At 35.6% G+C, this 243,801-nt stretch overlaps 10 protein-coding genes across 13 annotated transcripts in view; 4 read left to right on the top strand and 6 right to left on the bottom strand.

Moving 5' to 3' along the window:
- Positions 1 to 2,114: 2,114 nt before the first annotated feature.
- Positions 2,115 to 23,707, bottom strand: LOC121408774 (vacuolar protein sorting-associated protein 18 homolog). Its single transcript, XM_041600406.1, has 25 exons — positions 23,639 to 23,707; positions 22,952 to 23,060; positions 20,687 to 20,760; positions 19,759 to 19,868; positions 18,970 to 19,109; positions 18,429 to 18,513; positions 17,715 to 17,794; positions 16,918 to 17,033; positions 16,497 to 16,585; positions 15,773 to 15,871; positions 14,382 to 14,547; positions 13,558 to 13,618; positions 12,783 to 12,886; positions 11,960 to 12,085; positions 11,474 to 11,609; positions 11,163 to 11,312; positions 10,364 to 10,457; positions 9,323 to 9,555; positions 8,643 to 8,783; positions 8,296 to 8,427; positions 7,388 to 7,597; positions 6,124 to 6,245; positions 5,636 to 5,753; positions 4,298 to 4,500; positions 2,115 to 3,146 (listed from the first exon to the last, which is right to left on the bottom strand). Exons 2-25 carry the CDS (start codon positions 23,036 to 23,038, stop codon positions 3,083 to 3,085), a joined length of 2,940 nt encoding a protein of 979 aa, XP_041456340.1. The 5' UTR covers positions 23,039 to 23,060; positions 23,639 to 23,707; the 3' UTR covers positions 2,115 to 3,082.
- Positions 23,708 to 29,483: 5,776 nt separating this feature from the next.
- On the top strand, positions 29,484 to 47,557 carry LOC121408773 (THO complex subunit 6 homolog). Its single transcript, XM_041600405.1, has 13 exons — positions 29,484 to 29,590; positions 35,223 to 35,338; positions 36,127 to 36,191; positions 36,705 to 36,756; positions 39,030 to 39,081; positions 39,363 to 39,449; positions 40,013 to 40,084; positions 40,932 to 41,034; positions 41,801 to 41,853; positions 42,737 to 42,805; positions 43,472 to 43,585; positions 44,370 to 44,498; positions 46,565 to 47,557. The coding sequence occupies exons 1-13, from the start codon at positions 29,573 to 29,575 to the stop codon at positions 46,646 to 46,648; spliced, it is 1,014 nt and encodes a 337-aa protein (XP_041456339.1). The 5' UTR covers positions 29,484 to 29,572; the 3' UTR covers positions 46,649 to 47,557.
- Positions 47,558 to 50,182: 2,625 nt separating this feature from the next.
- LOC121408771 (fibropellin-1-like) lies at positions 50,183 to 70,701 on the bottom strand. 3 transcript variants are annotated; one of them, XM_041600401.1, is made up of 13 exons: positions 70,210 to 70,700; positions 69,291 to 69,401; positions 66,826 to 66,939; positions 64,514 to 64,624; positions 63,825 to 63,941; positions 62,100 to 62,219; positions 58,771 to 58,890; positions 57,893 to 58,009; positions 56,632 to 56,751; positions 56,099 to 56,218; positions 52,481 to 52,588; positions 51,873 to 51,986; positions 50,183 to 51,454 (listed from the first exon to the last, which is right to left on the bottom strand). In XM_041600401.1, the coding sequence occupies exons 1-13, from the start codon at positions 70,292 to 70,294 to the stop codon at positions 51,348 to 51,350; spliced, it is 1,464 nt and encodes a 487-aa protein (XP_041456335.1). In that variant the 5' UTR covers positions 70,295 to 70,700; the 3' UTR covers positions 50,183 to 51,347. The 3 variants fall into 3 exon arrangements, with proteins under 3 accessions (XP_041456335.1, XP_041456336.1, XP_041456337.1); XM_041600402.1 differs by lacking the exon at positions 66,826 to 66,939 and having other exon boundaries at positions 70,210 to 70,701; XM_041600403.1 differs by lacking the exon at positions 62,100 to 62,219.
- A 274-nt stretch (positions 70,702 to 70,975) lies between these two features.
- On the bottom strand, positions 70,976 to 78,802 carry LOC121408770 (monocarboxylate transporter 1-like). The gene is made up of 4 exons (XM_041600400.1): positions 78,480 to 78,802; positions 77,648 to 77,788; positions 74,291 to 75,202; positions 70,976 to 73,276 (listed from the first exon to the last, which is right to left on the bottom strand). The coding sequence occupies exons 1-4, from the start codon at positions 78,757 to 78,759 to the stop codon at positions 73,134 to 73,136; spliced, it is 1,476 nt and encodes a 491-aa protein (XP_041456334.1). The 5' UTR covers positions 78,760 to 78,802; the 3' UTR covers positions 70,976 to 73,133.
- A 9,458-nt stretch (positions 78,803 to 88,260) lies between these two features.
- On the bottom strand, positions 88,261 to 114,069 carry LOC121408768 (membrane-associated transporter protein-like). The gene is made up of 4 exons (XM_041600399.1): positions 112,502 to 114,069; positions 110,086 to 110,813; positions 90,500 to 90,675; positions 88,261 to 89,593 (listed from the first exon to the last, which is right to left on the bottom strand). The coding sequence occupies exons 1-4, from the start codon at positions 113,455 to 113,457 to the stop codon at positions 89,312 to 89,314; spliced, it is 2,142 nt and encodes a 713-aa protein (XP_041456333.1). The 5' UTR covers positions 113,458 to 114,069; the 3' UTR covers positions 88,261 to 89,311.
- A 22,127-nt stretch (positions 114,070 to 136,196) lies between these two features.
- On the top strand, positions 136,197 to 157,746 carry LOC121408767 (fibropellin-1-like). The gene is made up of 19 exons (XM_041600398.1): positions 136,197 to 136,604; positions 138,799 to 138,978; positions 139,653 to 139,748; positions 140,827 to 140,934; positions 144,112 to 144,225; positions 144,870 to 144,986; positions 145,785 to 145,892; positions 146,614 to 146,745; positions 147,854 to 147,985; positions 149,542 to 149,655; positions 150,565 to 150,684; positions 151,348 to 151,464; positions 151,703 to 151,831; positions 152,181 to 152,288; positions 153,162 to 153,290; positions 153,685 to 153,807; positions 154,562 to 154,585; positions 155,070 to 155,154; positions 156,095 to 157,746. Exons 1-19 carry the CDS (start codon positions 136,502 to 136,504, stop codon positions 156,558 to 156,560), a joined length of 2,505 nt encoding a protein of 834 aa, XP_041456332.1. The 5' UTR covers positions 136,197 to 136,501; the 3' UTR covers positions 156,561 to 157,746.
- A 3,629-nt stretch (positions 157,747 to 161,375) lies between these two features.
- LOC121408766 (mitochondrial sodium/calcium exchanger protein-like) lies at positions 161,376 to 210,421 on the top strand. 2 transcript variants are annotated; one of them, XM_041600396.1, is made up of 17 exons: positions 161,376 to 161,765; positions 164,710 to 164,862; positions 179,523 to 179,575; positions 180,416 to 180,473; positions 188,128 to 188,239; positions 188,611 to 188,778; positions 189,289 to 189,435; positions 191,521 to 191,664; positions 193,670 to 193,798; positions 194,502 to 194,635; positions 195,617 to 195,749; positions 200,267 to 200,388; positions 205,368 to 205,445; positions 206,752 to 206,827; positions 207,934 to 208,014; positions 208,635 to 208,699; positions 209,717 to 210,421. In XM_041600396.1, the coding sequence occupies exons 1-17, from the start codon at positions 161,562 to 161,564 to the stop codon at positions 209,900 to 209,902; spliced, it is 2,043 nt and encodes a 680-aa protein (XP_041456330.1). In that variant the 5' UTR covers positions 161,376 to 161,561; the 3' UTR covers positions 209,903 to 210,421. The 2 variants fall into 2 exon arrangements, with proteins under 2 accessions (XP_041456330.1, XP_041456331.1); XM_041600397.1 differs by lacking the exon at positions 191,521 to 191,664.
- Positions 210,422 to 215,783: 5,362 nt separating this feature from the next.
- LOC121408765 (uncharacterized protein CXorf65 homolog) lies at positions 215,784 to 225,172 on the bottom strand. The gene is made up of 5 exons (XM_041600395.1): positions 223,962 to 225,172; positions 221,003 to 221,092; positions 219,322 to 219,444; positions 218,724 to 218,801; positions 215,784 to 216,615 (listed from the first exon to the last, which is right to left on the bottom strand). Exons 1-5 carry the CDS (start codon positions 224,005 to 224,007, stop codon positions 216,470 to 216,472), a joined length of 483 nt encoding a protein of 160 aa, XP_041456329.1. The 5' UTR covers positions 224,008 to 225,172; the 3' UTR covers positions 215,784 to 216,469.
- A 4,174-nt stretch (positions 225,173 to 229,346) lies between these two features.
- Positions 229,347 to 232,501, top strand: LOC121406929 (loricrin-like). Its single transcript, XM_041597804.1, has 3 exons — positions 229,347 to 229,413; positions 230,815 to 231,618; positions 232,326 to 232,501. Exons 1-3 carry the CDS (start codon positions 229,347 to 229,349, stop codon positions 232,499 to 232,501), a joined length of 1,047 nt encoding a protein of 348 aa, XP_041453738.1.
- Positions 232,502 to 237,933: 5,432 nt separating this feature from the next.
- LOC121408763 (interstitial collagenase-like) overlaps positions 237,934 to 243,801 on the bottom strand; it is an 11,824-nt gene continuing 5,956 nt past the window's right edge. Inside the window, exons 4-9 of the mRNA XM_041600393.1 lie at positions 242,905 to 243,130; positions 242,110 to 242,268; positions 241,056 to 241,193; positions 240,636 to 240,796; positions 239,704 to 239,875; positions 237,934 to 238,760 (exon numbers count right to left, since the gene is read on the bottom strand). Coding sequence (XP_041456327.1) covers positions 238,528 to 238,760; positions 239,704 to 239,875; positions 240,636 to 240,796; positions 241,056 to 241,193; positions 242,110 to 242,268; positions 242,905 to 243,130 — 1,089 coding nt within the window. The 3' untranslated portion in view covers positions 237,934 to 238,527. The remainder of the gene's footprint in view (positions 238,761 to 239,703; positions 239,876 to 240,635; positions 240,797 to 241,055; positions 241,194 to 242,109; positions 242,269 to 242,904; positions 243,131 to 243,801) is intronic.

Here is a 243,801-nt window from a genome sequence, read left to right as displayed (position 1 = left end):
CCATTGTATTTGTATCAAAATATCGTGGGGTTATTAATGTTATCCCTTTAATACAAATGATGTCTCATTTGCTCTTGTGTAGTATGGTACCAAAATATCACAGGTCCTGTAATGCTTTGGAAGCTACAACATCACATTTTTGTTGAAAATTAGCCTCTGGATGATTTGTTATCTTACATAGTGACACAAGAAGATAATGCAAACTTGGATATCAATATCTATTACATTTATATCTATGACATATTCAATAATCAATAATAAATTGACATATCATAAATGGCAAGAAAATATATACAATCTCCCAATACTTCCATGATACAGGAATTATATTTTGAAAAAAAAATAATGCACTTATAAAAATTCATATACATAAACTTATCGATATACATAGTTGTATTCTACAAAGTCAGTTTTACAATGTAATATTGTGCAAAAATAATTCAACACAAAGGATTGTTTAAAGATAAGACTTAAGGACAGTAAAGACTTTCATATTTGGCTACACTTATTTGGAGAAGTCAAGGAGATAGTGTTCAAAAGTTTTCCTATCTTGACTTATTGTTGGTGATGGTGTTATATTGCAATAAAGAATAAAAAAGCCCCAAAATCGATATCTGAAATCTTTTTTGAAATTCAATTCGATGTATATAGACCAGTTCGTAGTTACTTCAGGGACGAATTTGGTCAAATGACCTTTCATATCTTTCATTATGATAGGCAGATATCAAAGCAAGATATTACGTAAACTTGCCTTACATAGCAGGATGAAGAAATTGAATAGACCAGGTGACCAGAATAGCACACCAATGAACACTTTATGAAGGTATTTGTTGCATTCCTACTTTGAATGCATATCATAGCATGTTGCACAATGTACTTGGCAAACTGTGAAATCCCAGTTGTTTTTTGTGGATGCAAATGAAGACCACAATTCAAAAGAATATATGAATAATCAAGACATCAAAGTTGGTGCTTATCTCATTAGATTTTTGAACCACCATGTCACTTAAGTACAAATGACCTTCCTCTGATCATGCGTAGAATCTTTTAATCATGCGCAGAAGGGAACTACGAACTGGCTTATTTCATTGAATATAATGGTGATCTCATTCAAATGTAATGGTATGGTATCAGATTGATTTTAAAGGGGAATAAGAAAAACAAACAAATTCTGAAAAAAAATTGGGCCATGAATAATGATGCAAAAATTAGATCACTAACGCTACGTATATCGCAAATTGGCAATTTATTGAATACTAATAAGCAAGAACGAATCTCCCATTCATGATATATGAATTATAGAAAAAATTGTTTTCTGCAAGTAACTTTTTCCCTAGGGGTATTAATAAAAATGGAGCACTTCCATTATGCCCTCTCAAAAGAAAGACGTAACTGAGAAAAAGTATTAAGGAGATTACATTTTAGTATTTTTTTTGTTTGTGGGATTTGACTAAAGTAGAGAAGCTCTCCTTACTAGTTCTTACCATGCATCACAATGATATAATCTTGGCAGCCACTTTGAAATCCCCACAGGCGTAGTGACTAAACTTTTAAGTTTGTTTACAACTCTTTGAAAAGCAATATTTCTTGTTCTTTGTCAGACTTTTTCAAGTGTGCCACCAATCTGCTTGATTTCATTTTTTTTATTAAAAAAAAAATTTGTTTACCATGGAAAATGGAATAAAACACTAAGTCTTACATTCCATGAATGTGTACCATTTCAATGACAATACTGACTGTCAAATGCTTCACTCTCCTCTTTTTTTCTATCATTTCATGAAAATAGAATGCATGTCTTTTATTGAGATTTCAGCTCATTTTCAATCACATCAAAACATCAAACACAGATTTAATTTTGAATAATTATCCATGCTATCATCTTCTATTCCATTCATTATTTTGAAGTCATTTTCATTTTAGGACCCTGTAACACAAAGCCTAACACCCCAATTCCACAGAGAACAAGAACTCTGAAAGACTGCTGTAAGATCAAGAAACTTGCTTGATCTTTCAAGGGTCCTGCAATGAACTTTCAAAGATCTCTGAGGTCTTTCATGATTCCCTATTGATCTTTCAGTGGTCTCTATGACCTCAAAAACTTTTTTAAATGGTTCAAAACAGCCTTTCAGAGGTCTTTCAGGAAAATGGTATTTTGATGGTCTTTCAGCAGTCTTTCAGTGGTCTCTTGATGAACTTGGTCTTTCTATGATCTTTTGACACTCAAGATTTTTGCGGAGATCACTGAAAGACTCTTGAGAGATCCTTGAAAGATCATTGAAAAACCAGGGAAAGTCCATGGAAAGAATTCTGAAAGATCACTTGTTGCATAAAAGATATCTGAAAGACAATTGAAAGATCTCTATAGGACTATTCTAAGCCAAGCAAGTCAAGAAGTGTCAGTCAGTCTTTTGGAGCCATTCCATAGAGATGACAAATTACTGTGATCTTGGAGGCTGCTGTAAGACCTTGCCAATTTTTGCCTTGCAAAGTTTTTCTGGGGTCCTTCAAAGGTCTCCCTTCTGTGGAACGGGGCCTAAGTGATGGATCTTAGTGCTGATTTTAATGCCTGATTACATTGGTCATTATCAGCAATCAAACACAAATCTCTATGATCAATAACTGAACTTTGTGCTACAGGCCCTGGATGACAGAGAAGTCAAATATCCATTACACCAACTCACCAACAAGAGTTCTTTATCTTTCAAGAAGCAGAAATTTCAAAAGACAGGAGTGAATGTATGAGAAATACTGGAAAATAAATACAGATAAAATAAAGATAAATAATCTAACTCCTCCAGTCACTTCTCAAGACTGATATTATATAAATGTATTTTTGTTTTGATCTCACAAAAAATAACAAATAACAAATCTTGATGGAATAAAATAGAATTCCTTATTTTGTAATATTCAAGGATGATTTAATAAATCCAGCTGGAATGATATTACATGCATGAAGAAATGCAAATAAAAAAAAAGATGCGTAATAAAGCGGTTTTGACATATAGGACATGTGCAAGTTAAACAAACGACCTGGTAATGTAACAGCATAATTAAAGAGATTGCTTTTAGTTTCCATGGTGATTCATTCCCAACTCTTGATGACGGCTTCGTATTCATCATGGTCTATGAACGGCTTATCAATAGACCTGTATAGAAAAGGAAAAAGAATAATGTATTGTTCATCAAAATGCCTTCAATATCAGATGGTGATATAGATAATATGAGCAAAGATGTAGGTGAACTATGTGCCACCTTTTCATTTTCATAGATGCAGTGAATCAGGTATAATATTGTGGTGTGTATGTTTGTGTGAAAATTCAATTCAATTCTTTATTTCATTTCCATTCAATCATAATACAACGTAATATGAATCAGATACCAACACAGAAGGGTATCAATCAGATATAATTCTTTACACCTGGTACAGACATTTAACCTCACCATCTGAAAGATGTGAAGAGGGCTCGAAACTCTGCAACAATTTATAACGTCCCCAATGAAGCTTTGATTACAGTCACACCTCAAAGCTCAGTTATTATTGTGTTTCATTTAAGTACAGCCCAGCCTGAATAAAAACCTAACAATGGAGTATTTAGGGGTTAATTTCAACAGGTCATTTACTCAGTGGTATTTTATTTAGGTTTATAAATAGGACTATTAAGACTGAACCTTTGGATTAAAATAGCCTGTGAGGAAAAATATGTTTTTCTTCAAAATAACACCAATAAAAGTTTAGGACAATTCAATGCCCCCAAAACACTTATGCTATAGAGATCATTCCTTTGGCTGAGTGACCAAGATGTCACAAATAATCAACTCAACCCTTTGGAAAAAAAAAACTGATTCATCTCATTCTAATGATAGTACAAACTTTTCATTCATGATTTATTTTGTGAAACCTGTTGGTCCTTCCATAAAAAGAACATAGAATTAACTTGATTATTATGTTTTATACAGTTCAGATACTTTAAGGCCTGGTCCCAATGGCCAACAGACACAAAATGTATTCATAACGGATACAGCGGACAAGCAAAATTTTGGGGTGGCTCCATCCGTTTTCATCCGCTCCAGACAATGAACAAAATGGGCAAACAAATGAAATCTCACCGGACGGATGCCTGATGGATATAGAAGGTAAGAAACACGTATGCAAAGAGTACACAACGGATACATAACGTTTTACAATGGGTGGCAAGATTCTGTTCCGTTTTACATCCTCTCTGCATCGATCCAGCCAAACAGTGGGACCAAGCCATTAAAGGGTTTCTTTTTCATTGAATTACATGCATTATCTAACCTGATCATGATCTCTCCACAGTATACACACTCTGCAGCTACGATATCATCAAGTTCATTCCGTAACCTGTCTATCTCCTCCCTCTTGGTGGCACCCTCCGTAGATGCCGCTGAACTCTGAGGGCGCTGTCCGTGTAGGGTGGTGAGCTGTGATTGGATCTCACTGATGCGTATTCTCTTGGATGGCGTCAGATGAGGTTGGACCTGTACGACAGTAATATAATTTGTTTTCACACCACATCTTTTGTCTATTAAAGTTAACAACTTACTAAATCATAATATCCATAATCTCAATTTATTAGTGGTATATTGAGCTTGACAAGAGAGGAGGTGCCCCCAACATCACTCTAGGGTGGACAATAGTCAAAAGTAAAAAATGTGAAAAAAAAATTAAGATGAAGTCTAGGCCGGTAGCTGCGGGAGAAAACGTCTTATAGACTCTGTACTTGGCCGAGGCTAAAGCTGGCAAAACATGCTCATCAAATTGTACTCACCAAATAGCCTATTTTGAAATAACCAAAAGTCATCAGTGATCTCATTTTTCAAACAGCTGCATCATTCTTTATCTTGTCCAAAATTTTATAAAATTTCACCATTCTGAGTTCCTTATTCTTTGTTTCATTAAAATAGCTTCATTGTTAAGAAAATAATTCCCAATAAGACATTTGAAAAATTGGGTCAGTCCACTCAATATGACTACTTGCATATGGGCAATTCCAGGTGACAGATATGGCATACCAAATTTCAAAGTTTTACAGCATCACACATGAAGATTTCAGGTCTTGCTAAGTTTATCAGACACACTTGACATTCATTTACACAATGAAGTTTACAAACTTTTCTTGAATGCAATAGAAATGACATTTGAATGACAGATTTATTATGCTCACAACAATTGCATTTTCTCTATATCTATTCAATAAATGTATTGTACAATTCATTGTGTATGATAAACTCAGATATTTTTATTTGAATATAGATAAGTTTTAAGTGTGATACTTCAAAACTGTCCGAGATGTCGCGTAGGTTAATATTCAATTCAATTCAATTCAATTTATTGTTTAACCATCAAATACAAAAACAATACAAACAAATTAACAACAATGAATCAGAAATTACAATGATGGTAAGGTGACCCCGGAGAAGCAAGGCTTATAGAAGGGGCCACTGGATAACATATATCAATAAATATTAAAAAAAAATAAAGAATAAAAAAGAAAAAAACATATATCAATAAATGCAAATATCTGGCGATGAAGTCCCCCTACCCCCCCCCCAAAAAAAAAACAACAACACTGCAATATAAGGAATATATAGGATATTCATGTATGGTACATACCTCTGTGATAAGACAGTCTGAATGGAACATATGTTCACAAGGGAAGAGATAAAACGATCGGGTTAGGAGGGGGTAGGTACAGGAGGCACACTTTTGTTGACCGCTCACAATACCATACCTATGAAACATAACAAATGATAGAAGAGGATGTAAAGTGGATGTAACGTGTAACATAATAAAAAGAATGTATTTGTATGTGTTCCTTTCTTCACGTAAGAACATATATGTGCCTACATGTTATATGCACATTACTTGCCAGATTGTAACATGTGTATATTTCTTTGTGTATTTAATACATGCATGCCTATTCACGATCATATTCATAATTATAGAGTATGCAGCCATAATTTTGTTCAGAAAATTGGGCTGAAATTTGTAAAACTTATGTATATTTTGCAGTGGTTGCCAGCCCTGTGAGGGGTCATTTGTCTCACTCTATCCCAGTGTCTGAACAGAATTTAAAGTATGGAATAATTGTTAATACTCACTTGTTCCTTGTCTCTTGGATGTCAGCTCTCAATGCCTTTGCACTCTCTGATGCATCCTCCATATCAGCTTTCAGTGCTTCTATATGCTGATTGTAATCAGCTAGAGAACTACAAATGGCATCCTGAGCAAGAAATAAAACAAGGAATATGAAAGAAGAATTAAATGCTGTGGTAAAATCAACTCAATAAATTTAATAGATTTCCCTCAAACTACTGCAATTTTTGACATGATGTTGGCGTCCCTGGTGGGGGTTTCAAAAAGCTGTTCGTAAAGTTACGCGCAACTTTACGCATGACTGGAATATGTTCTTAGGTCCTAAATCAATTACATAGGGATATTGCAAAGCACAAGAAAGGATCACCAGTCAAGCGTAAGGTCATTTGTATCTTACGAACTGCTTTATGAAACACCCACCTGGTTTTAATGTTGGGATCTACACATGGTATTGAAATAGGAAATACAGAATAACACACTGAATGTTCAATGTCAACATTAATGATGTAGAGACCTAATGGCAAGGCCCTCAACTGCATCCAACCAAATATTTTCAAATCCTCTTAAATCTAAAACACTTCACAGACTGGAAGAAAATATCTTTAAAAAATATAAAAAAGAATGCAATCGAATATCATGTAAACTAATCCCTTATTTTTTGTTTTTAGAAATAGTAATGATTACCTTTATCGCAAACAAGTTGTTGGTAGGTATTCCCAAACAACATAGTTTTGAAACTGCTTGATAAACAGTTCTGATATTAGGATTCTTATTCTTACAAAGCAACTTGGTTTCTATCCACATGGGGTACTAGCAAACAATCTATCAATTTAGTCTACTATTCATTTAGTAGTCTAACTATCACTTGGTTTAACTTTCATTTAATCAAAATGGTCTTATGCCAAAATGGTCTAATTTCTACTTTGACTATTAACCAATCTCAAACAGTTCATTTAACCATATATTAAATGATATTATACCAAGTGGATTTTAGTTGAAATGGGTTAGCCCCACTGGAAAATTAGACAAAATGGTGAATTAGACCAAATGGCTATGGCAAATGGTTGTGAGGCAAACTAGGATTAGACAATATGGGATGAGATCAAATTTACCATTATCATTATATGTTTGGAGTCACCTGTGCCTGGGAAGTGAAAAGTGAACTGAATCACCATGACCGCAGGTCTCTCCTCCGATATAACTGATGGGGGGGTTGTAGGTGGACCAACTACACTAATACTAATATCCACTTCACTTATACTTATATACCTTGAAATGGTCGATGGTTACAAAGTCTGGGAAGAAGGGTAGGATATCCTCAATCTTCAGCAGAGGACATTCATGAAGCACAGCCATTGCTTTCTTGATATCATTCTTCTCAGAGACGACATGTTTGGCAATGCGCAGCCAGAGTTTGCGTCTTAGAGCTTCATCATCTTCTGGCTTCTCAGCGCTTTGTTTAGCCAAGTCTACATCAACCTAAGAAAGATAACAATAATTGATATTCTAGACTTGCATTTCATGGTAAGACAAATTACTGGTTCAACATAAATTCTGAACTTAATTTAGAAACAAATTCCATAGAGAACCATTAACATAGTGTGTTCTACTTGCGTGATTCCTCAAGAAATGTTCATTTATTTCATTTCATTCTATTTCAAATTCTAATCCACATAAACTTTGTTCATTTGTTTGTATCTTCATTCATTTCATGGTAAGACAAATTACTGGTTCAACATAAATTTTGAACTTAATGTAGAAACAGATTCCATAGAGAACCATTAACACAGTGTGTTCTACTTGCGTGATTGCTCCAGAAATGTTTATTTATTTCATTTCATTCTATTGTAATTCCAATCCAAATAAATTTTGTTCATTTGTTTCTATCTTCATTCAATTGTTTGTTCATTCAGTTTCCATTATTTGTTGATTCATCCATTCACTCACTCGCATCCATCCTGCCATTCAAGAGTCTTCTTAAAACTCATTATTTATTGAAATATGACATGTCCTAGACTTTAAGCATGTGGTATTTGATCTGTGTTTCGTAGCAATCATCATTTTTATCTAAAATCTAACTTGTATAAAAGGCAATATGCCCAAATAAGCATTTCTTTTCAGAAGTTATCATAACAGTGGCATCTAAGTAAACCTTCTTTTAGTGTTTTGTAATTTACCTGCAATGCTAAATCCACAGCTTCCTCATAGAGACCCATTGTAGTGTAAATGTGAACACAGGCCTTGAAATGCTTACGTTCAGCACACAGCCTCAATGCGTACTTGAGGTCATAGTTCACATTATCAGCAATCTAAAACAAAAGAACAATGAAAAATTATCACAATCTCGAAATAATATTAAAGTTCAATCTAGAGGAATTGATTCATCCTTGGTTAGACTGGCAATACTTACTATTTTTCTGTAAAATTACTAACTGCCAGTCCAGCAACCATGGAAGAATAATTCCCTTAATACTTTCTAAAAGACTGTTTTATTTGTATATTATTATAATGAAAAATTGCATACCTCTCCTTGAGCAGCCAAGTATCCCATCAGGTTTGACGGTTGATGTTGACAGTAGAGAGACAGGAGATAGTTGTGAATAGCTTGTTCTTTGTTTCCTAGCTTCTTGATACAGAACTCAAGATAACGGATAGCTTCCAGGACCTTTCAAAGTTTAGAGAGAAAAAAAATATTTATGGTCAACTTAGGCATGGCAGTAGGATTTTACCTGGGCTGAAGCACTTTTCGTCTTGGGCTATCATCATAATCGCCATCATCATCATCATTATATATCACAATAATGGCTTAAAGTACCATTATCATTATCATCATTATCATGCACATCATCCTCATGACCATACACAATGTCAACATCTACATCTTCATAAAAATAGATATAATCGTATCTGTATTGTTTTATTTTTCTAAAGTATGCCATTATCCTTCATCATCATTACAATGTCAATTTCATCCTCCTCCTCCTCCTGATCATCAGCACCACCACTACCACCACCACATCCACAGCCATCATCTTTCATATCCCCTTATTAACAATTTATCTTTTCTCCCATAATCTTTATATTATCCTAAGTTTCACTATCCTCTGAATACCAGAAAATTAAGTAATTAAATATCCATCCTCACATCTATGTCATCACCATGGCAACAGAACACAGCCAACTCCATACCTATCCATTCCTTACCTGCTTCTCTGATGGTCCACTGTCGCACTGTACCAAGGATGGGATGAGCTTCTTTGCTTCCAATTCCTTCCCTTGCTCGAGCCATGCCGATACCAGGTCATGTGGGATGTGTTGCATCAGGACCGGTGAGAACTTGTAGAAGAGGGCCGCACTGTTGGTCGGTTTCCTCAGGACTCCAAGCACCGCAGTATAGTCCTCGTTCTGAATGTGATGCCTGATCACTCTCTCATAATCTATCCATGTAATCAAATATCAATATCACTGCTGGTTTAAGTTTAAGTTCCTCAAATCTTTCAGGAATATCCCTTTTTTGTTTTAAGCTATCAACTGCCAGGTGGGTGTTTCATAAAGCTGTTCGTAGAGATACGCACAACTTAACGCATGACTGGAACATGATCTTAGGTGCTAAGTGAGCTACATAGGGATAGTGTGGCACAAGAAAGATCACCAGTCGTGTGTGAAGTCTTGCGTAACTTACGAACAGCTTTATGAAACACCTACCTGGACTCAAAATACAAAATAGCATAGAATAAGTCATATTTTTTGTGGTTTTGCTCTATGTAATTTTCCACATCCACTTTCCTGATCACCCGAAAAATTTGACCATAATGAAACATTAGATAGGAAAAGATACTTCCTTGATTCCAACTCTAGGATGGGGTCATATTTGGGCTCTAAAGTTGAATAAAATGGCATGTACACTAACCACCTCCACCTCTTCCCCATTCCCTTCCCCCTCTCCTTCAGAAGAAACCACAGAAAAATAAAAAAGCCAGATGATGAATATGATACCATTAGAGTAAAACATTTATCAAGACCACCTCAGGAAACAAGGAATATGGGCTTTATCAGCAGGTGGGGATTGTGAAAAGGAAAAATTAAGAACTACATGTGAAAATTGGAAAATAACTACAGTAACACCTGTATATAAAGTCCATCAAGTGAGTCGAGATATGTGGTCTTTATAAGCAGATGGTCGGGGGGGGGGAGGGGTAACTACTCAAAGGAAACAAAATATGTGATCAGTTTGACTATATTTACCTTGCATGAGCATTGCAAAGTAGACCATATTCTCTACATCACCATGACTAGCAATCAGATCATACACAGTGTTTACATTGCTGCTCAGGCATTCCTGTCAAAAAAATAAAAAGTATAATACACACTAATAGTTTCCATGTGAGCTACTACTGATTGAAAAGTTACAGTCAAAGGGAAAATTGGCGATGCAGGGGAGACTTCTTTTTTTTCTTTCCGAATAACAGTTGTCAGAAATGGCCTTCTAAGTAGGTAAATCACAAAAGAAGAAGGAATATGCCCTTGAAATCAGAAACCAAAGAAAGACAAATTTATTGCAAATTGTTAAAAGCCCTTATTTTTTATAGTTATACATGCAAATTTTATGAGTTCATGAATTTCTCCTCTCCCTATCCAAGAGAAGAATGGTGAGTCCAGTGGAGACTGAGTAATCAATTTGATTATGATAAAGATTATGATGATGATGTTGTTGATGATGATGATGATGGATGATGATCGTGATGATGATGATGAAGATAATGATGGTGATGACAACGATGATGATGATAATGATGATGGTGATGATGGTCACAGGTAACGATGATGATGGTGATAATGATGTTAATGACTTTGATGATGATGACAATGGTGATGATGATGATGATGGTGACGATGATGATGATGGGGATGATTGTGACAATGACAATGATGATGATGGTTGTGTTGGTGATGATGATGATGTTCATAATGATGATTGTGACAATGATGCTGCTGCTGATGATACTGACTAATCATTACAATAGATTAAATCACTTGTTCCTACCTTGACCCTGGTAGTAGCCAGGAATTTCTGGAATTCAACTTGTTGTTCTTTGAACCTTGTCTGTTGATCCGCTTTACCTCTTGCTGCTCCTAACTGATTGAGATTAAGTTCTATCAACCACATTACTAACATCGTCAACTGGGTCTTATCCTAAAGAAAATAAGATAAGAATGGGTATCTCTTGATATGGCATTACCTTACACATAATATAAAGCCACAAAGATTGGATAATAAAACCTTGAGAAAAGCTGAGAAATATGTTTATGTTTAATTAGTTTAGTATTCAAGAAATCAGCTGACCCCAATCATACCTCGGTCTTCAGTGCTCCAAGCTTCTTCATGAGGAAGACTTTGAGGGCATCAGTCTGCTTTGCTTCAATGAACTTCAGAGATATTTCTTCAAAGGACTTCTCAGTCATGGCGTAATACATGGCACTTTTCTCATACCTATGGAATAGAAATGACAGCATGCCGCTTATATGCATTTAAATGACACATTGAACTGAAAATGATGAAAGGCGAAGTTCATCCTGTACATCTTCACCTCCAGTATGCATATTCGTTGATTTCATGAGCATTATATAAAAGAAGAATGCAGATTAATCTGCCCCTATTTATTATCAATTTATCCTGTTAAACAATAATAGCTATACAACACTTAGTGATAATAATATTCCAATACAGTGCATGCATCAACGAAATATGGTGCTCAATACAAGAACAACTGGTTAGGCTTATCAAAATTAAAGAAATAATCAATTGTAACCATTAAAAAACAGCACTAAATGCTTGCTTACTTTTGAATTTCAAAGAAGTGTTCAGCTTGTCTGCTCATGACTTGGTCTAGGTGTGCAGGGTTATCTCGGACAAACTCTTTAGCTCGGTCAAAGTCACCCTTATCCAGATATATCCTCCAAACATCCCTGTGAATATACAAGACATAGAGGCCATTAGAGGGTGTTTCATAAAGCTGTTCCTGGTGCAAAATTAGATTCTCAATCATGTTGATTCCAATCAGCTAAAGATGACATCTTTTTTGAAAATCAAATTTCTGGTTGTTGACAAGATTCTGAATGTAATGTTTACAATTTGTTAAAATTTGATTAAGGTTATTGGAATTTTACATTTCAATGGAAATGGAGAAAAAGAAATGAGGTGTCTCATACAGCAAAAGAAGACGTCAAAGAGTCATACAAATTTTCAAACCGGTTTAAGAAACACTCCCAGGTAGTTCATAAACCGGTTTGTAAATTCGTGACTGGAAATCAATCATCTCACATGCAGGCTGAGATTTATTTGATATTAAACAAAGTATGATTAAAAAAACCTGAATTCAATAATGGCAAAGAGTATTGTTTGTGCAAAAACAAAAATGTAACTAGTATCATTACATATGCTGTAACTTTTTCAAAATGACAGCCCAAAACATATGCCTCATATTCCAAAACTTTGCTCACAAAATGTTGCTTATCTTAGTCGTGCCATGTCTGAACAAAGCTTACTGCGCTTGGCTATATTAGTGATTTTCAGTTTACTGAGATTTCAAAGTCACTTTGATTTACAAACTTTCATTCATTTTTTTTTTGTGTGCTCACAACTCATGTTTGGCTTTTATTTTACCTTGCTTCTCTGACAATCTTATACATGAAGACTGACTGGTCTGTGTACAGCCATATTGCACCCTTGATTCTATCTCTGCATAGCCCCATGAGACGGCCCAACCTCTGAAAGACAGAAACATTTTGAAAAATCATGAACAAATTTATACTAATTGCCGTAAACTACTGATGATACATTATGATGGGCTTAATTATTATTGAAATAGCATCACTGTGATTATCAAAAATGTATTGTTAACACTTCTTCGGTGATTCAGTGATAAGTACTCTTTTTATTAATTAAAAAAAAATGTACAGCTTATGGCTTTTAATGAGAAAATTTCGAATTTAGAACATCATTATAAGATTATGAACAGCTTATGTCGTTTTTATTTATTTGCTTCTCTTGAATAATACTTTTCTTGTTTAACATTCAATACTTCCACATCGATCGACTATATTAAATACTTTTGTGACAGTACACATAACAACAATTCAAAATAATTACATTGCCCCTAAACTATGAACGATAATGAATAATATCTTGCATCAACTTATAGTATTCTTTCATATTGCCCATAATCCGAAATACAAATTAACCTCCATTTTTATACACGTATCACAATATAATAATTTTTTTATTCAAATATATCCTTTACCTTTCAATAAAAATAAATTACATGTAAGTACAAGCATGATTCCCTTGTCCTGTCCTTAATAAAATATAAATAAATTCTAGTTTAAAGAATCTATTTTCATAAATAATAATTTGTATACATGTAATATACAATACGTACAGGCTGAGTGAAAATGTCTTCATCAATGAGTTGTTCATTCAAGACACACAGGATCTTAATTCTGAGAAAAACAATTGATAAATAAAATAAAATCAATTTTCTTTCAAAATCATACAACCTTCAAGTATATTGTTGGAAGCATTTAACAAAACTTTCCTTGAAATAGAGTTGACAGAGTAGAAGCAATCCTTTAACGCTTTTCTCTCACACAAGTTTTCAATACAGTCTTGAATTCGTCATTAATAATAAAGATAATTAAGATTTTATGATAATTTGTGTACAAATCAAACAGGTGAGAATCTTGCCAGACATATTAGACCAATGTCCAATAGGCCTACATATTTTTTATGATTGATTTATAACTGAACCTCAAATTTTCATTCTAGATAAATCTATCCAACCCCAATCCCCCTTCTAACAAAACAAATCTAGCCAGCTGAATGCAATACTGCGAAATCTTGTATAAAAATTTTGAGAACAGGCAACTCTACAATTTAAAGGATTAAAAAGATCAAAAGGAAACAAGGATTACACATCATGATGTGGTGGTTCTGACTATTGCCTTGTAATAAGAGCGTTGTGAGCTTGAATACCACTTCAACGAAGTGGCAGGGAACACTTTGCCACTTTGCCACTGTTAAACGGGTACAAGGAAAGATGATGAAGGCTAATTGAGTTTGGAAACTCCCGCTTGAATACTCCCAAGGGAGTGGGGAGTGCATAGTGTGTAAACAAGCCAAAAGTAAAAATCCTATCTGTCAAGCATTTAGAGATGCTGTTCAGAGGTATCAAGCACTGTATAAATGTGAAATATTATGATTTACCTGTCTTGGAAGAGAAGTAGAACATGGAACTCAGTAAGGACCACTGAGATAGGTCTGACGAAGCTCTCTTGATCTCTTGTTGGGTATGGCAATAGATGACTGTCACAGGTCAGATTGTCTCTAGACTGGCTATTGAAATCAAAACTACCAAAGTAAACTCCAGGACCTGGATATGATTAAGAAACAGAAGAGAAGAAATGATGATGAAACAAACAGAACAGAAAAGTTTGTTTATTTCTTTATACTCTGGGAATGATAATAGATTGCAAACACAAGCAGGGATAGGCCGATAAAAAATTGTTTATGGTATTAGAGATGAAGCAAAATTAGGGTCAGTTTGAATTTACTTATTTATTTTTTAGGTATGATACGAAAGCTTCTACATCTACTTTTATATGGAGACCAAGAGTAGGTCAGGCACAAGTGTTCCTTGCTCACCACACCATGCAATTTGCCAGTTTCGATTAACTTTATTTTTGAAAAGAAAAGTAGATAAATGGATGAAAATTATGGTCGATGAGCAAATGTTTTTGTTCTAATATGAATGACATAATAAAATGATGTTGGCAGGCTTTAGAAGGATTGGTACAGCAATGTCAAACAGATTGCTGGGGTTGTTTGCCTTACGATATTATCAAGAGCATTAAAAACATAATGTCTGTAGATCGTCTACTGAAATCAGAACTACCATTACACACTGCTATAATGTGTGTCATCAACATGTGTCATTTGGCAAGATGTTGGATCTGAAACTTTCCTTGGTTTTGCAGGTGCCTGGCTGTTGCTATGGGAACTGTCTAAAACCCAGACTTTTCCGGATTAAAACAAGTCCTTCCATGAGACACTCTCCATGAGAGGAGGATAGATGATTATTCCTCTGGGATTTCTTCATCTCTTGAGGGGTGTAGTTACACAGTGACATGACATTTGGGTATAGTGTTGAAGGTTATAGTTGGTCATTCCTTAGTGTGTGGAATTTACAGCGGAGCAATAGTCACCTGAGCAAGTATCATGGAACCAGTTACATAGGTCAGAATGTCTCTGTACTAAGTCAAAATTTTGGTGTATATTGCAAAACATGGGGTTTTTTTTACAAAGATTCAAGTGACTTGGAGAAGTTGAAGTCATGTTTAGGCTCCACTGGGCATACGGTATTCACCAGAAACTAATCACTTATGACTATGAAATAACATATTTTTCTTTAACATGATCTGATCAATGCAGTAAAGTGCTATGTAATTGGAAAAGTGCAACTTTTAGTCTCATTTGACTCTGTGAAATGGGTATGTGGATAAAGGAAAAAAGAGGAGAGACAGATGGACATGGACAAATAAAAAGAGGGAGAGAGAGACAAAGAGACAAGAGAGAAATATTGAACAATATAAAATTACCTGTCATCCAGGCAAACGTCTTGGGTAATCCTCGAGCCTTAGGGCAGTACTGCTCAAGCTTACTGTATCCAAAGTTTCCTGGTAACTCCAAGAAACTTGCTATAGTTTACAAAACACAAAAATTCTTGGTTCATATATATTCATGTCGAATCTATCATTAATTTTCAAATTTGCTTTAAGAAAGTTGAATATCATCACTTGTGAATGATATTTTATTGGTCAAGAGAACACTGAACATAAAATTTCAGGGACAACTGGTTGTAATTCAGGAAAAAAAATTCAATTGATAAGTATGGAACCTGATCAAACAAAGATTACCACTATGAAAATTTATATCCTATGAACATTTACAAAGACTCAAAAGGAGAAATATGAAATCATTGACAATGCACAAAAATGAACAATATGATGTGATCAAAAAAATAATTCAAGAGCGTGAGGTTTTCATTTTACAAAGAGTTGTGATTGGTCTGATCAATCTCAACTATGGAATGCATTAATGTCATAATTCTTCATACAGGAAATGAATGCAATTTTCTGAGTATTCAGAGTATTCTTAATTGTTCAGGCACTGACACACTCTCTTGACTGTATGTTGTATCCATCTTAAAGTTTGGTATTGCTGACTTTCCACTGTTGCAATTGATCAGATCAATCACATCTGTTTGTAAGAATATAAATCAGTCAGATAATCAATAAGCACAATGATCAAGGTACGACTTACGTGTGATGTCCTCGTACTTCTGAAAGACATTTAAAAAGATGGGCGTATCTGCTTGAGCTGGAACGGTCCCAACGAACTGGTACAATCGTCTGCATGTGGAGTGATAAATGTGTAGCACTGACATAGTCATCAAAAGCACAGTAAATTTCATTTTGGTTGGAAGGCCATTATGTTCATCATCATTCTCAACAAAGATTAGGGTTGGCATCATCAACACCCTCATTTCTATCTTCACCAGAATCGTTGTTATCAACATCATCATCATCATCAACATCATCATCATCATCATCATCATCATCAACAACATCATCATCATCATCATCATCACTATCATCATCACCATCATCATCATCATTCAGAATAAGTGTAAATTCTAATTTATATTTGTATTACAATCATAATCATGGTACATTAAAGTTACCCTGGTGTGGTTGCCATGACAAAGAATCTAGCCTTCTCTCCAGCTTTAGTAGATGGTATACGTTCTACTTCAATCCCTGTCACCGGGACGGTACCTTCTTTACCAAGACTGAACACCTGAAAATAAAACGTTCATGATACCAATTAATTCTCATAATTGAAATACCATGTAGCACTTACATCCTATGGCATGAAATTAATCTGCATTTCATTACACTTAAATGGATACCAAGTAAGAGGCAAATGATCCAGTGTTTAAATGTGCCAGTACCATCATGAAGCAGCATAGCAAGTTATGCTTCCTGGGGATTTGAAATTTTGTAGTGACATTAAAAGTAAGTTCAATCAATCTCTATTTTTTTTGTGAAACACACCCTTTGAAGGTTAGAAGATCATTCATTATACAGGTAAATCTGCTTCATTTTGAATCTCCTAGCACCAGAAACATGTTGACTTATGAAAAATTTGAATTAGAAGATGTAAATGACACATATATTACATACTCCGAAATGAAAAAATACTTCCACTTAGGCAATTTCTGGATTTTGATAAGGAAAGACAGCTCATGGGGTTACAGCATATTAACCATCTAACTAAATCTCATTCAGAAAATCAACATTTTAAGAAAACTGGTCAGAAAGTAGGAGTCTTACCTAATTCAGGATGCTTTCAAAGTAGATTGAACTGTTATATTTGTTACTTAATCCCCATATTGTCTTCACCAGTTGTTCTGACTTGGTTTTCAATATAGTCCGTGATATAAATTCTAAACTTTCACAAATCAGACATTTTGCATACCTGTTTGAAATACTGATCTAAGCTCTGTTGAAAGAATCGACTATCCTCTCCAGCTTGGATTTCAGCTTCATATATCAAACCTAAAACAGAAAATAAAATGATTACTTAATTCATGCACGATCACCTTGCCACTATCGTCATCTCTATAATTCATACAGTGTATTCAATGATTGGAAAATAAGATGCTATTACCCTGACCTTGGTAGAGAGAACTATGAAGCCTTTGAATACATGGTGAAACAACAATTTGCTCATATTAATACATCAAAATTATCAAAACAAACAGATATTGATCGATCATAATGCATTTAGAGTCGAGAGAGGCGTAAGTGGTGACACAACACAACCAATGGCACATCATATGGTTCAAGAAGCACATGTTTGGTGATTGCCTCTACAAAACAATGCAAATATCAGAGATGGCTGCATCAACACTTACACCATCACCACCACTGATACCACAAAGTCTGCAGGCATATCTACTCCTGTCAACCAAAATAATGACTCCATCATCACCTCCAACACCAACATCAACACCAACACCATTATCACTGTAAACATTAGCACTATCATGACCAACACTAGCACCATCATTCCCATCAACACTTACACCATCACCACCACTGATACCACAAAGTCTGCAGGCATATCTACCCCTGTCAACTTCCATCCCAATTAATCAGAAATCTACATGTTGAATAGAGCTAACATTACCTTGACTTGTGCCTAGAAGAATTTCAGAGGTTGATGTATCACTAGTGTTTGACTTGTTCCAACCAACTGAGTCAATTAAATGACCCTGTCAAGAAATGCAACAAAATGAGAATCACATCAAGATTAAATAGAGTATGGTACAATGATTCATAATATGCAAGAACTTATTTAATCCAGTGTTAGGTAGTGGCTGGTTCAAACATTTGCCTCTCTAGTCATGGGCAGAGAACGTTCCTTTTTGTTCGGATTTAAATCAATACAGTAAATGATTTAAATTTGGGCAAAAAACAGGGGGGCAAGGAGTGATCCACTAACCCCCCCCCCCTTAGCTATGAGTATTGAAAAAAAGATTTACTGTAGAGAAAGAAAAAGAAAGTACTAAAAATTGTTAATTGGTTTTGTAATTCCAAAATACACAGGATAATTTTGACTAAAACAAAATAAATCTTTCCGCATCCTTCCGCAGTAATAACCAATATAACCCAATCATTCATTCACCATGCCAAAAAAAAAAACTAAGAAGGATGCAACCTTGCCATACCTTGAACTTGGTTAGATTCTTGCATTTCTTGCTATTCCTTGAGAGATAGAAGACTTCTTGTGCTTCGGTGCTGATCAGCAGATGACGTCCTGTGGGGTCTAGGAACAGATGATGAACAGGATCGTCTCCTACTTTGACCTCTGAGGAGTGAATTAAACATGAATACTTTGATTTTACAGATTGTATAAAGTAGATTAATGTCATTGTAATAAAGAACAAGGATTTCATTTGCCTGCATATAAAGCCTTCTTGAGTATCGTTGCACAACAGATGGTTGTCTCGCAAAACTTAATGTAAAATGAGTACAAAACTGAAAGATTAGTAGGCCTATATCATCAAATTTACAACACCATTCTTCATCCAGGCAAGTTGAGGCAACAAACAAAAACATTTTTTTTTATGGGGGGGAGGTTGCATTGCTTTATATCATATTGACAAGGTACAAGTACACCAAATAGTTGCTGAACCTTATCATGCCATGTTTGAATTATGGATAAATTTTATGACACAGTCACACCAATGGAATTGACTCCAAACAGAAAAATGACATGCCATTCGGAATAACTATATAGCGTTGATCGGTCTGGACCCCATTTCATAAGAAGATGCTCTGATAGAAAGTCTTGGTGGAATGTCAACTACCATGACAACAGTGAAATTCTACATTCTGATTGGCTCTTTGAATATCAAAATATCAATGAAAGGTAATAATCCAGCAAGAGTTGCTATGACTCTGAAGTCAGTTTTTTTTTTTGGGGGGGGTGACTATAGATAGCATCAGAAACTTACCATCAGGTTGTTCTGGATGTTCCCTATCAATCCTAAGTAGCTGATGATCTTTCATTGCAATAATCAAGATATTGTTGTTTACCACCATGTGGGTTATAGCTTTAGGAGGCCTGCAGATGAACAACACAATTCAAGGAAATGATTAGAAACAGTGTTTCATACAATGTTTCTATTAGCTTTGCATACAATTGCCATGTGGATCAGAATCAGGATAGGAAATAATTTGTATTTTAAGGGATATATGTTTGTTCACATTGGGGTGGTTGCAGAATTTTGGTGGCTATTTTTAGGGGTATCAAGAAATTATGGCAAATATTAATTAGGGAAAGAAAATATCATTCTGCATAGTTTATATTTTTTTCTGAATAATCTTGATTATATGTGACAGATCTTAGGGTGACTCTAAAAAGAATGGTTGCCTCAAAGAATGCATTTTAGGGGCAATTTGGGCCGTCATGAGGGTGAAATTGCCCATCACCCTAACCTATTTCCTACATTGGTCAGGATAATCTTGATATCCTTGATGCTATACACTATTTCACAAAGTAATATAAATAATTTTGGTTAAAAATTATACCAATTTGATTTTTATTGAAAAACAAGGAATGCTGAAGAGCATACAAAATGTCATATAAAGGTTTTAAACACAGTTGCAGAAATTCTAGTAGGTATATTACAAGACTACATGATCACAATGTTGTATCTCGGTTTAGAATCCAGGAACTGTATGAGTAAGAATTAATATGTTTTGAGCCTGGTGTTGATTCAAGTGGCTGTGGCCTATTGGCTCTATTAAATTGAAGGTTACGAACAAAGAGAATGAGAAATTATACAAAAAATTACTATATGGAATAAAATTGTATAAATTGCAAGAGGGAATATATATACATTAACAATTCTTAGTATTAAATCACACAAAGTCCCTTACTGGAAATTGATCCTGTTCCTTGTGAAAATGCGGACATCTTCCTCCAAAGACGCAGAGACATAACCTGATGAGATCTATCAAAAGAGAGAGGGAGGGGAAAGTAATTAAAAACCATGGTTTAAAGGGCAAGTCCTCCCAAACAGAAAGTTGATTTGAATTTTCAAAAAATCATACAAGCATAACACCAAAACTTTCATCCAAATTGGACGTGAAATTAGAAAAATTCAACATTGAAGAATTTGGCAAAACTGTTAGTGTTATATGCATATTACAGGTTGGTATGCATGAGAGAATCAATGAAATCACCCATTCGCTACTCTTTCTTCTTTCTTTTTATTTTATTAGACAAAATTTACGATGAGTCCTTCTGTCAAATTGCAAAAATTAAATATGCCATACTTAGAATACAAAAGAAATAGTGAATGTGTAACATTTTTAGCTCTCTTGTTTGCTTATGAGTGTTTTTCTTTAACAAGTCCACACCTATTTACCAAGAATGCATAAAGCATATCCATTTATTTGTGTAACAGTTCTGTGAAAAATAAGTTCAAGCAACCCCACCCCCTTAAAAAATAAATTTATAAACAAATAAAGTCGTTTATGGAATAACTTTCTTATACTACATTCAATTTTGACAGCTTTATGTTGAATTTTCTCAAATTATCAAAATCAACTTTGGGTCTCCAAGAAATTCCTAAAAACCTATCATACTGACTGAAAATTAAAAATCCTTATCAATGACCATTACCTGTATGTTGCCTGATTAGATACAGGCTGCTTAATGTGATTGTGAGGTACATATCATCAAACTGCAATGATTCGGCTACAGAATGGCATACATTGTGCATTTGACTATAAGGAAGCTGTATTCTTATTTACAGTACTACTAAACCTCTCATCTGATTTTGACATAGTAGATCGTAAGTTTCTTTGGCAAAGGTTGGCTTATTACTTTGGCCTAAGCGATAAAGTTCATTACTGGTTCATATCGTATCTTAGCAACAGATTTAGTTGTGTTTGTGTCAATTGCGGGGGACAATTATTGGGCCACAGTTATTTACCCCACTACATTAGGAATACGGGAGACATCATCAGTCACCATTCACTCAAATATCACAATTATGCTGATGACATTCAAGAGTTTATCAAGCTTAATCATACCAAGCCTGAAGACACAGCATACAAGTATGTACTTTAGTATTTTAAAATGCTTACATGACATTAAGTTGTGGCTTGTTAATAAGAAACTGAAGTTACATTAATGCAAAACTGAGTTCTTTGTTGCTGCATCTCTAGCCCATCTCAATCGGTTTAATGACTTTTCATGTTTTATTGATTACCATATCTGCAACAGTGGTGGATCCAGGGGAGAAGAGGTAAATCCGAACTGTGTCTCCTTTGAGAGTCATAGCCAATTTTGTTTTTAAATGTAAATATGTCATTCATACACAAGTGTGCCCTACCACATTTTGAGAGTCACAGCAAATTTTTCTAATAGAAATATGTTGTTCATACACCAGTGAGGACCTTTTTCTTTGTTTGCTTGTCAAATTTTACGTGGCAAAGATCTACAATCTCAAACGCATTAAGTGTTTTTATTACATTTAACATGTCATAATGTTGTAAGGGCACCTGTGCCGTCAGGCTCGACTGTGGTGGTGTCTGTTTGTGGATGTCAGTATTAACAGAATATTGGCAGACTCCAACGTCTCAGAAATAAATTAGACTAAATTATTATTTTTTTATTATCATTATTATTATTATTAGTAGTAGTAGTAGTAGTAGTAGTAGTAGTATCATCATTGTTATTATTATTATCATTATTAGTAGTAGTATTACTATTATCATTACTCTAATGATAAACATAAGATATCTGTTTATTTAAAGAACCATTTATTACGAGGTAAAATATTTTTAATAGTTCAGTTCAGTTTCAGTTGAAAATTTATAGCACAAAATTACATATTTAACAAAATTTAAATGTATTGGTGCATTAACAAGCAAATGATACCTTCGGTGAAATACACGTAGGATGATAAAATAGCAATGTCTGCTAATTGAGTATGGTACCCTGTTTATTAAAACACATAATGACCTATGACTTATGAGTCTATTATACACATTCACTCTGAAACTGAAAAGTAAATCAATTAGACTTAAACACAAGTAATGTAAAATAGACATAATCAAAGAACATATTGTCTTTAAAATGGCTGTTTCAAATATATGAACATATTTCAATGCATTACATTAATTGCTACCTACCGGAGCAGACTCTTTGGGTAAAGGATGAGGGATACTGGATGCTGCCCTTGCAGTAGCCTGCTCATACTGATCAAAGAGAGATGACATGATGGCTCATCAAACTGTCTTACTACAACAAAAAAGACACATAATTTCTATTTTTAGTATCCATAACATGTTGCTCTTCATTGACAAAAGAATCAAATGACATATTAACCAAAAGGCAAAATTTAATTTTTATTGTTAATATCCATTCATATTCATAATCATTATTAATCATATTTGAAAAAAAAAATCAAATTGAACCAGCGAATGCGAAAGGGTAGTGACTTGGGGGCCGTTTCATAAAGCTGTTCGGAAGAGCGACTTTAAGAACGACTGATGAACATTTCTTACGCGCTTAACCATCGCCAATGAATATACCATTAACCACAATAGGATCGTTTTTAAGTCGCTCTAGTCTTAATAACTCAAGAACACCACACCCACCAGGTCCAGGGTAGGCCTACATAATTTATTACGCGCGGGACTATACACCGTACTATAGTTGGCTTCGGATATCGGATATTAATGTCAGGACTGCCATTAAAAATGCCACTGGCCCTGGCGCACGGCTGGCATGAGAACAGAATAATTCATGTTATTTGTTAAGTCTATTAACGGTATATATTTCTATGAATTAAAAAAGATATAAATTAGTGCCATTACCTCGATTTTCACCGATGAGCGCCGTACGGTAGCGGACCGGTATCAGACCACGGGCCGATTGCACGGAAGGTAAGGGGAGAATGTTTGCCTTTTGTCAAAGATACCGGTATTATATGCATGCGGAGCCGGTAGTCGGAGTATCTTTGGGCCTCGCAGGTACTATAGCTTTTTCAGTACTGTTGTTTTTGTGAAACCTAACCCTCAAGTTTCGCAGCTCAGTCACGCCCTAATTTAGTTTAACCATTATTTTAGAGTAATAAATGAATGGTTATTAATTTTTTATTGTCCGTATTCAGTATTTGGTGTCGATCTCGGGGAGTCGGATTGGGCGGATAGGGGGATATTTACAAACAATATTTAAAAATGTTTATATTTCAGTCTTACAAGTAAGCCTATTCTAAACTCATACCGAGAAAAAAATGACAAAAATTTACTGGACCATGTACATAGTGATCTGTTTATTGAGCATGATGTATACACAGGGGCGTCGATCCATTTTTCAGATGGGGGGGGGGGCAAAATTATGAATCAACGTTCCAAAGGCGCTCGATCACAAAAAAACGAACAAACTCACCCACACACCCCCACACACATAGGCCTCTCTCTCTCTCTCTCTCTCTCTCTATATATATATATATATAACTCATGAGAAAGAGACACATATCTCACCTTCACCAACAATGCGAGCGCGAAGCGCGAGCTAATTTTTTTTAGTATGTCATGAAAACAGGTTTGTTTGTAGTAACTCATGAGGAGGGTCGATACATGTATCTCACTAGACAGCGAGCTGAAATTTATTTATATTCTGACCTGAAAGCTTGATATTCTAAGCATTTTTTGTACCAATGATTAAAATGGGTATCTAGAAGAACAAGAGATGCGAGCGCGAGCTGAAAATTTTGATCTGGAAAAAAAGAAGATATATATCCAACAAAGATTATTGCAAATCAAAGTTCTTTTGAGGTTTAGAATTGAAAACGGGACATTCTATTCACCTATATAATTATGAAAAGTATGGGTTTTTGGTACATGATGCGAGCGCGAAGCGCGAGCTGAAATTTTTTATATTCCAATCTGAAAAGCAGACATTTTGAGCACGATTTTAAATCAAAATCGAGTTGGTATCTCAATCTCGCTTGCTGATTTCAGTGTAGCATTACAATCTTATTTTATTTATTAGTTGCACATGCGGAATTATTGGGGGGGGGCAAAACGATATGTTTGCCCCCAAATATTTTCATTGGTGGGGCGATCCCCCCACCCAGGATCGACGCCTCTGTGTATACAACTTCTCTCTTAAATCTAACCTGACTGGCAATATCTTTATTCTTCTTAATGCATGATGATAAAATGCAGATTCGGACCAATTAAGACTAGCAAAAATTACAACCTGTGTGGCTTCTCGTGCGCCATCGGGCTTACCGTCATTCCTTAGAAATTTATCTTGCCACCCTTTTACTCCCGTTTATTTTTCCACCCTTTTGAATTAATGATTTATTTAAATTAATTTATTCACCACTGGTGGGATGGAACACCCTATCAACAAAAGTTGATTTTCGTTGGGGTCCTTTTATGTCATGTGTTAAAAAATATCAGATACACAAACATTTCATTCTTTTTCATCTTGAACCTCCACCCATCTGTTTAATAGTCCTGAAAAAATAATTTATTTAATAACAATATACACAAATTGCGAGGGAAACAAACTGATTGATGGCATACTATAATCATCATGATCAAACTTTTCATTTTTTTCATCATCATTATTATAATTTTTCTACCCTAAATTATTGGGGGGGATGATAATACAGGCCATCCCCCCCCCCACTTGAAATATTGGGGGGATATATCCCCCCCATCCCCCCCGTGATCGACACTCATGATTTTCAGAGTTCGATCTCGCGGTGCGAGTCATTAATGTTTTTTAAAAGTTTGTTTTCCCAAGCTCCACTCCCCCACTAGCGTACCTGGGGGAGGGGGGCAGACTGCCCCCCTGACGAGTCACAACCCATGCAAAGGACGTATCCCTCATGCCCCCTGACGAGCTTGAAGACCTTTTTTTTTTGCTTGTCACTTTTTTTTCTGGTACAATATCCTTTAGTTGTGATTGAATTAAGACCTTTTTTTTGCTTGTCAAATTTCTTGGCATACGGTTTTGCCCCCCCCCCCCCGTGGAAAATCCTAGGTACCCCACTGCCTAGCTCCTTCACCAAAGGAGCTAGATCCTACATCCTTGTGTTTAGTGAACCTTAATTTTTTGCAAAGCTATGTTGCATATTATGAAATTATATTGGCTATATACAGACATTTTTTTAATCATGAAAAAGAAACATAGTTTTCATAAAACACATGGGTGTCGATCGGGGGGGGGGGTAATATCCCCAAACAAATTCAGGCGGGGGATGGCCTATACAATCATTCCCCAATATTTCGAGGGCATGAAAAAAAACCCAGCTATATCTCCAGAAAAAAAATCGATAAATTCATGAAAATACGTTTTAAAAAAGACAACACAGAAATACGGAAAACAAATTCGTTCCCCAATGCAGTTCATCACATAATATTTTTTTTTAAGTTGACAAGTCGGTGCACTCATCATTCTGTATATGTGATAAGTGATCTTGCCTATATAGGGTAAGTTTCATAAGCCATTCTATAAATCCAAATGTTTAGGCCCTCTCTCATTTCAAAGATGCACAAAAGCAAACAAAGAAGTTACACAGGTTGGGAATATATAGCTTCATCATTTTAAATAACATAATTTTCCCATTTGCTTCACTATCCTGATCAATCAAGAAGATGATGTATAATAGGCCCTAAATTTTACAAATAGATTTAACTTTTGTTTAAAAGTTTGAACCGTTGATAGTACTATTATATTTTATTTTTGCCATCATTATGTCAGAATCTCGGACACAAGATTTTAAAAAATCATGTAGTTATGACATTTTGACCATACACAGTACTGCATTTTCATATTTTTACCTTATATGATCATTAAACATGACTGTGCTTATTGGTTTACTTGTAAACATGAAACTTGTTGTGAGTTATATGCTTGGTAATTAAATAGTCACGTGGACAACAATATCATGGTCTAGAAAGTTATTTAGTATGCTCTGAAATGCGATTTTACAAATAGATTTAACTTTTATATAAACTATAAAAAAAGTTTGAACTTAGATGGTACTACTATATTTTGTTTTTTGCCATGTTAACAATTATGTCAGCATCTCGGACACGAGATAAAAAAAATCATGTAGTTATCATAGAAATGACATTTTGACCTTACACAGTCACTGTATTTTCATATTTCTACCTTATATGATCATTAAATATGTGCTTATTGGTTTACTTGTAAACATTGAACTTGTTATATTTAATAGTCACGTGGACAACAATATCATGGTCTAGAAAGTTATTCAGTATGCTCTGAAATGCGATTTTACAAATAGATTTAACTTTTATATAAACTATAAAAAAAAGTTTGAACTTAAATGGTACTACTATATTTTGTTTTGGCCATGTTAACAATTATGTCAGAATCTCGGTCACGAGATAAAAAAAAATCATGTAGTTATCATAGAAATGACATTTTGACCTTACACAGTCACTGTATTTTCATATTTTTACCTCATATGATCATTTAATCTGTGCTTATTGGTTAACTTGTATATATGGAACTTGTTAAGTGTTACAATAATTGGTAATAATAGTCACGCGGACAACAATATCATGGTCTAGAAAGTAATTTAGTATGCTCTGAAATGCGATATTCGCACGTCAATTTCTTAAAGAGTCCATATACCTTGGGAGGGGGATATCACGTTTGTATTCTTTCGGTGCCCGCCCCCCCCCCCGGTAGGCGAAAAGGGGGCGCAAAAAAAAGAGAGGAAAAGAAAAGAGGGAGAAAAAAGGGAGGGAAAGAAAAGGAGAAAGAGGAAAAAAGGGGAAAGAAATAGAAAGAAAACAAAGGAAAGGGGGCGCCGAATCGGAGCCTGATCGTAGGGGCGCCGAATTTATGTTCGACCTATACTTAGGGGCGACATAGGAGGCGCCAAATATATGTTTTTAAATAAAGTATAGGCCCTAAATTTCACAAATATATTTTACTTCTATATAAACTATTTTAATATAGTTTGAACATTGGGGTTTGAACTATGGTACTACTTTTGTTTTTGCCATGAAATCCTTGAAATGTGGCGCCAGAAGGAAGCCTGCCCCCTGTTAAATTTATCTCGAAACCTGAATACGACAAAGACCTCGCTAAACATATAGCCGTACGTGGAGTGCTTGCTGAAATTTATAAGCTGACTTGAAAACGAATATTAAATTATGATAGCAATACGTAAGCCTTTTGCCAACGTAACTTCACTCTAAAAAATATTGAGTAAAGATTTACCCAATATATTGGATAGATATTGAAAATTTGTTGGGTAATTTTTTCCCCATATTGGGCAAAATGCATGTAATTTTTAACGCAACACTGGGTAAAATTTACAACGTATTTGGCATCATTTTACCAGTGCAGGCAAACATGCATGATGCATCATTCCCATTTTGCCCAATATCTGGTAAACTGTTTTTAGCGATGGTGTTAGGACGACATTTTCTTGATATCTGCTGCACAAAAGGCCCCAGGGACTCTAAGCACACGAAATAGCCCAGGTAGATCTTTATTTTCACAAATTCATGAACACAGGATATGTATCTCAGTAAACTATGTAGAGCACAAGAGCGCGCAAAAATATTATTATACTCAATCTACTAAAACAGAACATTTTAAGGACTTCAGTGGTAATCATGATCGATGATCTTCCCCAAAATAACAATGAAAATGTAAAGTCACATAATATACAACAATGAAACGAAAACTCTGGGCCATTCACTCCCCTTCACTCATAAAAAGGGAATAATGAAACTTTGAGTCTATAACAATACAGTATACAAGCACTGTAAACTCTTCAATTAAAGAATCTCCATCTCGGAATCGGATACCCTTGGTTTGCGACAGCTAGGATCCGTCACTGCTCCCTCCTTTCTAGGTATACAGCAACATGTATTTTTAAAACACCCGCCAATACGCACCAAAAGCTTTATCTGTGTGGGGAAAAATTCCGAACCACTTTTCCATTTATTCAAACTCGGGGTCATATTCATCATACTTTGCAGCACTACAGAGAAACTATTTTGAAATTGTAGAGGAATAAAATAAAATGGTCCAGAGCCCAGGCCCCCTCACTCCGGGGTCGGAAGGACCGCATGCGTGTTCCCAAAATGTCTGGTAAAGGGTACATACTTTTTCGCGGGACAAGTCAGCGAATTGTAAAAAAGGAGGTGTTTTTATATTTTCACGTGGAGATTTCTTTAAAAAGGGGGCTCTTTGGACTCCTGAGAAATTTTTAAAGGGGGCCATATAAAATATCTTGAATCACAGAAAAATTGATCAAATCCCGGGATCAAATTCCTGAAATTCCTGCTAGTTTTTAAGGCTCATTCAGGATTATTTCATTTAAAAAGTAAAGTTCCTGTTGTTGGAACGAGAGCTCACCTGAGATGGGGGGGGGGGGGTGGGGGTACATTGAGCAGCCGCAGTGCATGTTCTGGATTATTTAGGGGGGTTAATCTCCCTTTAATCCAGGGCAGAAAAAGCCCGCGAAAAGCCTTCGTACATGTCGAAAGGAGGGTTCAGAAATTTTGGCAGACCTTCGATAGGGGGTGCTTTCAAAGGGAGGGAACGAGCATAGGCGTAACCTAAATAACACTGAGTAGGGGGGGCCAGACCCCCCCCCCCCCAGCTATGCCCCCCCGGCCCCCCACACCGGCCGTGTGTTGCTGCCCTCTACTGTCGTTGGTATACAATTGCCGCTTTTATAGGGGAAATTCGCCTGTTCGCCTTTTCTTTTAAGTTTTGCAATTTGGTGCAGTACGAAAATGGCTTTGTCTTATGAGGTAATCATTTCCTGATTTCGTTTGACATTTATTATTTCTGTAGTGTAAGTTCTGTAAGTTTATGCGAATCGCATTGCGTTTGCCATCAGCTCAGCCTCCGCTAAAGCAGCAGCGCCAGCGGCCTGCACGCCGGGCCTGCACGACCCGTGCCGGTGCGGCCGGCGGGAGCATCTCATCTCCGCCAGGCCTAAGTCAGGGAGCTTCGCGGGCCGGAGTAACTAGCCTGGAGGCGTTCGGGGGTAAAAATCATAGTATGGTAGTGGATCGTATTACCGAACACTTTTCATGAATTTGATCATATCAAACACATTATTCCAATAAAATTCACCAAACTTTCACCATGAATACACAAATACCTACAAAATATAAATATGCAGAAATTTTGCCAAAATTGTTTTTCATTTTTACGACATCAGCTTCCAATCGGACCCCTCTTCGCAAGTGAAATATTTTGGTCACTTGAAAAGGTATCGTATTACCGAACGTGTGTTTTCTATGGGAAAAGTTGGGAAAACAACAAAGTCACTCATGAGCTATTTTGACCATATTTTATTGTTTTGAGGATATAAAGACTTCAAAATTGTGTTTTTGATAATTTTTCATCATTTTTGTCTCACCTGCGAAGCAAAGTGAGACTATAGGCGCCGCTTTTCCGACGGCGGCGGCGGCGTCAACATCAAATCTTAACCTGAGGTTAAGTTTTTGAAATGACATCATAACTTAGAAAGTATATGGACCTAGTTAATAAAACTTGGCCATAAGGTTAATCAAGTATTACTGAACATCCTATTAGAGTTTTATGTCACATGACCAAGGTCAAAGGTCATTTAGGGTCAATGAACTTAGACCATGTTGGAGGAATCAACATCGAAATCTTAACCTGAGGTTAAGTTTTTGAAATGTCATCATAACTTAGAAAATATATGGACCTAGTTCATGAAACTTGGACATAAGGTTAATCAAGTATCAATGAACATCCTGCATGAGTTTCACGTCACATGACCAAGGTCAAAGGTCATTTAGGGTCAATGAACTTTGGACGAATTGGGGATATCTGTTGAATTCCCATCATAACTTTGAAAGTTGGATCTGATTCATGAAACTTGGACATAATAGTAATCAAGCATCACTGAACATTTTGTGCAAGTTTCAGGTCACATGATCAAGGTCAAAGGTCATTTAGGGTCAATGAACTTTGGCCGAATTGGGGATATCTGTTGAATTCCCATCATAACTTTGAAAGTTTATGGATCTGATTCATGAAACTTGGACATAATAGTAATCAAGCATCACTGAACATTTTGTGCAAGTTTCAGGTCTCATGATTAAGGTCAAAGGTCATTTAGGGTCAATGAACTTTGGCCGAATCGGGGGTATCTGTTGAATTACCATCATAACTTTGAAAGTTTATTGGTCTAGTTCGTTAAACTTGGACATTAGAGTAATCAAGTATCACTGAACATCCTGTGCGTGTTTCAGGTCACATGTCCAAGGTCAAAGGTCAATGAACTTTAGCCGAATTGGGTGTATCTGTTGAATTACCATCATAACTTTGAAAGTTTATGGATCTGATTCATGAAACTTGTACATAAGAGTAATCAAGTATCACTGAACATCCTGTTCCAGTTTCAGGTCACATGATCAAGGTCAAAGGTCATGTAAGGTCAATGAACTTTGGCCATGTTGGGGTTTTTTGTTGAATAACCATCATATCTCTGTAAGTTTATTGGTCTAGTTCATAAAAAGAGGACATAAGAGTAACCATGTATCACTGAACATCTTGTGCGAGTTAGAGTAGTATGCAAAGTCAGCACTGCTGCTATATTGAACCGCGTGATGCAGGTGAGACGGCCAGAGGCATTCCACTTGTTCTATTTAAGTTCCCTTTGGAAGGAAGTTGCAAAGGTTTGAGCGTATTTGATTATTTTCTGACGCATATGATGCGCGCGTTCGGTAATACAAGGCCGGTCGGTAATACAATCACTCACTATACTATCGTACCTTTACCCCCTAACGCCTGGCGCTTGGCCCTATAGGGCCGTACATCGGAAAGGAAAATGCAACTATACAAATGCACCAAACAGCGCCTTATAATTTGAATCTGACGTTAACACTTCTGTACATGGGTAAAAATATCGGTTAGCAACGTTTGGTTAAAATAAAATTTACTGAATAGGAAAAAAATCACAGAAATGGGATGAAGAAATAAAAGTAGAAGAGAGTTTACTCACATTTGTTGTCTTCGCCATCTTGGATCCATTGTTAATGCATCCTAGTTACGTGATGCTTATAGAGGGCGGCAAAATCAAGTGCTAAAATGTCCCGCCTCAACCACTGAACCAGGGGGTGTTTCATCAATATTGTCGCGCGACAACTATCAGCGCTGACAGTTGTCGCGCGACAATATTGATGAAACACCCCCTGGTTCAGTGGTTGAAGCGGGACATTTTAGCACTTGATTTTGCCACCCTCTATAAGCGTCACGTAACTAGGTTGCATTAACAATGGATCCAAGATGGCGAAGACAACAAATGTGAGTAAACTCTCTTCTACTTTTATTTCTTCATCCCATTTCTGCGATTTTTTTCCTATTCAGTAAATATATTTTAACCAAACGTTGCTAACCGATATTTTTACCCATGTACAGAAGTGTTAACGTCAGATTCAAATTATAAGGCGCTGTTTGGTGCATTTGTATATTTGCATTTTTCTTTCCGATGTACGGCCCTATAGGGCCAAGCGCCAGGCGTTAGGGGGTAAAGGTACGATAGTACTATGATTTTTACCCCCGAACGCCTCGCGGGTAGGAGTAACCCACTCATTCAATGAACAAGGTTATGATATAACCTTGTTCTCACTTAATATATCTCCATGTGTGGCAAAATAAGGATGGCAATGTTTGGCTTATTTTCTCTTTTTCTTTGGGGCAAATGCTTGATTTTTTTGCACTGACAATTTCCATTACACCTAGTACCTTGTAGTTCCGTTCCCTGAAGACCTCCACCAGGAAGGGTAACTCAGCCTCAGGGCTGACGAGAGTGGGAGTATTATTACTCTGTTTTGCTTTGTTGCTGGTTTTGCATGTTTAGTTTTGCTTTAAGTATGTCAGTGCTTTTGGAGGATACCATATCCGCTGTGAGAACTGAGATTATTCCAGTGGGAGATTGCTTCAGGGAAGAAGGAATAAGCCAGTTGGGTAGTTGTGATCACTCATTCAATGAACAAGGTTATGATATAACCTTGTTCTCAGTTATATCTCCATGTGTGGCAAAATAAGGGTGGCAATGTTTGGCTAATTTTCTCTTTTTGTTTGGGGCAAATGCTTGATGTTTTTACACTGACAGTTTCCATTACACCTATTATTCATACAACTTGGCTCTTATTTAAATTTGATACTTTTAATCATTTTTTTTCTTAATTAAAAATAGAGATCAAAAAATGAAAATTTTCTTGCCATATTACTTTCCACCAATAGAGGGCGTACACAAAAATATGCCCAAAATTCAAGTTTTTGAGCGCTCTGGTGAATACAAAAATTATTCCCAAGTTACTAATGAAAAATAAATTGCAACTGTATGGAAATTAGTAATTTTGGTCACAAAAGTGATATTTTAATGACTTTTTAAAGTGTTTGCTCTGGACAACATTGGCATACCATAGTCCTACTTGTAGATTCCCCACCTGCAGGGTGGTAGCACTAGCAGTGAACAAGTGGAGTAACCAGGACTCCTGGGAGCATTTCATCAACATTTTTGTCCGACAAGTTATCAGATCTGACAGATTCTGATTGGCTGAGAGGTACTGTTACTATGGTAATTGTCGGATAAAACAGAACATGTCGGACAAAGTCCCTTCATGAAACGCCCCCCAGGAGGCTTCTAAGAGAGTTAAAATCATTTACTAAAAATAAAGGTTACTCTCATACGAAGCCAGGCCTTCCTTTCTATACATGTGTGTCTATGTCTACCACCAAAAAAACCAGAAACTTTCGCCCCCGACTCCCGAGATTTCTACAAAAGCGCCCTCTAGGTGCATTCTGAATGAGGTTTTGAGTGTGCTGGCTAGAATTGCAGGGCGACTGTGGAGGCATTGCTTTGTATTGTTTTTGTATGTCCAAGGAAAAGTTATTCCCCATTGCATCATTGTTTTTACGTAGTTGAATGTTTATGGCAGCTATATAGACTTGAAAAAAATTCTCACTTGGTAATCTTGCGACTCTGTGTGCTACTGGAACTTTGGCCTTGCTTTCAACCTCTTGCTATTCACATTTACAGGTATCATACCACTCTAAAGTGTATTAATTCCGATAGAACAACATTTAAACTATATTGTGGTGAAATTTGAATGAAATCTACTGACGCTAAAGATGTTTTTTTAAGTCCCTGTTTCGGCGGCGTCTGTTATTTTGGGGAGTGTTTTGGGGCACTTCCATATGAAAATGCATGCGCATTGCTGTTTTCTATTAGTGCACCTTGGTCCCAGATAAGATCACAACTTTTGGCTTAAAAAACAAAGAAATACATAAGAATTGAATAGGCGATTTATATGACCTTAAAACTGCAATAACTTTCTTATTTCTGGAGCTATTGAGATAAATGAGGTGTTAAATTAAAGGTCTTGATGAGCTCTAAATGATGCCATGAAGAAAACACCTTATTTCTGAGATTTATTTTTTTGCAACATACCTACTTTCTCTCTAAGTCTAAGACTAGATCTAGCCTAGTTTCTAGCCTAAATCATGTACATCATTCATGGCCATGGGATACAACTTCATTTCCGACATTTCTACGCTATGGATTTTATTTTTAGACAAGAATTCATAAAAAAAATGAGAAAAATATCATGAAAAGAAGAAAGAGACTTGCCCGATGTTTACCCACGATACAGTAATGTGGGTGAAGACCAATACTATTGGTAATAGAAAACAAGAACGCACACACATCTATAAGCACAAAGCACCGGCACAAATCATGATATGTAGTGACTGGTACATGTAAACACGTCTGTAAGGATGATTACGTCATCCAAGATTGCAACTTACCTTGACCAACGAAAGGATCGAAGATGTTTTGATCATCATTTGAAAGGAATTAGTGGTAACTGCGGTCTAAAGTACGATATTTCAGAATTTTATCTATTTTTTTGTAAATTTGAATGTAATTTCTTTTTTATAATGTATGTACCAAAATCGATCCAAAAATCAGGTTTCCGCTGAATGTTATTGTTAGATCTAACGTTACTGCTAATACGTTGTATGTACGTACAGGCCAACAACCCTTCAGTCTATGTATTGGTGAGTGGAGCCAAGGCAGTTCAGCGGAATAACCAAAATACAGAGACTGAAGCTTTTTGTCTTATAATCAAGGTACTAAGTGCATAATTAATTTTTCCCCTTGTTTAATTGGAGTGCTATTGCGACCCGATTCTACCCCATTTTGGAGAGTACCCATGTCTGCCTAATATTACACAGACAGACAGGTCCTGGGTTATTCCAGGCCTCACGTTAGACAGTTGGCAGATTTGTCTACATGTGTCTTGGCAACAATCTCTTAAGTAAGTATGATAATAATCGATCAATTGTGATATCCCTAATTAGACTCTCAAATGGTTATTGTTTTTCATCTCTTCTTAGGAGCAAATTTTGAAGGAGAAAAAACAGCTTCACATGTCAGTGTTTGCACAATGTATATCACCAGATGGCAAGTACTTACTAGCGGGGAACAACTATGGAACAATTGCTGTCTTCAGGTTAGTTTATTTACAAGTGCTGAAGAAGAATAGAGGGGGTGGAAATACTGTGTAAAATCCCTTCATTTTTTTTAAATATTTTATTTTCAATTTAAAACCAAAGCATTAAAAATACATTAGTATGATACACATAAAGGCCTACATACAGTATTATTTACATTGGTACAGTATATAAACTGTTGCTTGGCAGGAAGCAGCCTGAGCCAGAAAAGAAAAAGACCCTTATAAATGGCAGACCTTACGAAATATTATTTAAAAAAAGTATCGGTACGTAATACAATGCAAATACTAAAAACAATAACAAATAACTTTGTCAGACAAAGATTTGAAAGCTGTCTGAAATTTGAAATTAAAAGCTTTCATATACTGGGGATCGTCAACCTAAACATTAGGTGTTAACTCGATGGAATACATATTCAGTGATTGATTTCAAGCAAAGTGATGGGGTTAGTGTATATAGCGTGAATGAGGCTGCTGAAGCAAATTCAAACACCAAGCTAGGTTGTGGGATGTAATATTTGATTGCGCAACACCAGATGATAATGTCATGTCTCGTCAGAACCTGCACGCAGGAATCCTAGACAATAGTATATCAGGGAGAGATTGCATTAAAATCTCAATGTAAAGAATGCAAGTGTAAGATCACCTAAGAAAAGAGTCATTTTCATCGCTCATTTATGATTTGCTCTCATTTCAACTGTAAGAGAATTTTTACCATGATGTTTTATTCTGACTGTAGGCTTTAGAGCTGATTTTAACTGATATCCTTGTATCATTTATATGCGTAGTATGCGTTGTGCATTATCGTCAGATGCAAATGAAAATAGCAGGAAACCCATCTTCACATTCAAAGGTAAGTCAATGTTAAGTCCAGGGGCCCATTTCATAAAGGACTTGCAACTGTTGAAACTCTGCCATTATGGCAACTATCCTGGTAACAAGGCTCAGCAGCCAATCATAATCAAGGTTACCATGGTAGTTGCCATAACGGCAAAGTTACAACAGTTCCAAGTCCTTTATGAAACTGGTCCCTGTTTAGATCAAGGATAATGGTTGGGATAAGATGGTGGTGGTTTTTCCTGAGTGCCAATAAAGCATGTAACATTATTAAGTTGACGAGATGACCAAAGGCTTAAGTTCCTCTCCAAGGTAATGAGGACTATTGCCCCAAAGTATAGAAGCACACTGACTGGGAATTGACCTTGGGTCATCAAATTGTGAGACTGCAGAGTTGAACATGTAACTGTCTCTATTAAAATTCTTTTGATATTTGTTTATAATTCATGTATTTAATGAAATGAAATGCTCATTTCATGTTGTAAGTTTCTTTGTCTCGTCTTGAATAACATGTTTCTCTCTTTTTCAGCCTTTGATGGTGCCATATTTGCTCTGCAGTCTACCGAAAACTTTTTGATCTGGTAAGTAATTTGATAATAATAGTAATGATACACAAGATTTATAATGTGCTTCATTCTTTTTACAGTAGCAGTTAAGAAAAGACCAAGATAAAAAAGTATAACAAATACTGAAAAAAGTCCAATAAGATTCATTTGCTCTCAATTCTTCAAAAGGAATGTAAGGCAATGCAGCAGACTGAAGACTAAACTTGCCAAATGGAAAGTTCAGTAGCAATTAAGAAAGGACAAGGTTTATCATGTGCTTCATTCATGTTTCAGTAGCAGTTAAGAAAAGACCAAGATAAAAAGTATAACAAATACTGAAAAAAGTCCAATAAGATTCATTTGCTCTCAATTCTTCAAAAGGAATGTAAGGCAATGCAGCAGACTGAAGACTAAACTTGCCAAATGGAAAGTTGGCAGTACTCAACAACATTTTGGATTTTAACCCTAAATAGACTGGGCTATTTCAACACCTAAGAAGACTGGGGGGGGGCTGATTCAGCCCCCCCCTTATGATCTCGGCCATCGATCGCGCGATCGCGACGAAAATTGGCACACGCCTTACCCATGGCATTATCTACAAGACTATAACATCAAATTCTGCAAAAAATCTCATGTCTCATTAATTATGCTAATTTATGCGTAAAATCATAAGTTTGCTCTAATTAATAAAATAATGCCCCTGAAATGCTAATTTTTGTTTCACATACTCTAGATAGGCATCTGATCAAATTTAATTATAAAAAATTTAAACATCACATTTATTTTCTTATGTATTCTATTGTTTTCTAAATTTCTTATGTATTTCTATGTTTTTCGACTTTTTGTTTTTTATTGTTTTTTCAATGGAAATTGTTGGGGACTTTATTTTGACCACAAAAAAGATAAAATCAATTGATTTTAAGCAGTAAAAGGAAAAATAATGATACATTTATGAATTTTGGCTAAAAACACTATTTGCATTGGATTTGTACACAAATTCATGTTTTTGAGTAATTTTGGGTCTGCATGCACTTACGAAATGTTGCGTAATTTCGGAACCGCGTACCCGGGGTCACAATTTTGGTCTCAAAAGTTGCGCGAGACTTGAAAGTAAAAAGTCAGCGAGCGACACGGTCAAAAAATTTCGCACGGCAGATTTATCGCGGAAAATGTCGAGGGGGGGGCTGAATCAGCCCCCCCAGTCTTTTTAGGGTTAAAAATGCTTTTGCTTCACAGCAGGAACTTATATTTTCTATGATTTAATAGCCATGTCATTGGGTTTGCAAATAAGACCTCTTTTTTTGGCTGACTTAATTTGCATTTCCTTATCTCTCTATTATTCATTCTCTCTCCATCATATTTCAATTCAATTCAATTCATTTATTTATTCAACCATCAAAAGGATAAAAACAGTACAATATACATGTACAGTATCAACAAAGTATCAGAAAAACAAACAAACAAATAAATAGATGGTTCGGAGACCCCAGAGAAGCAATGCTTATGAAAGTGATACGTGATACATTAATACATTACAAATGACAAAATTAAGGAGTAAAAATCCCTATATTGTATTTGGTTGTTTATAATACCCTAGAAAGATCATTCCATCACCTTACTGAAAATAAGTGGGCATTGCAAGAAAATTGACTTACGGTCACTTGATCAATATAGAGGTTAAAGGGTGTTTTGAAGGCTTGCTGGGGAAGTTTGAATAATGTAAGATGTTTCTGGCCATCACCCATTGAATTAGATCAAATTTTGATCTGAAAATAGGCTTAAGTCAGAAAAATCTTGGAACCTGCAGGATTCAAACATCATCTACTACTTACTTCTAACCAGACACCATCTCTGCCACAAGGCCTTTGCTTAATCATGGCACAGTCATGATGCATTTAGCACAAATACCTAACCTTGATGAATTTTATTCTGACATGTATTTGTATTTTGTCATGGAAAGTAGAATGGAAAAGTTGATGGGCTTTTTTCTGAATCAGTTTTCAGATACAACATTAAACTCAGCGTATGATAGCCAGAAATACCTCTTAATATGGAAGTCCCAAATCAGATATAGTAAATCTTGATCAATATGAATGTCTAAAAATCTGCTATTTATTGTGCTATCTATTGATCAATATGCAAGTCTAATAATTAGTTACAGTATACATGTATCCACAATGAATTGGATCTCTGCAATTGCTTTATGGCCTCATGAAATAGAAAGTGTATATTATTTTACAATGGTTGTGATTGATCTCTTAGTTGCATCTTTGCAAGTAGTTTTTTTCAATCTGTTTTCTCTCATCCAGTGGTGGAAGTGGAGATATCAAAGCTTGGAAATGGAAGGATATTCAACAGAAGGTGAGATTTGTTACCCATTCAGTTCATCATTGCTTCTTCAATTCCATAGGAATTTTATTTATAAGATGGATCAAATAAAACCTTATATGAAATAATTGGTTGAAAACGTCCGTGTGACCAGCCATTTATTTTGCCTGACACCGAGTATTACTCAATTAATGATTGGTCAAATTTAACAATAGCACAAGTATGATTCTTTGAAAAATAAATGTAGACATATTCATAACAAGAATGTTTTCACAAACTGAAGAGAGATGAATTGTTGTTTGTATATTACACAGGCACCAAGGGTAGCATGGTCACTCTCTGTACCACATTCAGCAAATTTTGGAGCCGTAGAAACCAATGGACTTGCATATAATCGGCAGGTGAGATCATCATATCAAAACATGTTCACTTCATCAGTTCTAAAGGGAGGGAGTATTGTGATCTTCTGTTTATCATCTGCAAAATGAAACTTATTTATAAAACGTAAGAACCTTTCAAAGTACTAAAGCTCAAGCAAAATACATTATTATTTAAAGAAAATTAACAGATATTGAGATATTCATTAGTGGTTTTCAGGGCCTGGTTCTTAAATAATTGGAAGAAAACATAATTGCAATTCTTCAATATTTGTTGTTCGAAATATGATTATTAATCTTTTCTAGAGCATTTGGTTGCTCTCGTTGATTGTATCTTTGCCTCATGCATCATTAGACAAGGCTATTCTTTAATTGGATGAAAATACTGTGTAAGATATATTGTCCTTGGTAACTCAGTAGTTGTTCTGGAGATGAGAAGCAGACTCGAGCCAGATTATACACAATACTTTGGGTGGGACTCAACATTGTCCATAACAGTTATGATATCGTATTGTATCTATACTGACTGTGTCTGCCACTGTTGATGATATAATGAAAAAAAAGATTTCCATGAATTTCACAAACAGGACAACACTTTGTATTCTGGTGGAGGTGACAGTGAATTGCATGTGTGGGACTTGGAGTCAGGTACATGTAAGGTAAGCATACTTTTCCACAAAGTTTATGATTTCCTGTAATCTTGTTCCGATAACCACACAGGTGTATTATGGCCTGTATTCTGTACCATTATTTGGAAAGCGAAGCAAATGTCATTTCTTTTCTTTTTTACTTTGTAGGTTAATTTTGTGTATGGTAATTCTGATATTTTTCACCCCTCTTCATTTAATAGTGAATACAAAACATTGGGCTTGTATGCATGGCATATTATGATTATTCACAGTGTCAAATTGCTTAACTTAAAGAGACAATAATATTTATACTAGTGTGTATTATGTTCTGGCAGGGCATCATTCATTTTCTTTTCAGCAGATAAATTAGAGAATTGTTGATGCTGAAGGGCCTTAAATACCATGTTTTGAATATTTTCATTATTATTACGAACATCATCAATATCAGCATCATCATCTTCTTTGTCATCATAAACATCATCATCCTAATAATAATGATAATTATCATAATCATTGTCATTATCATCATCACAATCATCGTCATCATCAATCATCATCATTATAATCATCATCATTATCATCATAATCGTCCTCATCATCCGTATTGCATCATCAATATACTTATGTAATACTTTTGTTTTTAAACAAAGTTAATTTAATGTTATTTCTTTGTATTTTATTGTATTAATTTGTCATTTAGGGCTTCAAATATAAGCACAGGATGCTTTTTCAGAGGTCCTGGCTCATTCTTATGGATTTGTTTACTTTGTAACTTCTTGATTGTTTTGATTTGCCAAATAAAATTGAATTGAATTGAATCAACAAAATTATCACTATACTGCCCATTATCACCATCTTTGTTCTATACTTTATAAAGCATTCGTATACAGACCACACAGACTACATCCATGCTGTAGCATTGTTTAATACATCAGCACAGGTTGCCTCGGGGTCTGAAGATGGAACAGTCAGGATATGGGGTGAGGAAATCATTAATATTCTGTAGTGCTCATGTGCATAAGTATCCCAAGGAAACCATTTGTTGAGTTATGTGTCTTCTAAGGTTGTCCCCTCCCTCTGTAACCACCCATCCATAACTCAAAAGCCAACAATGAAACATGCCTGTAATCTCTTTTCAGCCCATGTCAATGCCAATGTATAACCATATAATTCCTGATATGTGTGATTCAGTTTGATTCAGTTATGTTCAATTAACTGCTTTCCATATGAAATGGTAAGATTACAATACAGTGGATAAAACGGTAGAGCAATGACCAGCTAAAATAACAATATACTTCACCTACCTAGAAAGTGTCTGTATGTTTAGTCTAAAATTAGTTGCTGTTTTGTAAGGGACCATTTTTTTCATGTCATGTTGCTCTTTCTCAAATCCTTACTCTTTTTAGAATAGGAGAAATTTTTGTCAACATTCTCTGTTTTTAGAAATTAATGATAGATAAAAACTGTTAATAAATTAAAAGAAATCTAAATTTCTCAACAACATAAAAAAGCCTGGAAATCATTTTGAGTTTGACTGATTATGGCTCTGTTCTCTATACTGCATTCTTGATACCATAGTAGTTCCATGTTGATACTGACTGTTACTGTTTCTCTTTAGGATTATGATAATTCCTTTCAGGGAAATGGCTCTATTTGGAATAAGAAATAAGGATATAAGCCCGTAACTTGTTCATGTATGTTTCAGAAAGGAGCAGTAATATTGATATATCTTCTTTAATTCCTCAGATACTAGGACATCAGGGGAACCCGTAGCTATCCTAGAACCAAACAAACATGAGGTGAGTTCAATCTTCATTAGGTAATATTTTTTTGCTTAGATACTGATGATGATAATCATGATACTTGCTCATCTAAGGCTTGAATCACTTTTTACAGAAGTCTGATGCTTTCAAGTAAAGCGCACCATAATTACCCCGACTGTAGCAGATCAGCTGTCATAAACTTCTGTGTTTTGAGTAAATAGATTCCATAAATTCCAATGAATGTTATGTGCATTAAGTGCAGCACAATGTGGATACATTTCTCAGAAATGACACCATAGCTGGTGTTTGAACCCATGACCCAATAGCAAATAGATATGACTTGACAGTAGAAAGATCAGCATGAGGTTGGAAAGTGATCAACATATCAAACCAGGTGAAGCCAAAGTGAATAGAATGGTGTTGTATAGCACTTTGAAAAATTCATGCCAATTGGGGAAAAACAAATAATGCACAGAATTCAGGTTAATGCAAATTTGGGAAGAAATCCTGTTGGCATCATAAAAATCTCTTAATTTTATCTGTTATTTGTTTGCAATTATCATCTACTTTGATTTAAATTTTATATATATGTAGTATTTGAGATTGTAAAAATGTTGCATGTTCAGCTCTAATTTAGTTGCAAACAAGCATATTATACATTGTAGAGAATGTAATATCAATGTATAAGCCTAGTACTCATATTACTATCCAGATATGATAGTAGTTATATGTCTTTAATACTTGTCATTTACAAACTCTACTTTCTGACTCCTTTATTCTTTGCTCCATTAAATTCACACATTCCATGCAGTATGCATTGTGAAAAACACAAGAAAGTAAGTAAATCTGCATTGTACCTGTAAAACGCTTGTTGTTGTTTTAGTTATTTTAATGTACATATTTAATTTATTCCCCTTAGGAATGCATCAATAATCCAAGAGATAAATGGATAAGCTGTGTAGCGGTAGATCCTGCAGATGACTGGCTGGTGAGTTTGTATGTCATATTACACTCCTGGAGAAAATGATTTTGAAAACTTCATTTCATCAAAAGCATATGCATTGCTGGTGAGATTGGTCAAGGGGCCCATAGCACGTAGTTTAGGAATTAATTGTGCAGTTGATTTGTATGCATGATCACACATAATGTAATAAAGTGTAAAAATATGCCTTGATATAGGTTTAAGCTTTATGTTATGGGCTCTGATGATACCAGTGAAGATAGTGATGGTGTAAGTGATGATGATGGTGATGATGTTTATGGTGGTAAGAGTGGGGATTATGGGGATGGTAGTGATAGCAGTGATGATGATGGTGGTGGTGGTAGTGGTGAGGATGGTCATGCTAATGCTGCTGCTGATGATGATGAATGATTAAGAAAATGATATGGTGATGATGATGAATGATTAAAAAAGGGTATTATGATGAGGAGGATGATGATAATGATGCTGGTGATTGTCATGGTGATGATGGTGATGATGATTAACAATTGAGAAAATGATGAAGATTGTGGTGGTGGTGGTGATGATGATGATAGCGATAATGACAATGATGATTGATAGTTCTGATGATGGGGATCGTGAGATTTTTAGTGTATATTAAAGTAATATTTTAATGGTAAATTTACCAAAGAATATTTCATTTATTTTTCCTAGATCTGTGGTGGTGGACCATCATTAAGTCTTTGGCATTTGAGATCACTCTCTCCTACCACTATTTTTGAAGCACCAAAATGTCAGCCACATGTAGTTCTTTATCATGATGATGCTGTAAGTTCAACATCTCTTTCAATCCTAGCTCAGATATCCTAATGGTTTTGTCAGTAAAAGCTAGCATTATATTGTTGAAATATTCTGTACAGCCCATATTCTGAACTCTGGTTTAACTTAGATCATGGTCTAATTCTGCTAAAATAATGGAAAGCTGAAAATTTAAAAAAAAAATTATATTGTTTGTTTCTTACTTTGCTATTTTCTCATGAATGAAAGCATGTTTGCTGAGTTATTCATGTACATGTCATCTGTCTTAGGGCAATCGTCTAGTGTTAATGTGAGGAAATATTTCAATTCTGTTTTTGTGATTATTTCTATTTAAACCATAACACTCAGCATTTCATAATAATTAATAAATCATTATAAAGATTATATTTTCATGTCATCCTTCTGAGGTAATCTTACCTATATCTTATACTTCCTCTTTTGTCTTAATTAAATTGAAAAGGAATGGCAATGATAATGATAAGACTCTGTCCTTGTGAGGAACATATCATGTTATCATCTAGCATCTCTTTATATACTTTATATAATCGTATCTATATCATTACCCTGGCTTTAGCCTGGTAGCCTTTTACAACAAAAAAGCTTTTCAAGAAATTAATTCCTGAACCTTGTGGTTCAAATCTTTGTGACTTATACACTGGACTATATCACCTTTCCCAAAGTAGCTCCTATAAACCTGTGAAGTCCAAATTCATTCTTTTTTTTTTTTGGGGGGGGGGTTGTTGTTGTTCCATTATGTCTCTGTCAATTGTTTTTTCATTTCCTTTTGATGTAGGTAATCTCAGCAGGGACGTCTCCAAATATCTATCACTGGCACGTGAATGGTGATTCCAAACTTACCACACCTTGTACAGCTATGGATGTGTACAGTGTGGTCATCAACACAGAGTCAGAAGCCAATAAGGTAATACTCAGCCCACCTCACTTTAAAGATTCTGAATAATATAGATGTCGTTTGAAGGTTTGCATGATGGTATTAGCACTCGCGGAAGAAGTTTAGGGTACACCATGTGTGAAGTCCTGTAGAGACTGAACTTAGAAAAAGTGGATAGATTTGGGGGTGAATTGGAAAGGCGAAAAAGTGGAGGTTTGAAAGTAGAGTATTCTTTTCTAAATAAGTGTAGTCCTTGAAAGGACTGTAGACCAGAAGGAGTGGAATGCTGAGAAGTAGGCAGGCCTGAGTAGAAGTCTTAAGGAGGTGAGAGAAGGCAGGTTTGAGTTGGCGAATAGAGTAGTAGCAGGAGCAAGACTTGACATTTTGGGCAGGTTGACTGTCCGTCTTCCGCCACTATGAGCATACAATCTGAACAAATGTCTCATTTTTTAGGCTTTATCACTTACGAGGCCTCTACAAAAAATTTTTTCGTCACTTGCCCTGTTGGGCAAGTGATGAAAAAATTTGCTTGCCCGATAGAAAAAACTGCTTGCCCAATTTTTTAAATAATACCTGTTCACTATTAATGAATTATTAGTAACATTGTTTAATATTGTATGATTATATTGTATTTTTTTTCACTATGCTTAGAATCTTGGGTGTGTGTGTGTGTGCGTGCGCGTGTGTTTGTGTGGGTGTGACTGTGAGTTGAACTTTGATATAAATGAATTCAATATCTAATTTCTACTTCGCCTATTCCAGTACAATAACCTGTACTCGGCCGTGTAATAAAGGCCCACATACCCTAACTTTTCCTGAAGTTCTTTGAAAACGCAGACTTCTACGAAAATTGCATTTCTCTATGGGGGAGTCTAAATTTGGTGAGAATGTATTCATTAATAACTTAAATATACATGACAATGAAGAAATCATCAAACTTTATTGGAAGTTTTGAATAATATACCCGAAATGTAAACTCTGTCTGAAACAGAAAATCACCATCATTGTGGCCTTTACTGAGCGAATTGTCCCCCAGAGCTCTGGCAGAGAGACAGAGCTCAGACTGGCTAGCTAGTATGCGCACTTGTGTGAGCCTCCCGCCGGCCTTGTAAAATAGATGGAGCTTTGTTTGATGATTTATTGTCTGATATTTACCTCATCCCCTCAAAAAGGGAAACAAATGAATTTTAAGTTATAATTAACAAATACGGCAAGTTATTTTGGATGTTAATAGGCCGTTTTGAAAAGCAAAGCCGAATGACATGACAACTCACCAATGCGGAGTTACTAGACTCTGTGATTTATTTCCTGTGTAGTTCTAATTATTTTATCACAGAATCGTGATATCGGAAGGTGGAAAATGTGCATTAGAAATTGCACATGGTGGTAGTCATAATGGACCCCTATACTACATTCAACTGTTTCCCGGCCATTGCATTGATTTTTTTCATACCTGGTACCACACCGTACCATGTATGGAAATACGTGGTACAGAAAAAATAACGCAATTTCGGAATTTGAAACGGCGCTACTCCTATTTTTTAAGGCTTATTCATGATTTTGAGTGTGGATTTTGGATGATTTATGGAAAAACGAGGTACGGTACAGAAAAAAAAGACGCAACAACCACTTGCCCGATCGGGCAATTGACTTTGAGAGGTGCTTGCCCGCACGTCATTTTCACTTGCCGGGCAATCGGGCAAGCGGGTTTGTCGCGCCCTGCACTTACAGTTACCACGATGATGGTCTGGACTATTTCCTGGCTGCTCTTGTGAAAATAGATGTAGCCATATATGAGTACCTGCTGCCTGGTTCCAAATTGTTGTGTGCATATAATAACCAGACAAATTCACACTGATTCAATGGGGCCCATTAGGTTTCAATTTTGCCATACTTTTTGGGCCACCAAAAACCAATTCATGTCTAAGTTTGTGTGTGGATGTTTTTCATTATGCTCTATTGGAATATGAAAATGCTGAAATGCCCCCATCAAGAAATGTCACATCTTGCTATGCTACTCTATGATGCCCATCATTGTGATTTATCTCAGAACTTGCCAGTCTATACACTGTTTCCTGTATTTTCATATTGTCCAGGTACTGTGTGCTTCAGGGGCAAGTTCCAAGATTGATGTCTACACAAACTTTGGTTACAAGGCATTCTCTTTGGACTTTTGCTGATGACAACCATACCTCACCTCTACCATCCATTGTATCATCAAGTTCTAAAATTGCTCATCAGCACACCATTATGCTTTCTGACTGTAGCATTTTTATGGCTTGAGCTTACATTGAGGTTATGTTCCGTTACCACTCGTCAATGGCAAGTTCCAAAATCACACATGAGCATACCAACATATTTACTGATTGGACCCCCTTTTTTCTGGCTTGAGCTTGTGAAATTATTATTTTGTCACCATTGCCAATTACTCAAACAAAGAGGAACAAGACAGAATATCTTTTTACAGGTATTTGTAAAGATTATTGGAAAACAGTGTGCTCCCACTCCCCAAAACATTCCTGTTTATATGGTCTTTAGTGCAGATGTCCATAATGTGTATGTTTGAATGTTTGCAATTGTAGACATCCCAGTAACCCAAAGATCATAAGCCCTTTATCCAGGGAAGTGGGAGTTCCCTTTCTTGATGGTAGTGTTGATTTTCATGCTTGACTACAACATATGTAATCACTTATGCAACTTTACAATCAGTCACCAAGCCATGTGCCACGAGCAAAATATGTTTTATCAATAGACCAGTTCGGAGTTACCGCATGGGCAATTTTGGTCAAATGACCTTTAATTTCTTTCATTATGATTGGCAGATTTCAAAGCAAGATACTATTTAAGCCTGCCTTACATAGACCAGGTGACTAGAATAGCAAACCAATGGACACTCTATGAAGGTTTTATTGCATTTCTACTTTGAATGCATTAGCATGTTCTTATAACTATGTACTTGGCCAACTGTGAAATACCAGTCGCTATCGTTCACGCATGTCTTTTGTGGATCCAATGAAAAACCCAATTCAAACGAATATATGAATAATCAAGACATCAAAGTTGGTGCTTATCTCATCGAATATTAAATCTCCATGTCACTTTAGTGCAAATGACCTGATCATGCGCAGAATGGAACTCCGAACTGGCTTATTAGAAAAAAATCAGATTCATATGAACAAAGTTCAGATTTAGTCTTAAATTGTTGCACCAAAAAATATTAGTCCTAGCCCTAGCTTGAGCGGGTATTCAGATCAAGTAGGTCTTATTGATTTAGCCATAGAATAATTATCGAAGCTGGGAATGTGGACCAACTGGTATTAAATCAAGTGGCTCCATTCTCTTGGCATTGCTGCATATAACTAATAGTTACTTTTCCATTATGGAAATTTCCATGGATTCCTTTTTTTTTTACTGCCAGGAAATGCTGGTTACCATGGTAGTGAACACAATAGCAAAGTATTGCAGTATCACATCTTTATACAAGAGGACCAAGGAAATGAGTTAATCAGACAGTAATTTTAGGGGGTTAGTGGGGCAGGGAATACCACAATCAGATTTTAGAATCCAAATATTGGCTTGTACTCGTATGAAAAAAAGTTTGCTTTATTTATTTTGCCATATTAACCAAATTGGAGAACATTTCATGAATAGATTTATCAGTGATTCTACCATCATTTGTTATAAACTACTGAAATCCTTGCATATGATTGGCTTAGAGTGATTTTGTCAGTACTGAAAAGATGCTTAATGAAAAGCTCCCCATGGTTTTCACTCTTATCACCGGAGAGGTGTACTCACCTCAACCTGAACACCCCCCCCCTTCCATCATCCATACATCTTTTTAAATTCACTATAGACATGATTTCAAATTATATGGCATGCGAGTGCAGAGGTTTTCTGTGGTTCCAGACAGCTCACTGGTGTTCAAAACCCCAAATAATTATGTTTGTGTTGTACATGTGTATAGATCTGTGATTGTGAAGTCATGGGACTTTGCATTTTGTAATAAAGTTTATAAATAAGGAATAAGAACAAGATGCAGACCCATTTCTTCTCACATTGTCCACGTATATGCGTGATTAGGAGGGTGTGTGAGTTTTGCTTTTCTTTGGGAAGGGAGGAATCTTGATATAAAGTGAGAATTTAAGCATATAAAAGTATATCTATACAGAGTGATGCAATCGATAAGACGAATGCAGTAAGGGGTAGTTGAAGAGAGGGAGAGGGATGGCTTTAATAAGATTGAAAATCTGGGGAGAAAGGGATGACACAATGTGAGAGCACTTAGCATATAAACATACAAAAAAGATGTGACTAGAAAGCAAGAGATATGCAGTCAAGGAAAGTTTGTAGGTTTTCTGTAGTTCCAGACAGCACACTGGTGTTCAAAACCCCAAAAGACATTGGAACTTGCAAGGGTGATGCAAATTGAGAAAGTCATTGAGAGAGGGGTACGGTGTCTAGACCAAGAGAAAGTATTCAAATAAAGAAAAAAAAGAGGCGGTGAGAGTGATTTGGATGTCGTAAGGGAAAGTGAATAAGAAGTTATCAAACATGGTTGAGAATGGGTGGGGTGAGGTTCTGAGGCATGGACGCAAAGTGATGAGAGTAAGCAAGTGAGCCCTATTGAATGAAATCCACACATTGGATATAAAGTAGGTGTAAACAAGCAGTAAGAAGGAAGCAAAGATCAGAGAAAAAAGAAATAGGGGAATAAATTACAGATGTGTCGGGGGAGGAGGTGGGGTCGGTGAAAAGGCAAGTAATTCTTGAATACAGAGACAACGGGGGGGGGGGGGGGGGAGGGTCATTATATTTGCATGAAAGGAAGCTTAGAATTAAAGATATGTTATTTTGTTTATGATACAGTGTTATGTGTATTTCCTGATTATCAAAGTTTTAAATTATTACCAAATTATTAATGGAAGGTGATGGTTGTTTCACGTTTAGCCATTTTAATTGGTATAACACGTAATGATACAGAACACAAGTTAATACAATGGGTTTTAAATGGATTTCTTTTATCAAAATATTGTCACATGATTTAAGAAAACTACATATATTTACAATCTCTTGATATATCACATTTAAAAAATAACAGATTTTCACTGGTAGTTGAATATCATACTGCTATTTATATTTCAATCAGAAATCTTTTAAAAGACGGGTCCAAAAATGGATCATGATAATATTGACTGTAATGCATTAATTAATGCATGATTTAATCAATACAGGATAAAATCTGTACAGTGTTAACGATAAAAGACTACTGAAGCAGTTGAGTAAATCATTAGTAATTGGGAAGCAAATCATTAAGTTAGATGTCCAATGGATTAATTACTTCGAATTTCCTGAAATTACGTATCTCATTTATTCCATTGATAGTTAAAAATTAATGAAAACCTGGTGTGAATTTACTTTATATAGCATCTAATGAATGATTAGAAGAAATAAATGAATCAGTGTACATGAGAAAGAAAAAATAAGAAATAAACTTGAATATCGAAGAACAGAAGATTTTGTCCTCATATAGTTATTAAAGAAACAATTTTTAAAATAAAAATTCCAGGAAATATAATCATTTACAACATATGTTCTCATTTTAAGCTAAGTTTATCACGCATTGACACTAACATGAGAGAAGCAACAATAGCACAAAAGTTATTATTTTTAAATATACTACAATCAACTGCATTTTTCTTTAAACGATGGCATAAACAGTGGCGGATCCAGGGGGGGGATTTTCGAGGAAAATATAAAAGTTTTTGGAAAGACAATAGAAATGTGAAAGGGGCATGATTTGATAATGTGAAGTATTATTTTTCACTGAATTTTGGACGAAAGAGATCCCATTTCTCATCATTTGAGGGGAAAAGGAGACGGGTGAATATTTCAGGAAGAGTAGTGTCGAAATAAGAGGTCTGAGTCGTGTAATTCTCTATTACCCCTGTTTTATATTTTTGTATAGGTTGTCCTCACCCACTTCAAAAAAAGTCATGGCACCACCCCTGGAACCCCCCCCCCTCTTACGGATCAATCCTGGATCCGCCGAGTTTGCTATAATATAGGGGCGAGTGTTTTGACAATAATAAAACATTGCAAAATAATGTACGATTTAGATCATTTTAAACATTAAAATACTTCATAAATATTTGTATACATATCAATATAACCGCCACCACCCATAATTCATTTGATTTCCTTTAAAAATCAGTCAATTTCCTTAAAAATAAAAGAAGGTTCTATAAAACGTGTAAAGAAATAAATATGATCTTAAAATATTGAACTATCTTTGAACATCTTTGCATGTTCATGTAAGCTGTATACATATAACACAATTATACATAATTATATGTTAAAATAATTTCAATCGCTTTTGAGAATAATTGAATATGACAGTGAAATGAGTAAATAATTACACAGTTGATAGAGGATGTCTTTAAAATTATAATGAAAAATTAAATATAATCGATGTTTACAGCTATACATCATTTTAACAATAAAAAATGTAAAAGTAGCAGTCGAAACATTTTCGTCAGATCACACTTTCACCTTTCAGTTATGACAAAAAGCGAAAGGACAACGTTTAACCATCATGGATCGTTTCCTTTTTTTTAGGAAAAATGACCTAACGCAAACTTGTCGACTTATATTATGATTGGCTGCATTAATTACTTTATACAATCAGTCATAAAAAGTATTGTACGATGGACTCATTTTTTTTAATGTTATGGTCCAATAGGTAGATCGCGGAATGAAACCTCCTCTTGATTACATGTTCAAGATGGGCTCAGTGATTTTCTCAATGAGAACACAAGGCTTTAATTTCAGATAATGTCTTACAAAACTAGCCCATGACTAGTCATTACAAATCAAGGTTTATGATAAAAATGATGACACGAAGTTTAGAAAGACTCCTGAGAAAATAAGATACAGACCAGGAAGTTGCCGATTTGCTGAATTAAATATGTTGAAATTGATGATCACTGCAAAAAGAAGAGGAGGGAATAATAAAAAAAGAGAGAATTAATAGAGGCGAATTTTAGTAGTGAAAATATTACATTTTGGTAAATAACTGATAAAGAGCTTTCATTAAAGATAATTATTTGTGAAACTATTTTACAATGAGAGAAGTAATTCCTCAATCAAGGATATTGTCATGAATTTGTCCTTGCATCTGCAAAGACAAATTGATTCAATTTGTAGGTAAAATACACTCGCCGAGAAAATAAAAATCCTTTAAAATTTATTTTTGAAAAACTGAACATTCTTGATAAAAACATTTTAGACGAAGATGATAAATCGTTTCACCATGCAAAATATTTCTTTTAGTTTTAGTTTGATTTAAAGTTTATGTTTTCGTTATTGTTGCATTGAATAATATTAGATGACACTAAGACTTACTAGTTTCACAGAACTCCCCTCTGAATCCTCGAGGACAATAACATGTGGTTTCTCCTCCAATCTTTGCACAGAATGCATTATTCTTACACGGGTTAGGATCGCAGTTCTGAATTGCTATCAAAATGATGAAAGAATGAAATGTGTAAAGTATTTTGTTTCATGAAAACTCCCTTTTAACAGTAGATTTTTGTTAAAATACCGGCATGACAGAAGCCGAATATGGTATATGAATATCCTACATTAATCAAGGTATGGGCCGTACATTAATAGACATAGCAAGATAATATGAAAATTATTCAAGTTTGAATGATTTTCTAATGGTATAGCAATGTACATTTATATTTTCACATATTTAGTATCTCGATGTACGATTGGGCAAAAGTTAATCACGTGGTTAAGCGTCAGGTCAGGAAAAATATTTTGATGAAATCGCGGCACTCTCCGTTTAAAAAATGTTTACCCACGGATAGCTTGTTTTAGTCGACGAGAGGGACTGTTTCACATTCAAACTTTTAGAATACACTATACACTATATACATTGCCTTATAAAAGGAGACATTAATTGCTACAATTTTTTTTGTTGAAATTTTTGGTCAAGGGTGTCTCACCAAGTTCACAGAATGAACCCGTCCAGTCATCAGTACACACACAATATTGACTCTGTTTATATTCTACGCAAGATCCACCGTTCTGACAAGGGATAATGGGACATGTTTCTGGAAGAAAAAAACAAAAGTATAGGACATTAAGACAAAATGTGGCACTAAGGAAGATAGATGCTGAACATCATCATCATCACCAACATCATCATCATCATCATCATCACCAACATCATCATCATCATCATCATCATCATCATCATCATCATCATCTTCATTATCATCATCATCACCATCATCATCATCATCATCACCATCATCATCGTCGTCGTAGTCGTCGTCATCATCGTCATTCATCATCGTCATCATCATCGTTCTCGTCATTATCATCATCATTGTAATCATCATCACCCATCACCATCACCATTATCTTCGTCGTCGGCCCCTATTGCATCCTGTCACCACCATCACCTTCATCGACCGTTGGTCGTATATCATCACGTCGTCATCATCATCACCATCATCAACATGCGAATGTTCCTCAAGTACATATGGGTTAGGAGCACTTTGACCACTTTCTAAGCTCTACTTTGACTTAGACTTGATCACAGTTATATAAGTACAACTTCCTAACAAAGGAAATTCAACAAAGTTCTTTAATTTCTTTCTTCTGTTGTAACGCTGAAAACTTTAAAGATCAAAAGAAATGGTTTACGAAATTCAAATGATGAGTAACCTGATGAAAAATATTCAATCTTCATCTCGGGATCAGCAGATAATGGCACTAAGATCCCATCTTTAATCCTCACTTGTGTAAATTAATCCCTCCCCAATGACAGAGCTTACCTTGTACCCCATTGCCAATTACTGAGAACAAGGTATTACCCGAGAGCTAATAATACCTACAAGAGTTGATTGCGAATCTCTTACATTAACTCAAATAGACAGTTGAGATGCGATGAGGAGCAGTAAATTGGTGCTTCCCATACACACTTCTCAAATCCTCCCAATGATCTGTTAGAGTGAAAGTTCAGTGGAAGCCTGGTTTGACGAGTGATTTTATTTTGTTAGAGGAAGAGCACGTTTGTTGGAGGAATGGGATTTTTAAAAGGGGGACAATATCCTTCGCCGGGGTATGCTAACATTAACGGATATCCGCTCTGATCCCTCAAGAGTATTTTAAGCTCAAAACTTTGAGTCGCTTGTGGGAGTTCAACTTGTTCAAACTGTCTATCGATCCGGGCTATCGATATTGAGAACTAAAAAACTAAAACTAGTGTGTATTTATTCATAAGGGAACGTTACGGTTACGCTGGTGTGACAGCTAGAAGCCGCTCTAGTCACAAGTTTTGAAGCTATTAAAGATTTAACTCCACCCTTAACAAAATGACGAGTTGAATGAAGCAAAAAGTAAGCATAACATTATTTTCTTGCAATAAAATTCGGATTGATTTAAAATAAGGATTTAGAATAATTGTTTATTTTTTTCATTTTTAGAATCAAAATCAACTTGTTGTCATGGATTTCTTTCAGAAAATATTCGGAAAATAGCCATTTCGTTCCATCTAGAAGTTAATTTTCATAACTTATATATAAAAAATATACTTTGCGAATAAAGAGGAATTCTGTGGTAATGGTTATTGGCCATAGTACACAAAATTTTGAAGTAATGTGGGGAAAATCGTCATTTATCGATAAGGTTATAAGCTGGAGGTGATTACTTGGTTCTAATACCCAAAAGCCAACCCAGTATTGAATTGTGTTTTTTTTCGATCTTATTTCCGATAAGCACAATCATATATACCAATAGTTTTATGCTCGATGCCAAAAGCCGCCAAAACATTTTAGAAGATTGTATTTGTTTAAAAAAAACTATTAAGGGTAATTTAAAGAATTAAAACTTCAAAACTGGAGCAATTATATCAATATACCAATAGTTAGAATATGGGCATGAACCCATTTCTTTCTATTGGTGGAGCCAGGTGCCAACATGGAGGCGTTTTCGCTGTACTCGTTAGGTAAGGAGGATCGCAATAATGCACCCCTTCCTGTAACCTATCCAGAGTGATAGCGGAACTTAGACCAAGATTGCTTGACACAGGTGCTAAAATAACCGACAATAATCCAGATTAGTTGCTACTGGCACGTATGTGACCTAATTTATAGTGAAAGATGTATAGGATTCAACATTCATAGACTTTTGATATTAAACATTGGGCGAAACTGTGTCTTTCAGAACCACTGACTAACTTTTATTAGGTATCTTGCCGAGTCATGCGTTTCTTCCTCTTTGAATTACGTTTTTCGTTCCTGTTTACTTGAAAATGACTGAATTCAGTTTAATGAATACAATGATGGAAGAAATCAAAGGCGTGGGTGGTGAGATCAATCTAAAAATTCAGAGCAATAAAGGTACGAAAAATATTTTTTTTTTAGAAACATAAATAAAGACAATGTGGCATAACACGGAATGAAGGACCAGACGGTATAAAAGACACATACTAGAAAGCTGGAGAGATAAATCTAAAAACGAATTAGAGAAGATTGGGAAGCAATTCGTGGAGAGTATGAAAGAACTGAGTAGGAGGTATGAACACGTTAATAAAGAAAAATATCAATGCCATCAAGGATTTTTTTTTATATTTAAGTACGGACTAATGATGATGAATTCATACATTCATTAAAATAAACAAAAATATCTTTTCAACTGCATGAACAAAAGTGAAAACTTTATAGGACATCTGGACAAGGGGAAGCCCCTTTGTGCCCCTTCAAAGACTTCTACTCTTCCTAACTAGCTCATGATCCAAATTAGATTCGACACGTCTCGACACATAATCCTATCAAAATCCCTCTTTCACACTTCAGCTGCAATCCCTTGAATATCCTTTTATGATTCGTGTTTTTAGCATTGTGCACGAGATATAGCGGGAATTTATTTTAAGACTTGGCTCGAAGGCGTCCTATAAAGCCTTGGATAACTATTATCCTGGTTATTTAAAAACGAATTCGACGGCACTACTCGCGTTATGTGGAATGGCAAGGGAAGACCATTTGACCTATACTCTTTGAAAGATATCAGGACCCCGTCGTACAAAGAGTCCACACATTATGGAAGGCCAGCAACGTCAACATCTAAAATGCATGTTTCATCAAAACATTTTCTAGATATGCTGTATATTTGTACATTTATTTTTGTTGTTGAAAAGTTACTGTGGTTCTCTTTGTTTACAAGGAACATTGTCCAAATTTCCTAAAGAAAAATTATGACATTGATGGTTTCCATAAAGTTGAAGTCAATCGGATTAATCGTAACTCTTTGTACGACTGGGCCCAGATCTACTTATGCACCTATCAATTTTTATGAACGTAAATTGATGTCGATGGTTTTTTTTGAAAAATCAAATTCTCATTATAGTCACCATACTCGTCACTGTCGTCATCAGGATGATCATTATCATCAGCATCATCATCATCATCATCATCACAATCACAACCACCACCATCATCATCACATCATTGTCGTCAACATCACCATCGTCATCTTCTTCTTCTGCTTCATAATCATCTTCATCATCATCATGATTATCACCACCCTTCTTTTCTTTAGGTAGTTTGGTTTCTCACCTATTTCACAATGTATGCCATCGTATCCAGCTGGGCATGTGCAAACGTATCTCGAAGGATCTGAGCTAAAACACGATCCACCGTTCATACATGGGTCGCTTAAACAGGGACTACGTTCATCTGTATATACAATTTTAAAAGACAAAACGATAATTCGATATATCTTGATTTCTTTTCTAAACAGTATTCACTGAATCATTCCAAATTTTTTGTACAAATTATTACTATATCACATTGCGGCTATCAAATTGAATGTAGCAAGTATCATAAGACAGGTAAAAAGCGAACTAAATGTACGAGAAGTTATATACAATAAGAAAATCAGGTAATTACTAATTAGAATTTTGTATTGTGTTTGTCCTGAAGTACAGTTATCAAAGAAAACCTAAGCTTCAATATGAAAAAAAACCGATCCAATCAATTTGTCACTTCTGATGAAATACAATACATTGATACCCCGGCTGGAAATAAAGGAACAATCGAGTTGATCAACATAAAATCTTTATTGAGGAAATGCAAAGAATGTGGTTTACCTTGTTCACACTGTTCACCGTGATAATAGGGACGACACAAACATGATTGATCAGCTGGTGTGAATCCACCCACACAGGTTGCTCCATTCCTGCACTCATTATTAGCGATACACGAACCAGCTTCATTTTAAAAAATACAGTATAAAGAAAATATGAGGACATTATTTCGCAAACATAAAAACTGAATCGACGTTTATCAGATCACATAATTATGGATAATTATTCAATTATGTACATTTTTCAACATTTTATTGGAGATCTTAAAATGTGATTGAAAACAAGTCATTTCGTAGAATGGATTTACACTACATTTGCCTATTGAGAATTTGACAAAAACTGTCAACTACAAAACAGCCGACATTTTGCTATTTTGGTTATTTACTTTACCAAGTTGGGGGGGGGGGGAGGCCCTGTATTTATATTTCCAAATTATGCATGGTAACCAATAAGTATGCTTAAAGGTCAAGTCCACCTCAGAAAAATGTTGATTTGAATCAATAGAGAAAAATCAGACAAGCACAATGCTGAAAATTTCATCAAAATCGGATGTAAAATAAGAAAGTTGTGACATTTCAAAGTTTCACTTATTTTTAACAAAATAGTTACTTGAACGAGCCAGTTACATCCAAATGATAGAGTCGATGATGTCACTCACTCACTATTTCTTTTGTTTTTTATTGTTTGAATTATACAATATTTCAATTTTTACAAATTTGATGATTAGGACCTCCTTGCCTGAAACACAAAATGTTAAAATAATGGAATTTCACATGTTCAGGGAGGAATGAAACTTCATTTCACATGACAATGAGGAGAAAATCAAAATATTTCATATTTCATATAATAAAATACAAAAGAAATAGTGAGTGAGTGATGTCATCAGTTCCCTCATTTGCATACCGACCGAGATGTGCATATAACTGTTTTGTGAAATGAAGCGAAACTTTAAAATGCCATAACTTTCTTATTTTACATCCGATTTTGATGAAATTTTCAGTGTTATGCGTGTTAAATTTGTCTCTTTTTATTCAAATCAAGTTTTGTTGGGGTGGACTTGTCCTTTAAAGTGTTCAACTGTCAAATTCACTAAATGGAAAGCAGGGACCGGAGCATGGACGAAGAAAGTTTAAGAAAAATTACATTGGAATCGATCAAAAGAAACAACGCACCCAACAACTTCATAACTAATTTTTTGTGGAACAAAGCTTCTCAATACCACTACATACCCAATATGTCATGAAGTTTAGTTTTCATTCGTTACCTATTTCACAGTGAGTTCCATAGTAGTTTTCTGGACACGTGCAGTTGTATGTGTTTACATTTGTCTCCGTGCAAGTTGCTCCATTTTGGCAGGCATTGCTACGACATGCGGGAATAACTGCGATGAAAAAATAATCGAGGAAAAGCCAAGTAGTCAATTAGATTGTGACAATGGTGGTGCTTATCATTCTGTTTTAAATATAAAGAGCATGTCCCGTGCAAAAACTAAATGATATAAAAGAACAAACTGGATATTTAAAATTAGATTTAAAAAAGTATTGCAACATAACACATAGTGTTATGAAAAACAGTAATACAATAATCCTCGTATTTTAATTCATATTTCAATTTTTTTGTATCTTTCTCATTGCCACGTTTGTCAAATTTTATTAGAATACAAAAATTAAGATATCTTTAAAGAATATTTTTAAGTTATATGTTTCAATTGGCATATAAAGTTTGCATGGGTGGAGATACAAGTTAATGCAAAAGTTCGAGGTTCGAACCCCGTTAACGTCTGTCGTTTGGATAATTCCTGAAAAGATTTCAGCTTTTATAAATATTATTAGTTATACAAGTCGAGGAAATAAGCTTTCGAGCTTTCATGGGCAATCCTGTTCAAGCATACTGATTTTAATGCTACTCTGCGTATGTTTTGGTGACTTGGCAAATATAACAATCGATTAAACAATAAGTAATCAATCAATCAACGTCAATATAATGCCATATGTCATATTCAAAATACTTAATTAACTGATACACCTATACCATCATTACTATATTTCTTTCGGAAATTGCATCTACATTGCACGAGCCTTTAAGTAGTTAATTTACACTACATCCTCAGAAAATGATTTCACGTAATATCAAATAACCTACGATTTTCACATAAAGTCCCTTCAAATCCATCGGCACAGTTACAAGCAAAACTTGTTTTATCTTGACTACTGAAACATACTGCTCTGTTCTGGCAAGGGTTGCTCAAACATGGATTTATTCCTGCACAGGGAAAAAAAAGAAAGTTAGAGAAAGGGGGAAAAAAGGAGGGGGAGACGGGATGATACAATGAGAAAGAAAGCAAATCAGGATCATGTTTCATGAAAATAGTATCACATTTCAAGTTTGTGTTATAAGCTACTGATATAATGGCATTTGATTTGTAGGAAGCAAATTGCCAATGGACATCCATCAATTCATCATTTCATAAATCAGAAAACAGGATGAATGGCATGGGAAACATCCTGAATACATTTTATGAGATAATAGTTTCAAAATCTTTGTCTCGCATAAAATGCATCATATTTAGCATGATTATGATCATTGGCTTGACTTATGCAGAAACTCGGAAAAACATTATACGTGAAGAAACAGAGAAATGATGTGGCGGTCGTAAGAAATTGACGTTAAAATTAGAGCCATTATTATTGATATTTGCAATTAGCACAGCTAGTTATAGAATCACTGAGAAATAGGATACAAGTCAAGAGTAGGAATTTCATATTTTTTTTTAAATACAACTGCATGCATGGACAATATTACTCAAGTTTGTTGAATGCTTAACTAAATTAAATGATAATATATCCGCACGCAAGGTAGGACTTTTATGGTCAGTCAGCAATTCCGCATGAATTATCATTCTAGTGAATAAATAACAATCCAAGTACACTGCATTTTGAAAAGATGAGCAAGTCCCAATCCGGTGTGTTTTATATATATATATATATATATTGTCTCAAATTCATCACGTGACCAGTTATTTATTTTAAGCTCACATATGACTGGCAATGACTGATACTAATGACAAGTACTATTGACTGGTCATTTTTTTTTAGATGAGGATGGATTATCAAATAATACAGATCCACATCAATACAATGATGTATGATACACATCATGTTGCAGGAGCGTTATAATAATTACCCACACTTGGTACCTTTGATTCATACGCCCTCTGCTTTGTCTCGGGCGTGATATAGAGTTGTTCAAAAGGTACCATGCTGTGCGTATATTTTCACTGATGCCCTTAATGACTTGTATTATTTGTATACGACTTCGAATCATGTGACAAATGTCAATAAAATGGTTTATCATAATGTACCGTAATGTAAAAAGGAAGTAAATATAGGTGATGAATGAAAATTCTAAATGACACATGAAGGAAAGAGAGGGATAGATTCACTATTATTCTTTTTACAAGCAACGCAATTGGTGGTGGTATACTAGTCAGGCCGTTGCCACCAGTCGGTTTGACCCCCACGTATATTTAGTTCAAACTTGTCACCAGTATTTTGTCAAAACCGGATATTTTGACTCCGGTCTACTGGTGAATATTTGACAGTCATTCTTTTAAAAATATGACGTAATACACTCCATCCCCTTCACCCCATCTACCAAGGGGTGCAATAGTTACACCTCAGATTTAATTCAATATGAGGTATCGGAGCTGCTAATGATTTACATAATAAGCTTTGGGATGTGTGATATTTTTAAATGTGTATCCTTGAAAGGTAATTTTCTTAAAAGTTAGGTAACCATGTTTTTTTTACCCAATCCACTGGGAATTCTCAGGGAGTTTGCTCTTCTTTGCACTGTTAATACATAATCTTTATCAAGGGACTCGTAGCATAAATATATGCGACTGGATTGCAAATATGAAAGAACACCCATGATTTGTTCAATGTCAGGTTTTTTTAAAACAAAATACGCATACTTCAATGATTTTCACTGGTCATTGGCAATTAGATCTTGATTACAAGCATCTGTATATTCTTGAAATGTTATTAATATGATTAGAAATCTAAATCGCAATATTTCAACTATAACCATCTAACGAGACACATTGGACCTTCAATGATATAGTGGTTTGTTACATTAAAAACAATTTTATGAAAAAACTATCTAGATCTTAGACAAGAAATAATCAGGAAAGATACGAGACAGACAATTAATGGAAGTGTTACAGCGTATTGTTTAACTAAAGAAAAGAAGGATGATTCAAAGTGAGAGAAAAATATTTCAGTTCATCATTCAAATTGGAAAAAAGTTACATATCTTGTTTTAAGAAAATAGTATATAATTATGAAGATGATCTGGGTCCTGTAACACAAAGGTTAACGATTGATTGCTAATTTCAAAGAACAATTCTGATTGGTTCATAGTCAGTCTACTTAGCTAAATGCGCATTCAACGAGGATCTTGATTAGTCATTTAGCGATCAATCGCTAACCGTTGTGTTACGGCGCCCCGATCAACATACGGACGCAGTTAATGGAAATGAGATGACCAAGAACCACACAGACCATAGTGGTTGACATATGAATCGTGTTAATGTTAGACTTTCTTCCATGACTAGAGACATATTCTTGGTGTTTCTATTAGATATGATGATAATTAATAAGTAATTTATCCACATTGTGCTACACTCGACCCAGGTGATGTGAATGGTTACCCGGTAGGATTTATTCCTTGAACGCTTTAGCGCCTATTAATTTGGCGGCTTAGCTACAGCCGGGGTAACAATAATGATACTAAGTATCAAAGCGAAGTTCAGTATATACACATAGTAACTGCACTATATAAATGGACTTATTATTATTATATGAAATATATCCAAGTTATCCATACCGTCATGTGAATTAAGAGATGTGTTCCTATAAACTGAATATTCAGTATTTTGCAAAGGGACACATTAGTTTAGGCATATCCAACTATTGTGATTCAAAGCAGGTGTCCTGTGCACCAATATTTTGGTGCATAGATCTTATCTAGTTGATGTGGTTTCAGATCCTTTATCAAAGCAAAAATAAAGCTCCATATATACTGTTTATGAACTCGTCGGTTTTTTGAATGAGCTGTGTGGAATGGCTGCAAAAACCCATCTCTTGGTTTATCGTTTTGAATGCAAGGGGACACTAAACATGACACAATCAGCACCCCCCTAAAAAAATATAATAAGTTGGTAAGTAAGTAAAAAAAAATATATATATATACAAATTAATGAATAAATAAATTAATGAATGAATAAATTAACGAATGAATAAATCAAGAAATAAGCAAGTGAAATAAAATATAAAACAAAATGAAATGAACATAAAAAATGAATTTCAATTCATCTGAGAGTAATGCCAGAGAAACCAGGTGTTAGCTTCGAGTGGAAAATGGTGATTATTAGACGATACATTTGGCTTATTATCAAGGTCATCACTCACTGGTTTCGCAATTGGTCCCGGTAAAAACGTCATCACAAATACAACTGTAGTCATATGTATTTTGAGGTTGGAAACATAGACCACCGTTCATGCATGGATTGCTGATACACGGGAGCATGTCTAGAAGTTGGCGGTTATGGGAGGAATTTTTAACGGAAAAAAAGCAAACAAACGGAAGAAAAATAATGGATAACATCAATTTTTTGTTTTCTGATAAAGAAAATCATATCAAGGTGGGTAATTGTGAGTATAGTGGGACAGTTAAACGTTTGAGAGGAAAACGAGCAGCAGACGAACAGGAGAAAATTCATCATAAGGAGAGGGTCAACATCAGTGCTTATCTAAGGGTGGTGGGTTATAGGTAGTTCGATGTTTGGGCAAGAAAACAGCAAAAAAAGGGGTCGCAAATCATCAATGAATTGCATTTGGGTGGCTAAAATACATTCCAAAAATGTTTTTATTTCCCCCTATTTTTGTTCTCCTATTACAAACAGGGGAACAAATTGAATAGAATTTCATTACCATGCGTTTATTTCATGATTGGAAAGGATTGTGTTTTGATGAAACATGTAATGATATAAGCGTAAAGTTTCTTTAATTCATTTATATACCTTTAGATCCCCAATTTCTATCAAATGTTAGATAGAAATGTATTTTCCTATATATTCACGCTCCACTTCTTTCTGTTATTTATGTTTTCGTCAATATTACCTCCTAATTATGATTTCAATAATGTTCTTAATAAACAATTCCTAATCGAAAAAAATTGGTAAGAGTATGGCTGGGGAACTCATTCTGAGCCGTTGTGTAGTGGTTCTGACTATCGCCTTGTAAACAGAGGGTCGTGTGTTCGAATCCCACCGCGGTCTAGCGTCCTTTGGCAAGGCGTTAATCCACACTTTGCCACTCTCGACCCAGGTGCTAAATGGGTACCCGGTAGGATGCGAAAGATATTGTATGTTTGATTTTGCCAGCGCCATAATGAGGCTGCGATGAATGCAAGGAATGCTCCCCAGGGAGTGGAAATTGTGCACTTTTCGTGCGGGATTGAAATGAATCCAATGACCGGGGTAGTAATATGCTGTAACGCGCTTTGAGCCATTCTGGGAAAAGCGCTTAATAAAAATTGGCTATTATTATTATTATTATTCTCTGAGTCATTACTAAAGGGTTTGATGACGTCTTAAACTAAAATTATCTAGTCATATTTTTAGAGTGAACTGCCACCTGTAGGTCGAATTAATGTAGGAGATTATAATTGATTAAATCCTCTTCCCCTTTTTGTGGGAGGAGGGTTTAATAACTTGATGCGGAAATATCATCCCTTTGAAATGTATGTTGCAGTTATTCGATAACCAAAAAGTTCTACTACCAGGACTGGTCTACCCTAAAACATGGTTAAATTCAAATTCAGGGATTATGTCGTTATGATGTCTTTACACATTAATTTGATTTAAATTCGTATTTTCTTGGTATGGAATCATTATTGAATTCTTCTCAACATCAATCGAAATTTAAACACATTTACTTTTAATGAAAGTTTTGCAAATAAAAGGTGAGTAATCCACGTATGTCATCCAATAATTTTGGCGCTAATATTAAGAGGATATCATCCGAATGGGGGTCGTTGAGGAAATCACCTCTATACTCGAAAACTTTACACGGGGGCACGAATTGCACTTCTTTTGAATAGCAAAGAGGGAAGGGGCTTAGATGAATACTTACTGATTTCACAATCGCTACCAGTGAAGCCATTTCTACACGTACAGTGATGTAATAAACCACCAAGGGCCGTAAAACAAGTACCTCCATTCAGACACGGTTGACTATTACACGCATCGGCTACAGTACAAAATAAAACAAAAAACATTATTTTCGTTTACAAATAATAAAGATTGGAGAAAGAAAGGGATGGAGACCAAGAGCACGTATTAATGGAAGAATGAAAGTAGTACACTGCTGGTGGAGTAGAGACCTTAGAAACAATGTAGGTAATTTTCTTTTATTTGATTTTTATTTAAATTTCAATCAAATTTAATCATATTATCTGCCTCTTTCTCTCTGGTGTGGTATTTTATGTAGGACTAAACAGAAGACGATCTCGTATTGACCAGGGGTACTTAAAAAAAGTAGACAGCCACCCAAAAGATATAATTTAATGCTGTTCTTCCGTGGACCCCATGGAAGAACAGTATTGTCAAGTTGACAAAACTGAATATGGGCTATCCATGCGTTTTGTATTTGTTTAATGGGGATCATTTCCCATTTAAAAATACCTACAAAAAAGTCTTAAGGGGCATGTGCACCCTTTGCTCACCTACCCCAAACACACACTTTTGACCCGAATCTAGGAATAAATGTTTATTTATAAAAAAAATTGTAACGGATAAAATTTTGGATGGCTATATACTCACGTTCCTCACAGGTCTCTCCCATCCAACCGAAGGCACACCTACAAACGAAATCAGCTCCGTCAGATATACACGAACCACCGTTCTTACAAGGTCCTCGAACGCAAGAATTATCTAGAATTAAAACAAATTATATCGAAATTAATCATGGTCATCGAGAAAGGGAAGTGGTAATCCGAATTAATCTTTCTGAAATTTAAAAGACAATCAACAACAAAGACATGATACCACTCACCTCATAATTGATCATATCTGATAAGAGACTTGTGCTATGCATGCTGATGTTTTCATCCTTAATAGTTGAATGGTGATTGATATATACAAATAGTTAAATGAATGAAGTAATTATTAGATTAATCAAACCTGAAAATTACGAATTAAGGTTATTTTACAAAATAGAAACATGTTAAATATTATAATATGAATAAACAGATAAAACTAGGAATGTACAGATAATAGATACAGGAATCAAAACTAACTATATAAACGAATACATAACGAATTAATAAATGAATGAATATTGATCGAATGAATGACAAAAGGCAGGAATAGTGAATGGGAAATTGGAAGATCGACCGTCAAAGCAATGAAAAATCAATTAGTTCATTCATGAGAAAGAATTGCGAATTAAGAATTAATACAAAAGATTTAAGGAAAAAAAAGAACAGAGATACACTGCCTGCACCACATGCTCTGAGAATTCTAGCGGGATAGGTCACATTTATTCACACGTCATCTGACCTGATAGGTTGTGTAAAGCGATACTTTCAACGTTATCTAAGAGGAAAATATGAAATTGATAATTCAAGATTGAACGCTATTTATTGAGCAAGTTTGGAGGAAATGGGATATTTTAGCAAGAGTAGTTCCAGTTTCAGCTGTCTCTCTAATATCGTGATATATTAAGGCTCATATAGACTTTAAATATAGTCAACAGTTCAGAGATTCTATGAAGTAGAAGTATCAAGCATCGATATGTAGGCCAAGAACTTTCTCTATTTTTTTCGGGCAGGTCATGGAGTTTCGTGAATCATTTTTGATAAACGCATCTTTGTGGGTCATTTACATTCAATATCTCCTAAAAATAATTCCACAATAACAGGAATATCATTATCGTAAATAGTACTGAAACATTGATAATGTTTGATATCAACTTTAAGATTTTGTCCTTTAAATGCCGTATTTTTCACGGGAATTTTTTATCTGAGCTTTGAAAATTCCCCGACTTTTGACGCTTTGTGCGCACGAAGAGCACGTTTTCTTGCTGGGGAGGTTTCAAAATGTATTCATTAAAATCGAATGTTTCATAATTAACATAGTAAACATACTATGATTAAAAATTATAATCTATGTTGGAGAATCAGATGCTTCGTATGAATTTGAATTAATATTTTTTCGATGGCTAAAATTTCATTTAATAAGCGTTGTCAGTTGTAACCGCTTTAAAACTAACTTGGAATGCTGGTCAAACGTTGGGTATAAGTCTTTTTCCACATCGGTTTCTTTGAAAATTAGCGATACGACCAACAACATTCTTTTGGCTGTGTATTTTGTAATGCAGCATGTTTCTCGGTATATTTCATTATTCTACAGCACCAATGTAAACGTTGTTTGGACAATGAGTAACAGTTGCAGTTAAAGTTACGGTTTTAATTTGTTGTGAAAATTGATTAATTTTCGTTGTAAATGATGAATAAGCAGATAAATGAATGGATGAATGAACGAATGATTTATTGATAAAATGATATGTTCTGCATGTTCCTCTCGAAGAACAGTTTACAGCTGAAGTGGCTACCATGGGTAAATACGAATTGTTATCATTATTAGTATTAACATTAAACCTCTGAACATCATAAGATAAACGAACAATTCATACGATATATCTGGTCTACACTTTACATATAGATTTAGAATCCAAATTAGTAATATTCAAAGACCAGCCACACATTGGTTTTGATATTCAACCTTAAATATTTGAAATTGAAGCCAAGTAAAAGATTTGAATTTCAATTCATCTGAGAGGAAAAGACAAATCTTGACCATTCGAATTTCAATCCAAAGCTAAATTGCAGCTGATCTTGATTTTTTTGTTCTGATTCAAAGTGCATCGTTGTGCTCTTTGATTTTGGAAGGTATGACATTGCATTAAATTAATATTGCTGTCTGGTTGGCTCAAAGTTTGGGAAAGTACTTGAGATTAAACGTACATTGTGCCTACCCTGGCCCCTTTTTATTTTGTCAAGACATTATTGTCTGTGCTAAAACCTGATTTCTGTTATGGGCATATCACGAGTCCTCCTTGTCTCTCTACCTACCGACTATCTCACAGAGTTGTCCAGAATAACCCACAGGACAGGAACATTGGAATGTATCTATTCGATTGATGCAACCAGCGCCATTTTGACAGGGATTAGGAAAACATGGCGTGTCTATTGGGAAAAAAATAATAATAAAAGTGCGAGGATAAGAAAAAGAGACAGTCAGAGAGAGATAGACAGAGAGAGAGAGAGATTGGGGGGGGGGATAAATTGAGAGGACGTGGGAAAGTGATACGAGTGTTTTCATTTTTTATTAATAGGGAGGTGGAATAGAACCAATGGATAAAATGTGTAAAAAGTATCGTCTATAGAAACCTTTTCATTTTATTAAATTGCTGCTAGATGACTTAAAAGTGAAGCCATTTTCTCTCAATTGAATAACAGAGTTACTAAAATCATGCTATTTTTTGTATATGCTCTTTTATTTATTTCATTTTGCTTCTTACAAATTTTGGCTTTCTTTTTATTCACCTTTTATTTATACCTCTCCACTAAAATACGGGGCTTTCACCCACCACTGCTTCCCTGTAGCATCGCTGATTACATCTTTATACGCATCACCTCTCATGTCAATTTCTGATTTCGAATTCTAAAAAAAATATATAGACATTTATATCAACCTTTTATACGAGATGTTCTTCTAAATCAAGCTCACATGGCTATTTTAAACTTTACCTGCAATGCCCCATTGTTAAATGTATTTGTGCAATCCTTGATCGCCTAAAAAAGTTTGATATTGCAAATTACTCTGATTTACAAAATCGGTGATCCAATACACGTTATATTCTATAACCTCCTTCTATTTCCAGTTTTATTCAATGTAGCTATTTTTTTCAAATGAAACATACATGTATATGCATCTCTGATATAGTACGTAATGATTCAATGGAGAATGAATACATTCATTTTCAATGAAGATGAATTGAAAAGAAATAAAAATGTTCCTGTATTACCCGGAAGACCGTTTAAGAGGGCAATACGGACGAGTTTTTTTTTCTCACAAATCTTTCTAATAATAAGTGAGGGGCTATTTATCCAAACTATTTTCGAAATGTTTCATATTTAGATTAGTTTGTACTGGGAAACCTTGACATTGGGGCAGACAACAATTAATACAACACGAATACTAACTGAGATAGGGAGAAGAATAGGCTGTCACGTCTTGTATATCATCAGTTGCTCCGAATAAATGATAAAATTATGGTCATTAATCAGCGTTCCTTTTTAAAAACAATGTTCTTGATAATCATGATAATTCGCACTTCTTTGTGGGGGGGGGGGATGGAACTGTTTCGTAAAGCTAATCGTTAATTTGGGCATACAATTCAGAACGAATGACATAAGTATTCTTACACTTGAAAAGATGAAATAATGTAAACACAGAATTGTCATTAAAAATAACTTTTTCCACATTTTCAATTAGTTTATTTAAAATAAAAGCAGCACTATGTTAAAAAGGGTTTCGTTCCGGCCAGTCGTTATTAAATTCATGGGCCCGCATGCTGAGTTCGGGTTTAAATGAAACCCTGGTTCAAAGTTGTGGTTTGAAAATTGAGAGTCAATTTGGGGCACACATCCTTAACAGTACACATCCAATTTATTAACTCATATGACACCCAAATTATTCATAATTGACTGGGAATGTTAACTGAAGTATTTTTCTACATTATAAAAGCAAAAGAAAACAAAATAGTAAATATAAGAAATATACAATATAAACAGTAATTTTATGTTTTTGGCTCCCCATAATTTTAGCACTGAGTAAGACCGTGGCTTAAGTTAAACCTTACATCAGAATACGGCCCATGAAGTCTACTTTTTTCGAACAGCTTTATAGACATGAACGGCCTGTCATAAATGAAAACAAGTTCTTCAGTTAGTAATTAGTCGGGGTTGAATCTTACCCCACCCCACACACATATATCAACGTGTAAAATGCTGCTTAAAGCTGTCATATCGTGTTCTAAATACAATCACGTCGAACATCATTGGCCCCTTGATATTAATTGACTCACTCGTCTCGTCTTCAAGAATAACTCTTCACTGGTCATTAACTGTCGGGTCACGGGACTAATCATGAATCATTAATTAGTTCTGGATAACCTCATGCGAACATAATATCCAGTTAACAGTTACATTATCAGAATGCGAGCAGCCTGATTATATCATTAAAGATGTGATAAATTAACATGTCATACTCATCTGAGGTCTTGATGCACTAATCGACCCTCCCCTCTTTAGTCCTGCTCCAACATTTGACACGGGACATATGGACCCTTTCTATCATCTTTATCAACCCATCCTACCTATTGAAGGGATGATTTCGGGGTTTTATCATTGTTACATTGGTTACTGATACAACCGAGCCCAGAACCAGGGGCCTAGAATTTCAGGTCTGCAATGATGTGCTTAGACCACTCAGCGAGGACACCTCCAAAGGCTAGTCGAGATTCGAACCTTACCTAAAGTGCAAGTGCTACCGGTGAAGCCAGCTGGGCAGAGGCAGGAGTACTGATTGGGAGATACAGCAACACACGTGGCATCACTCAGACAAGGACTGGTCGCGCATGGATCTACAGATCAACCAGAGGATAGAAGAAATCAATGGTGGCATTTCACACATTAGCACAGGATTCGACTGGAGATTATCACCCAATGCAATTACCCGTGACGTCTGACCGAATCATACTATGATCAGAATGGGTGAAAAATAAAATTACGCGAAGAAATTGGACGAGATAGCTAGAACCCATGTCATACACAGAAGCGGGGGGGGGGGGGGGGGGCAAAACACACATACACACAAACAAATAAACAAACAACACTCCCCCAAAAAATAATAATAATAATAAAAAAAAAATAAAGCTTCTAGAATCTATTGTTGCTTTCATATTTTCGCAAAATGGCATAATGTGTGTATCAGCTCCTTCAATTTCAAAATAAAATGAAAAGAAACACCATCAAAATGTATTCTTTAACATTTTATTATTTTCTCACTCCCTTCCCCAGTTTGGTCATATATGTGAATCATCACCACTTAATGATAAAAATTAATTTGAAAAAAAAAGTTTATAAACATCTTAAATTAGATGGCAAAACATTATATATTTTATGAAATTAATGAGTCAACCATTGTATATATCTATATGTAAATTCTAGTGCCTAATTTATCATATTCTCTATTGAAACACCTAATTTATCATTCATGTTTTAGACATAGTAAGATCACACCACAGCGCGTTGCGTCCTCTTTTTTGCGTTACTTTTAGTGTAAAAGATTAGATCTTGTAAGAATCTAAAATTCCTTTTACTAATGGAATAAATAGAAGAATATACTTTAAAATGCGAACGGATTTGTTCAATGATAGAAACATATCCTACCTTGTGATAGCACAGATGTGATCATTTGAAATATGCAGACGATATAGCAAACCAGACGTGATAAATTCCCGTAAATTCCCGCCATGATATCCTTTGATTCAGAAAACGATCCCAGTAAATAAAATACATTTAGTCAAACTTTATTGCTCCTAAACGATACCATCGCATGCTTATTGCCGAGAAGCGTCACTTGTCTACTAGCTCATTCGATGAATTCTTTTAAGTTGGTTCAACTTTTCCTCAGATCATTGTCGATTTTCAGGGCTAGATAAAAACCAAAGGCACGGGAGTCGAAAATGTGTCGAAGTTTGATCTGCCTAACTACAGTTGTCTTTCAGCGAAGATTAACTTGTAGCGCTGATGCGGAGCTGGTGTTTTTCTTGAGTCTAGGCCAGGTGCTCACGGCAGACTTTCCATAATATCTGTCAATGCCTTTGAGAGCATCAGCACTTCCCTTCCTTCTCTGAACTTGTGAAGTGCGCAATTTCAACACATTTTTCTTATCGGATGGGACCGAGTGAGAAGACAGGGGCGTATATTTGGAAACGGAGAGTGAAGGTCTCGGAAGCCAAGCAGTGAAAGAACAATACAAAATAATCCATTCTTTACCTGGACTTCGATCCTTTGTAAAAAAGCTTTCAGATGATCCAACCGAGAGGCCAAAGAAAGACCATTATTAGTCAAATGACTGATTACGTAACATGTTCTACGGGGTGTGTCTTGGATTACCAATGAGTGGACAGGTTGTCATCAAACTCTCTCGATCCACCAATAAAGCACTTTGTATAATAAGCTCAGAAATAACAAAAAATACATAAAAATAAAAATAGGTTGCACAATCGATGGTAGTAGAGAACTGAATAAGCCAAGGGAAGTTGAATTGCGATACATTGCAAAAGACTGCAGTTTTATTGGAGCTAAATATTATTATGTACGCATGAAGCTAATCTTTGTGAAAGTTTTGTGAACAGTGACATTCTTCGCTCAAGTCACTTTCATGACCGTGTGAGTTGAATACCGTTTCTGCCGCGGGAACATGTGAAGTTCCCTGTATCGAGCGAATATTAATAGTTTGACCTATTTCTGACTCATCTGATCAACCGCTGTTCGAATTTTGTACCCAAATGCGATTCAAAAGCAACAAAGAAAGACAAAGAGAAAATATATCGATAGAAAGAAACAACGAGCCGCCCTGAATTTAATGATCATGTCATTAACAAATATAGAATTACATTTATAATTAAAATATGAAATTAGACAGTCTAAGACCTGATAGAGATATCATCAAGTTTCAGTCATCATCAAATATTTACTTAGTTTCCTAAAAACAAGAAAAAAAGTATCAAACTATAGGTCTAGTTACAAAATGCTGCCCGATGTACTGTGTATACGAAATGAAAGAAGGATCTCTCATTCCAAGGATTCGTTGGGTTAGAATAATAGTGTAGGTGCATAAACCAACTAGTCTCCAGTACTTTCATGCATAAAATATATGAAGGTCTATGTCTGTGAAACTGTAACATGTAACATTAAAATGTGAAACTATTTACATAATTAAAAAGTACACTCATATATCACAGACTGAATGCAATAATTTTTTAAGATAAAAGGGTAATGTAAAACACACCCATAAAACAAAGAAGACGAAAAAGAGAAGGAGGAGGAGGAGGAAGAAGAAGACGAACGAGGAGAAGGGGGAGAAGAAGAAGGAGGAGAAGAAGATGGAAAAGAAGAAGAAGAAGACAACGAAAAAAAAAGAAAGTTGAAGAAAAACAACATATAGGTTGATTCAACCCACTTGGAATTTCTGGATCAAAATTCACCAGGATAAATTGCGATTCTTATTCAACAATTCGAGAACTGAATTTAAAAAAAAAAGAAATACCAAAATAAAGTATTCCAATCTCTCTCCGTTTTCGTTATTTCGAAATAATAACGTTCGGTATATAACAAACGAAAAAACTTTCGGAATAACGCACTATAACCCTTTATTTCATGGTAGAAAATATATGTTTTGTAAATGATTAGAATAAAGCAAATTAAATCATTGACCAGTCTCATAAATAACCAATGTTAGAATTTTACCAAGATAGTAAATACTTTGATTTTTATTAGCCTGCTGTTAAACCCTGCTCATGGTAGTTACAATGATTAGTTACCAAGCATGTAGTTTTAACAAAATTTACGTAGTTACAGCAACAATAATTTCTTCATGATTAAGTCTTTGAAATCATTGAATACCACATGAAATGTTATTGGTCCAGGGTTAAACCTCCTTTTGAATAATATATAAGATTCGTAATGTTGAAAATGATAATCTATATAAGATTTGTGCATTTGTGTTGGTGACCCGGGTTCGATTCCCACTTGGTGCGCTAGTGCCTTTTGGAAAGGCATTAATTCTCATCACCAGGTCCCTCGGAGAGGACCTTAAGCTGTTGGTCTTCTGGTTGCTTGCCTACAAGCATACATGCTTTCTTAGCAATCAGGTAAAAGTAATATCATTAATAAGTATTAAGGGCCTTCGTCACCACCACCACCACCATCTTAATAATGATAATAATAATAATAATAGGCATTTACATAGCGCCATCTATCTTGAAATAATCTAGTCCGAGGCGTATTGTCATCATTATTATTGTTATTACCCCGGCTTTAGCTCGAGCAGCCTCTCAGCGCTCATGCATTCAAGGAATTAATCATACCAGGTACCCATGCACCCCATATTGGTCGAGTGCAGTACCGTCTGGATTAATTCCTTGCTGAAGGAAAACACGCCACGGCTAGGATTTGAACCCACGATCCTCTGTCAGAACCACTAGACCACGACGCGCCCATCTTCATGAGTTGATCATTATACCATCATTATAAACGTCGTCGTTGTCAGCTAACATCAGAACCATCAGCTCCATTAACGATTTCTTTTATCTCTTTTCGTTGGATGAGTGTCGTTTTAATCTCGCATCCATGAAGAGGAAAGTAGAAAATATCGCACAAGTTACCGAAAGGATGGCACCAGTCGACATGAAGGTAGTTTTGAAAGAACCAAAGAGCTCATAAAAGAGACCTAGTGACAATGAATTAGCAAAGTAAAATTGGGAAATAATGAATAATATATTAATTTGTGAACGACAGGAATATTGATTATTTGTCAGTATGTCCATTAATTTGGCCGACACCAAGTCGGGTCTTAATCCACTTATCTATTTTCGGTTTGATCTAATCTCACACTAAATTGTATATCAGACTATACAACCAGTTCGTCTATTATGTCTATTTTCGATCACTTTGTCAAATTACCAGATAGTTACAAGGTTTAACATGTTTAAGATATTTTCTAATTAGCATAAACACATTTTGTATTATCCACTTTGTCGACATCACTTAATTACTAAATGAAGTATTCATTACCCCCCAAATATTCATTTGAAAAAAATCAAGCAGACGAATTTTAGATGAGACAACATAATGAAAATGAGAAGAACAAGTGATAATTAACCAAATTGATAGTTTAGCCATGACGGTGATAGACGATCGAGAATTAGACCGTCTGTGATAAAACCCGTAAATACATGTTAGAAAAAGCCTTTCAGACATGATGCAACAATTCTCATCGACAAAGCATTTTTTGGGTTAACAAAGTAAAATGGCAGTGATGCGTCTAAAAAATTGACGAGGCAAGACATCTTTGTTCGCGATCAAACTCTGGAGAAGCATATATAGATAGGATTAGTATAGAAGATTTGGCTTGGAAAGGGATGACCTGACTAATGCGAAAATGTTCATTTAGCTTTGTCCCGGCATATTTCAACGATGCTCAAACTGGTTAAGTGAAAATGTGCCTTATTTTCTTATATCTGTTTAAGATATGAAACTCTTGCTTGTAGTCAAATAATATGCCGAGGTTACATTTGAATATACCACTTTTGAACTGACGGCTTATTAAACTGTTTCATAGTATTTGTCCATTTTTTCCCCGGTTCATTCAAAATGCTGTTCATAAATTTCATTTAACGATGATCCAAATATTTGTACCACGTTGTAAACACATTTTCAAAGAGTGTATAATATATCTGCTTACCAGCAAGTGTTCCAGATAGCAGAAGCACTACCCCACTCGTGCAGAAAACGATCGACGCGGCGACGGGGAAGTCTTGATTCTTGTATCTCAAAGCTACAGCCGCGTCAAATGTGGAGGTTGCCCCGTAAACTCCAAATCCAGCGAAAAATGAACAGAATAGAAGGTGATATATCGATGAGCTGATGGGATAGGCCAGTAGTGCGATTGATGTTATAGCTGTGTTGACTGGAAACATGTGGGGTGCAAGGTGTGGGTGCTTGTAGAGAGTTATCATAAGTATCAGCCGACCAATGAAACCTCCTAAAGATCCCACCATTGGTAGATACACAGATTCGTTTTCAGGCGAACCGACTGATACTCCATAAGACACAGAAAAGGTAATCCAAATGGCTAAGCCAACTTGGCTTAATATATGACACGGGAGGTACAGAAAGGTGAAGACGCGCTCCCTCCTCAGAAAATCCACAGCTAAAACGGATGAAAAAAATTCTACAATCAAGGCCCATGAGCCCTTCTTGAGCCGCCCTACAAAGCTTGACCCATCGTTGTCCTTGAGATTATGTTCACCATCTTTGTTATGAAGAGAGATTTTATTTTTTCTGCTTCTTATTAGAGATGAATCCTCGTCATCAGTCCTTTCATTGTTACATCCTTTCTCTCTTTCTGCAGTGGAAAGCCGAGGAGGCCTGAATGTGGCCCCAATGGCTGTTTGGTAGAACAGGATACCACTGAGACAGAGAAAGGCCCCCCTCATTCCGTATGCGTTCAAACATTGTACAGTTATGTAAGGTAAAATGATACCTCCAGCTTGAGCACCCATTTGTGTCAAGGTAAGGACCATGCCATAGTTTTCCTTGAAGTGTTCACGAAGGATCACAGTTGAGCTCTGACGTAGTGGTGACGAGAATAAACCTGGAAAAATATCAAAATATGATGTTTTATCTTTATAAAGTCAACCTAAATATTGAATTGTAAGGTTTAGAGTTTCATGAGCCAGATCTCCACAACTTTATTTTCTCCCCTTTTCATCCCAGGCTATTTTCATCCCTTTGACTTTTTGAAGTTATTAGAGAGCAACCGCCCCCTGTCGCCCCTGTCCCCCGTGGTGCCAACCCTGCAGTTTGACGCCATTGTTAAAATGCTATAAAAGATCCCACTGCTATTATTCTAGAGATATGAGATATCAAATATTACGCCCAGGACTGGCTCTCGAAAAAGAGGCACCTGTCAATGGGCAAGACATGCAGTCAGTCAACAATTAAAAAAACGGCAATTTACCATTGCTATAGTGCTTCAAAATAATTCATATTATTTTTCAGGACTTGTTCGGACCCCCTTAGGATTCCTTTAAGATAATTCCGGGAATTAAAAGATTTGCCGAATATATATTGGGAGTCCACGCATAGTGTTCAGACTGACAAAAACACACTTCGATCCCCCATTGAATATCATTTAATAAACAATCAGATTTATTCCTGTATTTTCTTTTGCTCACCTGCTCGTCACGCTAGCAAATTTATGTTAGAAATTTTTAATTTGAAATACAATGCAACAATTAGACGTCTCGATTTAGATATTAACCGTCGATAAAAGAATAAAAATCTTGGGACTCAGGCACATGTGCATAACACAAACGTCCAGCGTTTATTACATTTATCGATGTTCAAAGCTAGGAGCACTGAGTGTTTTGCTACAGTAACACAGACAAACCCGATCCAGACCGACTAAAACTATTATGTACGTTATTTCCAATAACATAGCTATCACAGCTTATGGTATCACAGGCCTGATTCATTTCCCGTAGGCTCGTGTGTTAAAGTGGCACTTAACAAGAATTCATAAAAAATAAGGAGGAAATTCGAGGGTTAAATGTTTACTACTAGTGGATAGGATGAATGTCTGACATTATATATCTGACCAGAAAAGGGTACCTCGACCGGCTCATTTTAAAAATAAATCAGCATTTACGAAGACTACACCTGACGGGACCAAATGTAACAGGAACTTTTAAATGTTCCTTGAACCACAAGAATAGTGAATCTATTTTGCACTGTCTAAGAATGGATAATATAGGATTAAACCAAAACCTGATTCTTTTCAAAACACATGCACCTAACTGGATTATGCAATGTTTGTGGAGTGCCCGAAACAACAAGACATTTTCTAACCATAGAGCTATTAATAGCTCCATGTTCTAACTGAATGCGCAAAATATATCATAGAAAGAACAATGCTTTTAGTGGATACAGACTGCCAAGAGGCAGCAGATCTCGAGGGATCATTGTCTTCATCAGAAGCTTCACACCAGAGAGCACTTGTGTCCTTCGTAAGAAGGACACATTCCTCGCTTATTTTTTAAGTTCTCTCTGCATAGCATATCATAAGATATAGCGCCTGTAAATAAATGTGTATAATGTGTATATATGTATATCATGTTTTTTTTTGTTATTTTCTTTTTCTCCCTCTAAATTTACTTGTATTTTGGCTACTGCATTTTGAAGTTCCCCTTGAGTCTATGTACACGGGTGTCACCCATCTATGAATCTATAGAATATTCCAGATAACCATGTAAAGCATAACATTTAATAATAACACATTATATTAATTGCACCGAGCACAAGCCCAGAATGTCTGCATTAATTTTTTCCTTATAATTGGTTATGATATACCATACAGTAACATGTACTTAATACACACTTTATTTTTCTCTTTTCAACTTCGGAAGGAGAGGTCTGTTGACAGGCATCACACTGTCTTGGTTGGGTATGGGGGGGGGGGCTAGGCAGTGCTTGCTTTTATTAGCAACCACGCGCATGCTGAGAAGCCCGTTCAAATTACTGAACCAGGTTGGCCAGAAAATACTACTAGTATTCAAACAATCAAGGATTTGTGATGAGCCGCCTTTCACGATCTCATTCAAATTTACTGAAAGCAGCGCCAATCCATTTTGCGTCAAATTTTGTAACCACAAAAACGACAAATTGATCATATAGGCGTAAATATTCATATCTGAATGACACGCGCCTCAAAACCCAAGTTAACAACAACAAATTCATCACTTGAGAGAGTAAAATGACCCTAATTCTTCCGCCAGTAAAAATTTAGTTCCATAGTGGTGAAATATCTTTCCAATTTGGAAAAAGTAAGTTCAGTAGGTACCCTCCCTAGAATCAGTGTTGGATTGTCAGTCATATTCATTCATTTTTGTCAATCAGCAATATCAAATTTATTGAGCAATGGGTTGGCTCCAATTAATTATCTTTGGCCTGCCAGTTGTGATTAGGCCCGTGCAGCCTTATTGGTGTGACTGTGACATGAAGGTACCATCCAAGGTGCTATCCAAAGTGCCATCCATACCTGTAAAGAAGAATGAGCATCCGAGTGACAACGCTGAGCGACTGAAGAAGGCCCCCATCAATGATACACCTGACAAGAAACCACCCACTGACGACACACGACGATGGCCAAACTTTGTTGACAAATAATTGCTCAGCGGACCTATGGGTGGATGAATAATAATAATAAATACTATCAAAATGGAGGTCGAATACCCTTCATCTTTAAATGCCAATTTGGGGGCTCATTTTTGTGCATGATCAAAAGATTGAATCGCATTGTAGAGCTTTACTATACAGTTTGCATGCAGTCACTACATACCATTCCCTTATTTTGCTTTTATAAAACATTGAGGTCGTATAAAATTGTAAATCAGCTCTTCCATAGGCCTAACCATAGTATTATGCCGACTTGAATCGTCCAAATCATCTTTGTCCGAAATAATTTATTTGGTTGCAAATTATCTTTTATACCTGTTGCTCTTGTTATGGGCCAAACCGTATTTCTAGAACATGTAGCAGAGACATTCGGCAATAATAATTGGCGTGCGTCTAACCTACATTCTGCTCTTTTATAGGTCACTTTGTCTTGTTTTGTTACTATAGAGTTCGGCCTCTTTGCACTATGACTTGAAGTTGTAATGAAAGTCAAGCACAATCAAGATGCAAATTGATTTTTAACCAATCAACAATGAGAATTTCGAAGTCGTTTTATGGATCCCTCCATTTTCTCAGATTTTTACAATGTTTATGATAATTTGCTTTTGTATAATACTTTGTTTTACTTATGGGAAAAAAATATCATTATACCTACCTCAATTTATATTGTTTGAATAAGCATTGACTATACTTACAGGTAAGATAGAGGACGCCGAATTGCATGGCCACTAGGAATCCTACCCTTGTGTAGTCTAACTGTAACTGGAAGACCATAGACGGAATAAGAACAGACATAGCTTTCGTCATTCCAGGATAGATCAAATGAACAACAAACTTTCCTAAAGCTACCACGTAGCGCCATTTCTCTGTCCTTTCTGTATATTTGCCCATTTTCAAACTGGAGTTATCTGCAAGTGAGTTGAAATGAACATTACGATTACTAGATCGTGTTGCATCGATGTTTAAGGTTTCCATTATTGAAAACGATTCAATGGAAAACCTATAGAGTTTGTATCGTATACTTACCATAATCTGTTTGTTGAATATATTTTTGTGATATAAGGCTACATGCTCCAGTAACTATGTGGTATCTTCGAAAACCACTTTCTTGAAAGCATTTCGAATAATTGTGATCTCCATTCTAATACAATCAACGCGATATTTTTGGGGAAACGGGGAAATTCGATGCCATTTTGAGAGGATTTGATGCTTAAAATTGTCGAGGTTAATGTACCCGAGGCTGTAGCATGCATGGTTTAGAGGAGAATATCGAATATGATATGAATAACAACTTTGAACCCTATTTATGATATTGACAAAGAGCCTTGGTAAAAATTTGTTCTTGTCGGGGCAAATAATTGGGAATGACGTTATTGAAAGCAAGTTATGACAAAGTAATACACTTTTCAGATCGACATTAGCCTCTAGTTTAAGATCGCCACATAACATTCGATAAGGTTCCTAGAGTCTGAGTTAATTTTATCTCATCCGAAAATGCATCGACCATTGTAAGATTGGAAATACAATGCACTAACACCCCCAAAACCCCTTAATAAATATAACAAAGAAACAAACAGCAACAACATCTGGGGCCCGTTGCAGAAAGAGTTGCAATCAATCGCAACTCCAAAAATCATACGCAACTTGATTTTCAACCAATCAACAGCGCGCATTTTTGACTTGCGATTGATTTTTTTCTTGCGTTTAAACGCAACTCTTTCTGCAACGGGCCCCAGATTCAATAAAAGGTCTAGTATTAATGGTACTATGATATCATAAATTTGTTTTGGTAAAATATTGTTTATATCATCAGTTGAGGTAACCTACCTTTATGTAAAGCACAGCAATATTTTGCGGAAGAAAACGAAAACTTCGTGAAGACAGAGAAGTTAATTTCCAGAGTACAAACAGTTTCCTTGTACGAACTTGAATCTGAGTACTAGGTAATGTATTTTACAGTCACACAGATAATTATAACCTCACTCTCATAAAAAAACATCCGAACATGTCGCATTCCACTATAGAGCCACCTATTTGACGTGTTTTTCTTGTTAAAGGACAAGTCACCCCAATAAAAAGTTACATTGAATAAAAAGATAAAACAATCCAACGAGCATCGCAATACAAATCAAAATCGGATGTAAAACAAGAAATTAATGATATTTTCAAATTTCGCTTAACTTTTTGTAAGCTGAATAATAATGACAATTGTTTCCATGTAATTTTCTTTAATTCAAGATTTCCATATTGAACCATTGATACTTATTGATATTATATAAATGTTATCCAAGAACTATTACCTTTTATTAGCTTATCTAATTTGAAGGTAGGGGAGAAAACTACTTATCATGATTATTAAATTTAATTGTACGATTGTGCAAGATTGCAACATCAGCGCACAAAGGGTTAAATTAACAAAACATTTACATGCACATCCTGGTCTGTATGCAGGGTGGACTTGATAATGTCATCCACTCACGATTTCTTTGTATTTTATATATGAAATATAAAATATTCTAATTTTCCCCTCATAGTCATGCGAATGAAAGTTTTATTCCACCATGAACATGTGAAATAACCAATTTCAAAATATTTCATGGTTTACAGTCACAGGTTGGTCCCTATTGACAAATTTGTAAAAAATGATATATATTGCGTACTTTAAACAATAAAAGACAAAAGAAATAGTGAGTGAGGGACAGCATATAGTCTCTCTCATTTGCATGTCACTGACTTGTTCATATAACTATTTTGTGAAAAATAAGCGAAATTTTAAAATGCCATAACTTTTCTATTCTACATCCGATTTTGATGAAGTTTTTAGTGTTGTACCCGTTGGATTTTTCTCTATTGATCAAAATCAACATTTTCTAGGGTGGACTTGACCTTTAAATAACCACACAAATAATGACAAACGTTAGTGTTCAAAGACGGGATTCTATGGTTGATGAATAACAATAATATGTTTTGATATGCATCGACTCTATGCTATGTCTAATTTTGTTATTCGTTCCCATTTAGAGTAATCGCTCAATATGATCTGACGATGACAATATAGTCATGTTCAAATAATCTCTGTTTACGCAAAAGCCCAAGCTTCTCTGCTTTGCAGTGGCTTTTCGTGAGAAATAAATGTGTGCTATGTTGCTAATTAACATTTGCTGTGGCATGATTGCCATATAGTATACTGAACTTTTAAAGGAGAAATATATAGATTATGAATATGGCTTTATTGTATATCAACGGAAGGTAATGATGTGGGGACTATCATCATGTCATCTGAAAATAATTGAAAAAAAAATAGAAAGGACGGAAATCACCAGTTATAAATCGCTAAAATGCCTCGATCTCTGAAATAAGCCTCGAATCAGTCTCTGAATTGACTCAAATTTGATGACGTGTATAAGAGAGACGTGATTGGCTCTCCCATGTCAAGCTCCACTTGCGTGCAAAACCTGTTGCGATGGTACTTTTTTTCACACTATCACTAAATACTTCGATCACGCTTTACATCGCAATTATTCAATTCAATTCAGTCTTCTTTATTCGCATAAAAATGCACATAAAAATATGTTTTCCAATATACAAAACAACATATTCAATTTATAAAAAAATACACTTATTTATTATTATTATTCATTATCATGTTATGAGGTTTAAGTGAAAAACAAGTGTGCTTTCATTCAAGGGAATTGTAGCCAAATGTAGAAATAATCAAGAGGGCACACTCTTAAGGTTGGGCAAAAAAAGGCTTTTTTTTAAATAATTGTTTTTTCGTTTGTATTCTCTAGCCTATACTGAGAGAGAGAGAGAGAGAGAGGGGGGGGGGGGGTAGAAGAGACGTGCGTGGTCTGACCAATGTGGTCATGTCTTTTATATCGGCACAACTAGTATTTAAAGGGGAATGAAACCTTTGGAACAAGTAGGCTTGTGTCGAAACAGAAAAATCAAAGAATGAGAACAAAGAGAGTTTGAGAAAAATCGGACAAATAATGAGAAAGATATGAGCATTTGAATATTGCAATCACTAATGCTATGGAGATCCTCCCATTCGCAATGCGACAAGGATGTGTGATGTCACATGTGAACAACTTTCCCTTTGATGGACTATAAAATACTCCCAAAGTGTCTCTTTTTGTTTTTTCTTATGGTGATACAAACACTTTATCCATGAGTATTCTTTAAAAATCTGTATTACACGCCCTCCTGTAGAAATAACACATGATCTACTGGTAGATGTGATAAAAGAGGCAGTTTAAGTGAAATATATACTAAAGTAATGGGGAGATGTGTTCACAAGTGACATCACACATCTTTGTTGCATTGCCAATGAGAGGATCTCCATAGCATTAATTAGTGATCGCAATATTCAAATGCTCATAACTTTCTCATTATTTGTCCGATTTTTCTCAAACTTTCGTTGATCTGTTCCTTTGAATTTTCTGTTTTCACACGAGCTATCTTTTTTCCAAGGTTTCATTCTCCTTTAAATGCCTAGTTGCGCCGGTAAAAAGACATGACCACATTGGTCAGATCATGCCAAAAGGATGCGCATTACCTATTATTGATCAATAAGATCGCTCGTTGCATTTCATTTACGCGTCGGCATTTAAGTGCAACTTAAGTCATCTTAAATCTCTGTGAAACATCCCCTGGATTTGTTTTATTTCCCAATAGAACATGTAATCATGGTTGTTAAGGTCAGCGGTAGATCAAGAATCAGCAAGGAGATCATTAAAGACCGGCAAAAGAGAGAGAAAAAAAACAGTTGACCCTATTGCGTTTTTTTTTTTTTTTTAACTACTATAGCAATATTTATCTAAACCACTGTTTGTTTGGACTGATTTGACCTTTAAGGCCTGGTCACACCGCCCGAGCGTTGTTGGAGCGGTCGTGGAGCGGAAGGGAGAGAGGGTCGAATTTCGCTCACAAAATTGGGGGAAAAATCGAAAAAAAAAACCCAAGAAATCAAAAATGGTGAACGGTAGCGAGCGGTGATGATTTTTTTTTCTCTCCGCTCCACGTACGACCGCTCCAACGACGCTCGGGTGGTGTGACCATGCCTTTAATTTCATGCTTGTAATGATATGCAGTATGCCTATTTTCTATTTCTGCATTGAAAAGTGAGTGGGCAATAACGGGTGATGAATTAGCAATAATTGAAATTGAAGTGTTAGTACATTGTACGTGACTTTTAACACACATTTTATCCAATGAAACATTTTCACAATCATTGCGTGTAAGAAATGCCTGCTTTCAATTGCCGGGCGAGTTTTCTTTAATCACCTTGAGGTTCAACTCAGCCTGATCAATGATCATAATTGGATACAAACACAAAGTCATGATAATGTTTCGAGATTTGTTGAATTCGTTCCCTCCTCGGCTCAACACTCTCTCCCTCTCTCTCTACCTTTCTCTCTGCACATCTTATGAGTGTTATAATCACGATTATCATTCTCTTTGTTTCCTCCGATCTTTCATGTAATCTCCTCCACGTACTTGCCTTTCTTCACTCGTTAATGTCATTTCCCCACCGAACTGTACCCCTCTCTCTCTATTTAGCACGCCCGCTTGGCGCGTTCCTGTCTCTCTTCCACTCACACACGCATATGTACACATAACATACATACATACACCATACGCACCTCACACATCCTATGCACACTCCCTTTACCTTCATCCCTCTTCCACACCCTCGCACACCTCGTCGGCGTTCATCCGAACCGTCGTATCAGTCAATTTTGGTCCAAAAAAAGAAATCGATTTTGATATGTTTGCAGGAAATGAATGTACAAGTCCTATTCTATTCATAGGTGAATTTCTAGGCAGCAATTTATTTTAGTTTCTGAGATATGATGGGATTTTCACCGACGACGATGCCATACATTTTTTTAATAAAATGCGCAAATCCCATTGGAAACGTGTACTGTAGCAGAGCGATACGACGTTTTGACTGACCGCGATTTCAGTGCGCGCGGTCAACCGAACTGTCGTATCGGCCATCTGCGCTAAATTGACTTTGCACATGAAAAGCGATACGACGTTTTGACTGACCGCGCGCATTGAAATCGCGGTCAAGGGTTGTTGTATTCCCTATGGCGTTTTTGTACAGGGGAAATCTAAACCGCTCAAACCGAAATTACAAGCACGGAGCTCTTTTGCGATATTTTCTATAATCCTTGGTTCTGTGTAAAAATAAGGATACCATTTTCAAGCAGTTGTCTTGGTCTTTCCAACCATGTATTTTCTAGCAATAAATATGTTGTAAGGCCGGAGAACTAAGTCTGAAAATTACAGTAAACTTTGAAGTCGATTATCTCTGAAATGGGTTTTCAACCGTCGTATGTGGATACGACGGTTCGGATGACCACCGACGACCTTTGCAACTCTTCGATGACATTGGCCAAAAAACATTGATACATTCATGGATGACTGCGCGTGCATTCGTGTCTTTTCGTCGTCGCTCACTCCTAGTCTGCAGGCACAGACCCTGATTGAAACTTTGATCAACATTGTGTCTCCACGCTAAGACTAGAACATGCAAAACTTGCTGAGAGGGCCTTCAGTACACACAAGGCAAGAGTAGGCCATGAGTTACGCCAACATGATATGGCTTTTCAAGACTGGCACAACGATATTTTTGAAAATAACCAATGTGTAATATACAGGATTTTCAAAGACACCCATAACTTAGAACCTTATCTCATACAACTTAATGAAAAAGATCGAACATATCTCCGTAAATTTAGATGTGGCAGTCGTTATTTGCCTTGCGTCAAGGGTCGGTATGAAGGTATTCCTAGACAGAATAGATTATGTAATCTTTGTAACCTGGGTAAGATTGGTGATGAATTTCATTATTTATTTGAGTGTTCTTACTTCAAATTAGACAGAAGCAAATAAATTGCTTCTCAGTTTGCCAAACGTCCAAGTATAGTCTATTAATACTAAAATTCCCAAAACACTGTCAAAACTTGCCAAGTTTGTTAATATTATCATGACACAGTTTCGTAGATAAGTACCAAATGTATATACCTGTATTATACATGTAATACTGTTGAACACATGAATAACAAAAAGAGAAAAAAATTGATATAATAACATATTAATATTTTTTGCATTCAAGGCTTTCACCTTTTTGCCATCTTGTTAGAGCTTTTCACATTTATTCATGTTTTGTTATGTATGTATTTATGTACGTATTCATTCTATGTATGAATGTATGATGTATGTATAACTGTGTATATTCTCATACTCCGAAAGGGGTCGACAGAATAAAGTTTCAGTTTCAGGCTGCAATTCAGACCCTGCATATCAATTTGTTGTGTACAAAAAACGCTCCTCTTATAAGGCATAGGAATGGGACGTTTAACGCACAGTCACTAATACGCGCCGCTGTCTTCGCATCGTGCAGGCAGTCTACGTGTATAGTGGCGGGCTGCTACATTGCGGTGCAGGGGTGTTCAACTTACATATCGTGAGCGCACTCAGCTGCGTGTTTTCACTTCTTCTCCTTTCTCTCCTTTTCTTGTCATTTTTCCTCGCACTACTTGTTTTCATAAATTTCCCTGTCACTTTCCTTGTTTTCTCATTTCCTTCAGTTTTGTAACTCTTCTTGATCACTTGCATTCATTGGCACACCCCCGTCAAAAATGGTACGGTCCTATCCAACATACACTCAAGTCGTCGCTGTACGAATAATGAAAACGTGCAAAATTCTTCACGCGCTGCGTTGCCTAGCTATGCGTGTGTACTGTGTAATATACTGTGTACACACAATGCCATCGGCTGAACCCGCCAAACTATAGTGACCAATTATTGCAAAAGCTTTTGCAAATGTGAAAAGTGACAGAGGTTTTTTTTATCCAATCAAATTCATTCTTAGGTATTCGCAATCTACAGCATTTTCTGCAAAATGTCTTTTTTTTTATAGGGTCTATTGTGACGTATTTTTTTTTTACAACAATGTGAAGTCGCACCAAACGTTTCGTTTCCCGCACTTGCCCATTGGCTCATGTACAAATGGATTTCCAAAATCATCAAGAAAGGTTCCAAAAACCTCAAAAGTGACAGAACTTAATTTGACTAAAATTAAATGAAAATCATATCATGTTCAAGGTGAGAATCTGCTCTATTCTATTCTGTTTTGATAGATCACCTTGTTGACGCGTTTGGGAGATATCTTAGCAAATCCCTCAAAAACGGCGTATTTTCTATTATTCTCCATAGGAAATAATTTAACACGCTACGCACTGCAAAAAGGAGCGCAAACAAATTGATATGTACTCGAGTGAAGCGTTTGCCCAGCAGACTAGCTCACTCCAGTACATTACATTCTGTTCTCCGTCAACTTTTTTGCATTGCCAGTCCCGTTTTATTGATTTTTTATAGGCACTATTTCATTACAAAGCGATTTGTACATTCCTTTAATTCTTTCACAATTGGTTATATACTATGGAGATTGGTTGAAAGTGAATTCGTCACTGATAAGAAGCTTCGTGAGATACCTCATTTCTTGATTGTTGATATATGCCATGTTCGCCATGTTGTTGATTGAGTCTAAAATTCTACCCCACTTTAAGGTTGAAAAATCCAGCCTAATTAGCATGAATGTATCAATTGGTTCCATGGTTATCTCTACTCTTATTTTAGTACCTTTTTGACCGTGACGAAAGTGAAAAAGAAACAGCATTAAATTACAAAACAAGAAGAAAATATTGAAATGGGAACAAACAGTCTGTTTTGTAGATAGTGTTTCGTGGATTTTAACTTTGATTTGACAAGGAAGCATTGCCCTTATTCTGTTTCACTTTTACTTCCTAAGAACCACCATGCGAGAGAGTCCACCTGTACACCCGATACTGTGTAATCAGACGTAGAGAGCGCTCATCATGAAACACGAACCCTGTATATGCAGATACTAAAATAATCTAATCAAGAAGTCTATTTTACCAATAGGGCCTCTGGGTATGATTGATTTGGATAGGCAAAAAAGATGAGGGAATAAAAGAGAGACAGATAGAGAGAAGGAGAGGGGACAAGAGAGAGCGACAGAAAGTGAGAGACGGAGGGGGGGGAGAGAGTGGGGTGAGAAGGAGGGGGAGAGGAGGAGGGAGTTAAGAGAGAGATGGAGGGGGAGGGGATGGATGAGGATTTGGGCGTTCTGTCGGTTCGTCCAATTATTTCTGGTACATCTATACCCCCCTTAGTAGGTTACCTTTTCTTCTTCCTTTCTTTTCTATATCGCGCCATGAGCATCTTTTTATGATGGATACCGGCTCATTACAAATATTTACATTATTATTATAATCTCAATTATCCTTAGAACTTAGCTTTTTTGCATAAGTTGGACTTTCTTCACTCTCTCCATTGAGCCTTGTTTCACGAAATGAGTCATAATTAAACTTGTAACCCCCACACTGCAACCCCGCCCCCCCAAAAAATGGCGTAGTATCTATCTCTCTCTCTCTCACAAACACTTCTCTTAGACTCTCCTCTCCCTGACCCATCCCTATCTAATTTGCTCCCCTCCCTTTATCTCTCTTAAATACACTCATTATTGGGATTAATCAAAATGACGTTTCATAATTATAACGTACACATTATCGCAAAAATGCGTAAGAAATAATAACTTAAGACTGGCTTTACTTGCTATACTCAGTTCATAAATAAGTTCAAATCACTATATCCTCATGCTTTATATATTTTTCTTTATTCATTTGAAGATAATAAGCTTGTAATAACATATATTTTGGTCTTCAAAATCATTACACCAGAATCAACATGTTCAATTATAATACATTTTACATTGAAGTACTATTTTAGGTCTATACATCGATTCGTTAGCGCGTGTATGCTATAAACATAATGCGGCTTTACATTCGAATGTTTCGAAGATGCCCTTTTTCATTTCTAGTATTATTGAAATACGCAAAAAACAGCCGAATCTTTCTAATGGGTATATTTAATTCTTTCACGAAGGAATCACAGGTTTTATCCCTTAGAAATAGAAAGTATACCAACACACAATGAACATGAATTAAACACTGAAGTTATTAGATCATAACATTTTAATATAAAATTAAAACAATAATATTTCTATCAAGATCGATCGATTCGTTGATTTGAGCATGGTGAGATCATCGCATTATGATATTCTGTGAATTTATTTTAAGTTGTTATACATTAATTCTTATTCCTGTTTTAAAATATATTTAGATATATTTTACACATAATACTCCCGAGTGACAGCCTTGTGGTAGAGTCTTTGACCGCGGCAATGAGTAACAGGTTCAAATCCCCCTTTTTTTCAACAGACGTGTTTTTCTATGTAGAGACACCAGGGGAGCGTTTCATGAAAGGACTTGTCGGACGTTTTATCTGAAAATTCCCATGTTATCCGACAGTTACTATGGTAAAAGTGCCTCTCAGCCAATCAGAATCAAGGAAAGATTTCAGATCTGACAACTTGTCGGACAAAAATGTTGATGAAACGGTCCCCAGATGATATAAAGACATACATGTACATGTAGTTAGAAATAAATGTCTTCATATGTGAATACTTCTGATTACTTTTTTTGCCAAAAAGGGCAGTGTGCCCGTGATAGCGTTTCATAAAGCTGTTCGTAAAGTTACGCACAACTTTACGAACGACTGGAACATGTTCTTATGCGTAAGTCAGTCATACAGGGATATACCATATAGCACAAGAAAGGGTTACCAGGTCCAGTTGTGCGTAAAGTCATTCGTAACTTACGAACAGCCTTATGAAATGGGCCCCAGCTGTCAAATGTTAAACCAGGATTTTTTAATCAAATATTATGACAGATGTACCAAATTGTTTAGTGAATTTTTGAAAATATAACTGCACTCGATCTTGGTTGTCTAATCCATGGGTGTCGATTTGTGTTGTGAATCTATCGTTCAAGCGGTGATCTATTGTTTCATACCCCCACTTGAATAGTATGACGTCACGGATCGACACCAGTGGAGTTATCAATCATAAAATTCCTTAGAATGCAGTGATTGACTTTTCTTATTGTTGGACCTACCGCCGTCCTTTCTCCCTTTCTCCTGCTTTCGTAAGCTCGCTCGGTATTAGGTAGCTTTAGATAACAACAGTCCATGACGCGGAATCTTCTTTCCCCATACAAGTTGCGTATTCTTATGAATATTCCGCGTCGTGAATAATCTTCCCTTTTTGCACGACTCGCCGCATTTTGACAAGAGTACCTAGATTAGCATAGCGCCATCAATCTTACCGCGCAGCGAAGAGTCGAAAACAGAAAATTGCCGGCGGGAGAACGGTTGTGAAATAACCGGCGACGCAATCAAGGCTGCATGGGGCTGCATGATGTAACAAAATCAGAACGTTCCGCGTCATGGATGACAAAGCTATCAAGCTCTTAAAGGCTTTTATTGAAAATCAGATAACATTGAATGCCGACAAGTCAAACATTTATTACTAATCTCAAACTCTTTTGGATGGAACGAGTATAGAAAGAGAAGAGATGGCTCCGTGACTCTATCATAATCCAGCATACAGGACCTGAGTGGCTGCAAGAGCTCCTAGTCCACTGAGAACGGATGCTGCGACGACAATGGCTGTCGTGCTACCGACCGCATGGACGATACTACCCATACCGAGAGAGAGGAAGAATTGAGCTACGAAGACCATACTCTGAACGAGAGAAACATCGGTGCCTAGCCCACGTATGTCTTGCTTTTTACGTTTACTGCTGCTGTCTCCTGTAGCGTCCTCGTTGTCTGACTCGTCTTCGTCGAGGGTGGCGCTCTTTGTTTTATAGAACTGCAGAAATCAAATAAAGCACGAAGCATGGATACAGGTTAGAAGGGAACTGTGCATTGAAGACAGAATTCGGCCATGGTTTGATCAAATTTAGTCGACCATTGCTATTATAGTAAGGGTCAAAATTTAAAATGAACTAAAATCACGACTTCTATATTCGATCGAATATTTACGTGTAGACCCATTTCTGTATACTGTAACCAGTGTTTAAACAAAACCAAGGAGCAGCCCAGAGGGACCAAAGAAAAAAAATCAATTATAGTTCATAGATTTAGCAAGCGCTAAATCTATATGGCGAGATATTGAATGAACTTAATCATGATAGATTAATGTTACCATTAACAAAATAATCGCAAATGTCGCCAAATATTAATGAAAATACTAGAAGTACACCGAGTGCCATGCTCACTTCTCATTCATTCCAAGTCGTTTTTTAGCCACAGATTATGTGCTGGAAAAAACACAGTGTGTTCACATAGCGGACTATGTGAAAACATTATTCGCACTGTTAACACGGTTAAAATGCTTACATTCAACAATATAAACACATTGTAGCACACACTGTGAGACACAGTGTTCTTTCCAATAGGGGACCTTGTCTGAGATGCATGGGCGGAAATCCCAGGCGGACGTCCCCCTACCCAAAATAGAAGGGGGCACGATATCAAAGTCCCCCTTACTATGTTTGGTCTCTTATGATCAGAAATACATGTACATCATTAAAAATCGAAATAAAACATGTATTTTGGACGAGATGAGCTTACGTTTAGGTTGATAACGGTTTTTTTTTTTGCTTGTCAAATTTTCTAGCTCCTGGTCCCACCTACCTTAGTAGGGGGAGAGATTTCCACCCTTGCTTAGGTGCAAGTACTGACTAAGAAAACAATGCATCATCAGTCAACTTACTGTATCCGTCGAATGGTAGTTTGCTAGAAGAATGAATGGTAGCGTGAATAAGGTGGAGTATTCGATACCCGCTGTAGCGGAGAAAAGGAAGGCTGCCCAAGGCGCTCTTATAGCGGCCATCAGAGCCATGCTTACACAGTAGATCGCTTGGTTACCTACATACACCCACTTGGCACCTGTAAGATGGGAAAAAATAGAAGAGAAAACAAATTAACGTTTCTTTTTAAGAAATGATAGTGTTTTAGAATTAGGGGAAATAACATCTATCAGGCGGTCCTTACACGATGATGATGTTGAGGGGGATTTTGGTGGTGATGACGACTATGATTACGTCAGGCACTATGACTGATTAACCTAGACATAAAATGTTTCCAAGGTAATTGGTTATATACCAGCTTGGCGTTTACCAGCAGAAAATGCTGTCATGCCGAGTACCACAAACAGAAACAGATTATGGCAATGGCGGTGATGATGACGATGACGGTTGTATGTTGGCAGTTATCTCGATGATGGCCGGGGTAAAGATGATGGTTTTGATAATAATGACAATAATGCTAGAAGACGAAGTATGATGGTGGTCCCCAGGTCTGCGTACCCGACAATTAACATGAATTTCTTTCTTTTAATTTCACAAAATCTTTCAGTTAATAATGTTCCTTATAATATTATGAGTAAGTGTACCAAATATCTCATAGAAAAAAAAAAAGTAGGATAAAAAACTTGGGCAGTTATTTTCAGATTGATTGCCTTGTGTTGCTGCCCTCTGCGCTCGTTGTTGCATACGATTGTTCACCAATATGCAGATGGCGATTGTAGTGATGTTGATGAGGATGAGAATGGTGATCATCACAATGTTGTTGTTGTTGATGATGATGATGATAATTGATGTGTTAATGATTGTGGAAAATAATAATATTAAATGTTGATGAATATGATGATGGCGATAATGACTGTGACGCCCCGGTGTTGGATGGTGATGATATTGATGATGAAAATTAGTCTTAGTGTTTTCCCGAATGAGCATGGTGATGATGATCGTCACGACGATGATGATTATGAAAATGAAGATGATAATCACGATCATGATAAAGCTTGATAATGATGATGTCAATTATGATGTGACGAGGGTTATGGTGGTTACGAGACCTAAATATAATTATGATGAAACAATGCAGTACACAAAACAATAACTGAATCAATGAAACCTATCGGCAACCTTTTTTTTTCAATTAGTCTCGGAACTCCGAAAACCATCCAGAGCAATTTTCATTCCGGGCTTACGATAAGTCACATAGAGCAGTGCAAGTCTGCAAAGCACCCCTTTGAACTTCCTTAAAACTAATTTTCTCGAATGGATCACGTTTTGCCTCTATTCGAAGCCGAGTTCAATATTGTTCTCCAATTTCCAGTCCTGCAATCGACTCATTTATGTGCAGCTCACCGGGCTCATGCTTGAAATGATATCCTGAAGTCTCGCGGAAATCGAATCAACTCTAAGATTCAATCTGACCATTTTTACCGCTCCTATATTTGATGAGTTTCAATGGCTTCATTTAATTCTAAACGGGGTGACATCGTCCCGTATGCAGCATTCGGTATGGCCTTAAAGGAGAAATTTTAACAAGAGGAAAATGCGCAATCCTGAAATCGAAGCCCAGCATTCCATAAATTGAACCATGTTTAGACCATGCATGATCTAAACATGGTTATTATTGATTTCGAGGTATAACTACTTGCTCATCTGCAATTAAACCCATTATTATCTATCTTAAAACACAAAGATAGGAAAAATTATAAGATAATAGAAGATGAAATGATATAATGAATATTTCACCAGACCATGCACACACACAGACATATTGAAATACGATGAAGTAATTCTATAACTTAAATCAGCTTTCTGGTGTCTACAGAATTACATGATTCTTTCCATCATGTCTGCTTTGCAAGAAAAAAAAAACCCTGGTAACAATTTGATTTTATTGTTTAAGCTACAATGAACCGCACTTTGCAGGCATTCAACTTTTACATATCGCTCCCCCTCTCTCTCTTTTCCCCTTTCTCTCCCTCTGTCTTCCTATCTCCCTCGTTCTCTCCCCCTCTTTATAGCCCTCACACACGCACATTCCCCCTACATGATACGTTCATATCTACTACTGATTACGATTATTATCTCTACATAGTAGGTCTCACGAAAGATTTCATAAACGGTACGTGCATGAAGATTTTTTTAGATATTCATTTCAGTTCCCCCTTTCTTATTAATTTTGTTTCGCTCATTGAACTGTGCTCGTAAGATAAAAGATTATGTCATGCCTGAATATTCTCGCATAAATGTGTTCAAAATCATGATAAACGGGACAAAACGGCGCCCAGGACAGGGTCGTATATGGGACGCGGGACAAATTGGTAAGATATGGGACTCCCTTAAAATCCGGGACGTTTGGTCACCCTGACCACTCCCCATTCCCATCCCTGCCTCATCCCTTCTCCCCCCCCCCCTCCCTCTCGTCATTCTCCCTCCTTCCCTCTGGTAGCTATTTTGGTTTGCCCATCGCACTCTGTCTACAATATGACTTCATCTACTGACACCTGTTTTAAATATTGATCGTAGCTGTGATCGATACTGGATGTGATGTGCGGATTGGAAGTGATTTGACTTCGCTTCGCCTGAAATAATGCCCTGAATCACAAAAAAGAGGATTTTGAAGAAAGGAATGGATGTGCAGAGAGGGGGAGAGAAATGCTTTGATATAGGATGGATAGTGTGATGGAGCTAGAGAGAGAGAGAGGGAGGGGGAGAGAGAGAGAGAGAGAGGAAGATAAGAGGGATAGAGAGAGGGGTGGGGGTAGGTTGATGTGTGAATGTAGAAAGGGCGTGTGGAGGAAGTAAGGTGGGATTTCCAATGAAATTAGATCGATATATTTTCTTTTCGTTTCTTTTTTTTTGTTTACAGTGAAAATGGATTTGCTCGTACTAAAGAGAAGTTCGCGATAACTTAATCTGAATCGTCCTATTAGCTTTGATTATTTTTTTAGTATTATCTGACGTCCTATATTCATTACCCTATTCTTTTTTATATCATTATTTCAACTACCCTTAAATCTCTCTAAACGTCGGTGCACTGATGGATTTTTTTTAAAACACAGGACAGTTTTCGAAGAATTCCTGTAATATCTTGCCCCTTTGAAATTTAACATGTTCTTGTTATCATTCTTTACCTGCAAAATACTCGTAATCCAAAATCCAGCCCCATCTAGACTTTTCAAAACACCTGTACATACGAAATAAAATACAAGCTTGAAAATAAATGAACTGACCAGACAAATTAAGCTGGGTGAAACTATATTTGAAATTAATTTGTATGATTTATTTGCATATTTTACACTCTATTTGGTGTAATTTGAAAATGAATAGAATACGACAGGATGGCAAAACTCATTACTCACACACAGACCCATTTTTTCTAGTCATATTAAAATGTTTTTACATTAGTCTGCGAGAGCTCCCCATTTCCCTCCTCCAAACAACGCCCAACACCCCCCCCCCCCACACACACAATCACAATCTACTCCGATATTCATTAGAACATTAATGATTCGATGTCTTTTGGCGTAGAGTAAAGATAAGCTGGATGGAAATTATTTTCCAATGGCTTTCTTCGATGAAATCTGGTTAATGCGAAGAAGAATACTATGAGCACTGATCGAGGGTAAAATAGTATTGATATCATCCGGTGAGATGAAATGAGTTTTATCACGTCACGTTTTCAGACATGGTTGTGTCAGTGAGTAATTCACGTGTTTTAGCCTTATACACCGATGTCAATAAGGTTCCGTTAAGATGTTCTTGTAAATCACCTAATCTTTTACAATATCCAATGAAGAAATAATTGAGGGATGTATAACGCATGTGTCATACGACATTAAACTTACGATGGATTTTTGACTGATCGAATCTTTTACGTAAGTGGGACGGGTCTGTCTATATATTCATTTTGTTCAAAATGAAAACTACACACAAGAGGATACAAAGAATGACAGAAGGCGAAATGGAAATTTGAAGAAAAAAAAATTCACAATGGGTGAACAGGCAAAAAAAAGGTTTTTTTTTTCAATTTTCTGTCATTACATGGACAGCCTTGTAATAATGAAATATCTTATTATTATTTTTTTTTTTTTTGCTTTTTTCAGATCCAGATAGTGATGCTATCTCAATCTGCGATTCTTTGCTTTTCTCTATTTGCGTTTCATTTCTTTTATAAGGTTACTATTGATGGCATTACTCTTCCGAGTACTGGGGCCCGTCTTACAAAGAGTTGCGATTGATCCCATCAATCACAACTATGGAAAGCCAGCAAAGTCAATATATAAAATGCATGGTTGTTCATGTGTATCCATAAATTCATTGATTTCTTGACAATTTGGTGTGTTCTCTTTTGTTTACGAAGGACATTTTGCAAATATCCTGAAGAAAAAAACTATGACATTGATGGATTTTCATAGAGTTATGATTTGATTTGATCAATCGCAACTCTTTGTAAGACGGGGCCCAGGTCTCTACTTGATCACCAATTTCTTTTATTCCTTCATCTCGGGCGGTTTTTTTTTTTATTCTAATCGCGATCAGACAACGATAGTTTTGGAAGGACGCGATATAAAAGCTTTCGATGAATCTTGCATGAAGGTTTTTGTCGGCAATATTTCAGTTTACAATTTCTTTTTAGCCAATCAGATAAAAGGATTTCAGTAACTTATAACAACCATCAGTGAAAATCACTGACAAATCAGTGCATAGAAACGCTCCCCAGTACTCAATCAAAATGAGCTTTTCCTAACATCTTCTGATGATAAAAGAAGTCAAGGTCGGAAAGACTGCATTGGCTAAAACACTCCGAGCTGCATAAATCCAATCGCCGTCGAGACCTGCCCTAATTATTCAAGCACAATCGCATGTAATCCAAACAGAGTGCTATCAATACGAGATATATGTTCTCTCTATATACCCAAGAAGTGGCGACACGTAAATGTCTTATAGTAATGTATTTTAAGTCCTCTTTCGTGGAAAATCTTTTTTAAATAAAACCTGTAAAACTGTGTCAATTGGAAATATAAGCATTTTGCTTTTCTCTTGCATACGTCTACTTAAAACTCACTTTACGTATACATATACATGTTTTTCTCATAACTGCCTGCGTGGAATAAATCAAAAATACTCTGCATTATTTTTAATTCTCTCGATAAAGGGCAAACGTAACTCCTTGCTTATAAATAATTAATCAATCTGGAGGATTTTTCTAAGCAATTTTAGGAAAGTGTCAAAGGGTTTCCCTTACAGGATAAAACATTATGATGAAGCTACCTATATAAGGTCAACGTTAAAATTTCATATTCAAACACTATCTTTATCATTACCTGTCCGATAGTTGATTCAACATTACACAAATTTCATCTAAATCAGAACAAATTGTCTTTCCGATTCGATGTCCCTCTGTATATTGCAAGGATTTTGAATAAATCCAGATCGGCTGTAAATAGAGACCAGCCGAACTTTTAATTTTTATATAATTGTAGGTTTAACTTTTAAATATCAAAATATTTAAAACCTGATACTGAGGATTAACTTTCAAATCTTTTGAGATTTCATGAAAAACTAAAGCCCCCCCCCCCCTTTACAAAGGGCATGCTAGCTGATACTGCATACACCAGTAAAAAATATGAATCCAAAATAAACCAAAAACATCAATATGATTCTCAAATATACCCAAAATATCAATAAAGAATCATCAAGCACAAACCAGGCATCTAATCGTTCAGTTTTATTGCCACTCCAGTCGATTTATATTTCAAAGATTTGGCGATGATTAAAAACGTTTTAAAGCTCTCATTATTTACAATGATAGTGCAGATATGCGTCTCTGCTGCTTCAATTACCACTGATTTGAGGAAGATGCAACCTCGATTGAGCCTGGGGGAATGTTCAGACATAAAACACACTCTCTGGTATAGAAACACACCATGTTATAGCTTAAAGGGAAACCTTACCAAGATGGTAAAGTTCTGAATAAAATGGACAGTTGTAAATCTTAGCAAGGAACTAAAAGTTGTTATGATTTTTTTTGGCAATATTGATATTCCACTCAAGCATGCTCACTTTGTTGCAAACTATTAATGTTGTAATTTAAAAGACAAAATATATTCAATACATCTTTAATTCAATGCTATATCGGATCCTTTATGTAATAAATGACAACCTATCAGAGAAGCACGCTGTTCTCTGCGAACCCTCTTATAAGGCTTTCATGCTTGTTGTTGAAGTTGTTCCCAATGAGATGTCGTTTTCCTTATTTTTTCTAATTTTGATGAAACGATTTTATTATGAAGTTTATTATTCATAATAGCTTACTAATATCTGGTTCTTTGTGATTACTTTTTAAGAAAAATAACCATCGTATTTTACTTTTCTATACGGAATAAAAGTGTTATGGGACCCACTGCTTCCGAGTCGATTGAGATCAGTTTAACATTAAATTGATTTGGCTATTTTGCTGTAATTAAGATATTGTTAATGTTTCATTTCTTCAATGTTTCATCAAAACAAACGTAAGTAGTCAAACAATCGCATACACAAACACGCTTACTTCATGAAAATTTGTTTTATGAACTTTGTATGAGGTGACTGCTTAAAAGTCAACTGTGAACCTTTCTCTGATCGCACAATTTCCATCTAGTTCATTAAATACCCACTCATTAGGTATGAAATGAACTGCGAGCATTTAATCTTCGCAGTTTGGCACCCTCCACACGCCTCTAAATAGTATTTTGGTCCGTTACATGTTTCCCCGCCATTTGGTTTTAAACCAAGCGTTTCCAATGGCCGTTACGGATCATAAACAATGTTTTCTCGAAGTCACTCGAAGCTATCGCAAGGGTAGCAGAGGACATTTAACCTGCCCCATGTAGCTTTGGACCCAGGGTTGACCAGTCAGGGGGAGGGGGCAAGAGGGGTTGGGACACATTATTCTTTAAAAATAATCTGACAAGCAAAAGACTAGGGGAAAAAAGTACAATTACAATCACACACCCCCTTTCTTGAGGCCAGGCAGGGGAAAACAAACTTGTAAATACGTTTCTATTGCATTTTCAACAAGCATTCACATTTAACCTCCTCCCCCCCCTCCTGGATCCACAGCTGGTATTATATCACAGTTACATAAAAAAAACACTCTAAAAAAATTACTCAATATTGGGTAAAGATACCGAATATTTTGTAAACTTTACGCAATGTTGCGTTGAAATTTACCCCTTACACATGCATTTTGTCCATATTGTGGCAAAAAAATACCAAACAAACATGCATGTTCCCTTTCTTCCCAATATTGGGTACAATTTTACCCAGTGTTTTTACCCACTTTACTATTTTACGTGCTTAATTTATGTATTTTTCAGCCTTATTCTTATCTATATTTTCGGTTGTCACACAAAGATGTACTCATTTATGTCATTGTTATTGTATCATTCTATTTTCATTTGTTGATTTATGAATAAAATGCAGAAACTCCTGCAAAAAAAATAAATTAAAATAAAGGGGCCCCAGACCCATCAAAGTTTTTACACCACATGGAATGGCATACCATCGGTGATTTGAAGTCGGTTGTCAATGTGACTGACACATTAAAGAGTAATTGGCAGTACTATTTCATTAGATAAAAACCGGGAATACAATAAATAGCCTTGAACATGTCGATGAACTGTAAATATATTAGAAAGAAGGGAGAGGGGGCAACATTTTGCACTTAGTAATGATTAATGTCACAAGTATGAAGTGGTATATCAATTTGCGTATATACTGAACCTGGTAATTATTTTAATATCTTAAGTTAAAGATTCCCAACCAATTTTACCAATGAAATAAACGTACTATGGATACTACACAACGATAGTTCCGACTGCACATTAAAAATCAAACTAAAAAAATGATTTCATAATACTTCATGCTAGAAGAACTGTAAATTTCCAAATATTGCAGTAAAGTGAAAAATATGTGAATGCTCTGAAAAATGTGCGAATCAAACATTACTCAATATGATTTGCTTCAATGAATGAATATTATAAAATAAATTTACATGAGTTTACTCAAGAGAACATATATCTTGGTGTCTAAGAATAAGCATTTTATTATTTTGATATATATAGAATCAGAAAATCGATTCTCAATCAATTCTCAGCTCACCACTATAGCACAGTTTCACCGACGAAACCGACTTTGAGACCGATCAAAAATATTACGTTATATTTCAGTGACGCACCATAGATCGGTTTAGATCGATGCTATTGGCGTGACTGCACTGCGATATTAACTCAAACAGCAATCATATTTTGGTAGGAATCACAGTCGACAAAGCTGTAGCTTTACTTAAAATCAAATTGCCCTTTTATTAATCAACTGGAATTGAATTCTAAATTGTGTCGGATAATTCGGGTTTAATAATGTCGGAATTTTACGTCTGCAGCTAAGAGACTAATCCTTAACGCGATCCATGACGTATATGTAGTCATGGTAGTTTCGAAGTGACATTCGATTACACTGAATTATTTGAGGATGTTTAATAAACATTATTGCGTTTTACATTAACGCTTGTACCCAATGGGTTCCTTAATGTCTCCTATAATGTGACCCTCACTTTCTTTCCTTCACTCTCTCTCTCTCTCTCTCCCCTCTCTCTCCCTCTCGTTTCTCTCTCTGTCTTTATTTCTTCCTGTTTGATTTTATTCTCTCTGTCTGTGTGCATGTTTGTTTGTGTCTCTTATCTTGCTTCTTTCTTCTTCTCTTTCATACTCTCCTTTACATTTAATGTATTTCCGGACACTTCACACCCGGCAATGGTATTTTTTTGTACCTCCCTTTCTCTCTTCGCCCTTCTCCCTTCATTTTCACCTTTCCCCCTTTATTCCTCACCTCTTCTGTGCCTTTTAAATGGGATGAAGGTTATCCATTTATTTTAAACTAAGAACTAACTTTTGATTTATTTCATCATTACTTTGAGGAAAAAAAAATCTACGGAGGTCCATACGAACCTAATACTATGGTGTACAGGGATATGCAGCCGAGCTTTTGTAGCGATCCTAATACATCTAATAAAGTTTTTCATCATATTGGTTTCATACGAGCCATTTGATTGCCGTTACCCCCATTACGTTAGCCTCCGGAGAGGGATTTGAAAAATGTTCCCAAAGCACGTCAAGTATTACCCTTCCGAGTGCCCCAATATTTGCCCGCTCTGTATAAACCCTGTCAAGCCATATCGGCAAAAATGAAACAGTATTTCCTCCATTTACCCTGGAAGTGAAAGAATGTTGTAGCAAAAAAGAGGGTGGGAGCATTTCCACCCCGGAGGAAATTAATCCAATAGTGGAATAAATCCCATGGAAAGGGTAATTGTGTGACATACGCTTGGCTGGTGGTCCATGGCGTCTGTTTGTACAATCGCTCGTGAGGCATGGGCAGTGCGAGGCGCCACGGCTAGCCTTGGTCGAAACGTAATGTGCTATTTCATACGGTGTTTTCGATTCACGAAGGTGCTGTTTGTACGTTTAAAGAAATGAACATGGAATAAAAAGTGTTTAAAGAGCCTTAATCAAGACTATATTCTTTTACAATATTTAAAACATGTAAAAGTGTTTAATTCCTACATAATCCTATCAGGCAACGCATTTTCATCAGTATTTTTTTTATATTTCATATTTTTTAACGCCATTCTAAGTAATTGTAAATTCTTCATGCATAAAAAATACGACATTTACTGTAAAACTAACCACAAGGTTAATGGAAAATGATGAATAAAATACAATGAAGGTCTTTGCAGACCACAGGGAAGCAAGGCTTGAAACAGAAACTGAAACTATACGTTGAATGAATAAAAAAACTAACATTTTTGGTTGCTGCATTTGTTCAAACTAATACAGTCATGGAGAAAATCGTATTTTATCATCGAATGGTACTAAATTTGTTGATTTCTCTCCTCAAATATATTTATACTTTTTTTAGATGAAATAAGTATTTCACTTACATACATATCTACAAACAAACAAAATGAATCTAAATACAAACACATGAACAACAAACAACACGAAATATAACACACGGTTTCTGCAATTTTCATCCATATTTCCTTCACTATCGAAAATTTTCACCCTAATATTTGTCAAAATAACAATTTCATTAGTGAATATATATTTCTATGACATTAACCTACTTGCAAAATGCTTCATTAAAATTTATAGCGATTAAAGATGTAAATTGTGAAATAATTCTGATGTCGCCATCCGAATTGGACGCCGAGCTCCAGTAATATACAGGCAATAGTACAGCAATTCGCCAATAGAATGCTCATTTTATTTTTCATTTTCTTCAACGAACCAAATTACCTCCAAAATGCTTGTCGAGACGATTCCATCGAATAAAGTCAAGGGAGATATGTCACTCGGTTGGCATGGAAACACGAAGACGGTAAACATTGAACTTCATTCCCTCTGTGTGTGTGTCTCTCTCCCCCTCTTTGTCTTTCTCTCCCCCACCCTCTCTCTTTCTCTTCCTCTCTATTGGACGTTATTGGATATGTTATTGGATTATGCATACAAAATGTGCCATGTGAGCTCATTTCCCCATTATTTTGATTTGAGTTTTGTGGGGAACAATGTATTTCTTTCTGTTACTCTGTCAACAGTTCTTACAACCGTCTGTCTCTGCCCCCCCCCCCCCACCGTCTCCATCCTTCTACCTCTCCTCCCTACCAGAATTTTCCTCCCCTCCATTATTCATGTGCGAACGTGCTGATTTGGCTTTACTTCGAAATCGTGATTTTAAAGCGAGATAGCGGCAGCACTGATGAACGTAAGATAGTTCTTAAAATGCGTGGTTTCATAAGTCGATTCAAAATCTGACAGTATTATAAAGTCGGTAAATATGTGCAAAAGATAATTACATTTTCCTCTAAAATCATCTGCCAAGAAGGCATCAAATAAAATGATTCTTCAATTCTCATTTATAAAACCTAATAATTTGTATGGGATGTATGTATATCACATAAAATACTATATCAACCAAGATACATCCTGGACACTGGTGGTTGTGGGTGTAATTAGTAAATTAACATTTTGACAGCTAATTTCTCTTCTAAAATACTCTTAAATTTGTGGTTTGTGATATTATTGCCTTGAGTACCATATAAAGAAAGGATTGGTTTTTATCACAATAAACTTTATGAAATTATTTTATTTTACCACTAGAGAAATTGATGTAGAAGAGAGGTTTGAAAGGGGTCTTTGATGAGAGATTGAGGGTAAAAACCAAAATCTACATGCAAATGAATTATCAACATGATCATGCATTGGTTGATAAAAAGTGATATAAAAACTATAAAAAAAGATGAAATGAAATAAAGCTGGATTTAGAGGTATAGAAAGATCAATGAATTGCAAAGAGAGAGCGAAAGAAAAGGTGGAGGGGGGCGGCAAAGGGTAGAAAGGAGGGGGGGGGGAGTAAAAGAGACGTTAATGTCAAAAGGAGAGAGGGTGAATGTGAGTGCTCGCATGGGTGTGCGTGTGGATAAGAGATTATTAGCCTGGAGATATGGAGTGTGTGCGCTCGCGTACGGGTGTGAGGGTTAGATATACGGGAGGGAGTATGCATGGGGTGTGGGCGAAAGATAGAGAGTGAACTAGTGGGTCAGAAAAAGAAAGCAGAATAATGCACTTGGGAAAGGGATCTACGAAAAACATCGAGTTATGGGAAGAGAAGCGGGGACATTTTTACTTCAATGTTTTCACCAGCTCCCTCCTATATACACACACGCACACACACCTTTACTCATATAAGCCCTTTTTAACAAGCACGATTATGCTTTTTGACGTTAAATTATACGAATTTAATAGCCCCCCCCAAAAAAAAAGAAAGAAAGATTTCCTTTACAGTCTTGAGGAGGGACATTAATGCATAAATGTCATCTTTGATTCCATCCGTCGAGATGGAAATCTCCTTGTCTAAATTATCAAGGGACGCTGAAGGAGGAGAAAGGACGTTTGAATATCAGAGATATGAAAATAGTACGATGATTTCTGACGGAAACAATTGCTGTCCAAATATATCCCTCGAACAAATTGCTTATCATGCGACTGATCTGGGTTATTTTTCATTCGCCCTGTCCATCGACCAGATTATGTCGAGCTATATTTTCAGGCGAGTAATAAACTCTTATCCAGATATCTTCCATCTGCATAATGTCCCTTCAAACGTTGTGTTTTGCTTTTCTGTAGATTTCCTGCATCTGTATTCTTAAAGGCTTTGAATACAATGTTTTTTGACGAGTGTACATAAAGAATAAAGGAAGGCGAATGCAAAATATTAAAAGAGGAAATTATGGTACCGTCTTGGATTTCTTCTTAACTCGTATGTCTGTTTCATTCACGTTTGATTCTTTTGTATGATTATAGATCATGAAAATATCATTTTATAATTGACGAAGCTAAACGAAAAAAAAACATCAGAAAGGTATATTATATTAGTAATAAGTGGATTAAATGAATGGACAAGAATTTAAATCGTTGAAAGATAGTAGCAGTATGATATAAGTATCAAGGTTATAAAAAAATCAATACATGTTTTATGTCAACCCCTTTGTGCAATATTCAATCAATGTTTAGATCTCGGTATATTTCCTGATGAATTAAAGATTGCTCGTGTTGTTCCTGTATATAAAAATGGTCCAAGTGAAAATGTTTCAAATTACAGACCCATATCAGTCTTGCCAATTTTTTCAAAGATTTTAGAAAAGTGTATATATAATAGATTATTTGATTTTATTAACAAGTGCAATATATTATCTCTTCATCAATACGGTTTTCGAGCTGGTCATTCAACTTCTTCGGCTCTTATTGATTTTGTCCATACTGTTACCAACGCACTTGATGATAAGAAATATTTGATAGCAATGTTTTTAGATTTGAAAAAGGCTTTCGATACAGTTGATCACGCTATTTTATTGAAAATACTCGAATTGTATGGCAGTAAGAGGTAATGTACTTAAATCATTTAAAAGTTATCTATCCAACAGAAAACAATATGTTGAAATATCCAAATGCAAATCACAGCTTCAGATTATCTCATGTGGGATTCCTCAAGGTTCTATTTTAGGATCGCTGTTGTTTCTCCTCTTTATTAATGATCTTAGTAAAGTATCCAACTTGTTACATTGTATTATGTTTGCTGACGACACTAGTCTGTTTTTATCTCAAACAAACTATCATGTTTTACACAATTTATTCAATTCTGAACTTGAATTAATATCTGAGTGGTTTTATGCAAACAGATTGATAATTAATCTTGCCAAAACCAATTATATGATATTTAGTAATTTATGTTTACCAGATAGTCTTTCAATTAGAATGTTTCACATTTATAGATTATGTATTTTACAAAAACGTGCAATAAGAATTATGTATCATGCTCCTTATCTTGCCCATACGAATCCTCTATTTGTCGAATTGAATGTATTAAAATTTTGTGATATTCATGCATTTCAAATTCTTATATTTATGTATTAATGTAACAATAACCTCTTGCCAGATTATATCAAAACATTCTTTAAGTTCAATAGTGATTTCCATGGATACAACACAAGAAATGCAAAGGATTTTCATCTACCTAAGCCAAGACTCTCATCTTTTAAAAACTCAATTTTATTTCAAGGACCACAACTCTGGAATTCTGTTTCTGTAGATATCAGGCAATCAGTTTCATTAAATGTTTTTAAGTCAAAATCAAGGCAAATTATTTCAAATAGTTATTCATAAAGTTTATTTGTATAAATTTAATTTAGGCATATTAGGCAAACCCCCCTTTTATGTTGTAGTTTAGTGATTTTTTTCTTTGTTATTAAAGTCTTTGTATGATTATTATGTTATAGGGTCAGCTAATCACAAGGCTCGTTCCTTTCTTGCTGTCCCTCTCATATTCAATCCAATGTTTATTTCTATTTGTTGGTGTTGTTTTTCTATTTTGTTAACACGATGCTTTGTATATGTTGTGTTTGTGTATGGATTTTTATGAGAAAATAAATTGAAATTGAATTGAAATTAGTGTAGTACTGAGTATTGGATGTTAATGCCCAGGTATCGCAGCTTATATAGCAGGTTTTTTAGCATTTGTTTCTTTGTTTTTTAACTAAAAAAATAGATTAAGAAATTAGGTAAAGAATATGAAGTCACATTGATTCATATTTTTACTAGGAGGAAGGGGGACGTCGTTAAGGTGATTCTGAAGCATGCATATTACTCCAGTTTGTAGCTTTTTTTAGGAGTAGCCAATTACAATGCTCTCTGATATATATATATATATATATATATATATATATATATATATATATATATATATATATATATATATATATATTCGATTCCCGGCAGAGACATTTTTTCGGCATCACCAATTTTTCCAAAGGGTAGATAGCTCTGGGGAACCTTGATTGAAGCTACGCCTACCATTGTTCTCTTCATCCATTTCTTACAATATTTAAATAAAAAAGAGTTGCAAAGCTGTTGTACATGTATAACTTTACACATTTGTATTTCTTCTCCCATATGTGTACTGTATCGAAGCAATAGCTTTGATCCAGCTGAGGCATGGCGGCTTGTCATTGTTCAAAACTCACCTTCACCCGACAAAGGAATATATAATTGGTATAGTGTCGAAAATCTGTCTATCTGACGGTCAATCGGATCGGGCTCGCCCTAGCTACTAACCGTCTCTGTGGTCTAGTGGTTAAGGCACCGGCGTTCAAAGCTGGGGGCCCGGGTTCGATTCCCGGCAGAGACATTTTTTCGGCATCACCAATTTTTCCAAAGGGTAGATAGCTCTGGGGAACCTTGATTTAAGCTACGCCTACCATTGTTCTCTTCATCCATTTCTTACAATATTTTAATAAAAAAGAGTTGCCAAAAGCTGTTGTACATGTATAACTTTACACATTTATATATATATATATATATATATATATATATATATATATATATATATATATATATATATATATATATAGTAAAGAAATGGGTGAAGAGAACAATGGTAGGCGTCGCTTCAATCAAGGTTCCCAGAGCTATCTACCCTTTGGAAAGGCGTAGCTTCGATCAAGGTTCCCAGAGCTATCTACCCCTTGGAAAGGGTAGATAGCTCTGGGGAACCTTGATTGAAGCTACGCCTACCATTGTTCTCTTCACCCATTTCTTTACAATATTTAAATAAAAAAGAGTTGCCAAAAAGCTGTTGTACATGTAAAGCTTTACACATTTATGTATATATACATATATATACATATATATATATATACATATATATATATATATATATATATATATATATATATATATATATATATATATATATATATATATATATATACAGTATATATACATACCTGTCGGTATACCCTTTTCAAATCTGAGTGGAGCGTGGCAAGTATATATAGATTCTTGGGCCTTTTAACGGTGCATTAAAAACTCATTTTTTAAAGACATTTTTGTCTGCATGTTTTGAATTTATAATGTCAGTGCGTGTTGCCCTACATGTGCCAAAATATTACGAATTATCCATGTACAAAACTTGCTGTGCAAAATTGTGCCGCATTGCACGGTTAAATGGTTATAATTTTCTTTTATAATCATATTCACATCGGATGGTCTATACTTTTACACTCATCTCCATTCATGCAATATTCCCCAACTCGTTGAACATTTCCGGTATCCCATTCTAAGCCATCTATAATTGTAAAATAATGTCTTGCAGGAAGTCAAAGACTGACCAAGAGAGGCAAAATCCTGATACGCACATCTATTATAGGCCGACAATAAAAAAAACTGCACCTCTACATTATAGAATTTCTGTGTTTATAGTCCTAATCAATAAGCTTTTACCTTGGGATCAAAACACGAGAAGAATAAATCACGTCACAATCAACAAAAGTTGATAAAAAGGGATGCAACATAACATTCGTTTCAGAGATTCCCGTGCATGCATGCATTTAATTGTTGGTAATCCATTATATTTTGGGAGGAAATGTCAAGGTGAATTGGAATTCCTTCATCTCAGCCAAGTGCCCTTCAAAAAGAATGGAATGGAATATCTCGAGGACTGCTAGAAAAATCCTAAAAGGGACATTTTAACTTTTGACTTTGGATGTGCATACGCACAGATCTCTATCAACCCGCGGATGAGCATTTTCTTTAAAAAAAATAGAAAACGTGTTTGAAATACATGAATATTGCTTTAATTTTACAAAAAAATCTGTGTTTTTTGTTTGATAAATGCGCGTTGTGCATTGTGACTAATCATACGTCACAATGCTTCCGATGAAGAACGTGAATCTGACACCTATCACAAGTGGTGATTGCGTTTGTATGGCATTTTACTAATCGTCACTGTTGATTCATATCCATTACGAGTGGTAACGTCTAAAAGAGACCCAAGCTTCATAAAAGTTATGACGTAAATCAAAACTACCAAAAGTTTTATGTTGCTGATACTGAGATTGAGCACATGACATGCAGGAGAGGTAATTAAGAATTTAGATAATATGATGCAAATCTGTATTTTTTGGTAACATTACATTAAAATGATAGTATTTTCGATTGTTGGTTGTTAATATTGAAACTTTATCAGACATACCGTATTTATTCAAAAACGTAAACAAATATGATACCTATGAAAAAATCAAGAAGAATAAAAGGGATAGCTTGCAACAAGATCATTTCTTGATTGCATGCATTGTGTAATCGCATTTCTGAAATTAACTCATTGTAATCAGATTACAATAGATATTTGAAATCATTTCACACAATGCTGCCACATAAAGATGTCACCTTATCATATAAGATAATAATTTCTATCAATTTTACAGAGGATTAATCTGAAACTGAACTCTGTGATTTTTAGGCGTGTGGGGACAGGAATATGGCAGTGCCATGGGTACAACAATAAATTTGATAATGTCGTGGTTCTGTAGTTTATTCCCAATGTGGAACTTGGGTACTAATAGCCAAATCATTATTGGTTACTCTCAACTGCACATTTCCACTTGGTCTACACTCGACTCACATACTTCCTGTTTGGTCTAATTCCACATGATCAAAATCTGGTCCATCTACATCCAGTTGTCTACTAACAATTTGGTCTTATTGCCATTTTGCTTGTTTACCATCTTGTCTTTTCCCAGTTATGCTATACATGTTTGGTCTAATATCCAGTATGACGTATAGTCTATAATGATTAGATGACCTGTTTATGAACTAAACTTTCATTTTAAAATGTGCAAAATATTATAGTTAAAGAGGATATTCGAGTATCTGGGGATTAGACTAAATGAAATTTAGGACAAGTGCACTGCAAAAACTCTGGTGTTGATTTAACACCAGCCCGGGATCTACATATGTCCACACCAGAGAAGTGTAAAACAACACCAGTTTCGTTTTGGTCTAATACCAGATAGGTGTTTATACAACACCAATTAATATTAAAACAGCATCTGCTTGATTCCAAACTGGTGTTGTTCCAATACTTCTCTGGTGTGGACATATTCCGGGCTGGTGTTAATCAACATCGGATTTTTTTGCAGTGTGGGTAATAGATTAAGTGTGTTGTAAAATAAATTGAGAGTAACTAAATTAGGTAGTTAGCCCATGTGGTATTGAACTATTTAAGAAAAAGTCCCAGTGAGCGTTAACCGTCTCACCAAGGTCAAAGAGCCAATAGGGCAGAGATGCTAGACATTAATATAAGCATTTGACTTTTCGGTTACAATAAAAAATATTTATCCTAAACGGGTGGTAATGCAGTTTGAAAGGTTTATGCGTTATGTATTGGTCTGCTGTGGAGGATTTGAAAACGAATAAACAATGTCAACTTGTATGTATCTGAAATATACCGAAATCATTTGTTATGGATGAAGTTTTTGTCAACAAGATTATATGTTATATTTTTCACATAATTATCAGCACGTAATTGAAGAAAGCCACCATAAATACCGCAAACTAGATTCCAATAAAATACCATGAATTAATGTTTCTCTCGGTTAATTAATTTGTTCCACTATTTTCATCTTGATATATATATATATATTTTTTTTTTGGGGGGTATATGTATATTTATTTATAAATCATCAGAAGGCCATAATATAAAACTATTAACACACGTAACTGAAATATTGTTAAATTGAAGTCCTTACTATACAACTTCTACTCTGTTGCATAAATGTGAAAAGTAAGAAGTCGGTATGAAGTGAAATGAACTGGATCGAACATCGAAATGCAAAATTTGACATTTAGCTGATACATTCACCAGCTCTGAGAGATTCAATGAATAGCAATGAGATAACAGTTTATTCTTAATATTTGTGAAAGTATAGCTGGATGAATATCATGTCATGCTCTTTTCGTTATTCATGTTGTTCTTGGTATCAAAATTGGGCTGCTTTATTGCTCTATTAAAGAATTATTTATTTTACGCTTGTATTCGATGGATATCAGATTAATGTGTTAATAAATCGTCTTATACGTTTGCTGGTTGCTCACAATAGACTCAAACTCTACAAAGTAATATTAAAATTGTTAAACACTGAAATTCGAAAGAGAAAATTTTTTAATTTTTTTAATTTAATGGTTGAGAAGTGACCATATTTGGATTTATATTATCGTACCATGTCAACTATCAGAGTCAGTGTATACATTAGATAATTTGAAGTCTTTTCGACAGGTAGGTCTCTGGTTGATTAAACAGTTTTCCTTACGCATGCATGTGGCCATATTTCCTACATAATAAACTGTAATGGGAGTATAACACGTATTAATAGAGATACGGTAAAGACTGTGTACATGTAGTTTGGACAAAATGAAATTTGCACATGCCATGTGCTCAACTGACTCGCAACAAATGGAATTTTCACAGAACTATGACAGATATTACGATTGATTTACTAAAGGCAGAGAGCCGAGGCGTGTCTAATTAATGTACGCGGTGAATACATATGCTTCTAATCCTGTGTTATTAGTTAAAAGCTTCATCAATTGTAAAGCAGAACCAAGAGATGGAAGGTCGTTTACTATGCTGCAAGTTTGGTAATGGAAGAGGCGCCTGTCATGATTTTCTGTTACAAAATGATGTCATGACAAAGGTAATGACATCTAAGTCCGGATTTCGCTTGTTCTTTATGACGTCATAGTTGTTTGACATATTCTGACTTATTTAAAACAAATTATTCAACAGACGAGGTGAATGCGTCAGCTATGTGAGGACTATTATTTCAGTCCTAAATAACTGGAACAGATAGTCCTAGTAGTTCAAAATATCAGTTGAACCGAGCTGATCAAGTAACCTTCTAGTCAATTTGACTTATTTGTTTTTAGAATACAAATAAGTTCCTCCACAAATATAAATCTTTATATAGTTTTCGTTGTAATTAATTCATTCTTGTGATCATCTGAAATTTCAGTTATCTATGTCCCCAAAAGGTTTCAAATCAGAAAATAAAACTATATCTTACCTATTTTTCTAATAAGCCACTCTGTACAGAGCGATGTGATAGAACAAGTGATGGAGTATAGAGCCATTGCGTAGGATCCCTTCCTCACCCCATCGGCGTAGACCTGTCTGGCCATGGATCCTGGAGGAGCGGTCGGGTCTCCACCGTAGACCTCCTGGCCCATGAAATCAGTAAAATAAAGCGAATAGCAGAGTAGAGACATCCAACCTAGAAGATGCGTGAAGCAAAGGATTCGGAGAGATGGAGGCATGAAGACAATAGACAAGAGATACGTTCCCATGGTAGCCATCTCTTCTGGTTCATCCTTCCCAGATTCCTTGGTAGATGACGTCTCAGGCAATGCCTGATACATTCCCATCTTACCATCGCTTTCGTCCCCATCTATCACCTTTGACCTTGCGCCATGTATGCCATTCGGTACATCCTCCTTCCCTGTTTCAACTGGAAATTGTTCATCTGCCCCAGGCTTTGCTCCGGACGCCTCGGAGACGACGTCCGTTGTCTGGACGATGTCCGTCTTCTGTGAGCCATAATTCTTCTTTCTCTGTTCGATAACTCCGAGCTCCACCTCCTCGTCGTCATCGTCCATACCTCCATAGGTACCTTCTCGTTTCCGACGTCGTTTTGATTCGACAGGGTTGATCTCGGCTAGGGTTTGTTCTCGTTCAGCGGTAACCGTTAGGATCATAGCCACTACGAAGATGATCGTGATAAGGCCAAATACATATCTGACAACAGAGAACAAAAAATTGTTACAATACATATAAAAAGAAAGACTGAGAGTCACTTTATTAAAGTCGACTTGCCAAGATACATTTTGTCCGAGATGATTCTTATAAAGTTTTAAATTTCGAAGTGTTTTAAGAGAATTTTAAACTTCCATACCTCTGACTTAAGCTGATTTTTTTTCTCTAAATATGTTTCAATAACAATAATGGCTTCTCAAAATAGAAAGCGGGATTAATTATTGGTTCTCATCTATTTGGTTATCCACAAGTTCTTAAATGACATCTGAAAATGTAACGAATTGAAAGGGTAATTCCTGTCAATATTGATTTCGACCTATCACTGTCTTGGTGATTGAACGAGATTTTCACATCTTTGTGAAGACGCCAGGAGAGCGTTTCATCAACATCTTTTTTGGTCAGATTTGACAACTTTCATTGATTTTGATTGATTGAGAAGCACATTTCCTAATGTACCTGTCTCCTGAAATATACGATGTCGGAGAAAATATTTAAAAAATACATGAAACGTTCAAATGTTCTTCACATTCCATATTAGAAATATCGTTCTCTTCAGTCTTTTCAATGATTTAAGAGCAAATGATGATGCTTGTGAGTGAATGACATTTTGAGAAGTCAGAGCAGGTACCGTAAGAGATACATCAACTCAGAATTCTTAAAAGAAAATTGATAGTTCATAGCCTTCACTTGAGGATAACCATTTACATTATTGCAAGATAATCACTTGGTAATAACTCTGTTTCATGAAATCTGTCATCATATTCAATACAGAGGATTTGATATTGATAGTAATAATTATTATCATATTCTAGAATAACAAGAAGAAAAGGAACAAGAAAGGGGGAAAAAGAAGATTGACGAGTAGCAGATGAAAATGAGAGAAAATGAAGGAGAGTAAATAACTGTCCATTTCTATTTCAGATGAAAGAGCGACCATTAATGCGACAGCCATAGAGGCAGACCAAGTCTATTTATACTATTTTTAATGACAAAATAACGGGTCGGTTTGGTCAGTCTTGTCTGGGTGATTAGTTTGTATTAGTTTGGTTAATCTCTTCAACCTCGCATTATATATAGCGAATTTGATGATTGCAATACAACTTGGACAGCATTTCTTTCTTTATTTCTCTCTCTTTCTCTCTCTTATCAACCGAATGTATTTTTCTTGTTAGCATATTATCAGCTAGACTCCGTCTATCAAGACATGTTTAGTTGCACAACGAAACCCAAAGCGAACTCAAATATTTCATTATTTCAAGAGTCTCTAAATCTCTTTCCATTTGTCTCACATCATTTCATTCCATGTTAGATTACAAAGAACTACAAAGTTAGCGTGTCTGCCGGTATATGAAATTTATCTACTATGATTGTATTAGTTTTCGAATTTTAAAAGTGTGGTGAAAAGACGTTTGAATTTAGATAAAAACTAAAGGAAAATGGCATCACTGTTTTTTTCTTTTTTTTCTTTTTTTTACAAATGAAAAATATGAGAATAACACTTATTTACTTACTAGATTAATCATAAATTTACAAGTTATTCTTTATATAGCCTTATCAATTTCTCATAGTAATAATATATTGATACTGAAGCCAATACAGTAGACGCTGTGGTCAACGATAAAATGTTTTTTAGGATGTAATTATTCTGAAAGGGAATAATCAACTCTTACCTAACATGAGCGCCAACGACAGCCGAAAGTGAACTTTTACCCCATGGTATCCCACCGATGAGGTAACCCGCTGCGCCTCCAAATCCAGCCATAAAGCTGAATGTAGCCAATCCACGGGCGTGGTCTGAAGGGTGTGTCACGTCAATCAAATAGGCTCGGCTTGGTGATTGACAGGCGTCACAGCTGAAGTCAAGGAAAGCCACACCCAAAATGGTCAGGATAACTCCACAGGCGTGTCCCGCCACCACATGCACGGTCTCCGCCCAGGGCGTGGTCGCCTCCCAAGTCAGGTTCTCAAAGTTGCCTTCCGTTGTTGGAGAGTTGTCACCGTAGGAGGATTGTTCAGAATTCTGGTAAGAGTAGGAAGGTGTCACCAAAGGTGTTTCATCCAGAGGACTATTTCCTGTTGTCCCGAAGCCATTTAATGACGGGGTTTCTCCCGAGTTATTCCCATATGAATGTGATGATGAGGAGTCGTGGTGGCCACACATTGTGAGACCTAACCTATATCCGTTGGGTACCAGCAGAAGACCGAAAAAGATAACGGCAGAGAGAAGAAGGATGAAAGGACGTCTTCGACCAAGTCTGGAGGAACAGCGGTCACTTGCAGAACCTAAGAGTGGCATGAGAAAGAACCCTAGCAAGGGACTCAAGCACCAGATCATTGTCATGAACCTCTGTGGAATACCTATTCGGAGTAGGATCGGAGACACAAACGCTGTTTCGGCCGCGTAGCAGAACTCGATGCCGCACACCGTCCCGCTTAACCTAGCCAAACGAAACCAAGACTTTCGTTGAGTACTGACTCCGTCCTCGCCCGTGTGGTCGAGGTCTCGACCGCCATCGCAGCTGATGATCGGGATAGTATCTTCGGCTCGGTGTCGAACCAGTCGTCGCCATCCAGTTCGACATGCACTGATGATTCCATCAACAATAAGCCCAATACGAGGATCCATTCCGAATAGTTTTTTGAAACGTTTTCCTCTTGGTGTGTTAATACGGAGGAAGAAAAGATGAATTATTACTACACGACAGACTTTGTCACATAGGTGTCAACAAGAAAATAATGAATGCGAGCAAAACTACATCTAGTTCCACGCTTCTGGTTCTGATTACTCAATAACTGTGAATCATTGGTATATCGCTGTTAATTACTCCCCATTTTTTAATCAGTCGCAGTTATCACAGAATCCAGATGGCGAATGTATTACAAACACGCTGCTATACGATTGAAATGAAGTGTTGGCATAATAGATGGCATGAGAAGTCTTACATCCTACATCAGGAACACGAGTCAAGAGATGAGATTTGCTGTCTCCCATAGCCTACCAACCGAATCCCTTCCGAGCGGCGTCACTCTCTCCTCAAAATTGACTTTCAAATCAGGGTGATGGCCAAACTAAAATCGCACTCAGAATGCTTTCAATTTTCCGTACCACTCACACCGATTTGATTTGCCACGCAGCGCAGATCACTCGGGCCATCCCATTAAGACAGATGTATCGCTGCAGACGAAGGAGTCTCTTTACAACGACCCCATGCAAGGCGGAGTAATATTCGGAAATGTCACGATCGTTCGCGCGCGCAAAAAATCATACCTCCCCATCCCCAGTTTTTACTCTGTCTACACCTGACTCTTTCGATTAACTTATGATGATATGGTGGTGTTGGTGGTGGTGATGATGATGTTGTTTCTGTTGATGTTGATGATTAAAGATGATGATGACGATGATGATTGTTATCCCTAAAAGCGTGAATACAGTAATGGTAATGAACAATGATAATGATAATCAAAGAGTCCGATATTGATATTTTTATCGATAATGGTAACCTTATTGATAATAATAAAGTGAATGTGATGTTTTTAATACATTTCTGTGCTAATACGATTTTGAAAGATCTTGCTTTTATTAGTATCATGAGTACATACACAGTGTGTTTCCTTTCTGCGTAAAAACGAAAGCTTGCCGTTCTTTTTCATGATTCTTAAAGGATTTAAGTTGGAGGTCTCCCACATTTCAAAATCTATTATGTCGATAATGTATATATATATTTTTTTCTGCTATATGTTTCAATAATAATAATAAAAAACATTTATCAGGTATAATCATATTTCATTTAGATATTAGAATGTATGCATGCATATGTTATTCCTTACGTCATTTGCTTATTGTTATGTTATGGTGAGAAAAAATGATTACACTTGTATTTACTTATGTTATTGGAATGTGTAAATAAATAAATCAAATAAAATATTTCGTTCCGGGGGGATGCCTGGGAACAAGTTTTGACATTGGGTGCTGTTTTTTAAAAAACACCAATAATAATTAAAAATATATAATTAAACGAATAAAAATAAAGAGTATGTTTACCCCAAAATGAAGGTGATTTTGGTCCGGAAAAATTCAAGAATCAAACAAAAAAGTAATGAATAAAAAAAAAGATATTTGCTCCAAGATGAAGTCAAATTGTTCCATATCAGAATACCAATAGGATTTTCACGGGGTGCTGTCTATCGTATAACTCAAGCAGCACCCCCAGAAAAATCTTAGGGGTGTTTCAACACCCCCTCTTTCTATGGTGTCTTTACTTCAGCCTAAATGAACTTGAAAATCAGCTGCTGTATTTCAGGGCAGACACAGCAAGAGGAAGAGAAAAGGGCCATCGAGCAGGTCGAGAGAAAAAGGGGGTCAGAGAGAGAGAGAGAGAGCGAGATACAGAGATTCAAAGCGAGAAAATGAAAAACAAAAAGAGATAGAAGAGATAGAGAAAGTCAGAGAGGAGAGAGAGAAAGAAAAATAGAGCGGTGTTAGGCATGGATTTAAGTTGCATGAAATTTACTACAAAATTAATCATTTTCCTCTTCCAATTGTTGATGGATGAGCTATACGATGAAAACCAATAATAAATGAATAAATCATTACAAAGGTTAATAGACAAATAGTAAATAAACAAGTAACGAAGCAAAAACATGAATTAGAAAATAATCAAATGTATAAGTAAATAAATAAAAGAATAGTCCTACTTCTGAATATGCCCACCATATATCCTCCATCCCTTATGTGATTACGTCTCTTCAATGTAACAAGTCAAGGAGAGTTCACACTTTCGAAGAAACCTCTATCCCTCCCAATAAATAAATCGCAGGCTTCCCAAGCATAGCTCCGCCCCTCAGAACCTTGGGTTTGTTCTCACAATGTCGGCAATGACGTCATTGACTGCGAAACACCTGTATTTCTTTCCGTTTTCCACGCGAATTTGAGCGAATTCATTTCCTGTCTTCGAGTCCCATATTGTGTGTGACCATGTACCCCGTCGCAATTATCATTATCTCCGTTTACTCTCATGGCCCTAGGAAGCGGGGGTGCTGTGTGTAGTATTCTCCAATGGCAGCACCCCCCTGGGATTCTAGTAGGTGTGAGATATTGATAAATGCAACACAAAAGTGCCCCCCCCCCTTTCTCGGGACCAAAATGACCTTCATTTTTTTAGTGAAAGTTTTTTCTTTTTTTTTTTGCTTGTCAAATTTACATCAGCACCCCTCCCCCCCCCTCAGTTAAAATATCGTTCCAAATTGCAGGTTGAGGGCGTGCTGGGAGAAGGTAGATGGTTTCATTGCCAATATCACGTATTCATAAGCATAAGTTAATATAATTTCGCGAAATGGAAGTTATTCAGATCTGGTAGCTTAAAATATCGCTTGGAAAAATCAGACGAAACTCCTCATGAAGCACTAGATACGATCTAAGGAAGATGTGAATATAGCTGTACTTCAATACATATATTTACTACATTATACAATGATATGTAGAAGAAAAAAATGAATATTGATTGAATTTTCAATTCGAAAGATTTCAAATCAATAATTTTCTCGATCTCTTTTTGGACTGGACACAAATCTTAGTGATAGGGAATGTAAGCTTGTCAAACGAGATTTGGGGAGTTGATATCATAATCTCTTGGATTTTGTAAACAGATTTTTTTTGTTCATATACATACTTTGATTTCTTTTATTTGGTTTTACATTGCAGTGGCGTACAGATGGGAGGACTAGGGGCGCTTGCACCCCTTCCCCCTCAAAAAAGGTTGACCTAGAAAAAAAAGAGAAAGGGAAAAAAGAGGAAATAAAGAAGGATGAAATATTTTGTGAATATTAAGTCAAGATCTATCGCAGAATTAGATATATATATATATATATATATATAATATAAAATTGCTCACTCGCAACTAGATTTTCATTTTTTCCTGATATGCCTGGCCCATATCTAGCCCCCACAAAAATGGATCTCACTTTCTCTGTTTGTATAAGCTATTTTTACTCAAACAATACCGCCATGATTTTTATACTGAGACTGCAGATAATGTGGTTTTTGGTCACGCGATTACCTTCTGTTAACTCCTCTCCTTCCAATCAACTGTGCCGCTTACGCTTGCCGCCCAAATCAACCACCTTGGCCTTAGTTTAAAAAAAAAAAGTTTATAACACCACATATGCATTGCTTGTGGTATATCACAGTTTGAACGAGGTTAAAGGGAATTTCACAACCATTATGCTGGTATCAAATTCATCATACAGGGCAATAACTACATGAGAAATATGATTTTCAAATTAATATCACTTCTCCTTTGAATTTTGTTCGCACTTGCAAATGTTCCAATTAGAACGCAAGCTCATGACAACGAATTATTCTATTTTGAAGATTTGGTGGCTCCTCCCCTCCCCTTCAAAAATCAATCATACAATCCTAGTTGCTCATAATTACATCATCCTAAATATCACAATACCCTCTCCAACTATCAATTTGTTAAATCAAAGGAAAAGTTTCCTGTAATTGTCATGAGAATACAGCGTTTGTTTAGTAAGCAATGTATTTCCTTTTATTCAGCATCTCTTATTACCGCTGTCTGAGATGTATGGAGTTATCTACTACCATTTGCTCCTGGAAAATTGATTTCAAAATCTGGACATCGGAATAGAATTATGAAGTCACGTGAATCATGGTCGTCGAAGAATAATGCACTTTACGTCGCACCACTGACTTCCACTGCCTTAAATGACCTTCTCATTCCGACCGTTTGGTGCAATACAATAATTGATGAAGCTTTTAACTAATAATACGGGATTAAACTGATATCAATTCACAGCGTACAGTAATTAGAAACGCATTGGCTATCTTCGTCATAGCAAATTAAACGTCATCCCTGACATAAAATTCTGATATATTTTTACCATAAATGAATTGGTATCTGTCGACGAGCCAATGGAGTTGTCTTAAAGAGACTTCAGTGGATTCAGAACCAACAAATTCTGACTGAAACACGTGACAGAGAAAGAATGTTCGGGCGTTTTTTTTTTCTTTACTTTATATGTTTTGATTTGTTTATAGAGCCCATGAAGAAGGCATAGAGTCGAAAGATTAGTTGAAAAAAATATGGATTTTCAGCAGCATCCTAAAACGTTTTTCGTATAAGAATATTTCACTTTTGCTAGTTTCTTTTAATCTCCAAAAATTGATATGAATAAGCAAATTCATACCAAAATTGTAGATTTTAAAAAGAGCATAGCTCTCAAGAATGAAAGGTAAAGTCACACTCGATTTTATTTCTACGGCACTTTCTAAACCATTTGTGATTATTTTATTCCATAATTTCATACTTTTTCTATTTTTCTATATTATATATGTATATATATGTGTGTGTGGTGTGTGTGTATGTGTGTGAGGGAGGGCGTGTGTGTGACTGCTGGATTTGATGTTTTTATTATGTGATCTAGCCGGCGTTCATAAACAAGGCATTGTGTCTAGAAAAAAAAGTAGGATTCATTTTCAATGACAAGATAAAATGGTCAACATTTCTACAATGTAAAATAATCTCACAAGAAAATAAAGTGGGAGGGTTTATTTTTAATAAATCATTGACAGAGACCTAGATCTCACCTCCAGGATCCGCCATTATGAGAACAAAACCTCCTTTGAGTTTTACTCTATGTCATATCTTGACATAATAGGCAGTAGACAGGGAATAGAGAGACTGAAATAGAAATAGATCACTCGCATGATAAGCAATTTGCTCGATGGATATATTTGGACAGCAATTGTTTCCGTCAAAAATCGTCGTAATATTTTCATATCTCTGACATTCAGACGTCCTTTCTCCTTCTTTCAGCGTCCCATGATAGTTTAGACAAGGAGATTTCCATCTCGACGGATGGAATCAAAGATGACATTTAGATATCAATATCTTTCCTCGCTTTCTATACTTAAGGGATGGCGTCGTTGAACTGGAATTCTACAAAAAAAACATCATAATTTTCCCTGTTATTATGATTTCGGTATTTTCTCTCTTATTTTACACTGATTATTGATAAAGTAATAAACAAAAATCAACAAAAAAGTGAGAAAAAATGCGATGAAATACTAATATCAATGAGAATGAAATTATAATATAATTTTTTACACAAGTAGTGCATTGCATATCAATCGTATATTGATTGTTTGATGTTTTAATGCTTACATGCCCCATCCGAGTCAACATGTTATTTTCAACCCTAACACACTGACGTAGGCCTATACATTTGTAATTAATCTAAGAAAACTTTATAATAGCTTACATCGTATATCTTTAGGATTTTATAAGCTTTTATTTACAAAACTTAACACCTTTACTGTATTTTCTGATACCACCACCCTCCCCTACACAGTAAAAAAAAATACAACGCTGTTTACTACATGAACCTTACAGTAATTGTTTAAACGGTTAAACAAATACTGTAAGGTTCATATAGTAAACAGCGTTGTATAAAATCTTAAACAGTGTTTTTACTGTGTAACGAATGGATACATCTCAAATCAAACTTATTTCAATTAGTATAAATATCAAGACATATACTAGAAACAAAGGCAAACCAAAATTGAATTTTACTGATTCCTTAATAATATAAACACAATCTGGGAATAAACAACGCGAAAAAGTGAATGCAATTAAATCTATAATGAGTTCATACAAATTGAATAAATACATGAATTGCTTTAAATTAGATATCAAAATAATGATTATGATTAACAGTGTTTGTATAGCGCCATTTATCTGTTAACAAATTACAAATTCAAATAGACCTATAGATTCGAAAAGTAAACAAAAGAACGAGAAATGAATCAATCAATGAAGTACAAACTTAAATCGATTAATAAATGAATAAATTACAAACAGTACAATGAAAAGAAAGAGCCCTCAATTCAAAATATGTAAGTTTTAGCTGCTTTTCAGTTTGAGATTTGGTGGAAACATTAATGTCAGCCGTTTAATTCAGTGTTGATAACCCACTTATCGGTATTATCGGTAGAGTAACAATTTCGAGCCTAATTTCTCTCAACACTTCGGTAAAGTGTTCGGCAGGAAGCCCCAGAAGATCATAAAAACTCAAAAAATGCATGGATACTTGTAGGATCCAGTGGCGTACCTGGGATTTTACACAGAGGGGGCAAACCGGTCGAAAAATTTGACAAGGAAAAAAAAAAGGTCTTCAATCAAAAAGCTCCTCAATCGTACCAGAAAAAAATTGACAAGCAAAAGAAAAAAAAAGCAAAAGGTACGTCTTCAATCAAAACGCTCTTCAATCGTACCCCAAAAAATATGACGACAAGCAAAAAAAAATAAATAGGTATTCAAGTTCGTCGAGGGGGGGGGGGAAATACGTTTTCAAGCTCGTCAGGGGGGCAGGGATATGCCTTTTGTATGGGTTGTGACTCGTCAGGGGGGCAGACTGCCCCCTCTACCCCCCCCCCCCTCCCGTAGGTACGCTAGTGGTAGGATCTAAAGGGGAGAGAGATACACACATAAAATGCGCTGAAAAAAGAATGGAGGGGAGAAAGATTGCGAGGACTTACAGAGAAAGAGAGAGAGTTTATCATCTTCTAATTGCCATGGTAACTAGAGAACATAATCCTGCTTGACATTCTTTTATCGAATACAGACCGTATCCCGTATCTTTGAGCTCCTTTAGCGTGTAAAGAGATTTTAGAGCAACATATTTTATTTGCTAATTCGGAACTACTTTTCATAGGCAAATGTAAATCTATACCCTGTATTTTTATGTTTTATTTTATTTCAGCTGCGTATGAAATTTAAAGACAAAGTGTGGCAATATGTTACTTGTAGAATGTGGATTTAATGGTTTTTAAAGGGCATTATCGGGCTCAGCAGAATTCTTTTAATTTTTAAACCATGTTGTTATTTATATCTTTTAAAAGGAATCCCAAGTAAATTGTCCATTTTTCTTTATCCCATACGCTCACATCAACAATATTTTAGGGTTTGCCTCACCCTGAACAGATGTCAAGTCAAATGTGATACTTGCCCCTAAATGTAGCTAATAATTAACAATATTGAACAAAATTTAAGTTCAGTGTTAATAAATCTAATGTTATTTTACTAGTGCAATGTTATTTCATTTACACATAATTTACTTAAAATAGAAAATCGTCTATGCCTCTATCTGTTCCACTACAACAAATGCCCAGGTGAGAGTTATGTAATGTCATTGCAACAGCTAAATTGTCACAAAGCTTCCAAGTATTCTTAATATTATTGTAATGATTAATGATTTCATGTTTTTCCTTGGCTTTCATTATTACTTAACTAACGTTATTAGGTACAAAATTGAGATATCAAAGTTAATAAAAAACACTTGAACTCGTTAAGCCTGCAAAGTGCAAACTGAATCATGGAAAAGGTCAGGCTATGAAAGATAAAAACAAAACATTATCGTGCAATACAGGATTATAATATAAGCATCTATTTAATGATTTGTGTTTTGATCATGTTTTCTTCAAAATAACCTCTAATGTATTTGGATAAGCAGTATTATTACTGCAAGGCAACATTTTATCGAGAATATATACACGCAATTTAGATTCATAATCGTACTGATTTATGCTGAATAGCAAAGAAATGCTGCTTTTTCATTCATTTTACATACAAATTATCGTAGAGTGGCTTTCTCCGTGTATGATATTGTGTAAAAGAGAGGATTTAGACAGACGTATAGCTTGATATATATTCCCGGAGCAGGCCAATACATCAAACTATGTATTAAGGCGTGTTAGCCCCGCACGCAAAACCATTTCCCCACTTTGGCATTGTGAATTAGAACGTAATGAAGTTGTAGATTGCAGCTAAACTTTGCAACGGAATTGGTTTTTACCTCGAGGCGAACTTAGCACTATCTTGGAATATCACCCGATATGAGATAGCATAATAGTACTGACAGGGAGGGGAGGGGGGGCGGGGGGGGAGGTATGGAGTATAAATATGAAGAGATGGATGAGGTGAACGGAGACATTTTTCTGTCTATTCTGTGATTGGTAGACCATTTTATTATAGGCCTATTCGTGGTTTGATCAAACCAACGAAAACCAAGTTTAAAACGACTGAAATTACGTTTAACAGTTTAAAATGAAAAAAAAAATTCAGCGTCATTTTTTGTTGTTGCTCTTGTCTATGTTTTATAGTAGTTCATTTATAATTTTCTCATTTGAAGCCAATCTTTTGCAGACACAAAATCCATACGGACCTATGGTTTCTTTGGAATGCGAGACTCTTAACGAGCTGGTAAGAGAAGTCAACCGATACTATCGAATAGATCATCTTGGAATGCATGGAATACTTAGATACGAGAAACGAATAGGGAGGATATTCGACGCAATCATAATCTGACGGAGCATTCCACGTTTTTTGTCAAGGCGCCCGAACATCACATTACACATTTATTAAGTTCCCATCTCTTCAATAATTCGCTAGAAGCGAATGATACTTGTGTTTTACAATCCATCAAGGGGCCTTTATACAAGTGAGCGACATTATGATATGTCAGTGCGAGGAAAGTGGAAGATACATCAAAATCAGAATTCTAAGAGCATTCAGTATTTTGTTCTCTCTTATAATACTCCTTCTCTATCCATTTCTATATTTTATTTCTCCTTCTTGTCGTCTCCCTTTGCCTCTGTACATCGCTCTCTCATGCTTATCCAGAAGTCCCGGATGTTGCTTACGCACAAACTGAGGAAGGTGGTCTGAATCTTTTAGCCTATGGAACCTGACAGGCCTGATTAGGGAGAGGGTATGAAATGCACCTATGAAAGTTGCATTTGTGCTAGGCTTGTCTCTAGACCCACTTGTTGATTGAAATTTTTAATCAGGGAGAATTGGGGCGGATGAGTGTGTAGAAGATAGATAGACTGTGGGAAATGGTTGGAGAGACAAAATATAAAAGGTAGAGCGGAAAGGCAGAGATAAAAACATGGCTAGTAAAAGAAGAGGTTATACATTATATTGCAGGAGGGCGAGAGGGTAGAGGAAAGGGATGAGGTTTTACAGAAAGAAGAAGTAAGTTAAGATAAATATAATCAATGGAACTAGAAAGGAAAGAACAGAAGGAGAAATGGATAGGGGGAGTTAGATGATAAAAATGACATTGATTTGTTGGCAAAATTTACAACCATGATTCAATATGAATTATGAATTTTCTCTTTTTTTAATCAAACTTCGTAAGATTCTAAATAACGGAAGGCTAAAGTCATAAAAAACAGGGGAAGGGGGGGGGGGGGTAAATAATTAAAAATTCAAATGACAGTGGCATCTCTATTAAAACTTTTCATATGATTAATTCTATTATAAAAGGAAACAAAAGCGATTATAAACATATACAGGTATACAGTGAATTTCAATTATTTTATCTTAAACTGCCCCTCTGTCGTGTATATGAAATAAAACAGCATTCCATATAAATGTGGGCTAAATTCCTTTTAATATCGCAGTCACAACGACGAAATTAATTTCCAGATCGTCCGATAACTACCATGTAATTGTCACGAGGTACTACTGATATTTTCCATTGGTATGACTGTGGTGTTATGCTACATGCAGTCACAAAAAACGACTCCAAACAGACCGATAATTTGCTATTCAAAATAACGCGATAGCTTTGATCGGTCTGGCGTTGGTTTCGCCGATGTGACTGTAGTATTAGAGAGTTTTCGCACCACGATGCAGAGCGCTTTCAAGAACACAGAAATGTATAAGCAGCTTCCCTCCATGACATAGAGCATCCAAGAAGTCTTTGTCGAAAATTGGTGGATAAAAAAGAGCAGTTTCATACTTTACTCTGAACTGAATAGACGACATATTTACAATGTTTCGTCAGCTCCAAAACTTAGGGCGAAATTGCTGTTAGGGTTCACCAATTTTCGACAATGACCTCCCAGCTGTTAATTGTCATACAACGGGCAATTTCATATACTGTGTCCTTGAATTCGTTCTGCATCGCGGTGCGTACCCTCCCTTCTGGCGAGTCCCAATCTCATGAACGCGCTCCCCAACCCTACAGGTAATTCAAATTACCTTCGCTCCGCCCCTTGGAATCTTGGGTATGTTCTCACAATACCGGAAATGACGTTCTACGAAACACCTGTATGTTTTTCCGTTTTTCAGGCAACACTGAAGGAATTCATTTCCCGTACTCGGGTTCAGTTCGGTGTCCGACAATGTTCCTCATATCATAAAGAATTATTTTCTCCTTCATCTTTTCTTTTTTCTTGCTTTGTTTTCCTTGTCCCCCCCTTCGTTACTTAATGTGTCTCAATAAAATTGTGCAATGAAGCAGGTGTGCTGCTATGTCAGTATTTTCCTTATTAAGGCTCCATGAATCCCCCTGTAACCTGACTATGATTTAGCATGAAAAACAACACGTAAACAAGATTGCTTTTTAAAATACATTGAAAAAGGGATGAGCACAAAACAATATTCTGAACGGAATTGTTGTATGGAGTATAATTTATTTTGCCTCACACCCTCATTCTGTCTCTGTGACACACACATGTCGTGTATTTAATTGTCTGTTTAAAGCTCTGTGCGACGCTTAGTCAGATAGTGCAAACTGCGCCTGGGGGTAAGTACCAGTCGCGATATACTGCTGACTACAACGCCATTAGGTATTAATGCAGTGAGAAGATGGTGCTGTAAAAGAGGATGCAACACGCCTTAATGCTTATGATACTGGTTTAGCTGCCAAGGACTGCCTCAATGACATAAAATCTCTTTTCACCTCTCCTTCTACCCCCACCCCTTCCCTTTCACTCTCTCGCTCTTTTCCCCCTCTCTGTTTACGGTTGCCTACTAGTATCTGTCACTCTGTCTTTCTCTGTCTCTCTTTCTCTCACTCAAACACACACACACACACGCACGTCATTGGTTGTAAGTGTCAATTTTATTAGAAACCACCTTTTTCTAATTTATAACATGACAATCCTGTTAACAAATGCAAAAATATACCTTTTTATTAAAAAAATCCATCCAAATTTTGTGAAAATACTGGACAGGTGATGATAATCAAAATTATCAGATTGACAAAGATAAAACCATATAACATTACTTTATGTTTGTCACACCTTAACTTCAAAGGGATGGTGTTAAAAATGTAACATAATAAAGCAAGTGTTAAGACATTTTTTGATCGATACCGTACAGTAAATATCACCAACTGCGGTGTCAATGAACACTTCGAAGTGCTGGATAGTTACTTTTAAAACTGTATTAGGGAAAAGTTTCAAGATGTGCGATATTCTGTTGACACTGGACATGTTCGATTTAATAACTGTGATGTTAAATCTAACACAATCATGCACGACGTTTGTAGTCTCAACTGTTTTACTTGACTATGCGATGTAATCATTACATGCACTTTAATTTGTTTCCTGTGATGAGAAAAAACAGGTGATTCTCTTTCTCCAAATTTATCAAAATGAATCATGTCTTCCATCCTCATAAAATCATCATGATGACCATCTATCACTGACACTAAGTGTTCGAGGGATACAGAGGACCATTCCAACATAAGAGGTATTTTGGTTGACTGGTCTAAGCAGCCTGAGTATGAATAAATGAATGAATGATTGAATCTTTATTTCGTTTCAAATCCGATATAAAACAACAACAACAAAAACAGTAAATCAATGTGATACAAGCAAATAGCAAAGAACAAAAATTAAATAATTACAGGATAATATACATAATATTAATAAAAGTCCGTGGTTCTATTCCCGGTCACGGCGCCTATATGCCTTTGAATTGAATTGAATTCATTTTCATACTTCACAAGATAACAAAATAATAACATAATACAAGAAATACATTTGGTTACATAGAAAATACAAAGATAATGGCAGTAAATAAAGTGAAATATGAAGGAACCTGCATGAAAAGCAGAGCTTGTAATGTCTGCAGGTTCCTTAAAGTAATTATGAAGTTCGTAAGGAGATCGGACACTAAAGAAAAATTAGACTACAAAGGAAAAGTCAAATATTAGCGCAAAATCACGGGGTAAAGAATTAGAGGAAAAGTGGACAATGTGAAATATAGGAGGGGGATGAGCGAAGAATGAAAAAAATATATATACCACATTATACCTTTAAAAGGTACAAATCAAATACATTACATATATTCAGCCAGTGCGTCTCAACGGTGTAAAGCATGTAAGCAATTATGCTAATTGATCCTACATTAATCTTTTAAAATACTATAAATGATAAACAATAATATACAATCAAATAGCGCTCAATACACATTGCATCTAACTAGTTTTAATCAGATAGATAGAGACAGAAAACCATTGGGCGACATACTTATAGGAGACAGTAGTAAAAACTGAGATAAAATAATAAGACGATTGGCACAAATGTGTGCAAGTATTAAAAACATACTAAGGTTTCAATTTTCAAACTTCAACATTCATGACTACAGATGATTTGATTACATGGTATCTGAACACTGTGGCCCGTATTCTGAAGTTGGGTTTAACTTAAAATCAGGTTTAAAGTTGTGGTTTAAGTATGGATAGCCAACTGTTACATAAATCACTCATGGTACAGATATCACATTTCAGCTCATTTGGCTCTCAAATCATTCATGATTGTCTAGGAAGTATAAATAGATGATTGTCTTCACCATCGATGAATCAGGAAAGAGCACAGTAAACATAAGGAACATACAACTTAATAAAAATTTTGATACTTTTGGCTTTCCATACTTAAACCACAACTTTAAACCCAAGTTTAAGTTAAACCCGACTTCAGAATACAGGCCTCTGACTTTAATAAGAGATTTGAGGCAATTATATCCGAATCAGCTAGGCTCAGCTAGGCTTATGATACGATCTTCGGTAGATATTAACATAATGTACCAGGAGAAAGACTTTACTAATAACCGTAGCATACCTGCAAAAATTAATTGATGATGTGTACGTATTGTCAAGGGTATCAACGACCATCTTATGGACACCCAATATTTTTTCAGTGGCGAATCGCCATTTGGTCTATTCCCACTTGGTCTACGTGTGTCATTCCACCGTTCTGCAAAACAAGGGAGCCATGTCGACTTGACATCAATTGGCTTCCATCATTACGGATACTATTCTACCCCATAACGCTGAGCGCCCTATTCAACATTTGTTATTATTATTATCATTATTATCATTATTATTATTTGGTGTTTCTCTTGATTTCAGTCTTTCCTTCATATTACTACTTCGTCTAATGACTGTCTTGTCCAGGTACAATATTAACCACTCTGTATGATAGCTAGTCTTCTCCTGATCTAGCGTCACTGCATCATTATATTTCGACTGATATAATAGACAATTCATATTCATAGGTCGAAATGGGGGTAAACTAATTACAAAAAGTTTCAGTGGGGTTATAACCCAAGAGGGTTAATGGTTGGATGGATGTACGCCTCTGATATTTTACACTGCAAAAACTCTGGTGTTGATTTAACACCAGCCCGGAATCTATATAAAACAATTATGTCCACCAGAGAAGTGTTAAACAACAGAGTTTAGTTTTGGTCTTACACCAGATATGTGTTTATACAATACCTATTAGTATTAAAACAGCATCGGTTTGATTCCAAACCGGTGTTATTTCAATGCTTGTCTGGTGTGGACATATAAAGATTCCGAGCTGATGTTAAATCAACACCGGAGTTTTTGCAGTGTATGAATTTCATGATTTTAAAGTGAAACGTTAGTCCCGGTAGTTACATTTAATAAGTTTAAGTCAGCATTAACATTTTTCATAACCCCTAATATGTTCCCTCTCACAACCATGCACCGACTTATCAGCCCTACGTATTTTACTTGAAACGAGATGGAATCCTTGCATTACAGAAGTCACCAGGGACTGTCAGCTTCTGCCCAATCAGTTTTGGAGTCAGGTGCACAATGTTCCCGGTGTACTGGCGCGGAAAGTACAAAGGACGCAGACGACACAGAGAATGAGAGAAGAGATTCAATGCTTCAGACAGGATGAAGTAAAAGAAGGAAAGCAGCCTAATTATGGTCGGACCCCAAACCATGTCAGGAAATTGGGTTTTCAGTGCTTCAAGCTTCCGAAGCATACTTTGAATTTTTAACGCATCATCATTCTCTGGTTTTCTCATTCCATCTCTCTTTTTGTCGGTCTGTCCGTCTCCATCTATCTCCACCCTTCTCTCTCTCTCTCAACATCGAAAAACCAACTTGCTTGGAGGGTTCGGATATAGGCGTTCATGTTTTCATTAAAAAACGGAAATTAGCGGATATCTTTCAGAACATGGCTATCAACAATAATCGATTTTTGTTAGTTTAGATTTTTTAATGCTGTAAAACGTGTATTATTTGACGCAACATTGAAAAAAATTCGAATTGTTTGAAAAAAAAATTATGGCATACCAGAACATTTTTAGAAATAAGATATCCATATTCATCATCATTAAAATATTTGCCATTTGCGCCTAAATATAATTATTTAAATTATGTATTGGAGATTGGTAATCATTGCATATTGTCTTTTACGAGTGAAAACATCAAACTTCATTAATGCTCCCCAAAGTTCACAACTATCCAAAGTTGGAGAAAGCCTTAACTTTAAACATAACTTTAAAAATCCTGCGACTACATGGGATATGATCCCTTTTGGATAAAGCTTGTCGGTAGTTGGAAATTACAAGCTTATGTTATATACTAAAGAAATTCTACAATTTCATTGCGAAAAAAAAATCAAATCTGACATAGATTTACATCGTTACTAAAAAAACGAGTTCAGGAATCGTATAAATATAGATCAGACACTGACAACTGGCTTCAGATTTCACTTTGATTACCCTACTTTTCAATTTATAGTTCAATAAATTAAGAAGCTAATATTTTCTGATGAAAATACTCCGCGAAGTCCGCTTTTTCAGAATGGACTTTACCCTTGCCCTTTCGGCATGAATGGAATCCCCCGTACAACGTCAGTAGCTGGGTAAAATCCCAATAATTAGATCCTAATAGAAAGTAGGGAAAATGGGATATTTCACTCTATGCAGATTTCCCAAGACACTCATGAGTACTTTAGTGATCCGGAAAGGGCTGCATTGCCAATGAAGTGGAGTTGATAGACAGTGTATATGGCGAATATACAGGAGTGGGTGGGGTTGTCGGGGGGGGGGGGTGGCAGGTGTTTGATGGGTGGGGTGGGGTTGAGGAGGCCAAAGGCTACATTGCCAATGAAAAGGGGGATTGATGGACAGTGTATATGGCGAAGATACAGGAGTGGGAGGGGTGGTCGGGGTGTGAGGGATGGGGTGGCAGGTGTTTGAGGGGTGGGTACACTGTTAGAAAAACAGAAAATTTTACAGAAGAGAAATAAAAAAACAGATTTTACAGTAAGAAGTAACCAAATCATTCTGTAGATTGTTAAAACAGGAAAGATTTTATAAATTTCTATAAAATTCTACAGAACAGGTTTGTTTTATTAAAAGGGGAAAAATAGTTTTATTACAATGAACTTATAAATAAAAGGTTACATAAGAAAATATCTATTTTCTGTAATTTTACACAAAGGCATGTAATATTACATAGTGCGGTAAGATAACAGGTGTTCTCGAGATTCTGCTGCTGCAGGAATTTTTGTTTTTTTTTTAAGTTGAAATGTTATAACAGTGTAGGTTTTAGGAGGCCAAAGTCTACATTGCCAATGAAGTGAAGTTGATAGACAGTGTATATGACAGGGATGCCGGGAAGTGGGGGGGGGGGGGGGGGGTCAGTGGTGTGATGTATGGGTGGCAGGAGGGAGGGGAGGTGGGGATGACCAAAGTGGTGGCATTGCCAATAAAGTGGAGTTGATATAGATGTGGCGGGGATACCGATGGTTGGGGTAGCAGCGGTTGGAGAGTTGGGTGGGTGGGAGGGGAGGGGAGGAGGCCAAAGGAGTTGCATTGCCAATGAAGTTGATAGACAGTCATGGTATGTGGCGGGGATGCTGGTGGGTGGGTAGCACAGGCCTGGAGCACAGGTCTATCATTCAGTAAACCATACGAAATTTTACAAACAGCTTTGTGGACAGGCATACCAAGATCTTAGTAAATTATCTCATTATAGTACATGATCAACATAAATGGCGAACCGTTTTCACCGAACGTAAAATTTACCCCCCCCCCTCCAACGAAGTGTAAACTTTCATCGTTTAAGTAGAAACTACTAGTAAAATGTGCCTTTTGCAACGTTTCCACTTATATGGGACATGACTGTACCTCGAAAGATGCAGCCACTTTTGAATTATTTCAAGGTGTAAGCTTTAACTCTTTCTCTCTTGGTGTACATGGACGTATATAAACGATGTTGAACAATCTTTCATGTCTTCTTGGCATCCTCAGCCCGACCGGAGGAGCTTTGGTATTGCGTCCCTCGTGCACGTGTCCCGATGGTAATTACCACAACTTCCATGAAACTAATCAACTCCCCGGTCTTCACACCAGAATGGGATTGGAGTGAAAGTGTCGTCTCTATTTCATCCAATAATGGCGAATATTGGTCTGGGGTTTCCGAGCGTGGAGAATGGAAAGCGGTAATTCCATCTCAAAGTTGTTTAACCAGCGTTTACGCTCTACCGAGTTATCGTTTCGTTTTACCAACGTGTGCAAGAGGGAAAAAAAATTGAATAGATCAAATCATTTTGTGATGTATGGTGAAGAGAAATAAGAGAGAGAGAGAGAGTGGGGAAGGGGGGGGGGGTGAAAGAAGGAAGCAGGAGAAGATTTTTTTTTAGATATATGGGTAACAGATGACGTTTCCCCCTATAGCTTAAGAGTAAATCATATTGGATGCCGAAAGTATCTTCTTGTTGAAAAGATTTGCACAAGTCTGCAGAATTCCTTATCAGCCTATGTATTTGCAACACCTTCCTTTTATCTAACAATAATTTGTTTAATGCTTAAATTGAATATCTACCTACATTTAATAATATTGCTTCAAACGACGCGATGTGAAATTAGACAAATTGAAGGGAGAAAGTGGAAAAGAACAAGATGGAATCCCTCCCCATACATGCCATAAGAATACCTGTGTACGCCACTGAATCTTGGGAACATCCATCCTTCTGAAGTATTTTCAGATCGAGTCCACCAAAGAGAAATGTTGATTTATATCAATAGAGAAAAATCTGACAAGTATAACGCTGAAAAATTCACCAAATTTGGATGTAAAATAAGAAAGCTATGACAGTCATAACTCAGTGATTTGCAAATGAGACGGTCGATGATGTCCCTCAATGACTATTCATTTTATTTTGTATTGTTTGAATTATACAATAGTTCAATTTTTACAAATTTGACAATAGGGACCAACTTGACTGAACCATAAAATGTTTTAAAAATTGTAGTTTATATGCTCAGAGAGGAATAAAACTTTCTATCACATGGCAATGAGGGGAAAATTATAATATTTTATATTACATAATAGCATACAAAATAAAAAGTAAGTGGGTGACGTGCAGTCCCCTCATTTGCGCACATATCAGGATGTGAATGTATTTGTTTCGTAAAATTAAGCGAAATTTAAAGATGTCACAACTTTCTTATTTTACATCCGATTTTGATAAAAAATTTCATTATGCTTTATGGATTTTTCTCTTTTTATGCAAAAGAAATTTTTGTTGGGGTAGACTTGTCATTTAACTTACCTCTGGAATAACGAGCACAGAGTTTGGATTAAAAGCTCAATGCACGGGTCAGAGCAACGACAAACTTAGGTTCTTCTTCCACTTCAACGCTACCATCCGCTTTATTTTTTTTCTGTTTCGTCAGTTTTTGCCCTAACTGCTATTAGCTGGTAATGGGATATTATGGATGTTTCTCTCTCAATTCGTACCTACAAACGTATTGATATCCACATAAAAACTACATATACTCCTTACAAATCTTGCCTCTCCGTGCACATCGGTAAGCCAATACTTGGCCCAGTCGGTGAAAAAGAAAATTATGCAAATATTACTGATACTGATCAATGTATTTGGTAAGAGGTAACTAATAGGGCGCCCTCAAATCCTTCGCCACCGTGTGTTTGTTTGCAACAAAAATATGAATGGCTCGAAGTTAGTGAAAGCTGCATGCAAAGATTTCTCGAAATAATCGGGGAAATTTATTGTTTCATTTGTAGAATGAAAAAGTCAAGTGTATTATAAGATTTTAATTTGCCCCTGGATTTTGAGCTAATTTAAATATCGTAAACCTACTAAGCCTACGAAGAATTAAAATTGTACCAAGAATGAATTACTATTTTATTTATCAGTGCGAAAAAAACCTCGATTCCTCTTATAAAGCAGTCAATGAGAATGCAGGTGTCACAGTGGGGTTGTGTAACCAGTTTGTTTGTTGTCTGATTTTTTTATCATTATTCTTGATGGTAGAGACATTTTTATGTAAACAGTCTGACACTCACACCGATAGAAACAGTGGCAGCATTGCTGAAAAACAAAGATTCAGGCAGCATTTCTTAAACTTATACTTGCTCATCAAAAATTAAATAATGACATTGTGATCATGATTATATCTCTTTTACTTTCCATTTGATTTTCAAAATAACTTTACTTCTTCTTACATTTGCCTCGAATTCCACTATTCACTAAAATTTGCATAACGTATTTTCATTGTATCGTCAAATTATACTGGAATGTCAATTAAAGCTAAGTAAAATGAAACGATCTCACTTACTGCCACATTTGCTTGTGAAAAGACCAAATTATTAACAGTCCAACTAAGTGGGTTTATCCATGATGTTAGACGAACTGAGAATTTAGACAATCTGCTCTAATCCGAGCAGATATACATTCCAGTACATTTAAATTTGCACATTTGACAGATGGTGCCAGGTAAAAATGGCAGAGGCAATAATGGCAGAGGTAAAAATGGCAGAGGTAAAAATGGCAGATGTTAAAATGGCAGAGGTAAAAAATGGCAGTGGTAAAAATGGCAGAGGTAAAAATGGCAGAGGCAATAATGGCAGAGGTAAAAATGGCAAAGGTAAAAATGGCAGAGGTAAAAATGGCAGAGGTAAAAATGGCAGTGGTAAAAATGGCAGAGGTAAAAATGGCAGAGGTAAAAATGGCAGTGGTAAAAATGGCAGAGGTAAAAATGGCAGAGGTAAAAATGGCAAAGGTAAAAATGGCAGAGGTAAAGATGATAAAGATAGGCTACGTCATAATAATCATCATCCTTGACCGGACTTTTGTCGACGAAATGGGCTATAAGTACTGATTAAATATTATGTTGTTTTTCGTCATTTCAGGTCTATACATCTGGTCATTTATATTAAAAAACTGTAGCATTTTCGTGCAAAAATAATTTCAATTAGTGACTGATGAAAGTATCTTAAGTTCGTGAGCAGAACAGCGCTTCATATACAAACCCAACGATTTTTTTTTAATGTAAACACCAATGTGTGCAGTTATAATCCTCTGAAACGAACAAGTTCGGGTCTACTTCAAACTATTTTTATAATTTAACCTGGATAACAAAAAATATCTGAACATTCTGTAATAAAAGTAATTTTCTTTATTTCTACATCATGATGAATAGATATTGATCACTGGCGGATCCATGGGGCACAGCCGGCCCGTGCCCCCCCCTTGAGAGGTACAAATAAAATCTCAGGAAATATGCGGTTGTAACTCACGTGTGCCCCCTTTTTAAAATGAGGCCTTTTCTGCTTGCTAATTATTTTTGTGGACGAATTACCTTAAGTTGTAGGTGGAAAACATTTTTGCGTGTCATTTTTCAGGAAAATGTGTCCCCCCTTGGAAAATCCTGGATCCGCCCCTGATTAATGTGATACGTTAAATGTAAATGATACAATTATTGTTCAGTCTTTAGAGCAATACCTCATTGCAGCTAGTTCAAGTGGATGTCATCTTCCCAAACTAGTGTATATGCAACTGTTGCCACATGAATTTTGAAATGTGTAGTGAATTAGGGATTCAAATTTATGGGTGTTTCTTATATAGGTACCATTCTCTGGGGGCTGTTTTCGAGATTTAGTTCGTCCTAATGAATGATAAAAATAACAGAAAATATATTTCTGAAGGTTTGAGGAAAAATCCATCAAAGATCAAGAAATTTATTAGAAGTTTAAGTTGTAGGGTGTGACGTCATATATGGGAAGCTGCCCCATTACATTTATGCCCTAAAATAGTTCATTAATGATTGTTTAAAAAAATAAATTTCACAGTGTTCAGGAGCCGTAGTGAAATGATTTGACTCTTGATATTACACTGAAGATACATTAAAAACCATTTTGATTTTTTTCTAAAAAATTACATTTCATTAATATTTTCTATACACCAAACCGGGACACCAAATATGGGAAAACTGCTTTCAAATGACGTCATCATTAATATATAAAAGTACAGCTTTAAATCTTTGATGGATTTCCTAAAACCCTCACCAATATCATTTTATTTTTTCTGCTATTCTACAATGAATTTTGTGTGAGGTTGAACTTCCCCTTTAATGAAATAAGTATCAGTTCGATCTAGAATGTGCTTCAAATTTGAATATTAATACAGCGATTAGACATGAGAAGGCCGTCCATGAGAGTCCAGAAAAAATAAGATATTCCAACCAAAAGATTATCAATTTGGTGCAGACGATGTATCTTTGATTTTAAAAATGTTACCCTTTCCATTATTTTAATTTTCTGAGAACCTTTCTTAGTTAATCTAAGTAGGGCTTATACATGCGGGGGCTTTTTTTATACTTGTTTTGGCATGGGGATTCAAGACAATTTTTATCTATACCATTATGACCTCTGCCACTTTTACCTTTGCCATTATTACCTCTGCCATTTTTACACCGAGCCTTGACAGATGAGGTACATCATTTTGGGCTTTCATTTTTTTTCGCTACACCAACCCTATTTCACAATCATAAGACTAGAATTTATTACGATCAAAAGCATAAAATTGTCCCAAAAATAGGTGACCAAAGAGGCATACGCCCTATTATTTCGAATATAAGTAAAAACAATCACCCCTTTCAATTTCGAGTAAACCCCCCCAAAAAAAAAAATCTTGTTCAGTTTATCAGTTTTTCTTTGAAAGTTACTATAACGGTATAGAGGTCTTTTATGAAACGGCGTTCCTTTTTTTATCATGCAGTGAGTATTGCTGGAATAAAAATTGTTTGCTTTTCTTAATGAATCACTGTATTTTCGATCCTCAGTTTGAAAACAGCCTCTTCCTATGGTTATACAAGCCAGTTAAAGTTATAAAGCAATAGAAATAATGTAAGTCAATGATTTTGATCGTCGTGGAATACTTTTGTCCTAAAATCATTATCCTTTGAGAAACTTTAGGAACCATTGGACTCGAACGACAGTTAATATGAAATTTGCTAGACCGAAAATTGCAGTCTTTTGTCTGCTTTGGATATTACCATATTTGGAAGCTGACCGGGTAATCACAAATCCAATATTCACTATTGTAAAATTGTTATTCTTCTTTTTTAATTCCACAGATTATGAATTTCATTTTTTTCTCATCTCCCCTCCCCCTTCCTCTCTCTCTTTCTCTCTGTTTTTTTTCCCTTCACGATATCATCCATATACCCTTTCTCATATCTTGGAATGCAGGTAGCCAGTGAAACCCTTAAATATCATCCTTTCTCATCGCCTGAGACCTTGAATAACTGGAAAGCAGAATCTATTTACTTTTATTTTCAGACCACGAGAATACAACGTAAATTCTTAAAGTTTTATAACATCGATTTTGTCAATTCGGTGCATATGCTCAGAGAGAAAACTTGTAACTTGTAAATACGAAGAGCGCATGGCATTATCAAAGATGCATTGGCGCCTCCAGAAAATGCGTTGTTTGTTATACATCCCTACCTCATGTTACGGGGATCTTATAGCAGATAGTAATATATCATTTCTAAGATTAAAAAAGTTACAGATATTTGCGGGAAATGATTGGCCTGTAAACACGCTTTACCCTAGTCTTTTCTGCTGCAATCAATACAGTGCAATAATCTAGAATTCTAGGAAGATGGTCAGGCATTAAGTAAAACAATGCACAATCATGTTAACTTAAAACAGTATAATACCCGTATAATAATAAAGAGGGTTTTGCGTGATATCTAAACACAGACACAACACTTTGTTTTTAAAAACTTTTTTGAGGGTTATACAACTTCAGTTTTCTTTTCACTCGTGACCATTCATTTGCATATTGTATAGACGTCTACGTAACAATCCTCTCTGAAGCTTAAGCCCACTGGAGCGATGCACAATACATGGCTTTCTTTTCTCTTGATACAATTCTATTATTTTCAAGCTGCATCTACGCAGTTTGCTCTATAGATCCCACACCAACACACACCCTTTGGAAAGAACGAGAGGGGTGAGGTCATATTTAAGTCGATACAAATTTATGAAAGTCGTTCTAGCGAGCTGACTCATGCGTTTAATAAACTTGGAAGATACATTCTAGTTATAGCTGAAGAAGCTGGTCTTCACGTGCACGACATTAAGGAATTTATATTTGACTATTTTATTAATGGATTGAACAGCACTTCTCAAAGTTTTCCGGAGAAAGTTACGGACCTTAAGAATCAAAGAATTTGTGCTCACCTTCTATCGGAGTGTATTTAGTTGAAATGGAATATAATGCACAGACTATGATGGTGGTTTATAGGATAAAGATGCTCCTTCTGGTGCTGGTTGTATTTCACGTGTTTACAGTGTACACGGTATCTGGATGTAAGTTTGAACTTTTGATCTAATTCGGTGGTGGTGGGAGATCTTGGAATCATACCGACTTTATTGGGGTTTTTTTATTCAGGTATATGTACATACAGTGTAAAGTTGATATAGATATAATGATTCTTTTTCTTTGAATAATGATGCAGAAGTACAATGATAATATTGCTAACATAGATAATATAGTGACAATGATGTTTATGAATATATATATATAATGATTATGATAATGATAACAATAATATGATAGCAACAACAACAATAATGATAATAATAAAATAATGTTAATAATAATGTAATAATATTAATACCATTAATAATGATGGTGATAAAAAACAACAGTAAAATAATGAATTATGAATGAATCAATAGCTGCGGTAAAGATTATGATTATTATCGTTTTCATGATAAAGATATGGCTAGGTAATATCAATCATATAACCATTTGTACGAAATACCTCAAAATAAATTATTCAACCAATCTTTACTATTGCTTGATATGAATCTAGGAAAGGTTGGTTTAAAAATCACTTGCAATTGTGTGTTAACCAACATTTGGTATAGGTTCAAATATCATCATCATTTTTTATCAACAACAAGAACAACGATAACAGCAACACCATCATCATCGTCATTAACAATAACATCACCGTCGTCACCTTGATAGTCCGATTGTATGGTGCCTGGGTAAAAAGTCGTATTTTTTGTAAATGTATTGTATCATATCCGATTTTACTTTAAGCAAGGCAGACGGCAATATTGATAATTGCAATAAAAGGAATTATTTTTGTTTTGTTTTCTCGCTCGAAAATTTTCAAAAAAGCGCACCACATATACAAACACGATCACTTGAAAATTGTCCTCATTACGGCAACATAATCCTTCAAAAATTTATTTTAAATTCTATTCTATTTTCAATATACAATCTTAATTTGAAATCAAGACACGAATTTCACTTAATTTGTCAAGAATGATTATCGAGTGAACAATAATACACAACGATACCAATCAATGTTTGTTTTTACATAAATTACTGTTTGCTTGCGTGACTACATATAGAAAACTGTATTGTGTATTGTTTATTTGTTTGTTATATAGGGTGTCATAAAATACCCTATCATTAATTTTGTGAGAATAATCTACAGTATCAGAAAGTAAATGAATAGATAAATGAATAACAAACACTATTTATTTGCTGATGTAATTTCTTACGCAGGCCAATGGAATTCCTGACGAGGATGTAATCATTTTTTGATGAAAAGAATGTAGTAAAGTTTAACAACAATCTCATGTATAAATCCTCATCGGGATCCATAAGCCCGCTATCATAATAGCAATTATCAACTGTACCAGTCAATGTGTATAAGTATTCTGAAAGAGATCGTTTTGATCTCAAAACGCAATGCGAGAATCAACCTGAGAAGAAAGAGTAAAATGAGAGGATTAATATAAAAGTAGTTTTATCAAAATCGGTCATGAAATAAGAAAGTTATGGACGATTGATAAGTCTTGTTGTACTGTCTGTGGAGATCCTCAAACTTGCAAACATGCTTCAGAACGGCTGATTTGTGTGAAACTCGCTATTTGTTTTGCACTCACATTTTTAAAGGTCAAGTCCACACCAGCAAAATGCTGATTTATAGAGAATAATCAAACAAGTATAACGCTGAAAATTTCATCAAAATCGGATGTCAAATAAGAAAGTTGTGGCATTTTAAAATATATGCACAACTCAGTGACATGCAAATGAGTCGGTCGATGATGTCCATCACTCACTATTTCTTTTGTTTTTTTATTGTTTGAATTATACAATATTTCATTATTTTACAAATTTGATCACATGGACCGACTTGACTGAACCATATAGTATCAAACAATGGTAATTGCACATGTTCAGGGAAGAATTAATCACTGTTTCACTTGACAATGTGGAGAAAATTATGATATTTCATATTTCATATAATAAAATACAAAAGAAATAGTCAGTGGATGACGTCATCAGTCTCCTCATTTGCATACTGACCAGGATGAGCATATAACAAGCGAATTTTTAAAGTGTCATAACTTTCTTATTTTACATCCGATTTTGATGAAATTTCAGTGTTATGCTTGTTGGATATTTCTCTTTTCATTCAAATAAATTTGTTGTTGGTGTGGACTTGTCCTTTAAATTACCTTCATTATCTCCCATCAGATGGTTCCTTTCCATCGTTTCCATCGTCGTCATCATCGATGGATTCATACAGTGATTTGTCTTGGGAACCATGTCCGATTAACATGAACCCGTGTGCAAATAATGGTACATGTGAGACGTATGGTGGTGATACTTATTGCTTCTGTTCATGGAATACCACCGGAGAATTCTGCGAAACAGGTAATATATATATGTTTATGTAAACATATATTTTGTCATTTATCTAAATATTTTATTTTCATTCAGTTATTCATATTTGTTGAATGGGTGAATCCAGATGTCAATGATGCCATATATAATCCTACAAGGGTTCCATTGAATCCATTTCAGATCCACTTTTCAGTAATTTACAATATAATTGTTTAATGAATACATTTTATTATCAATTCTCAAGTTAATTTCATTGAAAATGGATTAGCAAATAAACTAACTCGTGAAGGATTATGACACCATTGGCATCTGGATCCATTCATTGTAGGCATGACTTACTTTGGCGCAATCAAAATTTAATACCTCCAAGCGTTAACATATACCACATAAATATGGTATCAAATTATTTGGCAGACAATAATAAGTATGTGCTCATGACATATTTCCCCTTAAATTGGGGATTTATGAGGTATCAAGTCTTTTTATACTCACACGATATATGTATGTCGTGGGATTCGAATTTCAAATTAGCCCCCTTCTCTACAAAATCCTTAATCCGCACCTTGTAGTCGTATCATGTCGTGTAATATACATTTAACTAAGTGCTTAAAGTGAAGATAGCCAGGTAGAAAATACTATAATTACAGTACCCCCAAAAGATGCTGTGGACATTATGAAACCATATTGTTTCTTTTTCTATATAGCTCTTGTAGCTTGTCCAGATTTCCTTTGTGAGAACGGGGGCACATGTGGAGTAGATGGATGTGAATGCCCGGCTGGATTTTCTGGTCATTACTGTGGTAAGTAAAATAAATTGAATTTTTTTTTGCTACACATAGACCTATATTAGATTCTTACTTGGTTCTCCTGTAATTGCATTATATGTGTTTTATACCCAGATAATGATAATAAAAAACACATCGTCCAGTTCAAAGTTAATGTAAATCTCAACACAGCTACAAAAACTACATGATGTGACGTTTTCTCTGTAGATTGAATGAATTGTTTTCGTGTTTGACCTTTAACAAAAATCTTTATACGGAAAAAAAAATGTTTTACAACAGTACGTGATTTGCATGGACACTCAGAAGTGTTCCGTTTTTATTCATATCCACGGCCGTAAAATACCCTTAGATAGCAAAAAAAAAGTCGACAATTTGGGGAGTCGCTTATTAACTTGCTAATATTGAGAGAATTGAAATTAGAAATTTAGGTATGAAAAGGAAAGAACTTTGACTACAATTCATGGCATACAATCAAGCAAGCTCACGTTATAAAATAATGTATATGTTGAAGGATAGGTTGTATAATTTCAGCTCTTAAACATCTACACATGTATATCAGCGATCACCCGTCTGTTGATCTTTGTAAACAATACTTTCTGTTCACCCAAGCCCGAAAGTCCGAAACCATATGCAATACTGAAGCCACAAAATAATGTTCTACAAAACGATGCAAGATAGAATACAAGCAAGTATAAAAGGATTAATCCGATTGTTTCTTTAAAACCAAGGTACTCTCGAAAAGGCTATAGTTATACCTTTTACAGCCTAGTGCCACATTAGAAATTTGGGATTGTTGTGTTTTAAAAACACTGCATTGTTTCCAGAACATTTGCAAGCGAGCATAGCGGGCTAGCCCGGAATACAAAATGTTCATTATTTTTTCCCGCGTTTGGCTTGTAAAGAAGTAAGAATGGACAAGATTTTAATATGTTCGGTGAAATTTTAGAAAGCCTTCAGCCGGACCCAGTACGCTGCTGCCTATGGGGTGTATACTTCACAGTTTATTGATAAGAAATGATATTCTCGATACCACTTTTAAATAATATTTGCTATATATGAACAAATATTTGAATAAATATGCTTGTATTTGCAGAATATATTGATTGCCCTGATGGTCCATGTCTTAATTATGGTTACTGTGAACAACGAAGAAATGGAAACAGGTGTCAGTGTTTTGATGATTTCTATGGAGATTATTGTGGTGAGTAATGTAAATTCTGATTCAATGTGTTTTAGGAAAGGAAGACAATTAGGTAAATAAGGGCGATGTAAGGATGTTTAACGCCAGTGAAAAATGTAAAAAAGTAAATCATGTACTTTCAAATGGTGTAATTGATTATAAATTACAACAATTGTGTACCAAATATTCCCTAAAATGAATAAACATCCTTTTGGGCATTTTTTTAAATGTAATATGCACGCTAAGAAATTTGGGTTCAATTTTTATTTTACACCCTAGGGGTGCACAGGCTTGTCCCTATACGAGTACCCCGAGCGGTGCACACGTACACCTCGAATAGGGGTGTACAGTGTGCACCCCTATTTTGGGTGTCCATCTGCACCTTAGAGGGTGTACACGTCTACCCCTTAGGGTGCATAATGTACCTCCACATAAAATAACAAATAGATTGTCGAGACTTCCGGTCCATTCACTTTAGGTATCGACTTTTTACTTACCTTAGTTGGAACTTGAACTCACCTCGTTTTATCCGCAGTCAAGATTTTTACCGCTATATTGCCAGCGAGAAGCGCTGAGACTTGATGTGGTCCATAGCGACATGATCCGATTCTTTTTTGACTTGTGCTGATCTGGTTGTGATTCAAGTAGCTCTATTTACTGTTTCTCCAAATGTATACGTAATCAAATGTGTTTTTGAAACAATAATCATCACATAGATATTAAATTAGGTAAAGTGTGGCGTTAGTGTACTGTTATTTCCGGTAATCTTCGATCACAAATCAATTTTATTTATACCATACGGCTATCAGCGAGACTGCTGGTATCATAGGCCTAATTCATTTCCCATAGACTCGTGTGTTAAAGTGGCACTTAAAACGAATTCATAAAAAAAAAGGAGGAAGTTAGAGGGTTGAATGTTTGCTACCACTGGATAGGATAAATGTCTGACATTCCACATCCCAGAAAAGGAACTTTGACCGGCTCATTTTATAAATAAATCAGCATTTATGAAGATTACACCTGACGGGATCAAATTCATAACTTGAGAGAGTAAAAAGGCCCTAATTCTTCCGCCCATAAAAAAAGATTGTTCCAAAGTAGTGAAATATCTTTCAAATTTGGAAAAAAGAAGTTCATTAGGTATCCACCCTAGAATCAGTGTTAGATTGTCAATCATATTAATTCATTTTTGTCAATCAGCAATATCAAATTTAAAAATTGAGCTATGGGTTGGCTCGAATGAATTGCCTGCCAGTTGTAGTTAGGCCCGTGTGACCTGGTGGGGTGCACGCAAAAAGTGCATACATTCATTATTCCGAAGCTTCGTTATTCCGAAGGTTCGGATACTCCGAAGGTTCGTTATTCCGAAGGTTCGTATTTCAGAAGGTTCGTATAGGTTCGTTAATCCGAAAACGAAATGAGGTTCATAATTCCGAAGGTTCGTTAGTCCGAAAACGAAATGATTAACGAACCTTATTTCGTTTTCGGACTAACGAACCTTTGGAAAAGCGAACCTTATTTCGTTTTCGGATTATCGAACCTTCGGAATAAAGAACATTCGGAATAACGCCACAAATTAATGTTCGGATTAACGAACCCTTTTACGTTTTTGGATTAACGAACATCGAGGTATAGGCAATTTACGTGTTTCGGAATAAAGAACCTTCGTAATTATAGAAACTTCGGAATTACGAAGTGTAACTCGCAAAAAGTACCTGGTGGGTGTTTCATAAAGCTGTTCGTAAGATACGAATGACTTTACGCACGACTGGTGATCCTTTCTTGTGCTAAGTGATATCCCTATGTAATTGAGTTATAATCTAAAGATAAAAGATAAGAACAAAGATAAGAATACCACCCCTGGTCACACCGCCCGAGCGTTGTTGGAGCGGCCGTGGAGCGATAGGGAGTGAGTGTCGAATTATGCTCACAAAATTGGGGAAAAAATCGAAAACAAACAATAATATTGAACTCGAAAATGGTGAACGGTAACGAGCGGTGATGATTTTTTTCTCTCCGCTCCACGACCGCTCCAACAACGCTTGGGCGGTGTGACCAGGGCTTTAGAAAATATTCCAGTAACGTGCGTAAAATTGTTCGTAACTTTACGAACAACTTTATGAAACACCCACCAGGGTGTACAAGAGACACGGACTCTCGGATAAGAGCTAACTTACACCTCGATGGTATTGCGAGGAGTAGGCGCGTATCGTCCACCCGATTTGCACCGGGTTTTCTTAGTGTGTGGATAACAATACATTTTACATTGAGTTAAAATTCATGACTTTGTTCGAAATGAAAATTCATGCATCGTTTAACATTGTTACTAACAAGCAGTAATAGGTGTAAATAAGTGAAGAGTGAAACAAATACTAGCAGGTTATTTACAAGAAACTTAGGTTGATTGATTCGCCTTATTAGTAAATCCTAGATTATATGTTTATTTCTAAGTTGAAACAATGTTTTATGCAGCGTTTATTTCTTTATTATTCTCCAAATAAATATCATTTTCCTCTGCGTTGCTTAATTATTTATATAATGATTTGTCTGGCGTACAGATGTGGGTGATTGGAGCCGTGCACACCCCCGTGGGGGGATCATGACCAAGAAACAGAAGGAGAAACAAGGAAAGAAAATATAAGGGAAAGGAGTGAAAATGTGATATTTATTGTTTTCTAATATTATGTCAAAATTAATCGCGAATTTATATTTTTCTATTAAAGAGCTCAGAATATTTTTGTGCTCGCTTCGCTTGCTCGTATAGAATTTGGGCTCATTATCCTACTAATATAAAGTCTTCTTCTCAAATGTAACTGTTGCATTCCCTATTATTAACCACCTTCATCGCCATCATCATTCATCACAAGCGCGTTTCGTAAAAGCAACCGGGGCGGATTCTAGAACATACAAAATCTATTAAAAATGCCCATGAAATCACAATGGACAGCTTGGAGGTCTTTCTAGAAAACTGATTAACTGGGACAGCAGGACGTTCTAAGAATCGGAGCTGACGACACTGTTGGTTTGATTCACCGATTTTCGATAAGGGCTGCTTTGTCTTAAATGGCTGTTGACAATAGATTTTCAACGTTCCGGAAATCGTCTGCGTAGTGGTTGCGAATACCCCCCCCCCCCCGATTATCATACCACCATCAACGTAATTACATGGTATAATCTTATTTTATATCCACTTTGCAGAATACCGAGACCATTGTCCCAGTGACCCCTGTGAAAATGGTGGGATGTGTATCTTGGATGATTTTGGTGATTACGAATGCGTCTGCGAAGATGGATTCTGGGGAGATCAATGCGGTATGTAATCGTCTTCTGTCTTAATGCATTCTCACGAACGAAATCAACCCCCAAAATGACCAGTGATTTGTCATTGGAAATGTCGTAATAAAATATCATGTCGATTATGCCAATGTGACCGAGGCATTGATGCATAAATGGGGGCGGTTGTCCTGTCTGGGGCATGTTGCAGAAAGAGTTGCGTTTCAACGCAGGTCAAAATTTTAAGCGCAGATCACGAATACGGGTGCTTCATTGGTTGAAAATCAAGTTGAAATCAAGAAGAAGAAGAAGGAGAAAAAGAAGAAAAAGATGAGAAGAAGAAGAAGAAAGAAGGGCACGGTGAATAAAACATGTGTCAGTGGTAGAGCGTCTACCGCATGAACGGGAGGTCGTAGGTTCGATCCCCGACCGAGTAGGCCTAAAACCAAAGACTTCTTTCTCCCTGTTAGGCACTCGAAGAAAGATAATAATAACCATGATAACATGTAAATTAATCAGGGCCTGCTGGAAGAATAGCTTACAACCGAAGTAGCTACCATGGGCAAATAAGAGATAAGTAGGGAATAGATAAGGGGGAAATGGTGAAATGAGGAGGTAGGAGAAAAATAAAATTGGCAAAAACACAATCTGGATCAATGACATGTACTTTCATAACTACACAGAGTTATTTGATGGTGTCAATTGCCCTGATTCTCCGTGTCTGAATGGAATGTGTCTATACGATGAATTCAACGACCGATACTGCTTGTGTCCAGTAAACTTCACAGGAGACTTGTGTGGTGAGTTTGTTCACATCTTATTTTGAAGTAAACCGATGTTATATCACATGCCCGATCTTGGTGAACCGATCCATTATCATGATAATAGAAGGGTTGTCCGATAAAGCATCTTACTTGCATCTCTTTCGTACGAGTTGGATTTTATGTAGAAATAACATGCTTAAAAATTTGTGCTAAGTCACACCTACGAACCCTACTCTAAGTCGACCAGTGATATTCCATTTGATATCACGTAATATCTTTGATCGGTCTATTGTCAGTTTCATTGGTGTTACTTTAGCATGAGCAATTGATGTAGTGAGGATACAGCCGGAGTCAAGAATAAATGCGTTGAGTTGATTTATGTGATTTGGTCCTCCATATATTCTGGCCCATTTCTGGGTCACTCATACATTCACGAGTGAGAGTATAATCTTGGTAAGTGTTGATGATAAAGCCTGTTTGATTTCTTACTTCCCAGGTGCGTAAGATAGAACCGACAGGTAGGACAAGCACGATTTATCCAATGCCCTGACCAAAATGTTCACTGAATCTGCAACAATTTCTTGCTAAGCTGTTATCTCCTTGTTTGCATGCACATGGGGTATCAGAATGTGGTGCTTTAATCAGACAAAAAATTGAATTTCTTATGACATTCATATCTCCCAATGTTTAGTATACAGATTAAGTCATAAATAATTTTTATCTTTACTATTTGGCGTTGGAACTACATTTTCCATTTTATATTTCAATGGGCTTCGGTCGATTAACACTTATCGATGAATTCGAATATCAAAGTATTTTACTTTGTAATTTCAGAAACTGAAATATGCCCTCACGACTTTTGTGAGAATGGCGGATCATGTGTGCATATAAATGGATTCAATTATTGCAACTGCCCTGTTGGTTGGTCAGGATCAAATTGTGGTAAGTATTACTTTATTTTCTGTTTCTGTTTGTGGTAACTCCCGTAGGAACTCGGCAGGACAGCATTTTGCTGGTAAACTCCAAGCTGGTATATAACAAATTACCTGTGAAACATTTTACGTCTAGGTTAATCAGTCATAGTGGCTGACGTTATAGACGACATATATCACTCTCGGGCCTTTTCATCAAAGTGGAGACATTGGCAGAGTTGGGATTCGAACTCACAACCTTGCGATTGTGAGTCCAATACTCTAACCACTGGACCACACGTCCCGTGACATGGTCTTACTGAACGAAGGTAGTGGGTAGTTCCCCCTAATGATAGATAAATAAATAATGAATGACTGAATAAGAGTAATAAATAGATATATAAATAAACATATATATTGTATATTTTGAATAAACAAATATTAATCTTATTATATTCAAAATTAGAATGAACTTGCAGAAACTGTATGAATCTTTATATAACTCAGCAAATTTGTGCACATAAGCCTTCAATTTTATTCAAATTAGCAAAAAACGTCCATATGCATGTATAATTATGTGTTATATATTTTAGCTCCTCTACCGTCCTTCTATTACAAGTTTGTCCATTGTAATACACCAATGTATTTCCACAATCCTAGGTGGTTTTCTAGAAAAGCAAATGAGAAGATACTTGTAGAAATGTAAGATTAATACCTAAACATTTGAAGGATTTGTACATTTTTTCCAACAGAAATTGCAATTTCGACAGCTTGTGAGAATCTAAGACCATGTTTGAACGGAGGTACATGTTATAATGAAGGAAATAATGGATATATCTGCATATGTACCGGTGATTACAATGGAACAAATTGTGGAAAATCGGGTAAGTCCCATAGGGAGAGCTTCTAACACTGACCCGCCCTTCCAGTTACTAATACCAGGACGGCTCTGAAAAGGGGCGACTGCCTATGATACTGCAACTATTCAAACATTTAGTAAGAATATGCGGGAGGGGTAGGAAGTAAGGGAAAAGAAGACAATAAAAAAGGGTTGTGTCATATATATATAACTTTATGATGATTGTACCACATTTATAAAATTCAGAAAAAGATGAAGTCACTTGTATGCCACTTTTTATTTTACTTGTCCGCCCCCTTACTATACCACTGCTGGTATTGCAGTGGTACTGTATATGTATACCGATTTTTGTGATGGAAGCGGGAATTTGGATTCCAGTTACCCGGGTTCGATTCCAACTTAGTGCGCTAGTGCCCTTTGGTAAGGCAGTATTCCTCATTACAAGGTCCCAAGGTAAGGACTTAAAGCAGTCGGTCCTCTGGATGTTTGCTTACAAGCATTCATGCTTTCTTAGCAATCGGGTAAAAAGTCACCACCATACGACGACGGACTCCCATCATTTCAACTGTTCCCACTACTACCACTTTAGTACACTATTTCTTCAGCTACTAATACTTCTGCTTTTTCTGCTGCTGATACTCTATAATGTACAGTATATAGAGATGCACCTACTCATAAATTGGCCTACCACTAATTGTACTCTAGATCTCTAGCGAAGTTTTCCACAAGTATACAGCATGATAACCTTGAATTTAGCAAAGCAGCTAGAGTCTATTCAGTACATTTGCGATCCACAAATAATTTCTTGCCTCCATTTTATCTCTTTGGAGTGCAGCTCAAAATGGACTTTTTACTTACTGAATTCGAAGCATTCGAACCCGTGACTCTCTGACTTATAGGGGCAAAGATCAGAGCCACTACACCATGACGAATGCACTTACATGCCTATTGCCATCATGGTCATTGTCACTGTGTAGCATCAATATTATCTGTCATTTTATGAGAAATTTTAATAGTCTGTATGGACAATCGAGATAGAAAAAAACCGCTTTATTTAGTTTACAATATATAAATAACGTTTTTCTAATTCGTTTATTGTTTATGTAATAGAATTATGTATTTTTCTGCTTCAGTTATAAGCGATCCTTGTATAACACTCAACCCATGTGAAAATGGCGGTCTTTGTCTTTACCTGGGAGCATCATACGACATTGACTTCGTGTGTGTCTGTGGACCGGGATATACTGGACCATTCTGCAGCGACGGTAAGAGATACCTATCTCTATAAAGTCTTTATGTGATGGGAGGTTTTTCTGCTCTGGCGATGGGGCCTTCCATGATGTTTACAACCTCTTGTACAGTATGATTCTGTACTCGTCTTAAATACTGATTTCATGAGGATCTAACTTCATATCATGTTTATTACAGGAAAACATCCTGGGGGGGTTAACCCTAAAAAGACTGGGGGGGCCTTTTAGGCCCCCCCTGTACATAAATCGCGATAACTTTTTTGCGCATGAAGCGTTCGCGCCGCCATTTCATGACTTTTTTTTCTTGAGTTTTGCGCAACTTTTGATACCAAATTTGTATACCCCCATGCCGCGGTTGCGGAGTTACGTAACATTTTCGTATCACATGTCACGTAAGAAATTGAAATTTGTATTCGTTTGTGTGTAAAGTGTATGGTATTTGAATGAATGTTATACACATTGTTTTCTAACTTCATTTTTATTTGTTTCTTTCTATATTATGTCACTTGTGAATTCAAGTAGCAGTTCTAGGATATGAAAATAATGAAAAACATTGCATAAAAAAATAAAGAAATACATAAGAAATGCAAAATAAAGAAATACATAAGAAATTAAAATCAAAGAAAAACATAAGAAAAGTAGTGCAAAATACCAGAATCGCTTGCACAACTATATTTAGTAATTACTAATTTGCATAAGCATATCTAATAATTCAAGCATGAAACAACACAATTCCATGATAAACAACCTCTTCTTACAGCTGAAAACCTTGAAACAGGAATTTATGGACCGCAATAAGTACCAAAATATGAAAAATTCAATTTTTTGATAAAAATTTGCATATTCACATAATTAATTATGAATATAATTTGCATAAATTATGTGATATCTCTTATGCTTTGTTTTCACCAGCTAGTGTACATGTAACACATCACTTGTTTATCTTCCAAGATTGCTTTGGCTCATTGCAAGAGTGTAATGCAATAAAACATGCCAAATGTTGTATTTCTCTACATAACGCATGCAGAGTACTTATTTGCATATTTAGTAATTACTAATTTGCATAAGCATATCTAATAATTCAAGCAAGAAATAACACAATTCCATGATAAACAACCTCTTCTTACAGCTGAAAACCTTGAAACGGGAATTTATGGACCGCAATAGGTACCAAAGTATGAAAAATTCAATTTTTTGATAAAAATTTGCATATTCGCATAATTAATTATGCATATATTAAAAAATACAATGAATATCAGTATTTTGACTATGTTTTCTTTTAGAGGACATGACAAAGGATGTGTGTGCCAAATTTGGTTGCGATCGGACGACCAACGGCCGAGATCTTAGGGGGGCCCAAAAGGCCCCCCCAGTTTTTCTAGCCTCCAAAATAGCCCAGTCTTTTTAGGGTTAAGATGGTAGAATAGAGAATGATAGTAGTAAACGAAAAAAATCTAAATAAACGCATTTTGAAACACTATGTAATCTATAATAGAACATGATCGTGAAAAAAAATGTTATCAAAACTTCGGAAAATTATTGTATTTTCACAACTTTTCTTCATTAAATAGAGATCAACCCCTGCTCTAGTTTTGTGTGTTTTAACGGTGGCACCTGTCTTTCAAATGGATTCGTCGCATACTGCGACTGCGCAGATGGATACACTGGAACCTACTGCAATAATTGTAAGTGATGTTTAGAAGAAATACATACATTATATCCCATGTTAGTCATTCCAATCAATATTCAAATGGACACTGCCCATACTGCGACTGCGCTGATGGATACATGGAACCTACTGCAATGTTTATAAATAGTGTTTGCAAGAAGTATATTCCCCTTCATTCATTTCAACCAATATTAATGACTGCATGACCCCAGTCGATCCACCCCTCCCCTCCCTTTCTCTCTATTTCAATCATTCTATGTATCTCTCCCTATATATCTGTCTCCCATCTCCACATCTTTTCTCGTATCTCACTGCCCCTTTCTTTTTTTTCTCTCTCTCAAACTAGAATTAAATTAATACCGTAGATTCATTGATTGGCTTTGGTTAATATTACACAACCTCTGGTCACACCCTTACTGTAGGCACACCCTAGGACACATCCGTACACACACCCCCTTCTCTTTTTTTCAGCAATGAAATCTACATGCGAGAATAAATATTAAATTATAGGATCGTATTCTGAAGTCAGGTTTAACTTCGACCATGGTCTAACTCTGTGCTAAAATTATGGTAAGCTAAAAGTGTCAAAAATTTTGTTAAGTTGTATGTTTCTTATGTTTACTGTGCTCTTTCCTGATTTATCGATGGTGACTACAATCGTCTATTCATAATTCCTAGACAGTTATGAATAATCTGAGAGCCAAATGAGTTGAAATATGGCATTTCTACTGTTAGAGAATTTATGTAACGATTGGCTATCCATACTTAAACCACAAGTTTAAAGCTGAGTTTAAGTTAAACCCGACTTCAGAATACGGGCCTTAGAGCCTATCTGTTACCCTCATTCACACCCTCCTTCCACACCCTCACTGAGACAACCTGGGACACGCCCTCATCACACACCTCATTTCTTTACTCCTTTCAGCGACCACGACCTCCAATCCCTGCGAGACTGTAGATCCATGCCTTAATGGTGGGGTATGCCTGCCGATGGAAAATGGCCTCCTCTGTGTTTGCACCAGCTCTTGGACGGGAACATATTGCGGTAAATTTTCCATCATCCATTTATCAATTTTCAATAAAGATAAATTCAATAAACGAAAGCTGTTTTCAACATGCCACTATAACTAGTACAAGAAAATGTAGCAAATGAGATTACTATATGAGCAGAAAAATTAGGCTTTCCCCCGACCATCGGAATGATCATTATTGGAATCGAGTAACAGGACTTTTTATTCACCCCCCCCCCATTTTCAAAGGGTCGAATGAATCGGATGCTTTTCCTTGTCATAAGGAGAATGGTTTTAGGCGAATGTTTGTGAAAAAAATATACCCGTTTAATGACGAAGCATCAACTAACTCTAGTTGATCTGGAACGTAACAATCGTAGATTCAAGTGGTATTATTCCAAGGATGGTAAAACTTTCCTTTTGGAAACTATTTAAGGAAGCTACTTCACCCGAGCGTTTTAAGACATATTCCGTTGTGCGTCTTCCCTAGTACATAAAATAATTTCAATCCGATTTCATCTAGTTATTTCTTCTTAACGGTAGTTCGAAAGTCTTTTTAAGGTAAAGATGCATTTTTTTTAAATCAAGAAATACACAGATGCTTTCCTTACGTTTTCAAATTTTCCCTATATCTTAACCACAGTAAAACCTGTAGAATCCAAGACTTACCCTTTTGTAATAATGCTTCTTATTTCCAGAATCATCAGTGGTTGATTATTGTGTTGTCGAACCATGTCTTAATGATGGCGTATGCATTTCATTGACATCCAGTCATACGTGTGTGTGTCGTGTGGGATGGACTGGATACTACTGTGGTAAGCATTTGATAAACGCTTGTTTCATTTTAAAAGAGCTGATACGTGTATAAAATGTTCTATTCATGAGAAAAGTTTTAAGGGAGGGCAACGAATACCAGTAACACTTGATCGATATTAACAAATGAATATTCAGATTTTTTTTGGGGGGGGGGCGATAAAATTCACCCAGAAACCTATCGAACTCAGCAAGTACACGGAACTGAATGTTCATTCTTGTCCCCATTTTCGATTACAGAAACATCTCTATCAGAAGCTTGTGAGAACCGGATGCCGTGTCAAAATGGAGCTACCTGTCAGAATGAGGGCCTGGATGCATATTCATGCGACTGCCTTGATGGCTGGGAAGGAACCAATTGTGAAGTTGGTAAGATTATTAAAATGAAATCCAATAAATGAAGTCATTTATTGTTTAAGAATGACTTTTTGGAAAACAAAACACACACATACCCCCTCCCACACACACCCACCCTCACACACACACATATATATATATAACCATCAGGTAGGGCACCTTGTGAACAAGTTCCTTTTTTGAAAACTTTCCTATCTAGCCATTAGGCATTATAACTCTAAGGAATGGCAATTGAGTTTCATTTAACTTCGTTTCAATTTCATTGGATTTTCGGATATGTTCCTGTATCTGTTTTAATTCCATTTCATTTACTTTTGAAATATTATAAGCTGCAAATTATTTTTACGTATATATTTTTCAGATGTAAACGAGTGTTTGAATACTGGAATATGTGGGCAGGGAGACTGCGTGAATAGAGATGGAACTTATGAATGCGATTGCTTTGTGAGTTGGACGGGAGACAACTGTGGTAAGTACAACATCTCTGAGTTCATAAATAATTTATAAGTTCAGATATGACATGTTCTTGTGGAAAAGTGATAACAATCATATTGAGTTATGGAGTTATTTTCATATTAATCACGAATGATATATTTTAACTAGTCTGTTATGATATAAAAATTGATACTTCTCATATCAGGTGCTTTATTATTCATAATATGAAGTACAGCTGAAACGTCCGACCCAATATTTAGTGTTTTCCATTACGTATTCTCCTGTTCGCAGAGCGTGTGACTCGAACTTAAATGAAATTAAGATCTGATGATTTTTCTTAGATCATACGATAATTCTGATGTACATAATATCATTCCCACCACTTTCAGACATATTTTTTTTATTTCATGAACCATAAACATTATCATGATCAGAACGTATATATATTTTGTCTTTATATCTTTAATTCATTTTCCGATGATCATTAACTTTTCTACATAATATAACATCTGACGCACTTTTTCCATGATCTATTTCTGATAAACATGATAAAGAAGGTAAATCATTTTATAACTAAGTTGTAAAGATACACTTCAAGTCTCTAAAGTAAAGTTTGACATTGTATCAATCGGCTGGTCTGGCTCAGGGGTGATATGCGTGAACTTTTAAAGTAAATCATTTCGAGCCAATTCAGTATTTTGGAAACCCTGTATATAGCCTGATTGAGTATTTAAAACGTGAAAATGCTAGGTAATTAAAGGGCATTCTTTAAATGTCATATAGACCAATGTATCTATGTTTTAATTTCTCGTTATTCAGAATTTTGAACGATTGATCTCGTATTTAATGTCATAATGTTGGCAAATCATATGCAGGACTTGCAATATGCATGTGTATTCCAATACAGAAACACAGCTGCCTTTCTGTACAACCGATCCCTGTCTAAATGGAGGGTCTTGTGTGGATCATGAGACCAGTATTTTATCTTACACTTGTACGTGTCCGGCGGGTTGGTCTGGTGTAAACTGTCAATCAGGTATGATAGTAAAACATTATAAAACCCAGGGTGTTCAGATTAACAACATCAAGGACTGTACCATCATGTGTTAAAATTACATCCTCAAGGTTGAATGTGACAACACCTTGTATTAAAATAATAATATATTGTAATACGCATGATTTGACACTCTGATGTACTATTTTGGCGCCTGTTCCTATATATTCCTATATATTGTGCTATATAACATGATAAAGTTCGTCGTAATAATCGGTTTTGATTTTACAATTTCAGTAAATTTCAATCATGTCCTTTTCTCTTTTACTCATCATTTTACAAGAAGTTATATTTTAGTGTAATACATGAAGATGGTTTATCTTTTCACGTTTTGTTTATTTTGACATATTCTAAATATTTGTTTCTTTAAATCTAGATATAAATGAATGTATAGCAGCACTGTCAACATGTGGCGACAATGGAGAGTGTGTCAATACTGATGGATCATTTTATTGTGAATGTTCACAAGGATGGGGAGGAGACGCATGTGATGTTCAAGGTAGTATCAGATTTTAATAAAATCATCATCATATTTAAGAGTACATTGGATCATGTGAATGACAAAATTCGTTTCGAAAATGATATTTCTGATTTTGCAAACTATCGATTTAAGGAAATGCATTTTATTCAATATCTCCCTGCCTGTCAATTTTAATTCCCTACATCTTATGGCATGCTACATTATGCAGAGGGTTTTTTGGGGGATGTCTTTAGGAAAGATTTATATTTTTATGTATTACTCCCGCAGCGCACTTAATGTGTATGATTAATTTTCTGAATCCTCCTACCCCTGATACAATCTATCAGACTTTATTGGTCACTTTCCTCTGACCTAAGGAATCTGTTATTTTTTCCGAATCCAGGGCTCGCCAGACATGCCAGAGGCCCGATCCACTGAGATTTTAATAAACTATGACAAGAGGCAACTTTGCCATAACCGCCATGGTAATCTTGATTGTGATTGGCTGCTGAGCTCTGTTACTATGGTAGTTGCCATTATGTCAAATCAAATTGACCATAGTTGTAGCCAACGGGGCCACACGACAAAATTACTTGCCACCTTAAAGTAAGAGGTAAATGCAATTTAAGTATAATAAATCCGCAAGTATCTTTGGTTTTATAATTATAGCCGTCAATGACAAAAGAAAGTAGTTACTGCAAGATTTCCTTCTGTCAACCAATATTTATCGTCATTATAAAATTAAATCTTTCTTCTCTCAACCATTAATTTCTTGTCTCTTTTTTTATCACAGCCGCCAAATCTGCATTGTCTACAAGTAAGTTGTCATCATGACTTCCTTTTTTATAAATTGTTTTAAGCATTGGTGTCGTTTCTTGAAATGTTCACGATAATGATGATATATTAATTAAATTCTGTGGTCTGAAAATAAACTTTTCTTTTTTATTGAATAGATTGACTCAATGCCGATTACAGTAATTGATATTTCACATTATTTTACAAATTTTATTAACTTTGCATTACATAGATTCTCAACAACTATAACATCATGTTTTAGATTGTGGGTTTATTTAGAAAGCAAGAATTTTGAAAAAAAAATGACTTTATAAAATTTCTCTTTGGCATTTTCGTAACTGATAACTTATTTTTCAATCGTTATTTTGTTGGTAACCTGCAAAACTGACAGTATGAACAGACCTTGCATATTTCAGATTATTCTGAGTATTGCTCATAATTTTGTATTTTGTGATTTGAATATGTCAGCTGAATACGTTTCATTGTTCTTATTATTATCATTACAGCGCAAATCCTCATTATTGGTGCCAGTGGAGGGGGAGTCCTATTAATCATCATTGTCATCAGTATTTGCGCTTGTATTTGTGCAAGGTACGTACAGTAACTCCTTAATTGAGGAATGTTCCCCCCGGGTGTTCCCCATTCAATAATATCATCATCAGGAACGTCACAATCTTTGTAGCAATTGCAAAAGAAGCGCAGGGCCCTGGCGTCCTCACATCTTGGATCCACTGTTTTTATATCTTATCGTTATTCGAGGACTCAAAATTTCAGGGAATAAGATCGAACATGCAAACAGAAAAAACAAGATTTTGCAGAAAGCAATAACAAAATAATTCTGTGAATTCATAGAACAGGGATCTTTTTGCAATTTAACAGAACAGGTCTGTTTAAAAAGGGGAGAAGGGTGTTTTATTTAAGGAATTTGTAAGGTTCCATACACCAAATACCAAATTCCTGTAATTTCACATGATTATAATGTAAGATTACGCAATCTAGTATGATTACAGATATTCTCGAGACTCTGCTGCAGGAATTTCTTTTATTTTAAGGATAAAATTTCTAACAGTGTAAGGGGCATGCAAGATGTGCAGAATTAAGCTGCATTTAAGTGTGGGAGCAATGCGACTGGACTATCTAGATTCTAGAAGTTTTTTAATTATCACTTTGCAATTGAAATTAAAGCACATGCACATAAATTGTGAAAATATAGAAATATACAGGTAGGTTATGATAAAGGTGTATATGTGTAAAGACCCCTCCTTTAGTTGTAAGCAAGGCATTTTAAACAAACATTTTGTGATTTTGGACTATTGGATATCAGTTTGATATATAATAATAATGTTTTAATTTACCAAGGGTAGCCACTTCAGTAATTGTCCTGCCGAATGAATGCCTTTATTGCGGGTATCTTCCAAATAATATATATCTCGAAGAGTTAATGTCGTTAAGCTTATTTGTATCGACTTAGATCGAGTAGGCCTGTTTTATTTCTAATCATTTCTTTGTAAACTATATCTTATGTTCACAGAAGTTCAACACCAAAGAGGGGGAATGCACAGGACGATATTGACACCCTGAGGCAGGCAAGAGAGCCCGGCATCGCTCACCAAAATCCCGCCTACGAACCGGACTACCACATGCCGACCGAACCACCTCCCGAATACGAACCGATAGACAAACTACCCTCATCTCCTTCGTCGGTTCAGTTATCACCGAATAATGTGTATCAAAACCCAGATGCGGGTTTGGGCCCACGAAGCTCTCCGTCGATTGCGACGAACGGATATCTACGCCCAATGGACGCCGGTGTATCTTCGCCGGATAGCAAGACATTACCGGATTATCAGACATATATGGTACCACATGACGACACGGATTCTAGTCATTATCTCCCAATGGATAGCCCTAATGGAAGAGGACACGATGACGGTCATCATATTTATGAGGCACTGCCGGATACTGCTCGGTATCAAAATATTAATATAACCGAATAACATCTCAAAGATTATGGGAGGAAAGAGACTCTGTCTTGAATCAAATGTTTTGACGCGAGTAACAAATTGTCAACGTAAAAATGTGTAACAGACAATTTTACAACCTGCTGTAAATCAACTCAAAGCAAATCGATCAACATAGTAATTCCTGTACTCTATGTTTATTTTACAGTCTCGCAATAACTGGCGATATATAACAGTGTACTATATACTAATGATATTTATTAAAAACGGAAAATGAAAAATTGCTCCATGCAATATACATATACGGCCTAATTCTGACGCCGCTGACCATCGTCAGCTTATTGTTCCTGAAACTTTCACGAGCAATGTTAAACAAAACAAAAACATTGATAAATAAATGTAAGTCACTGTAATTAGCAAGCAAACCCCGCACAAGCATATTTTCATGTATTCTATTGTTTATTCTATTTAATGCTATGAAAGCGTCATGTGTTTATATGATAATCAGAAGGCGATGTGAGATGATTTCACGACAAGCCTTTAACCAAAATTTTAAAGGATTTGAAAGAAATTTGCACATATATATTTAATGTTTAGATTTATGGATGTGTTTATGTATAATGCGTTAAATGCGTGTGAATTATTAATGAAATAATTATATTGTTAACTTATATATATCAACCACACTCTGTAATCAGGACAAGAAAGATCTTATAAGAAAATGTGAGACACGAAAGATACCAGTTTAGAGAGTGTGTGAGAGAGAGAGAGAGAGGCTGAAAGAGACAGTGAGGGAGATTATTGCAATTATCATCACCTTTGCTGTCGTTTTAAACATACCTTTCCATTGTTATTGATTTTTATCAAATTTGTTTTTCATTCCACTTATCATGTTTATCTCAAACCCGTAAAAACTAGATGACAATTTTCGAAATAAAATCCGTAACGTGAAAGGTTTGCTCAACGTAAGTCAAAAGCTTTTCTTTCATGTCTCGGGCAACTCTTGAAACTAAATTTGTAACTTTCGGGTACGTGGTCCTAAAACGTAACATCTAGGGGGCCCTTTCGTACACACATCCCCGGTCTTTGCAGCCTCGAAAAATATCCAGTCTGGGTTGAAACTGTTTTTTATATCAATTGGAAAACAATTTATCAGATTACATTTTTACAACTCGTTCATTGATTTTCACAATATGGTATTAAATATTTTATTCAACGTCACGACGAAACTTGTCTCATTTTGCTATTATTGTTTTCTTCTTATGTAAATAGGCGTCATTGCCTCAGGCAAGTTGCTTAGCTCTGTGCAATAATTTTAAAAGGATACTTCGGGCCGAAAATGACATGGTTTAAATAAACAGAGAAGAGAGTATTGGTTTTACGATGGCCCACGTATTCTTTCATGAGCATAATTATTTTTGTCCTGAAAAGGACCACACAAACTCGACTTTCTACACGTGTATTTTTGTCGTCTTCAAGAGAAAAAGACGTATTGCTCATTTAACTGGATAAATTATAATCCCTGACTTCGGTCATGATGAATTGAATCATTCTGAATGGTCATATGATAAACCGAGAAGACGTAGAATCATACAGATTTTTATCACAACACCCTCGTTTTGATTAGGTACTGAATTCACAATTTTTTAAGAATAAATTTGTGTTTGCTGTCAAATCTGAAGAAAATGGGGTGGGGGGGGGGTAGGGGTGGGTCAAAACAGTGCGACATAACCGTATAGCGCCACCTCTTTTCTAAGTTAGTACATGGTCAACAGGCGTGGATCCAGAATTTTACGGGATCGTTTTTAAAACGATGATTAATGGCTTTATTTGGTACTTCCTAAATTACGATTTTTTTTTTTGGGGGGGGGGGCAATTGAATGAAGTAATTCCATTCTCTCCATTTTCCTTTTCCCGGGGTGTAATATTTTCTTTCTTTCATTCCTTGTTTTATTTTTTTCTTGGCTCATAGGAAAGGAAATCTGCAGGCGCGGATCCATGATTTCGAGGGGGGTCAAATTAAAGTCACAAGAGCAGATTTTTGGTGGCGTATATATAGGACTGCCTATATAACGAGTCAAGAATATGTGCGTTTGCTAAGACGGGGGAGAGGGGAGTGTGTCTGGAAAAAATTCCAATTATTCCCATTTATTTCCAGACCGAAAAGTTGTTTATGGGAAGGGGCATTTCTAAGGACGGAAGTCAAAGTACATCGTATTTTTGTTTGCAAGCAAGGTACGGTATCCCAAAATGCCTAATAACACAAAACAACGGAATATTCTTTGAGCACCGTTTGTCATCATTTAATTTTCCACATACTGACCTCAAGTGGAAGCATTTCAAGCATATTCTGTATTTTGTAAGAAAATGACATATCTTAGGCATCAAATTGCGCGCTGAAAATTTTTTATATTCCAACATTAAACCTGAAAAATCAAAGCACTTTTTGTAACCATGAACATGATGGTGTCTAACTGAATAATATTAAATTGATGCGAGCGCGTAACGCGAGCTGAAAATTTTTTATATTCAGACCTAAAAAAGGGACATTATAAGCAAATTTTTGAAATCGGAATACGTACCAGTCTCACTAAAGAAATAATGCGAGCGCGGAAAAGCTAGTTGAAATTTTATGCATATATTGACCCCAAACAGGAATTCATGAAGAGCATACATCTCGCCTTAGTCATCTAATTCGAGTGCCAAGCTCGATCGTACGTAAATATATATATATATTTTTGATTACATCTGAACACTTCGAATTCAATTCACTTCAATTCGAAGCACTTTTTGTAGTATTGTAATCATGAACATGATACGTATCTCACTAATCAATATTGCGACCGTATATTGCGATCGCGAAGCGCGATCTAATTTCTTTTTTTTATATTCAGACCATAATGGGGGCATTCTAAGACTTGTTTGTAGGAATTCACATATATTTCACTCATGTGAGGAAAAAATGATGTGAGCGTGAAGTGCTAGCTGAAAATGTTTTATATTCAGACCTTAAAGGGGGAAGTCATTCTAATCAGTCATGAAAAGAAGCATTAGATTACTACATCAAATAATGAAAGCTCGAATATATTTAGTGTATATTGACTTGAAAACGGAATGTTTTAGTATATATCATTTAATCCCCTTGAACAGGATTTATCTCATTAAACAGACAATGGAAGAACCAGGAGTGCCATATACATAGGCCCTAAGCAAACCATGTTTCATAAAGTCATGAAAAAAATACATCTTATGTAATATAATATATAATAAAATATATGTCGTATAACATGACATTATATAATATACAATATATTTCTTCTTGCCCCACTTCGGTTCTCTTTCTTTCTCCCTCTTTTCTCCTTTTTCCTGTTTTTTATTATAAACGGGATGCGCCCACACCATCGACCCCCCCCCCAGATCCGCGCCTGGTGAAATAAACGTGCGAGCACCACTGATTTGAATTTTCAGATCAGTGGCGAGAACCGAGTTCAGCCATCGTTAAGGATTGATATAATTGAGAGAGAGGTGGGGTCTGTTACCATGGTGACTAAATAGTTTTAGGAAGTATATCATCCACGGTAAAGCTGATATAGAGGAAAGGCTATTCTTTCTTTTCTCCAAATGGGCAAAATACGAAAATGGGGTTAGGTGACTTCGGCAGCCTCCTGAGGGGATAGGCTTTGCTGTGCCCTCACTTCTGATGTAGCTGATAGAAAAAAAAACGCCTACTTTTTCATCTAATTACAGTGGGGTTTTTTTACGTAGACATTTTGCCACATTGGGGGCTCAAAAAAAGCACGATATTTGATTGTCAAGCTATGGATAGGGTGGGGTTACCTTTGACAGGCTCTTGCGGGACTGTGCTTTAATGTGTCCGAATGCAACACGCAGAGCAATGCCTCCTCTAACTTTTCAAGAGGTTTCATTATTATAAAAGCTGCTTTGAAATTGTAGAAAACTCCTTAGCATACCCATCTAAGCAATGTACCCTTCTATCGCTACGCACATTATGCATTTATGCGTGTTAGTCAGTTTGTATTGGTTGTTGATGTTGATGAAAACAGATCGATGTCAATGCACATGCAAATTTTTGACCAGAAAGATGAACATTTTGGCATAAATTCTCATATTTTTCCCAAAAAAAATTAACCGGACTCTGTCCACAAAACCATTGTCATGCTACTGGCTAATTCATTTAAAATTTTCCCATTGTCTGCAAAAAAATATGAAATGATTTTCATGAAAAATCCAAGATGTCCACCAAAATCGCAAATTTTGAACCCCATGGGACGCGATTTGGCAAAGGGGACATCAATATTCATTTACTAGACAGTTCAGGAAATTTTGTTTCAAAAAAGTTGGTTTAAAAATATGATAGTGCGCGGGAGCCCCCTTTTCCGCCTCGACTATAATCCTATAATCCTTTGGGCTATCCCTGGCAATCGGTCGATGGGTCTTTAAGTTTTCTTGTGTTTGTAATTGTATTCCTTTTGCCAGAAATGAAATAAACAAATGAAATAAATCTTTCTATCTATCTATCTATCTATCTACGTGTATCTATCTATCTATCTATCTGTCTGTCTGTCTGTCTGTCTGTCTGTCTATCTATCTATCTATCATCTCTCTATCTAATTGTTTTGTTTTCTATCTATGTATTGATTCATATCTTTATATTTATTCATCTATCAATATTTAATGTTTTATTTTTTTTAATTTTATTTATTTACTTTGTTTCATGATATGAAGATCGAGGTGGAAGAGGTCAGTAGGTTAATTAGATAATTTTGACCTAATAGTTTTCCATACTCTGGTTTTGCCAATTCAACTGGCATTCCATAATCAATTGTGATTCGGTGGGAGGAGCAGCAGCAGACCAGAGGCGGAGCCAATCGTTAATATGTTTTCGGTTCAACTTTCAGCTCTGAAGTCAATTAAGTATTCATAATGACATAGGGCAGATGGAGTGTTAAACATCATTTTTTTCTGACCGGTTCGTGTGAGGGAGCTTATCTGCTGAAAGAAGCAATTGTTTTCACAATGTACCAGCAGCTCATATTGTTCGTTTTTCTGTCCGGTGCGCTAAGCTCTCCCATCGGGGAAGATGAGGGAGAACTGAACGATGACGTCCCGCTCCCAATTATTTTTGTGAAATCACTGGATAATCGAATGAACATCCACCGGTACAGGTCCAATTTAACAACACTTGCTGCTCCTACTGCTCTTCCTGGCAAGAATATTCCAGTAAGATCACTTTCTTGTTTTATGTTCAGCGAAGTTGTTGTAATTTAATTAAATTTTGTAGGCCTACAAAATTATTGTGATTGTTGTAAATCAATGTAATGACATGTCAGAAACATGTTAAATAAATCCACAGAAACGATGGTTATTCCTGTCTAACTATTAAACTTCGCACACGTCACACCGAAGCTTCAGCTCTCATCCTGTTTTTCCTCTTGCATGTTCATGAATTTTGTTTTCCTATTTTAACTGCTCTCCATGATAAATCATGTTGTAAACATGTTATATCATAACCTTGTTCATTGAATGAGTGATTGCAGTGAGAGATGGTGAGAGATAAGACCAAAATAAGCCTGAGTCATATCGATTATTTTGAAAACCGGTGTTCGACAGCTTTAATTCGATCGAACATCGATTCATAGAATATTGAAGGCGGGGAAAATTTAGTCTTGTTTTTTTGCTCCTGCGTCGATGCGATGCGCTATATATAGCTATACATGCACTACGCACTATGCGCTGGCGTTGGCCAGATGAGCGTAGCACAAGCAGATGACAGAGCAAGGTTCGTTTGTATTTTCCATGATCACAAATCACACAAAAAAAGGCCAGGGACCAATGCAGAATTCTTCCCAAAATATCTTCAACAATGATATTTGCAGATGACAACATATAAGTTTAAAATGAAACAATAATAAAGACATGAATCACGCAGAGTCGATCCGAATGATTTTTGGTCAACTAGCATTCGCAGTCCATTCACCAGCCCCGTCCGCAGCTCCGTACACTCACTCTCCCGAAACGACAGGCGTGCTTGTCAGTGCCAGCAAACAAGTGCAACCAACATAGAGCGCTGTAACTTGCCTGAGATTGTGTAGTTGGATCCAAAATGAGCTCCAAATAAATTTATGGGAATAAATACGCAATCTGTGGATGGTCATTTGAATCGCTATTCAATGCTGATATAACGATTGTGAGGAAAGATTATGGAATATGAGTTATGACGATGTTCGAGAATTAATCCTGAATGACCTGATAATGACAATCCATTTTTTTTTTGACACAATTGAGCATGCGACCGAAATAAATACGAATGTTTCGAATCGAACCCTAAATTCATCTGAATTATTACGATTTAACAAGATTTTATGGTCATACTAAGAATATTGACGATGTCAGCAAAGTATGTTATGTTTATATGGAAGAATTAATACTGGCATTATTTCTATTGTTATTCCATCTCTGGACGTCTCCTCCAAGCTCCGAGAAAATAAGCACAATGCGCATGCGTGTTCAATGACGTATGACATATTTTCCCATTCATGAAATCAGACTATCAGAGCCCAAAGTTGGTCACAAACTAGCTTCAAATTGATGGGAAAAAATATCAAACACAATTTTCTCTGTTTTGTCATGTAAAATGTTATTATATGGTGATATTACGAACTTGAAAAGAGTTTTTGCATGTAGACAATGTTCGAGAATCAATCCTGACATGAATTATTTTTTTTAGACAAGTGCACTAACTCGACTCAAGAAGTCAAGTCGATCGTCATGAGATGTCCGCCATTGAAAATTGAAACAAAATACAAATGTTTCACATCAAGCTCTAAATTCATATTAATGATTATCATCTGCAAATTATTGTTAAATATTACGATTAAATAATGTTCTGTGGTCATGATATCAATATTGTTCATGTACGTTGATTGCGTCAAATTCTGGCCATTTTCTTGTTTGATTAAAGAACAGTACTGCGCATACACGATCGATGGCCATGACTTCCATTCATGAATTCATTGTGCATAAATTATCTCGGCACGAGCAGACGAGTAAGACTCAAACTATGATCGAAATAAACTTCAAATTAATGGTGAATAGCATCATAATTACACAATCGGTTTCATTTTGGGGGCAATAGAAATCAAGTAAGTAGTAGTCAAGTTGGACATTACTGATATTTTGATGATTGATTGTGTGAACCAAATGAATCAGCCGGACGATGTATTTTTTTTTTCGATGCACCGATTTTGCAAAATCTGCACCGGTGTTCGATGACATCGCTCGAACACCGATTTTAAAATCGATTCGACTCAGGCTTACATGTACATGTAGACCAAAACTAAAAAAAAAAAAGCTTCAGTCCCTGTAAGTGTAATTTGTTTGTTTCGCTGAAGTATGTTTGGCTCTAATTTCACCAATATAGATACTGAAGTCTTCAACTCTTTTGGAGGCCCGTACGTAAAGACAATAACTATTAGCAGTTACATTTGATCTAACCGTTGGCAACCTGATTTTCGGATAGTTTTTTGTATATAAATATCACATTTTTGGTTTAAAACTTACATCCAACTTGACAAGAAAATATATTGAAATTAAGAAATGTTGTTGTTGTACCTTAGACCGCATTTAGCACTGACTCTTTTCAAATGATGATCAAAACATAGTCATCCATGATCCTTTCGTTGGTCATCGAACATTGCCATCTTGAATGACGTCATCATCCTTTTTGATGTCATTACCAGTCACAATGTATCGATATTTGTGTCACCGTGTTGCAGTCTAGTTCTGTTTTTATAAGATACTTTATCTTGCTTCTTAATTTTAAACAGATATTAAATGCAAAAAATCTACTGTGAACTGCATGTTCATTACATGCTTCACTCATCGAGGGTAATGCTAAATAACTTAAGAAAAAAATTAATTGGAATAAAAATTGTTCTCTGTTCAAGAATCTCTGAGCTCATTTATTCAAGACCTTAGTAATGGCTGTTAGCCTGTAGGCCTATTTGATTTTGCCATTTACCATTCATTGCAGCCCTTCAAAAGGACTCAAACCCCCAGTAATAAGTTTGGGACTTTGGGGTTGCCTCTCTGTTACAATTTGTTATAATTCAGGGAAAATTAGTAGATTGATGATTTGATATCAACATTTGACATTTATTTGCAGTGTGGAGATTATCACACATTCAACTCTTCAGCTAAGAAATGTGAATTCATCCAGACCAACGGCGATTGCCAGAATTCAGATGGTTTTATCAATTATCTTCAGGTCATCTATTGCTCCTTTCCAGGTCTACGGCCTCTTGGACTTGTGTGTCTGGTAAGTCAAAAACTTTATGCTAGTTTCTATCATAGTCATTTGACATGAAATTAAAGTAAAAGTGCCTCATGCTTGACGATTGCATGACAGCATGGCTTGTAGCTACAGAGCTGCCAATTTGTCCGATTTTACTCTGAAGTAGGAAAATTTTTGTTAATAGGGAAAAGTGACACCATACAGGATTTTTTGCTAGAAATATGATTTTTTTTTAATTTTCAGGATATTTCTCCTAGAAGTATGATTTTTAAAACATGTAAGATTGATGAATTTCGGTATATTTTTTAAAATTTTAAGAAAAATAGGATTTTAGGCTTGGATATTGAATAATTTTTTTTTACAATTAATGTTGGCGGCTCTTTAAGCAAAGGAAAATGGAGGAAGAAGAATACTGTGCCAGGCTTTTTCGTGATTTCAGGCTCTAAAAACTAAGGCTTTTTCAGGGTTTATTTTGTATAGCACATATGAGACTTTGATGCTTCCTGGCATTTTAAGATCTAACCTAGATGTGATATCGGACTTTGTAGGCCACAACAGTTTACCAGTGATTCATGATGTGGAGAGAAAGACAATTTCAGATCATACTTTACAGGTCAAATAGAAGAATTCTTGAGAAAAAAAAGGAATCTCTGACAAGATTGAAATTGGGTGAAAAATAAGAAATGGAATTTCCTAACTTTATATTTGAAATGGTGATCCAAGTGAGCTCTTAGGCCCGAATTCACAAAGGTGGTTTTGAAAACCCACGGTTGAGTCCATGGTTTATGTAGATTTTCTGTATAAATTATGCTCAATTTAGCGCGTATCGGGCGCGTGTATAAAATGTGTCCAACGCTGATGCGCGCTTTTGTCACAGTGCGCCAAATTGACGCCTGTTACCATGGTTATATACGCTATTTTATTCATGAGTCCACTGTTTGAAGAGTGGACTCGTGAATAAAAACAGTGGACTCATGAATAAAATAGCGTATTTAATCATGGTAACAGGCGTCAATTTGGCGCACTGTGACAAAAGCGCGCATCAGCATTGGACATGTTTTATACACGCACCCGATACGCGCTAAATTAAGCGTAATTTATACACGAAATCTGCATAAACCATGGACTCAACCGTGGGTTTTCAAAACCACCTTTGTGAATTCGGGCCTTAATGTCTAGATACTTTTGTTTTATTCATTGAATCTACAATATTTATTTCTGTATGCCTCCACACATGTTTTGGGTCATTTATTTGCCCATACTAGGCCTACCACCACTAAACATGTATGACTAAAATCAAGGTCATTATATCCCAAACATAATAGACACAGCCTCGTTGACTGTTCTGCAGGGTTGGGCTCAATTACAAGCGAACTGATCACAGGGTTGGCATATTTCCCACTTCGGAGGCTTATTTCCCGGACGCCGGGAAATAAGCGGTATTTACCGCTTTTTTCTGGTATTTACCACTTTTCACTGGGAAATACCGGGAAATATAATTTTCCACTCACTTTCCTATAGGGATTGTCAAATTTTGAACATAAAGACAAAGGTGTGAGTATGGTTGCTCTGGTGTGTACCATTTGTGTGTGTGACTGTGTGTTTATGTTTGTGTGTTATCTATGTCTGTTATCATGAAATGCTGGAAAAAATACAATAAAATAATAAAAAGATCCCAAAAAAACATTAATGCCTTATGCACCAGCTAGAAGCCTGAGATCATCACACTAGCAACTTCTTAAGACTCCAAGACACGTGTAGCATATGCATGAGCTTTCTCTGCCTCAGCACCTTCTCTCTGGAAATATTTACCGTAAAATTTAAGAATTATACAATCACTGGAGACCTTCAAATCCAAACTGAAATCTTATCTTTTCTAACAGTTATTGACACTTTGACACTCATCCAAACTTTCTCATTCTTTCTTTTTTTGTGCACCTCGGAATAGAATATTTCTAGATAGATGGCGCTATATAAATGCCTATTATTATTATCTAATTGCATTGACGCCTTGTTAGCTCTGCCCTGGCTTTCTCCCTCATCCAAATTCATCCAAACTTGGTAGACATGTTGTCCAGCATCCCTAGTTGTGCCTCGTCTTCCATTTTCCAAAATCACTCATACATGACCATCCAGGTGCCATTTTGTAAATTTCAAGTCCATTTGCATACCATTCCTAATCTCGTCCTAACTCCCGCATCCTGCAGGCCACAGACTTCTAACAAATTGCAGTAGATTGTTTAAGAGTTGCTCTTTCATATAAAAAGTCTTCTTGCCCTAAATTCAAATCCAAGATAGTCTATGTTCAAAATGTTCATATTTATTGAAATGCAAATTAGGAAAATCATAAAATGGCCATAACTTTGTTTTTATTTCCATCTCACTAATGGTATCATCCTTCAAAATTTCAAAATTTACAAATAGCACCCTCTATTGCAAAGTCAACAAATAGTAAAAGGACAATAACTTTGTTGTTATCATTCATTTCGGTCTTATATTTTCAGGGCTGGCTTATGATATCATCCTTCATCATCTATATTCTTTTTACGCATCAGTGACCATTACATTTAAGAAATAGTGCCCTCTATCTATAATTGCAAAATAGCCATTTATTTCCTTGTTTTCATTAATTTTGGTCTAATATTTTCAGGGTTTGCTAATTAATGGTAACATCCTTCATGATTCACAGGTTTGTTACGCATCAGTGACCATTACCCCTAGAAAGAGCGCCCTCTACTGAAAAGTCGAAACTAGTAAAATGGCCATAACTTCTCTGTTTTCAATCATTTTGGTCTCATATTTTCAGGGTTTGCCTCTAGTATCGTCCCTCATATTTATTTTTTTTCAGTGATCGTTACCTTAATAAATAGCGCCCTCTATTCAAAAGTCTCAAAATGTAAAATTGTCATAACTTCCTTGTTTTAATTCATTTTGGTCTTAAGTTTTCAGGGTTTGCCAATTGTATCATTCCAAATAATCCACCTTTGTTTTACACATCAGTGACAATTCCTTTAACAAATAGCTCCCTCTAATATTTTAAAAATGTATATCATCTATTATAATAGTTTTCTATTTCCTTTTGTTTCTTGCCCTCTATTAAATCACAGGCATCAATGCATGCACATCGTTCTGAAATGATTGCAGTTCTAGTTTAGATATGATGTTCTTCATTAAAGTTATATTAAAAGAATTCCAACATTAAAAATTGCATAATATGAGTTGTGTATTTTTTTAGGCTACAACAAAATCTTTTTCTGTAAGCAATATCAAATTTCAAAACCAGCAACCACTAGTACACACTGATACATGTACACACTAAAACTCCTTACATGTACATACAATAGAATACTGAGCTGTATTCACACTTAAAAACAAAAATCATATTGTAATGAGATACAATGGCATGTAAAAAGTTAAACCCTGGGAGAAATATTTGTTTATGTTTTAATATAATTATTCAATTTCCAGGAACATAATTTGAGTTTGTGTACGTATGTGTGGACTTATAGATCCTATGTGTGTTTGGGTAGGTACTTGTACATGTATGCAGTTTGGATTTTATCTGTTTGTGTGTTTCTACTATGAGTTTTTGTGATTCTAATATTTTAGAACACTATTTACATTTGTTGAGGTTAAAAAAAACTAAAATTATTAAAAAAAAGAATAATAAATTATATTTCCCGTTTTTACATATTTACCGGACGCCCATTGTAGCGGCGTTAAATGAGCACATCAATGCTACCACATATAACTCATGTTTCCCTTAAACTCCATATCTCCCAGTATGTCCAGTAATGTAAACACAAATTCACATTCCACTCCTAACCTTTGCTGACCCCTGCGAGGACATTATTTGACCGAAGGGAACATGAACAGACCCATTGCTAGTTATGATATCATTTCACCAAGGAGCTTCATGTAGATCACAGTGTTATAGTTGTTATGCTAGAGGGGAAAACAGTTGGTGAGTAAGACACTTCATTATTTATTGTCATTTTCTTACATAAATGTTTGAATAAATGTAGTTATAGTGAAACTGTAAGACTATATGTATTTATGTTAACTCCTGAAGCGAATATGATGAAGAATTACATGTATTGTTATTTTGACGTATATCATATGAGTATATTCCTTATATCTACACTACAATGAACATTTAGAAATGATATAGACATTGATGAGATGAACATTGTTTTCTTTGTCATACAGTTAAACCACCATCGCTAACCAGCGGAATTAAAGGCATCATGCAAATTATGAAATGTTTCTGCTGTCAGGATTATTTAGATGTGTGCGTTTACAAGTTTCCATCAGTGTAGCGATAACGCAGCTACATTAAGTTTAACAACTGTTTCAAGGAACCTAATTGCGATACATTAACTTCTATTGACTGGAAAGTACCGAATGGGACAAAATGTCTGCAGAGCTCAAGCAATCATGTATAGGATACCAGGGGAATCTCGCCAGGAGGTACAAGGAATTAGAGAATCTCCTTGTTGATAACAAAACATTGAAGCAGTGAAAGTGAAGACTGATCAACTTCACAACGTGTTCCAACTTTATGAAGCCAAGTTTAAGGAGTACATTGCATCGATAAACGATGAGCCCAGTGATACTGAGGACGCTCTGCAGCAGTTCAACTCCGCAAAGCAAAACAAAGAGGAGTTTGATGAAAGGGTGATGACATGGATCAATGCAGCGGACCTTTCAACTAACCCAGTGGTTCCAGAAGACGATTGTCGCTCTCTTGGATCAAGGAGATCATCTCGCTCAACCCACAGCAGTGTGAGTTCTAAAGTTAGCATGAGAGCGAAGGAGGCTAGGGCACGGCAGATAGTAGCAGAGCAGAAATTGAAGCAGCTCGCCGAAAAGAAAGCCTTAGAAGAACAGAGAAAGAAATTGGATGATCGTCTTGCCGAGTTGGACATTAAAAATGAAAGGGACAACGCTGCCATTGAAGCAGAGTACTGGACTCAAGAAGCTGAGGAAGAAGTACAAAGAGAAACAGACTGGATGGGTCAAGATGTAGGTAGGAAGCCAAATATATCTAGTATTAAGGGAATGGGATTCGCATTGCCTGATATAGAGGCTAAGAATATAGGCATTCAAGGCGTCCTAGAAGATAACATTCCTGGGCTAAGCCCCAGTTCTATATACCTATCTAAAGAAAGAAAAGTACGCCATATTGAAGGGAAGGGTAATGATGTTACTGCCAATGACGTAGATTATTTCCAGGCTGATCCAATGAATATCAATCACAATGCAGCACAGCAGCTGTGTGATTCAATGATGTTAGCAATAAATATGCCCAAACCAGAATTAGTATGTTTTGATGGTGAACAAACGAAGTACTGGAATTTCATTCATGTATTCGATGTCAATGTTGCATGTAGGATAAAGGATGAGAGAACCAAGTTAATGTACTTAACCCAGTTCTGTGTAGGGAAAGCCAAGGAAGCTATAGAATGTTGCGGGCTGATGAATCCAAAAGATGGGTATAAGCAGGCGCGTAAAATTCTACAGAAGCAGTTTGGGCAACCACATATCATCACTGAATCGTTAGTAAGAAAGGTTGTAAATAGACCTCAAGTAAAGCCAAATGACAGCAATGCATTGTCGGATCTAGCTCGCGAAATTGCGCAGGTGTCAAATTACACTAGAGCAAATGGGGAATACGGCAGACCTCAATGCCAGTGATACACTCATTAAGATCCATCATATTCTGCCAACATATCTGCAATACAAATGGGCGGAGAAGGCAGACTGTCTCCTCGCGGCACAAGAAACACCCAATTTCGCCCATATGATTGATATGATAGAAAGAGCCGCCCAGATATCAAGTAACATGTACGGTAGGAGCATCGGGAAACCAGGTAATGATTCCTCAAAACCAAGTCAGAAAGGCACCACCAGGAACCCACCAGGACGCATGGTTACATCCTTGGCTACTGAGGGCCAGAGTTCACAAGGGGAACAAATGCGAAAATGTCCATGCTGTGAAGGTCAACACCAGCTAGGCACATGTCCCAAATTCAAAGATAAGCCTCGGCGCGAAAGGTTGAGATTGGTCCGTGAGAAAAGGTTATGTGATAATTGCTTCAAACCTAATCATGTGGCGAGAGTTTGCAGATCGCCGCCAGCCTGCACAATAGAAGGTTGTACTTGGAAACATCACAGCCTCTTGCATTTCACCAAAGAGGAGCCACAATCTGACATCCCTGCCACTGATGTCAATGACTTGGCGGCAACTACTGAGGACCCATCTGGAACAAACCTTTCCATGGTTGGGTCAAGAAGAGTTTGTCTCAGAGTCCTTCCTGTGAAGGTGAAGGCAAATAACAGGCAAGTTGAGACATGGGCCATTCTCGACAATGGAAGTGATGTCTCTTTATGTGATAGAAGTCTGGCAAAAGAGCTAGGACTTAGAGAAAAGGAAACCCAGTTTGCGTTAACAACCATCAGCCATGATAACTGTACAATGAAAGGTAGTGAGGTGAGCTTTAGTGTGATGGGAGTAGAAGAGTCAGATGAAATAGAGCTAAATGGTGTCTGGACTGTAGACAAACTTCCAATCTCAAAGGAAAGCATTCCAAGCCAAGATGATATTTCAAAATGGGCACATCTCCGAGGGATTGCACTTCCACAAGTAGAGCAGGGCCAAGTAAAGCTCTTGATTGGCGGAGACGCACCCGAAGCATTCTGGATTGTTGAAGAACGGCGAGGCAAAAGGAAGGAGCCCTACGCCATACGGGGTCTCCTAGGTTGGACATTAATGGGTCCTTCTGATAGAGTCAAAGATCGCAGAATGTCGACATTCAGGACAAGTATTGTTCCTGAAGAAGACAATCATCTACATGAACAGGTGGAACGCTTCTGGAAGATGGAGTCTGCAGGATCGTTACTTGAAACTGATGTTGGGGAGTCTACTGATGACAAAAAGGCTAGACAAATGATGGAAAATTCCATCAAGAAAGTCAATGGCCACTATCAACTCGACCTGCCATGGAAGCATGAGCAGCCAAATCTTCCCAACAACCGTCGTCTAGCAGAGGTGAGATTGCGTTATCTCAAGAAGAAACTAACAAAGGATGACCTGCTGCTCCAAATGTACAAAGACACAATGCAAGGCTATTTAGATAAGGGGCATGCCAGGGAAGTTCCTGCTGCAGAAACCATGAAACAGGCCTGCACAAGAGAGGTACAATCAAGCAAGAGATGGTACTTGCCTCACCACCCGGTCTTACATCCACATAAACCAAATAAGGTACGCGTAGTATTCGACTGCGCCGCGAAATATCAGGGCATCTCGCTCAACAGTCAACTACTACAGGGCCCGGACTTCACCAATAGCCTTGTTGGCGTGTTGACCAGGTTTCGCCAAGGGAAAATTGCCCTTGTAGCTGACATAGAAGGGATGTTCCATCAGGTCAAGGTTACACCACAGGACTGTGATGCACTCAGGTTTCTATGGTGGCCAAATGGGGACCTGCAGAGAGAACCAAAGGAATACCAGATGTTAGTACATCTATTTGGTGCAACGTCATCGCCAAGTTGCGCAGGGTATGCCCTACGCAAAACAGCCGAGGACAGTCAATTAAACCAAGATGATGAAGCTTTCAGAACAGTCACTGAAAACTTTTACGTTGACGATTGTTTGAAGGCTGTTGAGACTCAAGAAGAAGCGGTAACTCTTGCCCATAAATTGCGCTGCCTCCTTCAGAGTGGAGGATTCAGACTGACGAAGTGGATAAGCAATGACCCTGTCGTATTGAAGACTATCCCAGAGTCTGAAAGAGCCAAGTCAGTACTCGACCTTGGGCTCAATGACCTTCCAACTGAGCGGACTCTGGGAATTCTATGGAATGTCAAGACGGATATGTTTGAGTTTAAGGTAGCAGTCAAGGAGAAGCCCCTAACTCGGAGAGGAATATTGTCGGTGACGAGTTCTCTGTATGATCCGTTAGGATTTGTCTCACCATTCGTTCTCACAGCAAAGATCCTGCTGCAAGACACTTGTGCTCAAGGTCTTGGATGGGACGAGGCAGTTGGTGGGGCTGAGGAATCAAGATGGAGGCAGTGGTTGGAAGAGTTGCCTCAGCTTTCTGACATCTCCATCAACAGATGCTTGAAATCAAAGTCTGATAAGGATATCAGGATCTATGAACTCCATGTCTTCTGTGATGCCTCTCAACGAGGGTACGCAGCAGTGACTTATCTGCGGACAATAGACACAGCCGGCAATATTCATTGCAGCTTTGTCTTCGGCAAGACCAGGCTTTGTCCTTTGAAGGTTATGACTATCCCAAGGCTAGAACTCTCAGCAGCAGTACTAGCATGTTCGATAAGTGAGACAGTGAAAAGAGAACTCAGGCTGCCTGTCACATCAACTACTTTCTGGACGGACTCCACCTCGGTCCTCCAGTATTTGAGGAATGAGAGCAGGAGATTCCACACATTTGTGGCTAATAGAATCTCAAAGATTCAAGACGTGTCAGATCCCTCGCAGTGGAGACATGTGGATACCAAGTCTAATCCTGCGGATGATGGATCGAGAGGAGTCCCAGTCAGACAGTTGGGTCGTTGGATCAAAGGGCCAGAATTCCTGTTGAACGAAAGAGACACGTGGCCAGTGAACCCAGTTGTGTCACAGGGTAACATTGAAGAACTCAAGGTTGACCCAGAGGTAAAGAAATCACAGGTATATGTGACGATGGCCAGCAGTAGTTTGGATGAGCTCATGAAAAGATTCTCTACCTGGACTCGCTTGAAACGAGCAGTAGCTTGGATTTTGAGATTTAAGAATTATATAAAGTCAAAGGTGACTGGCGATATCATCTCCAGAGGAGACTTGACGGTTGACGAGCTGGAAAGTGCAGAGAGGGAAGTGATTTGTCGATTACAGAGACAATCATTCCCCTCAGAATTCCTTACTGGGGCCGGAGAGAGGATGGTTTCTCTCGATAAGCTGGATCCCATCTTAGTAGATGGACTCCTACGAGTGGGAGGGCGACTGGATAGAGCACCTGTAGAGAATAGTTTGAAACATCCATTAATCTTACCGAGTCATCATCATGTCACTGAGCTGATAGTCGTAGACCATCATCAGAAGGTCGGGCACAGTGGAATGGGCATGACATGGACATCCCTGAGAGAGCGTTATTGGATAATTAAGGGTGGTGCTACTGTTCGGCGTATCATTGGTAATTGCTTTAAGTGTAAGCGTCGCAATGCCTCAAGAGGTCAGCAGTTTATGGCTGATCTGCCCGAAGTGAGAGTAACGCCAGGTGAGCCCCCTTTCACCAACACTGGTGTAGACTTTTTCGGGCCATTTCTTACCAAACATGGTCGTAGTATGCAGAAAAGGTATGGATGTGTGTTCACCTGCCTTGTGACGCGAGCAGTACATTTGGAAATGGCATCCAGCTTGGACACCGACTCATTCATTAACACCCTACGTCGTTTCATTAACCGTCGAGGTCAACCCAAAGTCATGCTAAGCGACAATGGGACAAACTTTAAGGGTGGCAATAAGGAGCTCAATGAAGCTCTTGCTAGTATGGACCGTGTCAAGGCCAACAAATATTTGACTATCAGGGGCATCAAATGGCACTTCAACCCCCCAAGTGCGAGCCATATGGGTGGCGTGTGGGAGAGGGTTATCAGGTCAGTAAGGAGAATCTTGACAAGTCTCCTACAGCAACAGACACTGACCGATGAAGCATTGATGACTCTTTTCAGTGAAGTAGAGGCCATACTAAATGCCAGACCACTGGTAAACCTGAGCATGGATGCCAGAGATGATGAACCCTTGACACCAAATCACCTTCTTTTGCTCAGGAAGAGTCCGAGCTTATCTCCAGGGATCTTCAAAAAGGAAGATTGTCTGCTCAGAAGAAAATGGAGACAGGTTCAATACCTAGCGGATCGCTTCTGGTCAAGATGGGTCAGGGAATACTTACCATTATTGCTGGAGCGACAGAAGTGGGTAAAGCCTCGAAGGAACTTTGAGACTGATGACTTAGTCCTTGTTGTGAATGAAGATATGCCTAGAGGTCGGTGGCCTATTGGCCGGGTAGTTGCAACACACCCAGACAAGCGTGGCCTTGTAAGGCAAGTTGAGGTTAAAGTTGGGTCGAAATACTATAAAAGGCCGATATCAAAGCTATGCCTTCTCGAAGCATCAAAGTAGGATTGCAACATTCTAGAAGTGGTTCTTTCGCACCCCTTGAGATGTGTCTGAAGCACATAACGACATCCCATAGTTCGATTCTTATAGATTTCTGTCTGTGCTTTGTTATAACATAAAGTTATGAACGTCTGTTCCTAAATATATGGGGCTATAACAATGTCTCAAATTAACATGTGCATGGATGCAACTAGAAATACAGCGCATGCTATGTATGGCATGCATCACCTTAACTATTTCCCGCTCTGACGCGATTGACACCTGCACTATAGCTTGCTTCAGTCGATTCTTGCTGACACTCCACACGTACAGACATAGCCATTGTATTTAGCTTATTATAAACTTAAATCTGTTGTGCGCGGTGCATTCTCGAAAAATGCTAAAGCTTAATTTAACGTGGCCAAATTACCATTAACTATGGTGCCCTTTGAATAAAAAGCACCCTTGGCATACAAGATACATAGAACTAGGTTATATAGTGTTAATTTGATTTCTTTCTATATAGGAAGACAAAATGTGAAATTTGTACAAATTTACATGGAACTTGTCAAAATATTGTCTAAATGGTATTAACCGTAGATGTATACCTGTATTTGTGTTCTTTTATTAAGTATTCATGTTTTCATGCATATTGAATTTTAATTGACATTTTGCTTTCGTATATTTCCTTCATCACTCTCTGTATCCCGCCTTGCCATTCTTTCTCCCACTCTCCCTCTCCTCTTTCTCACTGACATTATTTTTATCTATCTCTCTCTCCCCTGCATGCTTATGAAATACCTATTTTCTATCGCTTATGCCACTAGATATTCGCTAAAAGTGTACATGGGTTTGTTGCTGTTATTAATGTTTTAGTTTATTTGATTGTGTGTATGTAAAGACATAGTTCGAACGAAATGTTGGCAGATTCCAGTGACATTCTACTGGATTCCATTCGTACAAATTAACTAATGATACAAGTTATCTTTAAAGCATCGAGTCGAATAAAATTATGATGGAAGAAATGATGTAAATGTGATATATTAATGTTACAATATTGTCACCTTTGTATATATCTACAGTATATTGCGCCGTGTATTGAATTTCCTGGTCTGTCGCATTCTCATATTCATTCTCTCTTGATGTATCCCCCTTTTTAAAGCAATACATTAGACGTAAGCTGTTCCTTAGTTTTAATTGTACTTTCATTTTACTTATGGAATATAACATAGCTTTATATCAATATTTCACATTGCATCATATTCTAGTAAATTTGTATGTTAATGTTATTATTCTATACACGTAACTTGTTCTAGGCCGCTATAAGAAGAATCATCCACCTGTAGTCTGATGATTGGGGCCGGTGATGTAGCGGCGTTAAATGAGCACATCAATGCTACCACATATAACTCATGTTTCCCTTAAACTCCATATCTCCCAGTATGTCCAGTAATGTAAACACAAATTCACATTCCACTCCTAACCTTTGCTGACCCCTGCGAGGACATTATTTGACCGAAGGGAACATGAACAGACCCATTGCTAGTTATGATATCATTTCACCAAGGAGCTTCATGTAGATCACAGTGTTATAGTTGTTATGCTAGAGGGGAAAACAGTTGGTGAGTAAGACACTTCATTATTTTATTGTCATTTTCTTACATAAATGTTTGAATAAATGTAGTTATAGTGAAACTGTAAGACTATATGTATTTATGTTAACTCCTGAAGCGAATATGATGAAGAATTACATGTATTGTTATTTTGACGTATATCATATGAGTATATTCCTTATATCTACACTACAATGAACATTTAGAAATGATATAGACATTGATGAGATGAACATTGTTTTCTTTGTCATACAGTTAAACCACCATCGCTAACCAGCGGAATTAAAGGCATCATGCAAATTATGAAATGTTTCTGCTGTCAGGATTATTTAGATGTGTGCGTTTACAAGTTTCCATCAGTGTAGCGATAACGCAGCTACACCCATCTTATTTACCGGACGGTATTTACCACCGGTAATTACCGCTTCCGGTATTTGCCGCCCAACCTAGATCAATAACATTTTCTTGAGTAATTGTAATTGAAGTTTTGAACTGGAAAGTAATTGTAATTGAAAGAAATGTAATTGACTTTATGTACATTGAGGCTAATTATAAACACCCTTTGTCATGATCTTTCCATATGAGTTTTAAAAGAAAATTTTGATCCATATTTTAAAAAGAGCGATTATAAGTTTTTTTGGAAAATGTCCACGCTTGGAATCAACTATAATGATCAATACAGATTAAGAAAAATAATATTTGCTTGCTTAAGTATGAAGAGGTGTGTCATGTGTGTATTATTACTGCTTACATGTATTGTCATGTGTTCTATGACATAATAATAAACATGATGTATTGAATTATAAATAGATGTAGATGTAACATGGGGTGCAGTTATTCATGGCTGTACAATAAAACAAAGAAACACACCATCAGCAATAATGATAAAGATGATTGCATGGGAAATGTCAATATCTTCACGTGGTTGGTGAAATCGTTGGACTCTGGAATTTCATATGAGTAAGAGAGATTTAAAAAAGTGGAGGCAGAGAGAAAGAGGAAAGATTCTATTTTGATGATAGCTTCTAGATATATACGATACTAAGAATGACAGAGAGACAGACAGAATTATATTAGGTGTACATTTAAGAGAGAGAGAAAGAGATGAGGGAGGTGGATAAAGTGGGAGAATCCAATGTCTTCTCAATGAATGGAAGAAATTGGGGGCTTTCTGGTGTGCAATAGATAGGGCTGGTTGGCGTTAGCAGTTGACGCCGGTTCAACCTGGCGCTTCCAGTTGCAGCCTTGCTCATTGTATATCCGATATAGCACCAGCTTAGAACAGTTGAATCATGTACAAGATGAATGGCAAAGGGGAGAAGCAGCTAAACACGTCCCTACACTACTGCAATCATCCTTCACTTGGGGCAGGCATGTATCCAGGGGGTGGATGGTATGGTAGATTGGTGCATGGATCTTTCCAGAGATTCTTTACGTCATTTTATGTGTAAACAATATTCAATTCAATTTATTTACATTCTCAATAAAAACATGAACAACATACATAAGATACATATTAAAACATTGTCACAACATACAAAAACATTTATGAGAATGAGGAGCCCACAAAACAGAGCAGAAAGCCTTATTGAGCGTTGGCCCAACATCTATAAGACAGAAACGATAAATATACCAAAAAAAGATAACATTAATGAAAACAGATATTTAAAAAGATAATTAATGGGAAACTGAGGTACGTACCCATGGTAAATGATTAACAAACAGATTGTGGGTATTTGTGTTGATGAATTGAAAAATTAAGGCAAATTTTCGACATATTGGAATCAAGAATAAGTGGTTTGGATCAAAGATACGTAGATATTGCGATGTCAAACCTATTTAAATCAAACGATATTATGAAATGTAGACTGTCTAGTCTTTCGGGGAAGTAAAGTCTCTCTTGATTTTAGGTTTAAAGCAATTTTGTGGTAAAACTGACTTCAAGAAGTCAGGATTTATCACGAAAATTGAAATTTAACTCCTGTCTTTTAAAAGACATGTCATCTATTTTTTTCATGTTTTTTTTACATGTATAGTCATGAGCAATATACATGTAGGCCAACATGCTAGTTTGCATGATTTGATGAGTGAGCATGCACATACATGAATAGGCCATGGGTGTTGTGCTAGAAATGCAATACAGTTTTCTATATTTTTCTTTAAAATGACTCTTCTTGCACCTAAAGTTTAGATGTGTACATGTACACACTTAAAATATTTTGAGTATCATTATCCATGAATGTCACTTTATGAAATATATAAATGCTATACAGTAAGCTGGTGATAAAATAACATTACAAATGAATTGTCATGTCTGAAAACTCTGAATTAATTATCATAAGGTTTTTCACAAAGCCATTGATTCATTCTATCTTTCCTCTATTATCAAAACAACCTTGACCTCAGGGTAGATGGCTTAATATTGTTCTACAATCAGTTGGCCCACTTCTCAGCTGGTCTCATACCACATGAGCTGAATCTGTTTGGTCTACTCTCAATTTGGTCTAATTGTCGTTTGGACTACACGACACTTGGTCCAATAGAAATACCCATAAAATCTAATTTCCACTTTGCCTACTAATTATTTTGCATTTTGGTAAACAAATATTTGATTCGTAAAGTTCACTCAGTCATACATGTATCGTCATGTTTATAGACCAAATGGATATCAGGCATAATGGGTATTGCCTAATTAGAAATTAGACAAAGTGGCAAATGGGCTAAATGTGAACTAGACCAAGTGACCAAGCAGAGAGTTGACAAAGCAGGTGTATAGATTAACCAGTGATTTACTGGGCATACTATCCCTTCAGGGTTGATTGATGATTAAATAATCTTTATTGTAAAAAAAAAACAGTAATTGATAATTTCAGATTTTAATTGATCATTTTCTTTTCTTTTGCAAGGGTCTTTGGTTGATATACTTGTTGATAACCCTTGGAGTAACTGCAGAAGTCTTGTAAGTATTATCTTTCATTTATAACGATCTTTGGGTGGTAGAGTTTGTTGACAAATAAAGTCATTGCATAATTGTTTGCATTGATTAGAACTCATGTGAGGTTGGCATGTGACTTGCTCACCATTCTATTAGATTATTTTTAGTTTACTGAATATGGTTGATTCGAAATGTGGGAAACTTGAAACATACCTGTATTTCAATATTGTAGTATGTATACACATCATATCAGAATAATGTATATTTCAGATTGAAAGTACATGGATAAAAAACAATGGTTTGATTGAGGGATATTGCCCAATATTATTATTTGATTTTTCCTGTTTAAGATAATGATATTGTCATTGTTAGAGCCACTTACTTACTGATTGGGATAGTAGAGGGACAGGCATGAAACTCCTTGAATTTTATGTTAAAGGGTAATATTTGAAAAATGCTTGCTTATTTCACGTTTAATGTTTTGAAAGAGACAGGATTATTTTTAAAATAACAAGAATACTTTTTCATTTCATTTATTGTTTCTACAACTTTTTCATAAATATACAAAGTAATAAAGAAAATACATAATACGTAACAAAATATTTAACAGTAATAAAAATGTGAACAAGGTCATATTTTCTATAACAAAGATTGAAAAAGGTTGCAGGGGTTGCCACTATAAGCATAGCTTGACTTTGCGGCAACCCCGGAAAACAATTGTAAATACTAGACTGCAACAATGATAAATCTAAATGTTTGAAAAACCATGTTTTTTAAGGTTTGAAAGTGCTGGTTGCATGTAATTGTTTTGTCTATATGCTTTTATATATCTCATGTATATTATTACCTTTGTTTTGTCTGCAGCTTCTGCCCCAATCTTGATGTCATGGCTAGGACACTGAAATTAAGTCAAAACATTGCAATATCCTTTCAACTTAATTATATCAAAATAATGTTAAACTTTTATGAAACGTAATCTAACCTATATATAGTACGGGAGCCAGGAGGGGTCAGCATAGCTGAAAAGGTAGACAATTTTCATGTTAATGAAGCTATTCCCTATATCACACAATGCAATGAATGGGGCGTCTGCCGTGTCCTAAGTGGTGGGTGTGGCCGTAGGGGCCCTTAAAAGAGGGCCAAAAAATGAGCTAGCTCAGCTGGAAAGGTAACCACCTGAAACCAACAGGAAAATATTCGGCATAGTTCACTTGTACATGAATGACTCTTAACTGACACTTTAAGTGGTGGGGCACCCCCGGCAGACGCCCCCAACTGGGGGCCCCAAATTGAGCTAGATCAGCTGGAAAGGTAACCACTTAAAACCAACAGGAAAATGTTCGGCATAGTTCACTTGTACATGAATGACACTTAACTGACACTTTAAGTGGTGGGGCGCCCCGGCAGACGCCCCCAAAACCCCGCCCCCTCCCAAATTTAGCTAGATCAGCTGGCAAGGTAACCACCTGAAACCAACAGGAAAATGTTCGGAACAGTTCACTTGTACATGAATGACACTTAACTGACACTTTAAGTGGTGGGGCACCCCCGGCAGACGCCCCCAATTGGGGGCCCCAAATTGAGCTAGATCAGCTGGAAAGGTAACCACTTGAAACCAACAGGAAAATGTTCGGCATAGTTCACTTGTACATGAATGACACTTAACTGACACTTTAAGTGGTGGGGCGCCCCCGGCAGACGCCCCTAAAACCCCGCCCCCTCCCAAATTTAGCTAGATCAGCTGGCAATGTAACCAACTGAAATCAACAGGAAAATATTTTGAATAGTTCACTTGTGCATAAATAAAAAACTTTAAGTAGTCGGGCACCCCCCCCCCTCGGCAGACTACCCAATGTGGGGCGTCCAAATTGGACTAGAACGCTGGAATGAAATCCTTACTTTTCCTATCCTTTTCTTTTTGTTCTTAGTTGTAGAACCCTTCAATCTGTGTGCTAGTGATATGAGGGTGGGATCCGGGGCCGGACCCCTTGTTACCTCTTTATATAAAGCCATTTTAAACCTTATAGAAAAAAATCCCAGGTATACCATTAACGCAACACATTACTTCAACGCAGTGGCGAAATAAACCAAATATTTTGAGGTGGCACATATAGCAAATAGGGAAATTGTTGCCAATGGCCAATTGAAATGAAATTCTAATTATGCAATTAGTTTTTTTTTCATTATATATCAAAATTATTTATTATATATCATAATATAAATGATATTATATTTTGCTCTCCATTATTAAAATTTTTATTATTTGCAGACGATACAAATATACTTTTATCACATAAAAACTACGATTCCCTTGCCACATTCTTAAATTCTGAATTAAAAAAGGTTATTTCATGGTTACAATCAAACAAATTATCTTTGAATATTGATAAAACAAAATTTATTATATTTCGATCAAGAGGCAAAAGAATACCTGATAATCCTCCCAGAATCCTTATGAATAATATATATTTGAATAGGGTTGATAATACATCATTTTTAGGAATAAAAATAAATGATTTTCTTTCTTGGAAACCACACATTGAGGATAAATTTATTTTACCAAAATATACTATGATAACTTTATATAATAGTCTTGTTTTGCCACATCTTACGTATTGTAATGTAATATGGGGTAATACATTTCAGTCACATTTAAAGAAGTTAGTTATTGCTCAGAAAAAAGTGTTAAGAATTATTTATAATGCTCCATTCAATTATACTAATGAACTGTTTTTAAATTAAAAAATCTTAAAGATAAATGATTTCATAGATATGAGTGTTGCTAGATTTATGTTCAACTATAAAATGAATACACTTCCTGACGTTTTCAATAACATCTTTAAAACAAATGACTCTCACCATACATATCTAACCCGCAAAAATAAAGATTATCGCTCATTTCTAGCACGTAAATCCACATCTCAACAATCCTTACGATTTAATGGTCCAAAAATATGGAATAACTTATCACAAGATTTTAAAGAATGCTCAACAGCCACTGCTTTTACAAGAAAACTAAAGGATTTACTTTTTCATAAATATAAACAATTTACTTTATTATAGGTGCACCCTTGAAATTTCAAAATAAATTAATTTTTAATGTTTTGTTTAACTTTTTGTTGTTTGTTTAAATGTCCTGTCTCATACTGTAGATGTAACATTTATTGTTTAAGTTGTACATACCATTTCTTTCCTGTTTTATGTAACTATTTTCCATATCTTATGCTTGTTATGGGCCCCTGGTGATAAGCTATTTGCTTCTTAAGGGGTCCACACCTTATGTATCAATTCCTAATTTAATTGTACATTTTGATTGTAAATATACTGTATGCTTTTATTGTTTTACACATGAAGGTGAAATAAATGAAATGAATGAAAAAAAAATATTTCATTTTTCCCTGATTAATTTCCTGTCCTTGTCATCTTTATTTTCTTCCAACCTTGGCTGTGGAACCAAGCCCCGCACCCCATATACGTCAGTGCTTCAACATAAAGCTCAATGCAGGAAGGTCCATACAGGGGCCCCGTTATAGGGCCCTTTTTAGCTTACAGATCTCCATCTGTAACCTCCAAATGGTAACCTCCAGACCTCATGCAGCCTCTGCTGCATGAGGTCTGGGGCAAAGTCCCCGGTAGCTTTTGAGATTGAAGACATTAAGAAACTTTTTACGGTAACTCTTGCCTGCGTAAGGCTTTACTTAATAGGTAAGGATATATTACATATATAGGAGGATGTGTCTAGACCTTAGCCTAGGACTTTATTTGTCCAGGGCTCTGTAACACAAAGATTAGCGATTAATCGCTAATTTGAAAGAACAATTCTGATTGGTTCCTGTCAGTCTAGGGAGCAAAATGCGCATGCAACGATGATCTTGATAGGCCATTTCATTTAGCGATTAATCGCTAGCCTTTGTGTTACAAGGCCCTGGTTTCGACCATTACTGCATTAAATTGATGAAGTTTATAATAGACTTCATACACAATAATATAACTTATATGGCATACATTCTTCCCATTCTTTGTTTTTAATCCTCCGCAGACCGGTCTTGTTTTTAAGTCTGTTTTTTTTTTCTTGTCCCTTTTCTTCATTTTCAAATTTAGCTTTTGGCTCATTCCATTTAACCTTCGTTTCCGCTTTTTTTTTTGCCTCTTTTTCTTTCATGTTCAATTTGTCATTTATTTGACTTTTTTTACCAAACATGGTCAGCCTAGTAGTATTTCACGACGATTTATTTTTTCTCATGAGTTTTTCTTTCCTTTTCCCAAATTTCATTTTGTTTTCCCTGTTTTATGTTCTTTCCCTTTTCTCCCCTTCCTCTATTCCCCTTTTCTTTCACTTTTCCTCCCTTTTTTCTTCCTTTTCTTTTCTTTTCCCTTTTCTCTTCCTCCTTTTTTTTCTCCCAGTGAAATCCGCCGGGGGAGGGGGGGGGGCAACCTGCTCCCATCTGCCCGGTTACGAGACTGGAGAAATTGCCTTGCTAACTACAAACAAATTAGGATGTGTGTGTGTGTATGAGGGTGTGAATGTGTCAACAGTAACATGTTTAATGGTGTGTAATGCAATAACACAAGAAGGTTCATGGGTTGCTGTTGGTTCTTTATCTTCATGCATTTTTCATTCTGAAATCGACTGGACTATTTTTTTAGTTCATATAATCGTTTCATAATTGTATCATTTTCTTCATTACATTACTTACGATTTTATGTAAGTCATTTTTTCTGTATTCAGCCAATTCTCTTATCTGATGTTGATACTGAATGTACAGTAGTACATAAAAAAAGAGCTGAACCTCATCCACAACAAACATGTACGATACAATTTTGGTTACTATCACCAATACGTTCGGGGCATTTTACGGAGAGAGAAAAAAAACCCACTGGTGCCAACAATTATTAATGATAGCGAGTATACACCTGAAAAATTTGTAATCGTGGTAATATGATGATTCAAACTGCCACGGTATTCACAAGTTATCTGTAAATAATTTTTATTAACCCTAATGTTGCAGATTTATCACATTACTTCAACATTCTCAGGCAAAGTGTTGTTGGAATTAAATTCTTTGTCTACCATAGGAGGCTAACTTAAACTATTAGTTTTGTTTTTGTTGAATTTACATTGTAAGGATGTTCCACAATTAAAGTAAAATCCATGTCATTTTTACCTAACTTTACACAGAGATAATGTAACACCTGGATATTCTGAATATGCAAAATATAATGTGGGTCAATGTGCTTGATTTTCTGCTATAGAGCTTCAAACTTCACCCAAATGGATGTTTTTAAAAATCACGGATTTAAAAAAATGGCCTTTTTCGACTTCACGCAATAAATACAATCAGTTTAAACCTCTATTACTCAGTCAAAATCTATGAATATTTCATCAAATTTTGAAACATAGTTAATAATTGTATGCTCAAGATGTAGAATCTATTCATATTGCTATTTGTTTGCTCTTTGAAATCTAAACAGCACTGCCAGTTCTTTAAAATTATGTGAAAGATACCAAAACCCAGTCTGTGAGAATGAGATTTCAATAACAAACTTGAGAAATACAATAAATGCTGCACTTTATTCAAAACCCATGTCATTTTCACCAAACTTTGAATTTGTAGAGGAAATCATATACCTAAGAGGTGCACATTAAAAGATAGGGGTTCATGTGCTTGTTTTCAAACTGTCAGCGCTTTTATTAGAGCAAAATTTAAAACTACAAAAATACGCCAAATGCTTTGTATCTGTGTGAGTAAAAATATGAAACCACTCTACCATTTCAAACTTGTGGTAATATTCATTATTCTTTCCAGCACTACAGAGTAAAGTTTTCTGAATTTGTAGAAGTATTTTTAGGAATTGGTCTATGGAGTAATTCCAGTTTATATTATTTATTAGCTTCATAGAATAAAACATTGGATTTGTTAGTTAGAGTGCGTAGTAAATAAATCGGCTCATACCTGCAGCTGATTAATCACCTGTCCATCCATTGTGACGTCAGTGCGCAGAGTGTAAAATATGCGCAAATCAAGACGCGCACAAACATAACTGTGGAACGTCCTTATAAATTGTATTTTCGTAGCTCAGAAAAATTAGATATGTTCCTACTGTTTTCTAATGCAAGGCAATATGTTTTATCAGAAAAATTAAATGTTTGACTTCCTACTTCTTCAAGGTCATGTTAAATTTCTGCTCTATTCCCATTCATTTTTGTTTGCATTGAAGCAATCAACACATGACTTTGGAGGCGTGAAGGTTATTTTCTATTATTTTTCTGGTTTTCTCTTATGTTCCTTTTCTCCTTTTCCATTCGTAATCTCTTTCTTATTTTCCCCTTCCCATTCCCTTCCTTTTCCTAGTCCTCTTTTAACTATCATATTTTTAAAAAATTCTAATTCATACTCATTCATTGAATTATTAAGTTATGATACAATGAATACGTATTCACTCATTTATCATAAAACATTTGAGCAAGTAGCATAGGTGTCCTCGTATTTGATAGTGGAGATGAGTACATGATGGGAAACATGGCATGGATAAAACGAAATTGACAAAAAGTAAAACATCGAATTCATCTTAATCTACTACCCCCAGCTCCTCTACAGCTGATGTAGAATATTTTCTAATTAGTTTCATGTTAATAAACTTTCCAGCTGATCTAGCTCAATCTCAGTGGTTGGGGGGGGGGGTCGGGATTTGGGGGCATCTCCCGGGCTCCCCACCACTCAAAATGTCAGTTGAAGGGGTGCTCCATGTTGAAAATATTTACATAAATAAAAATAATTCACAGAGTACAGTGCTGAAAATTTCAACAAAATCAGATAACAAATAACTAAGTTATAGCATTTTAAAGTTTAGCAATATTTTGTAAAAATAGTTATATGCACACCATCATGAATATTCATTAGGTGGGCTGATGATGTCACGTCCCCACTTTCCTTTTTCTTATGTTATTACATGACATATGTATATCTCCTTTATTATGAAATGAGTTGCAGCAATGGATATAAGATTCCTTAAATCAGTCGTCAATCCAACTTTTTCTCAGTTCTTGGTAGAAAAAATTAAATAAACCTAATTTCATATAATAACATATAATAGAACAAGAGGGGATATCAAATCACCGATTTACTAATTTAATATTCATGAACACATGCCTGAAACTGTTTCACTGGAATGCTAATCTTTAATATGCCATTCTTAGTTATTCGTTGTCAGATTTTTATCAAATGTTCAGTGTTTTGTTTGCTTGATTTTTCTTTATCAATAAATCATATTATTTTCAGCCTGGAGCATGTCATTCATGTAACTCTGAATCATGCCAAACATTTTCCTGTTGGTTCCATGTGGTTACCTTACCAGCTAATCTAGCTCAACATGGGGGGGGGGGGGCGTCTGCCGGGGATGCACCACCACTTAAAGTATCAGTTATAGTGTCATTCATGTACAAGTGAACTATGCCAAACAGTTTCCAGTTGGTTTCAAGTGGTGACCTTTCCAGCTATTCTAGCTAAATTTGGGAGGGGGCGGGGTTTTAGGGGCGTCTGCCGGGGGCGCCCCACCACTTAAAGTGTCAGTTAAGTGTCATTCATGTACAAGTGAACTATGCCGAACATTTTCCTGTTGGTTTCAAGTGGTTACCTTTCCAGCTGATCTAGCCCATTTTGGGGCCCCCAATTGGGGGCGTCTGCCGGGGGTGCCCCACCACTTCAAGTGTCAGTTAAGTGTCATTCATGTACAAGTGAATTGTTCCGAACATTTTCCTGTTGGTTTCAGGTGGTTACCTTGCCAGCTGATCTAGCTAAATTTGGGAGGGGGCTGGGTTTTGGGGCGTCTGCCGAGGGTGCCCCACCACTTAAAGTGTCAGTTAAGTGTCATTCATGTACAAGTGAACTATGCCGAACATTTTCCTGTTGGTTTTAAGTGGTTACCTTTCCAGCTGATCTAGCTCAATTTGGGGCCCCCAATTGGGGGCGTCTGCCGGGGGTGCCCCACCACTTAAAGTGTCAGTTAAGTGTCATTCATGTACAAGTGAACTATGCCGAATATTTTCCTGTTGGTTTCAGGTGGTTACCTTTCCAGCTGAGCTAGCTCATTTTTTGGCCCTCTTTTAAGGGCCCCCACGGCCACATCCACCACTTAGGACACGGCAGACGCCCCATTCATTGCATTGTGTGATACAGGAAATCATGTCATAATCATGAAAATTGTCTACCTTTTCAGCTATGCTGACCCCTCCTGGCTCCTGCTCTAATAGACGGGAAGTTGGAGAAGTAGAGAGCTGGAAATTATTTTAAATTAGTCAATTAATTAATTTATTATTGTGCTTACTATTTAGAGGTCTGAATCCTATTTTTATTTTTTTAATAATTGCAGGGGGCCAGGGGGGTATTGTGTTAGCGCATATTTTAAATGGTATTGATATCAATTAAAATCATGCTTAGAAGTTATTATTAGTTTTGTTCTTGCAGATGTTTTACTGTACATCTTATTCACGATTGAATCAATTTAGGTGTTGAAAGTAGCTTCAAATTCACTTTCAATTCCCAATGAACATGATCCTTAACCCCTATTATCCATACGGAGTAACTCTTCTAGCATTTGGTAACGGAGCTCCTGATATCTTTAGTGCTATAGCAGCAATAACTAATGCAAGGGATGGTGAGGCTGGACTGGCAATTGGTGCTTTATTTGGTAGGTTTCATGTCTTATCTGTTTTTTTTTTTAATTATTATTAATTCATTGGTCATATATTTTTAGTTAGGATTTTATGGAAAATCATTCTATCTGAAACCAACACAATTATGCCTAGAAATAATTGTAATGATGAAGACATTGATCATAATAATGAGAATGATACTCATATGAATGAAAATGATGATGATAGAGTAATGATAATGAGAATAAGAAGAGGAAGAGGGTTGCATCACATCACCTGTCTTTAACATATAAATATAATTATGGAATATATTTGTTTTCATTAGAGATTTGCCCTCCTCTCTGATATATATTAATTCCCATCTCATTATTTCATATTTGTATTGTATTGTATTTTCATGTATCAGGAGCTGGTATATTTGTGACAACGGTGGTGGCTGGATCCATTGCTGTGACAAGACCGTTTAAGATGGTTGAGCGGCCTTTCCTGAGGGATTCTATCTTCTACTTGGTAGCAGCATTTTGGACCTTCTATATCCTCTACAAGGGCAGTATTGTGCTCCTGGAGGCAGTTGGTGAGTCCCTTGAAAACTTGAAATTGATGTCTGTCACAGCTGTTTCTGATCATCCTATTCCTAGTACTGCCAAGAGATAATCCGTGATTTTCTTGGGTATTTTTTTTTCTTCCCATATAATGTGCAATCTATATTACATTGAGGTGGAAAATCCGCTCAGTCCCTCAGATAGGATGTTATGATTCATGAATGCAGTAAGGCCCCTTTACTCTAGTCATTACAGTGTGATGATTCATATTTAAAGGCCTGGTCACACCACTGAGCGTTGTTGGAGCGGTCTTGGAGCGGAGTGAAAAAATCATCACCGCAACGCTCGCTACCGTTCATCATTTTTTTCGATTTCGATTGTTTTTTTTTTTGTTTTTTTTCCCCAATTTTGTGAGCGAAATTCGACCCTCTCCCTACCGCTCCACAACCGCTCCAACAACGCTCGGGTGGTGTGACCAGGCCTTTATGGATGATATATTGACTATGTGTTTTTTGTCTTTGTTTTTTTCTTCATTGCTATAGGTTACATATTGCTATACGTTGTGTATGTGATTGTAGTGTTTGTGGGACGCAAGATATACCAGAACCAGAAACGCAGGAAACGGGAGCAAGAGCAGACGGAAGAAACATACACCAACGGCATTCAGCAAGATCTCCCAGGGCCTGGAGGTATGGTATCTCAGAGTCAAGACATGAGAGGTTTAGAGAGAGGGAGAGAGAGAGAGAGAGAGAAAGTGTGTGGGTGTGTGGGGGGTGTGTAAGTTTGTAAGGTTAAGTTTGTAAGTCTTTATTTACTTTCAATATATGTAATGCTTCTCCCGTGACCTTGTTATATTCAAAATTGTTCATCGAATTGTTTTGTACTTATAAACATGATCTATTTATGATGAGTGTGAGCAGATCTTCTTGACAGTGGTGTGCTGTGGGTGTGCGTTTGTGTGGGTGATTTCATTGTTTTCTTTTAAGATATATGTATGTGATTCATGATTATATTAAATTAGTGAAAAAAAGTGAAAATATGAAATGTAAAGTATTATATGTGATTTGAAATGTTAAATCGAAATGTTATGTAACTTTTTGTTCATGAAATCAGAATAAAAACAGTATTTAAAAAAAAGTGTGTGTGAGTGAGTGAGTGAGTGAGAGAGAGGGGGGAAGAGAAAAGGAAAGGGGTGAAGAATGGAATCTGAGCAAAAGGAGGAGGGAGGGACAAATACATGTAGATGGAGGGGATAGAGAGAGTGTTAAATAAAGGAATTAAATGAAGAATTAAAATTGAAGGGGTGTCAGATTTAGGATGGAGAAAGGAAGGGGAGAAGTTGTTGACAGAAGGAATATGAAGCAGGCAAAGGAGAAAATGAGTAAATTGAACTGAACTGAAGTAAATGTTTAGTTAAATGTTGGATGAAAATTTACACTCCGTGTTCTACTGTTCACATCCCCTAACTTGCATGCATGAAGATTTCAAGGATTTTTATCATTTTGTATATTATATCAAGATCCAGTTTCTTATGTGTTTGCATGCAATAGACTGCCTAGCCTGTCAAATCATGCTCATTCTCACTTCCCCTTCAGTTCCTCACCAATTTTTTTGTTTATGTTGTTTTAAATTTTTGCCTTATGTAGACAAACTATCCCCCAATAGCAGTGATGGAAAGTGGTTCTAATATTGCACATTTCTTCAAAAAAATTCTGTGCAAGATGTGAAAAATTTAATAGTGTATGATTAATAAGTATGATTAATAAATTATCAATATGTTAGAATATGTTAAAAACTGAAACTTGTAATAACTTTATTGATTATAAATCTTTACCAGTATCAAGTTAAACTTGACTTAGGACCATTTTCTATCATGTTTTATTTTGGATATTTCATATATCTGTTCATAAGTTTGATTTGAATTTGTCAAGTGCTCAGTGGCAAACACTATATCTTCCTTGGTATTCATTTGAAGTTGGTCTTAATTTCCAGTAATAATAATCAAAATTTGATGAATAATAATCTCAACATTAAAATCCTTGTTAACTTTTATAATCATAATTTATAAAGATTGTATGTCACCTTTAGGATCAAAATTAAGAAGCATCATTTCATCATGCACATAATCATGCATAGCTTATAGACAGTTTTATGGACCATCCCAAAACTTTCTTCTTATTTCTCTTCTCTTTTTTTTTAATAGAGTAAAATTGAATTAGTAAAAGGTTGAAATTTTCTTTAAACTTTGACAACAAATTGATCTAATTATTTAAGAGGAAAGTTTAGAAAATACTCTGTGAACATAGGTATAATCCTGTCCTCATAAGTATGTAATAGATAGACTGATGATGTCATGTTCCTGTTTCCTTTTTTCTTATTTTATTACATGAAGTTATGGTTATGTCGTATTTTATGCATGCTTGTAATACAGAAGCCCTTACAACAAAATTATTTTCATCAATGATGATTCTAAACATTGAACATAATGATACTATTTTATATATTTGGAGGACAATAGTTTAATAATATAAAATGCAAAAGAGGGAGTTGGAAGATATCATTGTTAGCTTGTTCATTGCACGTTTATGGAGACATACATAGAACTGTTTCACCAAATTTCCAGTAATGCAAAATTTTAAAATGTCTTATTTTTGTGATTAATTTTTTTAGTGTTTTGTTTGTCCAATTCTACTCTTTATGTTCCAGTCATATTATTTTCATCCTGAGTTATCTCATTTATGTTCATTAACTGTTATTTTGACACCTCCTTGTAGATCCTTGTACTGACTTTCATCCAAGCATCAATTCTTCACTTCACTATCCTAGTTTCACTCCAAGCATAAATTCCTCCCATGTACCTAGTATCAACAGTCACGATGATGACGTCATACCCATTATTGGTGCCGTGCCCCGAAGAGGTTTGTATCACCCTAGTCATTTACTTCCTAACAAGAATTGTGCCTAAAAGTGACACTGAAAACAATGATTTGATATCTCTATTTTGTCTATTCTATGAATAATAAGCTTCGGTTTTAGAAATGTCTGCAAACAATGATTAGATTGAATGGGGCGTGGATTTTGGGCCTTAACAATTGTAGTGTACCAAAATGATGTCCAGAGACATTGATCTAACAAAATGTCTAAAGATATTTGTTTGATAGTACATTGAATTTGATCTTTCTGCATATTTTTAGATTCAAAATCAAAATGGTACTTATGATTAATGAATCGATGAAAGGATTATGCCCATTTTGGGTATATAAACTTTGAAATTCAGACTTGTGTATCAAAATTATGTCAAGAAACATTGATTTGATAGCATGATTTGGGCTTTTGCATTTATAAAGCTTAAGATTTTTTTTTTCATTTGAAATTCGATGCAACATATATCAATACATCACATAATATTTACTTCAGTGATTCCCAAAATTGTTTCCCTAGATCAATTGAAAATGAGTTTGAGATGAATTTGCACATTTTCAGCTTCGCACTACAGAATATTTGAACCAATTAGTGCACAGCAATGTTAATGCTTTCTTTCGTGAAGCTAAGTGTTACAAAACTGATAACAAACAGAAAGTTAGAACATGTAAAGTGGTTCATGCCATTTTAAATGAATTTTGATGTTATGCATGACTTATTTCACTATTAACACAGCACCATTGTTTTAAAGCACTGAAAAGATGTGATTGATTTATCATTTATCTTTGATTGCATGACCACCATCAAGCAACATTTACTTAATATGTGATCATAGGCGGATCAATAATTTTTAATCAATTTTTACTTTTTGTGTAAAAAAGAACCCCTGTAGATACAAAACTTTATTGAAAGAAAAATGAAAAAAAAATCAGAGAAATTGAGTGATATTAGTAGAAATTTTAGTTAGATAAGAAAGACAGAAATAAGTTTTGAAAAGGTGTCACCATGTTAATTTTTCTTATTCTCTGATATCACTGATATTGGATGATTTTTTATGTTACTTGTTGAATTTTTTAATCGGCACAGCAACAAAGTCAAATGAGGATTATGTCGTTCTTTAAATCATGATTACTCCATTATTAGTCTTTCAACCTTTTATCAAACCTATCATTTGTTTTTTTTTCTGTATTTACTTAGAAGTTGAGTCATACCCTAATGTTTCAAATTCAATTTATTCAATCATAATGTTTAATAACATTTCTACTTGTGTTTTACATGTATCCCATTATTTCCTGCATGTAGTGTTTGTAGTATTATATAAAGTGATCATATCAGATAATTTTCCTTTATGTAGATGGAAATGAAAATATAGGTGTCTCCAGTTTTGATTCTTGTTCATATATCCTACTGTGAAACATTTCCTTCTTGTATTTGTTACATTGTTGGGAGTTGATTGCAATTTTCATACAATTTTTGTTAAACTTTCCTGAATATTAATCATTTGTATTTTTCTTTTATTTCTTTCCTGCCCTTCTATTCTTTCTGTATGTTCATTTCTCTTTTATTCCCCCTCTTTCTATCTTTCTTTATTTTCAATTTGTTTATTTATTTATTTACTTATATTTATTTTTATATTGCTTCTACATTTATTTTAGATTTTAGTCAATTTTATGAATGTGTTTATTCATGAAATTGACTAAAATTTAACATTAGCTCCAGACACCTTTGAAATCATTTTGAGATATGATTTCTGTTTGAATAAAACATTTGGTTTTCTGTCTCCTGTGGGACTTTTAATACCATGGGACACCCCCCTTCCACCACCAATGGCAACTCCCCCCCCCCACCCTGGGATGATTTTTCACATAAAATATTTCCAGAGTAGAGTCCCCCAGAAGACACCTTTATACCAAATGACAACTTCACCAGAAGAGGTGTCTGTGAGAATTAAGAAAATTCAAACTCAGTGATGTCATACTGAATGTGATCATTTGTTTACAGTCACTGGGGGGCTTAGTGCAACAGAGAGATTAGCAGTAGCTAGTATGTTAGGAGTGGATGCTGATGTAGTTCGGAGCATTACACCACAACCTCATCAAACCAACAATGAGAATAGTAATGATGATGATGGTAAGTGCAAGTTGTTATTACCTACGACAGTCTGTTTTATGTTCATGGTTGGCAAAGTTGGTTGAGTGACCCAAACTCATTTCAACTTATATTGCCTGACATTGATCAACATGTTAGGCCTGTGCTTTGTGCTTGGGCCTTGGCGGGTGTTTCATAAAGCTGTTCGTAAGTTAAGAGCGACCTTTTCAGAACAACTGGTGATCCTTATGGTAAATGGTATACACCAAAATGTTCACGGGCGATTGTTTAGCCTGTAAGAAAGTTGTTCAGTTGTTCTTAAAGTTGCTCTTAACTTACGAACAGCTTTATGCCCCCCCCCCCCCCCCGTTATTACAAAAAAACAACCATATATTATTCCCAAAGAGTCAATAAACTGTACAATCAATTGATAGGTTTTTGTATAATTTACACCTGGTATGAAAAAAACATATATATTTCCAATAATCAATAAATGAAAGGTGATATAACAGTCATAATACTTTACGAAGATTGGAATGAGGGAAATTAATCTCAGCACAATTCACATTTGTGAACTTTCACCAACGACATACAGGGGCTCAGATTTTCCATTTTTATGAAATTCGTGGTAAGAAATACACTTTTTCTAAATATGGCTTCCTGCTTTTTATTCAATATTTATTTTGTGTTTATACAATATTTTACTATATTCGTTTTGTTTTTATTAATCTCTTCATTGTTATAGAGTCTCGCTCCCTCCTGAGCGGTGATGCACCACCTCCTGGTCAAGTAAAGGAGTTCTTTATTGGTCTGTGTCCTGTAGATATAAAGGAATGGTCAGAACTTGCATGGTACTCAAAGCTATGGGCACTGCTTAAGGTATGGTTAACATTTCATAGCAGATTATGATCTTTCGGTAATTAAGATAATGCCCTTTACCCTTGCCTTTTATAAGAGAAAACAAGAAGATTGAGCATTTATACTTGAGGATTGGAGTCTTCCAACCAATGATTTTTTTTCCTTCAAATAACGATACCCCTGCAATCCTATAGCTTAAATAAGAATATTATTTGCATATCATTAGACGATGTAAAGAGCTATATTGAAAAAATTATAATGTTCAGACTTTTACATTAATCTAAATAAGTTCATGAATATTTATGTTATATGATTGGTCTTATTTTTCTTCTTGTTATTATAGCCTCATATATAGTACAACATTGTGTATTTGCATGGGGGTACTGCATGGTGTTTAAAAAAATACACTAATAGAAGCAATATTTTATGAGTTAATTATCACACTATTGGAACTTGAATTTTCTCATTTTGATATTATTACATTCATACCTTCTATTATTAATATTTAAATTGGTAGAAACATAATTTTCATATCTTGGAAGTCTAATAACTGTATTGTAAACTAACCTGTAATTAATAATTGGATCTTAATCATTTGAATCAAATCTTTGGCAAGTACATGTAGTTTGAAGTTGTAAAGAATGAAGAAATGTTTGAAGAGTATGCTGTGCATGACATTTGAACAAATCAATAAACTAGCTTTGATATTAGGCATGAAGTCAAACTGCATTATGCATGTATCAAAACACTCTTCTCATATCTTTGATCTCATATCTTGACTTTTATGCGTCACTCTGATAAAATTGTAATATTAAGATATTATTTTGTTATAGAAAGTGTACGTCCCATGACAGTTATGTACAAGTATGCATGTGCACATTACTGCAATATGTACTGAGCAGCATAAAAAAGGCAGAGATTTAATTATAATGTACATGCATGTGTTGTTGAATTCATACCATTATAGAATTTTGCTTTGCTATTTTATTTTGCATCTTTCAGTGCCCAATGCTATTATGTTTAAAGGCAACTGTTCCAGTGGTGGACTACAATGAACCAAAACATAACTGGAATAGATTATTAAACACTCTTAATCTACTCCTAGCTCCTGTATTCTGTGCGTTTGTAACCAAAGGTAGGTATATATGCCTTTTCCACATATTGATAATCATAAGAGGGAATGGAATAAAATCATCACTTTTCTCTTTTTCATAGGCAATAAATTATAAAGTATGTACTTCCAATGCCCTGTAGGCTGGATCTTCCTGAAAATAATTCACCTCTCCTTTTCGCTTTCCATGGAAAGGTGTAACACTCTTGAATTTTTATGGCTTTATGTTTATAGTAGTTTATGAAATGATTTTTTTTTAATGGTAAAAATGGGGGTCAGATGTACAAAAATAATATTTTATGAAATTTCCCAGCATTTAAGTTTTTGAGACATCTATGCAGATACCATTAAAAGAAATGTTTAAAAAAATATATACCATCAGGCACTTTATTGTCAATGTATCATCTGGGCCCCATCTTACAAAGAGTTACGATTGATCCAATCAAGAAGCATACCTCTATGGAAATCCATCAGTGTCATAATTTTTGTCTCGCCCACCAGAGGTGAAGGCGAGACTTAGGGATCCAAATGTCGTCCGTCCGTCACAAATCTAATGACACATAACTCCACAACCGTAAGTCGCTTTTCAACCAAACTTGGATGGTAGATGGACTTGGGGGACCTGCATGTTATGCTGCAGTCGGAGGTCACATGGTAAGGTCAAAGGTCATTTTTAGGTCAACGTTAAAGTTTACATGCAAGACTCTCGACTGCAACCGTAAGTCGCTTTTCAACCAAACTTGGATGGTAGATGGACTTGGGGACCTGCATGTTATGCTGCAGTCGGAGGTCACATGGTAAGGTCAAAGGTTATTTTCAGGTCAAAGTTAAAGTTTACACGAAAGACTCTCTCATGACACCTAACTCCGCAACCGTAAGTCACTTTTCAACCAAAAACTTGGATGGTAGATGGACTTAGGAAACGTGCATCTTATGCTGCAGTTGGAGGTCACGTGGTAAGGTCAAAGGTTATTTTCAGGTCAGCATTAAGGTTTACGTGCAAGGCTTTTATGACAAGCGTTATGTCACACCAGTCATTTCACAATGAAGTTTCGATACAATTCTGTTGCGTGCCCTTGCAAATCACGATATTTCTGGTTATTTTCATAAGTGGGCGAGACACAAAATCGCTTTTGCCTTGTTTCTACAGGAAATCTGCACAATGCCCTTTGTATGCAAAGAGAAGTGCAGTGAATTTTCATGAACACAATGAATGCATGAATATACATCATAGCTAGAAAATATGCCTAATGGATGTTGACGTTGCTGGCCGTCCATAGTTGCAACTGATCATATCAATCGTAACGCTTTTCAAGACAGGGCCCAGTTTGTTCGATAATGTTGTTATAATGCTTTCAAAGCATCTCAATCACAAATATCCTGTGAATTACAAGAACATGTTCACAGCTCGAAAATATCCTAAATTCATGATAATTTATCTTGTGCGTTCAGGACCACCTGAACCAGCTAAAGATCCCTTAGTTATGAGTCTTACACACCATGTACAATCCATTTATACCTTTCAGCAGTTAAGAAAAAAATGCTAGAATCATATGTTTAGGTAAACTTCATATCTAACTTCATGGCCCGAATTGACAAAGGTGGTTTTGAAAACCCACGGTTGAGTCCATGGTTTTTGCAGATATCCTGTGTAAATTACGCTTAATTTGTAAATTACACTTAATTATACACAAGCCCGGTGTATCGGGCTCGTGTATAAAACATGTTCAATTCCGATGCACTCTTTGGTAACATTGCGCCAAATTGACGCCTGTTACCATGGTTAGATATGCTTTTTGATTCATGAGTCCACTGTTTGAAGAGTGGACTCATGAATAAAAACAGTGGACTCATGAATAAAATAGTGTTAATAACCACGGCAACAGGCATCAATTTGGCGCACTGTGAAAAAAGCATGCATCAGGATTGGACATTTTTCATACACGCGCCTTATACGTGCTACATTAAGCGAAATTTATATAGGAAATCTGCATAAACTGTCGACTCAACCGTGGGTTTTAAAAACCACCTTTGTGAATTCTGGCCCATAAGTTTACATAAGGTAGATGAATAGAGAATAGAAGTGTGACATCATAAATTTTCACTTTTTGCATATCTGCATTTTTGATACCATTTTTCAGTAGAGCATGATGAAAACCCCCACAACCCAAATTTGTCAAGAATTGTCCATGTCCCCAAAAATATGACCTCATGAATAAATAATTAGCCCCATTGAAGTCAATGTATTATTGGCCTTACATTTAGAACCAGGCCAATAATACACTGACTTCAGTGGGGCTAATTATGTATTCATGAGGTCATATCTCAGGCCCCTGTGGACCAATTCCCACCAAATTTGTGTAGTGGAGTGGTTTTATCATGCTCTAACAAAATATGGTAAAAAAAATGCTGAAATGCTCAAAAGTTTTATTGCTACATCATCTTTTCGGTACTCTGTAGTTACTCTTTTTGAAAAGATTCTTTTCTAGATTTTAGTTTTTTAAGCGAATTTTAATGTCTTTTATGTTTTTTTTTTGGCAATCTTGATTTTCTATTTCATTACATATATTTAGCTGGGTAGATGCAAATATTTTTCATCTGAAATGGAAAAGAACATTTTTTTAAATCATCGTTTTTACCAGCATTCTTACAGAATGTTCAGTTTATCAAGCCATTCCTGTAGTAATTAAATATTTCTCAGTTTCAAGTTATTCACCAGGTTTTGTAAACTGTGAAATTTTGATAAACCATGCTTTAGATTTGATAGACATTCAGGGGTTTCACATACTTGTCTCCGGTTTCAAACTATGGAAGTGAAATTTATTTATAGAGTTCTTGGTTTTAATGTTGATATAGCGCTTTCAAGCACTATATGGTGCAGACCTGTGGTTTCGATTTGATGACTACATGACTACATAATTTTACATATTTATGATATTTGTTCTTAATAATCAACTCGAGCTGTAACTTTGTTATGTATGGGGAGCCCTAACTACAAGCTTTGCTTCTTTGGACTCCCTAACCATTTTTTACTCTGTATTGTTCTGATGTACCCGTATTGTTCTTTGAATGATATTGTATATTTATCTTGTTTTTGAAAATGGTTGAATCAAATATATGAAATGAAATAAAAGCCGAGCATCCGGTGTCAACTTGCCATTGCACGCTGTGTTTGCATGGTAGTGCATTGCATGAAAAACAAAATTGAATACATGTGAAGCATCTGAACCAATCACAATGCTTGTAAAACATCTCTTATGATCCTATTATGGCCAATCAACAATGCTTCCTCTTCACGGTGACATGAATTCTCCCATTGATTCATAACGCTTTCGACTCTTTGTTGATAATTTAATTAATAATATCAACATCAAAACTAAGGAATCCACTTCCTGGTAGTACATGAAATCTATTCATATAATTCACTTTGTGTAAATAGTAAGCACATATGAAACCTATAAGATAAAACTGAGAAATCCTCACAAAACCTTTGAAAGTCTATTAAAACTATAAAGTAGTTTATGAAGCTTTTGTGATTAAATGAGAGAGCTATTAAATAGCTTGTGAAAAAGGCAAGAATGGTAAGTTGTCAATTCATCTATTGCCAACTCATCCACTCGTCACATGGTCTACCTTTATCTAGTACTATGCCATTCCGTCCATCAACATTTTGTCTAACAACATTTAGTCCAATAACCATTTGGTCCAATAATCACCTTTTCTAATCACCAGCTCATTTATAACAGTTTTGTCTCACAACCAATTGGCCTTATGCTCATTTTTTTCATTCATTTCGCCAAATCAACACTTAGTCCAATTAAACCAAATGGTATATGGACTAATTGGTTACTGGACCAACTAGTTATTAGGTGAAATGGCAGTTACATCCTGTGAATAGTGGATGAAGTGACGGTAGACCAAATGAAAATAGACAAGTTGGTAATTGGACGAATTGGCGTTAGACCAATTGGAAATAAACTTTTTTCTTAGATCAATACAATTAATTGTATCTACTAAACTCAAAATCAGTAACAGAGCAAAGTTCTCATTAATAATCCTGCAGAAGAATAAACTGTTAAATGCTTGATTCACAACTGAACACACTCTTTGGTTTTTAAAAAACTTTTTCGAGAACAATATATCTAATTGTATTTACTAAACTTGAAATCAGTAACAGATCAAGGTAATAATCCTAAAATAGTAATTTTAGCTTCAAAAATCGAATCTTTGTGAACATAGCATTTACAGTTACCCTAAGGTTATGTTCATTATTTGTATACCAGTATTTATTCTTTCGATGATGATCAAAATGTGGTGATTTTAGCATAAAAGCAAAAATCCAGTTTTTCCATAATTCTCTTTTTGATTTGTAAACTTTGAAGTGCATTGTTTAGAAGACAATTCCGATTTCTCTGTAAACTGTCTGTCTTTGCAGAGTAGATTTTTTCTTAGCTTATACATTTTGTTCCTCTCTTTTTGTGTCTCTTTCATTGTCTTTCTTTCTCTCTCTCTCTCTCTCTTTCTCTCCCTCTATAATGCAGGTTTAACTAAAACCATAACTGGTGGTTTTGAAGTATGGCATCTTGTTTTATCCTTATCATTCTTGTTAGCAGTTCTTGTATTCTTGACATCAAAACCTAATAAACAACCTGTCTATCACTCGGTAAGTTACAAAAATATTTGCAATTCTTTGAAATTCATCTATTCAAAGAGAAATGGTTAAACAATGTTGGGGTTGAGTCACATTATGATTTTATTTTTCAAAAGATACATGTAGTGGATGTGTTTAGTTTTCAAAGGGAATGAATTATAATTTACTAAGATTTTACTTCTTGAAAAGTACTGGAATACTTGTTATATAACTGCATCTTTGGGGCTGTCCTATCATAGACTGCCCTATTTGTATTTGTATTTATTTATTTACCGAAATTCACAATAAAAACATAAGTGTACAAAGGAACATATAAAAGCAAGATATATATGAAAAAAAATAGCAAGTAAGAACAGATATATACAAACTAACAAACAAACAAAAATATCAAATACACATGTGAAATGGGAAGGACACCCGGTTCAGCTCTGCCCATAGACAGTACTGTTCTTCCATGGGGTCCAAGGATTAAAACACAAGAAATTAAGAAAATTCTACCAAAAAATCTCTTAGAACAAAAGGGTGAAATGGGGACCATGGGGAGGGGGGGGGGGTTTCAAAATACTTCATAGATCAGGGAGGAAGGCATTGAGCCTATGTAAGAAGACTTTGAGACTACAAGGGACCGTTAGATTCGCAGGGAGATTATTGAATTGAGAAGCACCTCTGTATGAGAATGAACGTTTACAATACTAGTAATTTGTTTTTGGTTTCGCTAACATTAAATTTCCATGGGACCTGAGAGAATAATTATACTGGCTACTGGTCTGTTGGAAAAATACTTTTAAATATTGAGGAGCAAGTTCGTTTAAAGCCTTAAAGATCATTGTATTTAGATGATAACAACGTCTATTTGATGTTTTCCAACCCAAACGAACATGTAACTCACGTATAGACACGCGACTGTATGGACTTATTCCTAATATACTTCTACATGCTCTATTTTGAAGTTTCTGCAATGACTCGATTTATTTTGCACATGCTGAACCATATACTATATCACCATAGTCAAAAATAGGGAGGATAATGGCATTGTACACAATTTTCAAATTTTTCTCATCAATATAGTGACGCAGTTGGGCTAATAAACGTATAAGTTTGCTTATTCTAAAACATATATATTCGATATGCAAATTCCATTTTAAACTGGGATCTAACAACATGCCAAGATATTTGGTTGATTCTACTTGTTTTATATGTATTCCATTTACATTCAAATTCAATCTATTGCATTTACCAATCATTTTTCCAGAGCCAAAGAGCATACATACTGTTTTATCACAGTTAAGACTTAGTTTGGAATCACGCAACCAGTTGTTTATTCTTTTCAGCTCAAAATTCAGTTGGGTTTCAATAGTTGTTACATTTTTATGGGAGAAATAGACTACCGTGTCATCAGCATATAGGTGAATAGAACAATTTTTAATATGCTTTACGATATCATCAATATAAATTAGGAACAAAAGCGGACCCAGTATAGATCCTTGAGGGACACCGTAGTTTATATCGAAGTCTGCAGAAGTTGATGAGTTAAATTGGGTATATATACGACGCCCCTTTAGATAACTTGAGAACCAGGGTAAGCAAACAGAAGATACACCAATATAAGATAATTTCTTCAAAAGAATATCAGGATCCACAGTGTCAAACGCTTTGCGTAAGTCTATAAAGACCGCACAAGTGTACAGACCATGGTCCATTGCATTTAGCCAATCATCAGTAACTTTTTGACAAGTGTTGTTATAGTCGAGTGATTTTTTAGCCGAAATGCGTTTCTTTTTCATTGGGGCAAAGTCATTTACAGAATCCATCAAAAAGGATTCCCATAAATTAACAGCATCATCAATTGTTCTAGAAGCACTTATTTCATTCCAAGAATGTTTGGACAAATGACTATCAAGAGATTCTAGATTCACATACTTAAGATTTCTATAGTTGATTATATTAGGAATATGAATAGATCTAAAGTTCAAAATCAAAAAGCACAAGTCATGGTCACTTAACCCGAGACTGATTACACCATGAGATTTAATATTCTCAATTGCATTTGTGAGCATGTGATCTATTAAGCTCCTAGTATTTTGAGTGACCCGAGTGTACAGATCACAATATATCTGTTGCATTGAATACAAATTATTTATTTCTTTGTAACGCTTCATAACATTTGACTTGAAACTTTTACTTGTATCAAAGATTGCATCACCCATCACAATGATATTTAAGTGAAAAGCATCTGCAAACGAAAGGACATGTTCATACTTATCTAAAAATATCAGCTTTACTGTCTGGTGGGTGATACCATGAAATGAACAGGAATGGAGTGGAGAACTTAGGTCGCACTTTAATTAATAAGAGTTCAAGCGGGTCAAGAACTTGTGAATTTACTAATTCATGCGATATTGAACATAAATAGCAACACCGCCCCCATTACGATTACGGTCTTTACGTATCAGTTCATAGTTCTGTATACGAAGTTCATTATCATGAATAGACTCGTCAAGAAGAGTTTCATTAAGTGCTAGGATGTCATTATCATGCAAGAAAACTCAAATTTCATCAATATTTCTGTATAGACTTCGAATATTAAGGTGTGCACATTTAAAACCATGATTATCAAAATCGGAAAACTTCATAGTCTGAACCGAGTTAGAAAGGCCCACATTTATTTGTCTTTTTTGAAGAGTCACAGCTTTTTTATGCTTGTGACTTGTATGTATATTTGATTGAAAATCTGCAAAAGGTAAGTATTGAAATATGCATTTTGTGCATTCCCAATTAGGGAATTCATGGTTTACATCATCATATAGCTCATTTTCAACTCCCGCGCATGACGAGTGCATCCAAACAAGACAATGTGTACATTGTAGTCCTCTTTGATTATTTTTAACTGGTTGTATAGTCATAACATTAATATGATAAACTGGATATATTCAGGGAAGATAGAATTCAAAGTATACTGAAACAAAAGGTATAACAGAAAATGCAATAAATAGGGAAATTTTAGCTACTTTTTAAAGAATATCTAATAGTAAATTACATTAGTAAACTAGCATAGGGTTTGAGACAAAGTATGGTAATCAACTCTTAACAAATCACTAAACAAAGTGGAAAAAGACGTAGAGGAACGGGGGTATGGAATGTCTTCAATTACTATAAGGTGTAAAAAGTCAAATTAAAATATTACGAGAGGTAGATCGCAGACCTACCGGGGAGATATCAAAATCATATAACGTATCGTTCACCTCAGTTTTCTTGCTTCAAGAGAGCTGATAACTTTTCTGATGGATTTTCCTTTTGTTGCTGGTAGAGCTACAAGAATACGTCCATCTTGTGACCACACTGCAGATATCTTTGGTGATGTTCGTGCTTCTTTCAATATCTTGTAGTTTGATGAGGTTAGGTCTTCCGCAATGGATATACCAGAGTTTTTCAGTCGACGCCTCACTGCCATCATGGATTGTCTCGCTCGGTACGTCGCAAATTTCACGATGATCGGGCGATGGTAGGCTTTTTTTCGTTTGGCTTCCGACGCGATCGTGGCCCATGATGTCGGTGTTGACGTCGACTGTGAAGGTGCTTGTTTTTGTCTATCCGGCGTAGACTGTGACGTTCCAATTGCTGGATCTCTCTTCTGGATCGGTCCGATGTGGTGGCTATGGTCGATGTCTTCAACGCGGAGGTCAATGCCGAGCTTTTCTTTGGCAAGTTGAAGCATGATCTCATCCGTATTTTCACCTTTGATTTCGGGTATACCAAATACTCTTACACAGTTTCTCCTCGAATACTGTTCAGCATCCTTAGCTTTAATTTGCAGTCAAGCTATCGATTCCGCTTGACTTTCAAGTCGTTTCACAAGGTTTGCAATTTGTGTATCTTTGTTTCCATTTTTGATCTCAAGTGCAGTGGTTTTGGATTCGTTTGCCTCCGCTAGTGTAGAAACTCTATTGAGTTCTTTCTTAAGTTCTTGAAGTTCTTCTCTGATTGCTTTTCTCACTGCTTTCTTTATCGTTTCCAAAAGCACCTTATTGTCGTTAGGATCAGTCTGGGCATTGTCGGGCCAGGAAAAGTTAGGTAAAGACTATGTGAGATACAGAGTGATACATGGATTATACACGTTGATTACATGATACCAACTGACCGTAATCTCTTATAACCCACATTTCTTGCTTAACACTCAGGGTTCCTAGCCTATCAAGGAAAATTGTTTTACTTTTTTCTAGTCAGGGAAAAATCAGGGAATTTTATCAGCCCAAAAGTCCAAGCACGGTAGTCAGTCAGATTCTGTTGTATTTTGTTGCATTTTAAAACAACATCCATTGAATGACTGGTTATGGTGGTACTAATTAGTTTTACATTGTTTTTAGACTGAAAATACATGTAATTCACTGCAACAACTTAGAAAACATGCAAAACTGGAAATGGGTTTAAATAATTATTAGGGAATTTTTAAACTTCATCAGGGAAAAATCAGGGAATTTTGTTCTCTTGAAAAGCTTGGAACCCTGACACTGTAAGGGTGTCATATTTGACATAAGACTGAGTTTAAGAGTCTTGTAGGCCATATGACAAAAAGTGAGATAGTGACTTCACCGTATGAGGTGATGTGAGAATGTACATGATTTCTAAATGTCACAACTCAATCGACTCTGTATGAAAGACAACACCTGTTACTGGGTTAACACACTATTCATATTCCTTTGAAAGCTGAAGTTTGAAATTCTTCAATACACCTGTAAGACAATATTAGAATTTGAGTTCAATGGCTGGCCATGGATTTTTTACATTGTTTCCAATTGTTGCATCATGTTTATCAAGACTTTAAAAGAAAGTACCCATGCTTGTGCATTTCAGCCAAGTATGGTCAGAGAAAGTAAAGATTATGATGGCTATTCTTGTGTCCCTTGTATATTTCTTAAAGATAGTACTTGTAAAAGATATGTATTTTAACATCACCCTTTTTTATTAATTTATTCATTTTTTGGGCTGTACAGGTATTTTCCTATATAGGTTTTGTTGTAGCTGTGTTATGGATCTATTCTACAGCAAATGAAATTGTCAACATTCTCCAGGTTGGTATAAAGTATTTACCTTGTATTCTTACATTTTTTCCCTTCATTTTAGAATCTCAAAATTTATACAAAATGTACACCAGAGATCTGTGCCTTAAATGAATTGTCAAATCAACCTCAGCAAAAACTTTATTTGAATAAATAGAGAAATATCAAACAATTGCTCTGCTGAAAAAAAATCATCAAAATTGGACACAAAATAAAAAAATACATGACATTTAAAAATTTTCTTATTTAAAAAACAAAAGAGACATGTGCAAAAACGGGAGTGAAATGCAATTGAGTTATCCGATGGTGTCACACACTTGCAGTTTATTTTGTATTTCATTGCATGAATTATGGGATATATCAATCTTAGCAGAGTAGACAATTAGAAGCTCTTCATTGAATCACAATATGTTGAAAAATTGCAAATTCAACATGTTCAGGGAGGAATTAAGCCTCAAGAGAAAGTCAGATGTCACAAAATATTCATATTAATTGTGACATCACAAGATGCGTGATTATCAAGTGCATATTTTTGCATACAATTCCGTGATAATCAGTTGACCTTGTGAGAGGGGCAAAATATTAATTTTGTCCAATATTTTTTGGTGAAACTTTCCAATTTAAAAACAAAAAAAATATGATGCAATGTCCATAAGCATACACATAATTGTTAACATTTGATATCTTAATATTTTTTTTTTAAAGAAGGTTGTTACTGACATGCAGAAATATATTGTTGCTCTAAAAAGTGATGCCAGGGACCCATTAAATAAGGTTTAGCCCTTGATCTTGAGGCTTATTTTACGCTTGATTACATTGACCATTATGTGCAATCAAGGGTGCAAATCAAAATCTTTAAAGTGATTGGTTAACATTTGTTTGACTTTAAAAAAATCTGAGCTAGAAGGTCACACTTGTCACCTGTGTCTGTGATATGTAACAAAAATGAAACCCAGAAATAATTGGGTTCGAAAATAATTATTTAGTGCTTCAAAAATTGAAATATGAAGTGACAGGAAACGCCATCTTAATTTCATCCCATACACTCATGTGTACTATTTAGGCGTCTATAAGACACTTCTTTACAAAATCTGGGTTTGCCTTGTAGTTTTAGCTTTTCATTCTCAATAATGGTTGTTTTCAGGGTTTATTGGTTCACATACATGCACTTGTACACAAGTTTCATCTTGGTTTGAGAATTTTTAAAACGGCTGCTCACAAAGTTAACCAATACCTTTAAGCTTTGTGTCATGGGTCCCTGATATAGGATTGGTTGAAATAAATGATGTGTGATTTATGTTTCTATCTTTTTAAACAGATGTTTGGTTTGGAATTCTACATCACTGATGCTATACTTGGTCTTACAGTTTTGGCTTGGGGAAACAGTATTGGAGGTATGTAAGAATTGTCTGGAGACTCCTTGCCAAGTACAAAAATTCATGCTTTCAGTGTCATTGCCTTAACATTATTTGTTTTATATTCCTGTAACTCCTATGCTGTCAGTATCATATTTTTGGTTCTTTCAAATTATCATCTGTTTGCACTCTTCGCCATCATAATATATACATGTATATAAGTATGGTGGTGAATGTTTTACTTGACTTCTAAGAAAGCATGAATGCTTGTTTTGAAGGAACCAGAGGACCTATGGCTTAAGGTCCTCTCCAGAGATGTTATATTCTTTGTGAAGAAGTTCATTTGATCGGTAGGGAATCATAGAAGGGAGACACAATGGCCTGTATTCTCGGATTTAACTTAAACTCAGGTTTAAAGTTGTGGTTTAAGTATGGATAGCCAATTGTTACATAATTCACTAACAGTATAGATATCATATTTCAGCTCATTTGGCTCTCAAATTGTCTAGGAAGTGTAAATAGATGATTGTCCTCACCATTGAAGAATCAGAAATCGCACAGTAAATATAAGAAACATACAACTTACTAAAAAGAATTCGACACTTTTGGCTTCCCATGATTATAGCACAGAGTTAGACCATGGTGTAAGTTAAACCTGACTTCAGAATATGGGCCCTTCAGTTTACAATCAATTTAGTTTTTACCCGATGGCTGTTTCATTAGAATTCCTCACACAAAGTACTTATAAGTTATGCATGGGCCAAACAGATTGTCTATCATGTATTTGCATTTTCTTGGACAGTAATAACTCTTGTGCCACAGCTTTATCTTGAATGGAACAAGACAATTGTCATCTCAAGAAAACTTCTGCAACTATTTAGATGAATAATACAAAAGTCACATACAACAACTAAAATTGATTGTTCAAAGAAATCAATGTTATCATGAAATTCAACATTAAGTCCATTCAGTAGCATATATTTTGTCAGTGTTAGTGGCAGCATTCCACTCTCATGGACATGTGTGTGTACATGCTGGATGTCCAGAGACTTATTCCATGATGTAGCCAAGAATTCTCCCCTCAATTCATGTATCGTATTGAGTTAATAAAATGTTGTTAATCTCTTGATTTTCTTGTCTTCCAGATCTTGTAGCCGATGTTGCAATGGCCAGGCAAGGCTTTCCAACCATGGGCATGTCAGCTTGTTTTGGAGGACCTATGTTCAGTATCCTTTACAAATTTGTATGTGATAGTACATAATTATGTGACTTGCCTCCTTGAAATAAATACAACATTTGGCTTTGTTTACCTTTAACTGGTCATCAAGTGAAGAATCATATTTTATTAAATGGTATACGTGTACAACTTCTTATGACTGGAAAAAGAAAACACCAGTAAGAAAATGATGCCGACTGGCAAGATTCCGGATGAAGGGTGTAAAAAGTGGACAAACAGTAGAACCATTGTCTTTTATTTAAATATAGTGTACTCCTAATTTTTTTTTTTAAATAGTGTTTCCATTTATGTACCTTTGACCCCCTACACATGGGACATACCTGAATGATTTGTCTCAGTTTTATTGCTCTTAAAATTTCATGGATTTAGTAGTTCATGAAGCAATGTGAATTTGGGGGGAAATGTGGGTCACATGTAAAGGTTGATTATTTTTGTGGAATTTAAATGAAAATTTGTCAAACTTATGTTGAAATATTTGATGCACTTAATCTGTTCTTATTCCCTATTGGTAATTGTTGCTTATATTTCAATGAATTCATATCCAGTGTTTTAACTCATTGTACTATATGATCTTTTTAGAATTAACTCCTTAACATTGGTACTTCCTAGACATGTTACTAGGTATTGGTATATCATGTACAATTGTTACTATCAGAGATGGGGGAACATTTGTGGTAAGTCATTGTCATTTCTGCTTTCATTTGGTCAAATGATTTTTTTAATGTTTATTATTTGTCTATATTCTGTTATTGTACATTATCGTGGTATCAAAAGTCAATTTACTTTTATCTGAAGTTAATTTGAAAATTTGTTTCTTTCTGTAAAATCTTCTTGGAGAAATTTCATGAAAACATTGACCAATTTGATAATCCATGGAAAAGGTAAATTGTTCAATTTGACGTGATACATGTGCCACCAATTTTAATTAGGAGAGGCCCAGATTTTTTATGGATTAATGACTTCTTCCTAAGACATGTAAGATAGCACATGCAATGAGATAGAATTTAAAAAATATAAGGAAATATGAAACTCATGACAAATTCCGAATGCAAGGATGAATAACGATTAATGAGTTTTGTAGTCACTTTCAAAGAGAATTTACAGTGATTACTGTTCAGTATTAAGTTAACTGTTTTTGACCGATCTTTCAGAGTTTGACGGAAAAGGATGAGGGCACAGTTATAGTGCACAGCCTGGGTGCAATGCATGTTAATTGTGCTCCTCTTATTCTGAGAACTGTTGCTTCAGGCCCCCTTACACCTAACCAAATTGCCTGAAATATGCCTTGTAATGGCTGGCGAAAGGCATATTATTTTTAATCGTTTTCAATGGTAATTGATAGTAAATCATATTTACCCTTCGTGTTTGGGTTTGTACACTTCTTAACTAACAGCTGTGATAATTGAAACTCGTGCGGAAATTTTGAACATGTTTGAAATGAACCATATTTATCCTTCGCTTAACGTTCGTTGATAAAATTTGACAACAGTTACTGATCGCATGATTTGACAGAAATTTTATTTGAATTTGCGTGCATTTAGTGCATTTTTCCCATTCGTCACCCTTCGTCCGCCTACAATCGGTCAGGTGTGAGGGGGTTTTTAAGCTTGGATGTCCATTTTGTTTTTTAGATTCACATATGCATGATAATTGACTCAACCGCAATTTGATTTTTTAAATTTTTCTTGCAGCTAAACACTACCCATGTTCAACTGGTTCTTGCCTTAGGTTTAGCAGTTAGTCTCCTCTCATCAATGTTCATTATGGTGGCTTCTGGATTCAGAGCTTCTCGGTTTTATGGTGTATACCTCTTTATCCTTTACATCGTATTCTTAGTTGTAGCTTTGTTGATAGAGGAGAATGTAATACCTTGGTGATCTCCACATGTCTGTAATGCCTTGACAATTATAGATATAAATTAGTATTAATAATGCACAGTTGCTTGCTATACACATTGGACAAAAGGAACAATGGGAAGAAAAGAGAATCACAATAGGCCTATTAGATCATTCTTCCTGCCTTGAGCAAATTTGAGTCCCAGTGCAGTAAAATAAGTATTTTTAAGCAACATTAATACAAGAAGTGCATTAATGCAAATAAGCACAGCCTCATAATTTAGCTCTTCTTTGTGCAGTGGAAGTCAACCACCTGTTATTTTGCATTATATGACAACTAGATAGATCAATGTGATTTGATTGGTTATTTGATATTGTTCATTCAGCCCATTTTGCAATGACATCATCAACCTTGCAATTTTGGATCCATACGATTTTGTCAATTGCACTCGTGCACCAAGACTGCAGCTCAAGCACCAGCAGTGCGCATGTTGTAATGACGTAACTATCAACAGACCAAACTCGCACTGCATGAGCATTTTTTGCATCGAAATTCACGAATTTCATCTGAAAAAAAAAACATTTTTTAGGTGTCATATAAACCAAATAATGAATGTTTTTCATTCGTGCAATGGACAAAATACTTCATTCGTTGCCGAGTTGAATGGATCATTTCATCTTTCACCTCATGACGTATTCTGTCCATTGCACTCATAAACATTCATTGTTTGTATACTTAAACATGTTTGGAACAATGGTGATGAGTATAGCATGGTCCTAAATACTGGTGGGTATTTCATAAAACTGCTTGTAAAGTTCTGGATGACTGGAACATGTTCCTAGGTGCTAAGTCAATTACGTAGGGATGTATCATTTAGCCCAAGAAGGGGTCACCGTTTGTGCATAAAGGCATTCCTAACTAACAAACCTAGGAAGTTATTTTTTTGTTAGTGGTAATCTTGCAATCTCAAGTACTCCAGGGAATCAAGGAATCATGTGATCTTTATAGACAGGTCCCTTTCCTATACTTTTCAATTTTAAAGGGAATGGTATAATGCCGTACATTGACAGAAGGCAACTAAAACTGATTTAATTGCAATATATTAAACATTTCCATTTTATATATCAAGATTTCATTAATTGGTCCCTAACTGATATGCATATTGTGACATGCATATATATCACATGTTTTTATATTCTATTTTCACTATAGTATAAATAGATATATGGATGTAAATGCATCATATAGATGCGGAAATCATGCTTTTATTGTAAAAAGCAGAGTATTTATTGTATCGCAAATAGTGATAGGATGGTGAGAATTTTGCAGAGAGGTGTTCTGTCTCAGCATTCTAGTTTATGTAAAGGAGTGTTTTGTCAAGATGTTTTTAGATTCAGAAGTCAACTCTCTAATATTTTGTTTCACAGTTCTTTGTTGTGGCATCATGCATTGCTGCAACATTACTGATTGTACCTGCAGAGCTAGCAATATGATTATTGTTAGTGCCATAGAAATGTGCAATAGACATATTACAGTGGTATCTTGACACATTATGACATGTGAATGAATCCAGGGGGGGTGTCTCAAAGATTTAAGTGTGACTTAGATTTGCACTTAAATGTCCAGTTATGTGCATTATAAAATGCATCACAGTATGCATGTTTGCATCTTAGCATGATTTATCAATTAAGCACCCCCCCCCCCCCCGAAGCTAATGATGTCATGATCCTTCATGAGTTGCAGTAAACGTCATTGCAAACTCCCTTTCAAATGAAATAACTTGAGAGTTGATTTTGAAAAGTGTTTATTAGGCAATTATCATGTTAATTATTAATTTTGTTTTGCATGTATTTTACGGCAACTCATGTAGGATTATGACTTAAGTCTTAATTCATTAATTGTAGCTATGCCTTACTTTGGGACAAATAAAAGTTTACATCACAGCATAGAATACCTACTGATTTTCCAAGCATTGACATATATACTACATAAATATGTCATAAAATTATTTGTGGGAAAGTACTCTTTCAGGCAATATGATAACAATTATGTGTACATTACGTATTTTTCCTAAATTTGGTGATACCTGAAGTGTAAAGTTTTTAATTACTCACAGGTTTTACAAAAGTCTTATGTAAATAGACCAAGTTGAACATTTTGCAGGATGATTCTTTAAACTGCATTGTGTAATACCTAGATAGAAAACACTTCTTAGCTTGTTTTGGACATTATATTTCAATAGATTATGACCTGTACATTTATGCAGTACTATAGTAATCTGACATTATGTCATCCTTCTTATTTGGACAGGTACTTTGAGAATTTTTCCACATATGAGGAATATATATAAACGTTATTTTCCTGCATAAAATGTTCAAAATAGTTATTTAGCAATTCATAGCTGTATGTGTTGTCCTGTATCTGAATTACCTCAAGAATGTACAATATATAATTACTATTTAAGTTCGACATGAACTATTTGCCTTTTAAAATGTTCACGATTGTCAGTACTTTTATACAGGATAATCATGTATTTTTTGTGATTAGGAATTTTATTATTATTATTATCTACTATAAAGTAATGGGAAAGTGTGATATTGTGTAATTACACTCAGTACTTAATAACATTGATTCAATTTAGCTGCAATCTTTGACATGTAAATATATCAAATATTGTAAAGGATTATATATGTTAGAAAGTTTGTACCAATTTATCAGTATTGGATATGAATACTTAACATTGAAGTATATGTGTGTGATGTGCAAAGAAAATGTAAGTTGTAGAGTGTATATAATCATATTTTTTAAGAAACATAGTTCAATGTTTTAAATGCAATTGATTCCATACAGTGTAGAGTGCTAATGGGAATAGGTGTGATAATTCACGTGCCTGCTTTTATAAGTAACATTTATACAGAACTATTTTCTTACAAAATTGTTTGTGTGTTTATTAAAGAAACATGTTATATATATATTAATTTAATATATACCAGGATGTGATCATGAATATCTGAATTGATCTACAGGGTATTGTCCTGGGACTCATGAAGGAAAGGTTAACAAATAACAAGTTGAATTGTACACTTGATCAGTGGGTCAATAAGTACACTGTAAAAAATGAAGTGCTAATTTAGCACTTACAGTGCTTGTATAGTGACTGCACTACGAGTGCTGATTTTCTAGTTCAAATTTAAACTAGAAAATCAGCACTCGTAGTGCAGTCACTATACAAGCACTGTAAGTGCTAAATTAGCACTTCATTTTTTACAGTGTACAATCAAGCACAAGTGTTTCCATTTTGAAGGAAATTTCCTGAATTCTGGGATATCTAGATTATCTCATGGTAACTTTTGGGAAATTTGAATATTCCAAGAAATTCTTGGAAATCGCAAAATTAAAATGTATGCAATGTTTGAATGTTACAAGTTCAATATTCATGATGATATTTATAGAAATATTTGCCTCTTTATTATATAAGTTAAACTGCTCTAAGAGACTTCTGGAAAGTGAATGCTATATACATGTAAGCAATTGAAAATATTTTCATATTACCACTTCCATGCAATGAGATGTTTAAATTATCATTATGAAAATGATATTTATCAAGTTGATCATATCATCATTATTATAAAGGGCAGTGTTATTTATTTTCTGTGTTGTCCTTTATTGAAGGAACAAAATGATTTCACTGGGTTGCTAAAACCTGTTTCTCAAATTGATAAAACTTTGGACAGCTAAAAAAAAATTATTTTAGAGTTATATCAGTGCCTAACTTCTTTTGCATAGAAAGAGGTCTCTTCAGGGATGAGGACACTGTTTCCAAATGTTTTGCGTTAAGCACTATTGCCATTATCCCTCAGAATTTTACATTTTGTGATACAATGTATTAACAGCGACAAATTATTGTATTGTGATTAAAGTGTTTGTCTAGAGGGGTCTTTCACAAAGATTGTAGTCTGACTAATACCATGGAAATAGAAGTATTATTTTAATTCTACTTCCATGCTTAAAGGGGAAGTTCACTCTGACTAAAAGTTTATTGTAAAAATAGCAGAAAAAATAATAAAAAATATTGCCGAAGGTTTGAGAAAAATTCATCAAATAATGAAAAAGTTATTAGAATTTCAATTATTTGATTTGTGACGTCATATGCGAGCAGAATTCCTACACAGCGAATGGAAAAAATCAATGAAATGCCATTATCTCAGAAAATTGAAAATGGTTTTCACTGTAACTTTTGTATATCAATAGACAAATCATTTCACACCCGATCATGAATAGAAAACAAAATTAAGTCATCAGGAACCATACAAAATTTGAAATTTATGCATTTTATATTACATAACACATGGGACAGCTGCTCGTTTATGACGTCACAAATCCAAACTTTGAACTCTAATAACTTTCTTACTCTTTAACGGATTTTCCTCAAACCTTCACCAATATTTTTTACTATTTTTCTGCTATTTTTACAACAAAGTTTTCTTCAGGGTGAACTTCCCCTTTAAAGTCATGCTTAAGTACCAACATGATATGTAACACGTAATCCCATTGATTAATACACAGTTAGAGCTCGTCCAATGAATGTGATCTGATAATGTGGTGATTAATTTTTTATCATACCCACCTGGGATTTTAAGTGTGATTATAAGTCACACTTAAATCATTGTGGGAACACCCCGGCATATTTGTGTGTGTTTGTCTGAATGTTTTTTTTTTCAAAAATGTTATTGTAAAAACGCACATCATCATCTTTGAAAATAAATTCTCACAGATGCAATATAAGTACATAATCATTGGTGTACATGAAGTATGTTGTTGTTATTAACTCAATAATTCAATATCAGTGGAATTTAGGCTATTGAAATATTACATTTCTTATACTTGAAATCTTGTTGTTGGGATTAATTGAAGATAATAAGCTTTAATATTGTAGTTTGGCAGCACTTTGGCCCATCAATTACCTGGAGCCTGTTACACAAACCTTAGAAATCATTGTAGAAGGATATCTTAATGATTGATTGCATGCATTGTTCACTATGTACAATCATTGCTGAAATCAAGCATATGATCAATCAGCAACCTTCGTGTTCCAGAACCAAATTGAAAATGATGATTTTCGCTGACCTCGCAACACTGTTCAAAAATTTTAATTGGGTCAGACGGGAATGTGCATCGCATGGTGTACTATTATGGGTAAAATATTTTGTGTTTTTTTTGGGGGGGGTTTATGTAAATTTTTGTCCTTTTATTTGGTGACATTGTTCCAGGCTTTTAAGAAGTTACTGTATATTTTATGCAAGAAAATAGGGCAGACTTTCTCTCTTGGCTGTACCATTTTTCCTCGGCTTTTCATGCACGCATGCTTCAGATGTTATTGCATCTAAAAAAAATGTATATATTATGCAACAGACTCCTGGGGCCCATTTCAATACTTAATTATTTGGATAACTTTGCCATGTACAGTAATAGCTTATAAACCTTGTTTCTGGTTGGCTGTTCAGTTGTGTTTCCATGGTATTTAGCATTAGTGGCATAGTTACCATTGATTGTAAGGTATCCAACATTACATGGGAATGAATGGAGAGTTAAAGTACAAGGTTGTAACTGTTGTAACGTATAGATTTGAAAAAAAAAATTTAAGATGAAGGAAAGGACAGTGGGATCGAGTGACAGCATGGGGCTATTCAAATCCTAATTTTCATTGCTTATTCTAATAAGGAATTCACCCAAATTGTGCAGCAGATCTCTCTACCCCCCCCCCCCCTCTGAAGAAATAATCAACATGATCAGCTCTTGGTTGATTCACTTGCTGGTTTACATAATGTTCTTACACAATCATGATGCTCTGAAAAAAATACCCTATGCCCATTAGTCAAAGTGGTCTCAAGAGGCAATGAAAAGTTAACAAAAAGGATACACTTAACATATTGTCCTACATTTATTTTCATATTCATTATGTACACAATGTGATCTATTCGTAGAAACTCATAATGTTGGGTAATTCAGTAACTTAAAAAAAACTAAAGTTCTACAGGCTCATATCAGAGCCATTGGTCCCATGGTCTCCAGATTGTTGAAGATTACTTTGGGGCTTAAATTCATTTTGCTCTACAAACACTGTATAATTATACTTTATGAATATTTACCATCTGGACAAATTTTAGCCTCTTGATAATTGAAATTTTGCCTATGGTAATATAAATCACATTTCTCACAACAAACTGCCTTTCCCATTATGCCTTCATTTCGTTTAAACATATTAATGTTCTAATTAGAATGTTGAGTGAGTGCTATAACTCACTGTTATTTTAAGTATGTGCCTAGAAGTAACATTAGTGGCATGTAGACCAAATTGTTCTGAGAGGAAATGGGAGTAGACCATATGAGATTTGGCTAATTAAGCATACATTAGACAGATGGAAAAAGACAAAGTTACAATATACTAATAAATAATATATGCGGAAACGCGAGCGCACGTCATCTTCCTTGTTTAAAGCAATGGGCATTATGAACAGGACTGCCCTCATGCTGGCGCCCATTTTACTCCACATCGATAAAAGTTCTTTCAATTGGTATAATGATCTTGTTGTTCTTCATCACCATCATCATCTCTTTCCCTTGCCAGATGCATTCCTGGGCGACTTGCCCAAGCTGAGGGTCGATTTGGTTTTGTTGAGTTTCTTGCGGACATTGGTCCAAGATTCCCGCCCCTTTGGCATAGAGGGTGGGCGAGATAAGTCTTTCAAACGACCTGTCGGAGAAAGGAAAACATGGACCAGTCTTGGAATTAAAGGGGAATCCAACCCAAATAAAAACTTGTTTTTATAAGAAAAAGAAAAATCAGACAAGTTGATAGGTGAAAGTTTGAACAATATTGGACAAACAACAAGAAAGTTATGAATTTTTAAAAGTTGTAAATATTGGTAATCACTATATTCATGGAGACTTCAAATTGGCCGCATATGGGATGTAATTGTGATGTAAGGCAAGGACTACTCTTTCATGTACTCCACTACATATTATGGCTAAAATGCCCGGGGGGCCACTTCCATTCACGAGTGGATACCATGCGCGACCATGGGGTCTCGAAAAGCACCCTAAACACGTAATTTCCATTTTCTGAAAATGCACCCCTTAACAAGTATTGGCGTGTGAAACCCTACCCTTAACAAGTATGGGAAACAAAACGATACTCTTGGCAAATATTCCCTGAAATGAACCCCTAAACAAGTACAGGAATGTTTTATTGTTACGGGTCCTTCGGTCGTCGCGGCTTTACCTTATTTGGTTTAGTACGACCCCACCTTCTACACCTCGCGCAAATCGGACTCTAAACACGAAGTTTTGGGGCAAAAAGGACATCCTTTATAAAACATTTTAATTTTGTTTTATCATCCCCGCATATTCGACCCTAAACACGTAATTTTCCTAGCGAAATAGATACCCTTTTTTCATTATTTTTGTGTTTTTGACACCCTTATCACGTTACGTACGTAACGTGCCCTATCGTGAAAAAGACATCCTTTTTACGTGTTTTTTTGGTCGCGCATGGTATCCACTCGCCAATGTAAGTGGCCCCCCCGGGCTAAAATGTCATTTTTCCCAAAAGTTTTATTTCAAATAATATTTTTCTTTCATGAGGACATTAAACAATATACTACCTGGGTTATATTTAGATTACTGCCCCAGGGGAGTGGGTACTTAGGAGAAAACCACAAATCCCTGATAATAAAGTACATGGCCTATGGGAAAGTTGTCCTTGCCCCTTGTCATAATTTACTTACCCAGTTGCCAATTTGGAATCTACATACTATTAGTGATCCCAATTTTTAAGCAGCTATAACTTTCTTATTGCTTGTCCGATTTCTTTCAAATTTTCACCATTCTGTTTCATTTATTTTTCTCCTTCCCCACACAACATTTTATGGCCAAGGCTGGATTCCCCTTTAAGTGTTATCTGATTCAAGCTCCTGAAAATTCTGTAAAATTAAATAAAATTTTGAAAACTAAGTAGGAAGTGATAAGTCAATTATTGTGCAACAAAGATGTATTCGTATTTTCGAATTTATTCCAAGGGCAATGAATTGGTAAATACATGCATATACAATGGCCTGTAAAAAAGTTTTTAGTATTCGTTCTCTCTTGTCCAAGTGATTGTTCACACACTCCTGAACTCAAGGGGTTTTTTTTATACAGCAGGGGTATGATATAACATTTTTTCTGTTAATTGTAACTTAGTTAGTAAACATAAAAAGCTTGACCCCATTGGTATTCTTTTTCATCGTACAAACCTTTTTAATTTACGAATTGAATTTCATTGATCAAAGATATACTTTAACTATTTATTGCAGGGAACCCATACTAACAAGCTTTGCTTTCCAGTGGGTTCCCTTTTTTCATTTCTGTTTATATTTTTGTGTTATGCTTTACATCGTAACTTTTGCTAAATTTTGGAATGAAAAAGAATAAATGCAATCAATATATTATATTTGACATCAATTAGGTCGTCGCACCGTTGAATAGACTATACATATACTGATATATATAAGTCTGGTAAAATAAGGAAACATATACATGTATTCTTAACTCTGATTTAAATCACAAGGGTCTTCGTCTGAGTTACTTTAGGTTATGCCGATACAAGATGATTGCTGTAATATTTTTCTGAAGTCTTTATTGCATTGCCAGACTGGTTTTGATAGTTTGTTCCAATATATTGAATCATATTTTGGCATAAGTTCAAAATAGGGTCGTGCTTTCTGAATGAGGATTTCCCTATCGCCAGCCTTCGGCTTAAAGTTAATTCTGTTTTGAGATTACTACTATTCTGCAAAGAGAAAATCAATAAAAATAACTTACTTTGCAACTCTGGACAGGTTTCTTCAGGGTTACTGATCAGGAGTGAGTATATCGTAGGCTCCCTTTCTGTAGCCCCTTCTGTGAAAAATAAAAAAATATGATGATTTGAATAAGAAAATTCATATAATGGAGTCCTATAATCACATGCGAAATTTCCATCACTGTAAGTGAAGATTATGGCAAAACAGCACTATATTACGGGATTAACTTTTGACCAATCGTAAAGCAGGATTCTTAGATGTGGAATCCTTCAGAATAATCGTCCTTTTTAAGTGATTCGAAAATATTATTTGAAATCGTGGGGTCAACTTGATGACATGATGATATCCATATGAATAATAATTACATGTTCCATTTCGATTAGGATTCTTATTTCAAATATGTTTGGAAAATAAGATTTTTGATCATAGAAGTTTTATTCAAAATTATGGAGTTCAACAGTATCGGTTGACTGCACGAGTAAGGTGGGACTTAACTGGAACCATCCCTTTATTTTTCTTCAACACCTGGTTAAATTTCAAATTTCTCTGAATCTTCCTCTTAATATCTCCTCACTTAATACTGTTCTTCTTAATATAATTATTTAGGGAAGACTTACTTTCTACTTTGATCAGCCAGTATGTCTCACGACCTTCCAAGAAACTATTTGCATAGGATTGAAGATTGTCTGCCGAGTGAAGGTTCTTCACATTACCGGATCCATCTGAGAGATCTAGAGTAGCTGTTTGAAAAATAACAAACCAATTCATAATTGTTAAAGACATTGCATTGAATTGCAGAATGAATGGAGCTTGATTTGCCAGAATAAAAAATAATACATATTACCAAAGAAAACAAATGCAAGGTATTAAACACCAAAAGAAAAGTGATTATGAATTGACCATAATTCATATCTTGTCTTTTGATGTACTCAGAATTTATTCGGAATGAAATCTTTAAAGTTTCAGAAGCGAAAGCCAGTGGCGATTGCTTAGAATTTGTATTGAAACAAAATTAGGTTTTCATTTTTAAAAAGATCATCAATTTTGCTCGCTCACAACTATTCAGGTATTTCCCCCGTACACCATTCCGCCCTTCAAGGTGTTATACTCATTCTCCCAATGGTACTGAATTTCTTTCTCGTTTCATTTTGAAATTTCGATTGTAAAAAAATGAGACACTTCATTATACCTCTGTGATTCAGAGGGAAAAGACTGACTTGAATGAAATTCTGAAAACCGACATTTGCTTCATGAAACAGTGCCTTCAGTCATGTCATTTTCAAAATCTTTTCTTTGTATATTTTATGGGAGTGGTGAACCTTGATTAAAAGTCAGTGGTGGATTTTATAAGTATGAAAAAGAATTTGAAGAATTTTGATAAATGCTCAGTTTGTCTTCACGAAAAGTACATAATACATACAGAATATACTGCACACTAATTCAAGCTACGATTCCAAGTATCCTTTCATCTAAAACGCGATGAGCCTTTTTTTATTTTTATTATCAATTTAAAACATGACGTGGGCTCCTGAGAAATTATTCAGCTAACACCTGCAGAGTTGTCTTTTATAGGAGGCAATATTAATTAAAAAATCTTTAGGTTCGGCCATGTCTACCCAAACCACATTGCTTGATTGATAATGTGAAGTGAAGTATGCGTTAATTATGAACGCCCGTCTGGAGGCGTCAATATGATGAAAGGAAAAGATATTCATTAAAATACTTCAAAGTGATTTTACATATCCCCTGCACAACTTGTAAAGAATGAATATATCTCTCTTGATAATTCACAGCTTGAAGAGGGGAATATTATGGGAAGCATAAACCAGATGTAAGGCATGTGAGGGATGCATCACTCCAATTCTCTCCTATTAAAATACGAACATCAACAGAACACAACATCATAATATTATGACAGTATGATAAAGACGATGAATTTGAAACAGTATCGCATAATTGTTGTTATACCGTCTATTGTTTCCCGTCACGCTCCCCAAAAAATAATTGATTAACTAATTAACTAATAAATACATAAGTAAATAAATGAATAAATAAATAAACAAATAAACAAATAGATAGATAGATAAATAAATAAATAAAATAAATTAAAGAAGTAAGATACAAAAATTATGAAAGAAAAGGGATAACGAATATGAAAAGAGAATAGATCGAAAAGGAATCGATCGTGAACTATTAGATTCATTCGTCAACTTACCCCTCCCCTTTCGTATTCAGTACCATTAGACCGCCCTTGACCATACCCAATTACAAGCTAATCACTAGCTTGTTTGCACTCACCTCCGTCGTCCGATGAGTGACACTGTTTACGTATACTCTCTAACAGATTCATACTGGTGCAATATGGATTGAATAATCTCTGCTGGTTATCTGAAACATAAAAAAAATAATAGAAATATCCTTTATGAACTTCTATCTCATAATGCTCTGCGATTTTTTGAGAAGTTTTCATCTCCCGGAGGCTGCTGTGCAAATTTCAAAATTTGACAGAATATATGGGATGCGCCCCCCCCCCCTTTACCGGCATCGCCCCCAATGGTTCTCTCTAATCAGACAGATGTATTATGAGTCCAATATTAGAGAGTGCTGAGAAGTACTGGACAAAGTTTGCGATCTTTAGAAAATTACCAACAATCATATACTTGTTCTGTGCAGAAACGATCGAGGAGCATTATTAATTAGATATTACCTATTATCATATTTATTGTCAACAACAGTACAATACGAATTTTCAAACTGTATTCATTATTTAAAATATAGATAGTTGGGTGTTGAAATTAAAAGAATGGAATTTGTAAGATTTAAAATTTAGATGGTTAGGGGCAGGTGCTTATACATCATGATTGATATGATATATCTTCAATTCACACACACAAACCGTTGTTTAGCATGTTTAGTGCAGAAAAGTATGCTGCCAGTGTATGATACCGTCTTTTTTAATTCTGAAAGTACCAAATAAAATGTTAATGATAACTTAATAATTTGCTAAATATTAACAGTTGTATCACTAAGTCTTAATACCTTTCAGAATTCAGACAGCGTTTTGTTTTTAATACCAATATTCCAATTCGTAATATGCGAGTAAATCGCACAAACACATATTCGATGTACTCTTTCAACTTTTTCTAAGTAACAGTATATGGTTTGTTCAAGTTCTTACGGCAGTCGTATTATAACAAGTTCACTGTTTGGTCATCTTCTGTCCTCTTACGTATTATTTAAGTACTTCGAGTGAGGGCTATCCTAACTCGTACAAACTAACATTCTTTCACAAGACACTGTCAATCACTCTTCCAATGTAAATAAAAATAGATAGTTTCACTGTAAAACAGTGGATACAAAATGGCACCTAAAATATAGACGAATAGAATACATGATTTCCCTTTACTGTATTGGTTCAGTGATTCTACTTATATTCATAAATGTGGATTATATTTGCAAGGCACTGCCAAAAAGTTGAGCATTTCTATTTTTATTGGTTTGGGAAACTTATTTATTAATTCATGGTCAATTTAAGTTTCAATGATTAGATAATTTAAGTTTAGTACACCTCTCCATATTATATGCTATATGCATTTAATAATTCCCCCTGAATCCGTCAAGGTGCAGCTTGCCTCTACCTTCGCAAAATATAGGCCTACATCATGGAAATGTATTTGAAACAGCATCGTATGTTGATTTCATAAACAGACAAGCAAAATCTTTGGAGGTAATATCAAATAATGTATAATGGAGAAAATATGAATTTCATGTACAAAACATATTGATAATTGTAAAATATAATAACATTTTAAGGAAACATTGCAAATAATGAGGATCGCCATCATTAACTTCACCTTTGTATTCTTAGAACTCTCTATACCGCGCATATTTCTCAATAATAATCGAATTTCTTTATTCCATTTCTCAAACAGATGAATCGGGATGTTGTAAGATGGGGAGTTATCAAACTTCATGCCAAATAGAATGTACGTATGACTGCATCCGATATCATCAATGATGTCATCAACCTTTGAAAGGTTGTCCAATATGAACGAAATCTACATACAGTGCTAGTTTATTTGAACAGAAGTAAATTCTTGCACGTAAATCTAACCACATGATCTCCGTACCAGGTCATAAGGCTATCATTATATATCTCAATTAAAGTAATAACGTATGCCAATATTTGCACACTAGATAATGGGTATGTGGCAACGGGTATATGTATAATGAACCACTGATGACATGACTGAGGAAATTCTTTAAGTGACAGTTAATGCTTTGAAGAAAAGATAAGGGATGGTTTTAATTCAATAGTGAAATATATTATCTATCACGTGTAAAAATCAATGTGAGAAATAGATTTCTTACACCTCTTATAATTTCAACCTATTGCACTATTATTTCTTATAAACCTTGCAGATTAGACAACGACAGAAGAGGGTTCACAACTACAGCCAGGTTAACCTGTGTATTACATCGATAATTTGAATTGTTATCAAGATAATGGAAAACGTTTTAACGACAGTTTTAAATCGATTTACCCGCTCTCACTTTGTTCAACAAACGAATGAATAAACGGAGAGAATAACACTAAAATTTCCATTTAAAAAATCTCTTGACTCGGGCTATTCCGTTTAAAAGAGGGTCTTAGTTTTTATTTCATTGTTTAGCTGTTATTAGTTTGGATTTGTTATTGCAGAATTATATGCCTTTACATCTTTTTTCCTTCGTATGTTCAACTTTTTTGTAGTAATGCTCTACATACGCCTGTTTATTATTAATGTTTGATTAGATTAGCTTCTCACTTTCAATCCTCTTTTTTTCACAATAAGTATTGCATTATACTTATATATCACGTTGTTTTATGATAATTATTTATTCTTACATTAATTGTTTATCATAATGATAGCTTGTATCATTTTTATGAAAGATCGAAAACACTCTGGCCCCTTTTGTATTGCATTTTAAAATCTCATTTTCCGAAGTTTAGAAATCAGTTATTTTAATTATTCACTACATTGTATTCAATGTTAACGGTTAAAGAGTTAATTAGGCAATGATTATATTTTAGATGTCATAAGAACATTGCAGGAGCTACTAACGACATGTTATTTAAGTCAATATTCAACTATAGACTCTGATAAAATAATGACTGATGACGGTGTTTTATCGTGTTTGGCTAGACAGTGTATCAAATTAATTAAAGCTATTACGTAATTCCAGTATTCGAGTATTTTAATTAAGATCCACTTACCTCCGTATTTTACCGTTATGAATACCATTGTCCTTTGGTGACACATTCAAATTATATCAAAGTTGACATACAATCACTGTAAAATGATTAAGAATTCGTGAAGAAGTGTAGGCCTACTAATGTTACTTTTCTCTGAAAGATCTCGACAATTCCTTGACGAGCAAGTCTTATCATCATCAACTTTATAAATCCTTGATATATTATTGCAAAAGGTACATAGTCAAAGTATCATTGTTTACAAACTGTTTAAGATTTCCACAAGTATATGATTGCGAATCAAGAGAGAGATCTCCAGATGTCATCTGCAAAAATCCGAGTAGCATAAATGAAGTAATTGTGAAATATACAGCCATGTATATTACACATAAATCTAGTGGTCATCAAACTTGAAGAGCTTCCTAGTGCGGATATATAGGCTACTGATAGGAGTTGAATGCGACACAATTTCTCCAAATGGGTTCCTTCTCAAATTCCAATCAATGAAATGTTTACCACCATTCGAATTATCATGATCAGACAACAATGATGCTGCCAATGTTTTATAATTATGGCAAGGTTGTGTTACTAGTGACTAACTATTCTTCCAAACCGCGCATTCTTTATTCCTCAAATATGTCATGGACCATATCGACCTGAGTTCTATACGAACCCTGCATGCAAAATCAAGAAAATACTTCTCGAGTTGTCAGCAAACGTTAGCTGTCATCACAGTCCTACAACGTTTTAATCACTGGTCCATCAGCTTTAGTAAAGATTTAGAAGCTCAAAATGATGGCTGATAAGCTTATATTTGATTCCCATCTATAGCCATGATAAGTTGTAAATTGACTCCAGTCTTGTTAATATATTCCAGGTGGAAGTCCGATTTCAGATATATGACTTCACAGAGTTACAATCGAACTCCTGTTGCTTGCAAATACGAGAATAGGATAATGTTAGCTCTAAACAAAGTTAGCTGACGAACTATAAATATCCATCCAACCTTTGACTTTGCCGTCCGTCCATTAGAGGGACTTCACACTAGCTTGAAGTAACGTTAGTTGTTTGATTTGTTTCTACATACATGAAACGACCCGATCCTTGAAGAGCCACTTACGTAAATGAAATAGAGCAAATAGATAGAAAAGCGTGGGATTTCCGACCGGCAGGGCAAAGAAAATCGATAGAAATCAAGCAATTGTGACCATTCACTTGTCAATGTAAAACATCATATACGTGACTGGATGGCTACAAATGTTGTCTCGACATTATTGGCTAATAAAGTCATCTGCGTTTCAAGACGCAGCACATTACTCAGGGGCGACTCCCAGATTTTTAGATTGGAAAAGGGGGTGGAGGGGTCGGTAAAGGGATTAAAATCTGAAGGAGCAAGTAGCTTTTGCAAGCGGGAGCGAAGAAAAAGTATGTAACAGAGACAGCTATATTACTATTATCTATTCGTAAATTTCTGTGTTATTGTCAAAATTGACTAGAAAGTAGTCAGACTGACTACTGTTGCAACCAACTGACCCTTTCGTCTTTAACGAGTGTGTTTTATATTTATTTTTATCATTCTTTTTTTTATAACAAATCCATATTTATGCGCATAGCATTTCCATTAATTTGAATGCAGGATAAAAGAGCACTATGCTGAGAAATGCCTTGCACACAGGCATAGGGGCGTAAGTGCCGTGTCCGGGGGTCGAACCCCTGTCATTCATGTGTCTCATCGGGCGCCTTATGGACCACTCGATCGGCCACGGCACCGCCACCATGGATCCTACTATGACGCCACGGAGAAGAGTGACCCCACCCCTCTCCCTCTTTCTCTCAATTTCCCCGCCTCCGTCAGTCCGTGAGAGTTTATAGAAACGATCCAGACCAATACTATTACTATGGCTACTTCGAACAAAGGTAATCTTTATAGCTGTCCGCCTCGATCTTTCTTTCATCTTTCGACAAGACATCACCTCGATCGATATGGTGAGAGAGGATGTCATATCGATCGAAATTCTATTGTTCTATTAAAACGGGAAAGAACACATACTAACCCACGTGGAATAACAACTAACTCTATCAATAAATGTATGAAAAGGGACATCGATTTTTAACTTACGTATCGATATTTGTTTTCATCTGTAATAATGTAGTATACATCACCATGCATTAATAAAAATACAAATTTTGATTTTTCGGGGGAGGGAGAGATTTCGGTTGGAATTCATAAAAAATGATAAAGCGTCTGTTTATTACCCTATTATGAGCGCTATTTACACTGAAGCTAATATTATAATTCATAATCTTCATTTGACAAAGAGTACTTGTATTGTTATTATCATCATCATCATCATAATCATCAGCGAGTTTTGACTCTTGTAAACCATACTTCCTTAATAAGAAATATGTCTCGAGTTGACGCAATGAAGAAAACACCGTTTTCAGCCCCTGTAAAATAAAGAAAATGCTTATTGCCCTCATAAATAACTCACAAATTTACAGCTGTTCACATTGATCCACTTGGTATCGTCAATCATCATAACTATTACAAGTAAACTATTTTCATCATAATTCTTATTGTTATCATCACAATTATTCCAATTGCTGTTATTATCATAGTTATTATTGTTTTGGTCTTTTTGAAATGAATTTATAATGTTATGATACATTTTGACATAATATTCAACAAATAATAACATATTTCACTTTTCCTTCCCCTTTTCTTTCCTTTTCTTTTCTAAGTTTTTTTTGGGGGGTCGTTAAACTTTTGGAGGGGTTGGAGCCCCCAGCCCCCACTGTACGCTAGTGGTAGCAGTTTGGTGAATTTGTTGTTAATCATTGTTAGAATCATTATCGTCATATAATCATCATCATTATTAATACTAACTGTTAATGTAATTATAATTTTCACCTCAATATTCATCGTAAACAAAAATCCTGTAAAATAATGACGACAATAAAATCAAACAGACAGATACGTATGATTCACGTTTCAATATGCCATTTAGAAAAATAGATTTTGAATCTTATTTCAATTTTCAATAGTTTTAGTTAGGCCTATATCAATCATATTCACAAGCTATTTGGGCAGATGCACAGATACATATATAAACATAAGACTCATATCGCAATATTTTACGTAGTATATAGTAACCGATTAAAACCCAAGGATAGTATTAATCTGATGAAATTCACTCTGGTTGGTCAGCTGGTCATTATAAATCACCGGATGTTGTAGCTTAGATTAAGAAACACTTGTCCTTGGTTATCCTAATTTTCTTCAATATTATGTTTATATATTTCCCATTACAATCAATTTTACAATCAACAATATAGAACAGGACATTAATTTTGAAAGCATATAGAATAAATATTGATGAGAAATCTTCAATATCATCATGATAATTAGAGAATCATCGAAAATAATCAATCATTAATTAGGTTTTCTTTTCCAATTTCGTATTCTTAATCTCAACCCAGAAAAATGATTGTCCTGTCATGTTTTAGGTCATCCCTTTTTTGCAATTATCTCTCAGAATCTCGTGGTCATCAACATTAGGTTCATTATATAAATATGGGTATGCTATACAGGTCTGTCATATAATTGATGAGCATTTGGACCGATGAAACATTGCCCGACTGGTTAGAAAGAAAAACAAGTAAGTAGAACAAAGTTTTTCTTTAACTAATCTAGTAGTCATTTGTTTTATTCTATTAGTTATATTTTTATTTTCTCATGATCCTGACTGAATCATTTTTTTACATATGTAAACAGATATTCAAGGAGTTAATCTTAAAAGCTAGATGCCTAAGTTATAGTCTACAAAGTTTAATGTAAGTCTCTTGTACAAAAATGTGTAAATAATGGATGTACATTTCATTGTATCTGGTATGTGACACTTTCACTAGATTATCTTTATCTACTTTAACAAAAATGAATGAATGGATGGATTAATCTATTGATGAATGAATGAATGGAGATATTCGGCAATTTACATAATTTTAGCCAATAATTGTATTCATATAAAAATTCAGCATGTTCGAATTGATGTCACAGTTTTATTTTCCTTTTTCAATAAAAAAGATCAAGACTGCGTTTTACCATTCACCATATCTCAGATGATTTTTAAAATAAAACTTGTAAAATTCGAATTTACCGTTTGATGAATTCGACATCGTTTTATAAACGAAAATTTTTTATTACGATTTTGCCCACTGATTGTATGGTATTACCTTGGGTATTAACCAAAGGCGGTACCAGGATATCTTTTTATATAAGGGAAAGTCAATCTAAGGTTAAAGTTATCTCAGTTGGCTTGTGCCGTCCGGTCAGGCAATCGCGTAACCCCATCCTTCGAGAAAATGGGCCCCTAAATTGCCGAAAGGTCGGGTCAAGTTTACCTGACCCCCACTGGCGGATCCAGGGGGAAGGCACATCTGCCCCGTGCCCCTCCCCTTTAGAGAGACACAATTAAAATTTGTAATGTAATATGCCGTTTAAACAGAAGTGTGCCCCCCCCCCCTTTTGAAAGTGAAGACCTTTTTTTTTTGCTTCTCAAATTTTTCCTCGGGGAAAATGACCCCCCCCCCCCTCTTTCGAAAAATCCTGGATCCGCCCCTGCTTGACCCATTGCAAATATAGCTTATAATTTTCACAAAAATCGGGTAAAATGGACCCGAACATTCGTATATTTTCATTGATAATTTTCACAAAGCATCGGGTAAACTGCATGGACCTGACCTTTTGGCAATTTAGGGGGACCTTTTCTCGAATGGTCGAGTTACGCGATTGCCCGACCGGACGCGATAACTCGATGTGATGAAACAAGCCTCTCAATTGAAAGGTAGTGCTAATATACACTCTAAAAAATGTAGGGAAACATACTGTCCACATAATTGTTTAAAACTTTTTTTTTCAAATCTGGGTAGTTTTAAACCACTAATGTGTGATTTGGGTGAATACTACACCCATTACACCCAGAGTTGGATAATTTTTTTTTAAACCAATTGTGTGAACAGTATGTTGCCCAACATATTAAGAGTGTAGTTTCATGACCTATATCCCTTTCTCTTTATTATGTATCCTCCATCCCGTTTCTTCCTTATTATTCCTCTTTTTTTCTTTTTTCACGATTTGAAATGTCATAATAGGGATTAGATGGCCCCCTTCCTCACTCAAGCAATGGCCCCTTGATGATAGAAATAAGCCTTTGAACTATTATTTTTTATTCATAAAATCAATGATTGTTATGTTTTAGTGACTTGGAAAATTATATTAAACAATCAATCAACCGGTTTAACAGTTAACTTAATTTTGTTTCTAATTTGATGTCAAGTTATTACCGTTGATTGATCTGAATTTTTTTTTTCATTTTCTTTCATTTCCGATGTTGACACTTAGCCGTAACGATGGGGCGACTTTGGCTATTTCTAGCCACCATCTTGCTCCTGTCTTTAATGACATCATCCACACCAGGTAAATACATTACTCTTACATTTTCTATATTGTCCGTATTCTAAAATCGGACTTTATTCAAAGCGAGAGCGAACTGACCAACCATATACTTGTGGTCGTTATAAATGTGTGTTATGAATAGCAAGTTCTGAAATACACTTTTTGAGAACACTAAAATGTTAAATTATTGTATTTTTTCAGATTCCAATTCGATTTTTATTTCAAACGGAAAATATAACGCAAAACCATTACACAAATGCATGATCACATTAAATGTTATAAATGAAAATTAACATTTATAAAGAAATTTACAAACAGAATATTTTGGTAGACAATTTATAACACTGGACTTAATAGAAATGTATATTATATGAGTTGCTTATAATTGTATTAGTATAGGGAGACTGATATTTTTAGGGGAAAGTGATTTGCTATAGGCCTACTTGGTAACGTGGTTGTTGCGTTATGAATGTATAGTGTTATTTTAAGACATTTTATATTATTGCTGCATTGTATATAACAATGGGGATTGTTTTTTCCCAGATTGTATTTGATGAGATTTTTCCTTTTGCATATAGAATAATCCATATTCCTTATGATAATAATGTTAAACGCGCCTCATATCACCTTTGTATAAAGATCTCCAACATTGCCCCTAAAATCTTAAAATAATATAACCCGAATAGAAAAGAGTATCGTCAATGCTATGGGATTGTGTTTGCCTACCATCTAATTGGAAGGAAAAGTAATGCTTATATTATATTCGTTCCTTGTGTTGACATCTTTTCTAATCAGGTGAAAATGTTTGGGAGTTGGGAGACCTATATTATGATGTTTAATACAATGAGTGCGAAATCATTCGAAATGATTTATGATAAAGGCCACTGCACACCTTACGATTGTTCGCGATCTGATTTCGGAACAAATCGCATTTTGCTAATTTTCTGAAAATTTGAATGGAACATATCATTTTATTTGAGGTTAAAATTGATTGAAAGAATACTAATATAACCATTTTGAAAATTTGCAAGCCTTTATTTTGGAGTAAATACCAATCTCAAATCGTAGCCAATCGTACGACTGCTATGACGTCATTACAACTAGATATTAAATTCGCTTTTATTATAAGAAGGATGATAGCATAGTCACGGATTTGCACATAGATATTCGTGCAATGATTTAGAACATTACACAGTAAGATATTCCGAGTCTCAATATTAACATCAAATTCTGCTACATTTTATTCTGAAACTCGGGTCGCAGACCAATCGTAAGGTAACTGCATACGCGCCCATAACCAGCCAAAAATAGCTGCTGCCCACATTGACATTTTGTTTATCATCATATGAATTGAAATTTTCTTTAAGTGGTAGCAGCATCAACGGCATTTTTTAAATGTAAGTTTTACTTTGCTCTATATAGCTCATCTGAGATACAGAAGAAGCAGCAGCAGTAGCGAAGAGGATGGCGGTGATGGCGGTGATGGTGGTGATGGTGGTGATGGAGACTGCGGGGGAGACGGAGGAGGAGGAGACTGTGGAGGAGACTGCGGTGGTGACGGAGGAGGAGACTGCGGTGGAGACTGCGGTGGTGACGGAGGAGGAGACTGCGGTGGAGATTGTGGTTGTGATGGCGGAGGGGATGGCGGAGACGGTTGCGATGCCGGTTGTGATGGAGACGGGGGCGACGGCGGATGCGATGGTGGTTGCGATGGTGGCGGTGATGGCGGCGATTGTGGTGGCGATAATTGTGGTGGCGGTGATGGTGGAAATGATGGAGGATGCGACGGGGGTAGCTGTGGAACGGATGGTGGCTGCGACGGTGGCGGCGATTGTGGAGACGGGGGTGATGGCGGAGACGGTGGATGCGACGGTGGTTGTGACGGCGGTGATGGTGGTGATTGTGGTGATGGCGGTGATGGTGGAGACTGCGGCGATGGCGATGGTGACGGTGGAGGTTCGGGATCGTCTTCATCCAGCAGTGAAGAAGATGGAGGGGATGGTGGCGATGGAGATGGTGGTGATGGTGACGGTGGAGATGGTGGAGGCGGCGGTGGAGGTGACGGTGGTGGGGATGGTGGCGGAGGGGGTGGTGACGGTGGTGGGGATGGTGGCGGAGGAGGCGGTGGTGGTGGCGGCGATGTCGGTGGTGACGGTGGCGACGTCGAAATCATATACATTCCTGTTCCTGTGCCTGCGCCATCGGATGACGGTGATGATGGAGATGGTGATGAAGATGAAGGTGGAGATGGTGGTGATGACGAAGATGGCGGTGACGATGAGGGTGGGGATGACGACGGAGATGGTGGTGATGACGATGATGACGATGATGATGACGATGGTGGTGATGGGGGAGGAGGAGCATGTGATCTTGCTGCTGGTGATCTTGGATGTGAACCTCTACACGAAGCTACTACTCTTGAAGACAGACCAGGTAAGTTGGAAATAGCAATTTTGTAGAATTTTGAAATCAATGGAAAGGTATCTTGTATATATTCATTTAGAGTGTGAATTGGAAATTAATAATCTTCACAAGAATCTTCAATATGTTCCATGATTTATGCGACTAGGGCATATGCAATTTTTATAACTATAGCATCTTCCTAGCAGTTGCTTGCAGTTGCAAACAACCAACTTTTACAAATAATTTAAAAGTAGAACTTATTTTTGCAATAAAAAAATACTTTTCGGCTGTCACATTAGTGAACAGTCGACAAAATGCTTGATTGAAAGATATTTTCTTAAAGGAGTAAATTAATTGAGACACTAGACAGTAATGCTTCCATGCTCCCTCGTGATGATTAGCTCATATCATACATCGGTTTATACAAGTAACATTGAATATAACCGGGGAATGTAACTTGTTACTTTATTCAGGTTTTTTTATATATATTTTTTTGTTCTTGTTGTTGCTATCTTTTTTTTTGTTCATAGGAGGTATTCTTGGTCCAATCTGCTCCCCATGCCCATCCTTCATATCACGTGACCAAGCTGTATGTGGATCCGATGGGATCACTTACGTAAACTTGTGCCAGCTGAGGAAGTCCGCCTGTGATTTTGGTGACAGTCACCTGAAACTTGTCGCAGATGGCGCCTGCGCAAAAACATAAGAAGACGAGGAGGAAACGGCAGGGGAGAGGGAGAAAAAGGTTTGGGTTCGTCTCATGAAGATAGCAATGGTTAATGTCCAGCTGTGTGACCCTTGCAGATGGCATCTGAATCACAAGACATTCAAATATAGAGATGGGATGAGAGAGAGAGGGAGAGAGGGGTGGAGCTTAAAAATGGAAAAAGTATTTACTCCTTGTTATTTTTTTTCTATGGACCAAAACAATTTTTTTCTCTTGCTACTTAAAAACCAGGATGCCCACCAAGAATGATGATCCTTTTGAATATTTGTATTTTTATACATAGTACTATTTAATTTAGGTAAAAACTTTAGGTCATTGTTATTGTGATTTCCGGACACTACTCAGTATGTTGGATTTCTTGATAATTTCCATAATCAGAGGATCCTTCTTGTCTCGTTTGGGACATTCTTATATCTATTCATTGGTATAAAATCTGTACAGTATTTATATTTATTTCATTAATTAATTGATTTAGTTATTCATTATTTCACTTATTAAAATATTTCAATCATGCTTATGTTGTACACACAAAGAAAATGTGCAATTCTGGATCCTTAAATGGAACACCGGGATGAGTTAGGTTTGCACCTTCGGAGAGTTGCATTAAGCAATATTTTGCATCATTTTCATGATATTGTGGTGCATAGTTGTACCCTTTACGAAAACAGTGCACAACTGTGCACGCTTTGAAATAAAAAATAATAATATCCCATCAAAGGGGCGAGGTTGCTAACAGGTAATTTCGGGTGCCTAAAAATTGAAAACAAGCACTTTAATACAAGATTGCATCTCAAATAAGTACTGATCATTTTGTATTTAGGGTGCAAATTTGAGCCTGTTTTTTAGTGATTGTTCTAAAATCTTTATATGTAAAATAAGTTTATATATATATATACAGTATATATATATATATATATATATATATATATATATATATATATATATATATATATACATATATATTTAATAATGATCTTAATAATAATAATAACAATCATCATCACCATCACAATAGAAATAATAATAATAACGATATATTTTCCCAGGGTATCCACTTCAGTTCATAAAACTGTTCTCCCAGGAGGCCCTGCTATTATTATTACCCGGCTAAGCTAGGCTACCTATTCAGGTGCACACTGTTTATTGAGGAATTACTTCCTGCCGGTACCCATTCAGCTCACATTGTAAAAAAAATGCAGTGCTGATTTAGCACTTACAGTGCTTGGATAGTGACTGCATTACAAGTGCTGATTTTCTAGTTTAAATTTGAACCAGAAAATCAGCACTCGTAGTGCAGTCACTATACAAGCCTTGTAAGTGCTAAATCAGCACTTCATTTTTACAGTGCACCTGGGTCGAGTGCAACACACTGTGGATGAATTCCTTGCTGAAGGAAATTACGCCATGGATTGGATCTGAACCCACGACCCTTTGTTTCAAAGTCCGGCTCGAGACTAATACGCTGGGCCACGACGCTCCAAATAAAGGGTATTTCTGCACGTACTCTTGACACCGATATTTTTACCTGTTGAATGATGGACGCATTTCAGGGATCTTTATTAAAGGAAATCAAAACTTTCTTATGTTCCTTGGAAATTCATGAAAATGTGTTTTATCATTTTCATTACCTTTACTTTCAAAATAATTGATAACCAATCATTGTTAATACATTACGAACTATACTGTAATAAAATATTGTGAAGTGATCATGTTGATATAACACAAAGTTAGCAGGAATTTATCTTAACTTTTACATTGTAACTACCCTTTCATAATCGTATTCATTCGTTGAAATACCATTTAAAAGGTCGAAAGCGTGATCGCTGGAATATATTTAAAATGTTGAAGCTAACACGAAATGAATACTACATGATTCATTATTTTGAGAATGTGATCACATCTCCGCTCTTTGATACTGAGCCTTATCACTTTGTTCTTTATATTCTGGGTATTAGGTAAGGTTTTCTGTCTGTAATGATAGTTATTTATTTATTTATATATTCATGTTTATTGTATCATGATTCAATGAATTGATGTATATGTTTTTATGAAGACAATTCATGTCATTCTTGTAGTTTATTTTCAATGAAAGAAATAATTATTGTGCAAAGAATGAACTTACAAAGAAGTAATAAAATATATAACACATCTAGCTATTAAAGTGATACAATAGAACAACAAAAATAGGTTATATAGAAGGGGTGTGAAGAGGAGTGAATGGGGGAGTAAGAGAAAGAAAGAATGAACCAGAGAGAAGGGATGGATAGATATTGTCGGAGGTAAACGCAGAAAACTAGAAAGGGACTCCTTGATAACTCTTGGAAATTATTTTCTCAAGTTTACAGATCAAACATAAATCCTAAATTTGACTTTCGTAATCTAAACCGGAAAGCTCAGATTTAGAGCATGATCAACCTTGGTAACAGAAGTGATTAAATCGGGATTATTCTTCACGCCAGCATTATCATGATAATTAGTTGCACTCTTAAAAATATTGGGTAAAAATGCTCCATGATGGTAATTATGTATCCAACCAACATTGGGCATTTCTTTTGGGCATTATTATTTATCCAGTGTGATGAAAATTTGCTCATTCTTTAGTAATTTCTGCTTATTTTTTAACCTTACTGGACAATATGCTTCCCGCATTGGGTAAAATACCGCCCAAAATTGGTTGGATACATAACTACCCTCGTGATGGTTAAAATTTTGCCCAATATTATGCGACTGCGTTGCGTCACTGTGCATTTAGTGTAGGAGGGTAAATGGAGTCATGATTTACAAACATGAATTTCGCTTTGATGAATGACAAAATGACAATTGAAAAATGTATACGATTCAAAGAAAGTGATGCAAATGTTTAAAAAGGAGTAAGCCTATACACCGACTTGATAAAGTAGATTGTATACACAAATTTATGATATACTTCAATGATCATGCAAGGAAAATTTTTAAAGATATTGAATCATCTGTCATCATGGTCATGGTTGCGCATCGTATTCAATAATTCATTTTAAAATCCAACTTTCTCTATTCCATATAAATTCTTCATGGCCATCTGTGCACCTTTGTTTATTTCTTTCTTACCCCCCCCCCTTCAACATACACCATGCCATTCTTGCCTATTATATCTTACCTTGATTTTAATGTATTTTCGTTTTATTTTATTATGTTTTATCATAATATACTTTGTAATTTTGTATAAAATATGAAATGAAAAAAAAGTCGTTATGAATCAATGATTGATTAATTGATTGATTATTAGTCAATTCGAATGCCGACATGAAACTTTCTTCTCCTCATCTTTTTTCACCTAATCTTTTCAGTTGATTCAATTTCGTTTGATTTTAACTCTTTCACTAAATCTTATACATCGGTCAAAGGATTCGGGGAAAAAGATTGCAAACCCACAGAAGACTTAGCATAAAGCATACTGATATTATTGTAATCATTTAATAAGCAAACGTTGGTTAAAAACAGTGTTTTGATATATATGGAATGGAAATTCTTATTTGTAATCAGGATGCTATAGATTCTAAATTCTTCTTCATCGATATATATATATTTAGTCTTTTTCTTTTATACTACTTAAAGATACAAATATAACTCAATAATACATGAGTGTCATTTTGTGTGGGTTCCAGCCCCATGTTGACACTACATTTCCCTGAATATAAACAAATTCACATCTAAATAAGCAACTTAATAACTTCATCTCATTTCTCCTCTAGTTAGCATGATAAAATACCCTATATTTTCAATATTAGTACTTTCACATTTTCAGTGACATATTAATAAAAAAAATGGTCCAAGACAATTTCATCTCAATACTTTGGAGCAAGCTAGTCAGCGGTGACATTTTCAAATTAGATTGTTTTTCATCAGATTAAACTTCCGTTTTTTATAATTAATTATATCTTTAGTTCTTAATCAATTACATTAATTAATTATATCTTTAGCTCTTTACAAACCCCTTCCGTCTACTCTAAAATGTGCTAGCCTCCAGGAACACACGTCATGTAGTGACGTGTTTATAATTCTTTCATTCAGTTGTAATCATTCTTTTAATACACCAATAAACATAATAAGATTGAATTTCAACTACATTGATACAATTTTAGAATGTGTTAAGGCCACACCCACGCCGACAGCAAGTATTTTGAATAACAATTATTTTAAGTTTCGCGTATCATTATTTTTTTTTGCCAAAACATATGTACGTCGTGGTCAGTATTTGATTGAGTGACCTATGACCTCACAAACTCAATATTTTTTGAAAATATTTTCATGATATGAAACGTAGAAGAAGAGAAATCAGTTTGTTAAAGATGTGATAAAGAAGATCTCCACCAAATCAAAATGAATAATTATAATTTACATTTTATATTTTTCATGAGAAATCAAACTGAGTTCTACATTAATGAACGAAAATCTAAGTATTTCATATAGAATGTGTGACATCATTGACTTTCTGAATTTCATATCACCGAATGATTGAAAAAACTTTGACATTCTACATCCGATTTCTATGAAATTTTCAGTTGTCATTTTTTGTTTGATTTTCTATATTGATTCAAATCATTTTTTTTTGCATAGGAGTGGACCTGATATTCTTTAGCTATTCACAAATCGACATATTTCGTTATTATATTTTCCTACGTATAACCATTTATATATTTCGTTATGAAATAATTTATATTGAGCCTTGTGGGTTGTCAATGATTTGCTATATAAACATTTCCTATTCTAGACACCGTTGAATAAATGTACTCAATGTAACTTTTATATGCGTATGGGTGCATTTATATTTGTCCATGTTTGATCAACTCGTAATAGAATTAAATGAAACAATACAATAAGGTATAAAACGAAGATAATATTACCACAAAGGTCCAGCCTTCGCATTGTAAACTAAACATGCTAACATTGATAAGCATCATAATAAATATTTGACTTTTCGATGTAAGTATAATCGCAAATGATTTAACTTAAAAAAAATCAAATACAATATTCATATATAGTTGTATCAATATCATAAGTATAAGTCTACATACAGTAAAAATAAAATAAAAACACCAGCTTGTATTGAAATAGATGGGGTAGATGTACATGAGACAACCAAAGCACGCAACCTGGGCGTTCACATGGATCAACACCTTCAATTGAAAGAACATGTTAGGATTATGACTCAATCTGCAATGTGTTCACTGAGAAGAATTGCAAAAATTCGGAATTACTTGTGTAAAAAGACCACTGAAATGTTGATTCACGCTTTTGTTTCTTCCAGAATTGTTTTTTGCAATTCACTTTTATATGGCCTGCCTGAAAAAGATATAAGAAAGATACAAATAGTGCAAAACAGCGCAGCCAGACTTATCATGCGTGCTAAAGGTAAAGATCCCATTACGCCCTTGTTGTCGCACTTGCATTGGTTGCCTGTACAGAAGAGGATTGTTTTCAAGATAATAGCGATATGTCATAAAACATTAGTTAGTAAGTCCCCATTGTACCTATATAATCTGATTACTGAATATGTCCTTCAAAGGAATCTCCGTTCTTCTAGCCAGAATTTATTAACTGTACCAACATCTAAAACATGTTCGTTTGGTGATCGTGCCTTTCAGTTAGCAGCACCTGTACTATGGAATAAACTGCCTAATAATCTGAGGGCCATCACATGTACTTCCACCTTTCTTAAATCTTTAAAAACATACTTGTTCTCATGTTAGATTATTTGGTTTAGGATAGGTATGTTGCAATGTTTTGTTAATCTTTCATTTAGTATTTATGTATTTTATTCTAAGTATACCTGTATTAGACTTATACCTCCTTTGTAAAGCGCATAGAGATTCTGTAGAATATTATGCGCTATATAAGCATCTATTATTATTATTATTATTATTAAAATAAAAATAAGAAATGGCCCGAGTACGGACAAATGTTTCAGATGTTTCCTTCATAATAAAAAGACTCCCGTATGCGCAACGGTAATTTCTAGAAGATTCTCACTCATTACAACTGAACCAGTCTTGGACAACAAGTCTAGGGAAGTATGTACTGAGGTTGAATGTCCAAGGTGACACCTGATAATATAAACCATTCTCCATGAAGAAATACAGATAATTATCAGCTCCTTGGATCACAGAAGCAACCTTGCCGTATAGGTTAGGGAAGATGTCAGTGATGGTGTATGGTCCTCGGAACACCTTCTCCCAACCGTATAGGTAGATTTGGTTGTCTATATATGAAAAGAAAAAGGATATACTTCGGAAATATATATAGTTCGGGGAAAGTTAAGTAGTTTTTCGTTTGCTTTACACTGGCTAATGTAGAAAAGCAGGAAACAATGCATAAAATTGGCAAGTTCCCTCTGAGAAATGAGTGGAAATGTTATGGAAAATAGTCTCCTTACTCATGTTAAACTTACGAACATGGTTGTATATGCAGCGAAAGATACGACCCCCCCCCCCCCGAAATCTTAAAACCAGAAAACCCTATTTTTATTGCAATTTTCATCAAAAGTGCGAATAAGATCCTTCGTTTTCGATTTAAAAACTCAACCAAATTTTTTTATATAAACACCCCCTTGTAATTAGCTCGGTTGCTCTACTCTATCACTTATGCTTAATCTTATGGGCGTGATTTATACGTTTACGTTTTAGTAATTTATTTCTGACTTTTAAGTCGTATAAAATTGGAGTCACTATATGATACGATTCGAATTTTCAAATTGGCCACATTAGTAATGTAACTATGATGTGAGGTAAGAGCAGCTTCTCCATTTGGTCCAATACATGAAACAGCTTCAATGTGACCTTTTAAAAATATTTATTAAGAACTATATATGCTTTCTTGAGGACATAAAATAATATTCCATATTATGAAGATGAAGAAATTTGGGAAATGGAAGACAATATATGTTGATATGATATGAAAAAAAAAGATCTTCGTCCCGAATGAATATAAAGGTACTCGGAGGGAAGAGCAAGAAGTTCTATTGATTTAGTATACATAACGGGAATTGTCCTTACAATAAAATGTCAAAATAAAAAAATTCTAGCCACGAAGTAGCCAAAACAATCGTGACTTATATCCTGATTGTTTTTCCTCCAAACGTTCTTCATTTGGTGTTCAGACAATTAATTATATTATCATGGTTGGTTTTCCTTTCCAATACTTACCCATGATGAAAATGGTTTCGCCATTCCCGCTTATTTCTGCCACACCCTGTACCGAGATAATCGGTCGACTCGACCCGAAATCAGAGAATACATTCTCAAACGCTTTGGGATAACCAGGTTCTAAAGTGTTTTCAGCACTGTACTTCCACACGGCAACACTTCCTGATATAGTCTATAAATCAAAGACATTTAGGATTATATCAACAACAACAAACAACAACATTACCATAAAGTCAATAACAACGACGGAAATACAGAGGTAAAAAAATAAAAATATTGTATGATATGAACATTATGTTTGATAGTAGTTTTTTAGCGATATTGTTAAAGTTTTGTCAAGGGGCGGTGGTACGGCTTATCGGTGGAATAAGTCAAAGTTTATTGACCCTAAATGACTTTTCACCTTAATCGTGTGACCTGCAAACCTATGCCAGACGATCTAAGTTTCCAAAGATAGTTCTTCTTTACTTTCAAAATTATGATTAGTTCTATAATAAAACTTGAAATTGGTTGTTGCCTCCGCCGCCGGTGCAGCCGAGACAAAAAAAGTAAGAAATTGTGTACATTATGCAGTACTAAAAAACTTCGTTCCCCAATTTCTTTCTGTCTACATTTTCTTTCATTTCTCTTATTTTCCTTATTGTTTTATCCATCACCCGTACTCCCCTCCCCTAGCTTCCGCAGCACCGCTACTGAAATAATCGACTAAAATTTTCAAGGAGAAGAAATTATTGCAGAAATAAAAGCAAACATGCAGAAATACAGAAACAGAAACAAACAACCAACCAAATGCAGAAACAAAGTGTTCAGAGCATAACATAGAAATGAACAAAAATGATAACCAGAAGTTCTGAGATGTTCCTTCTATCATGATCTACCTGTGCTTATGAGGTTGGGGTGGTTTTAAATGAATAAATTCAGAAATTTCGTACCTTAAAGAAGTAAGTCTTGCCCACATCAGCCCCCCATACCCTAGGATTTTTCATTGAGAGGGAAGCGGAGAGGTTGCTTTGAAGTCCCGGCCAGTGTCCCGAGATCAGTTTTGGAAATCCAGGGACCAGCTGACCCTTCTCCAACATCCAATAAAAGCCATCTGTCATTAAACAAAAAAATACAGAGAAAGAAATTACGGTATTTGAATACTGTAAATACATTGTGAATTTACATGATTTAATAACGTTTTGCCTCGAGGAAACTGCATAGATTGGCTAATGAAACTGACAACTCATGCGTCAGACTATCCTTAAAATACTTTTGATTCCTATTTATCATGTTTATCAAATATAAATATATCTGCTTTCAGATATCGGGAGATAAGAGACATCAATTGGTATACAATTTTCTGAAGTTACCTTTAAAGGCATACATGTTTCCCCTGGCTGTGAATGTTATGGTATCAGTATACAAGCTGCAGAGGTCTGGTATATTAGGGTTGTTTGGTCCTTGAGGAGAGTTTGTCGGAGAAACCAGCTCAGTTCCCGGTCGTGCACCTGATTTCAAAGTAAAGATAATCATCAAGCAATCATGATGATGATGATAATAATAATATCATGCTCTGATGTAACGCATTATCACGTCATTTAACGTGTCTCTACATTGTTAGAAAATTTATCCTTAAACTAAAAGAAGTTCCTGCAGCAGAGTCTCGAGAACACCTGTAATCTTACCAGATTGCGTAATCTTACAGGAAATTGGTATTTGGTGTGTGTAATCTTACAAATTTCCTTAAATAAAACACTCTTTTCCCCTTTTTCTAACAGACCTGTTCTGTTAAATTGCAGAAAAATTCCTGTTTCATGAATTTAAAGAATCTTTCTGGTATTGCTTTCTGCAAAATCTTCTTTTATTTTTCTGTAAAATCAGGGTTTTTTTAACAGTGTATGCCTTTCCGAAGGACTTTAGATATATTTAGATATATATCTTAGCGTTCGATCCTGCTTGGTATCCGTATATTCAGCGCACAAACATTTAATATATCAATTTAATAAATTATCATTTCTGTAAGGTATGCTTCTCCTGGGCGGGCTCCTGGGTCGAGTGTAGAAAATGTAGATCAAATGGACTTTAAGAGAAGTTTTGTTTTCATTTATCAATTGCATGATCTCATTGCAGGCTTTACAATGATGACCATTCACTGTATGATAAAAATATTGATGATGATGATTGACAGATAAATCTTTTTCAAACAATTGAATTTATTTCTGGATTTTAAGAAGTGTAATTAATACATTTAACCACACGCAAATGATTAAAGTTTTCTGCTGTCATTTTTGTTGTGAAATAGCAATTTATTAAATGAGTATATGAATTACATTTCTTTTGTTCATTTAAGGGGCCTAAACAGTTCTTCATTAAGTTCATTCAGAGGGCACCCACATCCGAGGGGGGGGGCAGATGTGAACTCACCATAGAGAAATTGAATCCCTCTGATGTCGTCTTGATCGAGGGTAAAGTCTTGATCAAAGGTCCGGTACCAAGGATACATGAGGGCTGACAACACCTGAGAATGACCCAGTCCAATAGCATGACCTATCTCATGGGCCACTGTCAACCAAAGATTCTTTCCTGCACATGGGTTAGTGGTAAAGAAAATGAAGTGTGTTACTGCTCAACATTTCCATTGTTGTTTCAAAGATTTTTTGTTCGTTTTAACTTACGTATTTATTCAAAAAGTAAAATTATATAGTATACTTAATCAGTGACGTAATGAGCCAAACATCGACTGTTTAATACAAAATTAAAAAAAATGTGATAGATGTTGACATAATATTCAGAAAGTGATATCATGATTCCGTTTTCTCGGGTCGTCAAGGAGAGGGGCCCCCTAAGCCCCCCCCCCAGCGAAGCAATGATGTTCTCTGAGAGAAAAAATACCCATCATATAAATTAGCCTAAAATAGTTTGAACAAAATTGGACCAGTATCAAAATGAACCCCACTCCCCCCACTCTCTATCTCTCTTCATTTAATTTTCTCTCTTATGGTCTTTATGTCTGTCCGTCTCTTTCTCTCTCTCTATCTCTCTCTCTGTTAACCCCCCCCCCTGATAAGTCTTACATATTTTTCACCTCAACGAAACCAAGTCTAAACTAATCGATGGTGTATTTCACTAAAAATAAAGTGACACATGTTGTGTTTTATCTGTCTGGAATCGGTTGCATTCGTGAGACCATATACTGCGACATAAAAATGCAAAGGGTACCTGATCGTGAATTGGCTGTCCAGTTTTCTTCTTCGTCAAGATGAATATGACCAATGAGATCTGGCCTGGATGTTGTAACACTTGGCGGGAATGCGTGCCCTAGTACCCTCCCAGGACCATCAAACGGACGATCATCATTATGGCTACCAGTATGAAACGATATATCGATATCAGCATCGCCACTATAGATCTGAGTGAACGTGAGTAGGGCAACGTCAGACCATAACTGAAATGAAATAATTATTTTAAGAAACGGTAAGATAGATAAATAGATATATATATAGATAGATAGGTAGATAGATAGACGGGCGGACGGACGGACAGACAGACAGACAAACAGGTAGATAGATAGATAGATAAATGTGTAGGTAGGAAGGTAGGTAGATAGTACAGTATGTTCAGACTTACTGGAAAGTAGCATTTTGACTGAAAGCCGGATCTAATAAAGTTGACCCTTTTTAGTACGAAACTCTAATTTTGTGAGAGATTTCGACATACTATTAAGAAAATTATGTATTTTTTACCATTTCCCCCTTTCTTTTTGATCTTGATAACTTCGTGTAAGCCGTGTGTATGCCTGTGCCCGTATTGAAATGACTCAAAATTTTGTCCACATTTTGTCCCATTCCATTTCATATGTCTCATTATGCAGCCATTGAATCCAAAAATCTGGGACCCGTTACTTAATACTTTGTGATTGACCGTACATGGTTGAGTTTTACGATTGATTGTGCATAATTATCAATTCAATCAATCATTGAAATCAGCTCCACGATCAATCAGTCGGTATAATTGCATGTCAGTTTATTATCATTTCGTCAATATCTACTTAATCTAACACCACATCGCTTTACTTTTTTACAGAGAAACTCGTACTACAGACATATTTTTCACTGG

This window comes from Lytechinus variegatus, chromosome 2 (genome assembly GCF_018143015.1).
Source record: "Lytechinus variegatus isolate NC3 chromosome 2, Lvar_3.0, whole genome shotgun sequence".
NCBI lineage: Eukaryota > Metazoa > Echinodermata > Echinoidea > Temnopleuroida > Toxopneustidae > Lytechinus > Lytechinus variegatus.
Note: the sequence above shows the minus strand (reverse complement) of the source record. Positions and strands in the feature narration are given on the sequence as shown.

Coding starts and splice junctions, on each gene's coding strand:
- LOC121408773 (XM_041600405.1), top strand. Junction 35,339..36,126: donor GGAACAATTGCTGTCTTCAG/GTTAGTTTATTT, acceptor TTATATGCGTAG/TATGCGTTGTGCATTATCGT. Junction 42,806..43,471: donor ATCCTGCAGATGACTGGCTG/GTGAGTTTGTAT, acceptor TATTTTTCCTAG/ATCTGTGGTGGTGGACCATC.
- LOC121408770 (XM_041600400.1), bottom strand. CDS start 78,759: ATGGAAACCTTAAACATCGATGCAACACGATCTAGTAATCGTAATGTT. Junction 75,203..77,647: donor ATGCTCATTCTTCTTTACAG/GTATGGATGGCA, acceptor ATATTTTTCCAG/GTTTATTCTCGTCACCACTA. Junction 73,277..74,290: donor GCTATCTGGAACACTTGCTG/GTAAGCAGATAT, acceptor CATTGTCACTAG/GTCTCTTTTATGAGCTCTTT.
- LOC121408766 (XM_041600396.1), top strand. CDS start 161,562: ATGTACCAGCAGCTCATATTGTTCGTTTTTCTGTCCGGTGCGCTAAGC. Junction 188,240..188,610: donor GGCAATTGGTGCTTTATTTG/GTAGGTTTCATG, acceptor TTCATGTATCAG/GAGCTGGTATATTTGTGACA. Junction 205,446..206,751: donor AAATTGTCAACATTCTCCAG/GTTGGTATAAAG, acceptor CTTTTTAAACAG/ATGTTTGGTTTGGAATTCTA.
- LOC121408765 (XM_041600395.1), bottom strand. CDS start 224,007: ATGTGTCACCAAAGGACAATGGTATTCATAACGGTAAAATACGGAG. Junction 221,093..223,961: donor CATAACGGTAAAATACGGAG/GTAAGTGGATCT, acceptor TTTATGTTTCAG/ATAACCAGCAGAGATTATTC. Junction 218,802..219,321: donor CTGGCTGATCAAAGTAGAAA/GTAAGTCTTCCC, acceptor TATTTTTCACAG/AAGGGGCTACAGAAAGGGAG.
- LOC121406929 (XM_041597804.1), top strand. CDS start 229,347: ATGGGGCGACTTTGGCTATTTCTAGCCACCATCTTGCTCCTGTCTTTA. Junction 229,414..230,814: donor AATGACATCATCCACACCAG/GTAAATACATTA, acceptor TGCTCTATATAG/CTCATCTGAGATACAGAAGA. Junction 231,619..232,325: donor TGACGGTGATGATGGAGATG/GTGATGAAGATG, acceptor TTTTGTTCATAG/GAGGTATTCTTGGTCCAATC.
- LOC121408774 (XM_041600406.1), bottom strand. CDS start 23,038: ATGTCATCTCTCTTTGATCAGTATGAGCAGGCTACTGCAAGGGCAGCA. Junction 17,795..18,428: donor TCTTCTAGGCACAAGTCAAG/GTAATGTTAGCT, acceptor TTTCTGTTTTAG/GTTTGATATATGAAGCTGAA. Junction 16,586..16,917: donor GTCATGGCAACCACACCAGG/GTAACTTTAATG, acceptor CTCCACATGCAG/ACGATTGTACCAGTTCGTTG.
- LOC121408768 (XM_041600399.1), bottom strand. CDS start 113,457: ATGGATCCTCGTATTGGGCTTATTGTTGATGGAATCATCAGTGCATGT. Junction 110,814..112,501: donor GTCGTTGGCGCTCATGTTAG/GTAAGAGTTGAT, acceptor CTCTGTTGTCAG/ATATGTATTTGGCCTTATCA. Junction 90,676..110,085: donor GTGGCTTATTAGAAAAATAG/GTAAGATATAGT, acceptor CCCATCTTACAG/GTGCCAAGTGGGTGTATGTA.
- LOC121408767 (XM_041600398.1), top strand. CDS start 136,502: ATGGAATATAATGCACAGACTATGATGGTGGTTTATAGGATAAAGATG. Junction 145,893..146,613: donor TTGGTCAGGATCAAATTGTG/GTAAGTATTACT, acceptor TTTTTCCAACAG/AAATTGCAATTTCGACAGCT. Junction 152,289..153,161: donor TTGGACGGGAGACAACTGTG/GTAAGTACAACA, acceptor ATTCCAATACAG/AAACACAGCTGCCTTTCTGT.
- LOC121408771 (XM_041600401.1), bottom strand. CDS start 70,294: ATGGCGGGAATTTACGGGAATTTATCACGTCTGGTTTGCTATATCGTC. Junction 64,625..66,825: donor ACAACTCTGTGAGATAGTCG/GTAGGTAGAGAG, acceptor TTTTAATTCTAG/ATAATTCTTGCGTTCGAGGA. Junction 58,891..62,099: donor CGGGACCAATTGCGAAACCA/GTGAGTGATGAC, acceptor TTCCCTGTGCAG/GAATAAATCCATGTTTGAGC.